The sequence below is a fragment of the Athene noctua genome, chromosome 4 (genome assembly GCF_965140245.1).
Source record: "Athene noctua chromosome 4, bAthNoc1.hap1.1, whole genome shotgun sequence".
Classification (NCBI taxonomy): domain Eukaryota; kingdom Metazoa; phylum Chordata; class Aves; order Strigiformes; family Strigidae; genus Athene; species Athene noctua.
The window spans coordinates 35321607-35601814 of record NC_134040.1 but is presented as its reverse complement, the minus strand read 5'-3'; the positions used below and the strand labels follow the sequence as shown (position 1 = coordinate 35601814).

General features: G+C 40.4%; 3 protein-coding genes across 11 annotated transcripts; 2 read left to right on the top strand and 1 right to left on the bottom strand.

Moving 5' to 3' along the window:
* The first annotated feature begins 62805 nt into the window (after positions 1-62805).
* On the top strand, positions 62806-69473 carry LSM6 (LSM6 homolog, U6 small nuclear RNA and mRNA degradation associated). 3 transcript variants are annotated; one of them, XM_074903865.1, is made up of 4 exons: positions 62806-62905; positions 64112-64224; positions 67677-67790; positions 69293-69473. In XM_074903865.1, the coding sequence occupies exons 2-4, from the start codon at positions 64131-64133 to the stop codon at positions 69325-69327; spliced, it is 243 nt and encodes an 80-aa protein (XP_074759966.1). In that variant the 5' UTR covers positions 62806-62905; positions 64112-64130; the 3' UTR covers positions 69328-69473. The 3 variants fall into 3 exon arrangements, with proteins under 3 accessions (XP_074759966.1, XP_074759967.1, XP_074759968.1); XM_074903866.1 differs by lacking the exon at positions 62806-62905 and adding an exon at positions 62917-63034; XM_074903867.1 differs by lacking the exon at positions 62806-62905 and adding an exon at positions 63063-63154.
* A 7540-nt stretch (positions 69474-77013) lies between these two features.
* On the top strand, positions 77014-87115 carry REELD1 (reeler domain containing 1). Its single transcript, XM_074903864.1, has 7 exons — positions 77014-77123; positions 78640-78860; positions 79752-79974; positions 81576-81733; positions 82458-82758; positions 83440-83503; positions 86095-87115. The coding sequence occupies exons 2-7, from the start codon at positions 78641-78643 to the stop codon at positions 86767-86769; spliced, it is 1641 nt and encodes a 546-aa protein (XP_074759965.1). The 5' UTR covers positions 77014-77123; position 78640; the 3' UTR covers positions 86770-87115.
* Positions 87116-97507: 10392 nt separating this feature from the next.
* Positions 97508-254218, bottom strand: SLC10A7 (solute carrier family 10 member 7). 7 transcript variants are annotated; one of them, XM_074904980.1, is made up of 13 exons: positions 253739-254214; positions 252202-252279; positions 249975-250057; positions 244859-244995; positions 236602-236677; positions 198670-198708; positions 151374-151409; positions 137896-137979; positions 126933-127098; positions 123369-123420; positions 121753-121826; positions 104420-104565; positions 97508-101207 (listed from the first exon to the last, which is right to left on the bottom strand). In XM_074904980.1, exons 1-13 carry the CDS (start codon positions 253836-253838, stop codon positions 101163-101165), a joined length of 1116 nt encoding a protein of 371 aa, XP_074761081.1. In that variant the 5' UTR covers positions 253839-254214; the 3' UTR covers positions 97508-101162. The 7 variants fall into 7 exon arrangements, with proteins under 7 accessions (XP_074761081.1, XP_074761085.1, XP_074761082.1 ...); XM_074904984.1 differs by lacking the exon at positions 137896-137979 and having other exon boundaries at positions 253739-254217; XM_074904981.1 differs by lacking the exon at positions 198670-198708 and having other exon boundaries at positions 253739-254215.
* Between the last annotated feature and the right edge of the window lie 25990 nt (positions 254219-280208).

Sequence of the window (280208 nt, the reverse complement as noted above, 5' to 3'; positions counted from 1 at the left end):
GGCGGGCGGCGGGCGGGCAGCGAGAGGCGGACGGGGACACACACACACGCACACCCGGAGCCCGGCGGGCGGGCACACGCGTGCACACACACGCACACCGACCACGCACACAAACACGGACACAAACACGCACCCCCCGCGCAGAGCAAAGGGGAAGATGCCCCCGCGCTCCCCCGCCGGGGGCAGGCGGAGGGATGCGCTGCCCCACTCCTGCACCCGCGCCTAATTCGCTCTTTAATAAAAATAAAATAATAAAGCGCGCGGGGTGTGTGTGTGTGTGTCGTGGGTCTCGACCATCAGCGCTGTAATTCCCTCCTTTCTGCTAGGAAAGAAAATAATAACAACCACCCCTTTTTAAAATAAAATTAAATTAAGACGGTTTGCCTCTCTGTGTTAGGAAAGAAATATTGTCCTAGGGCAAATCGAGCCCCACAGAATTTCCTGGTGGTGTTCAGCTATTCCTTCACAAAGCACGGGGGCCGGAGGGACTCGCTGGAACTCAACTTCAGCACAGGGGGGGCGGGGGGGGTGGGGAAGAGGGTGATTAGCTACGACTCCCTCCGTGCCAAATTAAGTGTACAAACTAAGCGGGAGAGGGAGGTGGGCAAGTTCGCGTGTGGATGCGCTGTTGCGGTATCAGGCTCTGACAATTTCTAGTGCAGGTTTTAAAAAGTGGAAAGAAAGCAAGCAGCGTGAAAATCACAACTCCTTGAGAAGTATGTGTCTGTGTGGGGAGGGGGGGAGGAAATCAAGATTAGGTCACCCCTAATGGTTGGTTTAACTGCTACATGATACTTCTGCAGTGCACACAGCAATCTGGACTTCTGAAATTTACTTTTTTTCCTGCTGTAATGCAGGTAGAGGAAGCTTTATCCTGAAGCAATTCCAGCGTGCATTATGAAGCCAGGATAGCAGTTTTCATTAACTGATACATACTTTCATTACTTCACAAATCACCCATCTTGCTTCAAAGACAGACATGAAGGTGGGGAAAAAAAAAATAGAAGAGGGATTGGGTCTCACTAAAGCACAAAAGGTACTTGGTGAAAGAGAAGTGCTCTCTTTGTGACTTGCAGTCATTTGGATAAAAGTTCACACAGAGGTTGTTAATGATTTAAACTCTAAAACCTGTTACTACAATTGAAGTAAAATGGTTTGAAGCGCGGTTGTTTCATATAGCTCTTTGTGTAAGGAAACTTTGAACTTGGCAGAATACATAATCAAAATCATGAGTCAGATGTTGCAAAAATAATAAAAAAAGAGAGCATTATTGTAGCACATATACCTGTTAGAATTTTTTTTGCTTTTGACAACCTGACTCATCATTTTATCACATCATTTTTTATCCGAACTTCAAAATACTTTCTTTTTTTAAAAACAAAATAAACAACTGTCTAGGAAAACACAAAACAGCAGATTTGCAACCTAAATCTTTTATGCAGTCAATTTATACTCTTAACACCTCAAGTTAGGATACCTTAAAACTATACCCATTTTACAGCCGCAATTATCTTTTCTAGAGGAAAAAAACTAAACCGCTAAATAAAATGTAAAGGATTATATATATATATATATATATATCAGGTTCACTAGCATGCATGTGCAGTTCTGAGTTTCAAAGTCACATGTACAGAGCACACTTTTACTGAGACAAAAAACCTCCTGACTTCAGATGGTTTATCATCTCACAATACAGCTAAAATGCTTCGTTTTCATTGAGAGATTTACTTATTTTTAATCCAGAAGTAAAAACCAAAGTGTAGAACTGACAGAAACAGGGCTGGACATTTCTGGTGGTGGAGATGAATCCGAACAACTACCTTACACTTACTCGTAATCAAGATAAGAGTACTGGAGTCAGAATACCCTCTCAATATTTAGGTCCCGCCTTTTCTTTCAGTTCTCCAGAGTATGCTGGTTTTGGAGATTTGCACAGCATTAGTAACAATAACCAAAAATATCAGAGGCATTCTTTACTATTGCTCACAAACCTCAATTTTGACATGCCTAGGACTAGCAACAGAACTCTGTTCACTAGTAAGAGTCGCAGTGCTAAACCCTTCTTAATAATTTTTTAAACACATTCTAGTGGCAATTGTGCTGAACTAAGCCAGCTTTGCGAGCAGTGGCTTTCTGTCCGTGTCTGAATGACCCTATCTGTGCAGGAGGCCGCAAAGTAGCCGTTTCCGAAAGGGACGGAGTGCTTGGCTCTGTGCTGTGATCCTCCGCTGCCGTGGCAGTCCTCCTTCAGCTGCTCTAGGAGAACAGGATGTAGGAAACACTGCGTTCTGCATCATCACTCTTTCCACCTTCTATTCCTCATGTATTTCTGGTATAAATTAATGTTGATATTGTCAGCACTAATTTACAGTATGTTGTGTGTTTGTTTTTTTTTTTTCCCCTCCAATCATTTTAAACCCCCTTTAGGGTTGTTGAGGAGGCTGCAGCAAAGACACTACTGGAACACAGCTCTCTGAAAGGGCCACGGGGACTAGCAAGCAATAGAGCAGCACTAAATCTCTCTGAGGGTGACCTTGGCTTCAATAGACATCCCCATAGTTTGCCTAAGAGTTCAGTGGGCCAAGCCTTAAGCCTGTTCTGCAGTGAAAGAAATCCCAGTGGTTGAATGAATTATCAGGGGGAAACTTTATATACTCTAGTTTTGAAGAGTTTCTAATCCCACACCTGGAAATATGGGGACAACTTGGTTCTTCACACCTATCCCAGCTAAATGCACATACTCCGCATATTGTTCTAGTCAACAGATTATATCCAGCCATCACACTGAAATCAAAGACTCATCAGTCCCAACTTTGCGTTCTTTTATACATTGGTTTAAGGAAAATGACTAAGGTCATAATGCCATTTTGAAAATAATCTGCTATTATACGTTTGGTGGTACCGTAGAAAAAAGAATGAAGTCAGCTGACCATACTTTTGAACATTTCTAGTCCAAACACAAGAAAATAGTTGCAAGTCTTCCACAGATAACATAATATAAATAATGCATTGCTTCTGCAGGTCCTGCTATCAATAAATAATGATTGTATGGCACCTTCCAAACACCAAACCTAGTTACACATATGAATTAAGTTCAGCCTCAGAAACCACTTTTGAACAAAGTAAATATTTTCTTCACTTACACGTGAGAAAAATGAAACAAATTGAGTAAATAAGAATGTTACATCATTTATTACTGTGTAATCTTAAAACCTTTGCAGGGTGTCTAGCATCCAAACTATCTTTAGGTAACGTAACAACTACTTGAAAAGGTTGCTAAACAGAAACTTTAAAATTAGCTGTCATCTTTGCTTTATTCTTTAAAACTTTAAAGAGTTCTGTTCCCAGACTCAGATCGTTTTAAAAAAATGTACCAAGTGGAAAAACAGGAACATCTGAACCAGTTCTTGGGCCTCAAACCAAACTCTGGTATTGGGCCACTTCTGTTTAAAATACAGCTTACCAAAATGATGGTCAGGTCAGATGAGTGTCCCTGAGCATGCAGAGAGCACTATTCAGGCTTCAGGTGTTCTCTTTAATGGTCCTCCTATCTTTAGATTAATTTCCTATTGAACATAGAAGATATTGCCTATAGTCTCTGCATCTTCAATATCTAATGAGGCACACTGCTTTGCATCAAAATTACCCTCTCTCTCTCTTACACCTCTTGGAGGGATACCCTCAATGGCCTAAACTCCTCCTCTTTTTTATTTTAATTGATGTCAATATTTCTACGCTCAGCAGTAACTATGAATCAATCCTGCAAACAACATTTGATTACAAACTCCTCTTTGTTCTACAGCATTTAAGAGGCAAACAAAGGGGATGAACAAATCCATAGGATAACAGTTTATGGATACCATCATCCATGTTTGCAAATGCTCTGTAAACAAATCACATTAAGTAATGGATTTGTAATAATAATAAATAATGCCAAGTTAGTGACTGGCAAGGCCACCAACCAGTTTCACAAAGGCCAATAAACAACAATCAGAAGTCATTACTATCTGATGATTATTACCTTGGGACAGATAACAAACAATTACAAAGTGGAGTTACATAACCAGTGGATCCTAAACGACAGACAGGCTTTTATAAAACACAATGAGGTTCTCCTTCCCCGAAGTTTTCAACCTCTTCCTTGTTAAAATGAAAGGAAAATGAAAGGGCCACAGTCAGTGAACTATCACAGCAGCCTAGACAAGAACTCTTTCTGCAGTCCTTGAAATCACTGTCAGTGGTCTCCCAAATCTTTAACTGCCTATGCCATGCTTGGGAACAGAGAGCATAGTGAATTGGGAATGTTCTTCAAGCCAAGTTTCTCATGAATTCCACTACAAACTTGCAGCCTCAGAGTGGAGAGGCATCAAGAAGATATCCTGCATCTCTTGGCTAAACCACAACCGTTTTTCTCAGAACTTTGTCTAAATCCTGGCAAACGAACTAGCCATTATCATTTTATAATAATTTAAACACAAGATGCTTCTAGCTGAAATGTAAATTTAACATGTTAATCCTTCTTCAGAACAACCAGTTGTTTTTTTCAGCTGTTAGTCTAGCACAGTACCCAGGAAAGGTGATATAGCTCCTAATTTAAATTTGTTGTGGTTTGAGCTCACAGGGAACCCTAGCACCATGCAGCTGCTCACTACCCCCTTCACCCCCAGCATCGGGAAGGAGAAAAAAAAGGCTCAGGAATCAAGATAAGGATAGGGAGGCATGAGTCATCCATTACAGTCACAGGCAAAAGACAGACTCATCAGGGGAAGAAGAAAAAAAGAACGTAAATTTAATACAGACACTAACAACAATACTTAACAGACAGAGTAGGACCGTGAGAAGCATTACCACATCTTGAAAACACATTCCCCTATCCCTCCCATCTACTTTGGCTCAGCTTTGCTTCCAATATCTCTACCTCCTTTTCCCGCAGAGGTGCAGTGGGCAGGGAACAGGGGATGCAGTCGGTCACAGAATCATTCAGATTGGAAAAGAACCTTGGGATCACTGAGTCTAACCATCAGCCCTACTCTACAAAGTTCTCCCCTACACCATATCCCTAACATCTCATCCAAACAGCCCTTAAAGTCATCCAGGGATGGGGACTCCACCACCTTCCTGCCACTTCTTCCTCCTCAGGGCGGAGGGGAACTCCTGGCATTCCTCCCCTGTTCTCGCACAGTCCCCCTCTCACAGGAGACAGTCCTCCACAAACCAAGTCTGATATGAGTCACTCCCATGGGTGTATGGGTCACCCCTGCACATTGTAGCCCTCCCAGTGCCAAGCTACAACAGTAGGGCCATTGGGGTGCCGGCCTTCTTTGGGTGCAGTCACCTACTCTGGCACGGGGCCCCCCACAGACCTCTGCTCCACTGGTGACCTCCATGGTGAGGGCGGCCCTGCCATCTCACCAGTCTGTCAGGGAGTCTCTGCTCCAGCGCACCTCCTCTCCTTCCTTCCACTGACCTTGGTGTTCACACAGATGTTCTCCTCGGAACTCCCCAAACTCCTCCCAGGTTTCCCTTCTTCAATACGTTATTGCAGAGGTGCAGCTAATTTGCCCCGCCTTGGTGCAAAAGTGGATCTGACTTGGAGCTGGGGGAGCTTCTCACTGGGGCCCACCACTGTAGCCCCCTCCCCTGCTACCAAAACCCCTCACCACTCACTCAAACCAAGGACAAATTTTTAAAAAAAGTATCAATACTTAAAGCTGCTAGCCTTAAACCCATGCTGACATAAAATCCTAGATTTTGCAGGCCAGAAATACATTGTCTATAGGTCTGGAGAGGGATTATATTAGCATCTGCATCTCTTTGTTGCTACTCAAATATTCTTCAGATTTACCAAGGAGGTCTCGTGATTCTTATTTTACCATAAGTGCAGCTGGCTTTTCAATTCGATAATTCATTATACCACCTCTTCACACCCCTTTTCTGTAAGCACATTTTGCAAAATAACTAACTTGAGTCTATGACTAGTAGACTTCAGTCTACAGATACTTGAAATGCAGAATTTCTCCCCCAAACCTGAGCCAGCAATGTCTTACCCAGTACAGATTAAATATAGAAAAAAATTAATATTTTACAACATAAAAGATACTAAGCAACTTCTGAACTGATGAGAAGAATTTGTTTAGTCAACTGGGGTCTGGAACACTTAGCTCAGGGCTATGACAGTTACAAACATGGAAATAAAAAAGGATAAAGATTTGCTCCCGTCCTGATCTTTTTGCATAATTTTCCATACTCCATTTAAAGGCACCAAAATCAATAACCTTACCCCATCCTAAGAAAGGTTGAAGTTAAATCAGAGTGAAATTCAGACCACTCCCTCTCACTGTGCTTCCACTTAACATTTTGTTAGTCGCTGGTTAATTGAAGATTTAGGGACATGCTCATTAGCAAACACCTGCCATGGTTTAAGACATTGCCATCCTCCTGGAGAAGTATCTGCTTCCACCCCCAAACTGGCAAAACAGAATGCATTTGGCCTCCTCATCTGCTTCAGTGTGGAGTCTTGCAGCTTAGTTAAGTAGCAAGGCAATAGCATTTTAAGCCACAGCTGTTTGCTAAATGAAAGTGTGTCTAAGTTCTTAAACACCTTGTTACATACACGTTGAGAGGCAGAGTCTCTCCTGCACCAGCAAGGTGGCAAACACCTCAGGGAAATAAATTCTGGTTTCTCAATTCACTAGCTAGTTTTCTGCTAAAATACTGAGACTGCTCTGGACCCCAAGAACTGGCAACATCCCAAGAAGATCATCTACTGTCTTGGGCCGTGCATTTACCAAACTCATCTCTCTCTCTCTGACATAGCACTGTACCAGAAATACAGCAGGAGCAAGGCAGGCACAGAAGTGAATGTTAGCAGTACCGATATAAACTATGCCCTCTTTTACAACACCTTAACAACTTAAAGAAGGCTGAAATAGAATAGAAGGGCAATTGGGAGACAAGAAAACATGGTGGTGCTGAGATCTTGTGTTCCCAGGGAAAAGAAACACATTAAAGTAAAGGAGAGGAGGAGTATGTAGAGATCAAGCTTCTAGCAGACTTCACCTGCCTGGTGTGATGAATTTCACATGGCATTCAGCTATGCTTCACCATGCTGCATGTCCTGAGTAATCAGCCCTCACCTACTGGCAGGCAGAACGGTTTGGGCTGCAAGTCAGCCTGCTGTCACCGCTGCCTGCTGAGCATGAAGTCATGTGGCCGGTCCCCTCCTGAAGGGAATATCTTCTTGCATTGGCACTTCCCCATCGTACCAAACAGAGCAGAGGAAAAGGTTATTTGTCTTTGGAGACACTAGGAATAAATTCTAGTCTCCTCAACCCCTGCTGACACAGTTTGATGAAAATACTGTTTCTAGTCCCTACTTTTCAGTGACACTAAGGCCACCCAGTGCATTTAAGTTTGTAATTTACAGTAAGATGCAAATTATTTGTCCACAAGAAGTAGACTAATAACAGTGAAAAATCACACAGAGGAACGCAAAGCTTCATGAGTAGGAAGAAAAGAGAAGAGGTAATGCCTGGAGGGAAGCAGCTTACATTTCCACACAAAAAAGCTGAGGAATGCACCCTCCGCAGGAAAGCTGAGTGCAACATCAACAAATTTGCAAACGATATAAAACTGGAAGGAGTGGCTGATACATCAGATGGTTGTGTCACCTTCCAGAAGTACTACTTAACAGGCTGGAGAAGTGGGCAGAGAGAAATTTCATGCAGTTCAAAAGGAGAAACTCAAAGTCCTGCTTCTAGGAAAGAATTAGCCCCAAGTCCCCATGCATCCTGGGGGGCTACCAGCTGGAAAGAAGCTTTGCAGAGGGGGACCTTGGGATCCTGGTAGACAAGCAGCTGACCACAAGCCAGCAATGCACCCTCACAGTCAAGAAGGCCAACATTAGAGAGATTGTTGCCAGCAGGTGGAGGGAGGTGATCCTGCACCTCTACTCAGAGCTGGTGGGGCTGCATCTGGAGTGCCCCATCTCACCAAGGGCTCCCTGGTACAGGAAAGGTCTGGATTTACTGGAGTGAGTCCAGCACAGGGCCACAGAGATGATTAAGGGACTGGAACGTCTGTCATATGAGGAGAGGCTGAAAGAGCTGAGACTGTTTAGCCAGGAGGAGAGAAGACTCGGGGGATCTTATCTATTTGTGCAAATGTCTGATGGGCAGGAATGAAGTTGGAGGAGCCAGACTCTTCTCAGCAGTGCCCACTGACAGAATAAGAGGCAATGGACACAAATTAAACCCAAAACCACACCACAACAAAACAAACCAGAAAATTACATCTGAACACAAAGAAAACTTTTTTTTTTACTGTCGGGATGGTCAAACATTAGCATAGGTTGCCCAGAGAGGTTGCCTGGACAACCTGCTCTAGCTGACCCTGCTTGAGCAGTGAGGTTGGGCTGAATGATTTCAAGAGGGCCCTCCCAACTAAATGGTCCTGGGAAAGTATTGTAACATGAGCATTTACTGTTCCCTAAACATGGTATTCATGTCTGGTTTTATGTCAGTAGTTTACAGAATACAAATATTCCACTCTGCTTTTTAGCTACTGGTACTCTTCACTGAAAATGCCCTTATGATATCCAGAATTCTTTAATGTCCAAATACCTATTTTTAAAATTCCTGCTGGTTTATGAGCTACTTCCTAACAGAAAACATTCACTAATTGTTCCAAAACCGTGGTTGGCATTTTACTCCTTCACTCTTCTTACCCCAGTATGGTTCCTAGCCTGAAGATTTTACAAACTAAAAGAAGCTATAAGATAATTGCAGAGCAGGTAGAAGAGTGGCTATATTTTTAACCCCTCTAAAATGCATGCTCTGGAAGTTTGCTGTCTTTTTTCTTAGACTTTTCTTAGACATTTGCAAAGCATCACTACTTCCACCTTTCAGCTGGGGACATGCACTCTGCCTTCAACAGCAGCGCTTGGTAGTTCACTAACAAAGCTCGATGTAGAATTTTAAGGCTGCTGTTCCTAGCAAACCATTATCACCAACACATACCTGATGTGTCAGTGATGCGGCCACAGGATTTAATTGCTTTTCTTCTAACCTGCACCCATACTTCCTTTGTGCAATTCTCTTCTTTAACCAATAGGCATACAGCTTACCTGTATATCCCCTTATATATGGTACCTACTTGCCCTAAAGGTTCCTATTTCATGGAAGAATAATTCATGAGGTACCCATATAATCTGACTTCTTGTTCCTCTTATTCTCATTTAGATTTTGGGACAGATAGAAATACTGCTGTACACAGAGAAACACCCACTGATTCCAGCAGTGTGACAGGAGACCTAAAGTGCTTGACACTGCATAGAAGACATGGTGACCCTGGGCAAAGAGCAGTTGTGCTCTTACCTGCTGAGGGAGTAACAGGTCCACACAACACACACTCACACACCTTCCCCCCCAACTGGACCCACAAACAAAATAAAGGAGTTGTGAGGCAGGGGTTTTGCCCCTCTGTATGCTTCCCTCCTCAAAAAGCAACTGTATGAATGAAGAATTGGGGTTCTGAAAATGAAATCATATACTAGGAGGCTTTTGAGTGAATCTGTTTATCCCTTTGTATATGTTCCACAACCTCCCCCACATTTTTGTATTAAACAAGAAAGTGGGAAAGAGAGAAGCCAGTGTTTCTAAAGTAAAGGGAGGAGTATGGATCATCCACCTAGTCTTATGAAGGTCATCAATCAGAGTATAAAAAGGAAAAATCAAAGTCAGTAACTATTAGGGAAGAGGTCCAGCAAGGCAATTGACTTGTGCAAGGCCTATCAGGTTTAAGATGGCTCAGTTGGGTTTTCTTGGAAATCTTTATTATATTTGGGAGGTTTTATTCATTCCAATGTATTGAATGCAACTAATGAGAAAACAAGTAAGCCTTCCTGGTCTCAGTAACCATTAAATTAGGTGGTCTCTACCCCAAAGTACCAAGAAACAAAACATTTTGGCTGCCTCATGAACCCTACAAGACCTGTATCAAGTCAACTCAAGTGGGAGGCACTGGGATGCTTTCATTTACCTGAGGGGAAACAAGCAAAATCAGTGGCTTTTAAATCATCAGCTGAGTAGCAAAACAATTGGGAAGGGGGCCAAGAAGGTACTCAAGCTCAGCTTTCCAAGAGAAAACAGCACTGGAGAAAGTACCGCACTAGAACTGAGGTTAGTAAGAAATAGTATGGAACGTCTTTCTGATCTTCCAGTGTAAAAAAAGAAAGTCTGCTCAGTGCAGAAGATGCAGAATGCAGAAAATATGACAGGAACTCTCCTGTTCAGGATGATTCATACAACCCTCCAGTCCCCACAGCTGTGATACCACATCAGACATAATTACTTCTGCTGCCCAACTGGGTTTGCTAATCAAGAAGCTGGGTCAAATCTGACCCCCACCTACTTCTCTCCCTTCCATAGCTTTTAATCAACTTATTAAAAATGTTGAGAGCTCATCAGTCTTCACTAGAAAAATGTGAAAATACGAAGACTGTCATCCTCCATTGCTGATATTGTTGGAGATCTTCACAACACATGGTCTTTTACCAAAGGTCTTGCTTTATGCTTTCAGTGCCTATATATTATTAAAAAGAATGAAGTCCAACAAGTTACCTGGAGCTAGATTCTCCAGGTTCTAAAATACAAAACAAACAAAGAAAAACAAAAATAAAACATCACCCCCAGACAACAAGGTGCTAAAAAGACTAAGACTTTTTAGGTTCTAAGGAAAGTCTTAATGCTTTCTAATTTGACTGATCAAATATTTCAGCTGACTGAAATTGTCACCCCATCACATAATGAGAGAATATCTAACTTATAAACCTTTTAACCTTATGGGGCCACTCTCTTCCTGAAATTACCTCTGAACTGTTGATCATCCAGATCTTTACTCTTTCCTGCTTCTCCCATTCTGTCTTTATGACTGAGGCACATCCCATCCCTCCCCTTCACCCTGCCCCAGAGCATTCTTCTAACCTACACAAACATCTGAACTTTATATTCTTCCTCTGACCAATCATCCTATGTAATTCAAAGCTTCTAGCTTAACTTTTTCTAAAAAGAGTTTTCCCAAACTCTTCCCCATTTCCAAATTGCTGTGCCTTCAACAACTTCCTGTAGTATGAAGACTTCTCTATCCAGTGTCTTTCAAAATGGGCTGCCTATACTTTTCCAATGGTCCTTCTCTGACAAACTGCTCATCTCCAGGCTTTGTTAAAGTCTTCCATTATCTCAGTGTCACTGTCCCCAGTGAGGCTTCCCATACTACTTACTGGCTGTCTTATGCTTTTTATCTTCTCCTTAAACAACTGACCCTCAGGTTTTTCCTGACACAGTAAAGCCATTTTACATACAAAGTGGTAATGTGATTTTGCCACATAGTCAGGAGGGGAAAAAAATATTAAAGAAATCCAAAGGGCCTTGAGAGCCCTGTCCTAAGGGATCATACTTCTTCAGACCCCAGACTGAGGCAGCTATGCTAGCAGATGCTTGGGTGTAGGTGCTTCTCTCTTGGCCCGCATCCAAGAGCCAGGCAACTCTTTGGGCCTTGTTCACCTGTCCTTTAAGACAGGCAACTCCTGTATTCAAAATCCTTTTCACAAAAGGGAGAAAATCTGCTGAGGGAAAAGGCTGTGTCAATATACAGAGGATGATGAAGTCACAAATGCAGAAAGATTTAGTTACAGGCCAATACTTGTTTCCTAGTGATAAGGTTAAGAATACTGAAGATAATGACTTATTTCTGGGTGCAGAAATAAAAATCCTGCACAAATTTAAGTGATTTTTACATCTTACTGAGCAAGGTCAAGCTCATCATTCACAATCAGCCTGAGACATGGCTACCTTTTGGAACACACCACACCTTTTTGATGCATTTGAACAGAAGGAACCTGGCAATCAGGTGAGAAGAGACAGCACACCTGTAGCAGCGCTGACTCATCCCAAGGGCTCTTCTGGCTCTTCCGAGGCTTGAGGGGAGCCCTTCTGGCACAGCATAGCTATGCCACCCTGGGAGGTCATGGAGCAATGTGCCCATTGGCTCATTAGCATGCACAATAGGCAGCGTTTTTAAAAGTGAGTTCAGGATATGCCCCGTTATGTTGTGGTATTGGAGACTGTTGGGGCGATTCCAGCCCTAACTTTAGTTTTCCTTGCTTCTGTTTTTATCTCCAATTCTCAGAGTGATTCCAAAGATTGTTTTGGTGGAACCATGCTCCATTTAAAGGAAATGTTTAGGTTCCTTTGTGTTAAAAAAAGTACCATTAGAAAAAAAAAAACAACAGGTCCCCTGGAAACACATGCAACAGTGTTGCATTACTATTTCTGTTCCTTGAAGTTAAATATGCTGAATCACAAAAAATTAGATAATTGAAGCAAAATTTCAGACAGGCCTTTAGCTACCATGTTGCAGAAACTGTAATAATGTCAGCTTTTGAGTATATTAACACAAGAATTAGGGAAAAAAAAAAAAACAGCTTAGAAGAATTCATCAATGCCATCTTAAAAATAACCCAAGCTGGTTGGTAGTTTATTTGTGTGGTTCAATTTGTGCCTCACCATGTGCTCAAATATGCTCTGTTTAGCAGCCAACTTTTGCTTAATTAAAACTACAACACGAGTAGCAGTGTTTTAAAGAAAACGACACAGTAGAAAGTCTCCCCACATACTCTACTAGATTCTCGGTGAATCAAAGTCTGTCCTTTAACACCTCACAAGCTTCCCCAGTCCGGTATCATATAGAATCTGCCACAGGACCACAGGACTTGAGCAATAGCTTTTGCTTGGGCCATTTTCATGGGAGTTTAGTTGCAGATCTGCTCGTTATTAACACAGAAGTTGTGAATTAACAAGAAGATGCGAATGAGACTCTAGAGGGGTTATGAATTTCACCCATTAATCTCAAACCAAATGTGTAAATGGTAACACTGTTAACCATTCAACTGCCAAAAAAGTTTTCTGGTATTGCAATTTCTATCCCAGACCCTTTTTCACAAGGTATTCATGGATGTTACTACCCTCCAGGAAAGCACAGAGAGCAACTGCTGCTAAAACGCACATACTCCATAGCGGCATCAGAGAAAGAATTAAACACAAAAATTAGGATATAGATAATCCTACATAGTAAATAACTGTGGTTTAATAAGTTGCCGCTCATCAGCTGAGCTTCCTTTACTGCTCTTGCGCACCCTCTTAGACTGTTACAAAGGCAAGTATAATGTGTTAGACTAAAATACCTTTGTTTCACTTCAAATGTGGCAGAGATGAGAAAACCATGCAGTCAGATACCTCATTATGCCACTGTAACTCAATAGCCTGCAATAGTCAGTAGAATCCTAAACCAGTGGGTTTTTAAAGTTCTGAATTGGAGGATGTACTGGAAATAAAGGAGTCACTCCAAATGTGCCAACTCATCCTGGATTCAGCAGCCAAGTTTTCAGTTGTCACTACTAACCTTTTCTAGTTCTACCATTTTTATTATCTTTTTTATAATAAATTTACTCCATTGCGATGATGGTCCATTTACTAACGATCTAGAAAATTGCTACTTTGATCACTGAAAACAGGGAGTGATTTCCTCAGGCCTGCACTTTCTGTTTGTTAATTTGATTTTATTAATATGGTCATAGCGATAGCATAACTGATGCATTCATGCTTAATTGTGATAAAAAGCATCACACAATGCAAAAATACAGAAAAATTACTTTAAAAAAATGGGTCTTTGTAGTCTCACCTCTAGGGCAGAATCGTGTTAGGCTACTGAGGTCCCTACATAGCTCATGACTGTAGGTGCCTCAGAACCAGATCTGTGGCCACACACTAAGAAGCTGCCAAGGGCTAGCAGAAAATGGATTTTACTTTTACTAGATGTTTAAGCATTTTCCTCAACAAATTTCCCCATACTACATAACCAAATATCAGGTAATATAGGCACAATTTATAAAGTGTAAGTAATGGGCTGGAAACAGTACTTTCAAGAAAGAAACTGAACTTAGCTCACCTGTATCCTGGAGTTCACTAACCAGCAGTCTAGAGTATGAAAGACTGCATGTCATCAACTTTTCTTTTAGTTTCTTCCCTTGTCATCCACTCATTTAATCTGAAGAAAACAGTATCAACCGATGTCTTTCCTGAGTAGCCCAGTCACCACTGCCTCCATCAATGGAGGCTGGTGGATATCTTCTTGATTCAGACCTGGCTAAACTACAGTCACTGTGCTCCCAGAGCTAAATAGCGGCTGAGGCTTTTTTTCCCCTAATTGCAGTTTTAGATATTAGTAAGATTTAGGTTGGGGGTGAAAGGAGGCTTTTATTTTGGGTTTTTGGGAACAACTGTTGAACACTAGCCCCTGAACACGCTCTGAGCAGATAGAAGTGTGGAGCAACTCATATCTTTCCCACCACCACTTTCAATAGTTCAGTCTATTTCTGTAGAAGATAAATAGCAATAAGCTTTCCTGGGTGCTTGATGGAAACATCCTGTAAAGATAAGGAGCTAAAATAACAAGATTGTACTGTTAGTCTTCAGCTACCTTCCTGTTAGTCTGTCTTAAACTGCATCTTCTCTGCAGGAAAGATCTCCTGGTCACCAGTCTCTGCCTCTCCATGAATCAGAGTTGCCTTCTGAAGGAAACCAGGCAGGCCAGAAGCCAATGCATCCAGCTGTCCTTCCAACAGACTCAGGTGGCAGTCGGGCTGCTTATCCAGTGACTGAGACTTACAGATACAGCTGATCAAAGTATTGGTTTTCCTTTCCTATTGTGGAACATCTCAGCATTTCTTTGCCTTTTTTTTTTTTTTTTTCCTCAAGAGTGGGTGTTAGGAAAAAAGGTGAATCACATCCCAGTGTTGAAATCCTACCAAGTATATTATTTTTCTGCTTTAGAGGATGGGCCCACTAGCCAGTACATATATAACTTGGTTTGGATTATGCATCTGGTCAGCTAAATCAACACTGCTAGAGAAAACTGACTTCTAATAAATCAACAGTCCCCTGCACACTTTTCCTAAACAGTATTTTTTCCAAATGAAAAAGAGCATTTCCTCAGACTTTTTAATAGGCATGACCTCAAATTTTAACAGTTTCTTTTCAATTTTCAATTGTCCTGATGAAGCCATCAGTTCTATGAACTTGTTTTCTAGGCACATATATATTTTACTGACTGTCACAGCTCTCTGGAGACCAGCTAGGCTGGAAACAGAAGAGAGCTATTCTGCAAAAAATCTCCCCAAGAAGTATCTATAAACAGAAATGGCTACATGTCAATGTGAGATGAGAATGCCTGTATTACCACTGACAGAATATCAGCATTTTACAGAAAGATCCTTTTCTGATACAAGTTCCTTTATTTAAAAAAAAACCCAAAACAAACCCAAACAGGTTTTTCTACTGTACCCAAGTACATATCCACAAATATTTTATGCAGTTATTTAATGCACTTAGGTCAGCAAGCAGTGCCTCAGGGTCTGAAGAGGAAAGAACTCACCCTTCATTTGCTTGAATGGTCCTTCCATGCATCCATCCTAATCAGCCAAATCCTACTTTGTAAGTCACACTATTTAAAAGCAAGTAGCACAGGGATTTATGAGCAATGCTTCCTATTCTAAAAAGCTGGGAGAGGGAAGGAACCAGCTTCTATCATTGACAAAAAAAACCCCAAAACAAACCAGAAGTAAACAGTTTGGTTCTAAGCAGCAGCACAACTGTTGCACATTTGCCATAATTAGTAATTACAGTGAAACCCTGATCCCAATTCAATCAATGACAAAATCCTCACTGATCTGCTCATAGCTGGGGTTTTGCTCCTAGAAGCTCTCTAGCACTCATACACCAAAGGAAATTGTTCCAAGGTTTGAGCCATTTTACTGCCCCCAACTGCTCTTTGATCCCTTTGCTAGAAGTCAATTTTCTCATAACAGAGTCAGCAGAATTAATCATATACCTTCACCTTAGCCACTGCATTTTGTAGTCCAGGTGTTAAGATACAGTCAGGCAAATACATCTAGTTGCTCCTGATCCAGATTAAGTTCTTGCTGACCCATTTCTGATGCCCTGGCACCCCTTCCTCCTCCTTCTGTTCTGTTGATTTCATTTTCTGCCTTACCATTTCCCAGTTCAGATTTGAAATCTTATTGGTTTGGGGCCTTTTTTTTTTCTATTTTAAGAAACACAGAACATAGGGTGATATACTCAGCTTTTGCTGGGGATATGCTGTGTAGGTAGCAGCCTGTACCAGAGGAACAAAGGTAAGTTGTCAGAGGTTGTGTGTCACCTTGCAGTTCTCCCCTCTCAAACCAATTCCAGTTAATCTAGCGACTTTGTCATTGACAGAGTTTCAGACATGCAGTAGTGTCAGGTTTTGTTTCAAAGCTTTTTGAAATTAATGGAATATACCAGCCTTGGGGAGTTTTAGGCAGTAGATAGAAAATGCAAATTCTTCTAGTCTTCACTATGATAGAGAGATTTAAGGTAACCTAAATTTCTAGGTTACCTATTGTCAAAAGAGAGTTAAGCAGTACAAGTTGGCAATTGTTCCCCATCCTGTGGAAGGTAGGATGAATTTCTCTAGAGAAGCCTTGCTCTCTCTCTATGGGCTACAGAGGAAACTGAAAGGCTGGTTCAGCCCGAAACATCAAGTTTGTAGGTACCTAAACCTAGCTTAAAGGGAAACTCTAACTTAAAAATCAATTAGCATTCATTTAACTAAAAGGAATGCCATTTAACTAACAGGACTGCTGTGTCCTAAACCATCACACATATCCTGACACAGCCTAGTAACACGGCATGGTTTGACATTCAGTGGCAGTACAGCTTGAGCAAATGTAAGCAATTGCCACCCACTTTGTCTATCATTCCTCCTTTTCTGCACCATACTAGCAAAAGCATTTGTGTAGCACACAGTGAACAAGATTGGACAACAGATGTTGCTAATATTAACTCAGAAAAACAAAAACCCAGAGTCACTCATCATTCAGATGGGTTCCCAAAGACCCCACAAACGGCACCTCTAAAGCAGAAAACAAGCACTGCCTATGACTGAATGGCCATTAAAGCCATGCCGGGTAAGACCACACACTTTGCCTGCAGTCCCCTAGGCTGTTGTACACTATTAAGCATTTCACTCTATTCTTTCTCCATGCAGATCCCCATCACTTAAGAAAAGACTAACACACACACACACCTTACTGCACTGTTGTGACCGTAAATGTATTACATATCATGAGCTGTTAATGTGTATGTTACAGCATAAACTCTGTAAGTACGTACACAAGAAGAGCAACAGTATCAGAAGCCCACCTGCTAGTCTCCCCATACCAAATCTGTCCTTTCCAGTTGCTCAGCACACAAGGCAAGTTCCGCAAAGGTCTATTTGTTCACCTGCAGTTTATCAGCATTAATAGTTGCTGTGTTTGCTAACGATGCTTTGAAAGGCTTCTGTCACAGATCAGACTCCTACAGGGAACGTACTAGACGCACCACAACCAGAAGGCCAACATTACAGAAACTTCAGCTGCCAGATCCAGTAGATTTTCGGGACTGATGAAACCGAGTAAATACTCAGTGAAACAGCCAATTTCCTCAGATAAGAAGAGCAGGAAAGGTTGAAAATATCCTAGTACAGTGTCTTGAGCAATTATACTTTTAGGTAAGATATTGATTTCTAGCCTGGTCCTGGAGGTCAGGCCTACTGAGCTTTAGGGTCTCTCAGGCCAGATAAAGAGGATGCCTTTACCTCTCTGCACCCCCAAGATGCAATTAGGTAAATTGCAGGTTTCTTAATTGGAATAAATCTCTCACTGTTTCTGGCTGAAGAGCCCTCTTCTCGCTGCAGCCACCCTTCCTGCATTGCTGTACCAGCAGGCTGCTTCCACCTCCAGCAGAGATCGGGTAGCACAGCCTCACCTGCGAATTCCCATTATAAATGAGATTGTAGTATAAAAAGAGAAAAAAACCAAACACCAAAGTGTTTCACAGGATGATGACTGCGACACTCAGCTATAGCAAGCTCCTCTCAGACCCTGACACTTTACAAGCCAAGGCTTAGTTTGGCTGGGATGAGCCTGAGCATTCTGACAGAAAGGCCCCCAGCAGTGCTAGTGCCACTTGCTGCCCCAGAAATTCTGCACTGATCTGTATCTTTCTGCCTCATTTGCACAGCCGCAGACCTCATCCTCTGCTGTAACCTGTTACGCCACCTTCTGCTCCAGCCGTTCCATAGCACTTACACAAGCTATTCTACTCAGTTTTGCTCTGCCGATAAGAGCAGTTTACTTCTTGCATCAGACTCTTACAAAGACAGCTTTTGCTGCCTTCAGCCCCCCATGGGGCAGGAGAAAGATCTGCTTCAGCAGTTTCCAAACTGGAAGGTCACAGGTCAGCTGAGCGACCTTGGAGGAGTAGGAATGTAAAGAGTAGGATGTTCTTCATCCATCGCCCTGTATCCCCATTTACAGTTTCTGTGAATTCAGTTTACCACCTGATTAAATGCACTCCTGAAAGTTGCTTTAGCAACCCTCTCTGCAAATTAAAATAATACCTGTCACTAGCAATGAAGCTAAAGATAACAGAAGAGAAAGAGGAAAAAAAAAATCCAGTATTTACATATTATAAATACTTTGCCTGTCCTTTTCTCCCTCATTTCTGTTACTGCTTGTTTTGTGTTGGATTATTTGGCAAAAATTCTAGAGGGTCCTACATACCTTTCCCTGCTCTGATGAACTGAAACAAATTGGAGGACTTAGTGTTCTACTAAGCAACATTCTTCACACTTTGGTGTAAAGCACATTTAGAGGAAATGTAAATAAGCTAATCAATACTTTATACCTCAGTTAAATTACCGTAAGCCAAAATGTGGTTCTGATTCTCTTTCTCTTGAGCTTGGACCCAATTAGTGAGGAACTTAAGGCAGAGCAGAAAAAGCTTTGAGTTTTTATATTGTTGGTTTACATCTTTTACCCTTCTTTACAGTGAAAGATTAAAAAAGAAGGTAGAGCTTGTTTTTTGCCACAATCTCTGGATGGTGTTTTGAAATGTTTAATTAACATACTATGCAAAACAATATAAATCAGACTGACCATCTGTTTTTCATTGCCTAAAGTAATGAAAAAAGTGTAATGGTAAAGATAATGAAGGTTGGGATTAAAAAGGCCTAAAGTTAATGACAGGCTGAAGTTCAACTGTCATGTAATCGAAAATGTTTGAGAGTGGACAATAATAAAAGTCAAGCAAAGGATGAAGCCCAGATTATTATAATGAGATATGATATGTTCTTCAGACTATTTGGAGGTTAATGTTACTTGGTTTCATATGGTTACGGGTAAGTAAGTACTGTACTACTATATAGTAAAAATAATGTAACTGGATACAGTCTGCTTCACAGTGACCCAAGGTTAATGGTAGTTGCTCTTAGTATATTTAAAAGGTTTAAAAGAGATGTAACAACTTCAGCATTACAAATCTAGTGCAATGGCACTAGAAAATGGCACTGAACATGCTACTATAATACTGGTGTTCTTGGTTCCATGAAAACAGCTTCCAGTGTAATATATGTTGGCTTTTATCTGTATAATTATACTGAAAATGTCCAGGAATTCTTTCGTTCCTGAATGGCACCACCTTTTGAGTAATAGATCATTGGTATGCATCACTCTGATAAGGTATTACACTAATATATCATTAAGGCAACAGATGTATTAGTGTAATACATCACTGGGACAAAGCACTCTGATGATGAAGTATTCCTGAAAAGATGACACCATAGAGAGAAGACGAGGCCCAGGAGAAGACTTTTGCTCAGTTTAATAGAATAAAAGGTATGCCTTCCTGGCACAAAAATGTGATGCTCCCTATAAAGCTATGGCACCACTATTAATTGTATTCCCATTTGTACTGGTAATTTGAGGATCATATGGCTTGGAAAAAATTTACTGTGGTTGTGAAAAAGATATAATTTAAAAACATAACCTATCAGACTATTTCACAATCTTTTCCCATAATATTTGATCTCCTCAGCCTTCCAAACGCCTCATCAAACGCCTCACTGTGTTGAAAGCCTCAAGTTGTCTAGCCTGTTCTGGAGCAATGAAGAACAGTTCGGGGAGGCTGGTGATGACGCGGCCTTGCAGAGTTCACCTGAGGAATGGGCTCATCTAGGCAAACAGGCAGAGGCCAGGGAAATCCACTCATCTGGCTGACCCACTGCTTCTGAGAGGAGCGATTATGCCACAGCCCCCATGCCAACCAGCACAGGAGTTGTACTTAAACAGTTAAGAGAGCCACAGATGGGCCAGTTCTCTTCCAGCCTCTGTGTATGAGCCTGCCTCAAGACCTCCTGCAGCCAATGAATTACATTCAAGCTTATGTAAAGCCAAGGTGCTTTTTGAGGTGAGTCAAATAAAAGAATATGTACTTTGAAAAAGGTTTTGGGAAGCTAAACAGTAGCGATCCAGTCAATAGTATGTACAAAAAATTTCTCAGGATTCCAGAAGTCCCAGGTTATTTCACTTACCAGGATGTGTATCTAGGCAGGCAGTTCAGGGATATACTCCCTGGACTATGTTATTTCAAAGGAATTTCACATATTAATTACAAAAGGTGCATGCTGATGTATGAAACAAAGGTGAGGGCTATGAACAATTAGTCCTCTGAAGCAGCCATTCTTTGTGTTTCAGTCCATAAACTTTTCATACAAATTACAATTCAAAGATAAATGAATTAATCTGAAATCTTTAAAATAATTGTTACAAGACAAAGATGCAGGTTGCAATACCTTTAGTCACACAGCATTGTGCCGTATTCTCTTATAGCTCTCGCAAGGCAAAGGAGTGTTCAGATTCAGTGGCGATCAAGCTGGGTCCTAAATGAAGTGGATTCTAGATGTAATAATGAGTATATTGGCTATTTTCAAAATAACTCTGAACAACTGGTATATTAACTGGTAAGAGCATGGTAGCTATGCAGAAAGAAAGACAAAAATAAGCATAAAGAATGAAAATAAAAGTGATGTAAAGAAAGGAAACAAAACCTAAGAGAAGAGTTGGAGTGATGAGGATAGAAGAAAATGGGGCAGAATTACCTCCCCAATGTACACTGTTGACTTCAGTGTCCAAATGTTTTACTGTATCAGTTCTAGGCATATATATGCACACGCACAGACAGACACACATGTGATTTTTGATGTATAATAGAAGCAACTGGGCTCACTGGACCTGATTTTACCATCTTCCCTTGGTGGTGACACTAACACTTATACAAAGAAGGTATAATGTCTTACCAGATTAACACCACAAAGTTTTGCTACAGAAGGGGTGAGGCAGACGGGAATCAGGATCATGAAGTTTTGGAAAACTTTATTCTAGAAGTGTGGTATTGTTTCTCTTAAAAGGTTTTAAATTCAAAATTATAAAGTGATAAGTCAGTGGAATTAAGATAAAAAATCGCCTAGCTGGATCTCTCTTTCTCTCTTAATAGAGCTGATACGTGATGGGACTATATGTTAGTGCTGTCACAGTTGGGCCTACATGCTCTAGTTGGGAAAGTGGGTGATGTAAAATAATTAATATGTGGCACATCTTCATATAATTTAGCTTTAGAGTCTAATATCTAATAGATATTAGATAATAGAGTCTATTATTTAATTCTTCACCAAATGCTCTCCAGCAACCTTCTGTTATTTTCTCAAAAATATTTGCATAGCTGATAGATAGCAAAAGATATAGGGTTGTTTTTTTCTGTTTGGGGTTTTTTGTTGTTTTAAATGAAGTTCATTTATTTCTCACATACAAAATACAGCACCAAATTCTCACTCTCTTTAGATGAAATTGTCTTTAATAGACCTATGTTGATTTATTGTAAATGAAGATCTGTTTCACAGTGTGGCATTTGATTGGTATCAGAAAGGGAAACAGATGCATTCATTATTTCAGTACAGTAGCACCTGGGAATCACAAAAGATAAGCACAGTTATCCTTATTAGGTCCTGAAGAAACAAAAAATACAAAACTACTTCCTAACACGTAAGCCTCAACATGTAGGATCTTGGTTTTGTTTGTGACCCACTTTCGCAGATGATGACAACTCAGTGCTTGCAAGTCTGAGCTGAACAGATGTACCACGGGGGGAGATCATGTGTAATATTTGGAGCCTTCCCTCTGGTTTTCTAAATAGAGGAGCATCTGCCTAAAAACTTAAGTCCCAAAGTCATCTATGCATTGTAAAATTACTCAGCTCTATAAAAGAAATATTACTACAGCAAAATCTAACAAATGTTACTACTGGTCAGTCATCATGCAGATTTGCTCTTACTTTGCAGAAAGAATCTAGAAACAGGTAAGTTCCAAGATGATATCTTTTCTGTAGTGGTTATCAACCTGTGGTTTGCAGAACTCAAGAGAGAAATAAGGGATCTGCAAAACTGAATTCAAAGAAGCAAACGTAGTCTAAGTAGATTAAATTTGCCATACACCTACACTGGAAATCAGAAAAGTATTAAAAAGCACCGATTTATGTAAGATACAGCTTCACATTCCTATATCCATCCTAAATATTTCCTTTAGCAGTTTCATCCATGTATTACTTGTCTTCTATCCAATACCCTATACTCTCCTCTCTGTTGGAAACTGAGACTGTGCTTTAAAGCTTTTTTAACACAGAAACAAACTATGCAGTAACCCTCTGTAGAACCTGTCACAACTCTTTTCCTTGAATTCCAGGATGGCCAAGAATGCCTCCAATAAAAGAGCATTCAAACATAAGAAACACCCTCTTGGGTAACACCAATGACCCATCCAGCCTGGTATTGTGTCTTTGACAGCAGGAAAAAGAACGGGGAGGAGGGGTGTTCTGGCAACTGTTTCCATTTTTCATCCCTGGCACTCTACAGGGAGTAGTAGACACACCTGGGTGCTTTTCTCCATGTTTCCTTCCACTTCCGTATCCATATGTGATTGATACTCTGACTCTCATACACCTTCCTTTTTTAGCTGTTGCACCATGAGTTGTTGTTGCATCCTGTCCCGATCCAGCATCGGAGGAGGTTTCAATATGATCCCAAGAGCAAGATTAAGACACAAACGAGGTAAAATGCCATATACCCAAAACAGGTTTTTATTATTAAAAAGGTGAAGATATGTAGTGATAGGATAGAATGGAAGGAAAAGACAGAAATAAAGTAAGGATGCGGGATAGGGCTGCAAGAACAGTCACCACCATGGATCCAGCGGCATCCCCTTGGTCCTCAGTCTTCAGTTCTTTGGTGGTGGGTGCACACAGATCTGGCTTCGATGGTGGATGCACACTGAACAAAATTTTCTGCTGCCTTTTTAAGTTCATCATATCTACTAATCAGCATATCTGCCCACCTTTAGGGTTTTTTTCTCTGATCCCACAGGTATTGTTGCATCTGGCTTCAGGACAGGAACATTTGCCTCTTGTCAGTTCATTATCCTGCATGCATGTGGTCTGGGCTACACAATAGAGCCACAAACAGGTACAGGAGGGGGCCAGCTCAGTACACGTCTGCCCCTTTGAGTCTTGTCTGAGGAGTCTGACAATGCAACCGCAAGGAAGTGGGGGGTGTGTGTGTGTGCATCCTTCAGTACACTCCCGCTTCTCTGGGCAGCATCCCCCAGACCAGTTCACAGGCCGCGGCAGCTTCTCTTGGAGGTTTGCACAGACACAAGCAAGATTTGAGACAGTCATAAGACATTTCAGTCTCTCACACATCCTCAAACTGCTTGGGTTTTTTTCTCCTTTATTTACTTTTCCCTTAGATCCTTCTCCCTGGCAAGTTTTGGGGGGTGTTTGGCTAATGCCTGGCCCACAGTGGAGAAGCAGCCAGTGGGTATAACAAGAGGAAAAGCTATTTAAGGAGAGCATATGAATTTGGCAACTATTGGAAATACATTGCCCTTGTACTGCTTCAACATCCACTGTTGTAAAGATTTTAGAGGTTACCTTCCCATGTAGGCATTCTAGTATCCTTTCATGCACATCCTGTCCATGCAGTTGTCTAATTCCTTTATGGGCTTTCTGATACTGGTAAAATTTAGCTCATACATCACACCTGTGATTCTGTGAACCTTTATCACATCTTCCCTTACCCCACTGAACCCCAAACCTCTCCAAACTGAAGAATATCAGCTTTTTTAGTTTCTCCTCACAAGGCTGTTGCTCCATCATCACAAGCATTTTAACTGACCTTCTCTGCATCTTAACTCCACTGCCCGCTTCTTGAGATGTGGAAACCAGAACTGCACATACGTGGGTGCATCACAGCTTTGTATGGTGACAAAATATCATCTCTCTTTTGTACTCAGTACTTTCCTTGGTGGTTGGGAGTTTGGTTTTGTTTAGGTTTTTTGCTGTGGTTTTCTTTGCTGGCACCGCACCTCAAGCTCATGATTTCAGAGAAGTGACAGTAACAACTCAAAATTTTTTTTTCCTGAATTCAGGAGCTTAGCACCTCAGTTCTAAGTTCAGATTCATGTAGGTAGGGATTAGATTATTTTTCATTAGATCACATTTTTCTACACTAAAACCTGTGATGCAAAATCCATTAATATCACCTGCAAACCCAAAGATTTCACTGTACATTCCCTTCTTCAGTATTTTGATGAAAATACTGGATGAAACTGGTCCCAGGACCAATTCCTGGGGGACCTTACTGCTGACTCTTCTCCATCCTGAGAAATGCCCACTAAGCCTTACTCTTTCCTTCCCATCCTTTGTCAAGTTTTCAGCCCATACAAGGACCTTTCCTCCAGTCTTACTGCAATTTACTTTCTTCAGTAACCTTGGGCAGCTGGATCAGATGATCCAGGTCCCTTTCCAACTGGAACTATGGAACTATTCTTTTCAATTCTATTTTATTCTTTGGAACCTTGGCAAATGCATTATGAATATCTAAATATTGTCAGATGGATCCCCTTTACCCATACTCTTACTGTCACCATCAAAGAACTTCAGCTTAGTGAGGCAGGATTTCCCATTACAGAAGCCAATCTGACTCCTTCTCAACAAGCCAAATCTATCCATGTGCTCACTGATCTTATTCCTTATCATTATTATTAGAGATTAATCTACCATTATGCTGGGAATGACAGTAAGGCTCACTGGTCTGTAGTTCTCAAGATCCCACCCAGCACCCCTTTGGTAGATGGAAGTTGCAACTTTGTAGATGACCACAAACCTGCCCTCCAGCACGGTGGCTCTGTTATTACATGGCGCAGCACAGCCAGCAGTTCTGCAGTTTCATACTGCAGTTCCTTCAGGATTCCTGGGTGGATGTTATCCAGTCCTGGTGACTTATTGACATCAGACTTGTTTATTTGGACCAATACATCCTGTGTATCGACTTCTAATTGATCTTTTTTTTCTGACTTACCTGCTACAAAGAATGCATCAGAACGGGGAATTTGACAGCTTCTGCTGTAAAAAACAACTCGGAGAGTTCACTGAGCTTCCTTCACCTGCTGCAGCCCTTCTACTCATTGGCCATTGAGTGGTTCCGCTACTGCTCAGCTGGCTTCCTGCTTTTGGTGTATTTACAGAATTATCTACCATCAGCTTCAGCATTCTTTGCAAGGCTCTCCTCAAATTCTTTTTAGCTTTCTTAATTTCTTAGGGGGGTTATGGGCCATTTTTATGAGCTCTCCTGTTCTTATTTGAGCAAGCTTTCCATTTCTTAAAAGCCTTTCTTTTTCTTTTGATGGACTACATCATTTTCACATTGAGCCATGCAGGGGATTTTTGGACTCTTTTGTTTTCTTTTTGAATTGTGGCACAGTTTTTACCGAGGCTTCTAACACAGTAACTTTTAACAGCCTTTAGGCTGCTTTTAGGCTTCTTTTAGGCTTCTTGCTTTTCAGACTGCTCCCTATAAGGTGGGGGGTTTTTTTTGAGAATGTGCCTCATGTTTATATAGTTCCCTGACCTTAAACTGAAAATCTGTGTATTGAATTTATTTAGCTTTCTCTCTCCCACTATAATTTTAAGGTTGATTATATTGTGGCTGCAGCTATCCCACTATTTTTTCTTGAATTAAGTGTTGCATATATTCAAGACCAAATACAGAATGACATCTTTTCCTTGTTTTCTGCTCTATTATTTTATATTAGGTTTCTTATAACTTGACCAAATGTTAAGCGATTGAGCTGAAATTTTCCATGTCAGACAGCTACCTTGTTCAGCTCTTTCTGAGAATGAGACTTGCAAAAAAATATTGCAAATTACGTTTGAGACTTTTGTTTTGAAATATTCTATATATCCTTAGGCTCTGGAACAGAAAATCATTATTTGCAAGGGAGAACTGTTAGAACTTAAACGCCTAAAACATCAGAAAATTCCAACCTCATTGCATGCTTGAAATTTGAGGGTTGACCAGAGAACTCATACTATGGAGTATATGACCACAGTGCAGCCCTAACACTTATGGCAGCCCAAATGGACATACTTTATAATGGCCACTCTCAGCTTGCTGGACACCAGAACATAAAAGAGGGTCCTGGTCACATCACTGACTTGTAGGAATCCATGCAGTAGAGAAAACTAATTAAAACACATAACAAAAACTATATCCATCGATAAATGGGGAATGGACTGGGAGAAATATGCCTGGGTATGAAAAGCAAGTGAGTGGATGTCAGGGGAAGACTCTGAAAGGAGACCCAGAAGACAAACTAGGTCTGGCTTGATAAAGAGATTGGGATTAGGATGACAAGCCTCAGAAGTTAATGGTAAGCAAAAAGAACAGGAAAGGAGGCCACGAATGGAAAAGAGACAAGATTGGGACAGAGACAATTTACAGAGAGTGAGACAAGCAGGGGCTGAAGTTTGTTAAACTTGCCTGTGTGCACTTTGGTCTACTGCTGACCACTGCCCAGAGCTGAACTTGAGTTTCCACTGATTTCCACTGCAATATCAGTGTTCCTTTGCTGCATCCCACTGCAAAAAATAACAACCGTATAATTGAAGATTATCATAAAGCATACATGCCCAAGGGACTGACGTAAGGTTGTATTGCAGCATTGGTACTGGCACTTCCTAAATCCTGAAGGCTTAATTCCAGACTCTAACTGGATATTCTTTAACATAGCTTTCTGCGTGTTGCAGAGGTGTAAGCTGTGTAAGACTAAGGCTGTACAGCTCTACCTACTGAAATGAGCCAGACCAAGCTGCTGATAAAGGACCAGCTCTGGTATGGTTGTTGTTGAGCAGTCAGCCGTCTGAAGAACTGGGCTGTGCCTGCTCTGAAAAGGTCACTCCCAGTTTGGAAGTAAAAATTTTAAGGAACAATTAGGCTTCTTGCCAAAATCGCAGCATATCTATCAGACTTCAAGATGGAAAGAGGAAAACCCTATTATTACACCAGTGCTTGCAACCTTGTTTGTTGGTTGGTTTTTTTTTTTCTCCACCTGTCTTGAACCAACTGTTTTCTGCATGCTCACTTTCATTTACTTATCTTTAATTATTTATTTTTAAAATAAAACTACATTATAAATATAAATTGCCACCTTTTTTTTCTTCCTTTGGCATGATAAGTGAGTATCTGTATGGATATGACATCTTTACAGAGATCTTAAGTAATCTGTTAGAGGGCTTTCTTTTCTCTTTTTTATTTTTGTATCAGAAATGAAGTGAATTAAAATGAGAAACCTCCAGACATTAGTTACGTAATTTTGAGGATTCATATATATGCACATACTACACTTTGTAAGTTCCGCTATAAATACAGTGCAAAGTTCATTCTAAAGTATGTAATCCTTCAGTGATTTATATTTAACTAATGTATAAATTTAAGGCAATGCACATTAAAATGGGATGCCTCCTTGGTGAAGACTTGAGAGAAATAAAATAACAGCAATGGTTCCTCGACCTTTTTTTCTTATTTAAAGATTAAATAGGAACTATATTGCTCTTTTGGAAGCCTCTCTACATCTTTCCCAGTGGCACAAGAGGTCAGTACAATCACCAGGACCCTGACATCCTTTCCTCTGTAATGAAAAATCCTTAATAATATGTATAGTTAATAAAATCTAATTGCATAATTCAACTGTAATTTCAGTCATGGTACTTGTCAGCATGTCAAACACATCTTTCATAATATATGCTTCTATGACATAAGCCCCCCAACTCTATTCAAATTCCTCATGAATAAGAGTATACACTTTTGAATATTCAGTAATTGTAGGTTCTTGTCTAAATCCAGCCAAATTTGGCACACTGTAATAAAGTGAAAGGTCATTTCTCAGTTGCTGCTTCTCTGAAGGTGACATTTCTTTGGTCAAGCTTCCTGACACTCTGTAATTCCTTCTTCTGTATATTTTACTGCTCTGGTACCTCATTAGCCATTGCAGAAATGGGATTTCTTTGACTGCGGTTTGCACAGAGGACAGAACATATTGATACGCACTCAAAGAGTGTTAAAATGCAGACTATGTAAAAGCCAGTGTTTAGGGACAACCTGTAAATGTAACTTAATGAACCAACAGACCATAGCAGTTTCAAAGCACTGAAAATCTAAGAACAGAATCGATACTGTGACACAGGATTGTTAGTAGGTTACTTTCATTCTTCTGCAAGGAACACAGTTGATTTCATTACTCCTAAATTCTTCTTACTAGAGAGATACCAAATCTCACATCAACTATACCTAAGACAGCTATTTCTGCACTCCCTTGACAACCCTTTCTAGTTCTACAGAAATAAAGTGGGGCCAGAGTCAGACTGTACCTGCCAGGTCTGGTAAAAACTGCCTCAGTCTCCTGTGGATTCACAGGAAGGAAAACCAGGTAATTAGATTTTCCTGGCTAGGGACAGCTTTGGGGTACCAGCCCAAAACCCCCATGGCATGAGTGTTGTTCTCCTTCTGCCCCCCAAGCTGAACTCCTGGTGCCCTCTTTTGCCAACTTGAATTGAAAGACAGAAGATGACTGTCTGCCACCACAAAGTCCTTACCCCAACACCCAACCTTCTGCCTGGTCTTCTCTGGCACAACCCTCGGATGGAACTAGCCTTAACATACCAGCTACATTTCACCTAGATCTACAGTTTAGACTGAACTTGTCCTATTCTTCTTCACTAGTAAGACTGAGCCGGTAAGACTGGCACTTTTCCTTATACCATCCCTTTTTAGTTATTTTTAAAATTATTACGTCTCACTTCAGCTTTGTTTTTCCTAGCCAGAGCATGCCAAAATTTCTTAACCTCTCTTCATAGGCCTCATTTTTCAACTTTTTGGTATTTTTGCTGCTGTCAACTGAACTCTTTCCAACATACTGAGGTAATTTTCAAACCTGGTGCCCACAACTGAACTAAACCTTGCAAATGAGGCTTGCACAGGACTGTCAAATAGAATAATTACCTTGCTTGTCTCTGTATATAATTCATTATCAAAACCTGTGCAATAGTAGGCTTTTAATGACAAGTCTTGTTTTCAATTCATGGTTAGATGGTGGTGTGTGTGCAGTATACAATACCTTTAGTTCGTCTTAGCTTAAGTAAAATTTTAAAAGCTGAATGGGTGGCAGTAATAATTTCCTGTGAAAAGTGATGAATCTCAAGGTGCTGGAAATGTGGGCCAGGATTAGCGTTACCGCCTGCTTCAGCAATGTCAAGAAATGAAGCTAGTCAAGGAATCTGCAGTGAAGGCGGTTAGCAATAGCCAGGGCGGAGCGTCGAAGCTGGAGATGCCTCAAGCCCTGGGAGGAGAGGAGCAAGCAGGCCTGGCAGGACAGAACCACAGCCGCGGTGGCAGACAGCAAGAGCTGCTAGCCCAGAGCTTGGCACTCAGAGGTGGTCTGAAAAGCCATGAGGCTGAAGGGGGTAGCTGACAGGATTCCTGTACAAGCAGCCATGAAGTGTATTAATTCAAAAGTTGGACTCTCCACCTTCAACTCAGTCTGATGTCTGACTTCCCGTTTAGGGGAACTGAGCACGACTGGCATGGGGCTAGCCAGTGCCCAATAGCCTCCTGCAGAAAAAGGCATAGTTTTTACACTAGGGGGTGTCTATTTATAAAAACCACTATTTTCTTGATTATTTTTTTTATTTATTATTATTTATTATTATTTTTTATTATTTTTTATTATTTTTTATTATTTTTTCATAAATTTTAGTTTAATTTTATCCTATATTTTTTATCTCAATTTCTTTTCAAGACATGTCAAACAGTAACAAACCAATTATATCTTTAGCTCTTTTCCTCAATAATTTTCTTTTCTTCTATTTCTACTCTCCTCTGTTGCCCCCCGTGAAGCCTCCCACATGTCTAACACTTAATCTCTACATTAATTTCACCTCCTGACAATGTACAATGTCATATATAGAGTCAATGAAAAACATTGAAAAGGGAAGGAAAGCACAGTGGATGGAGTGGAAGAAAAATCACTATAGTTTTCTGTAAACTTTCTGCAAAACGAAAACTTTCTTTTCCATTTCAAAATTAGGCAAGAGGGATAATTGAAGAAAAAAGTGATACTTCCTTTTACTTACACTTGGTTTTATTCAGAAAAGCAGCCTTTTCATACTTCTCCAGTGGGGGAAAAAGCTAAAAATCTAAACAAACAAAACACAGAGCAATGAGATTAAAAAAAAAAAAAAATCTTTCATGCTTCCATTAGAGAGAAACTCAAACCACAAATTTTAAAACTAGAAAATAATAACCTGTTATTTTTTTCAAATTTCAGGTCATATTAAAAAGAAAATGAAAAGTTTTCCTCATGTACACCTTTTCCCTTCCAAAAAAGGCAAGGCTAAAAACCCCAAACCAAACAAAAACCAGACAAGAGGTCTGTTTAATTTGCAGCTGGCAAATTTAAAACAAACAAAAACATGTTACAAAATTTCAGTATTTCTTAAGAGATATTCATTTATATTTTCTGGGTGGGATGGAAATAGGAAATGTAAAAAAAAACCCAACATTTTGGTGTTCAAAGAGAACAACCACCTTGTCTTTTGTTGTTTAACAGAATATCTTCCAGTGAAATGGAACTACTGAAGAATGATTGGAGATTTATCTTTTATGATCTGATTCCTACATCACAGGTCAATGCTGAAGACTACTGTGCATCACTGCCTTTAAAAGCAAAAGGGGGTCTATAAAAATACATTGTAATTAGCATGCCCAGCTCTGCCTATCTTGACTTCCACCACATGTCTGTCATTGCAGACACCAGCAGAAAGCTCAAATGAAGCATGCCACCTTAGAGACTCTCCTATTGCTCCTTGTGGTTTGTAATAAGTAAAGGTTAATTGTTATCCTTTGTATTTCCCAAGAGAGACCAAAGAAACATAGAGACGTTCAGGTGTCTGTAAACACAGAAGTGTTTGGAAACCTATGGCAAAGGTGGTTATTTTGCTAGCCTTATCCTTTGTGTCCTGTAGTTCTCAGCACTGTCCTTCTGACAACAGCCCCTGAAGTATTCATAAAATTATTTCACAGGACAATGGCGTGTCACAGAGGCTAATTGACTTGTGCTGCTGCAATGATCCATGGCTGTATACATACAGACAGCATTGTTTCCAGCCAGATGTACACACACATCTGCAAGTGGAAACTGGGATTTGAATTCATAACCTTTAGCTCCTAAAATTCAGGTCTTTATCCAGAGAGTTAAAAGAGCTGCTGTAGTCACATGAAAATACTGCTATTCATGATCGTGTTTACTTTGTTGAGGTAAAGAGTAGCAGTGCATTTTCACTTCAGCCAAAGTTACATATTTCCCAGGGAAAACTATTTCTGGAAAAATACCATGGTTCCTTTACAGGTTTGGGGTTTTTTGTTGGGGTTTTTTTGGTGTGGTGGGTTGTTTGTGGTTTTGGTTTTTGTTTTTGTTTTTTTTTTTTAATCAGTGCCTGGCTACTACTGAACAGCAGACACTGGAGTCAGACTGAACTGTTTCAGGATATTTTGTCTCTGTGCCCCAGTTCCTGGTCTTTCCTTGTACACCCTACTCTTTCTCCCCCCAACTCCATGTTTTGTCTGGCTTGTCTACTAGCCAGAAATACGATTTAAAAGTATATTAACACTATTTAAGTACAAAGCCCACTACTCACAATACCATTAATAACATTTAGTTAATAAAGAGGACGTGTTCATAATTGTAACGTATCAGGCTCCAGTAACAATTAATTTCTGAGCTTTCTATCTAGTGTAATACTCCAGTCTAAGGATATCCTTTAGGATTTAAATATGTATTTAGAAGGATTTTCAATGTTTATGCTTTTTAATTATATAATTAGGGATGTGGAGGGTGTGTTTGCAAAAACTTTCTGAAGGATTATATTAACATACTCTCTGTTGAGGCAAGATAGCCTCATCTACCACACCACCTGAATAAGAAAATCCCTGTAGTTACAGAAGCCACACTGGTTACCTTCAGTCACTTTTCCAGAAACCAGGAGAGCTATTTCTACAGGGCAAAAAATATGTAAGAAGTGTTTCAAGTGTCTTTTAAACAACTACTCAAAGCATTTACTCCAGTTTTAGCACAACTGTTCTATGGTTTGGGGGAAAACATAAAAACATCTTACAGGACTAAACGGCTGATGTCTAAGGAGCTCCATCCCAGCAGCAAACAAGAGGCATTCACTCATTTCAACTCATTTTCAACTCTGTGCACAGCCCAAGACTCACACTTGAAAACAAGATGTCCCCATTTCTTCACATGGAGGCACAAAGATGCAGGATTTTAGTGACCTGAATGACATCTGTTGTGGTGACATGACACAAGGTAAAACAAAACCCTACAGCCAGTGCAGAGAGGTGGTGCCATTTCTTTCATGCTTTCCTCAACACAGTAGTTAGGGATGTAGTGGGAAAGAAATGGATTTAATGTGGCTTTCTGGTGTGAAATACTGCATAGCCAAACCAGAACACAGGTTGTGACACAAAGATGTCAGAAATGAAACATGAATCCACATCTTACTAACACTGCTGATATAGCTACAGTCATGCAAGGCTAGTGCTGAACAAAAGAAAAAAGAAAATGAGGAAAGTAATGATCAGCATAAATACAGACCCATCCCAAATAATCAAATCCTTTCAATATAAAAAAATTGATTGTATGCTGATTTTTATATTTTGCAAACACAGAACACCTACAGTTTTTTTAATAGCACTCAAGGAGATGAGTCGGATTCCTTCAGAGTGTTGTTATTCCTATTTTTAATAAAAATGCCATAGTGTGAAGTGCACGTAAGTTAGTTCTGCTTCCTCACAGTATAAACACAGAATAACAATCATGAAATTAAATTGTGCTTGCTAGCTTTTATCGCCTTTCATTTCTAAATAACCCAAAGCATTTTATACATCAGAAGGGTCAGTAAGACCAGGAACTCAGGAACTGTCAGAGTGAAGCTGCATGTAGTGACACAAAGCTGCTCAGGACAGGAGGCGCAAATGTCATAGTCAACCGATACTGAAATTCATGAAGATAGAATTTAATTACCTAAAAAAGCTTGAGAAGGGGTAGGAGACTGCTACTCTTACAAAGAACCTTATCAGCCCAAAATGACACCTCTAACAGCACAACCCACTTCACAGCTAAGACTGCCAGGTATTTGTTAACTCCTTTTACCTCCTGTTGTACATGTATATGCTGTGATGATCTACCATTCAAATACAAACTTTTTCCAGCTTAACAAAGTCCAGATTGACCACAGCACCAAGGTGGTACCAGCTCATAAAATACAACTTTGGTTCTTTTTTCTTCAAATAAAGGGCAAAAGGCTCTACTCATACCTAACACCAAATACCATATGCAGTACTGGATCAGTTATTTTACTGAGGTATTTTCTGAATGCAATGCCTATCCCTACTGCATCATGATTTTGGCTCTTGACTGTCTGTTGTTTACAAGTAATGGTACTAACACATTGCATAGCTCTTCTATAAGCGCTGGAATGTGTAGCTAAATACCAGCTATTAGGATGTAACAAATGAAGTTAGAAAGGAGAGAAGGACTGGGGAGAAGAAATTGCAAAAAGAAAAAAATAATCAATTTTAATAATAGCTTGACAATTACAATTAAATAATCTAAAGCTCAAGCTGAGCATTTTTGTTACACACTGCATGAATGATGTTTGTACTCTGGAACCTTTAAAATATTTAAGCAGAGAAGAAATGAAATGAAATGCAACCAGTTAAGGTCATCCATTTAGGACAAAATTGATAAAATATTAAAATGAAAGAAATAAATTTTCAAACAGAGATACTAAGGCTTCATAGAGATGTATTATTCAAAGCAGAGGAACATGTGTGACCTCTAGGCTATTACATAATGGAGAGAGGATATGACAGTTCAAATGAGCAGGAACTATAGGCAGCAGAGACAGAGAGGGAAGATGGATTAACCATTCCGTAAGCCGGTGCTTTGCTCCCAGGGTACTGAGACTGGACCTCTGTATTCAAACATTACATGCTCAGAGCCTCTTGGACCTCACTACTATACTGGGCTTTAAAACTTTGGAAAGATCATGGATTTTAACTACAGATGGATTTTGCATCTAGCTGAGTTTGTTCATTCTCAGAGGCTGGTACTTAAAGCAGGGGTGGTCCCAGGCTATTGAGTTTCACTGCCTCAGCTTCTTCCAATCGCAGCTTTGCCCTTACATGTCTTTTGTAGAACAGCCTGAAGTCAGGACAGCACAGGCTGGCCAAGGTATAGCACATCATACTTCTCTCTTTCTGTGGTCAGCTTCGCTGGCTGACAGCCAACCTTCTCCTCATTCATCTCTGACCTGTCAGGGCTTGAAGATGCCCGGTTTATGCTTTGGATGTCTTCAAGGAAAGTAGTCTTAAACTCTAGCCATAAATTCTCCTTATTTAATTTAAGGTCAGAGCCAGTATTTATTATACAGATTTTATTATAAAATGTGGTTTTGCAAAGGATCTCAGCTCTCTTGTATCTGAGGTACTTGGGATAAATCTCCCCTAAATGAAGAAGTATCTGCCTGAAACAAGAAGTATCTTGAGGTCCCAGTGAAATTTGTGTAAGAGTAGAGACTTTGCTCCTTTGAAAAATTAATTTCCACCTAGCAGAGGACCCTTGCCTCAAGCTCAGTGTTCTGATGCAACTTCATTGCTTTCCTGTCGGCTAAAGGTATTCAGTATTCATACAGCCAGAAATAGCATGCCTAACTGCACATCAGGGTTTTGAACTGCACATCAGGGGCCAGGCATCAAAAAGTTAGGTAACGTAATGCCAAAGCTTTTTCTTGGATGTAGATTAGCCTCCCTAGAGGATATACAAAAGCATCTAAAATATTAAGGAAAACAAGTGCCACTGACAGTCATTTGTGATCTAAATTTTTTTGACTGTCTTCCCATTTTTACTCAGTTGCAATTATTCCATGTGAAAAATAAATCTTCACATTTGCAGAGCAAGCATTTATTTCTAACTCTCAAAGCTCCTTCCAAAACTAAGTATGAACGTTATTAGCTTGATTTTATAGCTGTCCTAAGTGGAGAGATAGGGACCGTTTACAAATGAGGTTCTGTCAAGGATGTAGGCGTAACCTATGATACCAGTTTTCTGTTCCTGGCACTGCAGCAGGCTTCTCTAGTGACCCTTGGCAAGCCGCTCAGTTACCTCACTGGAAAACAGGGATAATGGAATGGGTCTGACCTTTGGAAATGGTAAGAACGCAGTCCTCATAAGGCCTACGGAGGAAGGAGAATTTCAGTAGCAAAACTGAGACATGAGTTCTGGGCCTGGCCCTGTACCTCAGGAACATTTTGGAAGAGAATGGCCATCGATTATATCCTAGAGTTCTCTTTAAATTTTCAAAGGTATTTTTAAAACTTTTTTTTTAGAAGAAGAGATCAACAGAGCTCAGTAAAAAAAACCTATCTTTTTTTCATCATATTCACACAAATGAAGAGACACCTACTCATAAAAATAACCACAGTTTCTTAAAAAATCTCTACCCTTGCCCTTTATGGATGTCTTACATTTCAGTCTGTAGTAGTATAATTTTCAGGAATACAAAGAAATAGGAAGTGCTTAGGAAAAAAGTAAACCAGAAATCTTCAGGCTCTTAATCTGACAAAGTATTCCCTCAAATAATGCAAAAGTTTCAGATCACAGTTTATTTGTCAATATTTTACCCTAGAAGCTGAAAATATGACCATGTTCCTTTTCCTTGTCATTGTCACAGAATCACAGAATCATTCAGGTTGGAAAAGACCCTTGGAATCATCGAGTCCAACCATCAGCCCAATTCTACAAAGTTCTCCCCTACACCACATCCCCCAGCAGCTCATCCAAACAACCCTTAAACACATCCAGGGATGGTGACTGTATCACCTCCCTGGGCAGCCTATTCCACTGTCTAATCTCTCTTTCTGTGATAATTTTTTTCCTAATGTCCAGTCTGAATCTCCCCTGTTGCAGTTTAAAGCCATTCCCCCTTGTTCTGTCAGTAATCCCCTGTGAGAAGAGACCAGCACCAACCTCTCTACAATGTCCTTTCAGGGAGCTGTAGAGAGTGACGAGGTCTCCCCTCAGCCTTCTCCTCCTCACACTGAACAGCCCCAGCTCCTTCAATGGCTCCTCAGAGGATTTATTCTCCAGGCCCTTCCCCAGCCTCGCTGGCCTCCTCTGCACTTGCTCCAGCACCTCGAGATCTCTCTCGTATTGAGGTGCCCAAAACTGGACACAACACTCCAGGTGTGGCCTCACCAGTGCAGAGCACAGGGGGACTGTCACCTCCCTACTCCTGCTGGTCACACCATTTCTAATACAAGCCAGGATGCCGTTGGCTTTCTTGGCCACCCGGGCACACTGCTGGCTCATGTTCAGCTGCTTGTAAATTAGAACCCCCAGATCCTTTTCTTCCAGACAGCTCCAGCCACACCTCCCCGAGCCTGTAGCCATGCAGGGGGTTGTTGTGGCCCAAGTGCAAGACCTGGCACTTGGCCTTGTTGAAGCTCATCCCATTGATGTTGGCCACCGATCCAATCTATCCAAGTCTCTCTGTAGAGCCTCCCTATCTTCATGCAGATTGACAGTCCTGCTTAACTTGGTATCATCTGCGAACTTACTGATGATACACTCTAAGTCCTTATCAAGATCATCAATAAAGATGTTGAACAGAAATGGTCCCAACACCGAGCTCTGAGGAACACCACTTTTGCCCAGCCACCAGCTGGATTTAGCTCCATTGATGATCGCAGAGAGTGGTGGTCAAAGGAGATTACAGAATATGAAGAACATATCAGAACTCTTCTGTGTATCAAACTAAACAGAAAGACTGAATTTCTAGTGTGATTGATTAAAAAGTTGTTGCCACAGTTTTAAAATCATAAAATTATAGAATGGTTTGCATTGGAAGATACCTTAAAGATCATCTAGTTCCAACTCCCCCTGACACAGGCAGGGACACCTTCCACTAGATCAGAATGTTTTTTCTGTTAAGTCAAAGTGATTTTTTTGTTGACATAACTAGGTCTGGCCATATTGACCAAATCAAAGGTCCATGCCACCTTTCCTCCAGCAGAAGCCAATAGCAGATGCCTAAGGAAGTGAGTAAGAAGGGGCAAACATACAGACCCAGTATAGTCCTATCGTTTTTAGTGATCTATGACTCAAGGATTTTTTATTTTTTTTTTTTTTAAGTAGAGTTACTATCTGTGTATTTGAAAATCCCTGATAGGTTTTTCTCTCATGAAGTTGTTTGATTACATTTTCAATACATACAAAAAAGTGAGATTCACAAAATCCTGTAGCAATAAGAACCACAGTTTGATTACAGGTTGTGTGAAAAAAAATGCTCATGATTTTTCTAGATTTCAGCTAAGCAACATGTGCTGGTATTCCTATTCCTCCTAAATCCAGCAGAAAAACATCAATTGATATTGGTGTGTGGGAGACTGGAATAAAAACAATAAATACCTTTTAATTGAAGCCAATCTATCTTCCTCAAAAATCTGGTAAAAGGGATTTATATGGCAAGACTGAAGAAGTAGTGAGCTACCCTTTTCAGTAAAACTGCCTAAATACCCTTTTCAAATAATGGAGGAAAAAAAATAGGATCGGATAACTTGAAAAACTTACACTCACTTTATTGAAATTTTGCAGAAACAATCTGCTATGCCTTCAGTGCAGACAGAGAAATTTTGTAGCCAACGTAATTTTAAAAACTGAGATAAGTATGTGTGTTGGGGGGAGGGGATAACAGAGCTTTCTATTAATGGAAAGCAGTCTGGCTGCAGCCTGAACCGTGGTGTCTTCCCTCCCCATAATCATGGCATTAATTACTTCATAGGTCAAATTATGTTTCTGTTTGAGAGTTTGGCCATCTACGTGAATCAGGGCATGCATATTTAGATCTACTGTATCCTCTAGTGTGGGCTTTTATTCTTGTTTGATGCATGTGGGCTACTAATTTAGTTTTCCATTGAAGATGGATCTCTTTTTTTCTCTCCTGCACAATGGCAGTCTGGTTCCAAAATACATAGAACAAGCCCACATTAATTGAATCTGAGGACAAGTATACTTCCTCCTTTGACCATATGGACAGGATTTTTCTTTAAAATAAAAAGGCCAAAAAGTGACTGGAACAATGCCCAAAGGGGAGAATAAAGACAGACATTTAAAGGTGAGCTCACTAGATTTATAATAGCAGGGGACAATATCATCCTTTCCAGCCAGCTACCCAGTTAGCAGTAATGCTTATATCACAAGAAAGGCCCAGGAGATTCTTCTTTAGAAAATAATGGATACAGCTATTAATATACTGAGGAAGCTGCAGCAATCCACTTCAGATATTGATAATAAATTACACTGTTCAGATATGAGATTACATAATCCAGGCAGACAATCAGAAAAGCATTTTTTGTGTATCAGTGTTATTTAGAAGAGCTGCTTGGAAAAGTTTTAAAGAATTAGAGTGCTTCTGTCCAAAAAGAATAGCCAAGAGCTTTGAATAAAAATACATCTCATCAGTTAAGCATATGAAGAGCCTGGGTGAGATAGTAGCTCAGGGCTCACAGGGAAAGTGCTGCTTCTTACATTAACCTGATCCCACTGTTTGTGGGAACAGCCTGTGAAATGATTTTGAATGTATCAGAAGCAGCAGAGAAAACATCAACATATTATAACACATAGCAAGGCTTGCTCAACTGATGAAAGCCCCTCCACAGCAGGCATTAGTATCACCTCTAAGAGGGCCAGTAGTGATCCAGCAGCCTACCCACTAAGAACTATATCAAGACAAGCAGACTTCTCAGAATTGTTTAGATTATCCTATTCCCATGGGCAAAAAGATGTAGGACTTTTGTTGTCCAAAACTTAAACTAGGAAGCACAACGGGAAAAGAGGAAAGAAGTCTGAAAATCCCAAGATTGCTAACCCTAAACACATTAAAAATACCATGCGCTTGTTTTAAGAATTACTGTACTTCGGAGCCCTGTGATATTTCAGTCGTCTGGCTTGGCTGCTGGTGTTGAGATAAATGGATTCAATGTTTTTACATTTTTCTCAGTCACAAAGGTTAGACATTTGTTTGTTTGTATAATGATAGCAAATATCCTTGCATTACCACAGCTATGGGAGCTGAGAGTTGTGGAAGCCCTTAAAAATCATGACCTTGTGATAAGGTTGTGAGTGTTGCCATGAGCGGACTCCAAAAACATTTCTGAACCCTGTACAAGCTCCCTCTCTTCTTCTGATTTCTAACTGAGCATATAGTACAAGAATTCCCACTGAAGCCAACAGAAGTTAAAATCCCTTTTACTTGAGATGTTTGGTGATTTGTAGGATCAGAGCATAAGCAAGGCTTACAAATTAATACAATCGGAGTGATTTTTTTTTTTTTAAACTGTATAGCAATCTTTACCACCACCTTTTAAAGAAAGTCTGACTCTAAGAGGATAAGCATAGTACAGCAAGTTTGAAAAAATTCCCTGACTCCCTGGCACCACAGATTCAAGTCTTGGGGTCACTGAACCCTTCACCTTTCTCAGATAGATAAGATGACTACTGCAATATTTAATACAAGATAAGCCACACAAGCATTTGACTGGATTTGACCTCTCAGACAGCTTACAAACCCAAGAGCTTGTGCAACCTGCACCTCTGCAAGGAAATGGATATTTCTGCATTCTCCCATAACTCCAAGAACTGGTGACTTTGGAAACATCAAATATCATAAAACGTGCTAAAGTTGTCAACCAGCAGTACTACTGATGACATTCATTTAGCTGTATCCTCTAGTATCAACAGCCAAAGCTTCCGCGCACCCAGGTATGACCACCAGGCTGAGTTCTAGGTGACCGTACATCTGCAAAGCTCCACTCCAGAAGTAGCAGCACATCAGAGGTAAATGGTTAGTATGTAAGAACTCCAGCCAGCTCTACTAGGTCAGACCAAGGGCCACCTTGCCCAGTGCCATGTCCCCAGCAGTGGCCAAAAGCAGATACTTCGAAAGCAGACTAATAACAGAGCTAACTGGTCCTTGCTACAGTGTGCATGCTGCCAGAGACTGCTCTGGCCTCTGACAATTTACGATTCATCCTTCCTGTGAGCCAAGGGTACTTTCTGCCTCCTTAACAACCATGTGCTCTCTCCTCTGAGCTTTCATTACCCACCACATCTGTGCCAAGCAGTGCCACAAAGCTTGCCTAGGTATCACATGGAGAATTGACACAACTTCTTTGTTTTGACCTGCCATGTGTTCTCTTCCTTTGATACTAGCTCTTGTATTGAAACAAGGATCAACCAACCCTTACTCACTCTTCTCATGCCAGTCATGATTTTGTAGACAGCTAATATACCCCCTCTCTGCCATCCCTCTTCCAGGCCAAAATGTCTTAATGGCTGGTGCTTATACCCTTCACTGGCACTGCTGGTTTCTGGGTATCTTCTCTGGCAGGAGGAGGCACTGACACGTTATCGACTGAGGCAGCCACCAGCTAACCACTGGCCAGGTGAGGGCCAGCAGCCAGGAAGCCAGCATAAGCCTCGGGTGGGGAAGAAAACCAGCACGCCATGAGCAGCCAACGCTGACAGGCCCCAGGCTGGCTGCCCGCAGTGGCAGATGCCTGATCAACATGCTGCCTTGGGAAGTCACAAAGCATGTGCTTCTGAGCTACTAGTAAGGGTAACAAGAACCACGCTGTGGTATCAAGCTTGCATTCAGAAATTTTGCATTCCCCACTTGCATTACATCAGCCTCACCCATGACACTTCCTTTTCTAATAACCCTCATGTGTAATTTGCTTTTGCTTTTTTTTGTGATTTGCTACTCAGCATTGAGCTGATATTTTCATTAATGATGTGCTATAGCCCTAAGATCCTGCTCCCAAGTGACAATAGGCTGCTCAGAAACAATTATTTTGTATGGGAAGTCGAGATGGGTTCTCTGTTGTCCCAGGTGCATCACTCTATTTGTATGTAACTTGGTGGTGTGGCAAACACCCTTCCTGTTCGGTCAGATAGAAATACAACCACTAAATTCTTTTCTTCATCACAAAATGCAACCAGAGAGTAAACCCAGATAGCCAAGAACATCCATCTCACATGATTTTCCTGTCCAAGCTTTGTTCTGGTGGTATTTTGGGTAAACGCAAGTTCTGATCCACCAGAGAAGTAGGGCAGGAGAAGATGGGAAGCTGCAGATGGGCAGCAGGACAGGCACAGGCCTGGCCATGCTCTCCTGTTCTCTCTTAATTAGTTGGCCAGGAGTCCTTATATTTTCATACAGCTTCTGTACAAGTGTTTCTATTCACATGAAGGACATGTAGTTTTAGAGTACATTAACACTGTCTTCCCATACGACAAGGTTTCTCATAGTGGCTACTGTCACAAAAGCAACGCCTGAGGAAGAGAGGTACTTACAGCTTTGTCTGCCAGCTTAGCTCAGGCTACGGTACTCCTGAGGTACCAGCAGATGCTGTCATTCATATTATGTGTTATCCAAATTTGCTCTGAAAAAGGTTGTTCTGTTGGTAAAGGCACAAACAGCTTGCCTACAGTTGAGGCTCTGGTAGTGCTATGTAGACGGGTAATAGTGGAAAATTCCCAAGTGCAGACAATCTAAAACAGTCACAGAAATAATCCACCAAATTCCAATAAACTTATACAAAGCATTCTTATTTCAGAAGCAGTAATTTCTTATGAAAGTATTTCCATTTCTACTTTTGTACATCAGGGCGCACTTCAAATGCCTCTGAAAGTCCAGGACAAAGATTCTTGTCTTAATCCAAATGTCCTCTAAATAGCAATGGAACTTTGAAGTTGCCTGTAAATTGTCAGAAACTTGGGGATTTTTTTCCCCCCCCTTCTCTTGTGGCATCAACAGAAACTACAGATGACAAAAACTCAAACTGCATAGTTGGAACTAACATTCTCATCCTAACCAAGTTTTAAACAGCAAAGGTATGTCTCTTGTTTAGCAGGATTTATGAAAGCTTCTGGAGAAGCCAAGACCACTTCAAACCACTTTGACTAAGAAAAGAAGAAAAAAAAATCACTACTAAAAAAATTTTAGGAAAAAGTACTATATGTAAATTAATGAAGAATTTTGATGTTCTTAACCCTATTACTTACTGGATAAAAAGAAAAAATAATGAGAAAATATTTCATTTCCACTATTATTACATTTGTCTACATTCCTGTTCCAATTTGGTCCTAACACAGACAGCACTGTTTCTACGAGCAAGAAGCAAGAAAATACATGTAACTGTTTGTGACTGAGGCTATCTAACCAAGGACATATTTTTGGTACTGAAAACAAGTACAGCAATAGAGTTTTATCTAGCCCACTTTTTTTTTTTTTGTAAGAATGGAAACTATGGTACACTACAGATCACATCTGGTTATGATGAACTGGAATAAGCTTCAGGTGTTTTTCTTTTTACTAAACAGTTGTCAATGTAGGCTATTTTTCCTCATTCTGACTGCAGTTGCATGAACTCTCCCATGTGTTATTGCAAGCTGATTCAAACGTTTTTGTCCAAACCACAATACACAGCTCAATATTTGAAAGCTCTGAGATCAAGCTAATTTATTGCTTTTGTTCTATTAAACTTGATGCTAACCAGCACAGTCCCAAACCTGAAAACACTTGAATTAAACCATGCAAATAGTCTCAGTTACTTCAGTGGGTCTGAAATACTTAAAATGTGTGGTTTCAGGCTCAGGAATCTAGCAAGTCTTCACCAGCTCTTTGCCTATGCATCCTGCAGGTGTATATTGGCTGCAAAACAGTTCTGCAGAGTAAGAGCTGAAATCCACAGGCTGGACAACTGCTTGCAAGATGGATAAATATAATCATCTTGCCAGAGGAACTTCCTTTGTGTTAGATTGTAGCACACAAAAAGGCGTGACAACCTGTGCCTTCAAACCCAACAATTCAAGGTGGCTAAGATCAGTTTCCTCAATCTGACATCATCAGGTATTAGGTATTTTCATGACAGAGGCAGCGAGATGACCTAGATTCAGATGAAAAGGTTATTTATGTGTAAATGTTACATATATTACTAAAGTTACAGGCAGCTTTTAAAATTAAAATTGGTATTGCATAGTAATAGTTCCAAATATGCATGTAATGAACAGTAAGTTGCCCATAAAATCCACTGACCCTGTGTTTTGCCAATTATTAGGCCTAGCATAAAGGACACAGCCAGCATAAAGATGAACCAATAACCAATATTTGATACAAAAGGGTGAGCACATGGGTGAGCACTGGGGGTACAAACAAGTCAGTCAGGTTATACATAATGGACATCAATCCTACTGACCCCAACAACGACACCACACAACCAACAATGGGTGGAATAAATGGTGAAATACAGTTTCCCATAGAAGGGCTGGGAGACAACCGAGCCAACAAGCCAAATACATAAGACCAAGGAAGCCACATAATGAATCTCTACAGAGCCCACATTTACAGGAGCCCAGTCCCAGGGAGGCAGGAGATCCTGCCTCAACAGGAAACTCCACAAAGCACACCCAGCACACACTCCACTCCACCTGCAAGTGGTCCCAGCTTTTATCCCCTCAGTGGGACACCTGACCTTTGTTTACTTAAAGCAAGACACCTGGGGCTCCTTTACCCAATGGCTCTCCCTGCAAGGCTGGCCACACCCTGGAGGGAAGCCTGAAGGCAAACTCACCCTCCCTTTGTGAAGGGCTGTGGGAATCACCCATATGTCAACCTTAATTTGGGGCTTGGGGTTGAAACCCCAGGATTTCACCCTGACAGCAATGACAACAAACTGCTGCTATCTATAGTCCAGGCTGACAAAGGGACAAATATGATGTAGCTAGCAACAAGTCACCAGCTCTCTTCTTGTCACCTATAAGCCAGCACTAACTGGGTGTTACTGATGAATATGTAAATGCTGTGCTTTTTATATAAATACATGCATGAATATACATATATTTCATGTATATAATACACACACACATACTTACATGAAACAGAATATTCTAGATGAGGATTCCTTGGTCTTCTAGAATTTGCAGACCACTCATTGCCTTCTTCCAGAACACACAGCGCTCAGTTCATTGCTTTCATTAATTTTACCCATGCAGAACTTTTCTTTCACTCTTGCTTTAGCAATTTTTGGAGCCAAGCTTCTCGGTAAAGTTTGTTCCAGTCATGGATAAACCAGCTGCAGTTTAATATCTTACCTTTCAATGAGCTGCTACTGTATGGATTACTCATTGCATTGATCTTGGTGGATGGAGCCCAGGACGGTGACTGAGTTCCTGTGATAGCAGAAGACAAGGTATTACTGAGTTAATTTCTGTTGTGCTCCTCACTGGAGAGTGGTGAACTAATGTTTGAGCTGATGGTGGCTCTTCTCCTGTAAACATATTTTAAATGGCTTCCAACCCTTTGTTGTGACGGGCTTCTTACACTAAGGTTTCATTTTGAAACATTTCATATTAAATCAGTGACTGACATACTAGACTTCTTATTGTGCAGTGTTGGGACTTTATATTCTGTGATGTGCTATATTATCTTAAACCCTTTTCCCTTGTGAGCAAGCTGGTTATGGAAATGTTAACAAGGTGCTGACACCTCAGAACTGTGTCTCCTTTTCCCTATCTTACTTAGTCTGCATGTAACAAGTGGTATATATTAAAAATAAAGAAGAAATCCACTTTGAAACATTGCATTAGAATGTTCAGCTAAAACAATGTTTCTCTGGAGAAACTGGATGATAATTTTAATATGATGGCAAGATCGGAGGAAGTTAGTGATCATTTGTTTTACAGTGGCTAATAGTAGCTAAATATTTCAGTGTAGACGTACAACATTTTAATGTAGACATTAAATAGACATGTTTCCTGTACTGAGGTCATAAAACAGAGAAGGGAAAGACAACTATGAAGAAGGTTTCAAAAGTTCAGAGTGACATTTAGATGAGTGGCTTTTGTGAATGTTGAATATTTTTGTACCTTTGGTTATTCCTCCTTTCATAAAATAATTGTGATCTTCTTTCAGGTATTCAGAAATATTAATAGTCATGTAAATTAATTTAAATTGGGGTTTGCTTATTGAAAAATTAACATATGTAGTCTTGTTATAGTTAATAATATGCTCTGAGGAGGCATAGGAAATGTTTGTGCAAAGAGGGTCAAGAGCATAGAAGTTCTCTTGGAGAAGAGCATTCTACTGGAACCAGCTCAAGTAGTCAGGAGCACAGGAGGACACAACCTGATGTAACTTGGCCCATGTTTTCATTCTCAGTAAGAAGGGTTCAAACTTAATGTGAATCAGTGAACAGAAGCTTCAAAATATTTACACATATCCAGACAGAGGAAAAAAAAGTTCACATCCATAAATAACGGTCATTTAAAAAAAAAAAAAAAAAAAGCAAAAGCTGAAGCAGATTATCTAGGCCAAGCTGAATTTAAACCAGGGCTGACTACAGCTGCATTTCACAGATGAGTTCAAAAATTGTCTCACCTCTAGTTAAAGTGTAATCTAACAGACACCCTCTTTTTATTACAACTCTCTGCTGAATCATTCAGTTTGGGGAAGAAGCTTGATTCTGGCATTGTATCCTAAATTTTGAAAATTATGAGACCATTCTTATAATGTAAAAGGGTAATATCAGGCTCATTTATTTATCTCCACAGTTTGCCCAGGATATTGTTTGTTCAGGGAACATACATGTTACAATGCTTAGCATCCTGTAAGACTTATAGTAGTAGCACTCTTACAGTTGCCTTCTCAAAAAACTCTTGCAGGGTGTGTAACCTTGTTAACTTTCCTTTTTTACTCCATTTTACAGATGGAAAAACAGAGAAGGGTTATGACACTGACAAGCTTGTAAAGTGTTCAGACTTGTTAATGGCATAAATGAGTGGTTCCCAAACTGTGATGCACATACAAGGAGTTGGACACAAACTACTTCTGAGTGGTATATGATGTAAAGTTGCCACTACCAACGAAAGGACCTTCTAAGACAGCAGTCTCCAAAGTGGGGTGCACACAAGACAACCCATTGGAATGAGGAAAGAAATTTTTTGTGTGTGCCATTAATAAATTTTAAAAAAAATCTATTTAATCTTTGGCTCATCTTTTTTTGATTTCTATTTTGTGGACATTTTAAAATGTACATAATATATTAGTACAGTAGTACATGTATATAATTTATAAATAAATGATTATACATATACTGGGGGTGCACACACAAAATTTTTTCCCTGATAGGGGTGCACGATCCGAAAAGTTTGGAGACCACCATTTTAAGGCTCACTCCCCAAGTGACCAAAGTGGGACACCAGTAATTTGACAATTGTCCCCTGAAAAATTGGCAAATGTCTCTTGGGACTTCATACAAAGATCACTGAAATAAATGGAAGCCTTTCCAAAAACTTCAAGTGGGTTTGGATCAGGCTCATAGGAATTACAGAAGCAGAAGTAAGAGTAGGTATGTGACATTCCTGATTCCTGTTCATACAGCCCTGCTGACATTGCACCCCATGTAGCATTGCATAGATGCAGAGGAAGGAAAAAGCGGTTATGTGTAATTCTGCATAGCTAGAGAGTAGTTTTATGGTGAATACATAGATAAATATGCAAATCTAGTATTGATTTGGGGCAAGAGGAACACTTTGTGGATCACAGTAAAGGGTGTAGATAGCAGAACTTAAATTTAGCTGTCAGCTATGTACTTTTTCTTAGTGTTACACAACATAATCATAAAAAGCAGAACACTTGACACTGCTATTGTAAAATAACCAAATACACAGCCCACAAGTTTTGACAAACGATTGCATTCTATCGTCCTAAGAACAGATGCCATCCTATTCCTCAGCCCATGAGTTGTCCACTCAGGAACACACACTGCTGCTAACAAGAGGTGCTTTGTGGTACAAGACAACAATTCTTTTCTGTCATGGATTTCTTTTATTATTGACAGCTATGTTTAGGTGGCATTGATCAGCACTGGTTTCTCACTGACCGCAGTGCCACAGCTTTAACAGGAGGTGTGCTTATACTTGATGCCAATCACACTGTCTCTCAAGCAGTTCAAAGGCACGTTCTTTTCTGGGATCTGAATGAGCAAGCAGGGCACCTAAAATATATCTGCTGCTGCACTCTCTAGAAATGTTGTGATGTAATGCAACACTTTTATGCACCAGAAACAATTCTATCACCATAAAAAAAGGTAGGCACATTTATTCAAACATCTAAAATCAATCATCAGCTGTCAGGAATAAACCATGTCTAAAGAGCTATTGCTTATCCTCCCCACTTTAATAGTAACACCACTGTAGGCCTGTCCCTAACTGGCACAAGAGAATGGGAGGGTCAGAATGAGGAAGCTTAGAGCATCAGCATGTTTTTCTTGCTGTGGACTTCCCTCCACTAATCAAAACTTTTAAGATCTCTCATCTGGCTTTCAAGCTCCACGCAGAGTTACTGCAGCCCTTCCCAAATGAAAGGTTCCATTGTTCCAGTTGCAAAAAGATGACTGATGCTTCCAGAACATCTTTAATTGAATAAAACACATCGTTATTAATAATATTTAACTACAGAGGGTATCACTTCAATTACATTAGGTCTGGAAGAATGCACAAATATAAAACCAGGGCAACATTTTAGCACTGGCACTCTACTACTCCACTTTTGTTAGTATGATCTGTGGCACATTGACTGATGTGTCTGCGCTGGACTGTTCTCTAGATACTGCCACACGTGCTGTGGCTGCTGCTGTAATTTCAATCTATACACAAGGGAGGGACTCAAATGATTTCAGAGGGTGAAGAGGGGCTCATTCATTAGTCTGGCCTTATAAAAGCTTACTCTACAGCAGACATGTAGCTGGCTACACCTATTTTAATGTAATTAAAAGACTGCACAAATCAGTGTTGCAACAAGCATCCCCCTTTAGATACCCACTAATGATCTTAGCTCTTAGGAGAGGACTTTCCTTTCCTTAGTGTCAGGTCACAACATCTGGTGGGCCTTCCAGTACCGCAGAGGCAGCAGAAGCCAGTAGCCTGGAGAGCCCAGCAGCTACAAGGGCTCTCTGGCACCACCAAGCTTTTGTAGCCTTGGCTGCTGCTCAACAGGCCAGCTTGCTTCTGCATTCCTGGCAGAGCAGGCAATGCTCATATGCCTGCATCTCTCTGCTGTCCTGCCTCAAAGATCACTGCTATTGTTAGCGTAGCAAAGAGGCCCTGTCGCTTCCTCCAAGCACTTTACAATGACAGTATATTTTCTTAGGGTAAGTCCCATTATGCCCTTTTTATAAAAGGGAAAGCTGAGTCACAAAATGTTTAGGTAGCTTATCCACGATTACAAAGCAGCATCAAAGTGGTAATTCTTATGTAACTCTTGGGGAAAGCAGCATATTTCACTGAATCATGCTGCCTCCCAACCATAAATAATGATACTTGGATTCAGCACTTTCAGATCTCTGAGCTATTCTGTCCCTGACTGATGGCTAACAGAATCAAGTGCTTTCATCCTCCAAAACCTGAAGAGAAGTAGGGTATATTTCAAGCTTATTTTATGAGTGAGCCCATTGTGGAACAGATAACAAGGTGGTGGTTCCCAGGAAACTTTTCATTAGAAGCTTAAATAGGTGATTTTCTGGAGACATGCATATAATATTTAAAAACAGAAACTCCAAGGAAGCACAGACTGGCAAAAGCACGCCATGCAGAAAAGGACTAGGTCAAACTCATATATCCCCATTCACAACCAACAGCCCTCACAAAAGCCTTTGGGCTTGCACATTAGGTAGGGCAAGGTTGCCGAGGCTTTTGAAGGCAGTCTCAGACACAGACAGGCGGACCCCAAAGCACTCGGTATCCAGGTTCATCCATGACCTCTTCGCCAACAGCACCCTATGCAGCAGTTCACAGAGGTGATCAAGGGGAAGGGCACAAAGCCTACTGTACACCTTTGTAAGGTTTATATTTATCTGAACATGGTTTCTATTGTTGTGTTACAGTCTGGAGCATGTCAACAGGAGATAAAGAGGAAATATGGCCAAGGAATTAAATTATCTGTAGTGCTGAGCAAGCCTATTTTGGTCCACTGTGGTTTAAATATGCCACCTGACACAATAAGGTAGAAAAGGTTATGCTACTCTTCAGCTCAAAATGCACCTGTCTGGGAAGCCCTAACATCCCTCATTAAAAGGGATAGTGCATGACCTAGCATTGAGGTTAATACTAATATGTTCCCCTGGAGCCAAGACTGTGGTCCCTCATTACCATTATCCTCTGAATGTTGTTCTAAACACTGGCACCCTAATTGATAAACAGACTAAGCTCGTTTCAGACCTCAGACAAGCGACTATAATTTGAGATAGCTATCCCTTGAAACAGGCAAGGAGAGCAATCTTTTTTTTTTTTTTTTTTTTTTGCATCAGGTGTCTGCAGAACTTTAATCAATCTTCATATGATGCCAATAGTTCACAGATAGAGCTACGGTGCTTGAAGGAAATAGGTTATCTTTTCCCACTGTGAGCTGCTATTTCTGAGGAGCATTTGATGCGAGTCTAAAGTAACCGTGAAATCTGAATTTGAAAGGACCATTAACCAGGAAAAATTAACAAAATACATAGAAATGACTAAGCTCGGATGGCCAGTTTCCCAGCTATGACCTTTAATTCTCCATAAAGAGAAGGTGCTTTAAAAAGTCAAACATTCTCACCAATCTGGTTATTTAAACAGAATGGTGAATGATGACGCATGCGTGAAAGGAATCCAAAAGCAGTTTGGGCGGAAGAAAAAACATCGTAGTTATAACTCAGACTTATTTAAAGAAGAAAAAATAATATTTAAGCACATGATATATTATTTCATGAACCTTATACCATGATGCTACTGTGAATATGTAATTGCATTAAACTTACATATAAATAAAAATAAACTGTGAATGAAATCTGGTTTTCTCCAAAAAATCTATCAGAATGCCCAACATATATATATATATATATATATATTTAGGGAGAGAGTGTACACATGCAAACAAGGTCTTCAACAACTTGCAAGCCATATTAAGTTACTTTTATGAGACTCAAACATCAAAAATTCAGCTCAAATACAGGCTTTATTCCAGAGGTGCATAGGGTCCAAACCGGTTTGTTCGTTTCAGACTGCCTGAACAGAGTACATGACAATTTTCAATACAGTATGTGCTCGCTGAGAATAAACGTTTGCCTGAATCGTGGCCAGAGCAAACAGATGAGTTGAACTTCATGCACCACCTATCAATGAACAAGTACTTACATTCACAGGCAAATAAAATTCAGCCCTACAGGAAGTGTTCTTCCCCTACACTATCTAAATTTTATTAAACGCACAGAGATTTCTAACCCATCTGAGGGTACAATCTTCATCTCTGAAAGGCATTGTATGACTGCTGAATACGTGAAGAACATAACTATCTTCCAAGTTTTCTAAAAAAGACGCTAATGACAACAAAACAAGTTGCTAATCAGATACAGGTTTAAAACCAAGGATTTTCAAAGCAGGAATTTGAGTTATACATTCTGTTTTATACATTTATTATAAAATTGCATTATCATAGCACCAAGTCACGGGCATCACTCTCTTCCACTTGGCACTGTACAAACACACGCAGCAGGAAAATACATTCCCCAGATAGTTTAAAATTCAGTTATAAACAAAAATACAATAGAGGGATACCGCATGGAAAGCACGAACAATGAGATTGGTTGATGTAATGCAGTAGATTGAAAAATGTTGCTTTGATGTGTCTCTTCTTCCACATTTCTACCTTCCAAGTGTTATTAAAAATAGCTAAAATACCTTAATTTCTTCCCTAATAGTACTTTCCCAGGTGACCATACACCACAGGGATACTACACAATCACAAATGAGAAAAATACCAGAGATCATAAGGGGCATGAGTCAAGTAGTGAGAAATGTTCTAAAAATATTTACAAATCCTTAGTTAGAAAAAAAGAGGCTGTTGCAAATGACACTTCTTGGGCAGCAGGATTTTTTTTGTGGACAAATGGCACATATGACATAAGAAATGGCAAGCTTTTTGTGTGAGACCAATTTTCAAAGTGCTTATGAATGTCTCTCTGCTGTATCTCTTCCTCAATTTTTACTTAAACTACCCTGAGTCTTACATATGGAGAAAGAACAAGCTTAATCGGGGCACCTGTAAGCCTTTCATCAATTCAATTATCCGTTTAAGGACTCACTTACCGAACCTAGCCATAAAATGTTAGAGTTGCAGTGCTGCTCCTGTCTATCAGCTTGTGTCCCTGAATTCTTTGTACCCTTAGGGATGTTTTATCTTTTGAGAAATGTGACAGTCTGCCTTTTGAGACTGGCCTCGGCAGAGCTCCATAACCAATACATTGACAGATATAACGTAGCATGGAAAGTGAAGCAGTTCACAACTTGTGTCTGTCAAGCTGCTTTTGTCTCCCGACACAGGATCTTTAAAAACTATTACAGGACCTTTCAAACCATTAACTTACATTAATGGCATATGTTTTGGGGTTTTTTGTTTTTTGTTTTTTTTTTTTTCAGGGGTCTATGGATCTACAGCAGTATCACATCATGCCTTATTTCCCAGTATTTTCACTTTTTGGGTAATATATTAGAATATTACCATATCTCCAAGCATACACAGGGCTTATCTTTGAAATGTTCGTTGCTGTCAGAAGAACAGGCTCAAAATGGGGAGAAGAATTCACTGATACTGCCAGTATTTCTGACAATTTCTACTGAAATGCAAGTTGATTATTTCTATATGTAAATTTGAATTTGCAGTTTATTTTCCCTCCATGTTGAAGAGGGATGAAGAGAGACAGCTGTTTCAAAGTAAATTAAAACAAATCACATCACCTCTAAGAGCATACTCATTTATAAAAATTAAGTTCAGAACAATACAGGACTAGCTGTGGAATATTACAGATATTTTCATGAGGTCAGGCATCATTTCTGGTTTTGCAGGACACACAGATATGCAGTTGTATTGACATCAACGCTGCCTTTTGGGGATAGCACTATAGACACTGGCCAACACCGTGATCTCCTCCTTGTTCTACCTTACCTGAATATTACTGTTTCAGTGCCCCGGCACCCTAGGTAGGAGAACATGATGGTCCAGATACTGCTGAAAAGCATTTTCTTTTAAAATTAAGATTTCTGTAAAGACAATAGAAAACATCAGAATTTCTTTCTTATGTTGCTGTTTTCATTCCTTAGTACGTTCCTTCAAGATACCAAAATACCAAAAGACATAATAAGACATAATATTCAATGTTGATTTTCTTGAATTTTGTTTAGAGAAAGTGAATTGCTTGAGGAGATATATATCTAGATAGATATAGACACGGATACATAGATATATATAATTTCCTGGTTTTAATCAAAGTCACCAGCCTAATGCTAACAAAAGATGCCTTTTGAACCTTGAGATTTCTTGCCATTTTATGGCGTTTTCTTGTGTACAAGGTTTAAGAATGGTGCAGCTTCAGAATTACATCTTTCAGTCAGGAACTGGAAGAACATTCAAGAAGGGACTTAAGAAATGCACATTTTAAACCAGCCCTTAACATCACAGGCAAATATTTCCTAGACAAAGTAGTAAATTCATTGGTCTAATGTAGAATGAAAGACCCAGGTTTTGGTACTGGGCTGCTGTCCTTTCTCTCAGTGAAATAATCGTGTGTCCAGCTAATGGTAGACTATATATTGCTGTCAATATCACTTTCAAGTTATTAGATCCAATCAATGCTGGATAAAAGGAAAAAAGGTGGTCAACAGGCAATCTAGCTTTCAGTTTAACACTCCCTTGAGGATTTTCATTATCCTTTCCTTTTCTGTTCTCAAGGTTAGCTCTAGCTAGACTATTTCTAGCTTCAACTTCCTGGAGATAATGCACATCCACAATAGCCTTGCTCTTCCAACGTCAGTGTGCCCTTCCACCTGAGTAAGCAGAGTCCAGTCTTTTTTCTATTATTTGTGACCTTTTCCTGGGTTAAAAGGCCACTCCTGAAGCAGACAGGTTTCACTTCTTATGGTGATTGCAGTGCAAAAAGCAGGCTTCTACCTTGTTAGAAGTGACATCACTGTACATTAAAGACATCATATCTCCTTTCATATTAAAATGCCTGTCAGTTCTGCTGCTCGCAGGCTGTAAATCTGCCACAGTATCCTGTGCTTGGGAGCTTTCATTATGAAAATATGGAAGATAAGCACCCTGCTTTACTGTCAAAAGGAAAAAGTAGTCTCGTAGTAATGAGGTTACTTTAAAAATAAATACACGATTTCTTAAACATGCACTATTCAATGTGGGGTAATTTTTGAAAACAATCCTTTTTATTTCAATTCCTAAAAAAAATCAGGCTTAAAACCTAGTATGAGTAAAGCATGAATACACAGTCCTGCAGAATTTATTAATGCATAGATTTTGCACTTGCTATGCAGTAAATCATTAGATTTTCCCTTTGACTTTGGCCCTCCAGCCTTGAGAGAAGTCACATACCAGAATTTAACCTGTTTTTCATCTTCATAACATATAGATACAAAAAGACTTGTATGTTCTGAAAGAGACAACATTCAGCTGTTACGCATATGACTTTAGAAAACATAGGCAGTAGAAAATTACCTCCTAAACAGCAAAGAAAAATACCAACAATTATTAATAATTTTATCTCATGGTATTATTAGGATATTAATAATACCTTGCTATTACATAAAGCTTTTCATCCATTGATCTAAAAGCACATTAGATACATCATTCTTCTTGTTTTACAGAAAGGAAACTGAGGCATGGACAGATGAGATGACCTGTCATCATTTGAGAGCAGCTCAGCAGCAGAAGTGAGAACAGACCCTATATCTCTAGACTAGCCTGTCCAATTCTTGATTTGCTTATTTCAAACTGAAAATTTGCATTCTTTGTTGGTGTACCCCTGAATTGTTCACACAGCATGTGATTATTCATTTATTATTCATTATTCATTAATGGGCTAAAATGATCAGATATATTTATTATTAAAAAAAATAAATCTCCTTATCCATTTTGTGCAAAAATACTGATTCACTGCTATTCCCCATTTCCATTATAATTCCATCTAGCTGAGGAAACTTCAGCATGTGAGCATAGCATGTGTGTTTTCAAATTTCCAAATTACATATTCCATTGTTGATAGTCTGTCTGAGGAGCTGAAATGAGTGGCTCAAGAGTTATTTATGGACAATGAAGCCTTTCACCTCCAAGGCATTGATTTTAATGTCTGAACCCTACATCCAGAGACAGAATTATATTTATGCTGTGCTGCGTGTATTATGTGAAATCAATTGGTAGTGTCAGCTCCAAGTAGACAAGCGCCCAGGTAAAAACCATGGGGAAAAAAACCCCAACCCAAAACGCAACAAAAAAAAAACCAAACAAAATTATTTGGATGAGGAAGGTGAATGTATAGGAAAAACGTAGTAGCTGAGGAGACAACAGGGTTGGGATATGGTTTGATGAGGTGAGCCCAGAGGATTCTGGAGGAAACTAGAGCATGTGTCACTCCATGGAGCTGGAAGTGCAATGGAACCAAAAACCAAAGAAGAGCGATGCATGGTACGAACTCAGCTTGCTGCTTCGCCTTCTGGTTTCTCATGAATGCAAAGGGGATTTTCTTCCCCTTCTTTGTAGAATGAAGTCCTCTGTTTATGTAGAGCAGAGCAGAGTGAAGTAATGAGAGCTGTAGTTCTTTAATGATCCAAGTCATAAGGATTTATGACCCATTTTACAGCAATGTTGCCAACACCTTCCTAGTCACAAAAGCCTGCAAGGACTACTGATCAGGTTCTTGTATCATGTCCTTTCTCCTCAGAAAAGCCTTTTGAACCTTTTCAGTTTCACGGTCACAAGTCTTGTCTATGCTGAGTGTTTTCTTAGCATTCTCCATTGTTTCAACATCCATGCAGGTCCACCGGCAGTAGCAAGGGTGCAGTTTTTAATGACAGGTGGTCTGGATAGCTACAGGCACTTTATGCTACTTCCCTCTAAATTTTCTGGGTAGGATTAGGTGAGTGATGAAACATGGGTGTTGTTTTTGCCCTAAAGCTCCTGCAATTCCTAGGACTAGTGGAGCTGCACTGATAGCACAGATGGCAGTTTTGCCTGAAAGCCGAAAAACAGACCACGGAACAGTGAGTCATTGCCCTGCATCATTCCCCTCTCATAGAAGATAATATTTTCATACCTGTTATTGCATATTTGGAAGAGTTAGTACGTAACTTTCAACATTGTTCTACATAATTTTTTCAGTAATATATTTTTTCTTGTAAAAGCAGTCAAGACTAAAGTATATAAGAATATTTTCTTGCATGTGTGAGCACCAGGGAATCAGATCTGAATGTCATGTTTGAGGTTATACTCAACTGCAGGCCCTAGGGATTGGGTCACAGGCAGTCATACTATATTGACACATCTATATTTATAGGTAGCATCTTTATTTTCGCTAGTGTGTCCACTGAAATTAAAATAAAGTTAGAAAGACAAGAGAGCTGTATAATGTACTCGGTTAAAAAAGAACTTTTTACTTAATATGAAACTTCATGCTTTTGTTCTATTTCCAACAAAGCTGTTTATCCTGCATATATACAGTTTCTAGGCCTCCCTTTTGATTTTACCTTTGTTGTTACATTACAAAATAATCATATTCCATTTTGTTCCCTTAAACTCAGAAATAATGATTTTGTAGTCAATGGCCAAGAATCGAGGCCACTGGAAAATACCAGCTCACAAATGCTCTAGGAGTGACCTAACATTGACATTAAATCACACTTCATTTCTAAAGAAATTGAGCTCTCCAGTTAGTAAAGGCACAGAAACAACAGAGTCATTATACCACAATCTCCTTTGAAATACTTAATTGTTTCACTTCCTGGATTAACAGGAGATTAAATATTTATGTTTAAAATTACTGAAACTACGAATATTTGAGATTTTTCTACATATATCTTCCCTATTTTTCCTCCACTTCAAAAATCATTTATACTAATAAAAATAGCTTCTTCTATCTAATCAAATTTCTGTTAATTGAATGTGGGAACTGAGCCACTGAGGATGTGATTCACCCAAGGTCACCCCGGAAGCCTCTGGCAGAGGCATATGAGAACCCAGGTATTTTGAGTTACGAGAAACACCATCACTTTTGCCTATTTCCAGTATCCTCACAACAGTAACATGTATCAGCAAACACTGACCTGGTAGACTCCACATGTGCCACATGTGACTAATATACAGGAAGGTGGTCCTCACGTAGAGAAACCAAATCATCTCTGTATACTTATTTTCTCCCTAACATTTGATCATTATCTCTTTATTTGCATTTCAGTAATGTCTAAGGAGGTTCTGCATACTGTACAAATATACAATAGCAACAAAAACAAAGGTTTGCAAGTGCAGAGCTTGAAACCTTGATCTCCTTTTTCATATCTTCATTTTCCAGTATTTTTTCTCGGTATGTGTCAGAAAATGCTTTGAATTTCACGGAGTTATCTACACTTCTTTTTTATATAGTGTTGTGGCCTGTGTCAATACAACTCAATTTGCTATTATTACAACTATTACTTAAACTGTGCTAGCTGCTCCATACAGTGAAGTAGTACTGCTGGGTTCAGGCTCATGTCTTACAACTTCTGGAAGACTGAAGTGTGTGGAAGGCAAAAAACCCCACTCAATTTATTTTAGGCTTGATCCCTAATCCCCTGATTGCCAAAATCCATTGAAAGCCTCTTGGGATCTTTCTGAGGAGAGGCAAACACAAATTTTCTCCATATATGAAATACTTGTGGAGGGTCAGATACATGGAAAAATTGGGTTGAGAGGCCGGAAGAAGTCAGGTGATGGCAGATCCAGTAAGTTCCCAGAAAGAGACTTAATTGTCCTGTGAGTCCAGGATACTTCTTCCCTAGAGCATCAGCTGGATCCTGAAGTGGGATAGAAAGCTGGCTGAACACTTTTTAATCTTCCTTCTTTACTGAATTTCAGAACATGGTATGGATTGTTTTTACCACACTACAAATTAGAGTTGCCTCATGTTTACTTCATATCCCCAGGTCTGCATCAGAAGCATTTCTGTGGAGCTGAGAACTCACCTTGCAGATTCTTTAGACCAGCAGGTCAATTTAAAGTAACCGCTTCATCCCGTGTCTGTGCTTAAACATGACACCAGAGTTTTCAACCTGAAGTACTGAATTAGCATCATTGAACTAGCTATGGAAGAGTTTGCATTGAAATGTCATCTGGAATTGATATTCCACACTGGAAAAAATAGGCAATGTGTGTTTCTTTGATGTAAATATTTTAGAAAGTCTAAACACAAAGGCTGCGTCTGATTCCATCATATTTTGGATAGACTCTAGGTAAGTGTTGCAGAATAGAATCAAGTAGCGCTTCCAGCCTTTATTCAATAGAAAGCACAAATTTCACATGACCTGTCAAAATATATTTTAACAGGACAGAAAGTAGGAGAGAGAAACATGTGACAAAAGGTTATCATGTCACTTAATCCATATAGGAGGACATGAACATCCCAGGGTGGTGAGCACAATGTAAGAACTTTAAGAAGACAGAATTTTATTAGGCTCCTCTATCTAAAATCTGTAGCACAAACCCAGAATTTTTTGATTAAGGTCCAATTTAAAAATGCATTAACTTTTTAATTGAGAACATGGCTCAGAATCAGCAGTTCTGATGATCTTAGCATAGCATGGAAAATAATGTTGGATAACTAAGCCTGCATTTAAGCAGAGAAAACCCTTGATCTTTTACTGCATAGGCACAGATGGACTATCATTCAAATGCTGAAAGGCTTGAACTCTCCTATCCAAATGCATGCAAAGGGGGTGTCAAACCCCTCAAGGCTCATGAAAAAGCTTGTCCCTTGGGGGAGCCAAGGAGAGCACTCTCAGGAACTCGGAGGGAGTTAAGTGAACTCTGAAAGCATCTGGGGATCTTCCCTCTCTTTTCTACAGACCTGAAAGTCTAGGAGACAGAAAGAAAGCCTCGGGCTGAGTTCTCACATTATTCTCCCCAGCTCCCTGAAGACCTGCTGACAGCTCCCTGTTTACCAGGAAGTTTGCTGAGGAGGAAAAGGAGGGAGGTCCTAATACTTCCTTTCTACTGCTTCTTCCTGCACCCTTCAATTCCTTAATGTCCTATTCCTCACCCTCACGGCACCAGACGAAGACTTAAGAAGCACAAATCATAGCGAAAGAACACAGCTCCAGAAGGAAAAAGAAAGGGACAGAGAGCACGGAGGTTATGCCAATTCCAAGAGAGTCGCGAGGTCAGCTTCAGCATCCTGTGCCAAAGTGCAAATCTGGCACCGATCTATTCTCCGAACACAGCACAGCCTTGACACTGCAAAGCAAGACACAGAGCCCTCAGCAAATCACACCCACTAGCTTGCTCTCACACAACAGCCTGGAGGTCCACAGCAATGAGGGGGGAGCTAGTCTCCACTCTTCTGGCACAAGAGGTGTTTCAGGACTGAAAAGCAGACATGCCACTTGGGTTGCAAAAGCCTCTTGTCCTGAGGTTCTCCCTTAGGAATCCTGTGGGATAGCTGTGGAAAAAGCATGTATGGTGATTTCTCGATCCGAAGTGGATGGATAGGATCTGCAGCCTAAGAGTCTTATCCTGCATCAACTGGAGGAGTTTTGGATGAGGCCAGTGGGCTAACTGGTTCTTCAGCAGCTGGGATCCATTGCTGAGAAGTTTCTAAAACCAAGCTGTGACAACTATCAGTCTAACAGTTATATTTTTGGTACCAGCTCATTGAGATGGATTTTTTTTTTTTAAATTTCAGGTGTATTTTCTATAATTTATAGAGGCATCCTTAGTACAGAGAAGTAATTAGCAAAACTTCCACTGGTTTCGTGGGAGCAGAATCTCACCCTCCACCTCTCAAACTCCAGAAATGTAGTATCATGTTTACTTCAGGGCCCTGAGGAAACCCTGCAATAACAGTGCTAATCTTGCATTGCAGAGCTTCTCCATCTCAACACAATTTCGTGGAGGCTGACATCTCCTTCTGCCCCCATACTCTCAGAGGCTCTGAAGAAGAAAAGTTTTCCTGTATTTGGAACTCGTTCTTGGCCTCTTATTTTATTGCAGAATTTTCAAACCTTTTTTTCCTCTTTTTAATCTAGAAGGCACCAAAGTTGATTGCTAAAATCATGGGGTAGGCTGTGATTGTGGCCAGAATGGGTTTGTCCTCTTTGATACAATTTTCAGGTGAGGACTCTTTTTTTAACATGTCTTCTTTATTTCATCTACTGGTTGTAGCTGGGGATTATTTAGGCTGAATTCAAAATCTGCCACAGACAATCTTTTATCATCTAGATTGTTGTTCTTCTGCATTTAACTTACATAAATGGTGTGCACTTCACAAGAAATAGAAAATAGAAAAAGAAAAGAAATAGAAAAATTGGACACTCCTTTCAACACATTCTGTGTTATATAGCCACCTCGCTCTATGGAAATGCTTTTATTTCAAGTAGCTGGGAGAGAAAAACCTTCCTAACTTTAAAGTGGTTTTTATTGCATTAAAGAAAGAGAAAGAGAGACTGTCAAATCCCATTTCATTTTTAAAGTTAACTGTAAAGTTTTAATTAGGTCCTCTGAACAAGGATTCTGCAATGCTTTATGTTGAAGAGTTAGCAATAGTACACTATCCACTGACTTCCATCATTAAGTTCAATTGACAAAGGCCAACACAACTCTTTTCTTTGTAACTTTGTAACCATTTATGTTTGAGGTGAAGATGTTAACACAGAAATTTTGTGAGCTGGGAACGACTACGAACTCTATCATTGTAATTTATGACCTTTCATCTAAGGCCAAATGTAAAGGCAATGGCGATTGTTCTATATCTCAAGGCCAGCACATAGCAGATGTATGAAATTTGGAGTGTTAGACATAAACTTTTATTACCAAATTATAAATAATTTCTACCACTTACAATGTTCACCTTTCAAGTTCATCTTGATTAAAATGCAAGGGCAGCATCTTGCTGATTTCCATGAGTTATGCATCTGAAAAAGCTCTGTTGTAGTACATTGCAAAAGGATAAAGCAATGCAGTATTTAAAAGAATCTACTGATAGCAAGGTATGTGACATTTTAGATCAAAATCCTTTTTCATTTAGATGATAAACAAACAAGCAGAAGAGAATCATTAGCCAATGATGCCTTAATTTCATTTTCACTCTCGAAGATTTGAAATATTTAAGGAGTCCGCTGAATGTGAATTACTTCAATCCTTTGAAGACCACCTTCTTGAGGTCACTGGGGTTTTTTCACTCAGGAAATAACACATTCTTTAGGTTGTCTACTAACAGATGTGATGACATAATCTTCCTGAACATACAAGGTGGGAATTGTCTTCCCAGGTGTGAATCACACTACATTAAAGTGCTCAACAACATATGCCTTCCCTCATGAAGGTTAATTTACCTGCTTTGAGACCTATGGCAAACCAAGGAAAATTACCTAAGATTTGGATACATGACTTGGTCTCAAACCATGAAAGATGGGAGCCAAGGATACAAAATTTGCCAATCTCAATGCCCATGATTCAAAATAGATGTGTTTGTGAGGTTAATAGGATATGAAGCAGGAAAGTAGAAGAATTTTGTTGACTGACATCAAACAACCAAAATATCTACACACATAGGAACTGTAACTAAATATACGCCTAAGCTATCTAGAAAGCAGACTGTTGATCAGAAGGCAAAATAGCTCATCAGGTTCCGATGGCTAGCAAAAAAAAGAAATGCAAGCTACAAAGACAAACTTGTAAGAAATAAAACAAAGAGGGAAGGTCCTAAATCATAAAATATCCCTAGCTGGACTTGCAAAATTGTCATGAATATTTACTAGTCCAAGCATGAAAAATCTACTTGCCCAGTCTTCATCACAGTTCGGTAACAATGAAAACCAGAATATTCCCTGATCAAAATATTACGCACTGAAGCCAGGCGGCCAAATAAAACTTTGCAAGCCTGCTCCCTGGAGTATCTATTTTATGTTCCTTTTCTGCTTCAAGTACTAGGTATAATCAAGCACAGTTGGATGCTCCTGATTAACATGATGGTTGCCTGGAAACATGGGCACAATGTTGCCCAACTTTCCTGGCCGTTCCTGTTCTTGAACTCTGGGACAGTCAGGTGAACTTGGTCAGGTTTGCAAACCTCGACTCGTAAAGCCTTTTAGCCTAAGCTTGGGGGAAAAAATAAGTTACTGGCTACATGTTCAAAAAGAGAAGATAATTCTTTAAAGAAGGGAGAATACAAATCTGTATTCTGAAAAGCCACAGCACATTTTCTTCATATCCCAAGAATTAAAGAGCTTCAACAAGATACTAAATCAATACTGGAAGAAAAAATCCAGTCCAGAAGCTTTCACAGCTGATTAACTCCTGTCACAGTACAAAATACCTTAAAAAAAAAAAAAAAAGTTTCCAGACATCAGGGGGTAGCTGGGGAAAAGGGGAAAAGGTGGGTGAAAAGATGAGAAGACAAAAGTTTATCTTCCTGTTGTGCCGTGTTCTTTCCAGGTGACATTTGAAAAAAATCTCTTTGATTCTATGTTCGCTAACTCACCCGTGAAACAAACCGAGCAACACTTCCCAGCCCAGCTACACCACAGCCTGTGAGGCACTCACTCACTTCTCTGGTAAAGCCCACGTAAAACAAGATCAATTTGGGATTAACAGGATCACGTTAGAGTAGAATATAATTACATACTGGATCGTATAATTGTTCCGTAAGAAATCGATGTGACATTATTGTGGATGTAAGTGTAAGCAAGCCACAAAAATACACATTTCCGTGAAGAAATCGGGCGTTTGGCTATGGAAGAGCCTGCGGGTGCCACGGGTGAAGCCCTGGCAGCACAGCCTGGAGGCTTTTGGGGAGTTAGATGAGAAGCCAACTGTGCTTTTGCGTCGCCAGAGTGCTAAACCAGCCCCCACAGACCGAGCGCAGGCTCGGGGACGGCGGCACCCACCCAACCCACGCACTCGGTGGGGAGACGCGACCCGCGAGCTGTGGGGCCGCGGTCCGCACACGCCGCCAGCCGGCCTCACCGTGCGGGCCCGGCCGAGGGCGGAGGGCCGGCAGTGTGGGGGCAGTGGGCAGTGTGGGGGCACTGTGGGGGCAGTGGGCGGGCAGGGCCGCGCAGGGGGAGCCGGACGAAGAGGAGGAGGAGGAGGAGGAGGAGGAGGAGGAGGAGGAGGAGGAGGAGGAGGAGGAAGCGGTGGCGGGGGAGCGGCCCGCCCCAGGCCCCGCCTCAGGCCCCGCCCCGCGCGCTCTCGCGCCCGGCGCGGTTTGTCCCTGCCGCCGCGCCGTAGCGGGGCGGCGCTGATTGGGCGCGAGCGCGGCGGGCGGCGGGCCCTGGGAAGGGGCGGAGGAGGCGGCGGTGAGTGCGGGGCGGGCCTGGGCCGCCGGCCGGGGAGCGGCGGCTGTCCGGTTATGTGGGCGGGGGGCTCCTGTGTGGCGCGGGTAACCCCCCGCCGCGTGCGGCAGCTGTTGCTTCTGGGGGTTTTTGGTTTGTTGCCCCCCCCCCCTTTTTTTTTCTTTTTTTAAGCATCGTCAGTAAAGCTTCACACTGCGTCTGGGGTTTCTGTCAGGGGCGTTTATCAAAACCCGTTTCGCGCCGTTTTAGCAGGTTTTGAACACGCAGCTTTCGCGGCGGCACGTGAAACCGGATCGCGTTTACCTTGGGGCGATGGGGGTGCGGGGGGGCAGCCCCGGCGGCCCAAAACGTGCTTGTTTTTCAGGAAAGCTTCGGCTCTAAAGTGCCCCGCGGTGTGTGTGGATAGGGAAACCAGCGGCCGTCCGCGCCCGGCTGGAGTGCGGTATTGCGGGTTGCCGCAGAAAGCAAGCAGCAAAAAGTTGACACTGTGCTGGGTGTCAGCGTTAGCGCTGTGTTCTACCAGGGATGTAAAATGCAGGATATTACTTAGACAAAGGGACGTTAAAGAAGAAGTTAGGCGGTACTGACTGAGGGAGGGTCTCATACCAAACCGGTACGTGCAGTGTCTGCTGCACTGTGAGTTTCTGAATTGCAGCATCTTTTCAGGTCTCTACAACTTAATCACAAGCTTTAATTCTAAACTTAGTCTAAATGAACTGATTCACTTGAAGGCATCCTTTCAAATTTGTTCTTTGCTCATATTTGTGAGCCAAGATCAAAAATCCTCTTGCTGTTCCAGCACAGACTTCTGTGTATAGAGCAGGTACTGGCTTCTCCCTCCATCCGCTAAAGGTATCAACCACTTGCTATGGCTTAGCTCTCTAATTTTAGTAAAGCAACTTTAGCAAAAGGTATTACAGAGATGATGAGGCCTTTGCCTCTGTTGGAAGTTTACAAAATGCACAGTTTGGCAAACAAGGATTCTTATTTTTCAGAAGTTACAAAAATGCCAAAGGGAAAGTTGAACGCTATGGCTCTGGGAGCTCTGTCTCTTTGCTTCTACCCTTCAGGTTTTGCTTTTATTTCCTTCAATATTTTCTCCTACTGGAAGTATTAAGAGTTAGGGGACTGCTTGTCTATACTGACTGTTTAAAGACCATATGTGAGGGTGTTGCTTATCCAGATGTTTTTTCTCACTTCTTTTCCTAGCTTACCAAAGAAGATCAAGATGAGTCTGCGGAAGCAAACCCCTAGTGACTTCCTAAAACAAATCATTGGAAGGCCAGTTGTCGTAAAATTAAATTCTGGTGTTGATTATCGAGGTAAGTTCTCCATCTGTCTCTCACACTGAGTAAAGTAATTGTTTGGGGAGGCTGGAACAGATGCATTGCTTTTGAAAAGCAAAACAGTGTGATTCAGAATCTTGGAGTATGTAAATGTAGATCTTAGAATGGTGACATTAAAAATAGAAATTCATCTCTGGAGAAACTGATGAAAAGGAGGTTAATGGTGGATTTAAGAGATTAAAATTACTTATCTCAGTCACTAGTGTCTGTAGTCACAGATGGTTAGACTGGAGTCTCTGGATGAATCTGAGTTTCTAAACTGATATATGTAAAGATTAGCTGGAATTACAATTCCTGAAATGGCCAGGCAGTCCCCTTTTCAGTACTCTGATAGCAGCCCTTGTCAGAACTACCCTGTTCTTCATCTTCCTGTTCTTCAACTCCTAGTATAGACCTTGGTCCAGAAAAGCTTCAAACAGTGAACTGTGCTATCAGTCATAAGCCTACTCTTATACGAGGGATGAAAGAGTTATTTACATTCTTGGCTAAACAAATGCCTAGACACTTTTGAATCAAGACTCACAGAGGTACAGGAGAAAGCCTAGTCTGGCTTTTGCTGCTACATGCCCAGTTCATTTTAACACAGTCCAGCAGTTTTATTCCAGAACTCTTCAGCCTATCTGTATGCCTTCATGCACTGCATGTAGGATTACGGGGGTTTTTAACCAGTAAATTAAATTTATCTGTTCAGTAAAATGTCCTGGTCCTACTCCCGTTAGGATAAAACTCTCAGCCTGTCCAATTTTTTTAGCAGTATCTGAACTTAATTAAAACTATCATATATCTCCTAGTGTGCCCAATTTAGACATTTTATCTGGAATGACTTAAACATTATGGTTCTGCTCCAGATCACTGCTTCAGATAGGTTTAATTCCATTGGCTCAGCTTAGCACTTTTGAGAGATTTGTTTGTGCTGTGACAAGGAATCTGTATTGTGACATTTTTAAATTGTTCTTGCTCACTGACAGAGCAAGAAGTACCGCTTTGTCCCTTCCTGTTCCTCTTTAGTGTCTCAGCTGACAGAATTTACAAACTGTCATTTCTTTGAGAAATATTTTGTGAGCACTTCAGGTGGGGTTGGTGGCTTAAAAACTTCACTGCTCCTCATTGGTCTTTGGCCCCTGTAAATTCTTGCTTGCAGGAGAATGTAGCAACAGCTCATTAAAGTCAATTAAAGCAAGTCCTCATATACCTAAAGGTACACACAAGGTGGGCCAAACCAGATGTGGTTTTGAGATGCACTCTTTTCTTTGAGAACATTGGTACCTTCTGCTCGGTAAGATCCATTTGTAACTGCAGATAAACTACTCAACTTTCCCCTCAAAGCTAGTTTAACATGCTTACAGTCAGACCTACCTGGAATTGAACCATAGTTCCTTTGAACACCCTTATTTGTTACTGGATTTTTCCCCCTCCCTTCCTTATTTCCCTCTGCTCTCCTTCCTTCACACTTGATGTGATCCTGCAGTTAAAAACCTGTGTACTGTTCTCCTTTGAAAAATATGCACTCAGTTCATTTTCTGCAGAAATTTGACGCCATTTGTAAAAGCCAAACATGAAAAAAGCCAGCATCTCAGGCTTTTGTTGCAGACCTGTCTAGATTTCCCCTCTAGGCTGTGTTGCTAATTTTGTGTCTGTACTTCCACGCTCCGAGCCACCGTACACACAAACGTGGCCTAATACAAGTGTAACTGTGAAATGTCTTGATGCACTGCCAAGTGCTGCGCACATCTAAGGGAAGAAGCCGTGGGAAAGTATCAGTGATAAATTAATATGTATGATTTCTGTGTGTAGAGAGGGGTATATACATTAAAACATCTCTACGTATAGATCAAACAGATCAAATATTAGCCAGGATGGGCAGTGACAATATTTAATGCCACTAGCAGCCTGAGAGTAAACACAGAGAAAAGGAGGAAGAGAATGAAACGACTATGAATGCACTCCAGGAACAAGAGAGTTTGAAAATACTGCGTTTATGGTAGCTTAAGAAAATCCACACAGTCAAATTTTAATTCTAAACAAACATTGTTTGTTTTCTATTGTTATATGGAGCACTCAGAATTACTGGAGTGAAAAAGAGTCCTGACTTTTGTTTGGAATTTTTACTGCATTTAGTAACACTTTGTGAGTAGTCAGTTCTTCCTATTTGTGTGGAAACAGGGGAGAAAAACAAAGGAAAATAATCATCCTCAACCATTACAAGTTGGCAGGACAACTTGAATTCCTAATTATTTAATGGAAGATATTACAGTAACACTTCAATGAGAACGTGTCCTAGAGGAGCTTTCTCAGACTGGAGTTTTCTCTCCCCAAGTACTGCCAGTACACTGTATTTCAAGTTTTAATGCCAGGTAGATAAATTAGGTGTTTTTCAATTTATTTTAGTAATATTTTCTGTGTGTGAAAGGATGAAGTCAGGAAAACACACATGCAAGATGGAGATAATTAATACAGCTTTTTACAAGTTGTTTTATGTGCCTGACTAACAAATCAGATTGCATTCTCTGTGCAATTCTTTACACCTGTTAATCCCCACATTCAGTTCCTTACATAAACAGTCTGAGATGGCCATGGTTCTGATCTTAAGGGTGGCTGTAGATGCCGAGGAGTGATTCTGAATGAAAAAATGCCGTTGTGCCTCCAGCACACAGGAACTACTGTGTGAACAAGGCACAGTCTTCAGCTGGGGCTATGAGAAGCAAGAGCATCAACACTGGGCTAAAATGAATGTTACACAAATGCATCTTTCCCTGATCAAAAGCACATCTAATATTACAAGTGGCAGAGATTTTTTTCTTGAGTCGTATTGAATAAACAGTGTGATTTTGGTTTTGTGGGAAGATTTCAGTGTCATTTGAAAACCCTTTGTCTGTTGAAAATTATGTAGAATTTTGTTTACATCAAAAGAGCCAATTGCAGCCAATGTTCTTCTAGATCTGTAAGCATGAAGATAAATATGAAAAAGTGTGTATGGTGTCCTCCTGTATTAAAAGAGCTGTTTTTCAGCTATATCCTTCACAAGTTTTGATGAAAACTATATTTTCATAGCCTTGCCCTTAGGTTATCCAGTTACACTTAATGCCACAGGTTCTTTTCAGGTGTGTGGCTTTAAAGCACAAGTGAGAAGAGACAACTTAAACTTTCAAAGTAGAAATTGTCAATCTTTTGAAAGTCATGACTTAATGATTTCTTTTTCCCCCCAACTTTTACATCAACTGAAAATTGCCACTAAAGTGCCAGGGATTCCTCACTCCCAGCTTAATTCTTTGAAGAAGACTCTGATCTACTGACTCATCTGGCCAAGCCTGGGCTTTTAGTTTGTTATGAAGATACAGGTTTTTTCAGTGCTAGTCAAACACAATGTGGTGTTGTTCATTTTAAAATAAGTTTAAGCTGATTCACTTTTAAACTCTCACTGTCTTCAGGTGTCCTGGCTTGCCTGGATGGGTATATGAATATAGCTCTGGAACAGACAGAAGAATATGTAAATGGACAGTTAAAGAACAAGTACGGGGACGCATTTATCCGAGGAAATAATGGTAACTTCTCCTCCTTATCTTACGCTCATTAGAAGATTGTGTTTTGATATTTACTTCTGAATTTAAGGAGTGGATGAGATGTAAGCAAGCTGCCTGTAAGAATATTAGTTTTAGGCTTTCTTGGAAACCTTAACATGTTTGCTTTTTACAGTTTCACTTCTCAGTGTCTGTGTTTTTCTGCATTCCTGTGACCTCTGAACTTGAAGTTCATTCTGAGGAGCATGCTCTTTTCTAGCCTTCCTTAGAGTTTATTTCCTGTCATTTGACACGTTTACTCTTTTGCCCTTACTGCCTGCTCAGATGGCCTCTGCTCCTTAGAAGTTTCTGTATTTTGCTAGGCAAACTACCACGTAAATTAATGATACAGTACAAATATTGATGACACTAATATTTTCTTGTGATGTAATAGTGCAGACTTGAATGAATGCTGTTTTTTAGTACTGGAGGCTATTTTCATCTTTTTGAGTAAAGATTTTACCACGAGTCAAGAAAACCGCTTGTAGTTTACTATTGAGCCTTTGAATATCCCAGTGCAGTAGGTAGATTTTAATGCACTTCAAGGACAATCCCAGGCTCCTGAAATGACACTGTGGTACCAGTTAGGCTGTAATAGCAGGACGTGCCAGGGAGAAGAATAGCTAAAAATAGAAAAAAGGTTCACAAGTCAGATGTGAAGAGACTTTGTGGAGAAGGTAAATAAAGCAGAGTTTGACCAAGTTCCTTGAGAGGCAGATGGCGAGCAGGAAAGAGGGAGGGCATAAAAAGAAACAAGAACAGAAAGAGTCAAAGAGAACGTGGCACCAGTGTGAAAGAGTGTTTTGGGAGGAGAAGTAATCCTTGAGTGAGGCCAGATGCTTTTTGCAACGTATTTGGATTATTATGCTAAGGAGTGCAGTGACATCGCAGCTGGAGAATCAATTATGGAAATAAGAATCTATTCTAAAAGTCGAAACAAATGGATGAGAGGCAGGAGGCTGAAGAACAGGCTGAGCAGAGAACTTCAAACATCCCAGGTTTAGGAGCATGATGCAGTTTCATGTTGTGCATGGATCTGTTCTGAGTTATCACCAGGCAAGCAGGTGGAAGGTGTCTGCTGCTTCATAGGTAATTGTTACCTTTGCCTTATGTGCTTGTGATTTCCAGCTTTTGTTGAAAGATATTAGTGCTAGCATCTGACACCTGTAACTCTGCTGCTTAGAAACTCTCATGCTTCCCTCAGTAATGCTACGGGGTAGCTGGCTTCATTCTCCCTCTGTTCAGCCTGCTGGAGTGTAGTTTGGCTATGAACACTATAAATACTGAACTGAACTAATACCTAGTGTGTAAATTTGACCGCATTTCTTAAAACCTGAACTTAAACGTTTCCTAACTTTGTTCATGCTGAATGGGATTCATTACAACGTTGCTTTACAAGCCCTGGAAATAAGATGTTTTAAATAAACAGGCTCCTGCACGTTATTTACCAGGGCCCGCTCATGCGTGCTGCTTTCTCCTTTTCACAGTACTGTACATAAGCACACAGAAGAGGAGGATGTGAAGATGCCAGGAAGAGGCTGTTTTGTACTTGTGAACCTCTTCGAAGTGATGAGCCCTATTTGATTTGTATTTAGTAATCCACAGGTGAAATACACAAATGTGTTAATGGTTTTTTTTTTTCAAATAAATAAGTGTAAACTTCCTGAATGTGTGTTGTTTCCATGCATTGCTTTGTTCCACTGTTCAGAAAAAAATAAATAAGAGAAGCATGTAGTACTGCTGCAAGACTAATTCAAAGCAACAGCTTGCTTAATTATGTGAAAAGTTACAGAAGTACTGATTGGAAAGTAAGCAGGCATGGAGTAATTGCAAATCACACCCTTGTATTGATGGCAAAACAATAGTTTAACTGATGCTGGGAAGGAAAATGCTAATGTTTTGGTGACAGTAACCTGTCCCTTTTGGGAAACACAGGGTCAGCTTTATATGCCAATCTAGTACTAGTCATAGGGTAAAAAGTTCAGCTGTCAAAAAAATTTTGAATTGTGGATTGAATCATGGGCTGTAACAGTGACACCTCAACAACCAGGGGTGGGGAAGGAATTGAATCAAATGGAAGAAAAGCCCTGAGGGCAAGAAGAAAGCTGTGTGCCAGCTGGGGAAGTCAGCCACAGGTGAAAAGCTCTGTTGGTGTGCCAATGCAGCCAGTAGCTGCTGCATCTCCTGCCTCTGTACCCCCACCCTACCCCAGTTGCAGTTACCCTTTTTTCCTGCATCTCTACCAAACACAATGGACTTCTTCAATAAAAAGCAGTTGTAACTAGTATCTGAATCTACTTCTGAAAACAGAGAGGGAATCTAAAGCTTTCTTACACATGCCATACATATCCTCTTCAGACAGTTCACTCTTTCTCCCATCCACTGCCCCCTCAACCTCGTACCATCTATATGTCCTCTTTCTTTACATGTTAGCCAGAAACAAGAACAAATACATTAAGCTTATAGTATGGCATATACTTTAAGGGAGGGGGAACCTCTGTGCAGGCATTGGAGTCAGAACTTGTTTAATATTTTGCAACAATGCTCCCAGATAATCAAAGCCCAGCGAGTAAATCAGCTCAGCTTACATGGATACTTACACCAATTTATAAAATCTTTTCTCCTTTTACATGTAGTCAGCCAAGGGAAAAAAAAACAAAACAAACAACTGAGCGTTCAGTTATCTCTTCATCCGAGTGTTACTGCATTTAACATCCAGATACTCGGCGTGTACAAAGTTACAAGTTAGGGTAATGTACCTCATGGTGAGGTTATTTAGCAAATTTTTAAAATTAGTTTTCTGAAGCCCTGCTTTATTCTTTGGGCAGTTTTTAGTGCCTTCAGGAACAAAAATACTTAGAGTTGTGGATGGATAAACGCAAGACAATTGTGTGAAACGTAACATTGGCCCATTCTTCCCAAGTACCAGTGGCTCTAGTGCAAGCAGGGAATAGTAACATTTCAGTTATCCGAGGGAGAGAATGAGGGTTGCAAATTTTCAATTTTTTTTAAGAACAAAGAATACTAAATTATTTTGCCATCAGCAGTTAACCTTTCCACATTAAACACTTCATAAGCCACTACAGAACACAGAAGTAGAGATGCTACTTTATAATATGCTTCAATATTTTATCATTTTATGATAAGGGGTGAGAAGGGCCTAAGATGTAAGTACAAATCACCGACTTGCTCTTCTGTAAGTGACTTCTTTTAAAAAAAAGCTGTACCTCCAAGTGGAGCATGCAGTTTCTCCTTTGTCATCTATATGCAGCTGGTGGGTTATTGTGTGCTTTCATTCCTGGAGATTGTCTGGGTTTGTTGTTTTTTTTAAATTTTAATGTGGGGTTAGGTTTTTTTCCCTCTTCCTTCACCTTTCTCCCTCCACCTACCTACCTATAGCAACACATTTTGCACAGACTTTGATTTACTCTCAAGAGTTTTCAGTGCTTTTTAACTGCAGTTCTGTTTCTATGAGTCTAGTTACAGATCATTTTTCAGTTGTGATCTGCTACTTCAGATGGTCTAATCACATTCTAAACTCTGAGCTTAGAAAATATTATATGTAGTTTATATGCTGCATGTTTTTTAATGTATTCTAAATCATGAAGTCACTATTTACTATGTGATGTAGATAGGGAAATTTGCATTAAAGATGAGCTGTTGTAATTCAGTCAAATTTCAAAGGTAGCTAAAGAAATTAAACATTTAATTCCCATGATCACTGACCTTTATGTACATTTTACAAGATTTTTGCTCCTTAATTCAATTTTCAACCCCTATGTTTAAATCAAGTGAATATTAAACTCAACTTCAATTAGGAAGTCCAGTGTTTGGATGTTGTCTGTTCTGAGTTGGATAAATTATTCATCCTGGGGTTTTTTTTACTTATCTTTTAGATTTTGTTTTAAGTTAACCACATTCTGTAGGACAACATGCCAGTTGCAAGTAAATCTGGCACTGGCCAAACAGCTTTCAGAACAGCACATGGAATGCTATCCATAGTTTCAAGTTTTAAGGTGAGGCATCCCATTATGCATGTATGTAAACATCAAAGTAGAATGGTGTATTTCACAAACTCTTGATGCTTAAAAAATAATCAACCTAATTTATAAGCTCTTTATCCCATTGGGAGATACAAACACACCCTTACAATATATCTTCACAGACAAAAGACTGTATTAGATACTAATGCTCATGTCCTTCATGTTACCTCATTTACCATATTGTAATGCTCTTGCCCCAGTACATGTATATATAAAATGGTTTTACTTGTGGATTAAGCTCATCTAAATCAGGACTGACAATGAAACATTCCTTGAACAACTTACAAGTGTTTGACCATCCCTTGCCTTCGAATTCACCCAAAATGAAGTAATCCAAAACTGACAAACAAAAATGAATCAAATTTCAAAGACTAAAGCTGCATTCACGTACATAGTTTGTACTTCTATGCAATGAGATGACTTCATGAAACCAAGGCCCCTACCTCACCCCCACTCCCTTTCATGCCTTCAATTCACAGACACACCCTAGAAAGAGCAGTAACTCTGGATTTGCTACATCCCCCGCACAGAATGTGTAAGTTTGTTGCACTTGAAAAGCCAAACTAAGCCACATCTCCTTAGAAGCCTGTCTGGGAGCTGCAGTGCAGCATATCCTGCAGAAATTAGAGAAAGCAAATCTGGAGGAAGGAGGTAAGTACTTGCTGCAGGCTGAGGCAGCCAGAAGCCAGGTTACTACTAAAGCCTGCAGGGCCCTGGAGTTCCCCTTTATAAAGGGAGCAGAGCATGCCAGAACAGTTTTGCTTTAAAGGTGTGCACTGATGACCACGCTGTTTCACAGTTGACATCTGGTTCCCAGTTCAAAGGGAATCTAATCCAAACCACTCTGAACATTATTTATTTCATTCTTTCTATCTTTCTCCTAATGTTACAATGACAGAACAGCTACCCAGAGCCCTCTTGGGTACGACTTAACCTTTAAGTCCTAAGGCTCTTACCCAGCTCCAAAAACCAGCTCTGCCCCACAGCTGCAGGTTTTGCCTGAGTTCATGGTAGTCAAGAAAGCATGAAAGTGGTTGCAGTCAACGACCTTCAAATGTTTGACTGATATTGCCAAAGCAGTGCCACCAGCTCATCGTAACATCAGAGCTCACGGGCAGCTCCCACTTGGTGCTGTGACTGCACTACCTGCCTGGCCTTGCCTTTATCTAACAAAGGAACAACAAGTTCTCATGAGAACATCCTTCAGAAAGAGGGTTGTTTTCTTGTAAGGAAATAGTAAAATAGCTCAAGTAATGAAAAGGGAGAGCTGCTTTCCAGGGACAGGGTTGCACCTGCTCTGCGCAGCACACCATGGGAGAATCCATCTGGGCTCTGGCCAAGGTTGTGTGGATGTGGGGTGCCCAGCATCAGAAGGGATGTACAATTTGCTTGCTGTCTGTATTCCTCATCTTATTTTGTCTGAATAAAGGAGTGATTAAGCTGTTTGTTGCTGCGCCTTTTTTACCGAGATCCGGAAAGAGCCCTGTACCATTTCTCCCTCTCCTCAACCCCCTCCTCTAGTGCAGAACAGCTGCCCAGCTTGCAGTATTTACCAAGCGAAGTTGTTTGGGGTTTTTTCAGTCTGAATTTGTAAGGGAGGGAGGCTCACATTCTATGTTGCACATGTATATGTGTCAGTTCATTCCCAGCAGCAACATTTGAATCCACTGTTGCACTTCAGTAAGTGTGAAAGGAATCACAAGAATAGTCAACTGAATAGAAATGGAAGGACCTGCCAGTACTTCTGCCGTGCTTCTGCCTAACTAGGCATCAGTGAGACACCCTCTTTCCCCTGGTCTCCCCAAGCACAGAGCCACAGGCATGCACAGTCAACCCTGAGATGCCAGTTTGTACGTATCATTCTCCATTCTCCCTGTGGACTACTGTGTGTCTTTACTGCTCTTCTGCTGTGGGTTTTTAGCCCCTCTTCTTGCAGTTGGCCGCTGCAACACTGCTCTTCTTGTTTTAAAGCTGACCTGAAATATTCTTAAATAGGATGGTGCTGCCAGCTTTGTTGATTTAATGATCGGTTCCTTGTGATCTGGACTCAACTAACTGTTGCCACCTTCAAACTTTCTACTTGATCAACCTGCCTGCTCTTCTCTAACCCCACCCCAATGTTGTTCACAGGACTCAAGTTACTGATAGCTGAGTGGGAAGGACTTCTAATTCGTTATAACCCTTATAGTCCTGCAGTAGCAAAGCATTTCTCACCCTGTCAATGAAGCAACCAACTTGCTTCAGAGTGTCAGCTCTGGGTTGCTTACATCCATGCCCTGATTACATACTGATCTCCACTGCACCTGCTCCACGTCCGCTGCACCTCTTGTGCCCCAACCATGTGAAGATGTAGAACCAATCTGCAAGAAGCAGAAAGTCACTGCATCAAAGGGCCTGGTATATTTTTGGTTTTTACAATCTTTCTGTGCACTATGTCGATGAAATTTCAAGTTCTATGGTTTATAGTCTATCTTAATTATCAAGCTATTACAGAGCATGCAGTTTTCCCTAGTGCTGTTTTAAAATCCCAACTGTGGCATTTTTTAATTCCACAAATCCACTACAGAAATGCTGCTGAGAAAACAATAGGCAGGGTGTTCTCCTTGCCAGCTTCCTACTAACAAATAAATTTATGACAGGAAAAAGGCAAACGTCCCTTTGGTGACAGCAGTGCCACGTGGTCTTCTCATGTCTGCCTGGGCCCCATCATCAGGGTGATAATCAGAGCCTGGCTGAGCTTAAGTGACTCCATCAGGTCAAAGCTCTGGCCAGAGAAGGCTGAGGCAATGCTGTCCTCGTGGGTGATGCAACCAGAGGCTACGGAGAGGGTTGTATTTCTTACTGGAAACATCTGCCTGTCACTTGGCATTTGAATGTGCAGTTGGAGGCTGCTGGTAGGCGCTTGTGTCATGGTAATGACTGTGACAGGCTTTTTCCATCTCTAAAGAGGAGATGGTTGTGACATTTGGTTTGAGTTCGGTTTTGAAGCCACTGAGTTCCCCTGCTTGAGCACAGGCAGGTAGGATGAACTGGGTGCAAGGCTGTATTTCTGATCAGCCCAGCAGTTAACGCTGTGTCCAGGCAGCACCGTGCAGCTCTGCTGACTGGTGCTGCTAAACCTGCTCGCAGCACCCGCCTCAGCAGCGCGCCCTGCCCTCCCAGAGATTGCCGCCAGCTTTGGGAGCGAGCAGAGCCAGCTCAGCCCTGCGGTGCGTCCCATGCTCTTACAGATGGGCTGGGTCCAGGTATCATTTTTTTGAAGCCCTTCTCCCCATAGCTTTGCACCGAGCTCCAGGGAGCACCTGACACCACTGTTTAGGGATCTGCACTCTGCTGCTTTTCCCCTTTTTTCAGCCAATGGAGAAATGATCCTCACTGGAGCTGGCATAAGGAAAATGTGTGTCCACCCAATGTGTGACAGCAGCTGACAAGGACCGTGCAATGCTATAACACTGTGCCATGATGCAAAGACCTATCTATACCTACCTGGAATCCTGTTTTCAGACCTGGCCACTGTGCCAGAAGGGCTGTGACGTCTTTGGTGTTTCCCCTGAAGTTTGTCAGAGGTCTGGAGCTGCTGCTTTATTACTCTGGAATTATAAGCAAGGGATAGTTTTAGCTTAGGAATAAGTTAGTAAGGAAAAGCCTTAAGAGACCAGCTGGTTTCAGGAAAGGATTAGTCATTAATATAGCATACAGGTACTTTCTTTTGTATATATAGTACGGGAAATTACAAACTAGAACAGCAGCAATAATGCAAACTTTTCCACCCTTTCTCTCAACTACTCTCTGCTGCCACTAACAAAAGGAAAGAAAACTAGAAGACTTGCATTGTATCTTGAAATTCAGTGACTATAAGGCCTCTTCCAAATGCAGAGGAGACCAGGCTACTGAGAGCCTAGTACCACCAGTTCCCATGCTTTCAAATGAGTTAGATGTCAGCAGTAGTACCTCAGTGCCTACCCAGAACCTTGTTTCACTTCTGAAGGACAGACTGTAAAGCAGGGCAGTCTGATGGAAACAGCACTTGGGGTCAGACTCCAAGCAAGATCAAATGGATCTGCAGAAACAGGATGCGGCAGTGTCACCTACGTGTTGGTGTATCTCCTTTAGTCATGGGACAGGACACAGCTTTGTGGTGTCCGGCAAGTAGAGTGGCCTAAGCACCAGCATGAACTCATTCAGCCATCAGACACACATTTATCTGAGGAGGAGAAGGACTAAAGGGCACCAAGTGCTCTTTTGCCCCTCCATCTTTAATAGCTTTCCTGCACCACAGGGCCATCCCCGGAAGAAAAGCCAGCCAGTCAGTGGGGTTGTTGCTCCATTCCTCTAGCCCTACTTGGGGCTACAAGCTGCCAGCAGTTTGTTCAGCATCCCGATGGCAGCTCTAATGTTGGCAAGAAATTGGACCCAAATTTCCATCTGTTGCGAGCAAGGAGCCGGTGGCAGGCAGCAGAATGAGCCTGGTGACAGTGGCCAGGGTTGTCTGAGAGTTCCAATCACCAGAGCAGTCTGCAGCGACGAGGCAGATCCAAGGAGGAGCTGGGAAGCCCAGGGAGAGGATTGGCTCCTGGCATGGATGTAGCGTAGCTCCATCAAGGAGCAGGGGTGACAACCTGGACTTAAATGCAGCTCCTGTGCTGGGGGACAGCCACGCATATTTAGTCCCCCATGCTGGCTCTGGTGGGCTTGTGGGGTGTTAATGGCTCCTCCTGGCAGGGCTGGTGTGTGGGATGCACCTTCCCAGCCTTTCTAGCAAAATTCTGCTTTTGCTGCCAAAATAACTGCCACGGAAGTGTGAGAGACAAGGGCACACTGCTCGGGGGTCAGGGACTAGAGGGAGCTGATGTGGCTTTGCTTTGTAAAGTTTCAGCATGGAAGGAGGGGGGGAGTGTGGGGAGGGTGATGGGACAAGCAACAGTCTGATCCTCCTGCACCTCTGCAAAGGAGCCCCGGGGTGTCCCACAAAAACCCCACGGCTTGCTGCTGCCCCCCGCCCCTGCTAGTTGCCTTTGTTTTCATTGTAGAAGCTTGGAGATTAAAAAAATTTAAAAAAATAAAAAAAATGGGTGGGATGTGAAGAGGAAAACTAATATGATTAAGGCAGGATTTGGGCACTGGCACAGAGCTGCCGTAGGTGGTGGGTATTAGCAGTAACAGCTGCTGCGCTTCCCATTAGAGGAAAAAGAGAAGAAGGTCGCTGAAAGGATGGGTGTGCGGCAGGCCGGGAGGGCAGTGGCGGCAGCGAGCCCGGCAGCCTCCGTGTCCCGAGGTAAGCGACGGCGGCACCGGCAGCCCCAGCCCGGGCGACCCTGGGGAGCGCGGCCCCACATGCGCCCCGCGCCCCAGCGCGGAGGGCACAGGCGGGAGCCCGGGGGCTGAATGGGAAACAGCGGCACAGCCTGGGAAACACCCCAGGGAAAGAGCTGCTGCTCAGGAGTCCTTGCGTCAGCTCCTGCGAGAAATCGGATCCAGCAAGGGAGGTTGAGGTGTGCCTCAAGGGGAGGCCGACTCCCCGCGGAGGAGGCACCCCGCCGCTGGTCCTGCAGCCCTGGGATATTTAGCGAAGGCTGCCGTGACTCCCACAAGCATCTTCTGGCGTGTAAAGTGGTTGGAGCGGCACGACGGTCGGCCGTGAAACCTTAACTGCATCCGTCTGCTCCCTGCTTCAGGCTGGGCACGACCTGCTTTGCGTGCAGTGGTGGTTTGTCAGTCAGCTGGCAAGTTTCAGAAGTGCTAGAGATGGAGGTGTAAGCTAGACCTCAGCCTCTGGTTTCCTTTGATTTATTTATATCTGCTTATTGACTAAACGTAATGAAAGCTAAGCCAGGAAAAGCTGCATGTTGAAAAGATGTTAGAAAGTGCTATGTTAAAAGCAGGCCTACCTGCCTTATAATACCCATTACAACAAATACTGCACACTTGTTCTCCAGCTTCACTTTCATTCTGAAAAATCAGAATAACACAGTACTCCAGCTAATCTGGAAATGTGTTTTCTGCCAGCCCGAGAGGTACTAAAGACACGGCATACCCAATATTAAACGTCAACCGTGTCAAGAACAAGTACTTGCTTGGATTAAAAACTGTAGAATAAGGAGAAATCTTGGTATTAGCCAAAACAGCTGCCCATTTATCTGAGGCTTCCAATGCTGACTTCAAAGACAGCATTGCTGCCATTCTGTCAGCAACAGCAACCCCTGACCAAGAAGGACAAGCCGAAATGCTGCTGAGCAGCCAGGGATGGGTCTGGTGGTCACAAACAGCCCAGCACCCCCCAGACATGACACGTGGGCTGCTAAAAGGCACTCCCGCAGGCCAGAGCGAGGGGCGTGCTGTCCCTGCGGGACACGGCTCCCCACCCACTGGGACAGGGCCTGCAACACCTCTGCAGGTCTAAGGGTAGATGTTTCCCCCATTGATCAGGTTGTACATTTGGGCTGGGAGTGGTGTAGTGTGCTGAATGTGGTTGTACAGAGCCTTTTTCTCCTTGTAAATGTCACTTTTTAGAGCAAATCTTCCCCGAACACCCTCTCCATGGGCAACTTCATAAGAAATGCATCCTCTTGTGGGGCCTCTCCCCTCCCAGCCTCAACAGTTTACTTCAAAATGTGAAATGCTGCAGATTACCTAGGCAGCTCCATGTGCCACAGAGATCATTTATTCTCCTCCGTTTAACGGCTTCGGGAAGGGCAGCTCTGGAGCTCAGCTCATTCAAAGGCGCCAGACGGGCTCACAGGCTGCTGAAGCCGCTGCCTGGAAATAAACCTGCTTGTTGCTTTCCACCGTAGGATGGAGGACTGCCGAGGAGCCCACATCACTGTTGTGGGCTGGGCGTACACAACCCTGTGCCTGGTCTCCTATGCAGCTGCTTTCTCGCACGGCGCGAGCCTCTCCGCCTGCGCCGACATGATGCCCAGGCACCTGAGAGTGCAGCTGCACAGCCCCAGCAACAACTACATTACTGTCCACAGCAACATGTCCTTCTACTCACCAGGTGACAGGGTTCCAGGTAAGGAACAGCTTCTCCCTTCTGCATTTGAAAAATACAGGATAACTGATCTCAAGAGATGGCGTTAATCTTTGTGAGGGCTGGGAAGAAGGATAACTGCTCCGAGTGAGCTATGCCACCTCCCTTGTCCTGAGGAAGTGAATGTATTTACAGGATTGTGTTTGCAGCACTTGGCCTAAGGTTTCTTAAATAATGGCTGGCTTCAGGTTTTCACCACATTGCAGACCAACTGTTTGCAGCTGGTAAGTTTGGATGCTTTGGGTGGGATTCATTTATCTCAGCTGTGCCTCAACCATACCGGACCTCGTTACCTGCGATGGCGCATGAGAGGCACCTCCAGAGGGTGAAGTCGCCTTCCCTGCTCCTCTGCACTGCACGAAGGGGTCTGGGCAACTCGCCTGACTCTTCGGACAAGTGGGCAGCATGCCCCGTCCCCATCACCGTTGCTCCTGAGGCAGATGCAGATAGAGCTGAGAGGCAGCACTCCCCAGCCTGGCTGCTTGCCTGCTCATACCCATGCAAAATAAAACCTCTCCGAGGGCAGCGTACAAGCTTATGCATATATATAGGGTGATACCCAAACCTTCCTTAAAAATGGCTGCATGCTGCCTAACGCAATGTGGTTAGTGGCTTATAATCAAGGGCAGGGGGGTAAAAAAGACTCAAGCAAGTTTTGTGTGCAATTACACATGCAAAGTTAAAGTCTGGCCTCCTGCATCCAGCATGTCTGTCCAAGACAGACCAAGGGAAGACAAACACAGTAAGATATTTTTGTTGTTGTTGCACAGAATTTTCTTTTGGTTTCAGTGCTCACACTAGAAACTCCATTGCAAACACCTGACCCTGTAACTATGAGGCAAATCCCTTCATGTCCCGTGTTTTGTCTTGCAGTGACAGTGAGGAGCACCCGGGATTTTATGGGCTTTTTGCTTCAAGCTCGCAAAGTGTCTAACAATGAAATTGCTGGCACATTTGTCTTCATCCCTCCTGGTTCCAAGCTGCTGACTTGTTTTGAAGATGGCGACACCGTCACCCACTCAGACAAGTCACTGAAGAGAAACCTGTCCTTTGTATGGAAAGCACCAGACCAACCCATTGGAGACATCAAATTTTTGTAAGAACATGTTGGTTCCTAACCAAAATTTGTGTCTTCTCAGTTAAAGGCCTGGCTTTATTTTTCCATTGTATTTGTCCAGCACAGTGGTTTATATATCTCGAACCCCATATAGCTAAATACTTAATCAAACGCAGCAACAGTATCCCAGCTGGTATATAAATCACCATTTATATCTGCTGGGTAGTGCTGCTTTTTATTTACATGGTCACTATTTTCTCAGAATAAATACATTGAAAGATGACAGCCTAAGCGCTTAGGAAATAGAAATATTAAGGCATAAAGAGAGAACTGTAATCATGTTGCCTGTCTTTTTAAATAACGTAGTCCACAGGACTTCCCTGCCTACAGAATAATCTTGTATATCACTACTTAAAAAAAAAAAATAAATTAAAAATGAGTGGTTTTAAAAACAGTTAAATGTAAACAGAATTATTCACGGTAGGAAGAAGAAAGTGAGCACTGGGTCAACACTTGACATCTCTGCACCAATGTCCCAAACTGTCCGAGTACTTTGGTTCTGATTTGGAATGAAATTAAACGTCTTCTAACTGGATGTCTTAGAGGAAGCACAGTGACTTTTCATTTTGGAAGAGATTATATTGTCAAGTTTTGACTTTACAAAACCACTTAGAAGCTGCTTGGCCAGATCCTTGGCTGCTTCCCAAAACATAAGCGTTCTGGTGAGCGCCGTGGTTTGTGCATCTCATTGTGATTCAACACAAATTCATTGAAACAGAAATATTGCTGCTTGGCATTTTGAATTTTTGCCCATTGTTTTAGATTGGGAAATACTATTAATCAAACATAAAACTCAAGCAACTGAATAAACCCAACCCAAACCCGACACATATTCCTAGCTACCTGTTTTGAAGCTTCCTTCATCCTCTGGATTTTGACCCTCCAAACTGATTTCTGATAGCTTCTCCCTTTTTTCCCTACCAAGGCACCCAGAAAAACTCCTTGTTAGGCTTAAAAATGCCTCATAAGGGTCATCTGGCACAGGCAGACCCGGGTTGGTTTCCCCTTAGCTAATTCTCAGAAGCAGCTGAGCAATCTGAACTGAAATTGTCCTAAAATCTCCAGCTTAAATAAGATTCTCCGGGTGAACAGTTAAAGGTTGGCCAATGCAGTTTTGGCACCTGCCAAAAAGCAGAGGGTTAGGCAGGCTCAAATATCAGACGGCTGAGAAGACAGACTTTTTTCTTTTTTCATACCTATTCTGCTCTTTGTACAAGTTACATTGACTTGTTTTAATTAGTAAATACCATTGATGTTTCCCTGCCTACGGAAGATTATAAGCAGAGCTAGTCCAAGTTTTCCAAATGAACGTCTATCAACACAGCAAATATAATAGCTTTTTTTTTTTTTTAATTTAAGTTCCCACACTTTTTTTGGCTGATCTTAATTATGAGTGGTGACTCTTCACCCCATATTGGGACCCGGTATCTTGTATTTGTAACACAAAATGTGTGATGGTCTAATCCTTTAAAATACTTTTCCGTTGCTTCTGTCTTCAGATCCTTGTGATTAGCTAAACAGTCGGGTGTTTTGTTAATTCTGTAAAGCCAGTAAATTCTTCCCTAATTATGTTTTAACAGCATCTCCATAGTCCAGTCATACTTTGTTTACTGGGCAAAGATCGAATCTGCTATTGTGGCTCAGCAAGGGAAAAACAAAACACTTGCTGGCAGCAGCAAGAAGCTTGACCCTGTAACTCCCATGCCCTCGCAGGGACCAGCTGACCCACACCGCACAGGTATGGCAAGCAAAGGTAGGGGTTTCTTACTGACCGCTTCCCACAGAGTAGTTTTACCGCTTATTCCGGGCAAGCGTTGAACACAAGTGACCCAAACAAGCTGGAGGGATTCATTTAACTCCTGTGGCCGTCGGGGAGACCAGCAATGGCTGTGGCCAACTCCTTGAAGTGAGGGCATGGGTCAGCATTCAAGGTGATGGAGCCAGCTTCAAGGAGGGTACCAGAAGGATAAACAGGGTTGCCAGATGTTACGATTTCAATGCAAACCTTAAAATGCAGAGTACTTGACCTAAAACCTTAGCTCCTGAAGACAATCAAGTGCAGTTAGCAATGCTGTCTAAATAAAGGAAGACGTTTGTTTCTAAATGTGACTATTGCCCTTCACATATGTGTTTAGTTGTATTTATGTGGCCTTTGGTCTGCAAAAGGCTCCAAGAATTTTCTTATACCCAAATCAGGTGGGTGTCTCAGCATTTTTGGCATGGCACCAAGACTGAGTTTTAATTATCTTACTTGACCATAATTTAGGCAGTGGGCTTTGCTGCTTTACTTTCCATCTGGGTTCCCACTTCAAATTAAGTGGCATGAAAATAAAAAAAAAGTCACTATTACGATCCTTCCTGGCAAGCATTCACACCAAGAGGGATTTGAAATAAACAAACCAAAGGCAGTAGACTTCTGCTCCTCTCTCCCTGCTTCTTGTTTTGTCTCCCTGCTGGACAAGGTCCCACCTCACCCGTGGCTGCCACCGGCTCCCCCCTGCAACCCCCCATACCACCAGCCAGCCCCACCGACATCGCAGCAACGCCGGCACCAGAGACAGGTTTTGGTGTCGGGTCCCACGCCCGTCTCATGGCTGAGCTGAAGCAGCTGGCTTGGCCTTCGCAGGCTGTGTCCGGCGGGAGCAGTGAGCCCAGAGGCCAGGGGCTGGAGACATCCCTCCCCACCCAAGAACCCAGCACGGCAGACCCCTTGCAAGGTTTCCTCTCCCGAGACGACACCTCCAGCTACAGCACCTCCAAGGGGTAAACTAGGCGGTGGGAAGAGTTATTTCTCCAGCCCTTCTGGGGATGGAAAATAGCACTGGTTTTCCAGCAGATGAGTGAGGGTCTGTGTAGGAAGGTATCTGTGGCTGGGGGGGGCAGGCAAGAGGGTGTTTGCTTCAGGAAATTTTGAGAAATAATCCTTTGGAGATTGTATGTGACAGACAGTGACAGGGAGAAAATCCGAAACACTTAAAAACCTGACCTTGAGCTGCTCAGCCTAGCAGAGGACTGGCCAGATGACTGAAAAATGTGATTTAAAAACTATTGACTGCTAGAATATTTTTTTAAAAGCACGTGCAAATATGCAGTGAAAAGGTGAACACAGCAGGCGTATTTCTCTGTCCGCAGGGAAAAGGAGGAAAGAATTCAAAGCAATTATGAAATCTGGGCTTGAGGATATCTGCTCAGAAGTCTTAGAGGGTTTGGGCCACATGAGCTTTCATGCAACATTTCATATTGTGGGTGAAAATGATGGGGATAGGAATAAATGATATTTTATTAAAAATACAGCTCTGTACAGCCCTGTGGTGACTGCGTGCATCCCGAGGCTGCTCTAGGGAGCAGGATGCTTCTCCAGTGGAGCAGAGCCAGGGACTCCCGCGTGAGCGGCAGCGACATGCCTCACTTACTAACCCTGCCTTTCCTCTCTCTGTATCTTAGAGCTGAAAGCATTGCCAGCGCTGCCACCCCACACTTGTGTTTGGTGTGTAAAGAAGACCGGCAGGTAAGCAACAGGGACGGGGAGGATGACAAAAAGGTCTAAGACAAGATGAGGATAAAACTGCTCTACTACATCACAGCACCAAGCAGCCCACATAAGTCTCATAAGTGACTAAAACTACATTTGAGACTGTTAAAAGAATTTTAGGGTTTTTTACTTTAACTGTCAATTGGGTTTTATACCTCTTTTTTGTTTTCCTTTTGAGCTCGCTGCCTGGGTTTTTATGAACCCTGCTGTAAAAACAAACCAAAACAACTTTTCCATATGACTACACGGCTACAGGCTGCTCGATGTGCCTTGGCTGGAAACACAAGTTTTATTCCCATGGAAGGCTGAGATCTTCCTCTGCAGAGGTGCTGGATAGGTACCAGCCATGGCATTCACCAGAGGTCGAAGACTTCATCTTTCCTGGGGACGGCCAAGGAAGCTGTGTGCTTCCTGAGGGCAGGGTCAGCCTGGGAGGATGGACCAGAAAGGCAGAGGTGATGGTGGTGGTGATGGTGGGGTTAGCCACAGGCATGGGGTGCACCCACCAGAGACAGCTGGAAGACAAGGAGCTGGCAGACGGGATAAGCAGGTGGGAGCGCCTTTTGGGAAGGGGTGACCTCAGGAGAGGAAGCCCAGAAAGGTGTGAAAGGACCACAGCCTCAGGGGAGAGGGGTGGCTGTACAGATGGAAAGAGATGTGGGAGCTAGAAAGGGCATGCAAGGAATTAGGTAGAAAAAGAAAAGGACAGCAAGAGGAGGGAGAGAAACTGGAGAATACCAGGGCTGCAAGGAGAGAGGAGAATGGTCAGGTGGGAATTAGTGGAGAAGATGGAAAGCAGGGACAGCTTAGAAGCATGGGGTACAGAGTTAGCAGGGCAAGCCCCATACGCAGGGGATGAAGAGAATGAAAATACAAGGAAAATAAAGAACTAGATCTTGGTTTCAGGATGCCACAGGAGTAAGAGGAGTAATCTCACAGAAAATAAAAGAGGAAGGGGCCGTATGGCAGAGAATAAGGCAGAAATATTCAGGAAGGAGCAGAGGATAGAGAATGAGTCGAGTCGTGTAACATGAGCATCTGGTGTAGCCATGGAGAGAAGAGGAGAAATGGCAGAAGATGGTAACCAAAGGAAAGGAGGAGTTATTGCACAGGGCAAGACCAGAAAAGCATAACGAAATAAAAATGTTGAGAAATTAGGAAAGAAAGGAGAACAAAAGTACAAAAAGAAAGGAGAAATGAGGTGAGATAGGGCAAGGCAATTCCATTTTCTATCTCGAAGTCCCAAATACTGCAGTATATCCCTACAGTATGACCTTTGCATTTTGAGGGTAAGTGATCCAAACACATGCAATCCTAACTTTGTCAGCCAGCTACTTTACAGTTTGCAGTTCAGCCACTGAAATTCTTTTATTTACTACTGTATCTTACTAGCACCTTCAGAAACTGTCTCCTCCACAAAGGATGCTCTGACCCTCCCCTACTTTGCTTCACAGCTTGCCAGGGCTCTTAGCTCAGCTTTGTGCTCCTGTCACATGGCCTTCCCAGCAAGCTTTATAAATCGCTAAGGATGGTAGAGGGTGAGAGTTTCTTTGGTGTAATTAATGGATGTGTGAAAAAGCCTGCTGGGCTGGACACACTGGAGAAGAGCCAGCTACTTGAGGGCCAGGTACAAATCTCAGTGGAGCCAAAGAAAGAACTCCAGTACATTTTTCAGGTTTTGGATGGGGATCCAGGTGCACAGTGGGAATGGAAAAATTCATTGGGGGCCTCCTAAATTGTATGATTGTTTCACAGTTAGCCTTGGATGACTTCTGCAGCAAAGCCTGGGCTGCAGAACTGGCATGGAGTGGCTATCATTTTGGGACGGGTAAAATACAGTGTGTGGCAGCAGGCAGAGCCCTGAGGAACAGCGGCACTCAACAGTCATTCCCACTAAAGTGGGTGGTTAAGCAATGCTGAGTAGCAACCAGTTTCAAACTGGCTGTGTAGACTGAGAAAGCAAGATGGGCTTTGGGGAGAGTTCACAAGTTGTACATACTGCCCCAAAACCGCTGATGTCAGAAGCCATCCCAAGCCTCCTGGGTACCTCCACTCCATGGTTCGATCCACAGCCTCAGCAGGGCAATGCTGAATCCCAGTGGGACCAGTGTGACCCTAAACACGAAGCTTGGCCAGGAAGATCACACCTGTCCTTTCAGCATGACCCTGGCATCACTCAAGGTGGGAACTGTGATAACGATGCCTGGGAAAAATGCCACCGCCACCACAATGGGAGTTGTAGACCTTTCCTTAGGCAAAGCAGTGACCTTCCTCTCCGCTTGTGCCCTTCACCTCTCCCCCTCCAGCCTGCTCTGCCTTGCCCCACGGGGACTAGCTCCCAATGTCTTGTCCCTCCCATGGCAATCCCAGTATGGATGGAACAGGGCTGAATGCTTCATTTTCTAAAAGCTACTGAGTAATCTGGGGATGGAGCAGGGTTATTCCAAGGCCAGGGTGACACCTGGATGACAGAAATACAGAGCTCTACCACGACACAGGTAGTGAGAACCTAATCAGCCCCATTCTCTTCCCTCACTGCACATCTCATCCTGTTTTTGCTTTTGAAGGCCAGTACCGAGAGCGGGGCCGTCTTGAAGGCCTCCCAGCATGCGACAGCGTCTCCTTCTGCCCTGCACGGACACGCTCACCTGGGGGACACTGCTGCAACAATCGCCTGGTTTGGCGACACCAACGCTGCCGGCAATTTGTCACTGGCTTCAAGGCAAATGGCAGAAAGAAAGCCGGGACCGCAGCCGGAGGAGGAGGGCGCCAGGGGCGAGGAGGCAGCAGTGGGTGGGAACACCCCACCATGGGTGACCAGACCAGCTCCCAAATCCGCTGTTCCTGGGAAAGGGGAAGACCCTGGCAGAGGGACCCGACTCCTGGCAGCCCAACTCGGGATCCTCCTGGTCTGCACCGCCGCCCTGGGCCTGGCGCTGGCAGCTGCCGTGCGCTGTGTCTGCGCCCAGCACTGCCACAAGCGGACAGAGGTCTCCTTCAGCGAGCCCGACCCCGACGTCATTGCTGTCAGAGAAAACGGGGAGGTGATGTGCTTCCGAAAGATCCGGGAGAACAGCTTCGTCCTGGTGCAAGCCGAGTACAACTGGGTCAGCCCCTCAAGCAGCGGGAAGAAGACAATCATCAGCAGTGCTACAGTGGCCGGTGTAGGAGAGGACGGACCAGACTGCACAGCACAGGTCATAGCAAGCTGTAGTGGAGTTCCCTTACATGCCGCCATTTAGGCAAACAAACTCAAAGCAGCCAGTTCAGACAGAGCTGTTAGTCAAAATTATCTAAGCTACAGCTGCTAAGAAAATAGAAGTTGATAGATCGTTCAGTGTGTTACACTCACCGCAATTCATATTGTATATCTGCTCATTAGCTGTCACTGCAGCCATGACATACGCTTCCTCTGTTGCCTTAAGGGTGTAGCCAAAAATAGAAATTCTTCCTCTGCACTGTAGTGTTGTTTCCTGTTTAATCTCAGCAAAAGTTTCTAGTTTTATATTTCTTTCTAGGAACTAGAAATCCCTAGTATAAACCCAACAATTTTCATTTATGAGCTACAGGTTTGATTCTGTACACTTGGTATCTCTCAGTTGACAAAATATTTGCCAGTAGATTTTAAGTTTCAATCTGAAAATAAAAAGGAATTAATTCATTAGTGGAGAACATTGATTCAAAGAACGCTGAATTGATCTATGGGAACAAAACACAGGGTGGCGGACACAGCTTTCGGGGAGAAACATTCCTCCTCATCAGGTGCAAATGGAAGAAAACCTTTCCTGTCCATTTGCACCTGATGAGGAATCTTGTTGAAGCCCGACAGCCACCATTTACTTAGTCTTTTACTTCAAGTCAGCTCAGTAACACTCTGCAGAAACATGCACTGAGAAGTACCCTTCCTAGGTCACTTTGGAGATCCCCAGCAAAGGCTGTGTGGAAAGTTAAGAGCATCCTCGTGCTCTGAGGTTGTGCAAACTTCTCTCCATGTGGTTTTCTGCAGGAGGCCACTAAAACAGCCCTTGGAAAACATGAAGGTCCTTGACACCTTCTAAGAAGGAGAGGTGATGACAGAAAGGATAAAGGTTTATTTTACTGCACTTTGAAAGAGCCAGAAATAGGTCTGATAATGATATTCTTAAGATGTACGTTTTAGAGCCCTTCAGAGAGCAGGAGTCATCTCTTCTGGTGTCCTTTTCCAAGGTGGAGGGGCTTAGATGGTCCCCAAGCTGTGTAATGGGGGACAGACTTAAATTTTAGTGCTGCAGCTTATTTCACAGCCCACAGCAACCCCCTTGAGCTAAGCCAGTAATGACAGGACCCTGATGGCTCACACATCCTCCCTGGTGACAACTTCCCCCTCTGTCAGGAAGGCCCTGTGGCCACCTCCAACTAGCTGGCCATCTTCATGCTTGACAGTCAGTCAAAGATCTGCTCTCACGTCCTCCCTCACCTTGCCATTGACTTCAGAGGAGACAAGAGGGACGTAGATGCGTTCACCTATCCAAGCCCCTGCAGTGTGATGAACATGGCGCATCTTTTGCTAACAGTGCCTTCTCTTAGCATTCAGAAAGAGCTAGTTTCTGACCATTGTACTGTGATTAGTGATGTAATGCTTTGCACTACACACATGGCCCAGTTTCTGTCCAGTTAACTTCTAGGCCTAGCAAGCCTAGAAAGAAGTGTACCTTCTTACCTTTCTGGTAAGAAAAGAAGTGTACTCACAAATGCAGCTTGCAGAGATGAGCTTGATGGTCTTAACCACTGCCCTTTGATGAGAAGGGTGGCCGCACCATGGCCGCTCCCTTCCACTTCCACTCCCTTTCACTGCTGTAATTGAAAGGACATTTATTTTAGGCTCAAAAGGATGCTAGGTGAATGATTCTATGTTCAGTAAATTGAGCTTAAGCGATACCTACTAGGAGGTCTACAGGTTTTTAAGTCCTGGTTTGTAAGTCTAGACACCTACAATGGAATTCCTCTCCTGTGTCACGTGCCTTAGAAAGAAAACACATTTCTGTAACCCAGTGTAACTGAACTGTGTAGTGACTGAGGCAGACTGCATTTAAGTCATTGTTAATGCAGCCAAAAAAATCCTAATTAACTGAGAAAATAGGTCAACAAAATCTTAAATATTTAAAGAACTATCACATATTATTTTAAAAAGTGTCTTATGATGGCATAGCTGTTTATGAATAAATTACAAATACCTATGGCCCCTTCCACTATCTCTCTAGGTTTAATGTGGCCAGATTCTATAGCTATAAACCTATAACCTTCCCCTCCCCAGCTCTTTTTCCACGACCCAGCACCGCTTCTTGCCAGGCTGACAAGTGAAGGCCTCATGGAGGTGTCTGATGAGGATAGCAGCACTTCAACACCACTCTCCCTTCTGCCAGACTCTGCCTTCTGTTAAATTTATGCAGTTCCAATATTATTATTAGTAAAACCAGTAATGGTGAGCTCTGAGAGACACAGATCCTTTGAATTAGTAATGAGTTTTCCTACTTTGCGGACTTGGCTGAGACCTAAAGTGCTTGTGTTTTTTTTCTTGACTTCTGAATGATGTTTCGTTTATTGTAGTTGCCATGACAAGAGGGATGGAGGTTTTACCTCTTATTAAGGCTGGTAAAAACATGGGCACTGATTAATTTATTAAAAGCCCCAATCTTAAGTTACTCACTTTGTATGGAAATTCATCTGTGGTCATGTTTCAAACAGATTTAGGAGAAAAAAATGACAGAATTAGGAAAAGAAAGGCACCAACCATTCTAATATTTACTGGAGGGACAAGTGAGACTTGCCATGTTTCCCTCTCCAGGTGCAAGGCTGTGTTGGCCACAGAGGTTCTGCTGGAATCATGGGATCTCAGTTCCTCCAGCACGGGTCAGTCTGCAACCGTCAGTGGCCCACGCCTGGGCTGCCATCCCTCAGCAAAGGGACAGGGCTTTTTATGTTCAATAAGTTGAGCTTAAGCACTACCTACTAGGAAGTCTACAGTACAAGTCTAGTAAAGTAAAAGTCTAGACACTTACAGTTTGGTCACAATTACTGACCAAAGGTGTGGAAAGCAGCTCACATTGAGCTCTGATGCACACCTATCCTGAGTCTATCTCCCCAACAGTTAAACAGGCATCAAATGAAGTTTTGGCAGTAAACCCCATGACTTAAATCCTCTGATGCCATTAAGATGCTCGAGCTATCCTAACCAAAAAAAAATAAATTTAGAAATAACTAACTTGCATACAAGTGTGCCTGTTCATCATGCCTTTACTTGCATACTCATTTTCCCATCTCGTGTCACTGTGATTCCTGCTTTCCCTCTGCTCCACAAAAATATAAACCACTGCCCCATAACCATCAGTCCAGCATGCTGAGTGTATAACACCATCACTGATTCTTGCCACTTTCCCATCGTATCTGAAATCGGTTTGGTTTTGTCCATCATCAAGCCCTTCCATAAATCTGTTCCCCCTCTGCTTTGGAGATGTTGTCTCATGCAATGCTGTATCTGCTCTATTAACCCCAGCTGCAGTTAGCAGAGGATGGTAGCCCTCTGATATTAATACATCAGTGGCACTAAACGTAATGTGGTGAGGCGATGCCATTGGCCCAAAGCTTGGTTAACTCATCATGGACGTTTCATGCATTGGTTGAATTATGGAATCACAGAATCATCCAGGTTGGAAAAGACCTTGAAGATCATGCAGTCCAACCATTAACCTAACACTGACATTTCTCAACTACAGATCCCTAAGCACTATGTCAACCCAACTCTTAAACCCCTCCAGGGATGGGGACTCCCCCCCCCTGCCCTGGGCAGCCCATTCCAATGCCTCACAACCTGTTCTGTAAAGAAATACTTCCTAATATCCAGTCTAAATCTTTCCTGGCACAACCTGAGGCCATTCCCTCTTGTCCTATGGCTTGTTACTTGGTTCAAGAGACTCATCCCCAGCTCTCTTCACCCTCCTTTCAGGGAGCTGTAGAGGGCGATGAGGTCTCCCCTCAGCCTCCCTCAGACTAAACACCCCCAGTTCCCTCAGCTGCACCTCGTACCATGTGCTCCATGTCACTAGTAAGCAAAAAAGCCAGACAGGTACTGATTTGGTCAGCTCCAGAATGGGTGACAATAGTCACAGGAGAAGGCACAAGGCCCTGTGGGCCCAGCTCTCATGGTCAGCAGGGACGGGCAAGCTCAGGCTCTCAGCAGAGGCAGTGGTGCTCTCCCCAGAACAGTGCGGGAAGAGGTCCCAGGCATTACTGAGATCTGGGTGGGTGGCTTGGCCAGCTCTTTTGGCACGGTTTCTGCAGCTGCTTAAGATCACACAAACCACAGGAGGCAAAGCAGCAAGGCCAGGAACCCAGAGAGTAAAACATTCAGCACATCCTCCAGCAAACTGAGGACAGAGAGATAATGCCTGGGTGCCTTTTTGAGGGGTGAGGATTCATCACCTCCCTCACCCCTGAGGGTCTGCCCCTGCTTTAGCCAGCAACCTGGCAGAGCTGCAGAAGCCTGTAGTATTTATTCACTTAGATTTAAATAACAATGAGAAATGCCCGTAAAAAAGATGAGGAGATGCTCTAATGATTCCTGGAACATTCAGCTGCAAAAAGACAGCTTTTTACTAGCAAAAACCAGTGACAAAGCAGTGACCCGGCCTGCCAGGCTGGTGGACAGCAGAACAAGCCCCCTTGCTCCTCCTGGCAAGCCGGACCCGCTCCGCTGCCCCAGCCACGGTCTCAAGGCCCAGTCTGCCAGCCATCACATCTGGACAGCTCTGCAGGGCTCCCTTCCCTTCCTCCCCATCCCATCCCTCCTGCCAGCTCCTCTGAGGCACCACATCACCTACAAGAGGGCAGAGAAGGACCTGGGGAGTCACGACTGCCCTTGGACCACAAGCTGCTGAGGATCTCTCCCGCCTCCCCCACCCCACTTCCACCAAATCGTTTCTCTTTTGCAGGTCTCCTCGCAGCAGCCCTCTTTCCTCATTAGCACGTGTGCAACTCTCAATAAAGCATTTTGTTACATGATGTATGAAGGATCGTGTCTCAGACCACATTTTACTGTATATTTAAGTGCGTGTTTTGCTGATTTACTGCTGTTCTAGAGAATGTCTCCCTTCCTGAGCGGGGCAGGCCCATAAAGGATATATCAGCTCTGACTAATGATTATTAGTACATCCCAAGGTTATGTACCACAATCAAATAACATGTAGGAGGGAAGAGAGACTCCAGCTTACTCGGCTGAGGACAAAGATCACCGATAGTCTCTTTGAATCTTCAGATTGCAATATCCATTACAGATGGGCACCTTCTAATGTCAAAGTCTAATTTGTTGTTGAGAAAATGTGTCACTATTTCAAAGGCGAGTCAAAGATCAGACTGGCTGTATATCAGCGTGCGCTGATGTACATTAGGAAGCAATGGACAGGTACTGAGAACGTTCGGCTGCTGGTACGGAGGGAAAGGCAGGAGATGGGACTTGCTGCTCTTTATTACGCGAAAGTGGAAAAAAAATTAACCCAGCCAAGCAACGCGCCCCCAGGAATTCCCAGTGCCTAAGGCAGCGCCAACACCGCGGGCAGACGCGTGAACCGCGACCTCTCACCGCAGCAACAGCCTGGTGAGAAGGGTCGGGGACGCAGCCGCAAGCGGGCGACGCCTCGGCGGGGAGAGCGCGGCCTCGGCCGCCGGTGCCTGCCCGTCGCCTTCCCCGCGAGAGGCGCCATCCTGCCGGGCCGAGCGCGTCCCCGCGCCGCCGGCAGGGGGCAGGCTTGCCCCGGCGATGGCGGCGGAGCGCGGCCCCGCCGCCCGCCCCCTACCGCCGGGGCCCAGGCCCGGCAGCTTCCTCCCCGCCGCGCGCTGCGCCCGGGCGCCGCCATCTTCTCACGGGGCGCGCGAGGCGGCTGCCCCGCCGGGCACGGCTCCGCCTCCGGGCGTCAGCGGGGCCGGAGCGGGGGGGAGCCGGCACCGGGCACCCCGCCTGCCCGGGAACCGCCGGGGCTAGGGCACACACACCCGGACTGACAGACCTGCTGACACACACACACACACGGATGGACAGACAGACAGACACCCGGACAGACAGACCTGCTGACATACACACACACACACACGGAAGGACAGAAAGACAGACACCCGGACAGACAGACCTGCTGACAGACACACACACACACACACACACATGGACAGACACACACACTGACAGACACCCGGACAGACAGACCTGCTGACAGAGACACACACACACACCCGGACGGACACCCGGACAGACACACACACTGACAGACACACTTGGATAGACAGACAGACACACACCCGGACAGACAGACACACCTGGACAGACAGACATGCTGACAGACACACTTGGACAGACAGACAGACAGACACCCAGACAGACACACACACCCAGACAGACATGCTGACAGACACACTCGGACAGACAGACACACACACACAGAAGGACAGAAGCAACGTGCAGAAGCTGAATTCTGTTGGCAGCCGGCGGCCAGCCTGGCTGCAGCCCATCACCTGGGGCAGGGAAGAGTGGAGCGGTTCCTCCATAGGCACCAGTTACCTCCAGTCCCCAGCTGCGGCCCAGTTGCCAAATCCCCGATAAAGCCAAGGGTGCAGTGACACAGCGACTTGAGGGAACCAACTCACAGATCCCTCGAGGCGAAGGATCCTGGCTCAACAGCTCTTGTGTAATTTTCTGAACTGAAAAAAAAAAAGTGCCCAACACAACCATCGGTCCAAATTTTTCAAGTCAAAGGCCTGATTTGAGTTTTGATTTTCAGAGGACAACTATCACATTTTTAAAGCAATAATACGCAGAAAAGATGAACAGCACACTTGGTGATCTGCGTGATTTATTTGGCCAAGCAAATTAATAATAATTTTTATCTGTTTGTCAGTGGGAATTTAATGTAGGTTAACAAGTCATTGCGAGTTTTCTTCAGATGTAAGTCTGTTCCAAACAGAACAAAAAAGATGAATTTGAGAAAAAAGCTTAATAAAGTCTTCTTTAAATGAAAACCACTCAAGGCTTGACTGTTAATCAAAAGAACACTACTTACCTTACTCAGCATCTTGAAACCAGAATCTGGCAGCAAGTTTTAAAAAGAAACCCTTTTCTCTTTCTTTACAGTCATCATTTATAACAGCTGAATTATTGGCTATAAATACTCTTTTCCTTCTGCTAACGTATTGTGCTTCTGGGATTGTTCAGAACAAACATTCTGTTGCCAAGACAATAAACTCCTAAATTGGGGCTTCTGAAAAAAAATTTCAAGCACAGTCCAAGCAGCAGCTATTCAAAGAATACCACTGTGCCATCTTAACAAACTCAAGTTTTATTTTCACAAGTACTGAAAAATACCGAAATTTCTCACTGAATTTATTTTTTTAAACATAGGAAACTGCTGCTTTTGCAATACATGGGCACATTATTTTTGTATATACCAAAGCTAAAAATTCAAATGGGATGAATTAGCAGAGTTAGAAGTAAAGATCTTGACAAGCAAAATACGTTTAAATGCACGTAGAATATTATAGAACATAGAAGATAATGGTTTAATATCCATCCTGTTACACATGGAGAACAGTTTTTCTACATGTAATATGCACCTTAAAAAAAAAAAAAAGCGACCTAAAAGTCTTCCAAAAAACTGGTACTGGCAAGATTTGAGTTTTCTTGCTTAAACAATGTCCTGATAGATACTTTAAATGAGATTATTTGGGAATATTGGTATGCAGTAGTATAGCTATATACCACTCTTTATGCCCTTTATCATCAGAGAGGTTACACGTTAGTGTTATGCATCACAAATACGTGTTACTTAATCAGCAACATGATAAAAGTCAGGCTCCACAGCCTGCAGTGCTTTTATTCTGTTCCCCTGACTCACACAAAAATCTCACATATCACAACTCGGCCCTGTTTTTATGTTGGAGGGGCCAGAAAGAGGGGAAGTTTGCAAGCACCGGGTGGCAAAACCCCCAGGGCCCTGGGGAAGTGCTGCTCCCACGCTGCTGCTCACAACGCTGCCAGATTTGGCTCCAGCTTGGGGAGAGATCTCTGCCTGATGCTCACAGACAGCCGAGCTGAAAAGATACAGGCTTCCCGTGTTAACACTCCGTGAGCTACATCAAATAGAGTTAGCATATTAGCTGGCTGAAATTGTGTCATGCTCTTATTTTTAGTATGCTATTATGCCTCTGGGATATATTTTATTTATCAGGGAATTGGACCTAACCAGATGTTGCAGCAGTTTTCTAAAGGGGGCTGGCTTTAGGCAACATGCAGTGAGGTACCTGAAAGACTACACGTGTGTGTTTTGGGGAAGGGGCAGAACGAAAGCGTGAGCCATGCAGATATACACACATCTTTTTTAGTCCCGAGCCACTGTTTGGAAATCACAGGTATTTTTTCAGAGAGAGTGATCCAAAATATTTCACTGAAAAAAAAAAATTTTGCCATAAAGAAAAATAGTGAGGTTCTCCCAAAATTTCTCATCATTTAAAGCAATATTATGAAACAGAACAAGTGAGAATTTGCTGAAGAACTTGACAAAACATATCACACAGTACTATGGGATTGCCCAAAGGACCAACAGCAACTATAATGGGTACAGGGGTGAGCTGCAGGCCCACGTGCACATGGGCGTTCCCATCCAGGGGAGCTGTGAGTCCTAATGAGGAACATGAGAACTGTAATTTTTACGGGTAAAGTTCTTCAGTGTCAGCACAAAAACTGACTTCAGCTCCCCCAAGCAAGCTGCATCGCGGAAAGCTGCTCTGGTTTCTTGGTCGCCTTTATCCTGTCACGCTGCTACGGGATGGGGTCTCTAAGAGATGCTCTCTGACATTTTATCACTTATTTCATCAAACACTTGTTGACAAGAAGTAGCAAAACTACATAGGGAAGGCACCAGGAAATAAGATAGAAATTTTTAACATCTTGGTTATAGGCTGTGCAGCAGACAAAGGACACTGATAGGGAAGGACTGCAGTCACAACGCTAAGAAACAGAGCACAGAATTGCAAAAGCTTCTGTCAATAGAATTTCATACCCAATTATTGGCACGGGACTCTCAAATTTTATTTCCTGCAATTCTTCTGGCAAAAGGCCAGTTCTCACATGACCTCTATCATTTTTTTAATCCTGTCAATGAAATAGTCTTTCCTTTGGGGCAGCCCATTTTCTCCCCTTTCAAAAAAGCTGATTTCCCTTAGAATCTGGAACTGTTTCATCGGAAAACTGACCATAAATAATAAGTTTTCTCTTACAGAGATAAACTAACATCAGCATGTGAACATCTTCAAGCTTTTGGTTTTATTACAGTTATACTAGATAAGCCCACCCACAGAGGATGACATCCAAACAGGCTTTTTTTCCTTCTTAACTGGGAAAAAAATGGCCGTGCCAGGTGGCAAGTTTGAACACAGGTAAAGAGTGGACAATACACACCAGCACGGGATTCTTGGGAGATGCATGGCCTCTTCTGTGTGCCGCAGCTGCTGCGTATCGGCTGTCTCTCTGAGCAGGGATCACAACCAATTTCTAATCTCACACCTGCTTCTGGTCTGTCTTAGCAACACAGAGTCAGAGATGACTTGAACGTACCAGAGAGGCTAAGAATTAACAGGTTATTTTATTATTTAACAAATCTGGGTGTTGGGATCAACTCAGTGCAGCTCTTCCCTATGTAAGAATGTCAAAGGCCTTCGATCTACCTGCCCTCCCTGCCCAGAACTGCAGCCAGTAGGGTAGGTGGGAGGGAGCAGAGCCTGATTCAACAGCAGCTACTGATCATTTTCTTGTCACTCTGTAGGTCACTAGCTGGCAGAAATCTCTGCAGAAATGCATCTAAAAATATTCTGAAAACTTGGTCTCCGCTGATGAGTAAATTGTGGTGACTCACGCTCCCATCAGCTCCAGACTTGATTACTGCAATTTGATGGACTGAAAAGCTGAATTCCACCGAGACTGAAATTTGCTTAGGGGAGCAGCTGAGAGGCCTCATTGGCACCAACTGCTTCCAACACATCTCTCTTGTCCTTTTAATCACTAACAAATTTAATTTCATTTCTAACTGAAGATCTCACTCTCCACCTTTCTGGCAAGAGAACAATTCAGAGGTTGCTTTTGTGACCTCTACGACAGCTCTAGATGCCGGCATGAAGCAGACCTGCCTGCAGCGATGCCTCTCACCTGCATTTCCTGGCATTGCTTCCTCTAGTCCTGCACATCTAAAGCCACTGGACAGTCCTTGTCCATGCTCTCTGGAAGATTACTTACCACCTCTGTTGAAGGAGAATTTTACAGGAACCGTACACATAAATGTCGAAGACTTTAATTCAGAATGCCTCCTGAAAGAAGCAGCAGTCTAATGATCAACAAGTGATAACGTGGTTTACGCAAGAAAACGGCAAAGAGGAGACAACCTCCCTCTTCTGACACTGTTCTGATACGATGCTGTAGTTTTGGTCTGGGAGATGGGGCTACCCGTGGAAACAGGGACAAAAGAGATTCCGTTTGTTACATGCTGGAAAGGGCAGGCCATCAAATCTAAAGTAAAATACTCTTCATTTACGCTCCTCATGTGCTACATTATCACTGAGCTTTGTTAGAACAATGGCAGGGCTTTTCAAACGGCTTCCCTAGGGAGACCCTCTGAAGCTTAACAGCCCTTTCACTGGAGACGTGCAAGTGTAACCAAGGGCAGAATTTAGTCTATTTAACGCGTTTGCGAGGGACTGTGTGTGTTTCTGGCACTTTATAATAATAGTAATATAAATGCATTTGGATTATAACAAAATGGAGAAACTATGATTTAGCCCTTTACTGTGTTGTAATTCCCAAATGCATCAACATCTATTTAAGTGCAAAATAGTCTACAGTTTACAAATACAGTGCTGCGATTGTCTGCTGTAAAGGTTCTGTATGAGATTATGATTCAATACAAAACACAATTCAGTGTCTGAAATTCCATTTTTAATGTCAGAATAACATCAAAAAAGTAGCTCTTTCTCCATATGCAGTCTTGAAAAAAATGTATACCAGAGACTTGGTCCTTTCTAGTGATAGCTACATACATAACTGCTCATCTCTTATGCACATATGCACTTGCACAAAAATAAATGTGCTTGCAGATAGACAATATTTCATCTTGCCTTCTAACCTCCTGCTGTCAAGGTATTTCCACAGAAAACCGCACACAAATAAAACTAACAGCTCCTCTTTTCCTGACTGCCAGAATAACGTTAGGGGACTACTTCTGTAAAGCCAAACTGCTGGATTACTCTCCTTTTGCTCTGTGAACAAGCACAACTGTGCAGCTTCTGCTGAGATTGCCTTTTCTGTCATATAACCTATTCACATTAACTAAAGGATCTGTAAGAAAAAACACAACACAATTTTGATTTTAACTACATAAAAAATTATTTATCTTGGACCTATTACTGCAGTCATCAAAAGCTTCTCAATTTAGTGTACAAAACAGGAAATAAAATCTTCAACTAACACCACAAAGTGCTAAGATTCCCTGTGACCTCTGAATCTGAAGTGCTCTTTTATTGTCTGTGCATTTTTTTCCTCTGCTATCATTAGATGGGATTATAGATATGCAGAAGATAGGAAGTGTTGATGAACATTACAACCCTTATGTTTTCACATGGGCAGAGTTCTCATTTGCCATCAGTTCTACCTGATGATGCTCAGTACCAGATATCTCTCAGTTAAATTTAAAGATAAGAAGTTGAAAAGATTCGGAACTGTTCTAAGCCTCTACTGAAAAACTGGTAGAGTTCAATAAATTAATTTTCAGTTGATGCTAATTTGTAATATTCTGAGGACTTCTTTCCCCAAGTTTAGTTCATAAAATATTTCCGTATAGACCACAGATCTTTTCTTTTTGAAGAACAAGCAAACAGTTTAAAAGCTTATCCATGAAAGAACAAAACATAGGTAACAGAGGATAACCTAGAGGATAAGTTAATTTTGTCTTGTTTTCCTATTAAAATTAAATTCAAAACCATTCTGTTTATTAAAGACATACAGGCATAATAACAAGTCATAAAACAAACATCTTAACAGTCTTTAAACATAACAGAATTGATATGCATAATTAAGCTTCATTAAGTATGGATTTAACATATGTATTTCAGTTTTGCTTCATATTCCCTTTAGACCAACACCTCCAACACTCATGCACAATATTTAGGCTGCCCCAAGCAATCAACAAGGACTTTGTAAAGGTTCTAACAAAACTCCATCTTAAAACAGTTTGAAATATTAGTAAATGTAGAAAAAATTTAACAAAGGAAAAAGGATGTGTTCAGTGAAATCTAAGCAAGTCGTTGGATGTACTGAAAAGCAGAGGTTCAGTACGTAGAGGTAGCTCAGTAAGGGTACTTGCAGTGTTCTGACTATCTGGCATTGGCACAACCATAGTAAGTTACTGTATGCCTGAATTCTTCCTATGTATTTTTAAAAAACGAGCCCTCTTTCTGGGCCTGTTGCTTTGCCATTCAAAACCAACACAAAGATTTATTAAATTCAGTGGGATTGGGATTAAGTCTTTACATACTCTGGAAGTTCAGGTTTATGGAAACAGAACAAAAAGAAACTGTCCTGAGTCTGAACTTTCAGCTGCAGGAAGGGTTTTTAAGCCCAGGCAAAGGAATATTTTCCCACATGGAGCCAGTTACCAGTGAGCACGCTTAAGGAAGGAGAACCTTGAATTTGGTCCAAGAACATGCGTGCTATTCTCCAGTTACCTCGCAGGTTGACCTGCTGGTGGATCTGACCATGCTACCTGAGGAGGTGCTGATCAAAACTGTGAGCTCACCACTCACTGCCCTTTGCAGAGCACAGCCCCGGGGGACACGGGTGGTGGACAGTGTCCCCAGCACTCCTGCCTGCTCAGGCCCCTCCCGGGAATGAAAGAATTCAGCACATTGCCACTTCACGTACCTTTTTGTTACATGGTAGTTTTAATGGTGATAACAATTCTGAACAAGGTGATGCTGCCAGCTCCCAGGAGTTTCTCAAACAGAGCACTCTTGCACTGACTGACCATCAGGTAAAGTACCCACGATTGGTACCAAACTACTTTCCTGTTGTTCACAGGAATAACAGGCTAGGTAAACCAAACACAATATTTTCACTAAGGCTTTTAAAAGGATATGAATTTAACATGCCTATTGTCATACGCAAGATCTTTATCTTGTGTAAATGGCTACAGCCTTATCAGAGCTATAATAATTTACATCTGCTAAAGATCTGCTCCAAGGCATCTGCACTCAGTTGCACCAATGCAATGTTAACCATGGCACACATGAAACTTCTGCATTTATATTGATCCCAGTTTGACCTATTTCTTTCATTCTGTTTAACGTTTTACTGTACAACTGCCAGCACAGCTTTTGCAGATGGGTACAGAGTCTGGAGTAGAGTACACTTCTGAAATCGTAATCTCCCGGACAAGATGCAGTGCTAGCTCTATGTTTAAATACATGCCTGTGTTCCTTTCTCTTCAACACTCGTCTTAGTATTTTGTATTCTTTTTTAATGTAAGCTTATTAAAAAGAGTAACATTTTATTTTTTAAAAAGTTGTGACTGATTGTCAAATTAGCTGAGGGTGTTTCTCTTACTATAACCTTTTAATTGGAAAAAAAATAATTGTCAACTTTCTTGTCTTCACAAGGTATTATTCATTACCAATGCAGCAATATAGAAAACATAGCTTGGCTTACTACAATAAAGGCTCTGTTTCAATATTAGCATCCTAAATTCTGTCACCACAGATCTCTGTGCATTCAACCGGGGGAAGGAAAAGAAAAAAGGAAAACAAAAATTTGTGTTCTTCAGGGGTAAATTATAAAAGATCTCCTAGCTGCAAACACAAATACTTCACTCATAACCCAAGCACCAGACCATTTCTTTGAAGAAGCTTATGAGGCATTTAAGATATACAATGGCACAATATCATACAATGGAATTGAAAGAATTTTTTTGAGAAACCATTAACTTTGAAGGAATGTCTAGACAACTGTGTCAACAAATGCAAATAATTCATGCTTCTCAGCTTCTATCCAATGGATGGCCCCATGCTGAGTATACACAAACTCAGAAGAAAAAGGCATGTCACAGTCATATGACTAGGGAGTGTAACAGAGTCACACAGAAATTCAAGTCAATCTTGGAAAAAAAGAACCTTCAGAAAGCTCTTCCCCAGGGTAAGCCAGCAGTGGGATAGGCTTCTGGTCATTTTGGCTACTTTAAAATAGAGACTTACAGCTGGTGCACCCTGACTTCAAAGCAGGGGCAAAGGAATAAACAGCTGTTAGACATGACCATTCACTCAGTTAGAAAAATAAAAACTAAAGGACTCCAAAATACTGTACAACCTCTTGCAGTAACCAACAAAGTGGCTTCTGGAAACAATGCTTTTGCCAAAAATGTATCTGTAAGGCACTTAACAGGTATCTTTTTAATATATATATATATATAAAAAAATAAAATATGCACTGAAGCAACATTCACAAATACCCAGTTGTCTCAATTGTCTGTGTGTACAGTATAGTACATATATACATTCACTGTGACACAGGCCATCTCCATATTTATACCTTCACAGGTGTTTTGGGCTGCCTGGTTAACTTCAGAGCCTGTGAACAGTAAACAAAACAGTCACTTTTTCATATTCTTAAAAGAACCAACAGCATAAGACAAGATTTATATTTACTGGGGGCAACAAAATGCTGTGTGTATTTCTGGGAGGTTAAGTGAGAAGTCAGCACGCAGCTGACAGGCGACTCTGGGGTTTGTGACGACGTTTTTGTCTCTAATAGTCCATCATACCTCCTCATGTACAGATAGCCTTAACAGAGGAACCCCAAGGCAGCGTTAGTGAAGGAAGCGGAGGTGGCTCTCGGATGTCTTTTAGAAATCAACTATTTGGACCCCACTCAAACCACCTGTGGCACAGATATAAGAGCTTGTGACCCACTTAGGGGAAGACTGTGAAGAAAATTTCTGCCAACCCCTCTGTGCTACCTGGCCTCCTTCGATGTGGCTCGAAGCCTGCTGAGAGTATAGTCACTGCTGCAGTGGTGGATGTCACACCCCTCTGATGTTTATACCTCCCTTTCTGAGATGATTTTTGTAGCTCTAGTCTACTCTTGCTGAGGAGGAGAGAAACCACACGCCTTCGGTTGATGGCAGGGCCCAGCTCTGTGTTCCCCACGGGGTTGGCCAACTGTGGTCACTGAACTATCTATTTAGCATGTGACAGAAGTCCAACTCGAACGATAGGTGATCACGCTTCTAGTCTGGCAGGAAGCAGCCTCTCTAACTTAGAGGAGGCAAATGTGACAGGCTTAAAAGCTGTTAGGTTTTCAGCAGCTTCTGTATAGCAACGTGGTCACTGTGAAGGATGCCTCTTGTTGGTGCATCCTGCAACAATAAAGCTCAGTGCTTTCTTGTGCAGAATGAATTGGCCTGAGTGAGAGGGAAATGAATGAAAATTGCAAATTCCTGAAATGTGGAACCTCTGTTTTCCTTAGCCTTTTGGGTGTAGTGCCCTGACAGATCAGCATTTGCCTGGTGAGTGAGAGACTTATCGTTTCCGGAGGCTTGACTAAATAAGTCTGAGAGATGTCTGATGGGTCTTCTTATTGTAGATATTAACCTTTAATATTGTACATTTAAAGCTTGTAAGCACTGCTTGAAAAACACTCCAGCTACAAATGTAAAGCCTTAAAAAAATCCAAACCTTTAAAAATAAATAGGCTATATTCCCCTCAGAAACACCAGCTTTCAGAAATACCAGCATTTAACTATTGTTAAATCTACCCATTTGAGATGAGTCTTTTGGCTATTATTCAGCAGCAGACTTTGGAGAGAGGCATCATTCCACATTTTGGGGAAACAGTTTTTTAACTTTGTAGTTTGGCAGATTCTGCTTCCATATTTACAAACTAGAAATACCTTAGTGTAGATGAACCTCTAAATATTTAAATTCAATTTCATACAACCAGATCACATGTACTATCATAATTAAGTAAGAATGTCACTGCAGTTGAGTGCTGTGACTGGGTAACCGCCTCCCCCTGCAAGAGAGATGCCAAAATGAAGCCAAGGTGTTTATAGAAAAAAAACATCAAGGGTGATGATGACATGTTTATTTTCAAAGCGGGAGACCATTATCAAGTCACAACATTCACTTCTATTATACTTATTGCAACTGTACGAGACCCAACCTCATTGATTTTTTTTCAAAGAGTAATTAAAATAACATTTGTGAATAATACAGAAGACCAACTGAAGAAACTGCTGCAACAGAACAACAATCCCCCAAAGTGGTTCTGCAGTAGCATTACAGTCTGATTAACACAGGAGGTTTATGTGACGCTTAATGAATAAGAAACTAGTGCTGGTGAAGTGTAAATCTCTTCAGCAGTGGTTGACTTTTCTGATGCCCTGTTTAAAGGCTGTATTAACTTGCAGTGACTGACAGCAGACCCTCAAGGCCATTACCACCCCTGAGGATTAGGGAGATCTGGAGGAGCTCCAGCTCCACCCCTGGTTTTGGCAGCAGAGAGCAGTTAGACACTGAAGGGGAGCCAGCACTGCAGGGATCATTCTGTCACTGGTAGTGTCAACTTTAGGCTATCTTTCTGCAGGAATAGCACGGCATTTTCCTTATATAACCAGCAGTGTCTCCTGATAATTTCTGATTTAAAAAACCTATGACTTTCAGACTGATGGATAAATGACATATGACTCTCAGATTTTAATTTCTGGATGCTAGAGTAAGTTTATCTTAAGGTCTGATTCCCGATTTTTACAATTCACCTAGCCAAAAGTGGAACCGCATGCAAATCACTGATTTGAGGAATTTTAGCATTTAAGATAGCAAGGTGATTTCAGTGGAGTGGAGCTACTAAAATGGCAGCCTGTTGGGTTTTGCTGAAAATTGGAAACACGGAAGTTATCAAAAAAACCTTCTCCACTGATGAGCAGAGAATGCAGGGCACTGGTGGCACTGGGCTTCCCACAGTAGGTGTAAACCTTCACTTAAAATAGCTGTCAAAGACTGCTTCAGTTGCCACATCTTCTTGATCCGTATTATCTCAGAACATTAAGCACAGCATTAAAATCAGTTACACGGACTAGTTTTCTGCGAGGTGGTTACTACTGTTCCGAGTACCTGACTAAAAACATTGCAATTACTTCATACAGATCACAGAATGGCTGTAAGATGTCAATAGGTTCACTTCATACTGAAATAAGCATAATTTGAACCACTGATGTCAAGGTTACAGTCTATAATCCTACAAGCTATCCCATGCCATAATTTGGCATGAAATGTGATGCACCAGACTCGTGTAGACTTCTTGCTAATGTAGAGGGTGACCCAAGCAGAAAAAATTTAAAAGTTTTCATCAATTCAGTTCAGGAGGTGCTCTCATTTTACCTGATTTCCCCAGCTCCCATGCCAGTGGACAGATCTTTGCCACTTCTCCATAAAGGAGATCCAAAGCTGTGATTATTAGCTAAAGATGGAGCCATTTAAAGATGGAGCCATTCTTATTGGGCATAATCCGAATTCATAATTTGAATGAATTCATAATTTGAACTAACCGTAGAGGTGTAACTTAAAGATCTGAACCTTTCCAGAGCCAAGGGGGATAAAGTTCAGCATTTTAAACTTGATACTACTGTGACTATTGCTGTCATAAAGGAAGTAAAGAAACAGAAAAACCCCTACCATGGGATCTCCAAGAAGGAACCTGAGGAGTTTAAGACATGTGTTTAGGTATTTTTTTCCTCATAGCACACTTCCCATTCATTATAAATCAAAACCAGCAATTCTTACCTTTTGCCTAGAAACCATCCAAGATTTTATTGTTGGTACCAATAGACTGCCAAGAAGAATCTGAGCAGGATGATAGATGAGTAAGGGGACAGAAATTAAGGACAGGTGCTCATAACCTGCAAATACTATCTTCAGCATTGGAATCCCTGCAGGCAGAAAACCAGGAGACAGACTGTCACCTCAGACTCTGAACTCCAGATAAAAACAAAGCATTTTATGTTGCATTGACATTTCACAAAAAAAAAAAAAAAAAAGAAAAAAAAGAAAAAAAGAAAACCAAAAGGAACAAAATGAAGACTCAGAAGTTTTATATAAAAAAAAAAAATCAACCCAAATAAACCAGCAAGGACATGAACAAAAAAATACACAGCAGAGAAAGTTCTGTGGCAGAAAGGAAGGAGTAGGGGAATGCCATAAAAGATCTTTTCTAATTATGGTAATAGTTGTCAAACTCCTGCTGAAGACTTCATATAAAATACATTCTGCTATAGCACGACTGTTCGGTTGCTGAGCATAGCTCTGTGCTGCTCATTTACTGCATCCTCTCACTGTGCTCTGTTCCGTGTTTTCATGATTGTCCTCCATCCAGCTTGCCTGACTCCTGCTTGTAACCCTTCTTCAGCCCATTCAGTGCTGGAGGAGGGTTGCGTTTTCTTGGCATACTCCCTGCCAGTTGGTGAGTACCCAAATGACAGCCTTTCCTGCTTGCACTGGTTCACGCAGTCATGGTAGAGAGTCAAGGACTCTGCAGGTGAGCGCTCATGAGAACAAAACTCTCTGCTCAGCCTGTGCGTTCAGAAGAGATGCAGCATGAGAGAGAAAAGGTTCAGTGAACTGAGTGAGCAATATGAAGTGGTCGTGCCTATGAAGAGTTCAGGGAGCAGCTGGCGTACAGAAGTTGCTAAATGCTGGAAGTGAGTGTTAAGAACTAGAGATGGCCCATTTTTCCCCAAGAGCTTGAACTCGCACTCAAATTCGATAATGTGACATGTAAAATTAAATTTGATTTAGTTTTGCAGTAATGACACCCCTTATGTTTACTTTGAACATGTTATTGATCAAAATTACCCATTTAAATCTTGGAACTTTGCTACCATACTCCACAAAGCGTAGGGGTGGGCAAAACTTGCAACCATCCCCATCTTGCCTGACCAGACATTTGCACAGCTGCCTACAAAAGCAGCTGTAATTCCTCAGGAGCCCACTGAGAACACAGATTATTTTCTCTCATCTTGAGTGTCATTCTAGGGGTCTTCTGCCAGCATCAACCTTGCAGTGAAGCAGACTACACAGAGCTCATCTGTGTGTCTCCTATCTTAGCAAAGAGAAAAAGCTCAGCTTTGCATCACATGCCTTCCATTCCCCCATCAGTAGATGTTTCAGGTCAGACCAAGTTGCCATGTCTGCATAAACTTTTCTTTATGTCTTGGATAAATTGCTGTTCTCAACCTTTCAGGTTTTCCTTAATAAAAGCTGACTCCTTCCTATGTGAGGAAAGAGCTTATTTGTTGAGTATTACTGCTCCACCAGTGCCCCACTATTGCTGACCCATGTCTAGGCTTCCTGAAATCTTCACGATGTTTCCACAGCACCATTTCTTGTAATTATGTTGATTAGCTTCATCACATTACACCTCTAACAATATCATCCTCATACTAGTAGCCTTTACTTATGTGCATATTTCCAGGGAAAGATTAAATCAAATAAATAAAAGCTTGCATGCTTAATTTCAATATTATAATTACCTTCAAAACAACATCACGGACCTATCACAATAGACCTGCTTATTGTTAATTCTAATTTCTGGGGTTTGGGAATAGGTAGTATTTGGTTAGAAATTAAATGGGCATTTACATTGTATTAAGGAGTGTAATTTACTTCAAATGCCTATCATACTGGTTTTGTAAACAGATATTTTATTGCCTGTTTCCAAGTGTCAATCCTTGCAGGCCCTTCTCTGTTCTCTAAACACAGAAGAATAAACTAGAGTCCCACACTATGAACAGGCTATATTTATGTTCATAAGAGGGTACCTGGTGTTTCGGTAGTGCAATTTCATCCATAGATCCAAAACACTTTAGTAAGCTGAACAGGACTCCTACAGAGAATCAGAGAACACTAAAATGACTAGCCTAAGATCACACAGAAAACTAACAGCAGACACGTGAACAGAATGGATCCAAAGTGACTGAGACATGCTTTAAATTACTGCACCTTTTCTGAAAGAAAAGATGAGAAATTCCAGCCTAAAAGGTAAATTCTCTAGAGGAAAGCTATTTCAGTAAACTAGGAAAAGAAAATTAAAGTTGTCAAATATAAATACAAAATGCTATAATTAGTGAGACAATATAATTAGATCACTGAGTGGAAAGAGGTTCTTAATTCACAGCTTGTTTAAATACATGTCACAACAGCTTCCTGTAAGTGACTGATGTGCAATTAAAGTTCCTGTTATTTACTGGGAAAAACTAACTGGTGAAAAGAAGAAATAATACTCATTTTTGCAGGTAAGCATTACTTCAATGGAAAGGAAAGGTCCTGTTGCCTTTTTCTGCACTTTCTGATTTTTAGAATTCCAACTTTGCCAGTATGCAACTCTCTCAGAAATACTTCATGACAGAGATCCATAGACTATAGTCACAAATGCTTTTGTCAGCAATATTACCTACCACAAAGCTAAACAAAACATATGGGGTTTTATTTATTTTTTTAAATGTCGTCTAAACTTTTTCGGTAGCAATACATAGTAACTGCAAGCATCAGTGTGACTGCTTAATGTTTTCCAAATATCATAAACCCCATGCAAATTCCTAATTAGGAAAAACATATTTTAATAGCTACTTTTACCTCTCTTAGAAAGAAAAACAACAAACCAACAAACCCCCTTGTATTTTCAATATATACATATAAAACACTTGGGGGGAAAAAAAACCCAAAGAAAATGAAAACCAAATCCTAGCCAAAGGAAAGAAAAGTGATGTTAAAGTGCCTGGGCTTCTGCTGTATGCTGAATCTTAGCCTGTAATGCATTTTCAAAATGAGATTATGAACTAGTGCTAAGAGAAGCTGTAACACAAGCACTGACTGAAACGGTAGTGACATGAACAGGTGCAGTTATAACAAAACTAATACAGTGAGTGAGATGAGTTTAAGTCTTTCAGATAGATAGCAAGGGATGAAGGTGGTAAGCAAAATGATTATGGTTATCTTTATTTTGGGCTGTCCGCTCCTCTTTTCCTCATCTGTTATAGCATATAGCTTCTGGTGCTAATGGAGTATTGATAGCTACACTAAGTCTAAGATAAATAAAATTTTGCACAGGATCAAATCACAGATATTAAAACTCAGACCACTACCTTAGTCTTAAGTTTCCTCAAAGGACACTGCAGCTTCTCCCCCTCCCCACCCCCCAATATTACTAGGGTATTTATTTGCCATCTGGAGGGAGCATTAAGGCTTCACACGCATGAAGAATAATGCTTGTAAGGATTTTCTGTTTTGTCTTCATGGATCCATTAATCATGCTTTTCTGCATTTCAGGGTAATTGGACTGACTTCTATGTGTCTTCACCTTGATTGACACTGAAGGAGGCACACTGGCATTATCAGTTTATGGACAATCTTTTCGTTAGGTTTTAAGACTGCTGTCATGGTCTGAAGGCTCCATGCCACAAACACCCATTCACTTTGCTGTGGTTTATGAAATTACAGGCTTCCAGCAGCTCGGTTCAAGTCCTTTGCCAAAGACCCTCACTCATGAAAACTGAATGACAAAGTGCTCCTCTGTGGTTTGGTGCCAACTTGGGCAGCTTTGCTCAAAGTAGGGGTGTAACAAACTGTCGAGTTGCCAAAAATCTTTCAAACAGTCTTACTGCATGTATGTGTGTCCAACTCCTGGATCAGAGTTGACCAGACACTGTGATAGGTGCAAATCAGGGGTCCATCCCATCCTCCTCCAAAGAAAAAGGGAACGTGGTACCCAGCTGGGTGAGAAAACAGCACCTCAACTGTCCAGGACTAGAGGGCTGTAGCAGAAGGGAGGAAGCTCTGACATCATCCCACAGATACCCCTTACAAACAAGGATCACTGCTATTCCCAAGCTTTCTACCCTGAATTGCCCTTTTCTCCTTTGGTTACATTTCTCCTACCAGTGCTCCCCCGTGTTCCCATCTTCCTCCTTGCTTTTTTGCTTAGGTATTCAGAGGTTATTTTTCTTTTTCTGTTTGTATTTTTTCCCTTCCTCCTTCTTCCTCCTTTTCTTCACCCCCATGATGCTTCTAGCCTGCTTGGTTTTGCTTCCTAAGACCTTTGATTCTGCTCACTTGCAGCAAGGTAAATTTTGTGTACTTCCACTAAAATTACTAAGCTCCAATGTGGGCACTAAAACCAGTCCCCACTGAAACTGAGATGAGTTAAGCCTGTGATACAGAGTACATTTCATTTTTTTCTTCCTTTTTGCATCCTCACTTAGCCCATTTCACGTAAGGCCTTTGCAAATCTGAGGAAGAGCTAGCAAGAGAAAAGCTGTTTATTTGTCACCTTCAACAACGACAAGGAAGAGTGAGAGGACTGCTCTCACAGGCTGGTGTAGGAAAGCCCCGTTTGCTCTCCACTGCTCTGGGGTATTCCAGTGTGGCTCCAAGGCTGGGGTTTATCAGCCCTGGTCAAAGGCCAGTGTTTCTCTAGTAGCCTGCAAAACTGAAAGCTATTTATCCTTCCTCCAGGTTTGCACCCAGTACAACCTCCCACATCCTCCCCTTTCCCCTTTGCCACTTTCACATTTGGTAGTCACCTTCTTAAAAGGTCCATAAAAATATTATGCTGCACTTCACTACATTTAGTTAACTGTAAAATAATAATAATAAAAAATCCTAAAACATCTGAAGGTATTTTTAAGAGAATTTAAATATAGGACTCTTTTCATCTAGCTATCACTGCAGTAATATAAATGAAGCAAATTAATTTTAATGCTCCAAGGTACTGATTCTGTGTCACTGTCACTGACAGGATCCAACTAGACTTTATGAGATGGCATTTGACTTTATGGAAGTGAGCACTATGCACGCATTTACAATTTTACAGGGACTTTAAGCTGTCATGCTGAAAAATGTTTATAAAACATTAATCAAAAAATGCCTCTTTAATACAATGCATTGTCTGAAAGATGTTAGAAGGCACATATTGTAAATGGATTCTTTTTCTGACTAAAGTAATTTCTACCAAAAGCCTTTCCCCACTGCTATACAAGTACACTGTGTAGAGAGATAAAGAGCACTTTCTCAGCACATTACTACCTGATCCAAACACTTGGGAAATCACTAATGTACAGCATGCCATATTTCCATGTCACACATGACACATTTGTCTAAAATTACCCAACAGAGTTTGACATTGCAGCATATTCCATAGCAGAGCTTTCAACTGACATCTGCCAAGTAAGAACTTCAAGTAGGAGCTTTCTTCTTCTAACAAGCAAGTAAGAGTTTTCTTTTATCCTATACCCACGATGGAAGTGATAAAACAATAAGTACTGAAAATCAGGGGTTTTTTTCTATTTTAGTATGTTTATTTTATGCTCACTGAATTGTATGCTCCCCTTAAAGCACTGTTTCATCATTTGCTGTTTTCTATCACATTGCAGTAGGTTCAGGAAACTTAATAGAACATTTTTATTACCACCGAAACATAGGCCATTATCTCTCACACCCAAAGCAGAATTATTGCTAGATGCTCTACTTACATACTTTACTGTATAGGTTTTTCCCCTTCAATGTCATCATAACAATTTATCCTAAAACTTTATTGCTTACATTACTGAAACACATCCCAAATCACAAAACACTGCAGCATTTCTTCTTAGGAAAAGAGGTTTGGGGCAAAACAAAGAGGTCATCACTAGGGCTATGGAACCACCAGGCATTCAGGAATCAGAATGCCAAACAACCTCACACAGAGGCAGTGGAGATACTTTGAAGAAAAGCCTTAGCCTCTGGATTTTCAGTTCTCCCAGCTACTCCTCTATACATTTCAGAACTCTCAATTGGCATAATCTTCAAGTGCAATATACAAAATGAATCAGGTATATGATGGTAGCTTTTCCGACACTCTTCATGATACTCTCTTTCTGAAGGATCCTCTCAGGGGTTGATGTGAAGGAAACATTAGTAGGTCAAATAACTATTTCTTTTTTTTTTTTCAACTGAGAAAAGGCGTGTAAGAAGGGGCATGTATCGCATTAAACCCCTCCTAAGGTGCCAGAGCAGGGTGTTTCTGAGCTTATCCCTGCGAAGACAGTGCCAAATGAGTACCTGAAATTTTACCGCCAAGTTTCAGAATAGTATTGCACGCAGCCCAGTGACTGCATTGTGAGAAGGGGTGGTGAGATCTAGGCAAAATCCAGTTTAGAGGATTAGGAGAAGGCTGTTTATGCAGATAGCTACCAGAATGGCAACATGCTGCTAATCTCTTGTTTGAAGACTTTCTTAAGGGTGTCCCTGTTTCTTCTCAGGCAAATCACATTGCTATGGTTAGTTTTGAGGAAACAGAAGTCTATATACTATGCCTATCCTCGGTGAAGGCTAGCCAGGGATAGGAGATGTTTCTTGCCCTTTTTCAGACTCTGTTATGACATACAGAGATCACAATAGGAGAAGATACTTTTGACAAATTAACTGGTTAAGGATTCTTTTTCCTACCTCCATGCCCTCTCCAAAGCATGCACTGAACTCAAGCTAAATGCTCTTCCCTCAGGTCCAGTTTTTTTCAGGTATGGGAGTAGCTGAATGATATCTGACAACCCATATCAATACAAATATTCACCTGCTATTGAGTATTCCCATTTCAGCTGAAGAAAGCACCTTTCAAAGTAATACAAAATCACATTACATTGGAGGAAGAACAGATTATATGAAGCTGAGCCTAAAACAGGCAGCCAAGCTCTTCCCCAGGTAAAAAATTCCTCAGAGGAAAATTTGGTAGTTTTTTTCCAGCTCCACTCCAGTTTTAACTTTGAGATTTCTTTTGCTCTTAGCCCTAACCAAGAGATCCTAGACCTTACAGTCATTTTGCACTCTGCAAAGGAATCAATGCTGAGAGAAGTAATAGACAAGCTTTGCTACTCTCTTGTCCAGAAGGAAATAAGTGTCACGGTAAGATTCCATCTGCAGTGGTTAGACAATGGTTTACAATGGTACAAAGGTGTGTGGTGCTTTTGGTTTAATCACACTTCAGTGACAAAGACTACTGTTACCATGGAAATTTGACTTTTGCCAGTAGGCATAAAGAGATCATTCATCAGCACAACCATAAATGCCTCCAGGTGACATGACACTCAGTCTCTGATTGGGAAGGATCTGCAATGTTTGCAGTGGTTGAGACTACATTCCCCTTGCCTTTTTGCCCACATAAATGCTGTATGAAGACTTGTGCTTAAAATATTTTCAAGGAAAAAAGACAATGTTTTCAGTATATTTTCACATTTCAGGTCAGTGATAACTGTAACGGAAAGCAAAAACCAGCCTCACAGAGTGGTGAAAACAAACATCTGAGGGGGAGGTTTTACAAGGGATTGGTGGGATGTTAAGGGAGTCTGGAGCGGAAAACTGCAAAATGGAGGGCTATGGAGGTCTGCATGGACTCTAAAATCTTCAAAGACATTTTTACTGTTGTCCCTCTTCTTGGGGAAGAACAATGATTTACCAGAATATTCAATAAGCCCTCACTTCAGATTAAATTACTTACCTGAGAACTAGAGCTATTGGGAAGGCTCTGTGCTGAATCAGAGCTGTGTGGTCACATATTGGCCATATAGTTATGGTAGGACACAAGAATTTTGCTGAGACCCACACTCTGTTGTAAGAGACTGGACTGGTCTAATATTTAAGTAAAGATGGAGAAGAAGGAAGAGAAATGAATGAGAAATAAGATATTGCTCTTGCCATAACTCTAACAAGCATAAAAAAGAAGAAAACCCAATATGCTTTGAATGCTTTTACTAATTCTTGTTCTTCAGGTAACTGACTCACTATACTCATCACAGAAATCAGTAATTTAAGTGCAATGCAAGTACAGTTACTAGGAAACAGCACATCTTGATACTATCAAAGTTTTAAGTAAATAAAAATGTAGAAGCTGTGAGGAAAAGAAAGAAAGTACAGTTTGTCTACTTCTGGGTTTTCAACGGGTGCATTCAGATCGGAAGTGATGTTTCATGAACAACACAGGCAATCTTACCAGCTGCTAACAATGAAACATTTAACACCAACAACTGAAGACCAGTGCCTTAGACACCAAAACACCTCCACCTGTCTGACAATATGGTAGTAGTAATTAGTTAACAGGGAATTCAAGAATGAGTTGAACCACCGTAAGTCATATTTTAAATGTGACTTATCCTTAATTTGACACCACAAGGCAGGCATAGCAATGATGTAAGCGGATCCTCACACTTCAGTGCTTTTTTTATTGCTTGGTTATCAGTTCACTCTTCATAAATGTAACATGCTGAAGGTGCAGGGTAAATTCTTCCTTGTAATTCACTAGCAATATCTAAGCTATGAAGTTTAGATATTAAATAATCTTATTTAGGCAAGCACGGAATTTAAACACTTCCTTCCCTTCTCTAGAATTCTTGTAGACAACACTTTTTGAAAGTTTAATTGGTTAGACCTACCAACAAAAGGAATTCTGCACAAAGAGATTGTCAGCTGTCCTAAGAACATGAAACTGAGATTTGATTATTTCTTTGAACATTACTGCCCTTTCCACACATAACTGAGGCTTTCTCAGCATTTAAAATTTTCATTGCGTGGATCTTATTTACACATATTATTAAAAAAGACATTATAAATTCTGGACAAAGAGATTGACAGATGTCCTAAAAACACGAAGCTGAGATTTAATGATTTTGATTATTTCCTTGAATATTACTGCCCTTTCCACACATAACTGAGGCTAAGATTTCTCAGCATTAAAGTTCTGATTATGTGGATCTTATTTACCCATATTATTAAAAAAAGACATTTACAAACATGTTTTATAGTTGTTCTCACTATATTGGTAAACATGAGCAGGAAAGGATAATTCTCCAAGCTGTATCATACTATCTTTTAATTAGATTTTTTAAAATCTTTTTTTCTCCTGAAACCTTGATGTAAAGGAAAACATGATACACAAATTCATTATAAATGGTAAAACAATGAAACAATAAAGAAAAAAACATTTGTTAGGAATACTAGCATAATTTTTCCTTTAATTCCCTCTTCATCTGATTTCTATGGCAGAGAAAAGAAGATATGAGGTCAGAAAAGCTTCAGTGCCCCAGTCATTTGGGAAGGTATTTTGAGAAAACAGCTCACTACCTGGAAATACTAGGATACTATTTCTTATTCTAAAAGAATGGACTAGGGCTACGTGCTTGTAGTGGTCATGGCAGCTTTTAGAGGAGGATCCCTCTTCTGGATTCCCAAAACTATTCTGTAATAGGAGATTTCTAAAATTTGCTGCTGCTGTTGATTTTTCACTTCTTTGCACCCACCGTTTTAGAAGTGTCTGGAGTCAGCAGCTCAGCCTGGCTGCCAGAAGGTGCACTGAGAGAGCAAATGTAGATGCAACTCTCTCAGGGAGACTCAACATCATCTTCAATACTCACCAGCTTTAGTGTGGGTGACACTTGTAGCCTCTGCCAGCTTGAGGTAAAAAAAACCCCAACTTGAGTCATGTCCAAACGAGGATCTTCCCAAGGGTAACCTGTCAGCTGTCTGCTGAATATAATGATGTTTCTTAAAGTAGATAAATTAACCCTAACTGGTTTTGGTGGGGAGGGAGGGCTCTTGTGTCATCATCATTTTACAGATGGGTATATGTGTTTATTTATTTTTTTTTTATTATTATAGAGAGGTATGAGCTTGCTGTCATTAAAAACCTGTGATCTGGTTTTTAGTGTCTGATCCAATTATGTGTACATCTGGGAAGACACACAACCAAATAAATAATTGGAGAGCTGCAACTCTGAAATGACAATTGTTATTCATCGATCTCTTTCTGCAAGTCGAGATTGAGAGATGTAAACTTCAAGTGAATGAGATCTCCTGGGTGAGATTCTTCAGTTCAAACACAGTAAACAACTGTTGTCCTCTGATGCACATTTTAGTAGTGCTGGAGGCAAACTTTCTAAATATTAATAAAAAACCTACTACTAGCAGAGTATACAGATGAAAAGGAAGCCCTGGGAGCTGGTACAGAATTTCCTGCCACATTCTAGGTCTAATCAAAGAAATGTTCCAGGTCAGAAAGGAAAGGAGATTCCCTAATTTGCTCTAGTATTTTGGAATCACAAAGAGGTCAAAACTGAGTAAACTGCAATAGATTAGACATGCTATATTGTGAATCTTGTGATTAAAAAAACAAGGGAGAATCAGCTACTCTGTGTCCAAAGTCACTATAACTCACCGAATCATTTCCTGATTTCAGATTGGCATGTTTCCTTCCTGAAAGCAGAGCCCCTAGGGATGCTCTGGTCTGAAGGAGACATATGGGGTGCTTGCCCAGCTACATATATGAGTAGCAAGGGAAAATAAAAGAGATGCTCTGGCACAGACTATCTCAGTGACCACAGGCTACACAAAACTGTCAGTTTGACTTCTTGTGGAGATAGACCCTTCACGTGAGCGGTGGCCTCAGTATTATAGAAATGTTTATACAGACACAAAATGGCATCTCACCTTGGGTAGGTTTGTCTGTGCCAAAAGGAAACATTCATACTATTTCCAGTTACAGAAATCATCAGTCTATATTTGGTTTTGCTAATATTCTGTTATGGCAGCTGTACAGGAAATGGCAGCATTTCCCAGGCATTCTCTGGGGTCTACTGGGAAAGAAGACATGCGAATCACATGGTAATAACCTGACTGATAATGTTGTTTGGTAAGAACCAAACGTTGGCTGTAGAAGACTGTCAAGCTATGAAAGGCGATGCGTCTGCCCCCTCAAGTTTGGCTACAAGAAAAGATGCTAACATGAGAAAAGTGCAGTAGATCCAGGTGCTTCTGCTCTCCTTGCTATCAGCTCACATAATATGAATCCCTCAGTTCATATTTTCCAGAGACAGAGAGGACAAAAGGAAGGGAAATCACAGAGCAGAGGAAAAAGAAAAAGCCCAGCCAATCACTTGCTGCTTCTTTCAAGCAAATGCTGGGTGAAGACTGAAGAGATGAGAAAAACTTCATTTTGGCCCAAAGAATCACCATGTCAAAACTCATTAAAGGTTCCAGCAACCACTAAGCCCCCTGGGATTTCAGAAGCAGGAATATAAGAGAGTTTCTAACTCTCTGGCAGCAGTGAGTGGTACATATTGTCCCAGACACAGCCTCCACAAGACACACGTTCTTTCAAGCATATTTTTCCCATCAGCTTCCCTTCTACCCCAAGGGTCAGCACCTACCAATTCTAGGCAGAGGAGTAGCCAGATCATTTGTTACTTACATCATTCTATCAGACACATGGGGAAGAAATGAGACTAAAACTCTGAAACAGGCAAGAAAATACGCAAATTCAAGCACTAATAACACCAAGAATTATGACATGATACCAGCAGTAATGTCTCCCATTCAACACTCATACGAAAATTCTGAAAGTAAAAGAGACAGTATCAAAAGTCTTACACTTGAAGACTTTCAGAGAGCAATTAACCAGGATTATTTTCTAGATCTTTATGTAAAAGTCAGAGGAATTATTCACACATCTATCGCTAGTCACAGTTAGTACCTTGATGAATAATTGCCTTAGAGGACAATTCTCTGCCCGGAGCAGAAAAAACCCACCACATTTCAAAACCGCTGCAGAGTATAGCCTGAATACTCACTCAGGGCAACGCTCCTGATTTTACCATCTTACCTTCTATTACAGAATTATTAAGAGACGCCTCCTTTTTAAAATCAAAATTATCTACATTTTATCTTAACACAAGTTAGAACATTTTGGTATTTTTCTATATAAAGGAGAAAGGTGATTATCACCACACAATAGGAAGACTGTGCTTGATTAGCACTGCATTTCACAAAGTTTGTGCATCAGAAAAAACAGATGAAGCAAAAACCCAGCTAATATGAAACAGCAGTGGTTTAGGCTGTGCAAATATATTATTTATCTCTGAAAACTCTTGTAAGGAGTATATGTAGAAAACATGAGCAAACTATAGATAGGTGTGAGCAGATTGGAGCTATATATGAGCATGATGCACTCTGTCACACTGTGCAGCTGGGGAACTCGGGAGAAGGCACGGGCTGATTAATCCGTAGCTGAGATGATCCGCTCACACACAACTGAATTTTCTGTGAATCTACTACAGCAGGCTTTTAAGAATTGTTCAGATACAGACTATCAGTTCTGTACTCATGCAGTAAGAAGCCCAGTATTTAAAAAATAAATTTGAATGAAATTAAAACAATACAAAAGAAAGTTAACTTTGGCTTTTATTTGCAAAATGAACTCTATTCTTTCCTGAAAGTATTTTGTAGACTAGAAACTTTGATTCCATTACTTTAAGAATTCCATAGTGAAAGAACTGCTACAGTAATAAATCCAAATGAGGAAAAATGCACTCTGTATCATAAACAATACCTCGATTTTATTAAGGTGGGGTTATTTTTGTTGTTTTGGGCTTTTTTTACCAATCTGCTGCTCATCATACCTACAGCACTAACATTTGCACTTGTGGTAGCCAAAACAGGTAGCAGTACTCCCATTTTTTGCTGATAAAATAATTTTACCTAGTAAATACAAAGAATTAAAATATTTTTTGACAATCCTGCATTTTACTTTTGGAGTTGTAACTTCTAGCTAGCAATTCACTCTCTGCAAAAAATAAAATAATATTTTGCACTTGGCTGCAACTTTTGTGTAAGTGCAAGCAACAACTGCAGTATTTTTTTAGATGAGACACACTGATTGCACTTCCTTGAGGCCTCTTCTCTTCTCGCTGAATGAACTCCAGGGAATGGCATCATGTCGGGCTTTCCAGATGGATTATGTGAAGCCATAGCTCAATGTCATTTTCAATAGCAAGGCTCATAATTAAAGGTCAAATAGTCACTTCATCTGCAATCAATCAATAGAAGAAGTACTAATACTAAGTACTAATCAATCAATGGCAAACGCACTAATAAAAGCCATGCATCAAATGTCCGCATATGTGTGTGCTCACATGTACTGTGCATATATGTGAGCAGGGGGAAGGAGAGAAAGAGAACAAAGTGTGGGTGAATATGCCAGAGGGCACTGTGAATACTATATTTATCTTTGCTCCTTGTAAGTTTATATCCTGTTTCACTCATTAAATGACATACAAATAAACATTAGTTTTTCTACAAATGTGATGCACTGTATTAAAAAAACTGCCAAAGCACCCACCTCTATACAGAAATACCAGTTTGTGTTCCTAACTAAGAAACACAAAGGCACCTACCCTGTGTAATTTGTCCTTACACAAACATGCCCTGCACTCTGATCTTTGAGACAAAAAGTGTGTCAACTGTTCTGTCTACAAAATAAAACCCAGCATATGGGAACAGCACTCATCTCTGTGCAGAGCAAGCACTTATTCATGGATTCAACAGTGGAAGTGGCAGTTGGCCTCATGAGCATGCACTGCATGGGAATTAGTTGGTTTCATAATATGGTGTGGGAGAAAGTGACTTATAAAAGTCTTCTCATGCCTCTCCTATTACCACTTCTAAAGCTTTAAAGCTGTCAGCTCTTCTCCCACTTTAGTCGGTGCCATTTTAAGCTCCCCAGGGAATGGGCCAGACATACCTATTTGGAGTTTCACCTGCCAAGCTGAGAGAAATCAGTTTCAAAGCGAAAGAACAAGTGTTGGGGGGTCATTTATACACTACCACTGAAATCTTGAAGACAAACAAAGCAGAACTCCACAACGCATGGGAAACCAGACCCTGAGCTGTTTGTGCTTTCAGGCATTGTAATGACAGAGGGAGAGGGAAAAACTCTCTCTGCTACAAGAGAACAGAAGGTTTCTCCTTGCATGGTTTATAGTAAACACCTCTGGACAAGTAGAAATGTGACAGAACAACAAAAGAGTAAGGGTCAAAATGCTGACGTCTGGTCCTGTTTCTGCTAAGGTCAGGGTGGACAAGACTGCGCTGTGGATAGATTTAACTGTCATTCAGAAATGGCTGATCCTTGAAAACAAATTAGATCTACTCTGCTTCCACCTTCAGGGAGGAAATAAATGCTAGCTGCTCTGGTTAACATTCCTGTTTACATCGTCAGCTCAGGGGTATGCCTCATCACACTACAGCTTTATAAAACTCAATCCTCCCTATTTACATAGAAATGTTTATGCAGCTCCATCTTATCTGGACCTGGTACTAATACTGAACAGAGTAAAATACCAGTGGTCTCAAAACCAGCCAGCTTGAAACTGATACACAGCAGGCATGCCTGCACAGTGCACACACTCTATGGGGGGCACACAAGAGCAGCAGGGCCCCCAGGCTTACCAAAAACAGGTTCCCGGGAACTGCCAAAAAGAGCATTTCCCCATCAGGGCTGGTGCTCAGTTCAGGACATGCTGATGCTGGCCCCATCCAAGACAAGCCTGGGAGCCTCGAAAAGAAACCTTAGCAAAGCTGAGCCCCAGAGATGGAATACAGCAAGGGAAGCACAGGTCCCAACCACCCAGCGATCTCAACACCGGCTCTGAGCAGTAAGAAAAGGGAGCGTCAAAGTGCAAAGCCTAAGAATGAATTACACCTTGTGACTAGCCTCCTAGGAGGTGAACTTGCTTGCCATGAGACACTGGCTCTTCAACGATGAAGGCAGTCTGTCCTGAAGCTGACAAATGGAACAGCCTGTAGCCAAGAAGCACTACCGCAATACTGCGTTCCACCATCTGCCTGTTTCATCTCAACTTGCATATTTATCCATCAGACATCTGTATTTGCAGAGTAAAAGTATGTAGGGCTGAGGAGAAGCTCTAGGAGTCCTTGAAGTTGAGGTGGCCAAAGTATTTTTATTGGTGTGCTTGGGCAAAGCAAGCTGCAAAATTCGAGGCCTGACGTATTATCCTGTGCTAATGAGAGCAGTAACATGGAATTGGGAAAACATGAGCCAAAAAGTCAAGTAAGCTAGGAACCTCAGACTAGGTTCTTCTAAAGGAGAAACTGAAATATAAAAAGGAGAGTGTATTAGCAGAAGAAAAGTGAACCGACACAGCTGTGTAATAGGGTGCAGGTCAAGACAGGCTGCATGAGAATGCTTGATAAAATGGGTAAAAGAAATGAAGAGTCCTCCTTTTATTCTGGGTGATGGCAAGGCCCTCTAGGGCTTAATTATTAGAAAAAGGCTTGTGCTTATTTTCTTAGTGCCCTGGCAAGCTGCAGAAGATTCAACAGAGCATATATAAAACTGTTTTCACTGGGGAGGGAAGGGAAGACTTACACATTTGTGCTGTTAAATACAATCAGCTTCTCTTCTGTAGTATCACAGTTGTGGCCTGAGTTTATGTGCACCTCCAAATAGTAAGTACAGTAGTGTGTTATGACTTACGTGTGTCATAAATACAAGTGTAACTATCCTCCTAAAACACAAGCTCATTTACTAGTTGAAGCTTCAGTTTCATAGAACATTTGGCTGAAAAAGACCTAATGTCATTTATTCTATGTTCTGCTCCAAGGCAGGACCAACTCTAGCCTGTCTGAGGCTTGTCTACAATGACAGGAGATTCGGGACATCAATAGGCAACATATTCTAAAGCTAAAATGTTTTATATTGGGCAAGTTTCTCCGATTGTTAGCTTAAATCATCATCATTGTAACAAAGTCCTTCCCTTTTCAAAGTCCGCTATGAAAGATTTACTTTTTTCCTTCCTTGCATCAACCTTTTATGCATTTGAAGATCACTACTGTATTTCAGCTGTCTTCTCTCAACAATCCCAATTGTTTTAACCTTCCTCCGGGGTCACATTTTTGAGATCTATGATCATTCATGGCACTCTCCTCCGATCTCTTTCCAGTTGGGCCTCATCATTTTTGATTTGTGAAGCCCAAAACATCATGCAAATGTCAAAAGCCATAAGGCTCTCAAGCCATACAACTTCTGCTACTTCTCTGCAACCCACAAGACCTTGTGTGAAAGGAAATTAGATTAGTTTGGTATGATATACATTTGACAAATCTACAGGGCTGTTACTCATTTCCTTGTTTCTTCCTACACTGTTAAAATTATTTATTTATTTGTTTGTTTCTGTAGTTTTCTACAAAATGAAGGTAAACTCACTGATCTATAATTCCTCGTCCCCTCCTTGTTTCCACTGTGAAAAAGAGGCATTATGTTTGCCTTTTTCTTGTCTTCCAGGAACTCCTTCACTTCCCACAGACTTTCAAGGGCACTTGCTAACTGTTCTGCAGCACAGGCCTGGCTGAAGCAAAGAACCCTGAGATGAGTTTCGCTATATCAAACTGACTTGGAAAACATCTTGCCTAAGTCCTGACTTGTTCTCCCCCTGTTTCAGGCGGAGTTCTTACCTTTGTTATTGACACTAGCTGTGTTTCTCTTTGACAGATACAGTCTTGAAAAGTCATCTATTCAGTCACATATGCTTTATCTAACACGTTTTCATATTTTGAAAAACAGAAAACATTAAAGTACTAGTTGTTTCACTGGCTGAACATAATGAATGAAGCAGTAGCAAGCGGCTGTAAGCATAACTGATTTAGCAGTATTTTGTGAATTTCCATCAGAACATCTTATTATCACTAAGGGGTCATAAGTGACAAATATCTCAATGATGTTTTGATAAATGAATTCTAATAATTAAACTATCCAAAGTATCTGCAGACTTAAAAACATACATGTAGCTCATGTTAAGCAAAAGACAGTATTGTCTATTTGTGGTTTCTGAATACACTATGTGCTTTGATTTTCACTTGTACATCCCAGCTTTTAGGTGTAAGATTTCACTGTGGGCCTGGGCAGATCTACTTTACAATCTTTTCAGTAACAAACCTGAAATTTTATCAATATCAGATTAGGCAACAGAACAGAATAAGAACAGAAAGAAAAATGCAGCTTTCCATAAATAAAGTGGTCTTACTCTATAATGACTAAATTCTCATCTGAGAAGACTCTGTTTTCTGTCCTGTAATAAATATTTTATTTGCGCAATAATATTATCCTACTATTAGTATCATACTGGTAGCATTACTTGTCACACTAAAACCAAAACATTTAAGCAGAAAAGCCAGCAATCAACAACATTTTTTTTCAACACAGCACAGTATGAATGCTTTGCTCAAAAGCTTATCTTCTGACTTACCTAGGGTAAGGGATTTGTGTGTGGAACAGAAAATGATAGCCACTGTGTCTGCTGGTGTGAAACTAGAGTTATTCCTAGAAAAGAAAGAGTTTTAATAACCTCTGATAGCAAAAACCTTCTTAAAACATCATCAATCAAATATATTACTCTGAGGATCCATATGCACATTCACATCACTTTGATCAGGTCTAGTGACAGAAATAATTCTACCCACAAATGAACAGTAGCGTTTGATTTTTTTTTTTTTTTTTTTTTTAAATAATTGTTTCTCAGTTGTGGCAAGCTCTCTAATGAATACACTCCCATGTGAAGGAAAGGAATTCTGAACACATGGTATGTGGGACACAACTTTATTCCAGCTGAGGTTATTTTTGCAAACATGTTATATCACGGCAGTGGTCAGCTTGCCTTTGTAAAAAAAGAGAATGACCTACAATTTATTTTCCTAGTATGCAATGTTAACAAAATGCTTGATTTAGGTAGTATATTGAGTCTACACTATAAACACTGCTTAGAATATGTAGTTATCTTCCACTTCAGAGAGAAACTGCATCTAAGTGTTTACACACTGGGACTTAAGGCCAGAAAGGGTGGAAAAATAACATATAGAGACATATGAATGGCCAATGGATCATCCTTTGGTCTAAATTAGGAATCATTTTAGGAGATTCTAAATATTTACCATACTGTCCAAGTTGGTTACTACTTACAGCATTTTAAATTTGACAGTTGGGACATACCTTTCCCCCTGGTTAGGTCTAGCAGTTCAAAAGTTATTTTAAAATGTCTTCTAAGGTCAGGGCATGATCTTGCCACAGGAAGTTTTCTTGTGGCACCAAAAAAGCGTAAGTAGCTCTAAGACGTTGCACCCTTCTTTGTGATTCTCCCTTACAGATATTGTAAAATTTATATAAAGCATATATATATATAGTGTGAAGTCTGCTGTATCATGGCACTTCCCATTCAACGGTGTTGCTAAGGAAAATACTCCTGTAAGCCTAAGGAAGAGGACAATAGTGGATACTCTGACCAGGTGAAGTGATGCACTAATCCATGGGCTAATACCATTCTCATGGTACTATTTTCTGAGAGGTGAATTTACAACTGTTCTTCCTGGTTGATATTTAAAAAGAAAAAAAACAGCTCTACCAAACATTAGTTCAGAACAATTGTCTTTTAAGAATCGCCATATAAACGTAACAAATTTGACATATACAGAGAAGAGTGAATTGCCAGCCCAGCAAATGTATCTTGAGATGTAAAAAGTCAAACTGAGTTCTCTCTCTCATATGTCATCAGCATGTCTGCAGGGCAAATTATACCTTCAGTAACATCTGTGCAAATCCATTTTTTTCAGTGGCTGAGGTATAGCAGTGATTGATTGAGATTTAACAACTCTGTAATTAACACACAAGAAAGAACAGAATTCAGGTCCTGCTCTCTTAGCCTATGAAACTCTAACAGAGAAAATGCAGTAAGAACAATATGAAACACCAAAATGAGGTCACCCCTATTCAGAAACCTGCCCTTACACATTTGCATAAACTGTATCACCCAAACCAAAGATATCACACAAAACAAATATCCAAAGTTTCTGATTCAGCACATTCAATTACCTTGTAGAGAAGAGGAAAGTCAAAAACATGAAGCTCATCTGAACAGAAAATACTGGAAGAGAAAGAAGGTAAAATTGGATTTAAATCACAGAGGTAAAGATCACTTAAATCTCTTCAATTGCTGCCTACATGCCTTTTGCCCCCACACAACAGATCAGAAGCTAGGCTGGACCAAGTCTATCCAGCGAAATCCAATGACAGACAACCTTTAAAGACTGTTTGGAAGAACAATACATATCATTACATTCAAGAAAGCTAGAGCTGGTACTGTGGCTACACAAGTTCTTTCCAAGGTAACTCTTCTGAATCAAGTATTTCTTGACACGATGAATGACAAGAAAGTTCACTACTGCATGCTGCACATCTATTTGTACTAGTTTTGCTTATTGGGTTCAAAACATAAAATCTCTCAGACATGCTTTGGTTGCCAAGTATTTAAATTTAGCCCTTTTCTATTTAACAGGAGAAGGTACAATGTGTAAGCATGATCACAATAAATATTCTCACACACTGGGTATATTACTCTCCCAATAAATTATTATTAAGAGAAGTTCACCATGGATGTTTTAATTCCTGAATGGGGCAGCATACATCAGTGTGGTGATTTGACCTTGGCTAAATGCCAGGTACCCACCAAGTCGCTCTCTCACTTCCCCCCCTTTCCGCTTGTTTTCTCAACAGGGCAAAGAGGGGAAAGAAAATAAGACAGACCAACCCTTGTGGGTAAAACAAAAGCAGTTTTAATATAAGCAAAGCGAAGCAAAGGTCTGTGTGTGGAAGCAAAAAAAAGAAAACAGATTCATTCTCTACTTCCCATGAGCAGGCGCTGTCGGGCCTTCTCAGGATCAGGGCTCCCATACGTGGAGTGGTTGCCTCGGAGGACCAAGGGTGACCCCACCCCCTTCCTCCTTTCTCCCAGCTTTATACTGAGCAGACATTACATGGTCTGGAATGTCCCTTTGGGCAGTTGGGGTCAGCTGTCCTGGCTGTGTCCCCTCCCAAGACCTTGCCCACCCCGTCCCACTGGGGGGAAAATGTGGGAAAGAGCCTTGGTGCTGTGTAAGCACCGCTCAGCAGTAGCCACGACACCAGGGGCTACCAACACCCTGCCAGCTCCCAGCATAAACCACAGCACCATGGGGGCTGCTACAGGGGAAAACCAATTCCAGATCAGCCAGACCCAGTACAATCAGACAGAGCAGCTTTCATTCAGGCTCACTCAGCTTTGTAAGTGCGGATGGTTTTTGAGCATCCTGAGCGGAGCTCTCCTCTCTGCCAGCTCACCCGACACCCGCAGGGGTTGTGGCGTGCACAGAGCCCACCCTTGGTTTGCGGAGATGTGGGGAGAAGTGGGCAGCTTCCCCACTGTGCCGTGAGTAGCTGCTAGAGCTACAGAGATCGAGTATTGTGCTGGACCACAGGAACTCCCCTCAGAGCTGGAGAAGAAACCCTGTGACCTGCACAGACCTTCTCTGGGTGTTTGTGGGTTATAGGGCTTTTACTTGCAGCAGAATCTGAGGTGGGTCCTCTCCCTTTTCCTTGCAAAACTTGTAAATGCAGTAAGGCTAATGTGTCCCATAGGGTAGTGCAAATCAAGACAATACATTTGATTTTGACTCAGTTTACAACTGGGAAACATGGCAGGGATATTAGCTATTACCAGTGACATTTTCCATTCTCTTACATACATTTCCTAGGAAGTATAAATGTCACCTCAGCATGCACTTAATTCTTCCTTCATGAACTAAGGAAGCAATCCATTGTTCCTGAATTACAATTTTTCTGCAAGTAAGTACATTAATTTAATATGCACAGAAAAAAAATATAATTCTGTAAAGCGATAAGCATGGGTTGCTACCAATTATCCCTTGTGCATATTTTGCTGTGGCTAGAATATTAACATAAAAACATTAATCATCAGAATAATAAATGCAATTTCATTTCAAACTCCTCGTGCTAATTTGACATCCTGGTATAACACAATGCACACATCCAGCCAACATATCCAGTGGCGGTACAGAAACTTTGTAATACAGTGTGCATATCCATCTCCACACCTTCCTTTGTGGTTTTTTTTAATATAAATATTTAAGAAAATAATGAATGTAGAATATGTTCCAAGTGGTTTCAATGATTATGTTAATATTCATACTAATAAACTCCAGTTATGCACACTGGCCATGAAAATGTATATAAAATGATTGTCAGTGTATTGCACTGCAAGTGGTACACATAATTACACATGGCACAAATGCAGAGTTGTCTCGCAGAGAAATAAAAGAAAGAACAAGAAAGGCAATGGAAGCAACCAGTCTGTATCAAGTGTTCAAGGAAGAACGTGCCTTTTAAACTAAAAAAGTAGCAGCCAGCACAGTAACATAAAATTACTTCATTCTGAGTTTCTCTGTTAAGTCAGAGTTGAAAATTTCCATATCCCTCTCTTTTGCTGACAACTCTGCACTGACTTAAGTGCATGTGGGATGTGGTCCTTCTCAGGTGCCTATGCGAACAAGTATTTCCTCCATTTTGATAAAAAGCTCCTTACCATGGCTTCCTTTTTCTTTGCTTTCAGAAAAAAGTATTTATACAGTAGCTTTTATAATTTTACACACATACAGTGTTTCATAATCCAAAAAACTGCCACAGTTAGGATAGAATAAGAACTGACTCACAAAGGGCAGGGGCAAATTTCCTACTGACTTTAGTGGAGGTTGGATTTATAGAAGATACATTATTTTTATTAGACAGAAACATGTGCACATACACATACTTCAAGGTAGGTGATGTATTGATTTCTTGAAATCTAACAGCTTCAGAGTGTATGAGATGTGATTTATACTGTAGTATACTGTAGTTACCTCTCCCCCAAGCAAATTGAAACTCCTGGCTCTGGACAGTCTGAAGCAAGACAGAATTCCCTACTGGGAGAGGAGACAGTGCCTGTATACCCCTGCCTTTCCCTGGGAGGCAGTGATCTGCAAGTGTGTTTTTAACTGATGGCAAGGATACCAGCAGTCTGTTCTCATGTGTGTGTTATTTATGGCTGAATGACTAGAGTGCTTCTAAAACAAAGTCTGGAAGAAATGTGTTCATCCACAGAAATATATCAACATTCAAACTCCCAGCTAGTCTCCAGGTTTATAATACAGTAAGGAAGAACTATTTAAAAGTCGTAACAGTGCTTCTGGTGTGCAGCTGAAACCCAGATCTTTCCTTTTTGTTTGGAATACAATATCTGTGCATCTATGGTTGCTTAATAACAAAGAAGCCAAGCCAGAATGGTTGTAAACGGTTGGAAAGTAATACCATGCCCCTTTAGAAAGGAAGGGCCACTGAGCAATCTCAGGCACTCCTAAATAGCAGGGTTCATCCCTCTCTAAATGCTCACTCAAACCCCTAAAAGCATCCAGCCCCTAAGAAGTCTGGTAATCTGATTTACCAGATGGATTAAAACTACGAATTCTAGCCCCATGCCAGTATCCCGCAGCCGCACCCTTTTCAGTACATACAGCTCATTGCACACCCAAAACACAGATACAAGAGATGCTTTAAGGCTGAACTTACTTATGAACACTATTATAATCAAGCTAAATTTATCAAGGTCAATATTTGGATTGGCGAAAGTATCACAGAACGTTGTGTAAATGATCATCAGGAGCACACAGCTGCTGATAGCGCCAAATGGAGGCTTCTTCCTTTCAAGCCAGTCCTTGATGTATCTTCGGACAATCTGAAACACAGAAACCAACAGGTTGCCTCTTTTCAAAGATGCAGGGAGCCAAGTTGGGCATCACAAAGTGAATCTGACAGCGGAAAGACACAAAGAGAAGAGAGTAATTTGGATGACGGCCACAGTGGATTTCAAAGCTTCCCTGCCACACAACTCTTCTTCTGGGGAATTTAACATTTGTAGTGCAACTTCCACTGGGTGTCCATAATGAGAGTATATTTTCAAGTACATTCAAATCCATCCTTAATCATGCCAAATGTTCTTTGCTAGCTGTCACTGAGACATGCCCATTAAGCCTCCCCAAAGTTTATCTCCTCTGCTGATACTAATGGATGTATGTAATTATCACAGTCCCCTTTGCATCAACAGACAATTCCAAGTGCAACTTTGGGAATCTTAAAAATCTGACATCTTCAGGAATTTCATGACGGTAGATAATCGAAAGTGATCCATGGAACATTTTAATATTTAAATAGCTAGCGATGCACCAGAAGTTTTTAATTAAATTATAACTCAAGCTTGAAAAGCAAAAGTGCATGTGTTGTGGGAGTTTAAATAATTCAAACTCTGAATATCTAGAGTTTTTGTAAATCCAAAGACAAATGCCATTTGCACGCTTTTAGAATACCAGAATTAACACATGAAAACAAGGAAACCTGCTGTACTTAGCGGAACTTTTGCACTTTCAGAAAACAAAATCTGAAGTTGTTTTTCAAGAATTTGTAGAAACAACGATAAATTTTAAAGTAACTTCAACTTTCACATTATGCCAAATACTACAGGACTAAGCCTCAGCAGATAAAATGCATCTATTTCAGTCCTGCCTAGGGAGTTGATTTTAGGTTTTTTTCTTTATATAGTTTGAAAAAACTTTTTAAAGCTTTTATCACACAGCTGCAACTTGTGTTAATTTTTCAGCAATCACATTATCTTGCCTAATTTCTCCTGAGACCTCTCGATGCTCTGTTACCATGCTCTTTCAGAAATAATAGCAAGAGATCCTGAAACATTTCTACCAGAGGGCTCTAAAGGTGTCTCATTACCTTCCCATAGTGGTACCATTCATAAACATCACCACTAAGGGTTTAATAATACAGAATATTTTAGAGGTGTTCAAGATTGATATCAAAGCAGCATTGCCAATGCTACCATAGGACCTTTTCACACACTAACTGCCAAAACTATGGGATTGACCCCACAGCTGTCTGTTTTCCTCACTGCCGTCCCAGTTTGTTTGCAAATCTCTCAATAGGGAAGTCCTAGAAGCAGCTATCCCACCCACCACAGCAAACAAATTTCATCGGCTGCGTGGCAGGGCAATCCTAAAAATTTGGCACGTGGGCTTCACGCAGAGCTAAGCAGGCTGAAGACCAGCACTTACCTCCCAGCACTTCTAAGCTTCCCACTGATGAACAATAATAGATTTACAGGAAACCATGGAAAGGAATGCTCGACACCCCAGTGAAAACACTCAAATTTAAAATTTCACACTTGTCAGACGTGAAAGAGGGAACACAACTCAGAATATATGGCCAAACTTCTGAAAAAACATACAATGGAGCTCCTTCATCCACCTTATAAGCCACTGGGTAGGAATAAGCCACAGCACTGACAAAAGAGAAGCGAGAAATCTGAGTGAAGACCTTCAGTGCACAGTGTGAAAGGCATCAAATGGGAAAACCAGATTAGTCTAATCTGAGCAGATTTGGAATTTTGTAATTATTAGAAGCAAAACACAAAGTTTTTCATCTCTACAGTGAGTGTTTTCTAAGGAAGTTTTAAAAAAATCCTATTATCCCCTGAATTAAGGTCACACCAGGAAAAAAGAAAAGCTACTTAAAACCACCTATTTATTTATGGTCCTTCCAGAAGATTTCTACTGAAAGTAACAAGATGTTGAAAGAGAAAAGTGATAGTTAATTATGCCACAGGACAGCTTATACTGGAGGTATTTATTATAAACAATATAGCCTTGTGTCTGTACAAGGTATAATTATAACATACATGACAATAACAACTTTATACATATATTTATCACGGACTGACATAGAAAGAAAAAAACATTTTAAAAATGAAACTGCAAGCCATATTTCCTCAAAATTTTCAATCGGCTGATATCTTCTTTAAATATCTACCTCTATCTAGTCTGGAATTATTGTGAATCAACAAACATAAATACCAGTACGGCTTCCTGCAGCACACTGTAGTTTTTTTTAAAATTACATAGTCGGACCCTGAAGAACTAAATAGTGGCTTCAGGAAATCTTCTAATCAACCCAGTGTCATGCTAAATGTATACTGTAAAACCACAAACAAAATACATGCTCTCTAACACAGAATCCCATATGCTTTGATCTTCTCTCAAGGTTCAAGAAGATCTGTAATTTCAAAGGTTGCTTCAGCCTATGATCATTGATTCAAGGTAATCTAGATTCTTGTATAATTTAAGAGGGAAGAAATATAACCCTACAGGTTATCTGTAAATCTCAACTAGATTTTTCACAGGGAAGCTCTTATCAGCTGATTCATTTTGACTGAAAAACAATCCATTTGTTACTTATTCATGCCCTGCCGAGTTGTTTCAGGACAAGGATGCTTTGAAAGCCTTTTAATTCTTAACCCAATTCTCTAACTTTTCAGGCTTAAATAGAACTTTAAAAAATTGTGAAGATTTGTAGTGAAATAATAATAGTGAAATAATAAAGTTAAATAAATCCCACAAATACAATAAAGACAACACACAATAAAGTACAGAGCCAGCCAGCCAACGAACCTTGTTGTTCTGTGGTGCTGGCACTCTCTGACAGAGCATCTAATAGAGGTTGAAAAGCCACAAGCAACACAGATTGAAATGATTAAATAAAGAATCTCATAGGTAATTCGGAGCCTGGACAGAGATATTAAGCTTCATTTGTCTGCACACACAGCAAAAGCTAACAGAATCATTTTTAGCATGTTACGACCTGTACGAAGGATGCCAGACTCAGGCACCACACCCGTGTGTCACTTCTTAAACAGAGTCCAGTATTTTGAACTACATACCAGCACAAAAGGGGACAAGGGAGGGACAAGCATCAGAGAAAAAAGCAGTTGAAAAAACATCTGAACTGATACTCCTGTGAAAAGATGAACTGGGGTAGAAATACGAACAGACATCCAGAATTGATGCATCAGACTGGCACACTGATGGAAAAAAGCAAAAAGGGGAGTACTCTACAAATGCAATAATTCCACAGTTCCTAGTGAAAGGGAATTCCTCACACAAAAAAATGCATTAAGAATACCATCTTGGGGGTGGTGTAGGGAGAGAGAGGCAGAGATGTTGGAAGAATAATCATGTGAAACATAAAAGCACTTTAAAATGTACTTTACAGAGGGAAATGCTGCAGGATGCTACATGTTGCAGAGAACATATGCCCAATTTTTAAGGTACAAATCTCAAGGTACAAAGACCTTGCAACCCGTATCCCTGCTGACACTCCTGCAGAATTACTTGTGCAAGGAGGGCTTTGGGGCTTTTGGTCCTATGATAGTGATCACATTAAGTACAATGAACTGTAAAGATTTTTGTGCAGATTTAAATGCCGGCCTCAAAGAGCAGGGAATTACTGATGGCTGACCTGGAGGTTGCACATGGAAGAACAGTGCATGGTGAATCCTTCCCTAAAACGGTGGTTTAGTGGAGAGAAGAGAGAAAAAGAAGCAAAACTTTGTAATAGGTGATTATAAATAACCTGCATGATGAAAGATGCCAAAAAGTTACACGATAAAAGAACATGAACATGTCCATCAAGCAACTACTTCCTGGTGACTACATTCTGGCAATCTCCAAAGGTTTTTGGAAAGGCATCAGCTCAAATTTGCTTCAAAACACAGTTCCAGGCTCAAACTTTCCTCTTGCCCAGGATTTAATTTTTAACAATGAAGGAATGTAATTACACATGAATTAACAGTAGTGTTGCCTTTTCAATGCAGTTCTTCTACCAGAATGGTTACATCCAGAGTATTTTTCCTTCAGACTGCTCCATATCCTGCCATAACCTCTTGGTCTCAACATCAGCCTCCCTAAGCAAATGGGCTAACTGCTCATATGCTTAATTCATTTAACATCCCCTGTACAAAGAAACATGATCTGCTATTCCAGGAAAGCAAGTAAATAATGCTCATCTGTTGTAAGATCATACACCAAAATAGCAGAAAACACACTCCAGAAAAACAATTGACTTATCTAATGGTACCTTCATAACAGTCATGCCATATACCCAGAGAAACTGGTCAGTAAAATAGAGCAGGCAGGTGGAAACAGTCCAGCTGAAGTGCTGGACATACAAGATAAAAAAATGTAATAAACAATGTATCTCATTAATGCTCATTATTAATTGTAGGGCAAGGAGCTTCCTGCCTGCCATGTATATGGAATGGTTTCTGACATTTGTAATATAGTACATCTTTTGAAAATTATCTAGATCTTCAACTTGATTTATTTTTTTTAAAAAAACCCATGAAATGAAAAAACAACCGGTGGAATGGTTATGAAGTCACCTTTTCTGTTTCCATGACACACATAAGAATATCTCTTGGTATTTACATCTTCACTCAAAGTAGGTTTTTCCTGGTTCTATAAACTCTTTGGGACTGATTTAATCCTTAACAGAATACACAATGTTTTAACTGCATTTCTGCTCCTCTTGTTTATTATGTATTGGTATGTATGTCTAAATAGCTGGAAAAAACACCTGGGGCTTTACCATTTCAACAAAGAAACACAAGTCACTTTTTCCTTATGTTGAAACACGCAAGGAAAGAAGCTGAAACTATGCTGGATTATCACTATAACTAAATGCAGCAGTCACCTTATCTACTTATCTTTTAAGGTAAGATTCCTAACTCTTTCTTAACTAAAATTATTACTACTTATAGTAACAGACCTTTTGCAATGAATACAAAACTTTCTTTTGAAAAGCTTTCAGTCAGGCTAGATATTTGCCTTGATACTTCTCAATATCTCTTCTCAAGCAGTGATGGCAAACCAAGAAAGAAGACTGCATGGAATATTGGGAACTACTTCAGTAAAGCTTGGAAGACATGAAGAGGGAAGAATTGGGGGAAAAGAGTGAACTAAGATGATAGTGACTGTGAAAACCAGTGGAAAGAGTCAGACACTGGGAGGATTATGCCTTGTAGAAATGACATAAATAAGAAGGAATGTGCTTCACAGGTTTCTATAGCATAGCCACCCTCCATATATCCAAGGTAATATCTGCATATATCTGCATCACAGTTCAAATGCACAGACCCACTTCCAAAGCAGAGCTCATATCACTTCAATCAGACCCTGCCCTGATAATTTTATAGGGACCATACCTGTGTGAAGGCACACATGCTCACCTGTATACTGCTATGAAGTCCCAAACATTGTACTGGTTCACCTACCTTTCTATTCCTTCTAGGACATCAGGAATGTCAAATCTATCCTGATTCTATGGAGTGTGTAATCTAAGATTTCTTTTCTGAGGATGGGATGGAAGAAAAAATTCCATTTTTGCAATCTGGGAAAAAATCTTTCTTACAAGTGTCTTGTTTTCTTTCCACAGCTTGCCAAACTCCCCTAAAAGCTATCTTACTCCATTATGTCAGTCAGTTTACACCCAAGACATAGCTCCTGACACATATACACCTTTCAAAGCAAGCTTTATAAAACCCAAACGAGGCCATTTTCAAAATTAACTTTCACATTTTGGGGTAATTTATGAATGCTGCTTTAAAACCTTACAAACAGGTGCAACATGGCAAAAATGTAAAGGGAGCCTGTAGCAGCAGTACATGCTTTCTTCATATTTTGTATTTCTGTGGAGACTAGGTTGTGTTCCCTGTTGGAGTGAAGCGTCAGAAGGGAGCGAACTGTTGTCTGAAGGCTGTTTATCTGCCATCTCAGTTTTCTGCAACAAGCTTCTAGAAGCATTCATCTCCCAGGGTACCACTCCTCCTCCCTGCAGCTTCCCTGGACTTTGAAGAGAAAAGCAGGGCTACTTTAGTGTGGATTTAAGTTACAGGAATGAAAGGATTGAACACTGTTCCCTGTTCATAACAGTTTCTTCAACTATTGTTTCTCCCACCCACCAACTATAAACAAACATTAGGCTTAGGTGAACAGTACCTTCTACTACTCCCCAGCAACTGCCACCTACCTTTCTATTTCTTATTCTTTAAAAATAAATACATTGCTAAGCTTTAGTTTCAATTTCACTGACAACTTGTATTGCAACATAGCACCCTTTTAGAGCTGTGTTTATAAGCACACCTCCCAGATGCTGATAGGGTTCCTCTGGAACATTTTGGGCAACGATGCAGAAGGCGTTTAAAATCATTTACTTGTAGGACATCAAGATTTTTTTTGTGTGACTCGATACAGCAAGGATTTATGTAAAACTGGCTTCATTTTATAGATTTGGGAAGAAGAACTACTTAGAATCATAACATTAATTTTAGTTTTAGTTAAGGTCTGTTTAATGTGAAGTGCCCACTTTACGCTGGCAGACAAATTACCAATGGGGCAACTAGAGAATGCATGAATGATAATGTACAGACAAGCTTTTTATTATTTATTCATAGAAAACAGTGGGTTTTGGTGTGCTGCTTTGAAAAATGTTCAAACTGGTAGAATATAATGAAAGCACAGTGAAAATTCTATTTCATTAACATTTAATCATAAATCGCTCTTTAATATAAAACATAAAATAAAAGTCTGTCATAAGCACTTAGGTGTAGAGAATGGAGAAAGTCTGCAAAAAGAGGAAAGGAAATATTGCAGTGGTTTTCACTGTTCTGTTATCTGTCACTTCAGAAGAAAAAAATAAGCAAAGAAACAACAGTCTTCAGCCAAATCTCACAACTGGTCATGAAGAAAATGCTTAGACATTTCTCGAAACCTTACATTTTGCTGGCTAAAAGTATTACCAACAGCTATAGAAAAGGAAACAATTATTTTAGCAAAATCACAACAGCTCAGGAGCAGCAAGCTTCATCAGAACTCTGCTATGCAGGAAAAAAAATAATCAGAACTTCAAGCTGCCAGAGCAAATTCAAAAATCTTTTCCATGAAATATCTATTACCATGTTTATTGTATAACAAGTATTCTCAAATTCCCCTTAGAGGTATACAAGAGTGGTGCACAAATAACAAGCTCTTACAAACTACAGATCTTCAAGGCTTATAGAACATTAGATCTTTATAAAATACTATAGATTATGCCTCTTTTCAAGACCTCTTGTCAGAGAGGTCTTACTCGTTTCTCTGTAAATACAAATGCCAACATTACAGTACCCATACTGATTTGAGTAACATCATACTGTCAATTAGCAAAACACATCTGTAGACACAAAGGATGCAGGCCACAATGGTTTTTTTTTTAGGTTTAGACAACCTGCACATCTCTGACAAAGAACAGAGCGATTCTCCTTATTGAAGACAATCTACCAGTAACTGTTATCTGTAGGACACAGTGCCTGCTAACACAGTATCCTCCTCCTCCTTTCAAAGACAGTTCTTTCTTTACCTAACAAATGGCAGCCACCACCTGAGCAGAGCTTATACCTACAGCCCCTTACACATTTCATTGTCAGCAGCTAGAAAAGCATGTTTGACTCCTGTCAACAGCAGTCTTGCCACATCGAAAAATTGTTTGAGAAACAGTAGAAAATAAGCATCAATTACACTATTGTGACTTCTTTCTCCCAGCTATCATTAAAAATTCTGACAAGTCAGCCAAGCAACCAAAACTCTCGATACATTTTGCCATAAAGCAAACAAAAAACCCCAAACAAAACAAATCTAAAAGCACCTTCTCATCTGCTTTGCTTATATCCCAGGGGCTTCTCGAACAGCCAGCTCTGCAGCCTGCTCAGGAAATGAGCGTTTAGGCAACAAGGGTTTTCCCAGAGGCGAGATTTTTTTAAAGGAAAATAAAGCCCTTCGAGAATGCTTCCTTTCTCTGTTTTACAGTGATGTGGATCGAGCATAAAGCCTCTGTTGATCACAGCTGAGTTACGAAGACTGAAGAAAAGCAATCCTCCAGGTAGGCAGGTTTCAAGATCGTTTTTTTTCCTAATCGAGCTCTCTGCTACCGGGTAACCTTACCAGGCATTCTTCCTCTGACTTTTCTGCTGAACGGTATGACTGTGTGTGCTACAGAATTGACATTGTGGGCATGAAATGATAAATTAGAAGTAATTGCTGAAACCGTCATTCATGAATTGTGGGCCATTATCTCTTAATGCATCTGGAATCCCAGAGTGAGCAACTTGTGATTCGCAAAGCAATATTATGTTGCTGTGCCTCATGTTGTGCAACAGTTCAGTGACGAGTGAGTAGTGGTCTGTGAACTAAATACAAAACTTCCCATTTAATTGGAACAGATCCATGTCACCTCCAGATGAAGGGCAAGCAGACCTCACTGTTTTATCTTGGTGTCAAGTCCTTTCCTTGTTTATTGTCTTTCCCTGAATACTGCACATTATTTTTTGATATCCACCTTAAAAAATGGCTTTTATTCCTATCTGGACAGGTTGGTTTACCTTTGTACAGTTCTACCTAATTAAGACAATCCATGTAAATTGCCCTTGACATTTTTGATCAATAGTTATCCTTAGCATTTCCTCTCTTCTGTATCCTCTGAACAGATATAACCAAGTGCAATAACTTCAGAAACAAAGTCTTTAGCTTAGAGGAATGTAAGCTATTTCTGTTGAACATTCATTTCCAGAAACTGCTTCAAACATTTTTAAAGAAGAATCATCCTGTTTCTTGTTGAAGTGTACTTATAAAAACCAAGCTCTTAAATAAATTTGCGATTGAGTTACACAAGCTTTAAGATTCTCTATTTTTTCTTTCAGTCTTTATCACAGCTCCTATATCACATCTGTTCTCAGTTAAGTCTCATCACAATTCCGATTTTGAATTTATGATCATTCAGAGCACTTATTTCAGATGCTCAATTCATGTTACTTAGCCTTATCATTTGGTTCAGCCAAAACAACCCCAACTCCACCAGTTAGCTCACATAGCAATTTCTTGTAATATCTTTCCAAAGTAATATGCCATTATATATATAGATGAAAGTCCTCTTGAAATTTTGCAATCACTTTGTCTAGCAATCTACCATCATTGGACTTACTACGTTGCAGTACAAATTGTTGATACTCCATCACTATAGGTTACTTTATTGCTAGATCTGCTGCCATGCTATTTGCTTCCTAGAAATTTCCAACTAATAGCTTCCAGTTTTTGGACTTTTCAGGATTAGATCATTTAAGTTTGCTTGCCCACTTTTGGTGTAGACAATTTAATTTAGATGAGATAAGAATGTGATACACAGATAGCTTCATCAGCAACCCTTTGTGGTCCTAATTAATAAGGAGATTCTTAGGCATTTAACTCAAAGCACGAGTAATTCAATACTCTTCAGGGACATGTCCATCTTCCACATGGTATGGTTACAGCCAGGTTATGTAGGTACTGATGCTGGTGGCTACTGTCACGCTTATGCTCATCTTCTTATTAGACTTTAATGGCATTTTTTGATCCTATAAAAAACAAACTTCACTAGGACTACAGTAAGTTGCAGTACATGCCAATTTTGAAATGTGCAATTATAGCCTGATACAAGACTGACTGTCTGTTCTACATAGCCGAGGTAATAACACATATTCGTAACCTTGTCCAGGGTGCTCCTGGACTCCACTTTCATTTGCTTACATTTTAACTATGCTTTCCATTTCAAAGTCTGCTTTAGTCTGGCAAAATTTGTAACATTATAGATGAACCCAGAGTTAAACTGGATGCTAGAATCAGCCATGGTAGCCTTGGGAATGAACTGCAAATTCCACTGATATTCCCTTTGTGCATTCTGAATGCCTGAGAACAATGAATACTTAAAAGTATGTAAGAAATAGGCTTTGGGTGTTCCAGTGTCCAAGAATAATGGACACTTCTGACAACTTTTGGTCTTAATATAGCAATTTCCCACCATGATGTGGAAGAAAAAAACCCCTAACATTTGTTAAAAAGTACATACTACAGAGACAAGTGTCACAGAAAATCTTATAATGCAATTAGTATCTTTACATTCAAAGATTTCTATCATATGCCATGAAAAAGAAGGCCCTGAGTTACAATATGAACAATGAGTATAAAATGAAATACTGAACAGCTGCTCATTCCATGAATACCCTCCATCCAGTGTAACACATGATAGAGGAGTCATGCAGAAAGAGTAGTTTGCAGTTGTGCAATTAAATACCTTATTGTAAAGCATATGCAAAATGGCCCAAGCAGCCTTAATTTTATGATTTCTTAACTTCTGACTGCTTAGTCCTCATACGTTTTTTAATGTTGAGAATTTTTTATTCCTGTAATTAGTAGTAGATACTACACAGCCAAAACTTCCTTCATCATCCAGGCAAAGGGCATGTGACAAAAGGACTATATAGTATTCTCAAAGCTCATTTGTATGGGGTTGGAATTTCTCACAGTCTGGGCTGCCATTTTTCCCACTTTATGTTCACAAACTCCCTTCTCGATATGCAGTAGCGTATGTTTGTGGTAGTGAGGGACAGATGCTCAATCTCAACAAAGATCAATGTGGCTCCAGGGAGCACTGTAGCATCTTTTCTCTGATATTAGACTCCACTATCCCGAGGCTGTTCCTATGTGGCAGCTTATCAGGTTGCCAGTGTGTCTTTAAGATAGCTCTCTTTATCTTATTTTTTTAAACAAGAATGTATATTTAAAAGACATACCTGTCCAATAATAAGGGGGACTACAACAGTCATAAACAGCTGTGAGAATATAGATGTAAAAGGCACAGAGGAGGATGATCCAAGCTACAAAATAAAAACATACCATTAATATTGCACTTTTTCTTAGTATCTGCAAATTTCATACGCAGGTATCACACATTAGTATACATTTTATTTTACACATAAAAACTTGAAAGTACGTGTACATGTTTAATTGTTAAGTCCCAACAAAGCATTTGGTATTCCACAAGAACAAAACTTAAACAATCTCTGGATGATTACTTTATAACCTAAGGTAACAGTTCCATCAATATTCATTTAATTGAAACCCTGCTACACACATATACCAAGTAAATTATACAAGCATTTGTAGGATAATAGTCGAAAAAGACAGGAGGTGAATCTTCCTAACTAAACAGTTAGCTCAACTAACCTTACCATTTATATAAATACCAAGCAACAAAAGAGTGTAGTTATTTCAGTAAATAAATAAAAATAATAAAATAGTGAAGACATTCACATGTTTTATTTCAATGATGTTAAAAAAAGTGATCTACTGAAAGCATGTAACTATTCTTTCATTCAGACAACTAAACTGTGACAGGATTAGTCTTCAAATAGGTGATCTCTTCATTTATGACTGTAAATGGTAAAAACATTATTTTAAAAGATGCAGGTAGAAAAGCTGAACACAGAGTCAATGGGATTTTTGCAACCTATTTCAGAATGCTTAGGAAAATATGCAGTATTTTTTACATTCTGATTTGTTTTATGCTAGATCATTGAAAAGTTTCATCTGATGTAATTTAACATATCTTTAACAGCAATAGAATACACATTAAGAAATATATAGTAGGAAGGCTGAAATATTGTCAGAGCTTCCACAGACAACCGTTTGCTTCATGATGAGGGTGGATGACATAACATTGAGGATTTCACAGATCCACATTATTTTATAATTTGCACTTCACTTTAAAGATCCTCAAAACCATGACAGAATTTAGAATCTTTTCAGCTCCATCTAAACAATGCTGATTCCCTAAAACATTCTCACATACGTCATTCTCATAAATTACATTCACATGACATTATACTTTTGACACTTATCTTCCTTTCAAAGCTACCTACAGGCATGATAGACAAGGTGATCATACAATCTAAGTCACTTTCTACAACTCTGCCTAGAAAAAATAACATATGGCCCTAAAAATGGGTTTGGCATAAAACCAGATTCTTCAGAAATTCAAAGAACAGAAAAATCAGAAACTTCACATATTGAAGGATTTCACTTTACTCAGAATTGTCCAACTGCAATCTTTACCTACAGAAAACAATTGAGGCGTATACACCAATTATACCACTTTTGCAGTGGTTTATGTTCGTATGCGCTGCTTTTTGTAAATGCTGTTTGTACATGCACTGCTTGGGAAAATGGTGAACATGCCTGCAGGGCTGCCTGTTTGCAAGCTGAACTTTTGGTGCACACAAATGGCATCAGAACTAGAAAAAAGCACAAAATGGAATTACATTCTGACACTAGGAAATCATGGGACTTTGAGTGTTGCTTGGCAAGTTTAGAGTTTAAGAAAGCGGGACCAGACCAAATTATTCCTTCTTTAAACATACTCCACCACTTGCTTTCATATGTCCTTTTCTGAACACACTCTAGGTAGAAAGCTTTGGGCAGAACATATGGGATATGGCCATTTGCCATGCGTTACCTTAACTGGTGAGATCAGGTAAGACTCAGTTTGGCCATTTAATAAATCACAGCATCTTGTCCCCAGTCACCTCCAATTTTAACAATGTGAGCACAGAAGATGGTTGGAGGGGACCTGAAGATGATGTCATCACAGACTTCTGGTCTGCAAGTAGTGTGCAAGTGAGAGCACTGAGATGAAGGAGCCTAAACTTACCATGGAGTCGAGAGGGAGAAATAAAGGCTTGCAGGGGAAAATTCATATCACCCACGTCAGTAGCTGAAGACAGGCAGTACAGCTACTCCATTCCCAAAGGACATGGGGCTCTCTGCATGATTCCCTGCAGAAAGTGGAGCAGAAAACTCCATCATACCACTCATGATCTCCTTGTTGTTTTAATTCTTGTAAGGAGCTTCTGAAATTTTAAAAGGTTCATAGTTTTTCAAACTGTATTTGGACTTATTTTTTGCTACGTGCCAAGGAGCTAAAAGCATTACTTACTGTGTATTCAAGGAAGCTTTTTCAAGTGAAAGTGAAGATTTTTAAACTTTAAAATCTGCCTGGGTCACAGAGGAGTGAATCTAACCAAGCAGTCCGCATGACAGGACCCTCTGCATAGCTTCACAAAACTATGACACTTTGGCAGTGGCTCTTGTGCATTTTTATAAAGACACTGATTGGACTTCTTTCTCTACTTTAAAGTTTTATGCTCAGTGGATGCGTGATCAGTTTCTAAGTCAGTAATGAAAAACTGTTCAACAATATCACACTGCTGAAAAAGCCAGCCATTCAAACAGCAATAGTCTTACCAGCTTTTTAAAATACTACTTTAAATGTAGTATCTTCAAGCTGTTGTAGATTCTTAAGTATATCAGGAAATGCTTTGGTTTTGATGTGAGGTTTTTGTTATTTTTTTGTTTGGTTGGTTTTTTTACATAATTAGAAAGTGAATTACAGGTACTGTGCTGGGATGCTAAACCAATTTACATAGGAAAAGTAAAATTATTTTATTCAAATAAACAATCTTCTACACCAGGGTATCAGGGTATGGTTCTTCACCTTGTCAACTTCACCCATCCTGGCTCATCTCACTGTCATCTGGACCACTAAAGGCAGACATTTCAATTAACCATCTCACCCTGACTACATTTTAAATAAAACAGAAATCCACATATCAGTCTAAAATGTCAACATGAATAAATAAATAAATGATTCAGCAACGCTACTTTTGCCCAGAGGAACCGAGTTCTTAACTACATCTGGTTTGTAGGAGAAAAAAACCCTCTCCTCCTTGTAAAAAAAAGTCATGTTTTTCTGCTTCTAATATGACTCCTCTCCTGCATGATCCTATGACCACACTATTTTTGATCCTGTTTCAGTTGTATAGTTGAGAATAGTTGTTTCCCTTCTGCATATTATGACCATAACTTCAGTGGACTAGTTTTATCAGAATCTACCTGTTAGATGTGTATAAACTCTTCTATTAATCTTAAATCTATTCCCAGAGAAAGACACAGAAGGTAAGATGAAGGCTGAAGAAAAGAGAAGTGAGGAACTTCTCAATCACACAGAAGAAAAAAAAAACATTTTAACCCAGACTCTGGACATACAGTAGCTAAACACGAGGAGTCATAAACACTAAAAGATCCATAGCTAGCGGATGCATAACTTGACCAGGACTGCCTCAACCTCTCTAGTATGCAAACTCATCCAGCTCACAAACCTAAGTGTCTCATGGACACTCAGTCATTGCTTGGGTTCCAGACTTCCTTTGAACTTGGATATGTTCATCAAATCCATTCTGACAGAAAAGTGAGAACTGAGGAACACAGGAAACAAAAAGCTTGACATAATGTTAATCACACCTTCCTACACATTTAAAAATGCAGATATTCTATCTGAACAAATAAATATGTTTTTGCTCAGGTTTTAGTTGGATCAAGCTAAGTTTTGTGCTCTATTTGCTGTCATGAAACAAAATTTAAAAAAAAAAACAGCTAGATGATCTGTGTTGCACCAATATTAGCATTATGCTAAAATGTCTGATTATATTTGGCTGCCCTCCTTGTTGCAATCATCTCTATGCCTAAACATTAACCTTTCTTCAGAGCAAACTAACAGAAGTACTATAAGAACTATGGTGTAAAAACATCATAGATTCAAACTGCTGATGTATAGCTATAAAAATAATCTGATTAGAATCTCTTATGGAAGATAAAATGTACCATTTAATGAAAACATCACAAATTTTCATGTCAGTGTATTGTCTATGCTTATTTTAGAACATTTTTTAAGGAAAAGTTTGATATTGTAAAATGATCATTATGTGCTACTCTGGATAGCAGCATTTAGACCCACTATTCAAAAAAAGAAAGACCTTGAAAATTCTTGCTTACAGAAAGACCCTTTTCACTTAAATAATCAGAGTGATCTGAGGATAGCTCAAGATGAGCAGGAACTGCACTTCTGCAAGTGTTTGCTGAATATGGCTCTAACAAAAGAGAATTCCAGGCAAATCTTCCCAAACAATTCTGTCACTGTGTAGTACTTCAAACCTGATCTGCACGTTGTGGTTTAACCCCAGCTGGCAACTAAGCCCCACACAGCTGCTCGCTCACTCCCTGCTGGTGGGATCGGGGGAGGGAATCACAATGGTAAAAAGTGAGAAAACTTGTGGGTTGAGGTAAAAACAGTTTAATAGGTAAAGCAAAAGCTGTGAAGGGAAGCAAAGCAAAGCAAGGAATTCATGCCCCACCTCCCATGGGCAGGCAGGTGCTCCGCCATCCCCAGGACTGCAGGGCTCCCTCACACATAACAGTAACTTGGGAAGACAAATGCCATCACCCCAAACATCTCCCCTTCCTTCTTCTTCCACAGCTTTGTATGCTGAGCATGATGCCATCTGGGATGGAATATCCCATTGATCAGTTGGGGTCAGCTGTCCCAACTGCATCCCCTTCCCAAATCCTGTGCCCCTGCCCTGGCTACTCACTGATGTGGTGGGGTGAGAGGCAGAAAAGGCCTTGGCTCTGTGTCAGCGCTGCTCAGCAGTAACTAAAACACCCCTGTGTTATCAACACTGTTTCCAGCACAAATCCAAAACACAGCCCTATCCTAGCTACCATGAAGACAACTTTACTCCAGCCAAAACCAGCACACTGCAACATTCTTGCTAATTTAGTTCTAGACCTCTCTTCTCAAGAGACTGCCTGTTTTAAAAAACTCCTGGCAAATTATTTACTGGGTTTCTTTATGAGTTTGTGGTAGAAACAATGGCTTATCCTTATTTGATAGGCTATATTTAACTTGTGGTAAAAACAAATAGCAAAAACCCACCAACCAAAAGAAACCTTCCTTGCATAAACACAAGACAATTCCACTTCCCAGCCTAGACTGCCTCCACAAGGCAGATGCTCCAGTCTTACCTTTCTGGCCAACCAGGCAGGTATCACGGCAGGTGTTCCCACATCTACAACTGCCACTGACTCAGAAGAAACATACCTCCCACCAGCCACACCAAATTATAATTCCGTGCCACCTGTGCTGCGCATATTGAGTCCACTTTGGAGGCAGCTGCCCTTTGGGGCCTTACTCTTCCAGTGGTCTGCAATTAACATGTCATGACTTTGTGCTCTTCATGCACCATCAGCTTCAGTCTCTTGAACGCAGACAAGGAAGAGAAGCATGGGTGAAAACAAGGAAGCACTGAGGGGGAGGGTCACTGCCTGCTCTCTCATGCCAGATGTTTAATTTAAGCTTTTCTTTTTCACCTTCAGGTCATGTTACTCTGATACCCATCTTTTTCAATTTTGTGTTCAGTGCTGTATTGTCACTGCTTCTGGTTATTCTTGTCCAGGCCAGATTCAGCTGCCTTGAAGGCCTGTTTGGACCACCCCATGTGCTAATCCCTTTATGTTGTGTTGTTGTGGATGACAGCTCCATTACAGACAGGACATGGAAGGTGATGCACTTTTAGAAAAGATGTGGATGGCGTCCACTTCAGTAATGAAGGACAACAAACAAGAGTGACCAGCTGAACTAAGCCCTCCCTTGCTTTGGCTCTTTCCAGAACCCTTATCCTGACCCATTCACTGCGGTATGCTATGTTAGAGCAGAAAAGCGTGCATATCACCCTCAGTAACCCAGGTACTCGGCAAATGGAAATGCTCTGCAGTGAATACACTGCCATGGGCCGTAACTGAAATTATGTTGAGGCTCTCTGCAAAGTAGGAAGTGTCCATGCTGCTCCAAAGGAACAGCACTGACGGGTGCTTACGAGTTCCACGGTGCCTGGCTCTAGATTTCAGGTAGAAGGTCGAAAGAGATGAAATGGTCATTCCTATGTAACTAACATTCCACAGCAGTCTAAACAGAGCTGGCAGGCCACTGGGATGTTCTTCCTACCCACTGCTTTAAAGGCATTCACATGCTGAGTGTTTAGGTATCTCAATAAGTAAGGCAGAGGAGGTGTGTAAAAAATGCCAGCTCCCAGTGACTTACCAAGAGTCACTGGTACTGAAATTGTCCACCTCTAATGGGCAGCAGGAAAGGGAAAAGGAGGCCTGTTGCTGAGAACTGAGCTTCTATAGAATGCATTCAAATTTTAAAATAAAGCTTTTCATTCTGCCCATCAAAAACTGCAAGTTGTATCTTGCCCCAGAGAAAGGGGCTAAAGGTATGACAGAAACATGTTCAACAGTTTGGCAGTCATGTATTTTAACAAATATATCTTTCATTGTTATTCTTAAAAACTAAAGGCAGACATATGACTCTAGTTTTGTTAAAGCACAGAGATGTTCTGGTTTTATGGTATATTTTGCAAATTCTTGCATATTCTTTATGCTTCTGTGGCCATGGGAATTGATCTGGCACAAGCATAAAAAACTAGCTCTGTCTACATATCCCTCCAGTTTTGTTTCAAAAAAAAAAAAATTAAAATTTTAAAGTTTCATAATCAGAAGTATGGAAAAAGAAAAGCTGACAATCTGTCGACTTTTTTTTTTTTTTTTTTCCCCCCTGGCTTGGACAAGGAGACTGTATAGTTTGGGGTTCCCTTGTTAAAGTGATCACAGATGCCTAATCCCATTTGGTGTTCCCCTATGACACATTAATTACCAAGCCAATCCAAACAGACCTGTCGATTTTAAAGCCTCTTATAAAGCTGTAAAAATAACCATAGGTATTCCTAATCTGCAATATACCAGGACTACTCTTTACCACAGTACAATGATTTTGGGGGCTAATGTAAAGAAATGAGATCAAGTGTACAATCCAAAGGCACCTAAATGGGAGTTAGATGACTAATACCGTTGGAGAGCTGAGACCTAAGGACTAGTATCCAGAAATTCTGCTGCAAACAAGGGGGTGACTAACTAGAAAGAAAAAGATTGGTAAATACAGCATAATTAAGAACCACAAATATCATGTATCCATGAAAAAGGCAGCTGTGATACACCAGAAGAAATCAGTCAGTCAGTGTAGGGGATGCTTGTGAGATTGCACAAGGCCTGGATAAACCTTTGCTGCGAAGAACACTGTACAGCTGGGCACGATTCTTATTACCTGGGCTGAAGAAAGAATTAAAGCTGGAACAGGTGCACAAAACACATCAGAATAAGGGTTTTTTATTTTTTTGGTATTTATGTTTTAAAGATTAGAAATTCATGGCTTGTTTAGCCTACCTGACTGAAGAATGGGAAAGAGAATAGGATTGTAGAGTATGTCCAAGCCAGGGTGATAAATTTCAGAGAAGTGCTATTCAGGTGTATGATAACGTTGGCAACAAAGACAAATGGGTAAAACACCTGTCACAAATACTTACTGGAAAATAGGCTTCTGCTCAGAGACACAAGTTTCTAGTATTGCAAGGGTGGAGGGAGAGACAAAATCCTTACTTTTAAGTTGGATCGTGTTCAGTTTTGCAGTGAATTGCACAGCATGGAAAAGAGGCAGACTGGGTGAGTCGGGACAGGATCCTCCAGGTATCCTGGTTCTATGATCCTATTAAGATGTGTGGTTAGCTTCTGCTATGTAGAAACAGGATGTGTACTTACAAGGCTCTCCTAGCATTGTAGAGATGAAAATTTTAAGAGCAAAACAAAGTAGAAAGGAAAGTCCTCCACAAAAACATTACATATTTTAGAGTCTTCTACCTAGACAAATTTACAATATTTTGTGTATGCGTCAGGAAGAGGGAGGACCCCTGTTATTCTCTATTATTTGTATCCAATTTAAATAACAAAGCCATACAAAGTGAATTTGAAAAAGGAATAAAATGATTAAGCAAATCTTTTACAGCAGTCATCAAAAAATTCTGGTTAATTGTAAAGGGTTTGGATCAGATCAGAGAATTTTGTCTTTGCAATGACTGAAGAGAAAGGAAACCGTGAGGTAAATAACCAGGTAGAAATAATGATGCACTTTAAATCTTCTACATGAATGAGTTGATCTGTTAACAGCTAATGCACTATGCTGCTTCCCCTAGCCTCCTCCCACTGTAATCAGCCTTTTGTCACATACTAGTGAAATCCATTAGCTGCAACTTCCTGATCAACTTCCAAGGCCTTCCAGCTACTAAAATATTTGCATATTTAACGATTCATTTGACTGGTATCAACTCTCATTTACCAAGTGCTTGAGAGGAAAAACAAGTCATACTCTGTAGAAATCCTGTTTTAAAAAAAAAAAAAAAAAAGTAACGACAGCTCCAGATTTATCTAAAATACATGCGATTGGAGAAGACTTGGCAAAAATTTGAAAAGTATCAACAACTTTTAGAACAACGTTTTAAGGATTGTGAGTATAGGGGAAAGCTTTTAACTTCAGTATTTCAGTCAGCTTCTAGTTTCATTCACATCCTTATTTACCAGTCATTTTATTTCACTTTCTCTGCGATATTTGCACAGAATTTTCTTCACATGTTTACTCCTGAATTCTTTCAGTAGTGCTACTTTCTAGTGCTTATGGCATCACCACTATAATGCCACTATAAAAATACCTACTATAAAATTCAGAAATTTGAAAGGGTACTAGAAAAGAAAACATCACTGAATAAACCAAGAAAAGGAGCAGGCTGATACAGGCTTGGGAAGATTCCATTTTGAGACAAATGTCATGGTAGCCATCTTTGGTAAAACAGCAAACAAGGGAGCAACGCGTGACAGTTACATGGAGGTTTTTTGCCAAGTGTATTTTTAAAAATACACATGAATTTTGCATTGGCTCTTTAGCATTCCACGTTAACTGGCTTGCATGCATGCTTCTGAAGAATGTAAAGTATGTAAAAATGTAAAACACTCACTTATCTCTAACATTTTCTTTGATGGCTTTCAACAAAAATACACAGATTCACACACCTTGACTTTTGTACTTTGACAGCTAACCGGCTGCACTTCTGACAACTGAAGAGACCACATCTGCCAGGCACTCAGTGTCAGCAGTAAGGGTAACACCAAGCAGAGCTGGGATGCTGTACCATTAGAACCATAGCATCACATTTGGCTCCAACAGGTGTGCAGCTGACTGACTTCTTGTATTTTGATACCAAATACAATCAACAAAATCATAAACTTGTGTGGCTTAGTAAAACTGTCAGCCCATGTGCTCAACTGACTTTAAGGATGGAGAGGGCAACTCTATGCCAGTGCAGCTGGAAGGGAACAGAGCTACGTTCACATGAGAAAGGTCACTCTGCATCACCCTCTTACATGGTAGTACAGCATCTATGCTCGCTCTGCTTCCAGGGCAAATGCAAGAGACATGACCTGCTGAGACATCAGGGTGGCCTCCATCCTGTGCAAAACAAAGGCATATGAAGTCCCTCCATGAAAATAAACCTGCATTCATACATATTCCTGTTTTTCATGACTGAAGTTACAATCTAAGGTCATTTAAGTGAGATGATACAGCTACCACTGTTGCAGAGTGCAGTGCTCCTGAAATTCTGTCTTTTAAACAAGATATCATAAAAAGGTGCTGACATCTCGAGGTTATTAAAGAGATCACAGGACTGTTATCTCCACAGTATGACGACACCTTTTGTTTAACTGTCTTTTAGTAATGTAAATCTGCCCAAATGCAGCATACTTAAGAATTTAAATCATAAATTATTATTACAAATCATAAAATGTTATTAGCATTACTAAAGGAAATAACTAAACTGAACACAGAAAACAAGTTCATATGATAAGTAAAGATGGACAGTCATTACCCAAGTGACTAACTTCCTCAGGCATTACTTAACCTATTCGTAGTCATTATTTATTGATAGCAAGATAGTTATTTCCAAAAGCAAAATTTAGTCTACACTTCAATTTCTAGTTGGTGGTGTTGTTTTTTTCCCCAAATGTCTCTGAGAAAATAAAACTTATTTTTCTGCTTTAACAAATTTCATCATTAATCTGTTACCTCTGGCTTCAGCTAAGTGTATGACCTGACAAGAAGTAGACATACAGCATCCTTCTCTGAATGCTTTGGTACACAGCCTCCTAATTATCATTAATGAAACACTGCCGAATGTTGCAAAGAAATGTGAACACCATGACACCGTGTTAACTTGAAACTGATGTATCTTACAGCACTTTGCTTCAACACTCCTGCTCACCACATATATGAACTCTAATCAATTATATATAGTTCATAGGACATTGCCATCTATAACATTTAAGAGTTAACATCAGGATGATGATATTTCAGATTAATGCATTTGGAAGCCAGATTCAATAGCTTCTTATTAAGTAAAATGTTAATCAGAGGTATCTGTGATGAAGACAGCTATTCTTAAAGTCTAGCTAGGCATCCTCACAGGGATACAGTCCGGTAATTATATGCACAGTATTAAAGGTTTCATTAACTCAATCAGAACCTCTTAGAACACTTTTTTTGAGTAAGGTTTACACCAAAAGTTTCACAGTAGAAATACACTTTTCAAAAATGTAACTGGTGGTCTTATGTTCAACACCATTCATTTAGGATAATAAATAATTTACATTAAATGCATTATTTATTATAAGCTTCAACATGCCTTTATCAATGTTGTTTAGACAATTTCTATTTACTTTACTAGGCAATCATGAACAGAAAAGGCAGTTCAGAACATTTTATTCTCTGGTGCACACAGGGCAAAATTTAAACTATAACCACTACCACAGGTTAAGCTATATAACAAAAATAATGGACAACAACGTATTTTATTTCTAGCAGCACTAAGGGTATTTTATGCACTACACTGCACTATAGTGCAGGAAGACTAACAAATAGGATCACTAATACAGAGTATGACTCTGTGGAAGAGTTAGTGCTTGTGAGTACCAAATTCAGGAATTAAAATTCACAGAAGGCACTGACTTCAAAGGTCCCTGGAAGATATTCAGAAGATTCTACTGAGTTAACTGAGAGATTTATCTTGAAACTCAAAAATTCCCCCCTTTATTAACTAAGCACTAAGGCTAAGTTGCATGACTACACTAAGAAATGGTCCAGAAAGGATAACCAGGAAATTACTAGTCAGCATTTCTCACTCCACAGTAGCTACACAGTACCACATGCAATGATCAAGCAGGAGGTTGTAAACAATCAAACAGAACCATGTGAACTGTGTGCCTCAATCCACTACATGTTGAGCAGGCCAGATGTATCAAGGAAACCCAAAGGAAAATTAGAGAGGTTCATAGGAAAAAAAAAAAAAGTTTCAGCAGTCCAAATCAGACTGACAGGGTACAGCAGCAGTGTTTGCTATCTTAAATATCTGACACTGGATAAACTAAACCTTCAGAGAAGGTGGACGTCATCTCAGCAAGATGTGCTGCTGGGCTGACCAGAATAGCTGCTCTTCATGTGTCAAGTCCTCAGCAAAGATCTCGAGGAGTTTTAAATATTTATATAGCCCAAGAGAAGTCCTCAAGTTTTTGGCTTTGTGACAAAAAAATGCAGCTTTTGTTAACTCCCCCCATTCCCAGACTAGTTTATCACTCCAATGAAAAAATAACTCATTTTACTCAAGTATTTTACTCAAGAACAGCAGCTCCCGGTCATGTTACAAACCACACAACAATTAATGTGCATTTTACACACTTCTCATACAAGTGTCTCCAGGGCTGGCAGGAAGAACAGAGACATACACTTTGCCTACCTGTTCTTGCACACATAAAGTTTTACCACCTCTTTTGAGAACTAATAGTGAAAACTGCAATTTATGGGACAGAGTATCTTGTTATCTGCCCATAAAGTCACCAAAGGAAAGATCTTTATCTTGCTTGAAAAGGTACGCAGATCATTCCTTAACATTTAAATTTCTACATAAAATGTCCCTTTCGGCTATGTAGAACATCAAAACTCAGTGAGGTATAGCAGGGTGAAAGCTGCCAGTGAGCTAAAAAGAGCTGAAGTTTCAGTCACCTGTAAACAAAGGCACAAGTCTCTGGATGAATACCTGTGAAGAAACACATTCCATACAGGATGGAATAGGACAGTAAAACAGTGAGACAGACCATCTGGAATCAATATATTGATTCCAAGTGCAAGAATAAGAAAACACCCATTTTTCTTAGAACAGTTATCTTTTTCAACCTACAGTAAGTCTTTGGTCCCAGGTATATCAAGAAAGCTTTGCTGGTGGGTATTGATATCTATGATGTGGTCAAAGCAGTTCTTGTGTAAACATAGCTACATCAGATGAATTACAATTTGTTGTACTAAAACAAAACTCTTCCCACACAGCTTTACTGAAAGCAGTAGTTGATGTTGCAGCCACTCTCACAGCACTGTTTATCCCTGTCTAGTATACACTGCTATATTTGTACACAGCACTGTGCTGCTTAAGCATCCTTACTACAAATAGGGTGCCAACTTGCATGTCACTTACAAATTGTTTTGGGCTAACTTCACACTCCCCTTTCCAGGGTTCTGGCTTACATACAATGCAATTAGTAAGATAATCATAAAAGACACCATATACCTCTCCTAAAATCTTTGAAGTGCTTCAGGCTATTTCCCTGCTCTTCATTAAGCCACAGTCTTCAGTAACTTGTACCATACCATATCATTTATGCCAGCAAATCCTCAAGCACCAAGACCTCCTACCTGACAGGGGACTTACTAAAGCACCACTACCCATCTGTTAAGGCCTTTTCACAGTACACTGTCTAATACCCATACCTTTATAAAACATCAAGATAAAACTTGGTCTTCTCCCTTTTCTTCTACCATGAACCAAGGCCCTGACTGAAGACCGACAATTGAAAAAGAAATCTTGAACTAACAGCAATGAAACAGCCACACAGTGATACACAGGAGTTCCTGTAATTTGTCTTGCTGCTGCTGCTATCTCACTAACCTCTACCACAAAAATACCCATGGGCTTAGTTGCCCAAGAGCGAGGCTCTGTTTATTTGAAGAGTGTCTTCCCAATTGGCCTGTCATCCATTTTGAATAATCTTGTCCATCTCCTGCATGTGAAAGCTCTCCAACAGATCTCCCAACTGAGTGAGTATCTTACTTGGCAAGCATCTGTATTTTACCCAGCCTAATAGCATATGGCTTTGTAATTCTGCAAGAACAACAAGGCTTGGTCTTCTTAGAATGAGGTGAAGGTAGTGTTTGCATTCATTGTGATACACTGTGATTACCTTTCTGGGAGGCAGCTTATTCCAAATACTGACCAGAAAAATCTTCCTTGTTATTAAAGTGTTGTTTAATCACCCAAATTTATCTCTTAAATATGTAGGTCTAATAGGTGCAAGATTACCCAGTGAAAAGACGTCTTAAGATCGAGATACTTACAAACAGCAGAAGCAGAAGTGGAGTTATAACAATGCCCTGGAAGAAAGAAACAAATAAAAAAAAGCTTGTTAGTCAGGGAAGCAGAATAGTCTTTACTTCCTTGTACTATAGTGCATGGAAATACACAAACATCATTCAACATCATAAAAATTAAGGAACAAGAAGTTCAACTTTGCTCTTCGTTGTGTATGTTCTTTAACATCTGTACGCTGATCATTTTATAAACTATACTCAGTACAAAGTACCTTTCCCCATTTTGCACCTAAGCCCCTCTATTCTATAAGATCTGACATACAGAAATATAGAATGTTTATTTTAAAAAACATATTAAAGCTCTCCCCTCACTGTGCTCTATCTTAACTTCACTACACTGCTCCTCCTTAGGGGGAGACTTGTGATCATGTCCCATGCTACCCAGTCCCAGGTCCTCTTCTGAGCAAAAGCCGCATCAACCGTGATGAATTAGGTGTCGTGACTGTGTAATGTAAACGGATATTCCCCAAGGAAATGAGCTGAGATCTCAAAACTCATTTCACTTGATTAGACTTCACGTCTCACTGGTAGAAGGCAAGTCTTTCATCTAATTTAATCACACAGGACCACCTCAGCTTTCCACATCCCCCAGGCAGATGCAAGCAAAAAGATTTGTTGTCTTCACTGACAAGGAGCAGGTTTAAAGCTGATGATTGGACAAAACAGGATTTTAAGTTTCATGAGAGCAAACTTAAAATGAGTTGTTTGGGTTGGGAGTTAACATGACATGCATCAGTTTCATAGCTGCAAATAGCAATTCCCCATCATCCTTCCATCTGACTTCAATATTTTATTATTGCTCAATAAAATGATTCTATCATTTAATGCATGCTAATTCTCAAAGCTTGCTCAGAACCTCTCTAAACCAAGACTATTCTTCATCTAGATGTCTCAAAAATAACTAGTCTTTCAGCTATTCACAAAGTTTATTGCTTAAAGGACAAAAGTCCAAAACTTGCTCACATCCATCTCCAAGGATGCTTATTTTATATTTGGTTTTAGCTCCAAGTGAAAAACAACTGAACAAAAAAGCAGTTGTCCCCTGCTTTTCATTTAACCTTAAGTAACACAGCTTTACTTCTATCTTTTGGAAGCTAATATGAAGAAAAACTTTATATGACTGGTTTTCTATTTGCTTTCTGGGTCCACAAAAAGTCATGGATCCAGACACCTCATTAGGCACAGAGAGTTCTATCATGCTCTTAAAACAAAACACAAGTAAATGTCACAAATGATAGCAGACAGGAAGGATTGAGGAGGCAACAGTTAAGCTGTGCAACTTGAAGGCTCTCGAAAATTAAAAAACATATTTTGAAATAAATAATATATGCCATATCTGACTGCCCCACAGCCCAGCTATCCATAATCATTTATCTTTTTGCAAATGTCACAGCTGAGATAGATCATAAAACATTCGAAAGAGAAGTAGAAGCAATAAGAATTGCTTCAGGGAGTCACTCACTGTTTACAGGGAGGCCTAAACCAAAATGCAGGTAACAGTTATGAAGAAATATAGGTGTTCAAGTATACCAGCTGTAGAGGAAGAAACAGAAGTTGAGGAAGGGAGAAGACACCAAGAGCTGAACTGACACTTGCACACAGTAGTATCTATGATGCTTAGAATGCAGAAATGACAGTAAGATCTATATAATGTATATGCAAGAGTCACTCCATCAGGATGACCAAACTTCAGCTTTTATGTACTACTAAGAACACACATGAGCGAGACTTTGCCCTTCTTCCCTTTACCCCATTAACCACTACGCTGCACAGCTCACGCATTACCAAGTGCCTGAGTATTCCCTAAGTATCCCATAATTTTGGGATGGCAGAACACCACTGCAGCAGGACTCCACCTTCAGACCTTTGCATAACAAGAGGAGCATGGATGGAGTGGGAGGTGATGCACTAAAAGCATCCTGTATTCCAAATAAGCACTGAGTGTAGGGAGAAGAGCACACACTGCCAGCCAACTCTCATTTAAATCTGAAGAAACTCACTGATTCAGCACCATTAGTGATTTCTTATGCGCTTTATGCCTCAGTACATTTCACAGCACTTTTATATATTACAAAAAAAAAAAAAAGCAAAGGTAAAAAACCAAACCAAACCAAACAACCTTCCCCTTTATCTTGTTGATAAATAAAGTGCCCTTCCTCTTTAGGATGGGATCTGTGACTTGGTATATATTTGCTTTAGAAGCTTGGTGATATTAACACAATGGGCAACAGGCACTGCTAATTCAAAGCACATGTCACAAAAGGAAACACTACCGCTGTGACAATAACACTTCATAATTCTGTAAGCGGAGAGGAAGCAAACCCTTGTGTACATCATAAATAGATTCCTGACTGAGCTTGTTGAAAATCTAGCATTCAGAAGGTCAATTCTAGCAATTCTGTACAAAATTTTGCTATTAAACCTGGTGATCTTAATAATGAGAAGCCAGTTTCCCGTTGCCTCACCACAGAAAGGATTTACAAGGTTGAATTTTCCCATTTGCAACACAGACACAATTCCCTGGGAAGCTAAACAATTACCTGCCAAAACAGACAAGTTCATCTTAAAAAAAAAAAAAATAGATGCTGAATCACAGTAATTTGATGTTAATGTTTCATTGTGATAAGGAGAGCCAGTTTGAAAAACCACAGGGATTACATTAAAACCAAAGCGGTTTTTTTAGTCAGTAGTACTGTGGTGACTGTGATAGTTTACAGGTGCAAGCAAGACAGGATTTGTTAGGAGAGAGAACCTGTTCCTAGACCGACTGATGGAGTTGGTAAAGAACAAACTCTGGGCACATGAAGCCCGTTTATATGTTACCTGAAAACACTGGTGAGTTTTTATGTGCAAAAGCTCTCTCTTCAGGTTTCTGTTCCAGACGTGAAGAAGGGTTTACATGATGACGGTGTATCTGTCTAACAAAAGGTATTACCCTTCCCTGCATACACTGCCTTGCTTCAACACAGTACCCCTTCATTAGAAAAGTGCTCCTCAATATGCCCATAAGCATTATGTATCTTAATTCGTACCCACTAAAGAATAATATAGAGAGTACATCGAGTCTAAAGCCCACTGATAGAAAATACAGACAATTATTTAGTTTTTTGAAGGCAAAACCAAAATCTGATTCACTCAGAATAAAGAAAAGGTGGCAGAAAACAGTTAGTCTACACAGTTCAGCTCAGGCACTAGCAGAGACTTCACAAAGACAAGCACATTCTTACACTGGCAGTGTGGTTGCTTTCTAAGACTATGACAGGCTGAAAAGCACAAAGAAAACTAAAAACTGAAATAAAGACTATCTTTTCTAAGTCCATTGGACACTAACACCATCAGAGAGGAAAAAGTAACTAAATTTGACTACGCTTTTCCCTGCCTTGCTTCCCAGGCAAGTGCTGTCAAATACATAGTGTATGGAGATAAACAGATTGTAGATTAGCACTTCCAAGCAGAAGCTGAGCATCTGCCCTTGAGAATCCAAGGTCATTACACAGTTTTAGCATCTTCAAAGTTTGGGTGGAGTGTTAAGCTTTCGACTGCTGCCCACAATGGAGCCAAAGTTGTAAAGTGACTGCCGTTTGCTATCAGCAGAAAAACTTTCAAGAAATCCATTTACACCTCTGATGTGAAAGACTGACTGAATATATTTCAATGATTTTAGTGGAAAAGGAATTAAAAAATCTCAGACTGACCTGAGACACTGATACAGCATAGGAATCTGAATAGTCATTTACCTGCAAACACATTTCTTTTTACAGTGAAGATCATGAAACATGTCTTAATTAAGAGAGTTTAAATACAGGTTTGTGTGTGCAAGCATTGCATAAACATAAACTTCAACAGCAAAGATGTACTTGGAGATGCATTTAATTCTTATTTACCTTGTACAGATAAAGATTTTAGGTTTTCTGTAAGTTTCATCCAGTACAGCATTGCTGTAGAGCAGATATTAAAATGTGTTTATTCTCCAACAGAATATGTAGAAACAATACATGTAATTTGTTGCCAAACTGGACAGCAAAAGGAAATAACAGTGGATTTGAAACTATGATGGCAAATCATTAAGAAAGAAATTATGCAAATAGTAAGAGGAAGGTGGGCACAGATCCAGAGGGACACATGGTAGAAGACGAGTAAGGATTATTGTAATGAGGCATGAAATACATGTGAACTTTCCTTTCTTTCCTTTACCCACAAATTTCCCAAGCAATTTTTCTTCGTTCTTACAGGTCATCAGTATGACACGCATGTGGCAATTACTCGTGGAAAAAACCTTAACCAAAGTCACATCTGATTTGTCTTAAGAAGTAGGGCTAGAATGAAAAAAAAAAAAAGTTTTCCTAATCAAGGTTCTAAATAAATATGTATTTTCTGAAATCAATTATCTATCAATTATCTACTCATGCTTACTACTACAGATGTTCCTGAATGCTTCATCAGAGCAGGAAACAAAAGGAGCAGAAGTGTAAGCAACATTATGTTGTAAACTGAGTAAAGGTTAGTAAAAAGTTAACTGGGCAGCATTTCCCCTGCTCCTGATAGGGTAAGATGTAAGAAAAATGGCTATAAAGTCTAGATAATTTCATCAGAAGACAAGCAGAAATGAGATCTGAAACTCAATCTTCATCTGTGTACAGTGGTGCTTCTCACATGGTTTTATTTCAAGAGTCACTGGCACCTTTTAGAAAAGAAAGCAACCAAATAAAACCCAGTCTGCCCCCCCTGCTCCCAAAGAAAAATCTGTGCAGTTTTTCAGATTACAACATCAGAGATAGACTTAACCTTGAAACCTCTATTATTTCTAGTTCTTCTTATGTGCTTTGTTTCCCTACTTTTGTGCTTGGAAGTGTGTTTTGAAAGGTTTTTTTTTCTTTATTTTGTTTTTGTCAAATTTGCAGACACCTTTATGTTTTACATTTCAAAAAGAGAACACTGCTGCTGGAAAAGTACTTCTAGGTCTGAATTAGGTGTGTTTGTGAGCAACAGACAGCTGGTACCAAAGTTCTACAGAAAACAGATAAACAGATGTTCTCAAAAAATCTGGTACCTTCACAAAGGAAAAAAAAGTGGGTTCTTCTAAAGGCCAAAAAGCTTACAGTTCAGTGTTTTCAAGAACATGATTGAGATTTGTAAAGACCATGACAGCACTCGAAGCCAACTCTCAGTCTATTCAAGACTTCCCTCTCCCCTCACCCCTCAGACTGCTCACAGATCCACAACTCCCCATCACAACGTGACACCTGCGTAAAACATTACTTATTAGCTGCAATACCACATTATGCATCCTCTTGAATAAACTGATTTAAAGTATCGTCCTATGCCGAACTGCTCTGCAGCAATTTAATTTTAGATATCATATAAAGAATTACTTCTGCTGCTGAAACAGGGCTTTCACAAACCTGGATAACCAGCCAAAATCCTCAGAAGTAAGTTGCCTTCTCCCTTCTTCCACCCGTCCCCACTTACCTTCTTTGAAACTATGTAGAACCTCTTGAGAGACACCACAGAACAAAATAAAAAATGCTGTGCTAAATACACTTACTTGGTTCCAAACCAGAAGAGCAAAAACCACAAAAAGTCAGGTTGGGACTAGGCAAGTTCTTGTGAAGCCACCAGTATGCACTGAGTGAAGAGTGCCATAACTGAAAAGGGCCTGATAACAGGGTTTCAAGTCTGTAACTGAAATTATTTGGGAAACATTTCAGTGCATTAGTATTTGGATCAAATGGCTGCAGGAACCTACTTGAGACAACCTTTTTCTGGGTTCTTTAAACAGTTTTTAATATTTGTGTAAGCATGGCTATATGAACTATGCTCTGCATTTGTTCCTACTTAAAGACTACACTGGAGAGGACAAATTTTTGTTAAATGAGATGTTGAACTAGATTTCCACAATAGAACATATGTTTTCCCCTTTCAAACTTTGCATCCACATAAGTGACATGTTTGGTTTTACCTCTTGCAATCTCAGAGATTAAGTTAGAACTGCACTTTCTGGTGTGCTTGTAATTTCAGTCATTGTCCCATGATGCAACTTCAACGTCCCTGTGTTGCTCCCCTGTGGATATCACAAGCTCCTATAACAAATAATCTCTTGCCTTTTGTGTTCAAATTTAATTATTTTCAAAATTATTTCAGATGCAAAACACAGGCCTCTAAAAGTCTCCTACCATACATCACGTTTCTGTCAGCTACTCGTACAGTGACATTGCTGGTTCTGAGAAGGTTTGTACAACTATAGGACTACAAAATAAACCATGTAATTTAGCTCTTTTTTTTCCTGTTTTACATCAAATGACTGATCTGAATTCTGGGAAGAACAAAGGCCTATGAATTGATGCTTTTTAGGATGCTAATACACCCATCCTCCCCAAAATAAATAATAGAAAAATCTGAAAAGATATTGAAAAGAGCATGAAGTTAGTCACACATTTTTGTTAAATTCATAAACACTGTAGAACAGCAAGGCAATGAACTACAATACAAAACTGAAAATACAATTTTATGTAACCTTAATTCAACTATAATTATAAATAAATACCACAACAATAGCTTCATCTGATCCAATTAGGTGAATATTGGATTTTTAATAACAAAACTGTAAAATTAGAAGTGATATAACAAAATGGCTTGTGCTTTATCAGAGGGGAAAAAACAAACCAGACTTCATATCATCTACTAGATTATGCATAGTACTTTGTGAATTGTTCCAGACGTTGTACCACCTGCTCTGTTGTGTCAACCTAGTGGCCTCTACTGTGGGAAGGGAAATTTAAAAAAAAAAAAAAGAAAAAAATATATTAAAATACATACTAGCATCAGATAACAGTAGGAATCAAAAGCATTTCCACTATTTATTAATAATTACTAATTGCAGATGTTCCTCTCACACACTTTATGCAAGTATGAAATCGGAAGGGAATCAAAAGGAATGTAAGCAGACAGAATTCGGTTCTTCCAACACAACAGAAACTAGAAACTAAAAAACAAAGTGATCTGAACTATTGGCAGTAACACTAACTACATTCGTCACAGATTTTAAAGAATAAAACCAAAAGGAGAAAGCATTTTTTTCAGCAAGGTTGAGGTTCCAGTATCAGATTGAGAGTTAAGCCAAGAGTATGAAAAGAGGATTCCGGGAAAGTAAAACTCCATGTAAGCCTAGTTTGCCTGGCTTCCCAGCAGAGGGCATCTTCAACACATTAGAAATTTTCTTCTTACACAGCAAAAGAATAGTTCAGAACACAGCAGTAAGGATCCCGAAGTTTTAAAGAAACTATAAAAACTTGGGTTTCACAGGTGATACTGGGATAGTGTCTGGAATGATGCATAAAATACAACAAAAGTCTGATTCAGAGTTGGAAATGAGTGCTTCCATCAAACATCCTGAAACATCAGAATCTCTCTCTAAATTAGCAATATTTTAAGAGTAACTAAATTAAATTCAGTTAGATGGGAGCTGTCTGGCAGAGTGTGGAATAGCTCTTACAATAGGTGTAAGGCTGCTGCTTGGGTAACTGCTTCTGGCCATACTTCCCAAGTGCTGCAACCTCCTGCTACTACAGCAGCTCCACAGCGCTGTGCGTGACAAAGGAGATTTTGGTGGGCCTTTGATCACATATCTGGAATGGGATCAAGCCATATTCCCCACTCAAACTTGTAACACCTTCCTGTAACTTTCAGTTGTCTCTCTCTGGTGCAATACATTCAAAGTCAGCTGTCTTGTTAACATCTTCAGTGATGATATCACTGAGCCTGTAGCTCCAACTGTTTCCCATTTCCTCTTCAGTTGCTTTTCTGGACATTGTTCCTGGACTCAAGACTTTCTTCCTCTCCTTTACCTCCCACTTCAATGAGAATCTTTTAAAACTTCCTCATACCCACAATACTTCGCCTAATTCCAGCTCACTAAACCATTTTCTGTTCCTATTCAAATTTATTTCTCATGTGGTGTCAACAGAGAGCAAGATCACTATAATTCTGTATGTCAACATAGGAACTGAATTTATACGCTGTCATTAGGTGGTCCTTCCCTAGAGAAGGCATAAAAGGGAACTTCAGAGTCATCAACACCCATGCATTTTTCAGAATGATCCCCTTGTTTTTGCAAAAATCACTTTGACACAATCCTGTAATTTCTACAATGCAGGCACATTCCCACACCATATATCATGACCTCAGTGGGACTGCAAAGGAAAGATGCACAACTTGAAGGATTAGTATGTCTGTAGGTATAAGCATGGCCCGTTCTCGATTAAGAGTTTAATGTATAATAAGGATATGATAAACTTACAGTTATATGCTTTGGGGTGTATGTTAAGTGCAAGGTATGTTAGTGCAGTGTGAAGGATGCACCACAATTTCTCCTTTGTTTCGTATGTGGAAAGCAGACATGAAGTAACATACACATTTTAGAAGAAAAGTTATTTTTCCACTTAATCTTTAAGTCTGTTTTCTTGCAGAAGACATTTACAAAGGATCCAAGTTTCTCCTGTATTTGGATCGATGTCGAGTAACCAGCAAATGCTAATTTTAATTACTAAGAAAACATTAACTAGCAAACCGTGCCAGCCTCAGCACCTGTGCTATCACAAAAACATTTGGCGATATGAAGGGATTGGCACACTAGATGGTGCTGTGGGACCTTCCAGAGAAAAGAACCTCCTAAAACAAGTTGTTGTACTGTTAAATTAGCCATATAGTTGATTCCGTATTTTGAAACATATTTAAAAGTCCTGAGTCACAAGAGAAACCAGAACCCCAGAAATGGAAGGAATACACTAAGCAAACATTCTGCTTTGAGTGACACTGCTTTATAGAACAGCTAAGTGGCACCTCTTCCGCAGCAAGGGTTTCTCACCTCTCCTTCCCAAAGCAAAAGAAAGCAGTTTTTACACTCTACACCAGTCTTACTTTACAGGGTTCTACATGTAAAACAGAATTGCACCAGTGATGTCCGAAGTCAGAGATCTGACCGAGCAAGGCCTCTGTGTGAAGCCTTTTCCATCCTTCCTTGTGAGCTGGACTTAAACACCCTCTATAGCACTGTATTTCATTCTGCTAAACGTTTAAAAAATATTTTAACTATGAATTAACTTTTCCTGCCATGACAATCAGTTGCATGAAAGAAATGGAAGCATAAAGGAAAAATTACAGAAACCTGTGAGAAAATCTATGACAAATACTACAGCAATGAGCAGTTATAAGCAGTTATCAAAATTGATTCTACTTATTTTTTTCTATAGTTTTCAGTTACAAGGAAAGCTATTTAAGTAGATCAGTTTCTTCATAAACACACCATCAATATATGAATCAAGGCGCGTTTCATTTTGTTAACATAAACACTACATTTAAATAAACTCCTATCTCCCTCTTTTTTTTTCTCCAAGCCAAGAACCTCATACAGTGCAAGTATAAAACACTGTGCAACACCTCTTTGACATATGGAAGAATATAAAAACTTTATAATGGGCAGGAGTGTTGTGCCAATAAAAACCTATAAGGATTTAATTATGAAACAGTAATAGTAAAACACCTTAGCATTGCAAAGGTTTCTTGGGACCTACTATGCAGAAATACCACTTAAAACATTATCACTGAAGTGCTGGCATAATTCTCACACTTACCCAAACCGTGGGTTTGATCTGAAATGAGGTACCCCCCCCCCCCCCCCAATTCAAACCAACAGAAGAGTTTGTCTATAATTATTGTTATAGATAAATTAGACAGTTTACATTGGTTTTGTCAGGAAAATGTCTCATCAGCCAAGGTGCTAACTATACTCCTTAAGGCAAGAAATGCCCTCCAAATCCCCCGGGGTAAATGACACTCAGGAGCCTTCAGGATCATTTCCAAGTCTGCTGGAAAGTTAAGCTATTAATAATTAGTTTGAGAGTAAGCTCAGTCATACATTATTCTTTTCCTTTAGTCTAAGTGCCCTGAATTGTTTTACTAAAATGAATCACAAAGCTCATTCAATCTGTTTCCACTATTATTCCCAGATATGATTTCCTCTCAGAATTGAGTATTTCAAAGGCCAAATCCAACCAAAATGCACACACGCATGTGTGTGTGCGCAGGCGTATACAGAACCCCCCCAAACCCAGCCCCCAATATGGTAATCTATATTGCTTGTGTTCTGTGCTGCCTGCCTGGCCCCAAGTCATCAATAATGAATAGAAATGTACAGCTACAGCAGTAGCCTGTGTCATGGGCTTGTCAGGGATTTTTGAAAAGGAACAAAAACACAGGTTTGCCATTTGATTGTGCCTTCTTTTGCAAACACAGGACAGACAAAACAAAGGGGTATTTAAAAAGGGGTAATATAATTAACCCTTTTTGTACTAATTGACTGTTTCTTCCACCACACAGGATGGAAAATTATTTGTTTGCAGTGAAATCAGTATTCTCCTAGGCCTGGGAATTCAGCAATAATGTTGATTCTGAGCACAGGGAGGGGAGGTTGTTTCTATTTTAAGATAATGAATACATGCACTCAAGAGGAGTCAAATACCATGGTTTAAATGGAGGGAGGAAAAAAATAGTTTTGTTTTCCTAGGAACCCAGTAAGTTCAGTCTCACATAAAATTGTTCTTGAAGAAGGAACTTAACGCATGCAAATGCATAAACACATAGCTAATGAAAGCAACAGTATTATTAAAAAATATGCAGATTCTAATAAATTAGTGCTTTAAAAAAGTGGTTCTTGTTGCTATTCTTTCTTTTCAATGTTCACAAATACATTTCTACAGACATTAGGACTGTAGTCTTACAGGAGTGATTATCTCACGTTTTACAAACAGAACACACCAGCTGGTATACTCCAATCCACCCCCTGGGGAGGGTGGGTGGCAGACTACAAAATGTCTACAGGACACACACAAACTGAACTGATTGAAAACCCAGCTGTAAACTCAAATCTTTCCTGCTTTCCACATCTGCATAAATTCCAGAGTAAGTCCTGCATTAATAAAATTAATTAACAAAAACATGAACTTCCATAGTAACTTCTGTAGTAGATGAGTAAAATATTCTCCACTTTGAAAGAGGTAACTGAAGATGCAGCCTTGTATTCAAAAAGCCTGGAACTAGATAGTCTGTATAAGAAATTAAACTATATAAACACATACTTTCAACTGAGCATCAAGAGCAAGACACCTCCATTCAAATTATATTGCCAGACCATCTTTTCTAGAAGCCAGTAGCAAATAAAAGCACATGGTTTAAACACAACTGAGGGAAATCTTCACAAAGCAGCAGTCAATAATACTATTTAAACAGCCTACTCTGTTCTGACCTAATGTTATCTTGTGATAACTGTTTTTAATGGTTAGAATGGGATATTAATAGTATTCAGCTGAATTGAACTGTGCATAAATCGCAGAACGTTCATGGGTTGAATATGTTATGAATGCCTGCAAATAATGAAACAGGTCCATAAAGCACCTTTCTGTGGCAGATAATAAAGTAACTGCCTCAAAAATTACAAGCACACACTATAGCACACTAAAGTTAAAAAAACTCAAACCACAAAAATGTGATTCTCTTTAAATTGACTTGATTAAGTTAAGGTAATTTACTTACAAAAGTAACTTTATTCTGTTTAAAGAGTTACTAAATTATTTTATAGCAGAAAAGTAGTTTCTCAATTCTAACTCCAAATATACTTCAGCATGACCAGACTGATTATTATTCATCTCATCAATTCTATACAATCAGTAAGAACTGCTTCTTTTCTCCTACTGACATGTTTTTAGTTATTTTGCAAGTGCTCAACCACTTCTCTTCTAGCCTGCTGTCCAAACACAGGGTTGAGAGCATGAGACTTCTGCGTTGTTTTGGATATCCCTGCAGAGTAGACAATCTGCTTAATACACATTTTAATGTACTCAATATGCACATCTACAACAAGAAAATGCAGAGGTTTATTCATACGTAGGTGGAATGGGCCAAAACCCCTGTTCTTGTTATCAATGCCATATAAGACTCAGAATATGTTGAAATTTTTAATTTTTTTTTAACCATCTGCTTCAAAGATGTTCATTTTTTATATGTTATCCACTAGATACAGATGCAGATCTTGTATCCAAGCAAAAGAATGGTGCATTTGTTCAACTGCAAGCTATTGCTCAAGTCACAGATGACCTACTGGGCCAAGGTATTGCTTATAGCAGCCTGTCCCTCAGCACAGCATCCTAAATCACACATTCCACCTGCTGAAGAAGCTGACAACTGCTTTGAAGCATGCAGGAAACTGGTTGAATCTACAGTGCTGTCACATCAAAAGAGCTCCGTCTACACTGATTTTAAGCTGGCAGGTCCAAGGAAAATTCACCTCCCTGAAACTCACCTCCACAAGTCCATACTGCCTGGCTCACATCTACCATCTGCCCTTGCCAGGAGACAGGAGTGCTGCCTAGGGAGGCTCTCAGGCTGCCCACATCACCCGAGCACTGCAAGAGGCAGGGTACTGCCGCGAGGTTGAGCACAACAACAAGCACCGAAGTCCAAGTCCACTGCATCGAGCTTTTTATAGTGTCCTCTGACAAAGATGGCACGTCACGGTTTACCTGGGAAGGGTAACATCAATGCACTCAGGATGTACTGAGCAGGTAAGTTTTAGAAAGGTAAAAACCCGGGCAGAGGCAACGTAAAGAACTAACTGTTAAAAATAAAAGGGGGGGGGGGGGGAGGGGAGAAAAGGGGGGGTGGCAAATAAAACTTGGCTTTGTACTTCAATTTCCTGTATGGCTTCTGCTGCTGCAACTTGTCATCAGAAGGAGCCTGCTTTTCCCCTGTCTGATATGAATACTGGTTTTGCATTTAAATCATCTGCCCTGAAATGTGGATCTTTGATTCAGTAACATAACAGAATATTTCCAGAGGGGGAAAATTGTTTCTGAAAACAAAACAGCCCTAGTCTAGCAGAGACTGTCTAGGCAGGGAAGGGAGCTGGCATGTGAGACTGGAACCAAATGAAGAGAAAATATTTTCCTCACAGCCCCCACAAGAAAGGCTTTTTTTAATTTAAGCTCCCAAGAGCTCAAATGGCAAGAGTGTATTAACTTGGAAGGTGTTTCCTGCTTTACAGGAAGCAAAACAAGAGAATAACTAAAAGATGTTATCCAAGATTTCTATCTTCCCCTTTTCAGGGCAAGAGTCTTCAGTCTACTCTGTGCTCAGGGAATCCCAGCTCCCTAGGTAGCTCCCTTCTGACTCCTCCTCAGGTTTTGATCCAGCTCTTCCCAAAGAACTGCAAGGCTGGAAGTTTAGTATAGCATTAGACCATTTGTGTACTTAAATTTCTAAACATCCCAGTCCTCTATATCCAGAATAATTCTCATTCCACAAGTAAAATACATTCCTTTTAAAAGTGAAAACCCTTGTAATTAGTTAAATGACATGCCACATATTCACAGAATCTCGTTAGTTGAAAGGACAAAACATATCCATAAGGCCCTTAATTTTTACTGACGAATTCTAGGATTTTCTAACCAAAAAGGGATTTGCTTGAGTCTGTTTTGCGTGGATAACACTCTTCATAAACTGTTTCACCTGGTGGGTGGCAGACAGGGCTTCTCCACAGAAGTTGTAGAGTAAGTAAATCACCTGCTATTTCTACCCTGAGCATGGGAATTGTGGAGAGTGCAGCAGGATTTAACCCATCCTAAGACTAACAACTGGCCTGATGTTCAAAGTAGTTCTCAGATCCACCATTTGCCTCATTGATCTAACAGAAATCAAGATATGCAACTAATATTTACTGTTACACAACATTGCGATCCACCAGCTGTAACCACTTTGAAAACTACAAAAACCAACCCATCATCCAACTCATTATTAGCTGTTACTAATAGTTACCCACTACAAGGCAGAGTTAAATAGCCTCACCTTGGTGTTCAATACAGATTCAGCTCGCATTCTGCAGACGATACCTTACAAATGAGAAATACAACAGCTCCTGGCTGCTTAGGTATGAAAAGTATGTTTCATCAGACAGGGGATCGTTACCCACAAGTTTACTCACTACCAGTTTATTATCAGATCTTTTCATTCTAAGGGTAACTACTGTGTGAAAAAGACGTAATTTCCTTTTTTTTTTTCTCCGGAAGTTTTGCTGCATACTCTTATGCAGGTAATAGAGTCAAAATAACTGCTTTGGTTTTTTAATAATTACACATAACTGTCTTTCTTCCATATAAAGCAATAACAGGCAATGCAAATGCATGTAATGCAGGTTTGCATAACACTGCAGTGGGTAAATCATAATGCCTGTTATTAAAAGGCAACAATGCCATCATCCCTCTCATTTCTGGATCAGACACAAAGGACATCAGCCTAGCTCATACACAGAGCAGAAATAACCATCCTGTAGGCTGAAAGTCACGATAACTTGGGATGGTCATCCCCAATATTGGTGCTGTAAATGAGCTGCAAGCTATGTAAAGACTTGAAAAGTTTTTTTAACCACACTTTTTTATTGAGAAGGTACATGAACTAAAGAGTTTCAGGATCAGTTTGCCAGATGCCTACTGGGGGTTTATGCACACACACACCAAAAAAAAAAAAAAAAAAAAAAGGAGAGAGAATGAAATAAAACTGCTGGGTTATTTTTGATGTATCTTACGTAAGACTTTTTAAAATGTAAATATTATATTTAAATTAGCATTTCTGGTTTGCCTACAATCAAAAGCCTCTAACATCACAAATGATGACAACGAGGTGGCCTAGCAACCTAGACAGACAGACACAGGAAGTTCAGTCACTAATAAAAAGCTTTGGCTGTCTGGCTTCAGGGAGAAGAAAATTGCTTGGATGATCACTTCAGTACTCTGCTAGGTGATGCACTATTTTATTCTTTCTGATAGTTGCAGTTTAAAAGAACTCAAAACAGGAAAATGTACATGTAAAGGCTGAGCAAAGATGTGGACTGAAGCTTTATTTTGTTTGGTTTCCGATTCACACTTTTGATAGAGCCTAGGGAGCCAGAGAGAGAAGAAAGGAAAGTGTCCCCAAGCGCCTGACAGTATCAGAAGTGAAAACAGCAGCTTAAGTTGCAAGCTACCTGTAGAGTGGGTCTAGGAGCAAGGGCTCTGCTGGAGGGGGGAAAAGCCTTTTTAATGTTAGCAGGTGTCACTGCAATGTACTTGCCAGCAAAATAAAATGTATTTATCAGGTCACGGTCACAATTCAATTTCTTATCATGATTCAATGCATGGAAGATTCAATTTAAGGAAATGCACTGTTCTACTCGCCAGCAGTTTTTTGGTAAATTTGCATTGCTGCTCCTTATGAACCCAAGCCTGAAGGTGCTGAGCATTTACAGCTCCTCCCAGAAAAAGGCAGCATTCTGCACTTCACAGAAAGGTATGTTTTAAACAAGAGGTGGTGTCAGAGCTGAAGATTGTTTCTCCATCCTTCTTCACTCATAATTATATCTAGGCAGTTACAGTGCTGAACTCTATGCTACTGAGAAGCTTTAACTTCTATCAACATGACTGGCTTTTCTCTGCCTTAGTCTTCTCAAGGCTCTTTCCTCTGTTCCTCTTTTCTTTTTTTCCCATCCTCAAAATTTTTTTCCCAAAAGACCAAAAGTATAATCCTCCAAAGAGCTAACTTCCAAGTGTACCTAACATTTCAGCTTGTATCCAGGAGGACACTGAGGTGTCCTGCATTTTTTTGTCACAGATACATTTTTTTAAGAACTCTTAACGATGAGACCAAGAAACACCTTTTAACTCCATTACTAGTATCAATGTTGAAAAAACTCCAAATATTAGCTTGTCATCAGTCCATCACAACTACCGACTACTTGATCAGACCCTGAGCTGCAATGATGATTGGCAAATAAATCTGATCTGGTCATTTATCCAGCAAGCACAGAGCATCAACATGAACATTTCTAGATTTTACAAGTAATTGCTGTATTAAATACCATACATGTACATTTCTCAGAAGCTGATGGCTCATCCATAGAATACTTATTACTACCAGCAATAACCATTCTGGATAAGTGACTATTCTGTTCCAAGGGTAATAGCATCTGCTTACATAAAGGGTTATTTTTGGCACATTCTCAAGGTCTTCTTTCTTCTGTCCTGCTGTCAGAACTCTAATCAGGTATGCACAGCACCTACAGTGCTCCTGCATACTCCAGGTAATTAGCCTTTCCACTAATCAGAGAGCATCTCTCATCACTGCAAATGTACAGTATGCTGGCTTGTTCCTTAACCCTCAGGTTTCCTCTGCTTGTTTGTTAAGCAATTGACTGAACACAGGTTACCTTGAACTCTTTCGATGCACACCATTTAGATCTTTCCAAATAAAATCATTTCTGAGCATTTTGCTAGAAGCTGAATTTAAAGACATGAATTATCGATGTTCCAGCTAAAACGTATCCCTGATCTTTCCCTTTTCTTTTAGTAGTTAAGAAAATAAAAGCTCACAACGTGTTTCCTTGTGACCATCTTCACATGCCTCTTTGCTTGAAAAATTGATCACCTCAGATAAAACCTAATTGATGTCTGTGATTTATTAAGACAAGGAACTTGTGCTTAAAGAGAAGGCGGCTGCAGTTAAGTGTCTGTGCTCTGACAAATGACAAAAAATACAGCTGATTTAACAAATGAGTGCTCAATCAATGATGCACTGAGGCACATGACAAAGGGAAGTCAAAATCCATTACATTCAAGAACCTCCTTTAAATTCCACTTCAGTGCACTGACCCTGTTGCTCAATGCTAAAGACTTCACAAGGTTTTCGGAAACATTTAGAAGAGCTTTTGTTTTGGCATTCACTCAGCTGCACCTCACAATTAACACTGCCAGGCTCCTTTCTAATCAATTATTCATTAAGATTACTAGCATATCTTTTGAGCGCCTTAACTTCACATCAGAAGTGTGCGAGGGATGACACATCCATGTGTACTTTGCAGAATAAAAGGCAGACTCTAAGCAGGCTTTAACGCTAAATGAGAACAAGGCTAAAAGAAGCGAAATCAACACTTTTAGTCAAAGTTGAGCTTCAGGCGAGCTGCAGGCAGTGCACAGCATGAGAGAATTTGGCTCCAGAAAGTGCCCATGTGTTGACAGCTGAATAAGAGTTTGAAGGCTTAATGGTAAGAAATGTTCCGTCAATGATAATGTTACACATTACTTGCTCAGTTAACTACTCATCTTCTGCAGCCCTGACAGCTAATGACGCAAGCCCCATTCAACAGAAGTTTTACCATTCGCTATACAAACATGTTTATTGCGGTTACCATAGCTAGTACTTTTTCCAGTCAAACAAAAAGAGGGAAATAATTTTCAGGAAGTAACTATGAAACACAACTGTGCTGAGAAATTAAGAATGCAGAAAAATCTGAAAAGCTGCTCAAACTATACAAATTAACTTGAGCCTATTTCTACAAATCTAATAATACATGGGCAAGATAAATTATTAACAATTTATATTATGGCAGAACCTACTCTACTAAGCAGTGTGTCGGTGGGGAAGGACATTTGACCCCTTGAGACAAAAACAACATAAACATAGAGGTCAGGAGGGCTTTGTAGTTAAAACGCCATCAGAAACATAACTTGGGCACTGAAGTTAGATGGTGTAAAAACTTCTCCACAGAGTATAGAGAAGACCCCTATTATCATAGAATCATTTTGGTTGGAAAAGACCTTTAAGATCATCGAGACCAACTGTAAAGTTGAAGTTATGAAGTTTTCAGTCCTTGTTTGCATCCACCTGTTTTTACCTGGGTCAGAACGAACAGCCAACTAGGACACTAGGCAAGAAGAGCCTCACTAGCTTAACACACAGGGGATACAGAAGCACTGACTCTGCAAGACCTATGTACAAGAGTTGGCTGGCGGGGCTGTGTTTGGCTGCATCATGCCATGTACATGCAAGCATAGATCTTCAGACAATTATGGCCTAATTGCTTAGCATTTACACATTTTCTAAACGCTACATCATGAGCAGAGTCTAAAGAAAAAAAATAAAAGAGAAAGAATAAAATTACCAGAGACAATCACAGTGTAGAGCTGTAACTGTTCCAAGTGCCTACAGTGCTACTAGAGTAGAACTGAGTTTCCTGATTCTGAAAGTTTTATTTGATAAACTCTCATGATCTCTCTGAGTGTGAACAAGTCTGTAGCTGCCAAATAACATGTCAGTAGTATGACAGAGGTGCCTAATATTCCTCTATTCTGCACATCCACAGCTTGACCAAGCAGAGCACCTCTGGGTTGACTTTCTACACATAGTGATAAGCAGACATTGTGTTCTGGTACCTGTTTTTACATTACAGAACCAATTAAAAAGATTAAACAGCAGTTGGAAGCAAGAGCCAGGAAATGCCTCTGAACACCTGCCACCAATCCAAGCACTTAAAATGAAGTGAAATGATACTCATCATGACCACACCTAACTCCTTAGATTATCAAGGATCAAGTGGCTTATATGCATAACTCCCACCAACTGGATGTTTTGAAGCTACTTAGTTCACTAAGGACAGACAGAGATGCCTAGAAGCATCTTAAAAAAAAAAAAAAAAAAAAGGCTTAGGAGTGAAAAATCTCACTGAAATCAAATTAAGTACTTTGAAAAGTTTTTACCTACCTTGACTTTGCAGAGCATACAGAAAGCTACTAATGCATGCTTAAAATGACAACTGTATTCCTGAAATAATATTCATTATCTCACATGCTGTAAATATCTGCAGAAAGTCTTAGTGTATTGAGAAGTATGCTTGAAATCTTGACAGCAAAAGAACCTACTGTTACTAACCTACTGTTATCAGACCAGCATTACTGTCCCCGATCCAACAACAAGGAGATGTAAATTGTCCTTGGAAGAACCAACACTTCACAGAATTATTTAACTGTTCAGTTCATTTTGAATGTACTTCAGAAACAGAGGTAAACAATTAAAAGACAAGTCCAGCCCTGGAATTACTATTCCGGCTCTCACTGGAGTCAGTAGGCACCATTCATATATAGCTATGGGCAAAGAAATGAAAATGTATGTTTTCACTGTTGTGAGGCTCCAGCTTTACAACACTGTAAATGTTTATAATAGGACTGTATTTGAATCATGGAGTGCTGAAGTTAGCCCTGTCACCAACTGCACCAGTCTACCAGAAGTTATGAACTAGCCATGGTTTCCATCACTGGGACTGTACACAACATCAGTTCTTAAAATGTCTCTTGTTTCTGTTAAACTTTCAGTGATTTCATAGGCTTTGGCTACTCAAAAATAATTGTTTGAATCAGAAATAAAATATGATATCTTCCAGCAAACGGACTGGTATTCCAATTGAAGTGCAGTCTAAATCTTGAGAGGATTTCCTTTACCATTTTAATTTGTTAAAAAAATTCAGAGGTAGCACTTAACAGTAGTATGACACTTGTGCAAGTTATTTCTGCTTTTCAAAGAGAAAATAAAAATTTGGATTTATATGTATATTCCATGTTTCTTCATGAATCTTCACAGCAATATGTGGCAGACTGTACAGTATTATGATTGAATATATAGTATCTTAAAGGAAATAAAGATTACAAGACAGAAAAAAAAATCGTCATAAAAGCATTACCAGTATTCTGTTTAGAATCAAAGGCCTAAAGACAAACTACAGCTCTGCAATGTAAAGCACAACCAACCAACAGCCCTTTTGGACTGTTGCGTGTCATTTATTTCTGCTGTAACACAGAGAACTATTTCAATGACCACCTTTACAAACGTTCATTGTCGAGCTCACCATCATCTGCAAAACATATCAAATGGTACCACTAAACACCCCCCGACTCTGTTTATAACTGTGTATGGAACCCTGTCCTCAGGGTGTATATGAACAATGTTTAAAAGAAAGCAATATGCACAGCTGATCAGACCCGCAGCTGATCAGTATTTAATCACCAAATCCAATAAGGAAACAAATGAAGCAGAGCAGAGGGGTGGAAAACAAAGGTAGATGGAAAATGTTAAACGAGCCACCAATTTATGGAAGATAAAAAACACTCTCAGAAACAATTTAAAAAACAATTTTCTTTTTACACATTTAATAAACATTCTGTCAGAGTAAACGAAATCTCAGAAGCTGGAAGTTTAAAAAAAATCAATTAAAATGAAGTCACAGGGAATGGTGGGGAATTGTTCCTGGCAGTTATTTGATATAGTATGGTTAATATTTCTAGTCAGACAAATTAACAGTTTTGCTGCTGTAGACTTGCACTCGCACAATGGATAACCTCTGAGGGTTTGTTCTAAAAGTTACAGAAACATATGCACAAATATTTTTATACAGTGACATTTTAGATGTACAGTAACAGTCATTTACTCTACAAACTTTTTAACGGAGAAATTCTACACTGCTAAAACCAGCTGAAAAGAATGTCTGCATCTAAAAAAGTAACAAAATACACAATTCATTCCATGGGGTCCCATTTCACTCAAAGAACATTTTGAGAGCTCTTACATAAAAACCTGTTGTTTCTCTAGCCATCTGTTTCAATAGATAAGCTTTTCTTTAATAGTGTTCTACTGTATATTCTGTACTTTGCCACACCTATTGATTGAAAAAATTCAAGTGAGGCAGTGTCACTTTCTGTTTCTACAGGGAAACCACTGAACTGAACAGCAAGGCACGTAAGGTCAAATCAAGATGCAACTTGCTGTGCTGCTACCTTAAAATTATACAGGGCTAAGGGAGAAAACAAGGGTAGGCTTTGCAGACACAGTATAAATACCAGTAATTAAACTTTTTCTTTTCATTACCCTATTAATGTATCCTAAATAACAACATAAATTAAGATTTTCACTTTCCATACCATTTCATGTATTAATTTGAATTTGAATTTGCAAGCAGAAGCTGTATTTTCTTTGTATGCTTCAAGACAAACTTTGCTTTTTCTTCCGTGCTGTCAAGTGTGGGCACAGAAAGAAGTTCAAGTTTATTTAACCTACCAGCTTCTCTTGACATTCTGCTTAGGAGAAGCTGCTGTTCCTCAGCTACTGCAGCTCATGTTTGTATTAGAGATTTACCCACCTGGACTTCAGGTACAGGAAAGAAGAGAAAAATCAGCTTATCTTTATCACAGTGTGCTTTGCAAACACATTCCATTTCACATGGGTGGTGAAAGTATAGACAGGCAAACTGATGCAACCTTACCTTGTTCAGAGGAATGAAAAGGGAAAGAAACGCAAGCGTGTCACACACAGAGTTCGCTTTCATTTATGTTTGGCCTGGACAAGCTGAACAACATTATCAGCTGTCATGGGCCCACCTGCAGATACCAGAAAGTGGAACACAGAGTACCTCCAACCAATGTGTTTGGACACCCAAGTGAATCAGGGAAAAGTGGGAGTTTTAGTTCTGCCCAGACTTCAGAAAATAAGACTCCCCCTACGTTGAACCTCAGGCCCTTGAGCCACAGCTATACTGCAATGCTTGGGCATCCCTTCATCCCAGTTCTTAACCTGACTGTATACACGGTAGTTACCTACTCTTTGGGATCAAAACACTGTGCTAATCATACTGTGGGGTTTGCCCATATTTCCTGTGTCCAGTGACACTCTTACCTTAACCTGCAAATATCTCAGAATTACATAGAAATATTTGTAGACAACCAACACCAGCAAACAACTGAAAAGCTTCCTTCCTCTGAAAAGCTTCCTTCCTCAGTGTAGTACTGTGCCATACATCTGCTTACACATATTCAGGTTTTCAAGCTCTGACATAATGTTATGAAAACTGAGCTGACAATACAATGATACAACAAAGGAAATCTATCAATAAAAACAGTTGTATCTGAACCAAAGAATGTGCAGATTAAAGCAACTTTATGTCGGCATGAGGTATTATTTCATATAAGTCATACTCTTTATCCCTTCCACAGTTCACACAAGACATTTTTGCAAGTCTCTTGTTAGCACACACATGCTCAAGATAGTGAGCATACACACTGAAAAGATCAGCAATGATTTTTAATAAGCACTGTGCTTAATCTTTTTTTTTTTTTTTTTTTAGTGACTGCTAGATAAAAACAAAACAAAACAAAAAACCAAAACCTCCCTATTATCTCAGCTTGCTTATAGTGCTCTGGAAAGACTAAATGAGCATGCAACTGAAAGGCATATCCCCTCCCAACAACAGTACGAAGAATGTCACAAGTAATGCAATTAAAAGAGGATCCACGCATTGAAATAAAACCTTCTCTGAACCAGTTAACTTTGATTTAAAAGAGCAAAATCATTTAGTAGAGAGCAGTGCACACTTGCTAACCTTTCATACCATGTTAACAGGTGGCAGTGCATTTTTCTTTGGTGTTTGTTGTGAAGTGAGATTCAAAGAGCCTATTTTGCTACTCTTTGTTACATTTGTATTACCCTCTTCTATCAATAGCTACAGTAAAAAACAAACGAAACCCCACACATATTTCTAACCTTATGAGATAAACCTGTCGAACAGTGCACACAGGTATTTCTGTAAGTGCACACAGGCATCTTGTGACTTTTTTTTTTTAAGGTATAATTGAAATTACATGCTTTTGACTACTAAAAGATACTATTTTGCACAGAAGTTTTGTTTGCAAAATCAAGGTATGCAGTTGAAATTATCAGAAGGGATATATTCAAAGCAACAAAAGGAAAAAGCAGAGGAAGGACAGGTTAGATATATAAGCCTCTGCCCAAACAGTTCCAGTTTGTTCCTTATCCCAAAAGCAAAACTTCGGGCCGAACTCCTGAAGAGAATGATCTCCTCAGTAAATGACAGTCCTAAGCAAGCAGCAAACAAATGCAAGTTTTTCTGATGGCTATCTCAAACCAGGTATTAAAGCTGTGCCTTGTTCCTGCAGGCAGTAGTTTTTATTTATCTATATATGCTGTATATAGCATTCAAAGAGCTATCCGTTTTCCATTTGGTGTGTGAGCCACTGAGATACCAATGCCCTACTATTTCAATAAAATACCCAAAGTAGTAGCTGGTAATCACAGTCAACATATGGAGAAACGGCAGAACCTTCTGCTTAAACCTAACAGAAAAACACTGAACCCATACATTTATTTCCTTAAAACCATTTATCTTTTACAACTGGATGCATGTACATGGGTTGAAGAGAAAATAGGGCAAGTTCACTGAAGAGAAATCTGTTGAAATTTATTACATACGCAGAAGTTAACTAGTTAACTAGCTCAGGAAATAGAGAGCTGGAGAGTGTAAGAACTTCAGTAGAAGTGTCATATATGACTTCCCTGAACTTTAAATACAGTGTTCTTTAAATATCTGCTCTCAGCCACTGATAGAGAAAGAATATTCCGTCAGTCCCAGTATGGCAGATTTTATGCTTGCTGCAATACAGTCTCATCCATCCATGTATAAACTTATTTTCATGAAAAGAATATATTCTTGGTTTCCACCCAGACTCATAATACGACCGAACAGCCTCTGTTGTTTTATTACCTACACACTAGAAGAATTTTAGAAATTATGAAGACAGATTAGTTACACTGTACAATTTGAATAAGTCTTTCAAGAATAATGGATCCAACAGAAAGCTCCCTAATAATCTGCAGATAGAGGTATGAAGGAACAGGGAGTTCAGAAAATAGACTAAAAGGCCAAAGTAGCACAAAAACTCCCTTTCCATTGAACTTATCAGCCACTCAGGCACAGAATCTAGAAATAAATACCCCCACAGTACAAGCCTCAGTGAACATATCTGCAGCTACAACCTCCAAGACCGCTCGGTCAGTCTAAATATTATTTGAGATATGTCATCCCTGTTAGCAATTAGATGATTTCTGCCAATCCGCTGCCTCAGCACAATGCATCAGCTTCTTACACAGACAGCTAAGACACCATAACGGACACTGCTCTCTTTCTGAGTGAACATTTCCAGGCTACAGAGAAAACAAAGCCTACACATTCACTGTTTTCTAATGAATCAAGATGTACCGCTGGTGGCTGAGGGATGTAAAATGTCCAACAGCTAGAAGAATAGCCCCAAGCTCTTGCCAAATTATGCACTTCAGTATTACAGATCTGCTAGCAAAATGTATCAGATTTTCCTGCAACATGATATTTATTCTTTTGGACAAATAGGACAGATAAAAATAAATTGTTTAACAAAATCTGATACCCAATGGAATAATAAGGTATTCAACGGGGAAAGGTTTTCATGCACAGCAAAATACTACAGAATCTCAGATGACCGGGACACACGCACAGTAAATGCAAATGCATTCAATGACATAAAGTGTGGAAAACTTAGAAAAACAGAATTCGTTAATATAAATACAGAATCTTGCTCCATTGCTGAATCTGCCTGAAAAGCTAACTATCTAGTTAATGGGTAACAAGGCAAAATATACGAACTATCATAATTCTAAAAAATGGCATTATGAATCAGATAGGATAAAAAGAACATTACTTTATTGAAACTGTATGACCATCTGTGGTCAACAAGATATATAGAATGCTGTCAGCTGTATATTTTATTTGCTTACACCCATCTTGTGACATGCTCAGTCTCAAAATTAAGGACAGTAATACCTTGTTCAAAAAAAAAAAAAACCAACAAATGAAAAACAAACAAAAAAAAGCTCATGAATTACAGTATCAATTAGTTCTATGTTAGCGTATCTGGATTAGGGGAAATTCTGTAGGAGAATGTAGGTGCGTTTGTTTTACTGACATCAACATGATCCCATCTGAAAACAGGATTTCACTTATCACATACTTGCAATCATTTAAAGGGAAATGCTGTGAAGAGTTCTTTAGTAGCCATCTGTCCTTCTTACGCCACTACAGTGTAGACAATTATAGTGGTATTCCTTTCAACCTCCTGAACAAAGTACATTAAACAGGTTTGATCAAAACCTCTTTATGCAATATATGTCACATTCAGTGAATACAAATTGATGACCTTGCCCTTTGCCCTGGCAAACTCTCTTTGTCTTTCCTCTATGAAATGGCATATTTGAACACAGTATTTTCTTAAATGTTGCCTTGATTGGATATGGAGAGAACACAAGCAGCTAAATGTTAATTAAAGGAATGAACGTGGTTTCTTAAATGCTCTTCTTGTACACAATTTTAACACTCTCTCACCTCAAACATTATCTGTATAATGAAATGCCAGAAAGGAATATATCCAAGTTGGTTAAACAAAAAATGGCACAACCTAATTATTTAATGGTACAGTGAAAACATAAATCCTCCTTTATGTACCAAAGCACAAACAGATTATCTTTAAAGGGAATACAGTAACTCTTAAAAAAACCTTCAAGCACAAATTATGTTTAATAACATACATAGCTATGGACAATTCATTAGGCTGCTGTGACTGAAACAGACTAAAGAGCACCTCTCCTTTTTGTTCAGTTTAGTATGCAAATGGTTGTCAAACAGCCAGAATAGCTGGTTTCACTGATTTTTCTACAGTGCCAGTTAATCAGTCTCCTATTTCATCTGTATGCAACCTTCATACACACATACTGGAGAAACAAAAGCATAAAAAGGAAGATACAAGTGCTTACCTACAAATTAACAGGGGACTCTCAGCACTAGAACAGAGTTATTTGCATTATTTGTTTTACAGTAGTGCTAAATGGTTAGACAACCCAACGTGCAGTGAACTGTACGTATTTATCAGGCAGTCTCTTCCTTCAAAAGTCTATAAGCTGGCTTATGAGACATACATTAAAAAATCCCAGAGGACAGAAAAGAAAGCCAAGAGACAGAGAGATATATGAGGGGGTTTGTCTGGTTTGGTTGCCTTTTTTTTTTTTTTTTAAACTGGATTTTTAGCAGAAATCCCTAAAGAGTCACAGAATTTAACAGTAATGGCATGAAGTGAACAAGCACACCTAACAGTTCATGTGCTCCAGAACAGAATGGATTCACTAGATATTTATATAGTGAGTCCAAGTACAAAGTATTAAGATCTAGCACAAGATGAGACTTTGCAAAGTGCACGCCGAAAGCATTCAAAGCATTTAACATAAAATTGTGTGTAACAGACTAGCAAAGACAATGGATTAAGGAGTTGAATATGTGTTATTTTTGTGTTGACTGCCATTGCTTGAACAGTAGGAAGTTAAGAGCTGGCACTTGATAAAGGGCTTGTTACGAGAAGGAGAAACAAAGAACACTCCATCAGTGTCACATGCATGTCACAGTCCATATTAACAATGAATAATGCAGAAAAGACTGTTTCTTTATTTACCTTTTGTGGGATAAGACAACCTGTCCCTAAATAAATGAGGACTGAAGATTTCCCCACTTTGCTTCATCAAGCAGCAGGTAAGATAGAGGTTCCCTCTGGAGCAGTGTAGCCCACATTTCACTGATACAACACTGCTACTCACACAAGGCATTTCTCCTCTGATTTCTTGCAGAAAAGCCAGAAGAGTTCAGGCTCCATATGATTCAAGTATTCTAGCAGGCTTTTTCCAGACCCCTTCCTGTAATATCCATGTCCCTCAGAAGCATTACCAAGACTTAACTTCACTATCAAACTACGTGACATATCTCACAGATAATCAAAAACACAACTGGAAGATCTTAAATAACTGGAGGGGGGGAAAGACAGTGTTGACAATATATTAACAATGCTATTAATATTTATTTCAGCATTTGGTACTATTTCACATCTCAACTCTTAACTTTAGCATTTGAAAAGTAACTGATTTCATGTAACCTTATCTTAAAAATATTTGCAGATGTCCCATTCAAGTAAAAGGGGTTTGAAAGTAGAAACATTCCTCCAGCTGGACAGATATTCATCCTAGTTATAGAAAGATGGAATATTGTGTACATGGTTTTTCATGCGGTCCAGGAAGGGAATCCAGTAGAGCCATAAGAAGGACATCATCAGAAAGACTGTATAAGAGTAAGCGTATGAGCTTATATCATTTCCATTTTTCTAACCACACTCAGATCTCTTGACTGGAATTAAATATTACAGAATTATTTAGGTTGGAAAAGACCTTTAAGATCGTGGAGTCCAACCATAAACCTAACACTAAACCATGTCCCCAAGCACTGCACCTACAAGTCTTTTAAATACCTCCAAGGGATGGTGACTTAACCACTTCTCTGGGCAACCTGTTTTAATTTTGAGAACCCTTCCAGTGAAGAAATTTTTCCTAATATCCATTCCTAACCTCCCCAGCACAACATGAGGCTATTTCCTCTTGTCCTATCACTTGTTACTTGGGAGAAGAGACCAACACCCACCTCACTACAACCTACTTTCAGGGAGTTGTAGAGTGCAGTAAGGTCACTACAAGCGATAAGAGAGCGATATGAAGCAGAAGCATGCTTAGTTGTTTCTTCCTGGCTACTTCAATAACTAACAAGATAAACTTCAAAATACGCTACCAAAAAACACAGACTAAAAAACCCCACCAAAAAAGCAACTTCTCCTCCTAACCCTTTTGTTTTGCAAAACATTAAAGAACCTTTGCACTTTGGCACCAGAACAGCCCTTTCTATTGATTTTCATCAGGACAGAATTCTAGTTTTTAAGTTTACAGAAGGCAGAGCTTCAGTCTCCTCTAGCAAGGCTGGCTAATAAATTGTTATCCTTAGCCTCTTCTCCTTGGCCACAGCTAAACATCTCCTCTTATTCAGGCACACATGAGACCACTTCTAAAATGGATCACAGACATTATCCAAGTGGGGGAAATAAAACTCGGGTTTTTGCTTTTACAGCTCAGCTCATTTCACTGTACTGGTCTAAAACACGGCCAGAGAAACTAACATGCTGGCACCTTTTTTTTGCAGCATGAGAGGAGCGGAAAGCAAGGTTATCACCTCTTAAACTGGCTTTGTCACCAGAGAAGCCAGTGAGAAATTGCACCTCAGATTAGGAAAAAAAAAAAAAAAGGGGTGGGGGGAAATCTATTTTGCTGGATCACACTTCCCTTTCAAAAGTGCTGTAAGAAAGAAAAGCAACTGTAAAAAAACCTGACAGTCGCTGGACAAAACATTTGTCATTCTGAGCACCCTGACTCTATCTACCAAGAGAACCCTCAAAAACAGGGTAACCTGGAGTGAACCAGTAAACGTATTTAGGAAAAGTTATCCTTTATTTGAAATGTAGCATAATCCCACACAACTGCAGCATTTGAAGCACATTGCTTGCTTTATCAAAGCAGCAGAGCAAGCAAGCAAGAAGTTTAGCGTTCTTCAGTGTTGCCAGGCAACAGCAATCAACCGTCAACAGCTGGGATGTCTTCACCAAAACACACAAAACTGCCTAACTTGGAACCTATTTTCCCTCCGAAGGAGATTAGCTCCCAAAATCACACCTCCTCTTCTAAAAGTTAAAGTTCATTTTTTGATCTGTGTCATGTTTTTTCACTTTTGTAGTTCCATTCACCTAAACAACCTATGGAAATCAATGCATTTCTAATGATCTCAAATTCATGGTAAAATTACTCTGGCTTGACTTACTACAGAAACTCTATCCAAAGCATCCCACGAAATACCCCTCTCTGAGCCATTTCATCATTGTTCAGGGCTGTACAAAATAAAACTTGAACGACTGAAGTCTCCAGCAGGACCCCACAGAAAGATCTTACTGTGGCAGGTACCATAAAAACCAACAGTCTCTGACCTAATAGCCTATAGTTCTACTGACAAGCAAAGGATATAACCTCAAACCTCATCAACTTGCTTCCTGAAAAGGCTACCATATCTTCGTTAGACACAAACAACTTTTAATCACTCCACAGTTACAGCGAGAGGTTTGACAGCTCTCTAGAGAAGACATGAAACATCCCAGATGTTTGTTAAATTTACTACCTCCAGTTGTCACTTATTTGGAAGCGTTTCTCTCTGGTCACATAGTAAAGCCCTGCATGCTTTTCACACTCCGTTTTACCCTTTCAGACATATTTTTCAGTCCTCCTTAGGAAGAAAAACTTTCATTAACCAAGAAAAAAAATAATTCAAGTGTATAAGCTTCGAAAATAAATTTTCTTCAAAATATTAAGTTGTCATACACAATAACTCTCCCAGTGGTTCTGTAGTTGTTACAATACACTTTTTTGCCTCTGCATTAGGGATGATCACGAAGAGAGCTTCAATTCACGATCCACGGTGCTACCACCATTACGCTGACCACCACCCACCTTTTGCCAACACAACCAGAAACCTCCCCGTGCTACAGAGGCCTGACAGCAAGCAGATGGTATGGACACAGGGCAAACAAGACATGTCAGTGCAGAAGGACTCCTCTCCAGTATGACCATATATTTTCCACTAATTGTGGCGTGGACTTTGAATTACATAGAGGTGGAAGGTTTAGGAAGAAAATAGTGGAAATCAAGATGTGGGCTGGGAGCTGAAATCAACACCTAATTTGCAACACACTGACTGGGGAACCAGTCACTTTTGAAAGGGCTGGTTCTTCTGTAAGCAAGAGAAGCTGAATCATGCCAAAAAATATGCCTGCTGAGCTAAGAAGGCAGGAAAAACTGGTTGACACAAATGCAAGACTCCCAGAAGCAGTAACAGAAGAACAAAGGAATGTAAGCCTGTGGTTTTCCAGGGGTAACTCTTGTTGCATAAGACATGTGAATAAGAAATTCATTTTCTGAAGTCCATGATTCTTTGCTTTCCTGACAAGTGGTACCTGCTAAGAGAAATCAGAAAATTAAAGTTTCAACTCATCACTAGACAAGGGGAAGGGGTGTGTGAGATAAACTGAAAATAATCAACACAGAGAACAGGTTGGCTTAGCCTGGGCCAAAATCCTTGTAAGGATGTTCTCTCAGGCTGCCTTTTCACTTTTGAAATCAGAGGCTAAGACTGCTCACAGAGATGCAAGTCTATTCAGAAACTTAGCAGCCCAGATCTGCTCATTTTCAAGAGCAACACGCTGATAATCCTATTTTTGTGTGAGGTTCTTGCAATTTCTACTAATTGTGAGTTCAACCGAGAAACAGAAACCATGAGCTGTCACTTTTCACAGACAGCTCTTAAGATGCTGTGCCTCCCAGCACATGACCTTGTGTGTGCCACACATTCTTCTTTAGCACCCACGTTGTGTATTGTTGATTCTGGACTAAGATCCTGGTTCCATGGCCTGGGGGCCAGGTTTCATCTACTCAAGAAGATCAAGCATAACCTAATGTGTAACTCAGAGGTCCTCTGCTAGGAAGTAAAACTAATCACAGTCTTCACCCATCAGTATGTAAGCCTGTGGGATTCAGAGACTGGATGCAACCACAGCAAGCCGGTGTCTGCCCCTGGTAATTGCAACCCAGAGCTATTCCATTTCTGTCATAGGCACAGGTCAATCAGCCTAAACAGCAAAACACAACACACATTGTGTGCCAGACACGCAAGTATTTATGAACCAATGACAGAACACAGGAAAGTAGGATTTTTGTTTTCTATTACTAGTCCTAGGAAATGCTTGTTGGTTTATGTTTAACCAGGCTGTTTGTATCAGCTATTATCTGTGCACTTTTGGTTGTTCAAGTAGGTCCAAAGGTATGAGCTCAAATGACAGAAATGAGCCTCTGCAATTGCTTCTGTCATAAAGCATCTGCATACACTCAACACTTTGAGAAGGCAATGACACATCATGCTAACAGAATGACAAATTAAGCCTCTAATTTCACAAAATCCTTCTGAAAATTGTGCCACACAGTAGACAAGTTGGCTTCTACTGAAGACCTGAACTGACTTCATGAAAGCTTTTCGTTACCACATTAGCAGAATTAGCAAATAAATGTGAAGTATGTATAAATATTAGTAAAATACCATGAGACTTAAGGCCTCAGGGTTTGTAAACCACAAAAATAAATAAGTATATAGACAAACTTTCTTATGGTCTGATTCCCCAAGTGTTGTCTTCAGCTATAAAGGAGTTCCAGAAGCTGCCATTTGGCTGAAAATGCCATTCCCTTTTATGTTCCATTCAACCTTTTACTTCTGTTTGCACATCCTGGAACACCATCTTCCCACTTAAGACAGCCATATGATAAACCAGACTGCTGTCACGGTCAGGATTTAAAATAGAACAAAGCACAAGAAAGCCACAACAAACAGAAAGGGTTATTTTAATACTCAGACGAGGTTTGTCTTCCAGCCCAGACCCACTGGTAGTTGCATTAGGACAATGGAAGGCACAGCAAGCTGCAGGGGATGTGTAGGAATGAACAGCTGTAAGTGGTGTTCTCTTCTTTTGTTTCCCTGGCATTACAAGAAGGCTTCACTTCTCTTATCAGACTGCCGGCAGCAGAAGCCAAAGCAAATAAGGATACCCCTAAGCCCCTCAAAAACTAGTAAATTAAAGTGAAAGGTGGATAAAAATAGATCTTTTAAACTGCCTCTTCCTCACAAGTGTTAAACTGATCTTTCAGTTGTTGATTGTTCACTTTCTCAAGTGAACATTAAACTAGAAGCTGCCCAAATTTTTATCTATATTCAAAAACAATAGTCAATGAGAAGTATACTCACAACCTTCCTTAAAAGAAGTGAGCACACCCTGTGCAAAGCAATTTTGCAATCTGGGTCTGTGAGTGGACTCACTGTTTTCCAGTATACTTAATCTAACTGAAAATTGGAACAAAGATTAAACCTACTTCTATTTAACATCAACAGCCTCATACTAAAATGTCATTTATACCAGTACATTAAGAGAAAATGAAGCTTTTGTGTTTTTCCTTAACATGGCAGTGACATATTCAGTGTGAAGTAGAGTTTTATCTTGTTATATAAACCAAATGCAACTTGTATAACATCACTCCAAATACTAAATTGCTATGAAAAAGAACATGTGAATGTGCAGATTTGAATTCAGAAATAAAAAACAGTGAAAAATTGTATTTCCTTAAGTTAAATTAACTGAACAATAATTCTCTGTGGCTACACTTTAGCAGCTTCACCAGTCAGCCTATCAGTTGTAAAGGCTGTGGGGAGGAAGGGGAGATATTGCATAAAGTGAAAATAAGAGTCTTCTCTTGTAAAAGTCAATACATCATCTTAAGCTAGAAACAATGGTCCCTAAACATCCGTAACTACAATCAGTAATTGTCATTAAAAGCTCTCATTATATAGAGTAAGTGTAATTAGAGCATCTTGCCCGCACAGGGTACAGCACACAGAGAATGCTAGAAGGATTCATAAATTAGTGCCAAATCAGTCTCATTCCCATCTACCACACAATCTGCTGTAAAAGAGAAAAATTGTATTTACACACATTAAGGCAAAGCCCACTGGCCTCTACAAAATTAGCCTAAACATGAAACGCAGTTATTTGAGGGACTCCCTATTTTATTATGTGTCTTAGGAATAAAGGGATAAAGTTTGCCATCAATAACGTTGAACATATCTGCTGAACCCTGCAGATTCCAGGGCATTAATAATTTAAACTCTTATGGGAATTTTGTCATGGTGGAGATAGGACTTGTCTGCAAACGGAGCTCAGGGGATGTTCAATATGATCTATTCTAGTATACACACACAATTGCTACATTTATCATGATGCAGAGGAAAAGAATGGTTCTTTCTTAAGGACTTCAGGAATGTTTCTTCTGTAATTTACACAATAAAACCTGAGTATTTCTAATAAAAAAACCCAGGTTCTAAAGAGATACTGTCATAAGACTTATACTGAAGAGGTTTCTTCTCCCCCCATCCCTATTACTCAGGCATGTACAGTGGCGTTCAGCACATTATACAATGGGATGGGAAGTCAGCAATAAAGCTCCTGATAGTAGTGTTGTCTATGCAAGATGCTACTGTAAGCACAGATACTGTATGAGATTACAGCCTAAACAGATAAAACCGTATGCTTGACTCAAATATTTATACTCTTAAGTGCAAATCTAATAGCTCTGTATGTAAAACAGTCAGTTATGCACACAACTACTATATCACAGTGCAAAAATCCCTTTTTGCAGCTGCTAGTGGTAAGTACAGAAAGAACACATCCTTTCGAGACTCTCATGGTATTTTTGTAATACAAACTAAATTCAGGCATTTGTGCAATAGCTAATCCAAGGCAACTCTAGGTATGGACGGAATCACGCTGTAACAAGTGTACTTGTGTTCTAATTTAGCCTAACAATTTTTCACAGTTTTGTTCTAAAATGGAAGTAAGCTCAAATGGAGTTCAAAACAATCAAGCAAGAAAAATCTTCCTTTCATAACCAAGTCCTAATTCTTAGAATGTAATTTGCAGAAAAAACTTCAAAAACATTTCTGTCTGTATGCTTTTAATATGCCTACATTGCACCTTCACTATGCCAGGCATGCACAATCAGCGCACATCACAGTTCCTGAGTAGCAGAAGGACCGATGCTCCATTACAAAGCTAATGCAGTACTTTTAAACCCAGGAAGTACCTTAAAATCTTTAATTTGCTAAATCTCCATTGAAATAATGTTTCAGTCACTGAATGATCAGAAAGAATCTTAAACGGCACAAGGCATGCCTCAGCATCTTAGCCCTGCTGATTAGCTTTTCACCATGATTTAAGATACTCCCTGTAAAACCTGGAGGATAGGCTCTGCAAGATTACTGCCTGATTATCCATGAAAACTGAACTCCCCATGAGTTCAGTTCAAGAACTTTATTGTATAATGTCATAAAACAATTATTTTTCTATTGGGATATTTGTAACAGAATCAGTCTGGAAAATCTAATTCAAAAGTTTACCACTATAGCTGCTTTTACTTGATGTTAACACCCTGAAGAGCTATGTTCCCATCTCAGCTTAAACGCATTATGTTAGTGTTGGCTCTCAAACAATTGCTTGGACGAGGCTTCCCATATTTCTGATGACAAGAAGAAATCACAGGAGCAAGAACACCGTATAGGCAGAGGATGCGTGGCGATCGTGCAGAAGGAATGTGCAAGACAGTTGCAGTGTGTGCAACCTCCTCCCAAAACAGAAGCTCCCAGGCACCAGCTGCCTCAGGGTAACCCCAGTCCAGCCTGGCCCAGAACTTGCTGATCTTCCTCCTGCATTGAAGCCAGCACAATCCAAGCACTCCCCAGAGATCTGCCAATCCTCTCTTGCTTATCCTTCTTCAACATATCATCTTAATTTAGATGTCCCACTCTCCAGGGCTCTCCTGTCCCAAAACCCTTCTCTGTCACAAACCTCTTTTTAATCTGCTTGGACATGTCAGTGCTTGACTGAAGTCTGATGACTGCTGGATCTTCCTTTTGCTAGTTCTCCAAAGAGGGAGAAATTCGTCCTTACTCTCACAAAACTTTAAGAAATCCATTCACCAAGTACACAACCAAAAATTTATCTGGACAGCCTAGAGACAGTGACTACCACTGTAGCAAAACATACGCCTAGAAGTTTTAATCAATATCACACTAATCTAGGGTGCTTGAACAGCTTTATGAAACAGATTGATAAGACCATAGCATTTTTTCTGTCAGTGACAGCCTTTTCTGCCCCTAAAAGAAAGCACAATAATTATCTGGGAGAAGCTGGTTTTAATAGCTTTAAAAATAATTCCAACAGCAAATAAAACAAATTATACCTCCTTCCATATATAATTTTCTTTGCATTATTCGATAACACTGGCTCGAGATGTTCTCAATACAAGTTCAGCTGGCACTGGTCTGTGCTGCTGTCTGAATTAGCATAACAATTTTAATCCCAAGAGTTAAGAGAAAATCAGATTGAAAAATAAAAAAGGGGGCAGAATAATGCTTTCCAAGCGTTTATGGTACAATAATTATGCCACCATTTGATGTAGTAGGACTCCAATAATATGTTTTTCCAAATGTTTTTGGAGTAATGTGTCCCATTTTGACATCCTTTTATGAATGAGGGGAGGATCAGCCCCCCACTAACTCTGCTTCAGGGTAAGCAAACTGAGATAGTAATGATAAAATTCTATTTTAGTTCTCTGACTTGAATACGCATACACTTTGGTGGGATTTTGGAACTGGAAGACAAAACGGCAGACCAGCCAGTTTTGCTGGGAAGCCCACACCGTAATCAGGAGGGGCCAAAAATAAAAGGCAGGAAAAAAAGCACAGCAAAACCATACTTGTACTTTTATTAACTGACTAAACTAAGCAATAAGGCAGTACTCTATAAATATTAGACTTCATCTAGATTTTATTATTTTGCAAGCTGTTTATGTTACAGTGATGCTCTTAGCTTGTATTTTAACTACCTACTAAAAATATGAAAAGCAATAGTAATAAATACATTTTACACTTGAATTCATGTTACAGTTCTTTGTTGGGGACACCACACAGTCCATAAAATAAACTATCTGTAGTCTTTTGCTCTGCTTTAATTGACTTGCAAAATAAGGAAGAAGGATAGAAGCTGTTTCTCAAAGTCAGTAGCCAGAGAAATCTTACTGAAATACTATACATGAGTTAGGGCTAAAGTAAAATCCACATTGTTATTTTGCTAGCTACTTCATTATAGTGTATTATCTATATTATGAATGCAGCAAGTGGTCTTCTGAGGACTTCATATGAATTCACAGGATTTTGCACTCACTGCAGCGAACTCAGTTCTGTTGCACAGGGAAAAATACAATGATTGTCACTTAAGGAACAAAACCACGTATCTCTAAGCAACAGTTATCAGAAATGAGAGAGAAACAGAGCTAAGTCTAGGTGCCTATAGGTGCCTACGGGTATATGTGCATAGAAAACAGTGAAACATCTGGGATTTATTAGTTCTTCTTAAGGAAAAAAATACATGCAAACCACAACCATTTATAGCCTTTCCAAATTTTAAATGACTGGTTTGCCAGTTGCATGCTGTCTATCTTCCAGGAAGCACCGGACAGACACTTGAATATCTGTTCCACTCAATACAGTCAAGCTTTCTCAACCAAATACAGGATATTTACAGACTATGAACTAGCTCCCCCTTTCAGAGCATAACTGCTGTCAAGGCAAATACCATACCCCATGAGCTGATGGACAAAACAATATTGTCTATTCTTAGAAAAAGCAGTTCTTTCATGACAACATACTTCTAGAACTAGCAGATTCAGGGGGTACTTACTAAGAAAAAAATCCTGCAAAAGCTGTCTTTACCTTGCAATCATTCTAGGTGATGGAGGACCGTGTCCCTGTTATTGTCTCCCCTGCTAGCCAGATGTTAGGCTATTGCAGGGATCCTACCACCCTCCTCTCACAACAGTCCAGAGTGAGAAGAAAATTGACTGTCTCTCATGCTGAGCAAGAGCCTCAGTACTGCTCCTCACTTTCTTTAAGAGATTCTATCTCCCAATCCATTTCCAATTTTAATTTATTCAAGAATTAGACCTCCTACAGATTGATTACTAGCTCCAGGCACCTGATAAGTCATGACAAAATTAAATTCACAGGCTAGTACAGTTTATTAGCAGGTTACTGAGTTGCTGGAAGAAAAGAAAACACCCTCACCACTCTCCCAATGCCTCCTACCAACACCTTAACGAGCTTCACGCATCACCCACACCAGTTAGGCACCTGTGTATCATGAAGCAGAATGTCCACACCACCCCTATGAAGTCCAGAAAAGAATGACCTGTAAATTAACACTTTATACCACTTTTACAGAAGCGTGTAAAAGGATCAACTACAAATTCCCCTGTGTCTGTGATTTGTACAGTAACAGTACTAATATTCAGTCTTTTTCATTTATAGAAATTGTATTTACCCACATTTGTGTGTTTGCACTGCATGTTCCTGTAAACCACCTCATTGGCAAATAGACTAATATTATGGAGGTAAATGTATCTCTCAACATATTATGCACTCTCGTTCCACAACTTACACAATGAAGCAAATTGTCAGCTGCTCATCATGTACCATTAAAAAGATTACAGGGGAAAAAAAACACCATATATGCACAAGGACCTTCTCCCTAACTGCTGCACTATCTCACACAATAAAATCAATAATTTAACTATCTGAAACTTCACATGTGCATGGCACTGCAAGTAGACCAGTGGCATTTTCACTTCAAATTTATATAGTCTTTAGTCAGTATACTTAATCTGCATTTCTAACACCTGCTTCAGTCGGATGTGAAGTGCAATGTTATCTATAAAATTTTCTTTCATCTTTGTACTGTCCATCTAACAAAAAATTATATGATGGTGGATAATTATTTGACTTTAAAAAGGATATGAAACTTTTCACATGTTTTTTGATCATTTCTTGAAAGACATGCTCATATATTTGACATTCCATTTTATTAAAAGGTTTGAGTTTTTTAAAAACCCTGGCTTTCACATTATTCATGTTATCTAATCCTATGTAACATATTTCTCCTTCAAATAGTTAACATTCATTTTCCATACAGTAGTAAAAATGTGGGAAAGAAGCTAGACCACAATTAAGCAATAAGGCACGACAAGGTGTGCATTTTCAGGCTATTAGCACATGCCTTAAATGCATGAGGAGGAAGAAACTAGAATGACTGTTCCACTCGGTGGGCATCATACACTAGCACCTGTATCATACCACAGTACAAAGCGATATATAAAGAGTATGCAAAGGTGGTGAAAACACATGCAGCTTTCATCCAGTGGATTTATGTCAGGCAAAAAAAGCTGTTCCTAGTCAAGCACAGTCTCAGTCAAGTTAAACACTAGAAAAATAAAGGTACCCGATGAAAGTGTCCAGTGTTGAGCTTTCAAGACAGTGGTTGAAAACCAGAAGATAATATAAAGCATGGTTTATAAATGTAGAAACAACATCCCACCTTCACATATTAACATGCAAAATTTTCTATTTGCCATAGAGTGATCACCACATACAAGTAAAAAGAATTCTTTTTATTGGGAAGTAAAAAATAACAAATTTTCAAATGTGTCACTCTGTCAGAGCTCACACACAAGTCTTTACAGGTTGTGACCCCACTTTGTACAACATACTGAGTATTCCATAGATAAAGTCAGATGATCATCTAATCTGATCTTCCACCAACTGTCAGGGAAAGGACATCACAAAACCATTCTTGCAACAAGTCCTTAGAACAGAGTTGACTAAGAAAGTACCTTCAGAAACTATTTTAGAAAAGGAATTTTGTGATGCAATCTTTTTTTAAAAGTAGAAGCAACAAATAGAAAATTTACTTGTCATTACAGGAAAGTAACCAGGGATAGGTGGATAGAGAATCTGAATGAAAGAGGAGGAAGGAAAATGGTGGGAGATGCCTTTGCTCAAGTGTCATGCCAGAAAGGTGATAAACTGTATGAGTAAGCCTGAGCCTCAAGGCAGGCAAAGGAATTATCACCAAGATGCTTTGGGGTTTTGTTGGAAGTCGTTTTTTAGGGCTTTTTTTGGTTGTTTTTATAGTTAGAAGCCTCCAGGTAATGACGGACCATTAATTAAAATACTTCCTAGCCTCCTTCACAATAACCGGTATTTCCAAATATGTGCCATTAAGGATGAAAGCTGAGGATTGTTTTGATACTTTGAAAGAAGCTAAGGAAAAAAAGTAATGAAGGGAGCCTCTCAGCAACAACACAAGCACAGCCATTCAAAAAAAAAAATTCATTAACTATTGCTATCTCATACAGAAGGGTCATGATGGTTTCCCAAAACTGCCTTTTAAAATGCCAACAGTAATTAATAAACACAAGTTTCCAAAGGAAGCTCCAGTTTTATGATAACCGTGCCTTCCTTGCTAGTTGAATGAAGACTTTGCAAAAGCTTTTGACCTAACCTCTGGCACTTCCATTAAGACAGTATTTGTCACCCTGACAGCAAGGAGGATGGTTTCCAGCCACTCAGCTTATAGCAATAATGATATCTCTCTTGTTTTTATCCCAAGAGACTTGAGGACTGCAGATTTGCAGACTTCTGGCTTTTGAATCAGCTAGGTCAGATACAGAAGGATCACAAGAAAAAAAAATCCAAATCTAGGAAGAGCTGTAACCTGTTCTGGACCAAAAATCAGGACACTTACTAAATTAATGGGTTTGGGATATTCTTCCCCTGCAGATCAACTTGAGGTAAAAGAAGGTTTGCACAGAATGACACAGCACTGCTGTTTGTAAAGGGATGTCACAGAACATGCATACTGCTTTCTAAAATTCAGCTCTTGATAGCTGCTGAATCCACATTTGGCCAACACAGAAAGAGCTCAATGCTCCATTATGGATTAGTGCCTACATGTAGATGACTACTCCACATACCAGATTGTATTTTATAACAAACACAGATGCCAGGTGAAAATACTCCTTGCAGCAGCCCCAGTTCAAAGTGCTGATGAAGCAGAAGACGGGTGTTTAAATAGTCCTGTTTCAAATGGGAGGATGATTTCTCACCAGCCCCCATCACCCCAACACACACTTTTCTCATGCAGGTGACTAAAAGCTGCAGCACAGAGGAAAGATCATTGCTCCATTTCAATCAGAAGCTAAAATTTTGGGGGAGAACATTAACAGATTCCAAAACCATTTTCATTTCCTTTTGATGAATTTTTTAAAAGAGAGGAAGAAAATTATATATTTTGTGCTTTTCCAAGTCTTTCTGCAGGGAACATTTACCCTTAAATCAGGCCAAATGACTGCATGTTTGTGTACAACCACAGTCCTAGAGGAATGCAGTTTTCCTTCTTCTAGTATTAAAAGATACTACAGAGAGGGCAAAATAAAAACCAAATTGTCTTTTATAGTGCCTCTCATCAATTTCTCTTTCATGCACCAACTTACCTAACTTAAAGAACCAATAAAAATTCAAAAATTTGGTTCCTTGTTTTACAAATCAATCATTGAAAGTTTTGTAGTATAAATTTTCACTTTTAAACAAAGCATGCAGATATTTCTCCAGTATTTGTCACAAACAGAACCACTTTTCAATGCAACCAATTTTTATAACTAATTTCAAATAAGTGATATGACATCATCCCATGATACAAACTTCAGTGACTTAACTAGAAGTTGGACGTCTTGATCTTACTTTCTAACAGAACCAGTGATATTTCTTCCTGTTGATTTTACCTTCCTTGTCTTGGACTAAAAAGACAAGAAATCATTGCAAAACATAAGACAAGAAAATACTGCAAACTAGCACCATGAACTTTTCAACATTATGTTCTGCACACAAGTTCCACCCTAGTGCAATTGCTTTTTTCGAGTCCTGACTGTTAACAAAAAGTAAGCAGAATCTGAAAAAAATAGCCAAAACAAGTATATTCTTTTGAAAAAAAGACTGTATTTTCACATATAGTGAATGAAGGCAATGATGAATTTTACAAATGACAAAAGTAATCTTAGACAAAAAACTGATTTTATAATAAATCTGTGTATGACCACAGATGTGATTCACACACTAAGCCAACAAACTGTCTGATTATATAATATAAACACATACATTTACTCTTCTAGATGTTCTCCAAACGATAGTTATCAAAGATACGTACTCTTTGGACTGTTATTCATTAGCATTCATTTAATATGGAATCAAGCTTTTTATAAATTTCCAGTATTCAGTTTCCATTAACAAGAGACATGACTGTACCACTGTCACACAGGCACTTTAATTTCCAGTTTCTCCACACTATGTGATCAGAAGAAATATGCCAGATCATAAAATTTAAGGTACTTTGAATGCCCAGTTTTAGCTCCTGAAACTTCACATCATTCTACTTTGCAATTCATAAATGACAATTGGACTGGAAGAACAAAGCTGACTGAACTCTCACGCTATCTTTCCAATTTGCAACAAACACCCTGAATTCTGCCTCTGAATTTTCTCCAGCAACTTCCACCTTTGCTGCTTGTTTTACTAACTCAAGAAGTGCTATTGCACGTACATCCTCAGCTATTTCTTTCCCTGAGAACCTGTTAATTGATAAAAACAGTAATGATGAGAAAGGAGGGGATTCAATGTACTGTCTCAAAAGCAGTCACCAAGTACCACACACCAAGCAAGAGCACTAGATGGGGTTGTTGAATCCTACCTTAGCTGTCATATGAGGAAGTAGAAAAAGCAGAATACCCAAAAACATTTATCTTTAAAAAGATAGTAGTGGATTATTTTGGGGCTGCAAAGAGAATACAAAGAGATTCATTTAACAGCCTACTTATTGCTACTTTTAAATAATTTTTTTTGGAAGAACTGGATGTTTGAGTCCCATAAGACCAAGGGAGACAAATTAAATGCTCAGTAGCAAAATCTAATGGGAAAACTAAGAAAGCACTGAGACCAGCTACAGCACACATAATTTATAAATGTTTAACAGGTATGAGTTTCATTTTTTTGTTATTATGTAGATTTCAATGCATTTTCCTCTTAACCACTGGAAAAAACTAAATACATGGACTAATCATTGGCCTTCTAGAGGATACTCTTTTCTGAGAACTTAATAGCACATTTTCTTTCCTCTTGGTTATTGTTACCAACCCTCCTCTTTAACATTTCAAAGATAACCAACAGTAGGGCTGTTATTTGTTGACTGTTGTTTGCCACTCCTCAAAGTAATCATCTGTATCAAGGGCTTGTTTCCTAAGCCTGCACTAACAGGTCTCTCAAACTCAGTTTTGTTACTCTGCCTTGCTTCTACTAAAATAGTACAAGTTAACTCAAACTTTGTAATTACACTCAGCATGCTACACACTGGAAGCACAAAATACGCAGTAAGAGTGCAAGCCTACACATTTTAAAATGTTACTTGGCAGATCTAGAAACAGCTGATAATGCCCAAACTTACACTGAGATTTCAGATAAAGCTAGCAGAAATCAAAATGAGGATGGTAAATAACAACAAGAGAACCAAGCACCAGTCACAAAATAAGAGAAAGTTACAGTAAGGCAACATAACTGGCTCCCAAGATTATTTAAATTCCACAGAATCCAAACTCTTCCTGCCAGGTACGTATAATACCTGGTCCAAAGACTCAGTGCTGCCGAGATCTGTCATCCCCTTCCACTCACGCAAAACCCCATCCTTCAAGGAGGAGGTGGCTTCCCAAGTGGCTGATTAACAGGGAGAACTTGCTCAGGATTTTGAGAACTACCCGAATCAAATTCAGAGCACAGACTAGTAGCACCACTGTACTGCTTCACAGAGGAAGAGGAGAACACTTCTAAGAGTGAGGTGGCACACCATAAAGGAGCTCCACTTTGAAATTAAACAAGACTGAATCTAGAATTCAGCACCTGTTGTGAACAGACTTCCTGGCAAGATTTTCTTGTAAACAGCTAGCACAGTAAAAAGGGAATCCCAGATGACTGTTCTGCCCCTTTTCATACCGCAAAGACACAATTAAGAGGGAACAAAGGGGTATACAATCATTTGTCTGATTTTAGAAAAATATTTACAATGTTTGTGATACAAATAATTAAGCCTGATAAGGATATTTATCCTAGAAATAACTAAGATAAAAAAGTGATAATTAAAAAAACCCCAAATTAACTTAAACCATTCAACATCCATTAAGGTAAAATAAAGTAAATAAATTCTGCCGATTGGCTATTTCCATATGGGTGGATTTCTTTAAATAGTAATGAAATCATTGCTAAAAAATCCATTGTTATTAAAATAAAAAAGTTGGCTCAGCCTACCAAAATTAGATTTGTAAGTTGCTGGTCATTCCCATAATTAAATCTGTGTCACAAATTTGCAAGAAAAATGGACACTATGACTAATGCATTTACTTGCTGCACTAGTGCTGTCAGACTGTGTAAATCATTATGCCTGCTAAAGCAGAGCAGATAAGAATTCCATACATTTTCATTAACCAACTAGGCTTTGTGTATATGTGAGAAGCTAACTTTTGTATCCCCTGCTAGCTTTAGCTTTAAGTTGGAAGACAATGTAAATAAAAACACTACCCTTGATTTGATTAGCCAAGTGGCTGCTCCAAAAATCGAGTTTTTGAACAACATGAACCAGCTCTGTCCCCTCTTAAAGATGGTCAGATAAGATAACAAAACCATAGATACTTAATTTGGACAAAGGAGATTAATAAAGTGATGGGCACGTGGAAAAGGGTCCTTCTTCAGACTGACTTATGTAGCCTAGACACATGCCTGTTTCATCGTATAGGTTTCAACAGAGGAAGCAAAGCTAATCCAAGACAGCATCAGAAGTCTCAATGAACAGTTTCATTTTTTTGGCTGCCCTTTGCTCTTTCTCAGGAGTGCAGTGGTCACCAGGCCAGAGTGCTCTGAATCCTCTCATTTTCCTCTTGATTTCCTGTCACCACAGACCTTCAGATCTTGGTTACAGTTCTTTGTTAAAGGTGAAACTGATGGCTGTTCCTTTCACACTCACTGTTCACAACCCCAAGGCACCAAAGAATCAAACAACATTGACTCACGTCACAATCTGGATACTCTCAAGGGTTTCCACTGTCTCAAGCGGAAAGGAGATCAATGAGAGGTAGAAAGAGATTAGACAAGACTGTTTCTAGTCTATCAATGCAGAGCATTTTGTGAGGACATCCTCTTCCAGATTGTAGGCCCTCTCCTTCTTCCATGCACATGGCATTATACTGTCACTGCAAATTGAGTTTAGCTCTCAACCAAGCACGTGTCTCCACTTCAGTGCGAGAACAGTCTCAATGACAGGCTACGCCTTGCTGAATTTAGAAGTCGAAGGAGCTGAGCCACCCAGGCAAACACCACACAACAACCACTAGCACTGCATGTTTTTCAGTATCCGGCCTATTGCTCTGTGCTTTGGACATTAACAAGCATTATTTTGCTTTTACAGCATAAGTTTTGGAAGCAGAATAAAGTTGCTTAGGAAGCATGGTAATGCATACAATGTTAAGAATCTCAACAGACCCACACTTAACATCCCAGACAATTTCTTTAGCCTTTAGGTGAAAAAAAAAACCCCCTCTCCTATAAGCAGAAGCAGCTACCTCAGGGCTTTCTATCTCAGCAGATCTTAACATGCATTTGAATGCTTTACAGCAGCAACCTTGCTGATAACCAACCACCCAGTATTAGTAAAGCACTATCAGATTTTATTAAAACCCCATTAAGAGGAAAAACTGAAATCACTTATGTTCCATAATTATTGTAACCAAACTGTTTAAATGAGGGGAGGAGATAATGATATTAACTACCCAACTCAAAGCAATCCTCTGTGGTATGATTCTAAATATTCTCTTGGCTGAAATTTATGTAAATTGAATTCATCTAACATTAGTTATTACTAATCTTGCTACATAAAAACAGTTTTCTGTAACAATTAGTTCTTTAAAACATTGTGTTTTAATTAGACCTGGGACATCATTAAACTAAGTGTAAATACGTACAGTATCATTCCATGCATTGTTTTGCCTGCGTATTTATAGGAATATGGGCTTTGGTGGAGGTTAAAAGGAATTGCTTTGCAGTTGGTTGGTAGTTTTTATAAATCTCCTTACCAGTGAAAACACCTCCAGATGCTTAATCTAAGTGTATTTCTGTTCAGCAAGACGTAGTCAACATTTCTACATTTTGCCTATCACAACAGGCACAATTTCATCTGAATAAGCTCATCTCAGTATCACTCTAACATTATGCTTAGTCTTTTCCTGCAGACATTTTGTTCCACGGTTTATTTTAATCTAACTTCTCAAGGACCATTTCTTAGCCTTAAAAACAAAAAAACAAAAAAACCCCACCAACAAAAAAACCAGAACAAGAGCTAAAAGCATAGCACATCTTTCAGCCCTTTTAAATCATCTTGTTTCACACTATCACACAGAGGCACTGGCCCACAGGGCATAGTCTGAGAACAGACAACATACTGTCCTCCTGCCTTTGTAAGGGCTACACGTAAGTGCAGAGACCCGCCCATGTGCTACACACTGTAAGACAAGGAACATAAGAAAAACTGCAGCCTTGCCAATGGTCAGATCCTTCCAAATTATCTCCAGGACCCATATATGGTTATGGTCACAAAGGCATATAGCTACATCTAAGCCTATCCACAGACAGCACATCATCAGACACTAATAAGAAAAATGCAAATGTGATTTAGATTCATCATGAATTAAAGATAAAGGAAATACGATCTCCACCTATAGCTAAGCCTGTAAACTGATGGATTTCCAGAAACACCACCAGGACTGTCCATAACCTTCTCAGAAAGAGGCCACTTATTTTTGTATTTTATAGAACAGTTTTGACTTCAAAAAAGAATATATATATATATGTATATATTTAATGCTTCGCCAGTTGTTCACGGAAAATTTACACAGTAAGTGACCACAAGCAGTGAGATTGAAGAGCCACTCAATTAAAGGCCATGCAGACCTACAGCACTGTGAAACTGGTAAACTGGCTATTTATTACAGTCCCTGGCTCACTATCACCCCATTGCATTTTCAGCCATAAGCTTCATTCCATCATCTTCATAACTGGAAAAGTTTGTAAGAGCAAAGCTTTCAGTAAACATTATTTGTGATTTATTTTCTGTCATACATATATATTCCCTGCACAATCATGATTTCAAACTATGATACCACAATAAGCATCTAAGTGTGTGTATATATTTGTGACTTAAAAGTGGCCACTTACTTTATAATTTTATTTTTTAAAAATCAGTAATTAGAAAAAAGCAGATGGTATGTGGTTTGATTCTAGGTGATCTTTAATATTTTTGAAAAGTCTTTCCTGGGAATTTTTTTAACAAGAATGTTTACTGCAATGCTGTTCCAAGATTTCAAAAACAATCTGAAGTGAGTAAAGAGTGAAATGAGGTAATTATATGTAAATGAAACCTTCCAATGATCAGCTCATGGAACTAAGATCAAAACCAAAATCAGGAGTATTACATGAACACACAAACTAGCTTAGCTTCTTTAACGGAGATTTCTTCAAAGAGCTACAAACAGGTTCTAGAAATTAAAATATGTTTGTGTTGCTTTACAAGGAGCTGGCATTGTAGTCAGATGCTCAGGGGCCTAAATTCTTATTTGAAGTCAAAAGACATTCTCCTAATGACAGATGAACTGAGGCCTTTGGGTATTCAAGGAAACCTCCTGAACTGAAAGCCAGGGACAGGAGAGAAACTGGAGCTTGTGCCAAGCAACAACAGAAAATGACACGCACATACACAGGCTTAAAGGTTGCTCTAACACTGGGGTTCCACAGTTTGAGGCAGAATGTACCTTCTTCCCATCAGAGGAAGACATAATAGGTGACAAACAGGAACAAGTACTTGGGAATCGATATTTTAAAAACGGGAGTAGTTGTCTATACCCACAAAACTCACATTCACCCTCCTAACTTGAACTTAGTCCCTCAAAAAAGCAGCAGCACAATGTATAAATTCAAAATGCCATACAACATTCTCTCCTGGCAGTACAGCTTTATATATATAAATATATACCTCAACTCCCGAACTCCAGCTTTTCATAAAACAAATATGCATAAAGCGAGTTATTTTGTACTTGCAGTTTTAATTTCCTAATTTGAATTCTTTTGTCATTCATTCATTTTATACATCATAGTCCTCTTTTTGGGGACACAGGATTGGAATCACAAATGCACACTTCTAAACATGCACAAATCTTAGTAAAGAAGAACAAATTCAATTATTAGCTGGTAAATAAATAAAACAGTCACAGTAGCTTGCCTACATATAAAATAATTTGTATTTAATTTTCATTAATGTCCCTCTAAACAACATATCAATAGAAGAAATCTATTCTTCCTTTCTTCATAAATACATGTACTTAGTGCTCTTTACCGTTTTCTTCTGAATCTTTGTAGACTATCAGGCCACAAATACTGGTTTTGCTTTTTACAGAAACAGTTATATTTCCAGCTGGATTGATTGCTTCCCCCTATCTAGCTATTTTAGTGTGTTCCTCAGAGACACTGAGTGGCTTCACTGACAGTGAAACATGCTAAACAAATGACAAGTCACTGAGTAAATTAGCATCTACTCTCTGATCAGCTGGGTCATGTTTTCTTTTCAAAATCCACGGCCTCTTGATAGAAAATAATGAGTATTTGATGGTCTTATTAGAAAAATCAATATATTGATGCCCATGTCTGAAACATCTGCATAATAATAGAATCTGTTAACCCATTAAGGAGAAAATTAAGATGTGTTTACACATTATTAATTTACCATGAGCAGAGACAGTTTATTCACTACTTTCCTAAAGAGTTTAACAAAAAGAAAAGAAACCGTAATATCTGTATTTAATGGCATGGTAACATAAATTGAAAGATGATTCAAGTTTTTGCCAGCTAAATAGGACAATTCCACCAACACTAATGTGAAAAATACAAACACACCAATGATACTCTTAAAAATAAGACTATTAAAGCACTTGCTATAAATACTGCATTACTTACCAAAAAACTTCCAAAAGCAGAATTAAATATAGCAGCTGCCTGAAGAGAGAAAAAGATAAATATCACCAATGGTAAAATAGCTATAGTACAAGAACAAAATGTTATTCCCCTGCCCAACAAGCTATTAGATTCTCCAAATACACATATACACAGAGACCATTATGCAGTTAGCCACTGCTTAAAAAATTGCCAGTGGCCTGTAACTTATGAAGACTGATAGGTTCTAGTTTATGCATTCATAAATAATGTGTTGAAACAGACAAAAGCAGGAGGAGAAAATCCTTGCTGGTAGACTTAAGAGGAATATCCACAAGAACTAAGAATATCACACAGAAGCTTCGTCTCACTGCTTTTGCTCTACTTTGCCAGGAACATTTTTACATATTGACCTATTAATTAAAATAAATATAATCTGACTTAACTGAAACACTGCATTTTCATAGATTTTAAACAATTCTTAATGGAGTATTAATCAGGCAAGCAAACAAATTTAATTGTTCATCATAGTAAAGTTTTGACAAATTCAGGAGTTTATGTAGTCTCATCAACTAATTTAAAATAGTAACAAAAAGACCCCTAACAAAAACAACCAACAACCACCCCACACTTCTGAGGCCAAAATGTCTGATCATTACTTTTTACTCTACAGTCTTTTAAAATAAGAAAATAAGTAATTTTGATAATGACTTTAGATGTGTTTGTGCTTACCTAATATCCAGGATATATAAGGTAGTAGTATTATTTCTTAACATTAACTCATTAAATTCCAGGAACTTAAAACTTGAGCCTTGCATAGCTTTCCCCAATTACCAAGAAAGAACAGCAACTCTTGTATGGCAGCCAGTCTGATGATGAAAAGCCACACAGCAAAGGTAAGAGGAAAGGGAGGAGGGATATCTACCATTTACATGAAGATTTAGAGCAGAATCATCAAGTTAATCACCCTGGACACTTCCAGCCGCAGATTAATAACAAGTGGATGCTAGCAAGTTTAGGAAGTTTGAATAAAGTCCAAAATCAGGGTAGGAGCTATAGCTGAACCTGCCTTCTGCTCCATAAGAGGATGCAATGAAAATGAATGGGTAATGAGATCCTTGGCTCTAGAGAGCTTAGCTTTCTTATTCAAGTTCATAATTAATTCAAAGCTTTGATAATTTCATTAGATTCCTCCTCTGCTGGCCCTATCAATAAAAGATGGCACTGGACCGCAGCTCCTCAGTGGCCCAAATACAAAAACAAATGCAGACTGGGAAACCTTTGCTGACTTGCTTACTAACAGGGACAATGGCATATGGCACTCCATGCTGCGGAGGGAGCATCTGAATAGATACAGGTAAATAAAACATTATAGTTGACAGTTGTAAACTACAGTAACATATTTTAACACCTCTTCCTCATCAGCATTCCTTTTTTGAACATAAAAAAAAGAGGCACGAGTCCAAACAGCTCCTCTTGCCAGAGATCACAGCAAGAGTGAGTACTACTTAAAACAATCTTCAACAAGTGTGAATTAAATCGGGATTTTCTACTTGTATTTGAAGCTGTGTAGCTGGTACTTTCATGTGGCAAGAGACACACACATTATACTCATGCACAGAAACTTACTGCAAAGGATCAGTTAATATATCCCTTTTAAAGTTTCTATTATCATTATATTTAAAAACTCCACAAGTTTATCAAGCCTCTTTGGTATTTGTTGGACACGTGCCATTCTTTTACACAAGCTGATTGTATTTGACCACTTCAATCTGATAAAGATGCAGAAAGATCCCTTTTATTACATCCTGCCTCTGGATCCAGGAAGGAGGATCTAGACTTCCATTTTTACGCACACTCAGATCTTTTTCTTGCAAAACAGTTTTTGCTATATAAAACAGTGGAAATCAACTGTTAAGATCTGAAAGACAGAAGCATCTGGGCTCCACTTCCACACCAGAAGGCTGGGAGGAAACTTAACGGTCCCCTCCTCCCCATGCAGATTGTGTGTGCAGAATGATAGTTACATTTCTGCTACTACAAAGAACTGTATCACTCACCTTCTTCAGGAAAGCTGGTGAAGTCCACATGAAATGGATAGAGCATAAAAAGCAGCCCTTCCCTCCCCAACATGCTAAACTTACCTCTTCCTGTCTCAAAAATATCTGGTCCTACCAGAAGTTGGTTTCAGGCCAGGCTCTGCTTACAGTGCAGGTGAACCTGCCAGACCACATCTACTGTTGCAAGAGAAATAACTTTAGTGCTAGAGAGCCCTCAACTGTTCTCCTGGCCATTTCAACAAAATATAAAGAACAAAGCAGCAGCTGCCCAGAACCGATACACTCAAAAGGACACTGTGCATCTAGTTTTACCCACATCGGTGGCTCCCAATCCTGATTGAAGGATCATTTAGAGACATGACATTTTTTACTTAAAATAAGCTGCAATTCCCCTTCCAGGAGAAATTCTGTACCTGGAAGGGTGGTAAGGAGAGCCACTAGATGGTTCTATGGTGTTGATACCAGATGGTGATATTTTGCCCATCAACAAATTTGTTTTCTTTCTTGCTTCCTGATCCACCCAGAAGATTTATGTTTATTTGTTTGCTTTAATATTCTCAAGCATATAACAGGTACTAGGATAACATTCTTAGACAAATTTTATGCTTCAGGTATTAAGCCAGTCATGTGCAAAAGTCATAATTCACAACTGGTCTAACGGTACACTAGTTTGCAATTTTTAATATTCTTTCTCCAAAGTGTCTGAAACAGTCCATGGCACATGATTAAACACTCATTAGAAGCAAAAGCAAAAAAAAAAAAAAAAAACCAAAACAAAACAGGAAGACCACAAATTAAGATATAATCATTCAGATAATTTGCCTCAGTAAGGGAAGACTTATACATGTCAATTACTCTATTTGCTGTTTTCTTTATAAACATTTCTCCTGCAAAATAAACTCAGAAGTAAATTTTTCTCATACCCACAAACCTGGGGCTTAAATTTGTGATTCTGGTTCATCTTAAACAAACTGGTAATAAACTGAATCAACTGCTCCAATCTGTAATTAGACGTATCTAGTAGCACGACCCTGTAGAATTTAAACACTTTGTGCTTCCAACTCCCTTCTATCAAGAGGGATAATATTGCCTACATACCTCACAGGGCATTGTCAAAATTAATTCATTGCTTAAAAAGCACTCTGAGATCCTTAGAGGGATGATACAAATAAACATTAGTGCTGACACATGATACAGCTAGGCTCTTCATTTTCTATTTGAAACATTTATTAGTCACTATTATTACATAACTTTTTTTAGTGTTTGCTCCTTTTGTGCTTCAACAGATATCAGACTATCTGCAGTCAGCTTAAATGAAACAGTAAAACATGAAAACATTTAGATGTCCTTATAATACTCCAAGTTCAGATTTGCATGCTTGCAAAATGTTCATTACACTTACCATCAATGTGAGGGGAGAGTTCTCTATAAAATCAGTGGTAAGATCCTTTCAAAAGGTAAATGCATAGCCACGTATTGAAATGCAAGGTCAGACCACATTCAAAAGCAGCAGTAGTAATAACCAGACCAATTATTCAAGTCAGATGTAAAGACGAAAAGTCATTGCCAGTAGTCTTTACAGAAGCGCATGTACATCTCCACTCGAGTTTAAAATAGTACACACTAGCTCCACTAAACAACAGATTTACTTAGTAGTAAGTAGGTACAATTTCAGTCAACTCTGTATGCCACTGGGCTCAAGGGAACAATCTCAATGGTCTGCATTGCTGGGGAGGATCAGCTGGCCTGGAGCACTTTCAAGTGAGAAGTAAGCAGTTCGCCTCTGAAGGAAACCTAGCTGGCAGTACTTGACAGAAACTTTCCTCCTCCCATACCCCAGTCCAGCAAAAAGCTTCAGACCTTCATTGCCCCCCTTATCCTGGAATATATGTATGGAAAACATCGCTCAGATTTGTAACAGTGACAGCAACAAGATCCAAGACAGTCCTCATAGCAACAAAGGCTAGTAAAAGAAAGAAGAAAAACACAAAGCCACAAGCAAGGGGCTGAGCACTTCCCCATGGCTGGGTACCCAAATTCAGTGGCAAGTACACATAGTATTCAAGCACATGTGACTGGGCAGCAAATCAAACAAGCATGTCTTGAGGATACCAAATACAGAATACAATCTGAACTCATTCCATTTCCTTTTATTTTGGAATCAAGCTAAATTATCTTGGTATTTATTTGACTAGATATATTTTGATAATAATGTAGCAGGACTACATTAAAGAAGAGGAAAAGATACACTGGCAACATTTGGAACACCTGAGTCAAAAACCAACCAATTATGTCATTAGCAGCAGGATTCAAGTTCCAGCTCAACTGGAACTACAATTTCCTTTACTGCAGAGTCACAGGGAAGCAACAGTGCCTCACAGCTTTATACAAGGACCATACAAAAAAAAAAAAAAAAGGCTTTTTTGCAAATATGTATATCTTTTTTTAACACCAAAATGTTTGATTCTTGAGTGTCATTTGGCAGCCTTTAGGGAGATAACCTTCCTAACTGTACTTAACCCTACGCTTACCTCCAGGCACCCCACAGATGAGCGAGTACGTGCAATGCACACTAGGACCTGTCTGGCCCCAAGTCATCCCCACTCTGTGGAAAGGACGTTCCAGGGCCAAGGCTACAGATGCAGAGTAATGAAGCTGAACAGCCTCAAAACATCTCAGAAGGAAGCGGCTTGGACATCATACAAAGCTGCTTGCTCTGTGTATGCCTGCAGTTAACTGCAGTTAAAACCTTATCATTTTCAGACATGCACTAGTGGGATATACAGCTCAAGTACCAGGCATAAGACTAAATATCCTGTTTAACACACATGGCACAATGAGAAGAGAGGACAACCCAGGAGAATAGAAAGTTGGAGAAAGACAAGGACTCTAGCAGTACTACTGCAGGATTAAGCCATAGAGGGCAGAGAACACAATGTGGTAATATAACATATTAGAGTGTCCATTTAATAGATCTAGGTCTCCTATTTAATGAGGAGAAGAAAGCAAAAAAAATAAAAAAATTAAAAATAAATAAATAAAAAAAAAGACTGAAGTGATGGAAATGGTTTGACCAAACAGGACAGAAAAAGAAATTTTATCTACCCAAAGACATCAGTGTAGTTCGAGAAGGTGGAAGAAGAAGGCAGGACGTCAGAAGTAGCTTGAATGAGTAGGCAGAGTCCCTTTAAACAACTCCTTCAATCTCCTATTTAAAAATAAAATCTCATGTGAGTGTTACCGCAGCTCATGTCTTAACTGCTGTTTCCATTAATAAGATGTTACAGCTCTGTAGAAAGCTATTTGCCATAGCACTGTTACTGCAAACAGAATATAAATATACCTAATAAGGTTTAATCTGTGTTGCTGTTCATAACTATTCATCTGAGTTCAGACAGGAAAAAAAATATATATATTCAAGTTCCTGGTTTTGAGGACTAAATTGAATCAGGTGTCCTCTTCTCTTAAGAAAATTAAGTTGCTTTTGTGCAAGAGTGTTTTAATGAGAACAGAGCCTGCCGACATTGATAAATGGGAATGACACCAGAGAGAGCATGTAAGCAGGACAATATGTGCATGTTACAGTCTTACAGGCTATTTTTCACTGACTATCCTGAATGACTTCGCTGTTTCTTAAGGGACCTATTAATCTCAAATTTAGTTATTACACAACGTTTATTTGAACATATATTCTGTGGATGATGACAGTTAATAAAGGAAATCTTTTACAAGCTGTATTTTTACATATTGTTCCAACTGCAGCTCCCAGTCATTCTACTGTATTGATGGAATAACCTAGTTATGATGCAGCTTTAAAAAAGGCACATATATTCAGATTCTTTTCTAAGCATATGGGGACTCTTAAATAACTGTTAAAATGCATATAAAAATCCTGCTACAGCATGGCAAAAATAAAAGAGGTAGACTTAACTGCTCAACAAAATCTCTAGCTGTGTAGTCGCCCCCTCAAAGGCAAAGCACAGGCCTTTTTAACACTTCAGCATCATCTTTGAGAAACAAACAGGGACTAGATTTGACTCTTGCAGATGTATGTACACTCCATATTGAATTCAACAGAAGTTGTAGTATGCATCTGACACATGAATTTGGCCCCTTGTGTTGTATATGTGATAGGGCACCTCAACAATGGTATTAGATTTTTAAAAAACCCCAACCAAACAGACAAAAAGCCACCCCCCCAAAACTAACACAAACCCCCCACAAATTCAAAAAACCAAACACACAAAGGACTTTGATAAAAACTAAGTTTTTAGTGTAAAGAAATCTTATAAAACTGTGAACTCATGTTCAAAAACTCTCTTAAAAATATGGAATTACTCTTAATCTTTTTAGTGGGGTAGAACTGTACACATAACCTTATCCTCTTAAAAAAAACCAAGCCCACCACCACCACCACCCCCCTCAAAAAAAACCCAACAAACCTACACCCACCAACAAAGGAAACCCCAGCCAGAACACCAGAGGAAAACCCACTAAAACATGGAGGGGATTATGGTTTTATCCACTGCCATGTTCTCTGTGTTCCAGCAGTTTGTTGACTGTGAAAAAGATATCACCTAATCTCCAACCTGCCTCTAGAGCTGTGCTGACAATATGAAAACATTTCTTTATTTCAACCATGTACAATAACCATCAGTTTTATGGAAATGACACTGAAGAGGCACCAGAAAATGAAAACAGGATAACTAATAGGCTATTTGTTTGCTTTTCTGCGGGGGAATGTCATCCAGAGAATGATGTCCTCTAAAACACCTTGTTGGCCATGGATACAAAGCAGCACATGCTACAGATTTGTTTTGGGCTGGCAGAGGTTGCCATCACCTGAGTACAAGTTTGTGCTGCTTCAGCCAGGCTCAGCATTCTGCCACAAGCAGTGCAAGGAAACAAGCTGGGGGCTCTGCTGGCAGAGAGTTATTGCCTCCTGCTTCGTACTAGCCAAGTTCTTTCTGCTGAAAATCAGTTCTTTCACTCCTCCATTTTTGTAGTTCCTCATAACCATCACCGCCTGTTGGTAATAATATTTACAAATACAAAACCATCCATCAAAAGGATGTCAAAAGGCAGGCTTTTAAGACACACTTACTTAGTGTATGCGGTGCTCTCCACTGCAGGATTTCTGTTTCACCAATAGTTTCAGCAGTACTGAGACAGAGAAAGAAAACTATCCAACTTTCTTTCCTCTCATCAGAAGTGTCAACTTCTCTCTACAGTGAGCAACCACCACGACTCAAAGGAGTTCTGGAGGGCAGTCCTTGACCAGCCATAGCCCGAGCCCAGTGGTACACTGAACCTGTAGCTTAAGCACAACACACAAAAATCACACTCATGAGACACAGGGCCTTGCAGTGTTGGCTCCTATGTCACCCACCCCCAATGGGGCAGTAACCTCCACATCTACAGTGGAGTTTTGAACACCAACATGAATAAACAGAGGCAGTTTCACTTTTTCTCTCCTCTACTTAAAAACTGTAAATGCAAATATTGAGATTCCTGCCCAGTGCCAGTGTAAACATTCAAGCAAGAAGTGATTTAAAGCCGACAGACTCGTAGCAAAACATGCTTTCTCATGATAAGTACATATGTGCATAACTATCAGTAAACTTCATGCTCTAGCATCCAACCTACTCTTCCACAATGTTCATACGTCTCTGTCACGCCAAAAAGCTCTGGGTTCCTGAGAAGGCACATAGCCAAACTCTTCATATGTATTTTTCCTCAAATGGAAAGCCCATTTCCATAATTCTCCTAGACATGGAGAAACAGAAGGCAATTTCCCCCTTCTACTTGCATCCTGTTAAGTATAAGCCTTAGCAGCCATACATTTGACCTGTGGAAAAAAAACATGCTATACTACACAATTAAAGGGCAAAAAGGAAAGAATCTAACCAGTCACTGACATTTTGGTATGAAAACTACCCACAAACCTTATGCATATCATGCATTTGTTAGCAACTCAAGGCTTATTACCTTAGCAGTGAAGACACTAGCTCTCGCACCAAAACCAATGGACTGCTGAACCATGATTTAATAAAGCAGGCTCAGCTGAACAGCAGCACACACGTAACTCTGTCAACTTGATCCTCTGTTATGGTCAAACACTTCATAACTGTAAGTGACTTTCTCTCAAAAAAAAAAAAAAAAAAATTACTGTACAAGGTATCCTCAGAAGGATACAGAGCAATAACAACCTCCCAAACATACTTTTATTTAAGTTCACATTTTCTGAGATCTTAAGCTGTGATAAAAACACTTAAAGGTCTTGTCCCCTGATTCTCCTGGAGACACATCATCCATAACATGATTAGAGGTCTAGTTAAACAATGCATCCCCTAACTCCAAAGAGTATTACTTCCCTGCTGAAGTGAAATGAAAGCACAAGGCCACTTTCTAAAAGGTGCCCTTTGCATTAACTGTAAGGCTGTGCCTGCACCACTATTTTTCTATAAACATCCCACCGTCATATTGCTTTCTGGGCAGTTAGTAGCAGAATCAGACATTTTAACTCCTATGTCATCCAAACCAGCTCAGAATGGCATTGTTATTAAAGCCCCTGTCACCACTACCACAGGAAACAACTTCACTATTAGTTGTATAGTGCCAGGAGATGGGAAATAAAACACTAGTGCAAGCAAGGTCACAGCATGGGAAGGCTGGCTGAAGTACCAGCTTTGTCAAATGAAAAGTGGCCCACTGCCCAGATCCATGAACCCCTACCTCATGTCAGAATGTGTCACAGGTCAGTTAAAAAAATGAGATTTTCATCTCATCAACAAATGTCTGTCCATATCTCAAAGAAGTACAATTACTTTTTTTTTTTTTTTTTAACCTAGCCCAAAGGTTAGGCTTTAATATGAGCCAGTATTCTACAGTACTGGAAATTCCCTTTTTATAAATCCAGTCAAAGCTCTTCATGCTGCAATATTGTGGCTGTGGTAGAAAGAGAAGGTAGCATACTATAAAGAAGAGACCAGCACTATAGCCACTGCCTGAAGGTAAAAAAGGAACAATCTTGACACATGCAACTGCATTCTTTCAAATGCTGCTCTGATACTTCTGTTATGTAAATTAGCAATTCATATGTTATATGAATTATATAGGTTACACATACACAGAGTAAGAAAGTGCATACATGCACATCTTTACACATTACATGTCCCCCAAATTTGCCCAAGGAGATCAGCAGTGGATCAGTAACCACTAATGCTCCAAGCTTTTTTTCTCTGAAAACAAATTAACTACAATATTGGTATTTACCACCACCCTTCTTTTGAAGCGTGCCCAAAACATCTTTAAATTCCAATCAGCTTGTTGCCCCCATTTTCCAAGAGGACTGCCATACCCTCTAATCCAAAGGGGGTAGGGTAGGGGGGCTAATCTTCATTAAAGTGCAAGGATTAATATGCAAATGCCAATCAAGTCTAGGTCAGGGACTTGATTTCGCAACTACTTGGCTAGCAGTAGGAGTACATCACGAACTACAAAAATGCTGAAACTGTTCTTTGGAATTGTCATTCACAGATATATATATTTATTACATAAACATACATATAAAATACATAGTGACTCAACTAAATTAAAGATATTTTTATTACTTCCTTGAAGTAATTTACTTTACTCTCTAACAGAATAAAATACTATATAACCACTACTTCTCTCAAGAAAAGGTGGAGAGAAAACGTTAAAACACCTACATGTTTCATGTACAGAATTCTGATCACGTTCTGCAGAGCGCAGAGTCTCACCAAGAGCTGCGCTGGGTGCAAGCCTAAGAAATGCACCAGCTTGTTTTACTGCAAAAGGTCACAAACTTGCCATCTGCATTGAACATGCTCTTTGTGGCAGCGTTCACTGAGCTTCTATGGTTTCCATTTGCATTCAGAGTTGGCTGAAAACTGGAATATCCAACATAAGGGATATTCCAGTATTTAAACATTTGCTTTAAACCCAAGTTCCACCCACCTCCAGATTCACTATTTCTCATACAATGATGGAAATTTTCTTTTTTAACCATTTCATTTTGGTATTTTGCTGCTTTCAGCTGAATTGCTCTCATGCCTAGTGGAAGATGGCCTCTGTCCATGTTTGTTGCTGCACAAAGCTTTTCAGCTGGTCCACAATGCAGCAGTTATTAAATTCTTATGATGCACTGAGAAGACACAGCCAGGGAGATCAGTTTATCAAGAGAAATTAAAGCACAGAACACCTATGTTACACTGAAAAATGTGGATGATGTAAAAATGATTTATTTGCAAAACTGAACAAACCTGATCCACAACAAAATATTTACACACAGACTTTCCTGAAAGAAAGTGCAAACATTTCTACAAAGTCTAAATTGCATACACGGGGTAGCAGGGAAGAATGGAAAAGCTCTTAACTCAACATGGTTAATAGCCCAAGTTCCATATTTCTAAAGCAGTTACATAAAAAATAGGTTACAATATGAAAGAAAAAGAAAAACGTAATTATTGGAAAAAACTCCTTCACCCAAAAAACACTTATTTTATAACAATGTGTCTATTGTCCAGCGTTTTGTAGTTAAAACCATTTCTGATCTTACTGATAAACTGTAGAGACAAGGCCAATGCATTCCAGTTTGCCCACAAAGAACTCCAAGGAGAAGTCAATAAAGAAATCAGTAATTTTGTGTTAAGTACAAAGGCTCCAGCCAAACTGCTACTGCTAACTGCTACTAGATACTGCTATTACCTATTCTGTGACAGTTATTCATCATGGGCACCCAATGAGACAAGAGACGTGGAAGCAAAATTGTACTGTCACGCCATTTAATCCCAGAATATCCTGTATCTACGGAGTCAGATGAAACTAAATTTGCAGAAGCAATCTAGATCCAGAATTCTTTTCCACCTTAAAGTACTTTGGGTAACATAAGATTCTCTATGATACATAAGTGGACAAGACTGCATAAGAAGTATATTCATGACTACCAGGTCAAAAGTGGGAGAGCTGCCAACTTTCCTGCAGAGCAGAAGGTCCCAATGCCAAGAGGACACACCTTCTTAATAGCAATTCAGAGTAGCAATCTGTAAACACAAAGCTAAGGAACGGAATTGGGAAATGCAAACAAAGGTGCGAAGAGTAGAAAAAGCCACTGTATACACTAGAAACAATCAGAAATCTCATCTTAAAACACCAAGTACCAGCTAAATGTACAAGAAAAGCATGTCACCTATCAAACATATCAAGCAACTTTATATCTGACACACTAGCTGCATTTCATATAAACAGCTCTCACTTTAAAAAGTTTAATTTAACAGCTATTTCTTTGAGGAGTCTGTGATCAGCACTTTGGGGGTAAAACAGACAAATAAGGATGTCAAAAATCACGTCTGGCTGGCATTTCAAGTTTTGCCACTGAGAGAAGCTTGATAAAACGTAGAAAAAGATTCTGTATACTAGGTCATATTATCATAGGGAAAAAAAAAGAAATCTGTTTATGGAACAGATTTTCATCTCTCACATTCATTCTAGAACCAAGTCACTATTTACTCAATTCTACTGCAGAAAGGACCTCAGAAAAATATCACAACACAGTCACCATCTCGTTGAATCAAAGTTCAATTTGCTCTAACACCGTAACAAATACATGTCTGTAATCTGTATCTATCTCCTACTCTTGTGGAAGTATCAACAAAATTCAGAGTGATATACTTATCTACAATATATAAAAGAATCATATCACCACTGTAAGCTGGAGTGTAGCAATATAGCAGCAGAGCATGAAACAGTAATCAAAGTCCTGAAAAATACACCATTGTCAGCATTGTACACTGGTACCAGTGTATTATAGCACCTCGGTTTAAAATAAATCAACCTAAGTGCCTGCTTTGGTAAGCACTTCAAATTCACTGTACATCAGCATTAGAGGGGGTAATGCAGAAAGAAACAAATCAGGAAATGGGACTTGTAAATAACAATTCAATTAGCAGATTTATATTACTCATTTCCTAATAAACTTTCTATCCGCACTTACCCGCAAACCCTCCTACGGCCTTCCCCCCTTCATTTACATATCTGTGCAGGCCTGCTCTTTTTTCTTGCGAGCCCCTTTGCCCTTTCAATCATGAAGTATATTACTCCACTGTCAGAGCAAAGCAGTTCCTAACAACAGGGAGCCCAGCTGGGATAGGAAGAGGGCAGCAGGCTCAGGCATTAACATAATAATCCAACTGTGCTCCCCCAGGCCCTCAGGGCAGACAGCATATTAGGTAGGCCTCCTGCGCCGCCCGGGTGGAAGCCGCCGGATCACCTGCCCATCAACCTGTGGCAGTGGCCCCCGCCACCATCGTACGGGCTCCTGCCAAGCCCCGGTGCCCAATTACCTTCCCACAAAAGACACACATCCATTTTTCCATGTCTGCTTAACGTACCTGCTGCCTGTCCTTATTTACGATTTGAATGTACCTTGATGCGCCATTTCCAACGGACTCGCTCCTTACCTTCTTCACTTCTGGGGAGTATGGGGGTTTTAACAGCATGTACTGCTGCTGCCAGCAGGAACCAGACCTTGAAACAAAATTGCACCGCTCTCCAGGTGCAACTTTCAGCCCTACCTATCTCCTCTGGGTTTTTCCCCTCAAAGAAAGAGCAGGAAAACACAAAAAGGTGGACACATGCCTTTGTTATTTCTGTGTCATGCCATCCACAGAAACCAGTCTGGGGTTGGCTTGCTTATCCTTTCCGGGATTGGCAACACTGGAGGATTTTCAGCAGAAAAGCTCTTTTACAATCTTTGGTATATGGCCTGTCACCACTGGCTACTGATCAAGATGTAGAGTCCATGACAAGGTTTCAGCTGTACAAACACAAATAGAAGAAATTTCCAAGAAACACCATATACTACTGGTTTCAGATACAAGACCCATGAAACCATCCAGTTTAGAGAAGGCTTATAATCGTACTACTACTCTTCCCAACTAACATTTCTTAATATCTGAGAAATAGTCCCACATGTCAAATGCTTTGGGCAGCAAACTACAACTCAGAATACTAATTTGCATGTCCCTTCTATTAAGTCCTTAAAAAAAAAAGGTTCACATTTATTATGCAGTGTATTTTAACACGGTTCTCTTACAAACCCTTTTATTTACAGTATATATGCTGTTTGTACAGAGTACAAGCTCAGGTACTTAAAAAGATACATTTTCTTCATGTTATACAAGACAATCTCCAAAGACTACTAGGAAAAAAAGCCTTTACTGCTAATACAAGTTTTAATTTCATTAAAAAATACATATTCTCTAATTCCCCTTAACAACGGAAGGCAAAAAAGAAATTTAATACAGTCTTATTAAAATAATGTTTTGCAGACTGTGCAAAGCCAGATTTACTTGATCACTTGTGAAGCAAAATTTCCCTAACCTCATTAATTTTCATTTATCTAGCCCTCTCAAAGAAGGAAATATTCAGAAGCAATTTCTTGTTTTATTTTAAATGCTTGGTTGTTATGTTACCAGTACAAAGAAGTGTAATGCATAGCAATCCATGTCACAATAGTCTGTCAGAGAAAGACCATGTAAAATAACGCAAGCTATATAATTTAAATACCTTAGAAAGCAACCATTACAGAAGTTCTGCCTATTACTTTTCCTTGACTACATAATGGTAACAAAAACTATACATTATAAATATCATTACACATTTTTTAAAAATTGCTTACAAGCAATTAATTTTCACAACATAGACATTCTCTTCTGCCACCAGTCATGATAACTTGTTAGCAGCATGCCCCTCTGAACTGGGAAGGGAGGGTGCAGTTAAAATAGCCCTTTGCATTGAATTTATTCTAGGTCACAGGGTCACCAATAAAACACTAGGATAACCTAGGGGTTTGCTAAATATTTTAATATAGTCAAGAGTCTTCTTACACAGACACAAGCTCATATATCTATTATGGCTTAGATTTAGACTTTTAGGACCTGCAATTTTGAGAGGAAAAAGCCTTGTCAACTATCTCCTGATCCTTCCAAGCATCTCCTTTAGCACCACAAGCCAATTACCATCACATTGGTGACATAAAATTGAGTAGCACTTGGAACATTAACTACAGTTTTTCTCCTTCAACACCTCTAAATATAAATTACTTCAATTATCCATAAACCAGGAAAAGGAGCTGACATTTTTAATTACAAAAGATTAGAAGAAAAATCCTCTGAATACTCTGAGTTTTCTAGAGGTTTGATCTAATTCATTACTTTGCTTCTCCAAACTACAGGTCAAAAAGTAATGGCAAGTTGTACCAGACCTGCTGGGAAACCAGAAATTCAACAGCAAGAATTCTATACCAAGAGTTTGAGTATAATCAAGTCATGAAGTAGCTTTTGCTGTTGGAGGTGAAGGTTTTGTGCTTACAGACACGTTGCCAGCAGATGACAACAGAAAGCTGCAATGTTACTTACATTCATCATTCTATTAATTCAAGTGTTGTGACTAGAACATGTGAATGAAAATAAACTTGTGAATGGAAATACAGATTTTTCTTTTATTTCATGGCATGATCTTAGATCAGGTCCATATCTGAATTAACTCAATTGGAGATTTTTTAATTTGATTTTACACAGCCCAAGGTCAGAACATTGCAATGTCTCAGATAAGTAAAAGGGAAGCTGTGGCTTAAGCTTCTGATACAGGCTGCACTCTGGTTGTGAGGGGCTGTCTAAAATAGCGAACACACCTGAAATTACTAAATATAAAAGTTGCAGTATGGAAGAAAATATAGACATGTTGTTTAAAATATATTTCATATGACAACATCATTATAAAAAAAACCCCACATATTTCCTTGAAGTAACAAACTATTAGGTCCATGCTGATGATGTATTTTAATTTCCTTAATTTATCCTTCAATTCAACCACAACTTTATTTTCTTTTGCAAGACTTGCACTTCCTGACTTGCTCTTACAAGAGCTCTTGCTCTTTGACAGCACAGTTCCTATGATTTTATCACTAAATACCAGAGAGGAGTACCTTAGTACAACAAACAACTGTCTTCTTCCATTCATAGCTCTACCAGTAGAACAAATATGACCCTGCAGCCTCTAGGTGCCCATCAGCCCTAACTAGAGAACACTGCTCCCACAGATCTGTAGGAGGCAGTCCCTTTAGTTTCTATATTTTTTTCCTTTACAGAAGTTATTTCAAATTCATAGAGACTCTCTTGTAATGGAAGTACCCAGAATGAAACAGTATTCATTAATATGCAACATAACACCTTAATGTACTCAAATTTATTCAGCTTGTTGTGGTGGGTTGACCTTGGCTGGACGCCAGGGTCCCACCAAAGCTGCTCAATCACTCCTGTTCCTCAGCTGGACAGGGGAGAAAAAAATATAATGAAAGGCTTGTGGGTCAAGATAAGGACAGGGAGATCACTCACCAATTACCGTCACAGGCAAAACAGACTCAACTTCAGGAAAAAAATTGATTTACTTTATTATCAATCAAATCAGAGAAAGGTAATGAGAAATAAAACAAAACAGCACCTTCTCCTCATCCCTCCCTTCTTCCTAGGCTTAACTTTAGTCCAGGTTTTCTCTACCTCCTCCCTCACAGTGGTGCAGAGGGATGGGGAATGGTGCTGCAGTCAATTCATCACATGTTGCTTCTACCACTCCTTCCTCCTCACACTCCTCCCCTGCTCCAGCGTGGGGTCCTTCCCACCAGAGACAGTCTTCCACGAACTCCTCCAACGTGAGTCCTTCCCATGGGATGCAGTTCTTCATGTTACTCCAGCGTGGGTCCCTCCCACGGGGTGCCATCCTTCAGGAAGAGACTGCTCCAGCGTGGGTCCCCCCCGGGGTCACAAGTCCCCCCAGCAAACCTGCTCCAGCGTGGGCTCCTCTCCCCACGGGCCCACAGGCCCTGCCAGGAGCCTGCTCCAGCGTGGGCTTCCCAGGGGTCACAGCCTCCTTCGGGCACATCCCCCTGCTCTGGCGTGGGGCCCTCCCCGGGCTGCAGGTGGGTCTCTGCTCCATCACAACCTCTGTGGGTGCAGGGCACAGCTGCCTCACCACGGGCTGCACCACGGGCTGGAGGGGAATCTCTGCTCCGGGCCTGGAGCTCCTCCTCCCCTCCTTCTGCACTGGCCTTGGGGTCTGCAGGGGTGTTGCTCTCACATATTCTCATCCTTTCTCCACCTGCAACGGCACAGCTGTTTTTTCTCCCTTTCTTAAATACATCACCCCAGAGGTGCTACCACTGTCGCTGATGGGCTCAGCCTTGGCTGGCAGCAGGTCCTTCTTGGAGCTGGTTGGCATTGGGTCCATTGGACGTTGGAGAAGCTTCTAGCAGCTTCTCATGGAAGCCACCCCTGCAGCCATTCTGCTACCAAAACCTTGCCATGCTAACCTAATACACTCATATAAGGTATTTACACCTATTTCGGAGTCTACTCAAGCACCTGAATTGCTCTAAAGCCTGTTTTTCCCTAAATACAAATAAAGAATCATTTTATAAGTCCCTAAGACATTTTGTAGTACAGAAAGAAAACATGCTACATGAACAAGAAACTGGGGGACAATCTAATTGCAGAAGATATCAATAATGTCACCAGTTCCAAATGCCAATTACTGGTTTAATAACCACTAGCATCTCATAACTTCATCCCTCAACATAAAAAGGAGCTGACATCTGCCAGGGAGTAGTTCTGCAGTGCTTTTCTTGGCTCCTGCATTGCATTTGAATCTCCCACATCACCTCAGATCTAAACACTTTTTACTTACACTGAAGAAGTGTACTAGTGATCAAAATTCATATATGAGTTTTACCAGCCTGAAACAAAGGAGATGGTAGTGCTTCTACTTCTACACCTATTCAAGTATTTGCTGACTGTGTCACATTCTTGCTTATCGCTATGGCATTGTTTCCAAGAGTTCTAGGCAGGTAACAAAGCAGAATAAAGTGAAAGGCATTTCTGTACCAGGTATGTTGCAATTCCATCTAGTAGTGCTCTCCCAAAACCTCAGCTATGGATTCAAGACCTGAACGGGAAGCACCTTGCTGCCTGCATGAGGTAACTCAAAACAAGGTTATACTGGCCTCTGCAGACACAACTTCATGGGCACCTGGATTTTACCTATTCCAGTTCTGACTGTGACCTTCAACAGAGCAGTGCAGACAACCCAAACTGCTGCAACACCTCCCAGAGGAATAACTGAGAAGGAAAAGTAAGAAAAAAACCAACCCACAAGTGTTGCGCAAAACAGAATCTAAATGTTATGAAGAGCTGATTTCTTCACAGCCAGCCAGAATCTTTTGAGCAGCATGTGGCCCCTGTGCCCAGATTATAGCACTAGAATGGCAACAAATGATCCAAAATCCAGAGTGCAAAGACCCATAAGGAAACAGCTATTTCCTGCCTGTGAACTGCTCCTACACAGCTCCCCCTTCTCTTGTGTCTCTGAGAAGCACAGTACATGTTTCTATCCTATGAAAATTTTAATGAGGTTCATAATATTAATAAGATGAACAGCTACACCCAGTAACAGCCATAGGGCCTGAAAGGTTAAAAATAACCCTGCATCACCAGAAAACTTTACCCTCGCATTTCTTTAGATGCTGATTTGTTTTTAAAGACCGCTTTGGGTGTACAGCAAGACTGATGAGGTATGCAACTGAACTGGGGTGGGGACAATAGAGCATCAGTCATGGCCAGATGCAGACAGCAGGCACACCTATGTCAAAAGTGAAAATACAATACAGTTTCAGGCAGGTCAGCTTTTGGGGTTCCTTGATCGAATAAGATGTTTTGAAGAGAGACTGTCAAGACTGAAAGAGATAAATCAATTCAGTCCAGGGATCTTTTCCTCACTCACTACTCACTCAAAAATGTATCTTAGAATTGTTAAACACACGTAATAAAGGCAATAAACTGCAAATACATTCAGTGTGACCAGAAACTCACACCCTCCCACTCAAACACACACATTCAGTATTTACCACACATTAATGTTACATCATGTTAAAGAAAGTGAAATTGTAGCAGTCATAAACAACAGGTATGTCTAAGAACTACAGTTTATTATTCAGGGGCTAGGAAAAATTGTTCCAAGTCTTCAGCAAACAATGTTATCATTTAGTAAAACACACATTCCACTCAAAATCTTGATATTTTCATCTGGAAAACAAAATTTTAAAAAAGCACAGAAGGCTGCAATCAGGTTTTTCTTTCACCAGAAGCCCCACATTCTAAAAGCACTACAAGAATTCAGAGACAGCACTTACAATCTTAGTTTGTTATTTCAGAGTATATAATGCAAACAAGCGTTGATCACTAAAAAATATTAATTAGCATTTCATTAGAAGTATCAATATGGGGAAAAAGCAGTGATGTGCCGACATCCTGTCTCTGGGATTAGATTCTAATTCAGTTTAGATTATGAAGCAATGAACTAAAACCACTACCCTGACAAGTTAACTATTCTTACTGACACAGTTCTGGATAGGAATAACACAAGTGCTAAGGACAGCACAGTAAACAAAAAAACCCATGCTAATTTCCGACATTTACAAATGATAAAAGGGATCTGCATGGGTTACATAAATTTGCTACTATGAGTATATTATATTTACATTTTAAAAAAAACCAAACGTACTTTCGTAACAGTACCCAAAAGAACAAATAGTTATTACAGACAAGACTGTACTGGCAAGAAAATTTAACCAACAAAAGGGTTAATTAGGGATACAAATTTTCTCAGACTGTTAATAATGGGAATGACACATAGTATGTGCCCATAAGTAATTCTCAGGTATCTTTGATCTTCAGCCCCAAGCGATTACTGTTGCCTACCATACCCTGGCCTCTGGGATGCTCTCAGAACCAGACATCTGGCTACTTTGTTGTTTTAGACTAATCTCATCCCAGGAGACCTCAAGAAATGACACCAGGCAAGGAGGGTCCTGGCAAGGGAAAAAACATTACAGTATCAGCAGATTTTTGAGTGGACTAGAGTATCAAAATTGTCTTCAAATTTCTATAGGGATCCTGTGGCTTCTCTGCTCTCCAGTTCCGCTTTCACGCAGAACACCAGAATGCACATGATCCTGTTTTAAGGAACTGTTAATCTCTTTGGAGAAGCTAATGAATGATAATCCAGGAAAGAAAGTGTGACAAAGGCAAACAGAAGTAAAAAAACTGCAAGGAATGGGTGGATTTAATGAAGATTTTATTGAAAGATCAACACACTGCATGATCAAACAATGTTTTTAAAAGCCTACAAAAGATTACTCCAACACCCAAACACTCTATTTTGACTAATTCATGGGGTTTAGCTGCCAGCACCGTTATCCCTGAAGTATGACCCTATGACAACTGCAACAGATTCAGCCAAGTGCCCGACTGGCTGCTCCGGGCTTTGAAACAGGGCAGTTCACAATGCACTGAGCCCACAGGAGTGAGATGTCTGCAAACACTGAGAAAGGCAAGGTTTAATCCTAAAGCCAGGCTCTCCTACCTCAGAGGCTACCCTGAGTTTTGCCACAAACTCTGGTCTCTCAGATTCCCCTCCTCCCCAAACTACTATAGGGTACATCAGATGTGCCACTGGCAGCTGGACAAGAACTGCTGCAGGCAGCCCTGCTAAAAGCCCTTTTCCTATACCGATGTTTCTATGTCCTTCCTACAGCTGTGCTCATATGTCCTACGTCTTCCCAGTGCACACTTACTGACTGCACTTGCCAACAGAAAACAACAAGGCACTTAGATCTGGAAGAAATAAAAATCTCACATGTATCTTTCTGAGGGCAGTAAGCACACCCATACTATGAACATTATCCCAGCCACGTATTTTCAAGCAGCATCGTTATTAAAACCCAGGGGTGGCACAAAACAATAGCAATAAGAAATCACTTCTGTGTGCGTGTCCTTTTTGTTTCAAATCAACCACCACACCTTTTCTTCTCTTCCATTGCAAGAGCAAATTAAAAAGAATGGATGTTAAATAAATTAATTTTATAATCGTTTTCTAAGGGCAGGCCCATATGATTTAACTTTGCCTCATTTCCAGGTATTTTCAAGTTGTTCAGAACTGAGCTTTGGAGAAACCTCTGAATAATCTGCTGTATCACATCAGCTCCCAAAGCAAACAAATCCCTGCCAAAAACTTTAAAAAGTGCTACAGACAGAAGCAGTTTGAAAACTGTGCGCTAAACTTTACTAGGGATCACGCTGTTACAGAGCATCCTACTTTCCTTTTCTTCATATTTCTCGCACCACAGTTATTCTGCTTTCTTCCAGCCACAACATTCTCCTCTCAGTGGGACAAATGATACTAAAGTTACCCCAATGTATTTTAGCAGTTTCCTAATGTGCTGAAATAGTTGGATTAAGACAAAAAGAACCTCTGCTTCAGTAGCTTTAGTTATATAAACAGTAAAACAATGAAGGATTTGGCACAGTTCTGAGATATTCAGGATGTTATGCAGGTTTTTTCTGACTACGAATCAAGCAAATTCTCCTTTCCCTCTCACCAAGCAGGTATGTTGATAGAGTGAAACATGGATTAGTCCAAATAATTAAATTTTAAAATACCAGCAGCACCAGGAAAACATAAACTGTTTTGTATGCTCTCTATATACAATGCATGCTCAACAAATGTTTCTCCTAAAAGCTTTGCCTTGATATCCACCTGTTACATTTTAATTGATGACTTCTGTGACTGCTGCAGCTTGCAAGTAGCTATGCAGCTTTACACAACAGAAACAAAAGTCATTAAAATATTCCATACTACCACACTAGAATTATATTGCATTTATTAATACATCACCTACTGCAGTACAATCCAGATCACAGTGTAGTAAGAAAAGCATTGCAAGGTAGAACAGGTCTAACTAATGTGTTTTAAAAAAAATAACGTGATTGCATCGGTGGAGATGGCATTAATACAAATAACACAAAAAAAGTAAAGACTAGATGGAATTTTAATTTTGGTATTTTATGCACTGTAGATGCTGATTACACACCCTCTGTCTTCACTTGCCATAGAACTAAGGGTGCAACCCACACACTTACCTTTCCCCCTACTTCTTTTAAATCAACAACAAACAATACTCCACGTTACACATGAATGTGTAAGATCTACTTGACAAAACAGCCAATAAAGCAAACAAACTCCACACTAATAGAAAAATGCAGAGGATATAGATATATATTCTAACACACATTTCTCACAATGTCTAAAAGCACATTTTTGTAGAACTGTCTTAAATACTACAGTTACAGCTTGGACAAACATATTGCAGACTTATTTCCAGAGTCATATGCATCACTAGGACTCCAACAGCAAATAAGCAAACGCTTCAGAATATAAATACTCCCCTGTTTACTCTAAGTATTGATTAATGTTCTACGGGTATCCAAACATTATTAGCTAATGCTGCCTTGCACTATCTATTATGAAATTACAGCTATTCAGTGAGGTTTTGTTACAGTAAATAAAACTCCCCCAGCCATTCTCCAAAAACTCAACAGCTGGAAGAAGCAAGCCCTGTAGCATGACAGGAATGCCAACATATCCATACAAAGGCAAATCAAATATGAAAACAAACTCCAGAGAAAAAAGGTCTTCAAACAAAGTCCATGTTAACACCTCTCCTAATTTGGAAATGGAATTAAGTAGCTCCCATTATCTGTCATTACAGTGGAACAGAGAGAGAGAAAAAGCCATTTTGGACATTAGTAACAACACCTTGAACAACATCTGGGAACTCCTCCAAGAACCTAGTCAGTCCATAACAAAAAGAGTTAATAAACAGTATTGTAAATGACATATAGTTCAAGCATTGATCTCACTGCAGAACCCTTAATCCTGTCCAAGTACTAAATTCCAACTAGGACTTCTGGTTTCAACATATATATATATATATATATATACACACACACACACACACACACATGAAAGGCTGTATATAAAACTATTACATCTTTCTTTCCTAATTGAGGACATTTAACAGTACAGCTCTGCAGTTTGCTGATGACTATATGTATAATATGCAGTTCTTCATGATTTAGAGATGTTATTTCTATATGTATGAACAAACCTAGGAGAAAAAAAAATCCATAAACTACTATGATTAAATTCTTGCAGGTTTTGGAGATTGCCTTTACCTCCAATGAAGGCTGGAGGAAATAGAATTCTGAACGTGCTTCTGAATGCAGGTGGAAGAACTCTGCATTTCTTCCATTCAGCAAAGATCTGTTTCTTATCTTGTAATTAAACAACTCGTCAGCTAATAAAGTAACTTATACTTCTCTAATACCTGCATAAGGAGACAGCAGAGGGAAAGCTTAGTGATGTTTGCTGATGAACACACTTCCTAAAGAAAGACAAGTAAAATTACTCTAACTCCAGGATAATGACATACACTTAACCACAAATAAAGCTCCACCTTTATAAGCATTTATAGCACTAACAATACTCATACTTGTCTTCATTTCTCTTTTTTAGATTTACAGGCACACTTTCATTTATTTGAAACAAAGACCGTATTTTCAAAAATATGGTAATTAAGGTACGAGAATGCAGTGGACAAAAATGTACTACCATACTTATTTACATATCTGCTTAGCATTTTATGTCAATTGTACACCTTTGCGTAAGGAGACCAGCTAAGACCAATTACTGCTTCTGGAATCCACCTTCTACAAATCATATAGACACAATTTTCATTTGTGACTCTTACCCAATCCATTGCTTTGTTTTCAATAGAAGAATATCTGATTTACCCTAGGATAAAGGAAGAAAGTCATGCCCAAGTTTCCAGGTACCCTTACTATCAGCACAGGTGTTCTTTTGCTGGTAGCAGCTGGCATGTGCTAATTAACAGGAAAACCAAATTCAACTATTTCCAGTTCTATAAAAACATGTAAGGAGATAGATGGCTCAGAATAAAGTCTCAGCATATTACAATATGCTCCCTCTACATGAGGAAATAACCTGACAAAATGAAATTTTCCATTGCCTTGCATCACACAATTTAGAAGGAACTTGAAGCCTGAAAGACAGTAAATCACATTAAAATCTGCTTGTATGGCAGATCTGCATTAGGTTGCGAAAAATTATTAGATATTATGAAAAGATGCTCTTGCATCCCACCACTCACAAAACAAACAAACAAAAATCTCCAAAAGAGCTGACAAAGAAACCAGAACATAGCCTGCTGGAAGTGATGCTAAATGAGCCATTCACCTCACAAGATACTGTATGCTAAGTTATCATAACAAATGATTCACCCAAGTAAAATAATCTCTTCAAAGTTAGAAGCGCTGACTGCTACTAAGACCAGGCAGTCTGTAAAATGGAAGACTAATGCAGATTTCGGTGTGGTTTTGTATTAGTAAGACAACAAACAACATGCTGGAACTGGCGATTTGAAAGAGGAGGAAATTAAAACCAGTGTGATTGCTTAAGAGACATGACAGGATGTTTAGACAATGGGCACAGTGACTCATATCACGCAAAAATACCACAGGAGGGAAGAATTGGGAGGGTGGCAAGCATAACTATACTGCTAAGACAACGAGAAAGAAATTTTATACAACCTAAAGACAAAAATGCACATCTGAATCCTGGTCACAACTCAGAGAGCTCAGCTGTCAGACTCAAAGTACCTGGGTTATAAAGTGTCATTACATTCTACAGTTTTGTGTTTATATAAAAGAAAGCCAGCTGGAACTATTGTAGAGGCTACTCTTTTGAATTTTTACATATCTAAAAAGAAATAAAATTGTTACCTATAAAACTGAACTAATTTCAATGTAATACTCCAAATATAAATAAAATTGAAAAAGAAAATGCTAAGGAATCAACTAAAACAAAGAAATCAAGGTTACAAGGTAGGTATTTTGTTGTTATCTGCAGAAGATGACTACTCTTGAGTTTTATCTGCTGGGAGCACCAGGAAGGTTCAAAAAACCAAATGTAGCAACATAGGCATTTGTTATTCAAGGGGTCATGACAGCAGACCCTGATGAAGCAGAGATGCCTCAGAGTGACTTATTTTCAGAAGGGATATGAGGACAGTACTTTACAATACTGCATATTTTTCTGGGTATCCCATACTTACAAATAACATCTATCATTCTAAGCTTCTCGGATCATAAAATGCAGACAATCAAGCCATGCAGAAGACATTGACATGGGTGATATGAACAGCAAAAACGTCCTATATCAGTAGGTGACAGACGTTTGTGACTATGCTTAGAAACAGAAATGCCTCACAACTGTACAAAAGAGGTTGAACGGCTGGTTGAAGAGAAAACGTGTAAGAGAGGCCATTGACTAAATTATTAAAATATACACCTTAGAGAATATTACCTATATATAAAGTCTCACTCAATACAGATATTCTGGACCATTTGGATAATGAAAGTACAGCAAGTATTTTTGAGATAACACATATGACATCAACATTACAGAAAAAAATGTTACAGGATATATTTTCTAAATTGCATGATCACATGCCATTTTAAAAGAAAAGCATAAAACACATCCATAGATCAGAACTGAGATTTTATGTCCAACTTTAATGTTGCCATTTCTTGAATTACAGGTAACGTATCAATCCAGCTTATGCTTCCTCTTCTCGTAGGACCTTTACAAAATCACACATATTGAATATATGAAGTGTTTCCCTAAAAAGACATTCATTTTTAAACAAAATACTTTGCCTAAGCAGAATAAAATCTTACAGCCACTCTTAGAGCTGACTTTCTCTAGTTACAGTTATAAAATCTTCTTACTGTAGAATCAGTTTATATTTTTTATATTTTCAAAGAAATTAAAATACCACTTGCCAAAAATAGATATGTACTTGTTATCTGTAGTTGTAACTCAGGGAACAAATGCACCTTTTAACAAATACCTCTTCTTAAAGTAGATGGAAGGATTTAAGAAAACAAAACAGCAAAAGCTTAAATTTTATCTGGAAGTGAAATGGCATGAAAACAGGACTAAACATACTCTTCCAAATAAAATCACAAGAGCTGAAACTTTCCTGTAAAAGTAATAACCTTCACAACAGTGAAAGCACAAATATGAAGGGATTCACTTTTGCTGATGATTGTTTAATGCTCTATATTATAGCACTGGCAAATTTCAACACTCCTACAAGCAGACAGACTGAGCACTGTAAACTCTGTGAACAAGTGAGAGCTGTTACTGGGAGGGATATTTGCAAAACCATTCCCAACATGCAGGCACAGAGTTCAGACTCTGCTACTGAGCAGATTTCTATCACTCACTGGTATCACTGAAATGGCATGCATGCACACATGCAGTCTAGCAAAATGTAAAAGTCTGTTGAATAAACAGACAAATGAATATCCATTTCCACTGACAGGATAATAGTCTGGGTCACTAAAACCCTTAGTTCTATATTTCTACTATGCCTCCCCTTCAACATTTGTTCTTTCTGGTTTACATGTGTACTATCAACAAATAAGGACGGAGACAGAGTATCACTGCATGCACATGTGCTTTCATTAATTTATTAGGGACCGAAGATCATTCAGGTTTAGTAAATTATATTTCTATAGAAGGGTTACTGTGATTAACAAAGGAAGGTATTGCCTGTATGCTATGACAGAGATGGACCCAGCTGAAGAGCTAGGAAATTTTTCTAAAAGTCTTTACAACATTACCAAAAAAAGAGGGATTTTTTCATGTAAAAAGGTTGAAATAAAGCCACAATAGATAAAAATAATTACAGCGATTCTAATCTTCAGTATCCAGATTAGAGGCTGTAAACTCCCCATCGATAATGTGAAAACCTCAGTGAATGTTTCATGCCCTGGTATTATGTCTGAGAAATAACTTTTCAGACTCCATTATGTCCGCCATGAACTTGATCTTTCACCTCTAGTGAAAATCCTCTTATTCTAAAGTTAATGATGAGAGATTTCATTTGCTTTCCAAGCACAGATAAAACCTTTTTGAAATACACTCTCACTGCCATGACCTTGGTCTATGACTTGAGAGTTCACCACATGTAATAATTTACTTTGCCCCATGGGGCTCATTGAGATTTCCTTTTAAAAGGTTTTGGATATGCAGTTGGAGCTGAAACACACAGTATGTATCAAAGTATACATCCCTGTATACATTACAGATATTTTGCAACAATATCAACAAACAAAATTAATTTAGATCATTACAAAATATAACAACCAAAGAGCCTAAGCAAAGCATCCACACACTAGAAATTCACATTTTGGAAACCTTGCTGCAATAACCTACAGTACCTGCTAGAACAGGGAGTTTCAGAATTTCATAGAAGTAATATATGTAAATTGACAAGCTAATTCAGAAAATATACTGTTACTCTGGACTTACCAGCTGAAGCACAATCCAATCCAAGTACAGTAATATTCTCTTTAGTTTATGTGCCACATAATTACCAAAACTTTTGTATTAGACTACCAAGTTAGTTTATGGCTGCTGACTTCTTCGCTGATAAGCAGTGCACTAGCTTCTTTGTGTGCTCATGTATTTCTTACTAAACAACCCTTTATTATTAAAAATAAATAGATGAAGTCAGAACTACCATATTCACTTCAATATAAGGTAAGTCTTTTGTTCCCCTGAATCTTGGGGAAAATTCCTTCAGAACTGTTATTTACCTTAAATTCAAATGCTGACTTGAAGCCCTAGCCAAAAAGTACATAGCTACTGCCTCACAGTGTTAAGTGCACATTGATGAATGATAACACGCCGCCAAGCGCCACAGTGGCTCCTACCAGCTCCCACTTTGCCTCTGCCTCGCACCATCTCGCAGAGTGGCCAGGCAGCTGGTGCTACCTCCCGGGGGACGCACAGAGAGTCACCAGAGCCTGAGGCAGGGCAGGATTCGGAGGCAGCCAGCACAGCCCTTGAGAGGTCAGGCTGAGGTTGGTGAAGGGACCTGAAATACCAGAGAAACCGACGGTCTGGAAACATGGCTTGTGGTGGGGATATATATGAGATGAGTTACTGAGTGGGTTGACAAAGATTGTATTTAATGGTAAAACTACTTCCCCCCCATCACACTGATGAATAATCAGGGGGTGTTGTGCTTTCAGGGCACCTATAGTGGAGTGAACACACTAATGCTCCTTTGTCAGTCTTCTGTCCCCCCCAAATTTCCATCTTCTCATGGGGGCTTCCCATGGGAGTACACAAGTTTAAGGCTTTGCTACAGCTACTCCAAGTGGTGGTGTTTCCCCTCCACTCTTGTTAATTTAGAAGTGGCAGCAGAAGTAGTGGATTTCACACCAAAAAGGCCATATGCACAAGGAAACACCTGCAAAAAATCCTAGCCAAGCAGGAAAGCACCTGGTTGTGGGGAGTGCATGGCTGAAGAAGGGTTCCCAGGAGGCATGTGGCTTTTCTTCAACATGTCCAGAAACAGTTTACCAGCAGCTTGCTGTTTTCAGACTTCATAATAGGGGCAATATTTTCCAAAAACAAGCCTAAATAATGCTTTGAAATCAGAGAAAATTTGCTGCTCTGATGCTCTCCACTTTTTTTGCCAAATGCTCTAAACAAATGAACAAGAAGTGAATTTAAACTGAAAGCCCTTCTAAAATATCCTATCTTCTCATAAGAGTTCTATAAAAAACATTTTAAATAAATTTGGGCTTGCTTATTTTTATATAAAGGAATCTAGAAATTTGTTCCATGTCTTCACACAGATGAGGTTTTCCTCATAGAATGTAAGACACTTTTTCTTAGTATGTATTGAATGTAATCATTCGACAAACCATTTTGGAGACAAAAACCTACACAATGTTCTTTTGTAATCATAATGATGAAAAAAAGGATAATAAAATCGATTTAATTTCCTTGAAAAAATAATTAAATTTAAAGATAATAGTAATTTTAACTGAAAATCCTGCTTCATGTCTTACAGCTATGAATTCCACAAATCAGGACTTCATATTGCACACCCAAAAAGAGAGCTAAAGAAAACAAATTATAGAAATATTGCATTTGCAAGCCTGATCGCTTTCTTTCCTATATACTATTACTAGCCACTAGGCAAATATATTCATAGCAGACAAAAATGTGCTTGGATAGAAACACTTTCCCAAGTGAAATACTCTGAAGCTTTGATTTTAACACACAAAGGACAAATTTAAGAAAGGAGAAACAATGTAAAGATTATCCCCTTACAAGCCAGTGTTCAGAACTTGCATATTTCAAGACAGTAATGCTTTCCTTGACTAACTCCACTAAAGATATTCCTAAAGGGCATTTTGTCTTCTCAATAGACACAGTTAATTTTATCTGAAGCAAGCTGCAAACAGTTATATATAAAAGGTATTTCTCAGATTTCAAAATGTTAGGAATGCTTTACAAATTATCATTCAAAATGTTCTTTTTAGAAAGAAATACTGAATTAATTCCATTTTTGACAATCAATACTGTTGCATATTAGCTTTTGGTAGTTTTATAAATACATGTTTTCATTCCCATTCACAATGCTGGGGCCACCAACAGCCATGCTAAACTATCTGCAGTAGTATCCCCTCATGCAAGAGGGTCCAAGACCACAGAAGACAGGTGAACACAGGAACAGATGTCAAAAGAACCATCTTTATTGTTCACAGTAGAAAATAATCCACCTACAAGCAACAGACAAAGCTGAATAGTTTCTGTCCCGCTGTACGAGTGATTTAACACCAATCCGAATATATGCAATGCTTCAACACTTGACTTACTATTAAAATTAACATTAAATTAGTGTTTGCTTTGCAAGCCAACAGGTGAGGGACAGCAGAACCAGAACCCAGCATGTCTCTGGGTTTCAGTGCCAGCAAACCACCCCACTGCTCTGACAAAAGAAAGGCATTAGAAAACAACCCTTATTCAGCGAATGCTGGCATCATGCAGGCATTCCATGGAATTAAGACTGCATAAAACACTCCAATGTAAACAAATCACTTGTAACTTTTTGAAGCTGTCACCTTCAGAATATTTCCAGTCTTCACAGCTCTCCAAAAGGTAGCCTTTCTTTTCAAAGACTGAGGTAGGGAAGGTGGGTAACACACCTCCTTTGCTAGTAAAATACGGCAATCTCTCTTTCAAAGAACCATAAAGGTTAAACAGCAGAGAGTACAGAAGCTGAATTTTAGGGGGGCAGTAGACCCCTAGATTTTTACAGAAGTATTACTGATTTGTTCTAACAGTTAAAAATGCTTGCTTTGCTTAGGCAATGCATTTCATACAGCACTCCCTGCTAAATAAAGGAAGCTCTTGAACACTATAATTTTACACTGAATTACACTGCAGACCAAGACAAATGCAAAACCACCTTGCTTTAAAAGGCCATTTTTGTCAAGCGTGAGAGCAAGACTCTTCTTCTGCCCTGGCTTCTTTATGCCACAAACAGCTTTCAGGGTCACTGTATGTCCTGTAGCAGACAAAAAACCTGATCTCCCCAGCCAAGCAGTGCAAAATAGCAACAGCAAAGCCTCTGAAAACACTCCCCCTGTTACAAGTCAGATCTAGGAGAGTTGGGCAAACACAGCTGTAAAAACACAAAGCTATGACGATTTCAGGTACTTTCCAGCCATAGCCTAAGCAGTTAAGAATAGTTTAAAATAAATAAGGCAATTTTACAGCTTTCTAGATTATGGCAGAACAGCTACAAGCACCTCAGATTTGGGAAGGCTGAACATGCGGAAGGGTGCAAGTACCGTGTCATACGTATTAGAGTAGACAAAGTTGTGCAGTTAAGAGATTTAATAATATATTTTCTTGCACTTCCCTAATTTCTTACACTCCCAAGAGTGTACAAGAGGGGCTTTTTCCACCAGACAACTTATGAACCATATGAGAGACCCTGAGTTAGAGGTACTGACAACCAGGGGCAAATTAAAAATTTATCACAAGTCTAACTCAACCACTGACACCTTAGGTAAGTAAATCAGCTGCTTTTCAAAGGTGTTTGGAGAATCTGAAACTTCGTACAAACTAAGTAAGGACTTTGGAGGTGAAGTGCGCGAATATGGGGATTTCAGAAGCCTCACTATTAGCCTGAATTTTGCTTCCACTGAATTATGAGCAGAGCTGAATGCCTTTGAAAATCCCTTCCATTCTGAACCGGTTTAGCAGTGGATTTGTATTAGAACTACTAACAATAAATGAAAGAATCGTGAGAGAGGGAAAAAAAAACAACAGAAGATTCCACAATTGCTTTGGGTTATGGAAGACTTGAGAAGACAATGAGGAACTCTAGAGATATCTAATGCAGCTGCGTGACTGGGACACATTATAGTGATGAAATTCATATTGTAAGTAATAATTTGGGCTACTCCTATGCATTGATGGATATAAAATGCACTCACCACTCAGGGAAGGAAAAAACCCTAAGTGTCAATAAACAGTTCAATAAAAACCATTTGCTCAAAGCACAGTAATGGTAAAAGAAAAGTAAACTCTTAGGATACATAAAAAATTAGACTGCAATACTAGAACAGAGTGGGGAAATTTAACAGCACAACAGCTCCTATGTACATACAAGGCTTATGCTGACCCAGTTAACTCTTTATATTTGTACATGTGAAGTACAGACATCTTCCCTAAACTTGTCCTCTGACACCCACATACATTTCCCAGAGACTTCAGTATAGTATCTAATGATAGAATTAGTTACACTTTCATTTATAACTTTTTAATCTGTGTGGGCAGACAAAATTTATTACTTAAGAAATAAAAAAAAATTTCATTATAGGTTTTTTTCCTTTTACAGTATCAAATTTAAAAACAATAGAATGAAATTACTTACCCTCTCATAAACTAAATCTAAAAATATGAATATTTTAAGCGCAATTTGGAAATCAATTTTTAGACAACACTACTGTAAATTTTCACTTATATTTAGAGAAAAAATATTATAGAAGACAACTAAACATCATGACACATACAGTTTATTTGAAGATCTTAAATTATTTTGTTTCATAATATTCATGTGTTACCTTCCAAGGGTAAACACTCTTAGTACACTGGTGCATCAGCGTATGAATCACAAACCATTAGAGCTTGTACTTCTTATTCATTTTATTTTGTTTTTTAAAAGGTTAATGTACATGTATACACAGTTCAAAGAACTTCAGATATTTTTAGAGAAATCAATATCTTTCCTGTGACTTCACAGTAGTGTTAGGGTTCACTTTTTTGTTTTTACTTAAAAAAAACACCACTCAAACAGAGGAATTTTCCAGTGTTCATTTCCTAGTAAGTACCCATATGCTTTTTATTTTAAAGTATCAGTTGAAACTATTGCATATAATTTGTTGCGAAAACATTACTACTCTCCCTTGATTCTTTTCCTGAAAGGCTAACTGTAGACCTTGCAAATTTATATTCGGTTTTATGTTCTACATCTGCTACAAAAACAAATCTAAAATCCAATACTAGAACTCTTTCTTTATATCTTATTTTGTAAATACCTTTCTAGCTTTCTTCATTATAGCCTAATTTATACTTCAAACTCCTATCTTGCATATGCAACAGCTTGTTTTACAAAAGGCATAACAGATCCACATTAAAGATGCAAAAAAAATAAAACAGCACCTTGATTAAGAGGTTTTATACAAGCTACAGCTTAACTGAACAAAAAAACCTCAATGATTTTGTTGTGTATAAGACAGAAAAATAGCCAAAGTATTCTTCAATAAAATGAACTGTCTGCCACGATTTATCTGTACAATTCCATCACAGCTCTTGCCTGTTATGTTACAATTTTCAAAAATATGTCATTAAGCTGCCATAAAAGTCATCGCAAATTGTTTTTTCTCCCAAACTGATAATAGACTTATAGATCTAATTTTCAATCTCTTTTCTTCATTACTTTGGTTCTTAAGGAGAGTATGACATTTGCTGTCTGAATACTTTGTAGTGGTATCTGACATCTCTACAGCACTTCTGTCTAAGGATCTCTGAGCTTTTAATAGGTTCGTCTTTACAGCACCTTGAAATGCTGACATTCATTTGTATCTCTCTTGCAAAAATGGATAGTTAGAAGCAGACTTATGAAGAAATGGGGTTTATAATTTCAGTGAAAAACTACAAGACTTCTTGGAGGAAAAAAAAACAAAAAAAAAAAAAATCACACAAAAAAGTGTTCTATCCTTAAAATGTCATTAAAATCCTGACCCTTCACGGGCTCGACAAGAGCAAAGAGTAAACGTGAAGCCTTCTGTTTTTCATTCCAATTTTTTTTAACTACACAGAATGTCCTCTTCACAAATCAAGACACTTTGTAAGTGCTACTGACGACAGAAACAATTAAGTAGCTGAGAAAATACCATTAAATTAAAATTTTGATTTCTCATGGTGATATCTCCTTATTTTTTGCCAGTGTACATATGAACATGCTTTTGTTCATGTAGGGCTTCATATGCATCAAATTAAATTCAGTACTTGAAACCGGCTTTGCTAACGAATTACATGTATTTGTGACAAAAGCTAGGAACAGGCTGTTTTAGAAAGTTATTTGCAGGATTAATGGAAGTAACATCATATAGGAAGAGATCACAAAAGGAATGATGGAAAAATCAGGGTGAAGAGGTGTCAGAGTCAGTCAGAAGATCAGCATTGTCCCAACATTATCATCAGGGACATGGACAGAAAGGTACCTGACAACAGCCTGTTTGCAACAGTTGCTGATCCCAAGAGTGGAACATGGTGCAAAGGCTCCTGAATGCAGAACTGTGTGGCACAGCGAGTGCTGTGCTGTTCTGAGTACTGAACTGTGTGGTGCAGGGAGTGCAGTGCTGTTCTTTGGTGCCTGAGCCATGTGGTACAGAGTGCTGTGCTACTGTTCGGTACCTGAGCCTAACCAGAGCTGAGATGACCACATAGCTACTGTCAAAAAAGATGGATCACAACCGTTGCCATAACATCGATGGAGAAATCATGAACTTTAGACAAACTTGGCTTCATTATAATACCAAAACACACCTCCTGGTTGAAGGCTACCTGCCTGTAAGACCAACCACGCCTCAGACACTCCCCCTTGTGCATGCCTGGTAGCCTCATTCAAGAAGGGCAGAGATCCCTGAGGCAGAGGAGGAGGAAGTGTGTCACTAAGCATAAAAGATGACTTCTGGAAAATGAAAATTCAAAGCTTCCCCACCAAGGTTCATGACAATCAACAATAGAGCATTAGATGGACCCAGGACCATTAGGATGTCTTGAGATCACCAGTGGGAGCTATAACATCTTTTCCCCTTTCTTTCACCCATCTCTAACTATCGCATGCTGCTTCACAAGCAACACAATAAAGTTTCACTGTTTGATTGATGTAATCCCCTTTGGTGTTGGTCGCCTTAATTCTGCACTTTCAAGTAGTGCAAACAAGTAGTAAACAAACCATCACAAGTCCACTGAGTGGACCATGACAAGGGGAGAAACAGAAGAAACACAAGTTGCAAGAGAGCTGAAAGAACAAGCCACACAGACAGAGACCAGAAAGAGAAGGGGAAGAAACCTAAGAATGGGTCACAGAGTGAATAGGTGCGAATTTTTAGCCCTACTAGACAAGTTGTATTTCTGCTCATCACATCAAGGACAGCTACTTTCACCAAAACAAAAGATAGAATAGCCATAAATCATCTTCACCTCCTCCATCAGCCAAGCTCTTCAGAGAGCACAGAGTTTTCCTCTGCACCACTTACATCTCTCATTTGCCAACATCTCTCTGGATAGAATGATACTAGCTCCCAGCTAGTCTGAATTATACAGGCAGGTCTCTGGACATAAGTTTTTATCTCCACTGTATCTTCTTACAACAGCCATGGGTAAATATCTTACAATGTCACATATTGGACAGTTTCAAAACATAGTGCCTGTATCACTACAGGTACATAAGTTATTCTGTAGCAGTACAGAAACACTGTCTTGAACAGCTGAACACCCTTGCTGCTGCCACTGCCATCAATGGTGATGGGTAAAGAAATGAGATTTGAAAAATCTGCCTTAAGTCTCTTGTAATAAGTAGTACTGAAAGTGAAACAGTCACGCCATTATTTTCTTCGCAGCTAGAATCTTCTGTTCTTCCACTCTGCTAATGCCAACACTGGATTTCTCCTCCATTGATTACAGCAAAAAAAATATAAAAATCCAATACTCTTATAAAATCTGTTACTGTTTTTTAGTCTGATTACCTCTTTGCTGTCCTTCCTTTTTTTTTTTATAAAGCTACAGAGATCTTTTCACTCCTACAACCCCTATGACTTGTGAAGAAAGCTCTTTCAAGTCCCCTAAAACAAGCCAACAAACCACTCCTGCATCAGAGCTAAGTGAAGAAGTTCATTTTCACCCTCAAACACCAAAAGACTTAGAAGCATTTTAGCTTCCAAATATAATGCTTCTCTCCACCATAATGCCACAGCTACAACAAGCAAAGGTGCTAACTGGCTTGATTGTCTTCCCTTATTAATGGAAGGCTACTGCTGAGAAAGGGCTTTTGATAAAGATTTATTTCTTCTGGAATGCACGAACCATCAAAACCAGCATACTACAAAGTAACATAATGGCTAACGTGGCAGGGTTTGGAAGGCACATCTAGCCACTGCTAAGACTAGAAATTTGAAAGCAGTATAGATCACAGGGTTGGTGTATAGGAAGAAGGAAGATTTTATTTTATACACTGTATAGGAAGAAAGAAGATTTATTTTTGCTTTTGTATATTTTACATTTAGACTCGAGTAACTGTTCAGCTGTTGTACTCTTATACACAGATCAAGAGGACTTAAAGCCTAAATACACTTTGTTGATATAACATGTGTTTGAATCATCAGGAAAACAAACACTGGTAGATTGTATAGTTGCTATTAAACACTGACAACTAAATAATAAAGATTTTTAGCTTACCTGGGTTTGTAAATACAATCCCAGAATATTAACTTTTTCAACGATGAACACATTTTAATCAGAATTCTTACTATCAGCCTTGGTGACCACACCTTCCTCAGACAAAAAAAGCAAAACATTTTATTTTGTGCGCTCAGGCATGTATCACTTAAAAATACCAGATCCTTGTACGATGAACAAAAACATCTTACCTCACAACCAAATTTTCCAATTGATATGAAGCAAAATCCTGCATCCAAGTAGCTTCTAATGAAGTGCTTTCTAAGCACTTGACCAAAAACTTAATCACCCTGTCCCAGAACAATAAAATACAGCTCTTACATAAGGCTTTTCAGCACTGATCTTCAAACACTTCAAAGTTGCCATTATCCATTACTGCTAACCCCAGAGACAATATACCCAACAGGTTAATGACAGAGCTAAAAACAGAATCCCTGTTTCCTCAGCCCCAGGTAAGTACTCCTTCTACCATGTCATAGCACTTGATATTTCTTTGAGGATAACCCAAGTCCAACCCAACATTCAACAGTCATTTCTACTTTAAAGAAAACTGAAAACCCTCTACACTGTCAACTACCACAGCTCTCATGTGCTGCGTTTCAAGAAATCCAAAGAGGTCTTCAGAGCACTTATTGAGGGTGTGCCTGTACTCTACAGCAGCAGGACACTTCTCAGACTAATTAGTTCATGTGGAGCTACCTCACTGTATTGCTTTTGAGCAAGCTCATTTATCTTCATATTACATTATGCAGTGTAGATACACCCTCAAACAAATCAGTTTCTCCAGGTAAGAGATACATGGTTGACAAGGCAAAAGCAGTCTATGAGACATTATTATGAACAAATGCTCTCACAGCACAATCACTTATATTTCCAGTTGACTTCCAGGTTTAAAATCTTCATATATCAGAATGGATTTAAATTAGAGTGGGGAAAAAAAAAAACGATTGTTCTGCTCATGTCAGAAAGAGAACTGTATCAGTAACAGCTTAGGTGAAATTTGGCAAGGAGAGATGCAAGAGGGTCTTCTACTCTAGCATGAGGAATGTGAGTTGCTGTTCTTCAGAAGAAATTTAACAATAGTCTGAGTGACAGGGAAGCATCAGATTCCAAAAATAGGTTTCCACTGGAAACTTGTTCAAGTCTGGCAACAAATTTGCCACACACTTTGTCTACACTGAGCATGTTTCTCTTTTGCATACCTTCCTAGAGCCTGACTGAGAACTTGCAATTCCCAAGACCAAATTCTTGATTCACCCTGTCTCTGCTGTCAGCAACTACCTGTAAAAACCACTAACAATTTGTACATTCCTCCAATACCGGGTTTGGTACAGAATTAGAGGTTTAAGCTTACTGTGTCAGTGATTTATACAATTATTTACACAAGCCTCACATTATAGAAAGTTTCTGTTTTTCAGCTAATATAAAATACACACGCCCCCAGTACCCCAGAAGAAAACTACCATAAAAAAGCAAACTTAATGGCCAAGAAACTAAAGCACCTCTCTCTCTCTCTCCTACACACAAATGCTGTATATCACTTTCAACTAACCAATCACACCTTATTTTTTTCCAGAGGATCTTTTCCTTGTTCTAAGGATAGGCCAGACAATGCTAACACTGAATAAGCACTCATTCAATACTTCATTTCATCTTCATTGCTCACTACGTGGCATTTTAGTGTAATTTATAGCACCTACATCTAGAATCATAACTAGAAAACTTGTCATTTCTCTGTTGATCTCTATTATGTACATGAGTTATTTCCTTATACCAATCACTCCACAGCACCTCCATCAGACAGTTTTATGATTCTTGTTTTCAGGCAGCAAACTAGGAGACAGTGACTGGACATCAGGATTGCCCATAATTAGAGATGCTTGACTTGAGATGCTTCGGGTCTCTCTTCAGAGGATAGAGCAATTAAACAGCACTTTGTTAGTACAAAGTACAACCTCAATCTATTTCAGTGCTATCATGTGTTTTTAAAGCTGACATTAATCGGTCCCAGGAGTCTGAAGTCAGAAAATGAGAAGTACACAACTAATGGCCTTATTTTAAAAATGTGGTTGAAGTGACTCACGCAACCTCACACAGAAACTCTATGGCTGAATTAAAATTTGGCCTTAACCCTCCAGAACAGCACTTCAAGAACCCTAGCTTTAAAACCAATCTCTTATAGTGCTATTCTCGCCCCTCCTCACCTACTAGGTCTCATCCACCTTCAGCAGTTATGAGGAAGTCGATCTAAACGAAACAACCTCATTCATTAGCACACCTGGATTAATTTCCTAAATGCTGTCTACCTGGTCTTCCTAAAAAAACCCAAGTGTTTTGTGCATAAAGAAAGAGTCTGAAATGAGTCAGCATATGTCATTTTAAGGCAGAAATATAATGTGATCAAACTGAGTTTGCACAAACAACTTAACTCTGGCATATCCTGTGTGTTGAGAACTTCGCATTGCATCACTGTCAGAAAACTCCATGTTCCCAAAATTTTCATTTCATGCAGTCTCAAATAACGATATAAGATTTAAATTAATGTTTGTGTCCCCACCATCTCACTTACCACATTTGCGGCTTCAAGCCTGAGGAACACCTACTATAAGCCCTCTTAACACTAAACACCATCCAAGCAATCACTGCAAGGGTGCACCTTCACCACAAAGCTAATGGTCTGAGATAACCAGTACAGAGCATACCAACATTATACAGTTAGGAATTACAGTGCAGCAACAAGCAGAAATCTCCTCACACAATTTCTATCAGAAACCTTTCTACCACCTCAGAACACTCAGCTTCTTTCAGTTTGACCAGTGCCAGCAGGTAATGTATCACTACTTCCCTTGTTTGAAACAAACAATACCCAAGCTTTAATTCTAGAATTTTTTACAAACCACAACAGCATCACATTGCAGTCAGGGTTTAGTCATATTAGTTTACTATAAATAGATATTTGTTTGAACTTTAAGCATTCAAAAACAAAATGAAAACTCACCTCATTTCCACCAACAGCTTTGGTTAAAATTACTGCAGAAGACACAGGAGGTGGCATGCAGCCTACTGTCTGCAAGCTGAAAACAACAAAAAGAAATGTTACAATCCTCACATGATGCAAACACTATGCAAGCTAAAACCTTAAAATACCAAATAGCTGAGTAGAAACAATGATCTTACCACCTGCACAACCCAATCAGTTTGTGTTACAGTTACGGCCCTGCAGCAGCTGGCCGGATTTCCATGTCATCTTTTACCAACCATAGGGAAGAGTCACGCCACCATTTAAAAACCCAAACACTTAACCTCTCTGGGACTCCATTTCCCCATCTGTAGCACTGTATCTACCATCCACAAAGATATCTACATGTCTGTCACAAAGATAACTGCATCATGTGTCTTGATGTAGTAAAGTTTGTAGTGTGTTTTGAGATACCTGTATCCATTTGGAAAAAAAGAAAATAAGGATGTAAACTCCTATTTTCTTGAAAAAGCTGCTCAGTGATAGAAACATTTACCGCTAAGTAGAAGAGTAAGAAGAATCATGCTCACTATTTCAGGTTTCCACTACACTTTGTCTTCCATTAACCCCTTCCTAAAAAAAAACCCAACAAAACAAAGAACCACAACAATTAAGCTTTTTGTTTTGTGAACATTAAAAGGCCATCAAATATTTCATTTTTATTCAGGTTTTTGCTTCTTGGTAAAATCACCTATCTTCCATTAATCAAAGCATCAAAAGCTTTCTCCTGCATTTTAGAAGTCTAAAATACTCTGTATCTGTCATTTTTTCCATTGTTTGTGCAGTAAAATTATCAATGTATATAGTAAATGCTGTTGCAAAGTAGGAAAAAAAGTGGTGAACTTTCCTTTGTTTTCAACGACAGTCCACAAAAACTGGTTACTACAAAAATTAGTTGTATCAAATGTGTATTTAGAAACAAGAACATACCGCAATAGATTACAATTAAATCTGGGGCTAAGTAAAATAGGGTTTCTGAAGAAAAACTATACTGATTTAGAAAGAACAGTAAGGTGTGGAATAAAACAGTCTGCAAAACCCCCAAAAGCACGGAATCTACATGTTTTCAAGTACTGGAGTTTGAGACAGTGTTCCAGTTCACAATTAAATACTAGTGGTGAACTATTTTGCACTTGTAATTGTATTAGTCCATGCCCAAGAAACGCAGTGTCAAAGCGCTGTAGCAAACAGAAGTATTAAATCCAAGCAATAGGGAGCATATTACAGTGCAACTGATACGCTGCAGATATACAAAAAAGCTTAAACAGAAGAAACAGGTAAATGACAACGACAGTATTCCGTTTGTCAGCTACAGACACTGTGAAAAAGAAAAGAGGCGAGCAATGTAAGCATTATATAAATCCAATCACAAAGTGCCAAGCACCACTTTGGAAGTATATAGTACCTTTATCTTACAGTGAAATAAGCTATGGAAGCAGAGAGTTGTCAGCACCTAGCAGGATAAGCTGATATTGAAAAGAAAAGAAATACAGGAAAAAGAAATGGTGTGGAAAGTTTAAAAATAGGTATGAAAATACACAGCAGACAAAACACATGGCGAGTCTGATGTCCATCCCCTACATCGGTTGGGATACTGTTATCTCTCTTCTATGTGGTCTCTTGGCAGCCAGCTCCTTGAACTTCTCACCTGCACTAATAAGGCGTGGATTAAGTTCAACATTATCCAGAAAGGTATGAAAAGTGTGTCAGGACATTCATCTCAGCTGGTAGGGATTTTCCACACTATAAGGGAAAGGTTTAATAATACAATATCTGTTAACCCTCTCAAATTTAAAATAATACACTTGGAATTTAAAAAAAAAATAAGAATCACTATCAATCTATGGTTTTAAATATTCTTCATATGAAAATACTAATCTACCAAAAAACTGGTACATACCAAATGGAAATACTTTTAATAACTACATCCGTGAACTTTTTTCTTGCTTTGTATCAGTGACACACAACACTACCAATACACAAACAAACTGTTCTAATGGCCAACAGATTACTCCAGATACCAACCAACAAGCTCAAACGTTCTACTGGTTCAGGCCATGCTATAAGCACTAACATCGGGGGTCTGAACACTTGCTGAAGAGGGATAAATAATACCTGTTCTGTTGATACATTACAGACAACTGAGTAGCAGGGTCTGAAGCCCCATATTTTAGATATGGAACTCCCAAAGTCATATCTGGTACCAGGACTTTGCATCTCGTGCCTTATCACCTGTGCTGTAAATGCTATATGCCAAGAGTGGCAAAAGAGGTGAAATCTGTGCAACCATTAATAACCTGATACATGCTCCTTTTAAGAGGATTGCAAAACCTAGTCAGCTAACAAAAAAATAACTTAAAAGATGCTTGGGATGATGTCAGTTTCTCCTCTTTTTTATATATTTCTAAATAACTGCAGAGCAACAAATCTCCTAATATCACCCCCGACAGAGAGGAAAAAAAACCCCACAGCACTGGAAACAAAGATGAAAAGCTGATAGCATCTGAATCTGCCTCTCAAGTAACATTTACAGCAAAACAGACCTTTATAGAGGATGGGAAAAACTACCATTTATTCTGAAGCAAGACAGGAAATTAACTGCAGGTATATATACCTTTAGGTATAACCTTGTGTAGAGAGTACGGGAGAACTACAGTCCACAGGGGAGCTACCCTGCCAAAGGGTGCTGTGTGCCCTGGGGAGCACCTGCCTATTTTTCCAGGCCTGTGTGAGGACTATCAACTAGCTCACAGGACAAGCCATGCTAAACAGGCATGATGAGAAGAGTAACTTTGCCATAGCCTGTCTTGTTGCCCCGCTGTTTTCCTTAGGGTACTTCAGCTTTATTTCTAGGGAATAAAAACTACAGCTGTGGGGCATTCAGATGAACTGGTTACACAGAGCAGCCAAGGCACAGGCAGTTCTTTACATCGGCTCCTCACTCTCCTTTCAGGCACCCCTATAGGGACATGCAAGCACCTACTTTAAAATGTGTTATCCAAGAATTAGGACAGAGCTCATTATCTTCTGCACCTGCACAGCACTGAAGATACAGCTCCCATCATGCTCCCTTGCAGGGGATGCCTTCAGAGCCACACCATGGCTGCTGCTCCGAGCATGTCCTCAACAGCAGTACTTACCAAGAAAGTACTCTTTGAAAAACCGAATCAAAACAAAACCCAAACAAACAATAAGAAAAACCCCACCTTCATTAAACTCCTCAGTCTGACCATTCATTGAACGAAGTCTCAATACAACGGAGTTCTGAGGTGTGTCGAAGGCCCCACATGCAGACCAGACCCACAGTAAAACTCCCCACTCTAGTGAGACCCAAGGACTACTACCCTCTCTTGGTTTTTCAGGTAGGTAGCAATGACATTACCAGAAGTCCTAAAGCAATGAAGAGAGATTTCAAGTCCTTGCGGAAACTGATTAAGGGGTTGGGGGCAGAAATTGTGTTCTCCTCCATCCCTTCAGTTGGGGAGATGGATGAAGAAGAATACAGGAGAACTCAACAGATGAACTTGTGGCTCCAAGACTGGTGTTACCATCAGGGCTTTGGATTTTTCAATCATGGGTTGATATACAAGATGCCAGACCTTTTGGCATTAGACAGGATGCACCTGTCCCAGAGGGGGAAGAGGATCTTGGGGAAGGAGTTAGCTGGGCTCACTGACAGAGCTTTAAACTAGATTTGAAGGGGAAAGGGGTCAAAACACCAGCCCATCTGAAGTGCATGTATACCAATGCACACAGCATGGGTAACAAACAGGAGAAGCTTGAAGCCATGATGAAACAGGAAAATTATGATGTAGTGGCTATAACAGAAACATGGTGGGATGTCTCCCATGATTGGAGTGTGCCAGCTGATGGCTACAAGCTCTTTAGGAGGGACAGACGAGGCAGGAGAGGTGGTGGGGTGGCTCTGTATGTCAGGGACTGTTATGATTGCTTTGAGCACAAGTGTAGTGAAGACAGGGTGGAGTGTCTTCACGTTAGAATCAGGGGAAAGACCAACAGGGCAGATGTTGTAGTGGTAGTCTACTATAGGCCACCCACTCAGGACAGAAAGGTGGATGAAATATTCTATAGGCATTTAGGTGAAATCTCACAATCGCTTGCCCTTGTTCTTGTGAGAGACTAACTTCCCAGACATCTGCTGGAAATACAACACAGCAGAGCGGATCCAGTCCCGAAGATTCTTGGAATGTGTGGGAGGTAACTTCCTGACACAGCTGGTGAGTGAACCAACCAAAGAAAGTGCCCTGCTAGATCTCCTCTTTATGAACAGAGAAGGACTGGTGGATAATGTGGCGGCTGAAGGCCGACTAGGGCACAGCGATCATGAAATAATAGAATATTCTTAGGGAGGCCAGGAGAGGGGGGCAGAACTGACATCCTGGACTTCCAAAGGGCTGGCTTTGTCTTGTTTGGGCACCTGCTTGACAGGATCCCTTGGGAGACGGTCCTGAAGGGTAGAGGGGTCCAGGAAGGCTGGGCGCTCTTTAAGAAAGAAGTGTTAATGGCTCAGGAGCAGGTGCTCCCCGGGTGCTGTAAGAGAAGCCAGCGACAGAGAAGACCACCCTGGCTAAACAGGGAGCTTTGGCTGCAACTTGGGCAGAAAAGGAGCTTTTGAGAGAAGGGGCTAGCCACCCACAGTGATTACAAAGATGCTGTGAGGCTGTGCAGGGTGGAAATCAGGAGGCCTAAAGCCCAGCTGGAAATTAATCTGGCTTCAGCCATCAAGGACAAGAAATGCTTCTGTAAGTATGTGACCAGCAAAAGAAAGACCAGAGCGAGTCTCCTTCCGCTAGACACAGGAGGAAACATGGTAACAAGTGATGAAAAAAAGGCTGAGGTGCTTAATTCTTTCTTTGCCTCAGTCTTTAATAGCAAGACTAGGTGTACTGAGGGAATCCAGCCTCCTCAGCCAGAAGACAGAGACTGGCAGAACGACTCTCCTGCATTCCAGGAAAAGATAGTCAGTGACCTACTGCATCACATAGTCTATGGAACCAGACAGGATACACCCGAGGGTGCTGAAGGAGCTGGCTGGGGTGCTCACCAAGCTGCTTTCCATCATTTACCAGCAGTCCTGGCTGACCAGGGGGGTCCCAACAGATTGGAAATGGGCCAGCGTGACACCCATCTATAAGAAGGTACAGAAGGATGATAGTCAGTGACCTACTGCATCACATAGTCTATGGAACCAGACAGGATACACCCGAGGTGCTGAAGGAGCTGGCTGGGGTGCTCGCCAAGCTGCTTTCCATCATTTACCAGCAGTCCTGGCTGACCAGGGGGGTCCCATCAGATTGGAAATGGGCCAGTGTGACACCCATCTATAAGAAGGTTCAGAAGGATGATCCGGGAAATTACAGGCCTGACAGCTTGACTTCAGTGCCTGGGAAGCTGATGGAGCAGCTCATCCTGAGTACCATCATACAACACATGTGGGACAACCAGATGATCAGGCCCAGTCAGCATGAGTTTATGAAAGGCAGGTCCTGCTTGACAAACCTGATCTCCTTCTATAAAGGGTGACCTGCTTATTGGATAAGGGAAAAGCTGTGGATGTTGTTTACCTTGACTTTAGTAAGGCCTTTGACACTGTTTCCCACAGCATTCTCCTGGTGAAACTGGCTGCTCATGGCTTGGATGGGCACACGCTTTGCTGGGTAAAAAACTGGCTGCATGGCTGGGCCCAGAGAGTTGTGGTGAACAGAGTTAAACCCAGTTAGCGGCCGGTCACGAGTGGTGTCCCCCAGGGCTCGGTTTCAGGACCACTCCTGTTTAACATCTTTATTGATGATCTAGACGAGGGGATCAAGTGCACCCTCAGTCAATTTGCAGATGACACCCAGTTGGGTGGGAGTGTTGATCTGCTCGAGGGTAGGGAGGCTCTGCAGAGAGACCTGGACAGGCTGGAGCGATGGGCTGAGACCAACTGGAGGAGTTTCAATAAGGCCAAATGCCAGGGGCTGCCCTTGGGCCACAACAACCCCCCGCAGCGCTACAGGCTTGGGGAGGAGTGGCTGGAGAGCTGCCAGTCAGAGAGGGACCTGGGGGTGTTGATTGACAGCTGGCTGAACAGGAGCCAGCAGTGTGCACAGGTGGCCAAGAAGGCCAATGGCATCCTGGCTTGTGTCAGCAATAGCGTGGCCAGCAGGGACAGGGAAGGGATCTCACCCCTGTACTTGGCACTGGTGAGGCCCCACCTCGATTCCTGTGTTCAGTTCTGGGCCCCTCACTACAAAAAGGACATTGAATGACTCGAGCGTGTCCAGAGAAGGGCAATGGAGCTGGTGCAGGGTCTGGAGCACAGGTCATACGAGGAGCGGAGTGGCTGAGGGAACTGGGGGGGTTTAGTCTGGAGAAGAGGAGGCTGAGGGGAGACCTCATCGCCCTCTACAGCTCCCTGAAAGAAGGCTGCAGAGATCTGGGGATGAGTCTTCTGGACCAAGTAACAAGTGATAGGACAAGAGGGAATGGCCTCAAGTTGCACCAGGGAAGGTTTAGACTAGATATTAGGAAGCATTTCTTTGCAGAAGGGGTTGTTGGGCGTTGGAATGGGCTGCCCAGAGAGGTGGTGGAGTCCCCATCCCTGGAGGTGTTGAAGAGTTGGGTTGACCCAGCGCTGAGGGATCTGGTGGAGTTGAGAACTGTCAATGTTAGGTTAATGGTTGGACTGGATGATCTTCAAGGTCTTTTCCAATCTAGACAATTCTGTGATTCACTGCACTAAAAGATAAAACACAGCCAAAAAAGAAATAATACTCAAGGAACAAGTGCTTGCAAGGCACCTTGAAACATACAGAAGTATACTTGCTCGCTAGTAAAACACACACACCTACATGAAAAATGAGAGTGGTTTAGGCTCCATGTTTAAGGAGATACATGTAGAAGTGTAACTTTTAAAAAATAATATATGTGTGTAGTTTTACACAGTTTCACAGGTGTTATGTATATACATACACATATACTTGTGCATGTAACAGATCATGTCCCTTAAATACTAAGGCCTAAAGTGGCATAAGAGTCATAGGAAAGAAGGGATGAGAAGTGCTGCAAGGAACAAAACCAATAAAAATCACTTGTATCTTGCACTTCAGAAACTGAGACTTGCATGGATTAGAAGGGAATTTTGGCTCACTGTGTAAAATTATGCCTCTGTTCCAGCTGAAGAAAAGCTTCAATGATTTTACTTTAAAGAATAACCTTTGCTATGAATAGTCAAATGCAGCCGGACGTTGAATAGCAACTTCGTTATTTCCTTGATGAACTAATACTATTAAACAAATCAGTGCTAACTTTTAAATTATGTCATCTCAATTTCACCTTCTCGGTATCATTTGGACCACTTCACACTTGGAACACATGGAGAAGCATCTTAAAAGCAAAACAAAATGCTCTTTCAGGCTTAGGCCTTGTAAAAGGAAACATGAGCAGCTTCATCATTAAACTTTTAAGACAGGGAACTCTCCCCAAGCAGTGTTTCACCAAGCAGTAAGAAACAACAGGGATTCTTTAAGCAGTCTTCTAAAATAATTGATTTTTGCATTCAAACATTCCAGTATAGCTGCATGAGACTAGGTATTGACCCTTGATTTTGAAAAAAAAGCTTTTTAGTTTTTTGATTTTTCATAACATCTAGCGCTACTCCACCATCAATGCAGCTTTGGAAGCACACGTTGGCAGAATACACCAAAGATTTAAAATACATTGTTTTCATGGTCACTTAGTTTCTGCTCATATCAAAGTTCTCCTTCTATAAAACTTTACTGGTTTTTTTTTTTTTTCCCCTCCATAATTTAGCTAGGACCAGATACTGAACCCCAGTCTGGACACACGCAACAGGTGCTCAATACAGACTGTTTAAAAACAGAAAGGAACACCAGTACATGGCATACACAGTATTTGTTCATTGGCTTATGTGTTTCCTTCAGCACAGCATTGCTTTTCTTTCCTCCCCATCCTCCTTGAGACCCTTGTGAAAGAAAGCTAACCTGTTGCAAGCTCCCTACATAGGAAACTAACTGACCAGACTTCCTAAAAATGAGGAGGTTCCTGAAAGGATAGTCTTGTGCATGTACTGTGTTTTCAACAGTAAAGTGCGGAAGCACAATAGCAACCAGTAAAATCTGTTCACAATACAAGTCTTAAAACACCCACTGCAGGATAAGCATCCCTTTAAGACCGCTACAAATATATTTCACTCTATTATGCTTAAACATACCCTTTTAAAAGCCATTCATTTATAGGTGTGATTGATAATAGCTGAAGAAAGAGCCATATTGCTGTTGGGAAGAACACAAGTGTAAAAATCTGGACAAAAAGGTGTAGTTTCACATGCATCAAAGCACTTGTCAGCTCCTGCAAAACAAAAAGAAGAGAGGAAGTTGCAGTCATAACAGCTGAAGTAAGATCACATTTGTGCTTTTAAAACTAGGATCATCTTTATCAAAGAGAGCACATGTCAAAAAGGCACCTTTAGGGATCATCTGATCTCCTCTTTAATAATGAAGTACATCCAGACAACATAAAAGCTCTGCCTGCTCCTGGGCATTTTTCCAGAAGAATTGTCCACCACTTCAATAATAGTGTAGCTCTCATAACAGTAGCCTTTCAGCAGGCAGCCCTAGCACTTCGTCACTGCTTCAAACCCTGTGTTAACTATGCTGACAGCCTGTTTACTTTATTGACTGCTAATATCAAGAGGAAGGGAAATTTGTAGCGTCCACATGATTTCAGGTTTCTCTGAAGAGAGTCACAAACCGTGATCCTCATTTATACTGTGAAAAAGGGATGTTTACATTACAAACAGTCATCACTTGTGGTGGGCAGTTTTAAGGAAATACTAGCAAATATAAAAAGCAATCTGTATCAGATTTTGATTATTTACGGTATCAACAGATAGGAAATTCACAGAAAAAAAATTAGGCTGATGAAGAATACCCTGACCATAAAAAGTTAACAACAGCTAAGACATAAAATTCAGAGAAATAAATTGCAAAACACTGCTGGAGACCAAGGGAAAAAAAAAAAAAAAAAAATCATTTTAGATAGTGTAAGAGCACTCCAGAGAGGTGATCAAGTATCCTTACACAATAAACCCTTCAGTTAGCTCTGTGTCTCTCTGTTTCTGTCTTCTCAGGCACTCCAAGGATCTTCTACACAGTTTTCGAGTACAAAGAAAAAGCTGTGTACATTTCAGCTCATTACAACTCTCATAGATTGAGAAGAAAAATTCCTTTGCCTCCCTCTCAAGATAGCTTGCACTCTTTTCAAGTAAACAATGCCACAAGAAAAGAACTGATGGTACTTTTATTCAAAACCTAGTTTGCTAGGAGTCTCCAGCTATCTAACACCCCAGATGTAGTAAAAAAACCACCCCAACAACCCAACATAAGAAAGTGCATTTCCATGTACAGTAATGTAGCAGCCAATCTTCAGATGCCATACTCTCTCTGCTTCAAAACAGCTAAACTTTTATGAAACAATCAAATATTGCATTTTCGACCACCCAATCAAACACTGATGTGATTATACATCTGGAAGTACTAGCAATTCAGTGCCGTGTCCTTGTTACTTTTTTTCTCTTAATAAAACTACCTCTCAAATTAGGGGTAGGTGGAAAAACCTTCCACAAAAAAAAAAAAATACACATCAGTTCCTATCTTATTCTTAAAGTAATACAAAACATGGACTTGAAATGTACATTCTGATCCTGTTTTACTAAGAAGTATCATTACATTCAGTGCTTGGTTAACTGACTGAAACAATTTTTTTTAAATAAGGCAAGCTCTTAAGCAGGCTAGTATCACTCTGCATGAAAAAAACAGGCCTTCTTCACACATAACCTGTCACAGTACCTATGGCGTTATGAACAGCTTCACTGTAGTACTATTTCATCTTGCCTCAAAAAGAAAGCAAAAAATAAAACGTCCAGTAGTAGAAACGCATCCTGTGCAGGAGGGAAAGATACCTGGAAATACTTACATAAAAGTGTACATTTTAAAATTAAGTAATACAGTTAAGAAAAACCAAAGCAAGTGACTTCTTGCAGTAAAGCTGCTAATTCCTTCTTTCCTGACCAGTTATCTCCAGTCCTGGATTTCCTAGTGAACCGATCTATGAAGGTAACCCCCAATCTAGGCACCATCACACATACAGAAGTGCCCTTTCAATTTAATATTTTTACAATTGGCAAATTGTCTTAAAAACAGGTTGTTTGAAGAAAAATGTGTGATACTTCCAAAAACAAAATCCAAGACAAAAACTTGGGAAAGACTGGTTAGAGCTTCCAGGGAGCAAGGCAGGCAATTACAACAGAGTCAACCTAGTTCGTGAAGGAATGCTGTATCACTTGAACAGGTCTTTCTAGATCTGAATCACATCTTTAAAATGTCTCTAGTGACTGCCTTTTAGAACAGTTATTCCTTAGACTGTATCATCACAGAACAAACACTCAGGCAGACAGATTTCACCTTCTTAGAATCTACAAGGGCTTGTCTCAAAATACATTCATCACTAGTCCTCAAAAAAGCTGAAGTCTCAGAAAAGTTACTAGAAGCTGCTCATTATGACTGTTTCTGCATATCAGGTAGAACAAGCTACCTTGTCTTTCCCAGTATTTCAGACCCTTTAGAGAGCTTATCCTCTCACTGGTCAGTGTGGGTCCCTGTTGCCGTCCGGCCACACTTAGGTGGTACAAACACCCACACAGAGCAAACAGTGTTTTCAGTAGCTTGCCAAATTCCTCACTGAAATGGATAACTCGGGTAATGTGATTTAATTTCTGGGGACCTATAGGAGGTATTTGCTTTAAAAGAGCAAACTATCCAGTCACTGAAAACTGAAAGAGCATTATATTAAGGTGGAATCAAATGTTCTTGTCATTCCTGGAAAAAGATTATTTCTACAAAAAGACCTCAGTCACCTCTACATTTGAAAATGTAACAAGGCCATGCACAGACAAGCTCTCCAGGAACACTGCCAGTTACTTTGTAAAATGCTTTCTGCATGCATGCTAGCAAATTTGGGAGGGGCATGCACCTTCACAGCAGATGAAACCAGAAGTGTAACCCTAAAAGAGCAACAGTTATTTCTAATTTTGTCAGATTTATCAGAAGGCCTCTATTAACACACAACTGTTTATCATTGCATAAAGCATACCAAACACTAGTTGCAATCCACTATATCATCCACGGTAGGACAGCTGACACACACATCAAGAACTAATAGAGAAAACCAGAAACTATTTACTTTGCAATCCAATAAGCAGATATATTAAAAGACTAATAATAACAACTTTAAGTTGTACCTTAAACAATTAAAGCATGCCCCAGAGTATTTTAATACAGTCATGACCTGGCCTCCTGGCACATTTAAGGATTGTTTTTGAAATACATTTTAGAAAATAACAGCACAAGGTACAAGTGAAATGTTTTTCTTCCTTTTTATCTTCTACCCCTATGGGAGAAATTCAGAAAAAGCTTAACTTCTTCATGGAACATAAAGCTGGATGCACAGCACCAGTCCTAACCAATGCTTCCAAAACAATCCAAGAAACCTGGACATAAACATCAACTCCTGTAAAAGCTTCATTTACACCAAAATATTGCTTTTAGAACCCACAGCTGAAAAAAAGTTATGCAAGTTCAAAGTAGGACATGATACATTGCCCAGGAACCTGTCAGTCACGTCACCTAACTAGAAAAAGTTAGATACACACTAGCATTGAGAATCTAATCAAGACTTTGATAATGCTGATTTCACTCTCTCTCACAGCTGCTTTACAAATACAAAGCTTCAAGGATAGAAACTAGTGAAACAGAAAGTTTTACATTTTTTTTTTCCTCTGCATGAAGATTCCTAAGCCTGAAAGCAGAAAACTCCACTCCATCAGTACTACTCATGCTTTGCATTGTGGGTCCTCTTCTCTGTGGAAGGGAAGTGCCTCTTCACAACCTGTTCCCATTAGGATTAATTACTGTCCTGGGCAAACAGGTACCATGGTTCTTCCTGCTTCCCCATAACCACAAGGCTCTAGATAGCTGCTACAGAATTTACTAAAATTATTCACTTCACCTACACTGTGTTCCAGCAGAACTATAGGCCCAAGTGCCAGAAGTGGCAGCACACACAGGAGGAGATCTTCCATCACTTCAAACACCACCTCCATTTGAAATTTTATCACTGTAACCATGATACAGGTATAGAAACTTTTTTTTTGTTGAATGCATGCTGTTCATCCAAATCCCAGTTTGCCCGTAAGATAACTGGACAACATCATCATGATTCTTTTAGGCATCAGTATCATGCAACACATGAATGACAATCACCTGTTTGCACAGTCAAGAGCATAAAATGAATCAGGAAACCAGACTAGCAGAGACATGCAGTTTTCCACTTCAACTCTGGCTGCTCCTTCTCTTCTTGGCAAGCAGCCATCATTTCCTTTCTCCATGCCTCCCTTACATATCACTACAAGGTCCTCCCCCTCGTCTCTTTCTGCTCCCAGATTGTCCCTCTGAAAAATGTGTGACACAATCTGAAACGAGTCTCAGTGACTGTGATATGCAGCAGAGCGTAGGCACTTCAAGTCCACCTGTCCACAACTAAATCCTATCGGAAAAAGTTGCCAAGACTTTGTACCTGTATATTAGCCTTGCATCTGCAGAGGAACCCTTTTGTGTTGATACTAGCTGCTCCGCCATGCCTACCAAACGTGGTAACTTAACCAGATCTTTGCTAGCCTAAACTGTTTTAGCGGGAAAGCATACCAGCAGGTGAGATGAAGGAGAGAGGCACACAGAGCTCCCACCTTCTCTTCGTGTCCTACAGATGCACGGAGACTCCAAATAACCCCTCTCTGCCTTGTTCCCTACAAAGTTCTACCCTAGGATTTGCAGTTTTCTGGCCTGTATCTCAACTAAGCAGCAGGGAAGCCAAAGTGCAGAAAGGGTGGCAAAAGGCAGGTGCCGAAGTGTCCTAGGCCTCACTCTGATTTGGGTTTGGGACACATCCACGGTACAGATCCAGCCTCAAAATTGTGCTGAGCACTTCCATTTAATCAAAGCCCTGCAAAGTCAAGCAACTCACCCTCTATGGACAGGTGAAAATTATTCACACTCTCCTTCTCATCATGTTCACTACTTCATGAAGAATTTTCTGAAATCAAGGAGGGATTATTGCATAAATGTCTAATATGTATCTTCTCTTGTTAGGCATTCTCCCAGCATCAACTACAGCACAATAATTAAATATTCCAATTACATTCAAATCTGATCAAAAACAACACAAAACTTTTTAAAGTAAAACAGGGGTGAAGCAATGAGAAATTACAGTACCTCAGTTTTTAAGGAGAGTCCACTGTTAAAGAATATAGCTGAAACAGCAATGTAAGTTATGGTAATTTCTGGTTTCAAGGGTCCTAAAAAATAGAGACATAAAGAACAAAGTGAACTACAGTCAAAGAGATAAGGATATGCATATATTACATCAAAGTAAATGAGAACACTTAGAAAAATACCTAGAGAAAATCTAATCATTAAAGTCTCTAATAAAAAGAATGGGGTTTCCATTAAGTTACAGAAAGCATGCCATTCATTTTTAAATAAAAGCAAACCAGTGAGTGAAGAGTGAGGTATGTTGTCATACAAATCTGGCTCCCGTGATTACAGGCCACTAGGAACGAACAATGAAATTCTGCAAGTGTGAAAACAGGTAATTTTTCACAGTTCTATCATCAGAGTATCCCTAGAGCATCAGCAAACTCAAACCTTACACTCAAAAATATTAGCTGCTCCCTCCACAGGGTCATCAATACCATTCACATACCTACCTCTCACTTCTTCCCCCACAACACACACACACACACCTGTCTGGCTGCCCGCATTGAGGAAACCAGATCAGACCTTGCAATTATTTCCTTGGGGCAACTCTACATTATTCCCCCACAACAGGGCTGTGGGAAAATGGCTCATTCCAGCTCTTCAATAACATATTGCAGACACACTGCTGCAGTGAGATCAGCAAGGGCAGATGCCTGCACCTCCAAGGGTTCCACTATATTAAAGGCTTGCATTTGTATATATTTATATACTTTTTTTCAGGGAGTTTACAATAAAATACTTTTTACACTACTATAAAAATGATGAATTCTCTTAATACACTTTGCCTTCAGAGCAAAGCACCAAGCGCAAAATGTATATACTCATTTTTTCAAAAGCATTCAACCAGTTATTATATTAGAGAGAAAATATCAGCAGTCTACTTAGGACCAATGTAATATCCTAACTCTGCAAGTGACAGTAAGTTGTCACGAGCAAAACAGCAGCAAACAAGTAAGCCTTTACTCGACACTCTGGAAGAGAGGATCCTTTCTGCTCTCTGGGATGAATGATACATTGATGGTCACATGCTGGAGCAAGGTCAACAATCCTTAAACTAGAGGGATTTGATTGTACACTGAGCCTAATCAAATTTGCAACTCAAGTCATTTAAACCCAAATCCTACTCTCAGAGAGGACTCTGTTGATGAGACACTAAAACTGTATTAAATACAAAATATAAACCAAATGACCTATTTGAAGCATAAGGTAAAACTAAATCAGGAAATGCAAGAGTTATTGCAACAACGCACACAGCAAGTTGCAAAATTATGGCATATTAACTGAAAAGCCAGGAAGAAAAAAAAAAAACACAAACAGAAAAATTATATAAATATATATACAGTTACACAGAAGATTGCATTTTATAGATATAGTATTAAATATTTTTTCTAATCTTTTAGCAGATTAGAGCATATATGTACATGCACATAGACGCTAGGCAGAGAGGCAGTGGGCTGGTTAGTCTGGCTAAGAGAGGAGCTCTTCCAGTTTTTCTATTTTAGGGTTTTTCACTGGGCTATCTGAACTCCTTTAGACAGGAGAAGTCTCTACCACTAGAGCGACCACACGTTCAAGGAGCACAGGGATCTCTGGTCAGAACAGATTCCCTTCATCTCTTGTGTAAAAGACTGGTCAGGAAGGAACTAAATAGGCTCATTCATCAACCAGGAAAACACAGAAAAAGGGCTTGGCTTATGCCCTGAAGGTGGCAACAGCACAAATGTTTGTTATTTGTGGCACAGTGTTCCACTGGTATGGATGCTGGACCATCCATACCATTCAGTAAGGCCCTGCAAATTACAGTGCATGGTTCTGCCAGCTGGAAGATGACAATTTTTCATATGCTGGTATTTCCCACACCCAACTTTTTTTTGTTTTCTTTCCTCTTTAAAATGAGCACTGAGATCACGTAGCTTCAGAAGAGGAATACCACTTCAGAGAACATGTGCTCACGAGTTTCAACCAATACTTCCAAGATTTTTCAAGCAAGTTGTCCCAGGAACACTACCAGGACAAAGCTTGATATCTCTTTGCAGTAGGATAATTAAATCAAGTGCTCCATCACAGCGCCTCCATGCAGGAAGTAAGCTGAAGAAAAATTATCTCATATTCTAGTTAAAAGGATCTCCCGCGTTGCTGCTAATGATTAGCATGACAATCAAACCAGAAAGGGACAAACCACCTGATATTATCAATTTAAAGTTGTCTGCTGAAGACACAGCATGGATCCTGCAAGAAGCTCCATGTGGGTCCAATTCACCTATGCAAAACAGCACACAGATGTTAGAAGGGATCCTTGCACAGCAGGAATTTGCCTACCCTAAACTCCATGAAGAACCAGAGCCTTAGTTGCCACAGCAAGTGTTCAGAGTCATATTTTTTAAAATCTCTTTCTTTTTTCCCAGAACCTAAGGGGGGGGGAGGGGGAAGGTTGGCTCCTCAGTGAGAAGCCATCTATCCTCAAACTTCAGCTCTGTTAATACAAATCCATGTGTATAAAAGCACAGCTAGATTCTTCCTCCCCTCCCACAACATGGAATTGCTAAAAGAATTGTGTTCTACATGCCTTTTCTTAAATCTTCAGAGATCAGTTAGACTAAAAAAAATATACAAAATTTAATTTGTTCTTGAAAACTGTGAACATCTGGAATTGAAGTTACAATGGAAACCAACCAGAACATGCATTTACACTTAAAGCTATGCATTTACACTTAAAGCTATGCATTTACACTTAAAGCTATGCCACTGTTTATTTAAAAATAACAGGAGATGTTTCACCAGCTCTTGTTACAAGCAGCATACAAGACCTCACTGCTTCGAAAAGGACAGATCTTTCTTCCAACTTGTTTACTACAAGCCTTTGACACCATTTGCAAAAAATCATTTTCACTGCTTTCCCTCATCTTTCATGATGAAGGAAGAAGAGACAAAAAACCCCCAAACCTTTAAACCACAAGTGCATTATTATAAAGTAAAAAATCACCTGGCTGAAAATACAGCACTTGAGATTTTAACACTCTAGGCGTTAAGCTACACCCCTCGAGAAGCTCACAGATGACAGCCATTCATGCACTGAACTGCAATGACTTTATGCCCAATCTTAGAGTTCTGGAAGTTATTCCATAGTTTAACAGGACATTCACAGTAAGTTGCTATCCAGTCTTCATCGCGACTAGTCCAAAAAAAAAAGAGTAGGCTATTACTCGAGCAAACGGTGCAGCGCCTAGCAAAGACACACAGAGGAACACACCTTGAATTCCTCCTTGGGGACCTGGCGAGCAGCGACCGATGAAGAGGCGGAGAAGGCGACTGCTGGCGGTGCAGGGACCCCCGGAGGGAGGGCCCGGCGGCTTCGGCCGTGCCCTTCACCCCGCGGCCAGCCCAGCCGCACCCCTGGCCACCTCGAGTTTCAAAGTTTCCGAGCGACGCCCCGATGGTCGAGGGGCGCCCGAGCAGATCTCCGCCTCCCCGGCAGCAAAGCGCCCGGGGGCCCGCAGAAAGGCCCGCGGCCCCTCCCCAGCGGCCCCGGGGCCCACCCTGGGCAGCGCCGAGCCCAGCAACGCGCCGGGGGGAGAGTGGGGTTGTGGAGGGGGGGCAACGCCGGCCGCCGGGAGTTGATAAAGTACCGCCGGGCCCCCCCTCCGCGGGCGGCGGCTCCGGGGCCCCCTGCGGCGCTCCCCGCAGCGGGGCAGAGCGGGGGTCAGAGCGGGCAGACTCACCCCCTTTGACGCCGACGGTGGGCTCCAGCCGCGCCACCGCGATGACCAGCACGATCCCCAGGATGAACCACTCCTTCCGCAGGCGCTCCAGCAGCCCCATGGCGCAGCCCGCCGCTCCCCGCCGCCCGGCCCGGCCCGCCGCGGCGCAGCACGGCCGGGGCGGGGTGCAGCCCCGCCGCCCGCCGGCAGGACCAGCCGGATCCGCTGACAGGGAAAGGCTCACCCACCGCCGCCGCCATCACTACCACGCACCTCCTAATAGGCACGCAGCCGCCGCGCCGCCGCGCGCCCGCCCGCCCATCCGTGCGCCCCGCTGCCCGCGGCGACGACCCCTCCGCCGGCTTCGGCCGCCCTACAGCCCCGCGCCGAAGCGGCGGCCGCCACCGCGGAGGCGGGACGACACCGCCGCCTCCGTTTCTGCTGCTGCTGCTGCCGCCGCCGCCGCCGGCGGGCGGGCTGGGCAACACAGACCTCGGTAGCGGGTCCCAGCGGGCTCGGGCGGACGCGGGGTGGGGGGGCGGCGGGGGCGTGCGCGCTGTTTTGGTATATTACAACGTCTGCGTGACGCCCGGCGCTTGACGCGCGGGAGGGCGGGCGCGAACTGGCAGCGCCGGCCGTTGGGCGCGCGGGAGGCGGCGGCCCCCGCACAGCACCCTCCCCCCCCCCATTCCACTGCCTCAGGCGGGAACCGGCGGCCGGGTGAGGCGGGACCTTTCCGTGAGGGCGGGCAGGAGGCTGCCGGCGGCGGAAATCCCCACAGTTACACTCCGGTCGCCCGCGTTGCGGGAGCGAGGGGCTCGGGACCGGCCGTGGCTGCTCTCACACCCGTACTGCCTGTACCCACCCCCCGATTGTTCCCCGCCGCCCCGAGGTTCCCCCGGTATCGCTTCGTTGCCGTAGGAAGGCGCCGGCCTGCCCGCTCTGGGCAGAGCCCCGCAGACTCCTGCCCTGCCCGCGGATTTATCGCGACCGGCCGACATCGCCGCTGCCAGTGAGCGCCTGCTGACCCAGCCGCCTCCCGACGTGGAGACGATGCCGTCTGCGGAGGCCGGCGTGTTTATTTCACTGTTAGATACCTTCCCCTTAAAACAGAGTGTTAGAAAAATCTCATTCTGGTGCTCGACCCGCGCTTCCCATTTCCTATTCCCCTCCTGTCTCCGCTTCCCCGCTGGATCCATGAGCCCGGCCACGACCCCCTCGCCCTAAATCACATTAACGAGGAAATGATAAAGTATGAAACGCTCCGTCACCGCTGCTGCCACGGCTGCCTTGTTCCGGCGGCGTTCAAACACGCAGCGGTTCTCCGGTGTGCTTGCTAAGTATTTAGGTAACTTCACAGTCTCTGTGGCTATATTCAGGCTTTGAAGAATAGCCCTGCCACATGCTTTCCACTCCTTGCCACCAAGTAAATAAGTGTTAAATAGCTCAAAACCGTGATCTCAGCTACTTCGGGAGGAGTATGTTGTTGTGTGAGGTTCGCTTGTGTAAACATGTGTACATCATAGCGGATTTTTTTTTAATATGGAGGGAACGTGCCTTCTCCCACCCACAAGGGGATCCAAAATGTGCAGTTTAAAATGATCATACGTTTTGCCACTTCTCTAAAGTTTACCGGAGTACACGTAGGTCCTTGCTCTCTTCTCAGATACAAGGGCCAAGTTGCAAAACCTCACTGCATTTGCCTATGCAACTGCTACAGGTTGGCTGTTTTGGGAGAAAATAAATGCCTAACAGCTGTTCTTCCAGAGCAAGCTGTTATTATAATGAGCATAGGATTTGATTACTTGGAGGATTTGATTACTCCACAGGAAGGATAAGACGAATCAGCTAAAGATGTGAAGTCAATGTTTATCGTATAAATTATATTAAATCTTTGTGTGGATACTCATTCACAGGTGAGGTGGCCCCAATTCTATGACACGGTTTTTATCTACACTGTTCACAGATCAGAGTGCTTAGATCTTTTCCTCCATGGTTCTGAGAGCACTCTAGCAAGCACACAGACCCTCTGATCTCACCACAGCAAGAGACCACACAGATGTCCAGTGTTTCCCAGGTCATTTTGTTGTGAATACACAGTGGGAGAGGACCTAACAAAAGTGGGCAGGAGGCTTTGCACCCTCTTCCTGGCAGTTCTGGCCCAGCTGGTTTGTCACACAATGCAGAGGCCTTGCTCTGCACCAGCAGGACTAGAAGGCACAAACAATTTCAGCACAATTCAGGAAAGCATTGTTACCAAGAAAAAGCAAAATAACATCTCTTGAGGCCAAAAGTTAAGCCCTCAGAAATTAGAAGCAGCCAGATTTCATAGTGAATGAAGCTGCTGCAACATTAGTTGCTGCAGAAGCTGTAGACAGAGGCAAAGTGGCAGATACGGAGGATGCTTGGTCTGGTGGTAAAATCCAGTCCTGCAGTAGGCAGCAGTCTCTCCCTGCTTTTGTACCATAGTTTGTACATGGTACTAATCCTGCCCGTCACTCTTTGCAGGTGGATACTAATTATGAATTTCTAATCTTGTCTACTGCCCAAGTAAATTCTAGGTTCATTTTGCCAACAAGTTTCAGATGTTTGCTCACAGCAGCTCTAGTTGGCAAAAGTTAGAAACCTCAGGTTCAGTCCCAGGCTCTGGAAGATTCTTCTAATTTTCCCCTCTGGTGGGTCACTCCTTGGGCATTGTCCCAAGCCTAGCTCATCTAGAGAAGGATGAGCTATCTCCCTGTGTATCAGATTTAGAACAGCTAAGAAATATCAAAAAAAACCCTAATGGTTTGCCAGTGGTCATCAGATATCATAGGAAAAACTTGACTTTTGTCCATGCTCAACTAAAGAAAAAGATAAGCTTTAATAAGGCTCTGTTGCTTTGAGTGGATGCTTTGCCTGGAAATCTGTTTTCAAGAGATCTTGAAGTTTGTAATAAACGTCTTTTGCCAACTGAGTTATAAAATACATGGATTCCTGTGGCTCTTCTGTAATCTTTAAGATCATATATAGATATTCTAAACTGTGTATCGAAAGCCTCGTACAAAGATATTTTAGCTGGTTTTGTTTAAAAGCCATTCTTTGAGCATCATGATAAGCATATAGGCCTGTTAGATGAAATAGATTAAATCATTCCTGACTTTAAATAAGAGAGCAGTCTGTAAGCCCTGCCCTGCCCCACCAGCACGGAGCAGGAAGGAAGAAAACACTTGTATAATTGCCAGGTTTCTCACGCATCTTAAGTCTGTTTGCAAGACAGCTGCAGTGTTGCTATAAGGCAATTTGTCATACATATCGAGGTATTTGGTCAGTATTAGAGAGGGAAAACTCAGTGTCTGTCATCCAAAACTATATCCTGCAACATTTCACTTTCCTCATCAGGTTCCCATACAGATAATATACATATCTTAATTAACCGGTGGGACTCAACCAGATCCCAGAATGGGCTGGCACATGTGTACATGTATTCTCCATTAACATCGTACAAATCCATTTGGGGATATGTTTAGCTGTGCCTTAGACACAGTACAGGAATGAGAATTTAGCTTTTCTCTCATTTCATATGACCAAATTTTCATTTTTGTTCAGCTGCAAACATACCTCGGGGCTTCCAGATGCTTTCTTGCCCTCATGTTTCCTTCTGCATAATACAAAAGCTTCATGGCATGCATAGCTACGTGACACTAAATCTTCATTGTTCACCGGTCATCTGTTGAAATCCACAGGATTGTTTATGTGAAGAACGACCAGTTTTCATGTCTGCAAAGATGCAGAAGCAGACTGGACATTTCAGGGCTTCACATTATGAACAATCAATCAGTCTTACATGGTTGGTAACTGATGCCGAGACGTCAGCTCCCCTTTGTGCCATATGGAGCCTCTTTCTTTTGTGTACCCAGCCCTCTTATCTGCACGACATACCTTGCTGTCTAATAACTACACAGTTAAGTTATTTTAGGGAATGTGCTGGGATTTTTAAGTTCCGTAGTAGCAGATGTCATCTGATTATGCATTTAGACAGGAGAGATTTCAATATGAAGGAAAGGGGATCACGAGATAAAGGGAGCTTTAAACGAGAGGAAGAGATAGTATTAAATAATTTAACTTGGAAAGAACAAAGATATTCAAAATGAACAAGATAAAGAGAGGTGTTAATTATAAATAGGAAAGTTGAGGAGAAAAAGTGGAAATATATGGGAGACAGTTTACAACACATTTATATTTCTCACAAGCACTTAGTGGCATGATCTCAGATTTTCTCAGGCGCTTGAGGAGATTGCCATACTGATCCCATTAGCTGGTTTTCCTTACGGAAATGGAGTTCACAACTCTCGTTCTGTCCTGGCCTAGGTGCTCACACTGTTTCGAGCATCTGCAAGGCATCTTTTGGATGTTGCTACCAGATATTATTAAATGCCTGTGAGTGCTTAGGTATTGCCAGCTGCAAGACTTACTACCATTAGCATAATGCAGTAGTGGGAATTATATACAAGTTCAATTTAGAACAGCACTTCATGGGACTTAAACACATGTATAGGCGTGCTTTTCTAAATAGAAGCTATAAGATGATAAAAGGTTTTATGAATCTTTATTTCTACAATGGTATGATCTTTTTTTCCCCCAGAGACTTTAAATGCATGCCTTTGTTTTGTTTTGTTTTGACTTCTAATAGAGGGTTCTCTCATATATTTAGCTATCCAACAAATAAGGAATTTTTCTTTTACTTAAGACCCGATGTGAAATTTTTACGCACTAATATTAGACATTAGGAAGAAAATTTAAAAGGCAACAAAAGGGGCTTTGCTGATCCCTTGCCTAGAACCTGCTTGTTCTAACACAGAAACAGAACCTGGCTTAGTGCTGCTCCATTCATGATATTCTCTTGCCTTCTGCTCCTAGACCTAGGCCGTATAGATTAAATAAATTTTTGTGGTTTGCACTTTTTCCTTGTAGACAGCAAGGCTATAATGCATCCAGAAGACTGGATTTGAAAAACCAAAAAGCAATTGGCATAATAAAGCTGGTTCTTGAAACAAATTATAGGCTTCTTTAACTGCAATTTTAAAACATAAAAAAAAAATATTTGTTTTTAGAACCATGAAAAGCTGTACGTATTTAAACCTGAAAAATGAAAGCGAGAACATGAAATAGTTCTCTGGACAATTTCACAGTAAACAAGAATTAAACCTGCTCAAGACACTTCAGAGATAACATGGTGATAGTTTTATGTTTTTTTCTCCTTACACTTAAAAAAATAATCTTGTAATATTACAATAATCATACCAAAACACCCAAAACATGAGCAATTTCAGTTCAAAAACCTCTGCTGTATTTTATGGGAGAGAAGCAGCAGATCTGTTCCTGGGTGTGTATGCACACACGTGCAGATGCAAACAGTTTACAACAGTTTCAGAGTATGAACCACTTGTAATGGAAAGAGCATGAATATCACAGAAAGCAGGAAGAGGAGAGCAGCCATCCCAGCTGTGATACCTGTCACAAAGGGCAAGTTTGGAAGGAGCAGCCATCAGAGAAGTCAGAAATACATGAGTGCATATAGACGTAAGAAAGAGGCAGTTGCTAGAAGAAGGGTTTGTCTTAAGGTTGCTGAAAGCTGGCTTTTAGAAGCTTACACTTTATCTTCTAAAGAAGAAATAGCAGGGCTTGTCCAAAAGAAAGGACAGCCCGTGCTCCAAACTTGCATTCACTCAGCTGGATGGAAGGTGGGACCTAATCTCTCCCATGTCTGTCCCTTTTGATTTTAACATTATCAAAGAGTTTAAAGGTTCAGAGATATGGGGCAAATTCACGAGATTACCTGAGAGAGAATGCCAGAAAATTTGTCTTCAGACTGTCTTAGATTTGTCAGCTTGACTTTGTCATGCTACAGCCCCTGCCCCTGTTGCTTCATACGTCTTGGATCTTTGCACATCATTGCCATGTTCTGTCTTCACTGTGGGCCAGGACCCAGCTCTCCATCACTCTGGAGAAAAGCCAAGTGCATTCCCCAGACAGAGCTATGATGAACTCTGACCGTGGCTGATTTGGTCATTTAGGAGGCTACAGTCTCACCATCAATGTGATGTGCAACTGAGAGATGCAAGTGTAGACACATCCCTTGTGCTTAGCTTGGCACGTTGACTTCTGTTGACTATTTTGAACATCAAACCATGTTCATAACTCACAGCCTGACCATTCAGTCCCCACCAGCCACCACGATTTCCCCCCGCAGGATGGAAACTAAGCAGCGTGTTATGCATACACACGTAGGGTACAGATTTACAAAGGAAGATTTCACCTGACCTCCCCTAAATAAACCAGACCAGGAAATAACAAACCAAGTGCCAGGAAATAGGGGAAGTTACAGTCACAGCTTGACAGTGCCATCATTTACCTGCATTGGAGTAAATTCCACATTATCTGCAAATCAAGTTATCTGATCCCAGCCTTAACTAGCCTCTTGATTTAAAATGGACTAGGAAGTGCCCATGCAGGAACCTAAGTGCTTCTGTGTGTGGTGTATGTCAGCCTGAGAGTGAGGTGTGTTCTTACCCATCCATGTGGCACTGGGCCCCTTGGCAGTGCTGGAACCAGGCTATTCTTCTTTTCTTTCTTTTTTACTAAATTGTTGTTTATACCAGGGCAGAATTCAGAGATCAGACTGCAAGGCTTCTTTGCACCAGGTATTGTACAAGCATAAACCCAGGCACGTTTATGCTACAATTAAGTAACTGTAGTGCATATACACACAATGGACCTCACTTTAACGTAGCCCTTGTTAGTACCACCTGCAGTGATTAATACCATTGGTGCCTCATCCCTGGAAATATTCAAGGTCCCATTGGATGGGGCTTTGAGCAACCTGATTGAGTCCCTGCTCACTGCAGGGGGCTTAGACTAGATGACTTTTAAAGGTCCCCCCTCAAAAAAAGTGGAGTCAGGAAGGAAGATAAGCTAGTGAGAAATACACTAAATAATTAGGAAAATAAAAGATAACCAGAGAGGAAGAGATACTTTAAAAGCTGTTTAATAAAAAATTGGCTATTACATCTATCAATACAGAAAAAATGAGAATGCTGACAACAATTCATCCCACGATCTGCAGCATTAATAAGTGATGAAGTATTAAAAAAACTGGGACGCTTTGTGCCTAAAACAATATCATATCAGGACAAGGGAATAAAGCTGAACTAAAACAAAGGACATGATGGTGTATTGCTGGCAAATAATGACATAAATGAAAAACAAAAACATGGAAACAAGTACAGCCCCTCCAACCATCAAATATAGGAAAAACATGACTGCCTCATTTTTTTTGGCAGCAATCAGATACAAATCATGAAGTCAGCACTGCCTGATGAACGTTTTCCATGCAGTTGTTATTCCAGAAGTGTCCAGCCCAAACTGCTTATTTAAACAAAGAGAGTGAGATGGCACGGGAACTGAAGTGATGCTGAGTTAAGAATTTTGGGATATTTACCGTCCCAAGGTAAACAGCACCATGAAGGATGAAGCCTGGAGGGAAAGCCTGTTTGATCCAAGACTACTGTCATGCCGGTCTTCCACTGGGATTTCATTTCCCCCTCACTAACCAGGAGGCAAGACTTTTGCACCTCTGCCACATCCAGTGCTCGAACACCCACCACTTGTTTCTTTGGAACAACCAACACAGTTGCTAAACCCCCTCACTCCTCCCTTCTCTCATGCTCAGCATCTGCCCCCTGCCTTTACTGGGACATTGATGAAGAGCTCTACCCGTGGGACACTATGCCCTCTCCTTCCTATTCCCGAGGAAATGAAGAATTATTCTTTTGTGAACCTGAAATATTCCTACAACATAATCGGATTTCACAAAGATTTACAAGCAGCACTGTTGGCTGTCTGCCATCTATCCAGTCTATACAACACAAGTCATCTTATGTTGATTTTGTATTGTTCATTTCAGGTCTTGTCCAACCTCCCCCATTTCATTCCATGTAAGTGGCTTTAATGCCAGAGCCCTGTGCTGTAGTAACTGAGAGGAAGAAGTCACCTTTTTGTAGGTGCAAGTCAGTTAGAAAGAGCAGTAGAGAAGCTAGAGACAAGAAGAGCAGAGATGGGGAGGGATCACTGGGGTTGGGTTATTTTTTCAGCAGAATCAAAGGAGGCTGTATTAAGTAGGGCCTGATATTTCCTTTAGAGGATGTGCATTAAGCAGAGTTCTACCCCGATCCCTTTAGGATGTGGGAGAGTTGTGATGGTGCCTTTTCCCTGAGAGCATTTCTAAACTTTCCTCATAGGAAGCTTTCCTTGTGGTGCATTCTTAAGTAGATCAAATGTAAAGGAAAATCCCAGTTCAGAATTAATTGGCATACATTTTTTCAGAAGCTGGAGGGATTTTGAATTTCTTCCTTCTAGATGAACTTACAACACTCCTACAATCCCACATTTGAAGTTGTACCTGTCTGTGGAAGCATGCAAGCACAAGGCCTGCAGCAAAATACATCTTTCTGATTTTACCTCTTCACCCTGTTACTCAGACAGATGCTTTCCAGCATGGTGTCCATGGCCCATATTTACTCCAGCTTGTTCTTGCAGTTTTTGCTTCCTTTGGTGATGTTCTCACTGTGGACACAGTAGCACAGAAAGCAAGCTATGTTTGGAATTAAACATTTCCAGCTTGCCTGTGCGCTCAGAGTCAGCCACTGCAGCAGAAGCTTTGGTAGTGTGAAAAGACTCCTTGTTTGAGGGGGTCCATAAAAATACCTCACTTGGAAATGCTTAGCACCTTTAGTTCAGGATCATCCACACTGTGTGCTTGCCTTCCATTACTTTATGAAAGAAAGCAAAGGTGTTTTTACCATGACAGACCACTGTCCCCTTGAGTCATGCTTCTGCTCTGAAAAAATAGCTCACTTCTAAACACAGCCAACCAAATGGCACATCTGCTGCCTAAGTACCACCACTCTTTATCCACACAGGTATTCACTCTTCATCTCCTGTCCAGCAGCTATCTTTGTCTACAGTAAGCTTCATCTGAGTCACGCAGTAATAATCATTGCTTATATACAAGATCCCTTGTGTACTGTATATTAATGTCTGGCTGGTAATTTAATGGCACCTCTAGGCATAAACAAAAGTTTATTAAAACAGTAAGTAAAATGTTCCCAAAGACTGGCCTGCATTTTTAATTTTCTATTCAGCATTCCAAAATACAGAGCCAGCCTTCTTATACAAAAAAGAAAGCTATGGAGTTAAGACCAAGTAATACCATTTTGCACAAGTTAGACATAGCACATTCTAGAGCAAGAGGATGCATCATTTATATTCAGAAACCCCTTCTTTTCTGATCATCTTTAACAATGACAGCCAAACAAAAATTTGGATTGATTATTAGGAAACATGTACAACTCCAGGAAGGAGCATCTTATTGATTACTACTCAGATGACTTGTAAATTCTTAGAGATGAAACCACACAGCAGTTAAAACTTTAAATTCCAGTCAGTAGTTGGCAGTGCCCTCTGTAGTTAAGACTGAGTTGTGCTCTGAACATTGGGCACATAAAAGTGACACCATTCTTTCCCTCTGCTTACTTCTTCATTTGCAGGAGATGCTTATTTTACAAATGATTTAGTGCTTTAAAGACCAGCAGGTTTCTTCTTCTTTTATCATAAAAATAATCCTTTGAGCTCAGTAAAATGCAAATAATACATGTGTCAGCTAGGACATATACTATTACACATTTACAGTGGGTAAGTATGTAGACACGTTTTTTGACAATATTTAGCGGAAACTTGGGCTGGCTTTCACATTTCAGGTTAAGTAACGGAAACATGAACAAATTCATTAGAAAATCTGTCCATGGAGGAAATTCACTGTGGAGATGCTGACAAACAAGCAAGGAGCTCTGCTTTTAGCAAGTCTCATTTCAGATCCCAGCCACATTTCCAGAGTGCAGTGATGTTCCCCCTCCACAGCTCCACTGTAATTTAGCATACGTTAGGGACCCTGAAGCTCTTTCCAGTCCCCAGGGCACATCACCACCTCTCTCCATACTGAAATACGACCCAGCAGTGCTCGACTGGCCACTGTACCTCTTGGGTTGCACAGAAAGGAGACAAGAGCATTCAGGCTGAAATGGAGGTAGACAGATGTGCTCCAACAGGTCCCATCGAAGTGATCAGAGCAATAGGATTTTGGGAGCCTCGAGGAAACAAAGATGTTGCCAGCTCTTTGCTCAGAGCCTCAATGCTTTTTTCATAACCTAGAATATTTACCTGCTTGCCACCATCAAGGGACTCAGGCAACTGAGAAGTCTCTTGCAAACAGCACTAGCAGGAGTTAGGAAGGAGGAGAAAGACTAAAGATATCTTGGAAGGAAAGCTTCCAGAATAAATCCTTCAGTGTCTGTACAGAATAAAAACTTGGCTTGTAAAAGATAAAAGCATGCATGGTACACCAATGGCTTTTTTGTGGCATTCTTCAGTGTTACACACAGTTTGGTATTTTATTTTTACAACACATTTTTCTTATATTTAAGAGACAGTCTAATATAAACAGTTTTGCTACTGTGCTGTTAGCCTCAACCTGCAGAGACTGGGGTCCTTCTTTATTTGCAGCAAGGTGATTTTAGCTTTTTTAAAAAAGCAGACTCTTGTATTTTTAACTGATTTGTTAAGCATTCAGCACCAAGCAGAAGATCTTAAGTCTTGCACAAATATCTCAGGGTTTTTTTGTCTATCAGACATCGGTGGCACTGCTCGTGAGAAAAAAACAAAAGGTAAGGGTCAGGCAATAATGCCAGGGTTAGGGTAACTGTGGTGTGTACTTTGTGGTATTTCACATTTACAGTTAAAACATCAGGGCCAATATGTTATCTGTCATAAAATGCCACCATGAAATATTCAGGCATAATAGTCTATATATGCAAACAAGAGCTTGCAGGATCTGGCCCAGAACTTAAAATTAGGCAAATTAACACTGCCTTTGGAGCCTTCAGACCCAATGTGCCAGTAAGTCCCTGAAACCCTCATAGAGGTCAAGGGTTCTTCCATGTGGGAGGGGAATTCTTATTCAAACCACACCCTCACATGGGACATTCATTATAAGGCTCTCTTTTTGATGTTTTTTCTTCTAAAGATGAGGATGACTGTTTACAACCCTCACTATTAAAGGCAAGAGTTTGTTCCCATTTTCATATTTTAATCTCTGTAGCTGTGATTTAATAATTTTTTAATATTGCACTGTCTATGCACTGTCTATGCACTTCTCCTGCATAACAGCTGTGCAGATACAAGTGCTGAAATTTTAGCCCCAGTTCAACAGAACACTTACACACATATTTAAGGTGCTGCAGCTGGTGAAGAGGCTGATTTACTTAAATACTCTGCTGAGTACATAGGTCTGACCTATGACCTTATATCATATGCAACTTTAAGTTGAGTTAATAACAGTTACATGTATGCAGTGACATAAACCACTGTCTTTTTCATTCCAGGAATAGAAAAGAATAAGAAAAATGTTGGTCAGAGTCTGGAAGCTTTGCATATTCATACTTCTCACAGTTGTTAAGTGTTTGAAAATTCAGGTAATGAGCATACAATACTCTGGCTGCCTTTGTATTGCTTGGGGGTTTGGTATTCTAGTAATATCTCTACAGAAACCATTCTATCAAGTCAGGTTTTTTGCCCTCAAATTGAATTAGCACTTGTACATTGAAGTTTCCAACATCACCCATAAGATTTTTCAACTTGTCAAAAGAATCTGCATGGTCTCTAACCATGAATAAAAATGATTTTAGATATCATCTTTATTTCAAGTTTTATTTCCTGGGATTAATTTAACTGATTGTGCTGGTGGCTTGTTAAACATCTGCCGAAATAAACAGACCATTTGTCTTTCTATGTAAACATATGGGTACCTGGTTTAATTATAGTTTGTACTAGTGTTGACAAAAAAAAACCCAGAAAGTAAATAATACTCCCTGTTTTCCAAATTGACACCATAGACCTGAAAGTGTAAAAACTCCCTCATAGCAACAAAACTTGTCTCATTTTCTTCTTGCTGATTTTAATAAATCTTTTATCATATGGATGAAAAATAATAAAGATTATATATAACATCATAACTTTTTTTTTTTTGCATATATCCACGTGCTTACACAAGACATCCATGGTTTTCTCCTTGCCTGATATAACTAGAAGTAGCCCTGTAAATCTTTACTTCAATGTAATTCTCATTTTATGCTTAGCAGACCTAACCCTGATTTGTGTGTCTGTTATTACAATCACATTAACCCTGTTTTGTGGCTGTGTAACAGATCAGGGTCTAAACCAAGAACTGTAGGTAAAATACAGTGGAACACGCACCCCTTTGGCTCTAACACATTTTTACTTCCCCCAGACAGCTCTATGAAAGAAAATAGCATTGCCAACAGGAAATAAAAGGAATAAATTGTTCCAAATAATTATTCTTAAACTCTTTTGTAAGAATTATTTAGTTCCTTTAAAATCTTTAGACATCCTGATTTTCTTAGCTATCCTCATTACATGGAGATAAAGCAAGCAGAAGCAAGCAGAGCCTCTAGCACTTGAGTGGCAGTGGGCAAAAAGAATCACCTCTGTAATAAGATTCTGGAAACCCATAGGTACATATAGGATCTGTTATTAATAGCCTTTTTATGCCTAGATAAGCACCATTTGTAGCAGTGTGCATGTGCAATACAAATGAAATATTAATCAGCAGCACACAATTGTGTTCAAACAGAAGGAAGCTGCATAGATAAGACTTATTCCATTACACAGAGCCTTAGCTTCTCCCTCTCTACTCTCCCCCTCCAGCCAGACCACTTCACCAGTTTCCTATCCCGAGCTTGCAATGAAAAAAAGCACACATACACACAGCACACCTCAGGTCAAGGAGGGGAGTGAAGATGAGACAGCTGCCGTCAAACACCCAACAAGAGTTGGGGAAAGCAAGTGACAAAGTGGGTACTTTATGACTAGCTCCAGTTTTGAGACTTTCAGAAGACCTTGGAAAGAGAAGAACAATGGCCACATAACTACGATATGCTAGGTGTGAAGAGCCTTTGGGAGCCAGACCAGAAGAAAAGCAATCATTGTCCCCACACCACCAAATGGCTAGCTCTTTCAGAGCCAGGAAACCAGGGTCCAGAGTCATCTGTGTGCAGCCACCGCTGCTTAGATGACATCGTTTAGTAGTGGGAAAGGAGCAGGTCTCCAGCAATATAACCTAGCCTTGCAATTGCTCTCAACTGGAGAAGGAAAAGAGGAAAAAAAAAAAAAAAATAAAGGCACAGTAGGAGCCTTGCCATTTCCTAACACAGGATATATCTGGTCACCAACAATGATCCCTAGATGAATTCAATAGATATTTGCTTTGTCTTAGAATATCCTGGTCCATCATTGTTTTTGAAAACAAAAGTTATGCTCTAGAGGCTGCACATCATGTATCTACCCAGACACCTTCAGACTGCCAAAGTTCAGCCCGGTCTCCTCAGAGCTCAAGCTCTGCTCCTTGGGAATGCTGCAGAGGAAATTAGGATAGCCACATTATGTCATCTCTCTGCTGTTCTCTGCCACATACTAGATTCAGAAAACAAACCAAAGATTGGCTTTTAAATGATACATGGATGAATATCCTGCTTCAGTTAAATAGAATCTGGCATTAGTAAACTTACCACTAAACTGCTAAAAAATTCAGAAAGGCAACAAAAATTCAGAAGAGGTGCAACCATGTCATTGGCACTGGTTGCTGAAAGCAGTTATTCATCTAATGACAAAAGTAAGCTATTCCCATTTTCTCAGATCAGTATATAATTTGGGGGGCTCTCCATCTTGGGATAACCTATTTTTACCCTTAACAGAGGAACATAAAAATTCTAATCAGTTTTCAAATCTCAGGAGTTCAAAGAGAATTTGCATTTCTGCATAAAGAAGGACCGGGTACAGAAGAATTAAACGGGAACGATTTGGATTAGGTGAACTCAGGTAGGATGCTGCTGTGGTCAGTTCCTCAACAGGATTTAGCATGGTTGGTAAGACCTGCCTTCCTTTAACCCCTCCTCTGGAATGATGCCAGCTGTAATTATATATTATAATGAGCAAGAATCTCGAATTCACAGTAGAGCAGTGAACTTGTTTCTCCTCACCTTCAGTAATGTATTTCTGCCCTCCTTCTTCATCTTTCCTGTGTTGTTTTGTAGTTTATGTCAAACAAGTCTCATTCTTCTCATTACAGACAAAAATCTCTGCTTGTTGAAGTGCTGAGCGTGCTAATTCTTGTTGTTCTCACTTGTTACAGGAAACCTTCTGCCAAAGGAACTGTTTGGCTTAAAATATTGTAAACAACCTCTCCTCCTTTACCCGCCACAGCTTGCTTTTAAGAATTCTGTTTTCATAAACAGTACATCTTGTCTGTTCAAAACAACATAACTAGGAGTTGCCATATGAAATACATTTATGGAAGTTAGCAATAAAGAAATACCTTGACAGACTAATGATGACCTCCTGCAAGCCAGGCACTTAAAAAGCTCGCTTTCCTGCTTAGCAGACTAAAACAAGATAGCTGAGTGGCATGGTTTCCACTCACTTGTCAAGTGTAATACCTGTCCTATGGGCTACAGTGAAAATAAAAATAAAATTCACCATAGAGATGGCTACTGGATAAGTCAGTTTGACTGTGCAGGTCATGAAGTAGCCAGGTTAGTGTCAGCTTCCAGTGGACACCAGAAGAGACTGAAGATAACAAGAAAATATGGACCTTCCTTTTCCGTTGCTTACCTTGCTGAAGCCTGTGGATTTCTATAGCATTTCTTCCAGTTTGAAACCAGGGTGGGAAGAACCAGACTTCTTAAGGAGGAGGGTCTGGCTTTGTATCTACCTGGGTATTTTGCCTGGTGCCTAAGCACTTGTCTCTTGCACACAGCTTCCTCTCTGAGCAGCAAAGGTAAGTGTAGAGACAGAAATGTAAAAAAGGGAGAGTAATACACTCTTAGCAAGAGTGGAAATGAAAATTTAAATAGTAAGAAAGGCTAACTTGGATAGCGCTTCGCGAAGGAGTAACACCTGGACCGATGACGAATTGCAACTAGGACTTTGCCACCAAGTTCACTGGGTTTCTGACAATCTCTGTGTGAGTTCTACAGTCTTGTCTGGGTGGGCAAACACTGGCCTGCTCGCTCTGGTGCCTCTGGCAAGGCTGGAGTTATAGGCAGTGCCCACAGGCACCCATCAGGTCCAGTTTTGGTTTATGGCGTTTCTTTAGGAGCTCCCGTGCTGCAGAGCTAAACCCAGGAGGATTATGGGTGATGCTCTCTCCTTCCACATATCAGCTGTAACTTCTCATTTCCCTGTGTATATATTCTGTAGAGATCCCCTTGCATTTCACATCACATAACATGCAAGTAGAGAACAGCAGTTTCCTTTAGAATTATTGGCAAGCATGATAAACAAATACAACTTAAAGCTAGCTAGGTACTAGACTCTTAAAATACAAATGCACACAAGTATGAAAGCTATTTAAAAAAACCCTGTAATCATTATTTAAACATGTCTATATAATTCCTAATGCAAGTAGAAGAGGGAGAAAATGCCTCGTGTCCGTGACTCAGAAATTCACTGGCCCGTAGTCTTGCACTAAGATTACCATCGCTCAGCCCAAACATTCAAACTGGAGGCAAAATGATGTTCACTCTTTGAATTTGATTTATTCTTCCAGACTTCAAAGCTGGGCAGAAAGCCTTTCTAGAAAAAGGTGAAGAGTGAAATCTTGATTCTGTCCAGGCTAATAAAGTGCTTGTGAAAGCCTGACCTTGCTTAAGTTCAATTAGCATTTCTGAAAGTAGCAGAGACTGATGCATTTCTGCTAAAATAACCTCTGCCTTTGAGCACATGTGTTTCTCACAGGGGTTCCACACCTACCGGGTGACCCTGGGGTGGTGTATGTTATTATATTTATCATTATATTATAAAAATTAAATTCTTAGTTGGACAAAAAATCATGCTGATGCCCATTGAGGTTCTATTCCAGGTGGGAGTCAGCAAAGCCATCTACAACAGGTGGAGTTGGGGCTTTTCCCCAGAGATCAGGATTAGTGCTTGAAAATGGGAGAGCAGAAGTCCTGCCCTAAAAAGCAAACAGTTTTACCACTAAACAGGAAAAAACTACCCCAAACCAACTGGAACGATGCTAAACCAAACCATAACCAAACCAGTGTTGTGCTTGGTATCTAAGACACTTGCGATGCCATTAGCTTCCAGATACCTAGATTTTGACAGAGAATTTGTGATTGTTGTTTATGAGTAAGAAAAAGCTTTTCGCCACTTTCTTTTGAGTGAGATACATGGGTATGTCCTAGAGGTTTGGGTTTTTTCACTAGGGTGTTTTGAGAGGTTCCCACCTTTGTTTTCTACTTTACCCGCTGTATCCCCTTTCACCTTCTGAAGTTGCATGGGCTACTGTTTATTCATCACTTTGCTTTATTAAGCTGAAGTTGAGGTTTTCACCTGTGTTGTATGTTTTGCAACCATGAAATGTGGATCCAGGTTTCAAAAGACACAAGAGTGTAAAGAACTTTACAGATGCTTTCTGAAGAAACTGCAGCAGGTTGAAGAGCAGTTCAGCAGTGCAGGGCTATTACCTCTGACCTAAAATAGCTTCTGAATTATTTTAGATTTCAGCATTGTTATGCTGGAATACATATAGAGCTCTTTCTACATTTTCATCATGTTCTGATAAAATCCCAGGTCTGACAGTGTATCTTGACAAAAGAGTCCACATGAAATATGTTGCTAATTATTTATACACCTCTTCAAAGGCTCAGTGCTTCTACTCGTACTTCTCGCTACTCTTACCTACCCAGGCCCTAAAGCTGTTTTTCAATCACTGAACTGAAACCCCTTAGAGTAACAAGTTTATAATAGAGGTTCATAAACCTGGCAGTGATTAACAGCACAGGTTAATCAAATGAGTGTAGAACAGGCTTTTCCCCCTTTTTCTTTAAAGGAAACTGGCCCCAAGTGTTTTTCCCTTATTGCTACGTGGAAATAAATTTGCAATTAACTTTTACTTATTGGTGTCATAGCAGCCTCTGAAGACCCCAGCCAGAAGCAATCACGGTTGTGCTTTTCAGCACATAAACGCATACCAGGAGACAGCAGTTACTCTGAATAGCCGACAACCCAGCACCCAGCACCATCCCACAGACGAGCCCCAGCCATGCCCAGGGGCCAGGCACAGGCAGAGCCTGGCTATGATAGGACCCATCCCTGACTGAAAAAGAGCAGGCAGCCTCACGCTCATGTGTCATCCCATTTACTAAAGAAACTGCTTGATGGTTTAAAATAATTAAGAGGGATTATCCTCCACCAGCATCGGTTGGTCAGCTTCTTAAGAAAAAAAAAAGGATCGAGGCCACCTATTGCCAAACCTACTATGTCAAACTTACCCCGGAACCAAAAGGACATGTCTCCAGCACACTCTACACAAGGGCTTAGCATCTGATGTCAGCTGTTTGCAATCAAACTCTCAAACTAAATCTGAGCACATTGTTTGTCAGTCACTAGCCATGGGATTTTTGTTTATAGCTTTCTAGGGTGTGATCTTGAAATCTTGATTTAATTCAATTCTGATGAGGAGAAAAAGGAAATTCCTAGACTGAGTTAGTTAAGTGCAGAGATGAAAAATAACTTTGGATAAGTACTGAGATGTATGGTATTTGCTTCACCACACTGAGTCGGTGTTTTGTTTTCTTGTGTGAATTACTTCTGAAAATTACTGTGCTCCCTTTACCCTCATCCCAACCACTCAGGATATACTTTTATCCTCTTGCCTAGATTTTAATGTTTCCATAGCCCTCTCTTTATTTTCTTCCATTTCAGTGGTGGGTATGAGATTAGATGCTTCAGCTAAACCCACACACAGAGACATCTTTGTATCAGCAAGTCAGGTTAAGTGTCTGGCACCTAAGGTAGTAACCACCAGTCCCTGGTTCCTGGGTGTGTCCCACACCTTGGACCAGTCCTGAAGGAAGATTTTCCTTTTGCAGAGGCAAGGACTAATGAAAAACAAACTTTAAAACCCCATCCCCTACAGCACTAACTTTCACCACACCAGAGGAGCACAAGTCTTCATCCTGAAGACGTAGTGGTCTGCTTTTCTCCCTCCAGCACTAAGTTCTTGGTCTCCTCTACTGCTTTTCCTCTGAAATACAGACCTCACTAAATTACAAAAGTTATCCTCAGAAGGTGTGTGCTTCCTGCTCACATCCTGCACTGCCATCTCCTGTGATCCCACCATCCTCTGCCTGCCTTAAAATGCTGTTCCCACTACTCTCTTCATGACAGATTATAGCCATTAGGGGCAGATAAAAAGACATTATTTGCACATAAGCATAAAGTACCAGTAGTATTCAAATTCTTATCAATCGGAAGTAGACATAGACAACTCAGACCAAAGTGCTTCTCTTTCGGCTAATCACAGAATTCATACTAGCATGTGTTTTGGAAACATGGTATAAAATCCATGAGCAGATAAAGACCAAATTTCTCATTTTTGTCCTCTCCAAAACCATGGTGGGTGTTTTATCCAAAAGGTGCTGTTCACCGTTTCCCTTGCTGCTACCTAGATGACCTGTCAAACAGGGGAAGCAAGCAAACTCGTGGCTTCTACACTGGAGGAATTGGCAAGAACACCACAAAACCTAAAATAATTTCTTTGTTGACTTATAGTTAGGGTTGTTTTCTTTACCACTAGGAGTGGTTCAAGAACTCATGTTATAACCCTGAACTGAACAATTGCTATAACTTGAAACCTTAATATTCTGATGCGTGCCAGTATAGTATTTAAGGTCCAATTAATACATACATTATGTAACAGACTAGGGACGTGCTAACACACACAGTCATTTCTGGTTGCATAATATAAAGAGGGATGATGATTTCAAAGGTAACTGTGTACACTAAGCAACTAACTGCTTATGGTCTCTGGTTTGTCAGTTATTTCTTTAACTTAAAGAACCCCACAAAACTAACAAACCACCATACAAAAAAACCCACCAAAACAAGATTGAAAACTAGCAGTACTAGTACAGCCTTTCTCTCCTCTAGATTTGGTGAAAATCTCATTTGATGGCTGGTCTTTGACTTGGCAGGAGCCCTGCCATAATTAAGAATGCACCAGACCAGCTTTTGTTTGTCATGTCCATGGCTTTTTCTTTGCAGATGCCTGTACCACCTTAAGTGCATGAAGTCCCTCAGTAAGGGGAAAACCAGTCACTGTTCATAGAGATGCAAAGATCTGTTGTCTTCCACCATTTTATGTGTAACAGCTTGATTTGCACAAAAAAGTTATCACGATTACAATGAAATAAACGGGTATGGCAATACCTGTGAGAGACGAGAAACCAGGCCTGTGAGAAACTAAGGCAAACAACCTGGGAAAGCAAAAGTTGAGGCTGATTGAAGAAATGCCTCAAACACTCACAAGACAAAAATGTGAGTCACAGGGTGCATTCTGTGGAGGCCGAAGCTGATAACGCTGTCCCATGTAGCTGGGGGAGAGAGCCCTGTGGAGACAGGGCGGCTCTGCTCTGGGGCACCTGGGCAAATTTCAAGGGCCATGTGTCCGGTGAATGAACTTTGCTTCATTATCCACGAAATGCATATTAAAGTTAACACCCCTCGATATGCTAACAAGGGCTGTCATGATCATGCTAATTACATCATCCCATGAAACACCTTACCCCTCCCTGTACATGGGATACGTAGGTCTGTGGGTCGACCTAGGGGACGGACCCAAGGAAAGTGGGTATAAATCAAAGGGGGGAAGAAAGGGCACTCTCTCTCTCTCTCTGCCCCTCTCCCTGCCTCCCTCTGCCCCCCTGGCCATCTGGAGAGAGCAGTGAAGTGAAGAAGACTGATGGCAACAAAAAAGACAGCTGCCTCCTGGAACCCTCACCGGCAGGATCAGCGTAGGAACCCAGACCGGTGATCTGTATTCCCCCATTCCCTCTATCTCCCTCTTTTCCTTTTTCCGTTAAGAAACGCAAGGCATATTATATTGCTCGCTACAACTTGCTATATACTTAGCCAATTATCATGTGTTCAATTAGTACATTGTAGGTAGTTAATAAATGATTGGACTTGGAGACTTGTTGTCCGCTCCAATTGGGGATTTGCGAATCTGAGTCACTTGTCCCCCTCGTCTGAGCAGGACATGACATGCAGAATCCAACAGTGAATGCAGCCTGTCTCAAAACCGTTGGTAACATTGAACAGCCTCTTTAAAACAGGCAGTCTTGCTGAACAGCAATGCAGGAGGCAGTGTATCTCAGCTCTCAGACACAAGCTACCCAGCTATTCCCAGGTCTGGTTGAATTTTTTAAGAATATTGAAATATTTGGAGCATTCAATGTATTAAATCAGCAAAGACGCTTCCAAGTCACTCAGTTATCTCTGACTTAAAGTGGAATAAATAAAAGCAAAAATCTAGCCATGTAGCTTTGCATGAGCATTTCTTCCCTCCCTCTTTGTCCAACCTTACTGCTTTGTACATGCATAGTGGTCTTGACAAGGTCAAGAGTTGACACAGCAGCTCCTACCATTGCCTCTCACACCACTATAACACACATGTAAAATCATTATCAAAATGTTACCAAAAATGATACTGTGTAGGTACGGGGGAGTAAGTCTACTATTCCCCTCAAAGATCATCCATTTTTATTATGCCCCATTATAAATGACATTTTTCATCATGTATCTTAGGCATAGAAAATAAATGCACCAACCCTCAAAAATAAGATCCCTCACTGAAACCCTCTATGGAAGATACCAGTCCAGAGCACACATTTACAGTTATATCATAAATCTTTGGTAAAAATGGGATTTATAAAGGCTGTGCTGACACAGCTTATCTACAAGATTGTGAAAACAACAGCTGCATGTAGAGAGCTCACCCCTGCTAAAACACGACCATATGAATATTGAGCATCAAACCCTACACAAGTCTTTTGACTTCTGCAGCAGGCCCCTAAAATATCAGGACTGCAAACCAGCTCTGCCTCTTTCCCGTCCCATCCAGGGTTCACCCAGCCCACAGAGCACAGGCTCCCGCCCGCTACTGAAGCACAATTTTGAAGCAGATAAAAACTGTTCTCATCACCTTCTTCCCCTCATTTGTCTGCAAAAAGATATTCTTTCCTCCCACCTGTTTTGGTTTTGTATCCTTTCCACTGCCCCCCCACCTTTTAGTATTTTAAGCAGCTGGACCTTGCTAACTGATGAAAGTCAGTTGCTTTGGCCTCCAAGCACATAACCCTTACTTGTCAGGTTCCTAAGATTTTCTGGTCTTTCTGTTCATTTTTAAGTATTCTGAGCAACTGATGAGTAGAAATTAAACAATCTTCTTTCTAGATTGAGATGTCTCCTGCCTTTGAGGGCATTTTTAAATAAAATAACACACCTGCTATTATATAGAAATCACAATATAGCACGCTGCAACATACTATGGCACGCCACGAGACATCATACTAGGGACATGGAAGGGTAGCGGGTATATCAGAGAGACAAAGTAAGAATTAAATGGTGTTTCATTCCAAGACATACCTCTCACATGCTCCTCACAGTGGGGGGGTCACAGCGCTCTGCTGGAAGACTCAAGGGGGGTTTGCTTTTGACTCTTGTTGAGAAGAGAGAGGAGTTTTCCCTATTACTTGGAAACCAGCAGCGGGGCCCAGGCCAGGCAGTGAGGAGACACCGGCCCCGGAGAAGCCCCACCCAGCCCTGGGTCACCCCAGCCATCAGGACTTGTCTCCTGGGGTCATCCTTCCTGGAACAAACTTTGAGCAGCTCCCCAGAGCCTGACCTGGGTTTTAGCCACAGAAACATGGATGAGCTCCAGCTGCTGCTGGCCCTCGCTGTCCTAAAGCATCACCCGGGACCGCTGCATCCCAGAACCAGTGAGGGGGGTGAAGGGAGCAGAGATCCTGACCCTGAGCCCATCTCTCTGGCATCGGGGCTGCCCTGACAAAAAAACCAAACCAAACCAAACCAAACCAAAACAACAGGGGAGCAGCCCCTTGCAGCCACAAGCTGCCCTTAATTTCCTCTTGTGTGCCCCCAGGGTGCTTGGGCTGTGTTCTTACAGCAGCAGTTCAGCCACCCGCATCCCTACCCACCCTGTGGTGGGGACACTCACTGGGTCCCCCGGTCACCAGACAGACAGATGGACTCCCGAGTGCATCCCTCCTCATTAAGACCCCCTCCATAACTGTAGCACTTAAATCAGGCAAGTTTTAAAGGTTGTGAAAGCTTTGTCAGATCCAACCCCTTCATCCAAAAATAGCCACAAACATTATTAAAAATGGTATCAAGCTGTAAAAAACTCCAAAGCCAAACAAAACCCACAAAAATCCCCCCAACAAAAAAACTAGAAAACAACAACAAAAAAAAAAATCGAAAAAAAACCCACCCCACACCATTTTGGCCTACTTTGGGCTAGAGTAGACCCAGCAGGGATATCTTTGGAGTCAGGCAAGCACACTGGGAGCTGGAGTTACTAGGAAAACCAGGGATGCTGGGACCTGTTAGTGTTGCCTCTGTCTCACTGGTGTGCAGCAGCAATTTCACTTACTCCGCAGAAATGTGCAGGCCTACACAAGAAAAACAACCTGCATTTTACTCAAGTATATTCACTATGTCTGGGTACCTACCAGGGGTTAATATGTGAAAATACGATTTGATGCTATATTTACTATATATAAATAGCAACAGACACATAAGCAGACATACACGATGATATTTGAAAGTTTTAAAGTGACAGATTCTTTGGCTTGTCCCAGGTGTCTCCCCTCAAAACAAACAGTAAAGCAATTAAGCACAAGTTTAGTTCATCCCAATTCAGTAAATTATTTAAAGTGGGATGTGTGGGTGTGAGTTATTCCAAGCAAATGCCTCTACAGAAGTTTGTGTTACAGGCTATAAACTGAGTTTTCTGCATTTTAAACCACTGTATTGGTTTGGCTATATATATGCCCATTCATTACTAATCTGCTGCATTTTTTTTTTCTGGGTATCATTTCTTTTCTGTCTGCATTTTTTCTTTATCTTCATAGTCCCATTTTCTGATTTGTCCCGTTTTCTGTGTGTATATTTGCAGTTCTTAACACAGAACCGTTTCATCAGGTTTGATGTTAGTGGCAAAACTTCCATTGATTGACTTGATTGCCTTTGGTAAGAGATTTCACTGGAATTCAATTGCTGTCTCAGGACTGCGAGAGATACATGATAACATAGTCCTAACAGGCTGTTTCCAATAGGAAATGTTGATATGAGCTGCAGAGGCATTTCACAATTTGATTTCATTATATTAACAGTCTCCAGAATATACAATATTTCATTTAAAAAAAGGGATAGGGGAACACAGGCAGATACCTGCCCATGCTCTCTGTGTGAAGGGAAGGCCTTTGATGCATGCCCAGAGGTTGTAGGAAAGGTGGAATGCATTTCTCCTGAATTGTAAAAAAAAAAAAGAAGAGGGGGGTGAAAAAAGTTGAGAATTTGTGACTAGCTTTGAATAAAATGTCGACAAGTGTCTATGTCCACATATGTCCCCCTCAAATATTATCATTGCTTTTATGCACAGATGTATGTTTTTGAAAATTACAGCCTGGTTTTCGAGGAGGATGAGCCTGTAGACTAGGTCTGAGCTCAGCATGCCTGGTCTTATCATCATATATCTAGTATTTCCAGCTGATGCAAGTCTGAGTGGGCCTTCCTCACCAGCTAGGGTGACGAGTCCTGTCATGCTGTGATTGTGTGGACATGGAAGAAAACAGAATAATTCACAGACATCTTCCACTAATTCACGGACATTTTCCACTACCCTTTCAGGAAGCAGGAGGAGTCTATGGAAGGTCTCACCAAAGATGTGGAGATCGTGGAAAGCACAGAACATGCTACGACACACCACAGCTGTACATTATACACCTCTCATGTGGGGTCCCAGCACCCTCTCTACCTAAGTAAGTATTTTAGCACAATGTTTAATGGCTCTGAGTTACAAACGTTGATCTAGTAACACAACTGTTAAACCGTTTTTTAAAATTGCATTTATCCATTGATGACAGCCTTCTCAAAACCATGAGATCTTCAGTACCTTTTTCAATGCTTATCACCTGTCATAGTTTTTCTTTCCAGCTGGAAAGGGAAAGCTACTCTGTGGTGCCTGATGAATCCTCGGGACGTATAAAGAGATCAGCCAACATCTTGCACGGTGGAAGAGGGAGAAAAGGAACTCAGATTTACCTTGAAAACATTGCAGAGGAAGATGGAGGACACTGACAATTTGTAAGGGTTAAGAGCTCTGAGCTGAGAACATGTCATGTTAATGACCAAATGGAAAAGCAACATTTTTTCTCTGAGTTAGAGCAAGTCCTGAAAGACAGCTGACATGCAAGCACCATCTTTTGTCGCACCAGCTGCCTGCCACCAGCCTCCGGGTACTGGTCTGAACACGTGCATTCTCATTGCTCCATTTAAATGACACACAGAGGTGGAGAGGAATTTTGTGCTTAATTAGGGGATGTGTTTGGAATATGATTTGTGATAATACATCTATAACAAGGGAAATTAATGAAAATAATTAATGAAGGGTAATCTGAGATACCAGGGTTTTGTCTAAATCAGCAAGAGCAGAGTCCTAAGGACATGCACAGTGTGATTTATAGGATTATTTTTTTTAATGATCCATGAGATCTTAATGTTTTCAGTGCAAGGAGCAGTTGGGGAAGCGGTTAGGAAGGGATCCCACCTGTGAGGTTGTTTGTTAGATAGGTTCCTGTGAGAGTTAAATCTGAATTTCTTATCTGCTTTACATTGTCCGATATTTCTTTTCCTTTAGAAGCCACTTTACGTCTGTGAATTTCCCTCTTTGCAATTTTATCTTCATCTGTAAGGAAAAGCAGTGAAGTTTGTCTCGTATCTGGCTGCCTTGATTTTACAGTGCTTGTACAGCAGGTGTATCTCAAAAAAAACCCACGAAATGAACAGAAACACAGGCAAAATCGTGGCCTGGCAGAATGGTCAAGACCCTTGAGCTATAAGGTGTACAATGGAAACTTGAATTAAAGGGATGCATTAAAAATAACTTTTGTATGGAGCCATGGCAGGCCAAGTGGATGATGTATGGTGCTGATACCAGTGGTCGTTAAATAGCACGGCACAGCACGGGACAGGAGAGTCACCATTGCCGCTGGTGTTAGCCAAGGCCATGGATGGAAAAGGCCTTTTCCGAGGTCTCTGAGGCTGGCAGAACTTCAGGAGAGCCCAGGGAGCCGTGAGAGCATCCCTGGTGTCCCTGCCAGACTCGGCCCTCCTCAAACAGCAACTCCAGCTGGAAGGAGGGGTTGAAGTCCGTGACAAAAAGCCCTGCAGGAAGGCAGGACCAGCCCTCCCCACCCAGCCAGCTTTCGCCCTCCCTCCTGGAAAAGTCCTTTTTGGATGGTGCCCTGGGGACCGTGGGGAGTGTGCAACGTACACCTGCAGAGGAGAGGCCGTGCGAGCCGAATGGCTCCTGCTTAGCAATCCGCTCACATCTTTCTCCCACGAAGAATATTCAGCTTTCTTTGTCTAAAATGTTGAGTGGTTATGAATAGTAAGGATAGACTATCTGTAATTATTTTTAAATTATTAATGGTTTTGTTAGATCCCTTCACTTTTACATTAGGTTTCTGTTAATGTAAGTTAAATCAAAATGTACTTCAGTTTCCAGGCAGCTCCCAAACGTATTTTTCATTCTTTCATAACATTACTTCAACTTCTCGATGAGGTGTCTATGATAAAGTTTGCTCCCGAGCCGGCAGACTCCCAGTCCTAATGAATTCAACGCAAGGCTCCCGGCGCAGGCTCTTATCAGCCGGGCTAGATGGCAAATGGGGGGGCCAGGGCCTCTTTGCCGGGTTTTAAACCCTCCCCCCAGCGCGCAGGTGTCACACCCTGTGCGTGAGGAGGACCGTGGGGGTGCCGTCAAAGACAAGAGGGATGTTGATCAGAATAGCTGGGTTACTTTATAGGAGCTTTCCATTAGGCTCAGGAGACTCGGGCTGTTACGCCAGACACTCCTGATCGGAAAATACCTGCCGGGTGCCTCGCTCAGGGCTCACAGCTGGCGGGCGGGGAGGGGGGGGCACCTCACGCCGCCCTGCCCATGCGCATCCCTGTCCCGGGAGATGCTCCCCGACGGGGCGGGGGAGGCGGGGTGTGCTCAGCGCCGGGAGAGCCCCACACAGGACCGCTGCTCCTCCGGAGACCCCTGTCGTCCCGGGGGTGCGGGGGTCCCGGGGAGGCCGCCTCTCACCTGTCGAGGGGAGCGGCGTCGGGGAGAGGAGCGTGCGGAGTTAAACGTGCGCGTTCGACACAAACGCCACGCAAAAATGCCTGGATAAATTATGCAGAGGGATTTCTGGATTTCTTTCAAGTAATTAAGTTTCGATTT

Excerpts from the sequence above, each read along its gene's own strand:
- LSM6 (XM_074903865.1), top strand. The coding sequence starts at position 64,131 with ATGAGTCTGCGGAAGCAAACCCCTAGTGACTTCCTAAAACAAATCATT. Across the intron at positions 64,225-67,676 it reads TTCTGGTGTTGATTATCGAG|GTGTCCTGGCTTGCCTGGAT; the intron begins GTAAGTTCTCCA and ends CACTGTCTTCAG. Across the intron at positions 67,791-69,292 it reads ATTTATCCGAGGAAATAATG|TACTGTACATAAGCACACAG; the intron begins GTAACTTCTCCT and ends TCCTTTTCACAG.
- REELD1 (XM_074903864.1), top strand. The coding sequence starts at position 78,641 with ATGGAGGACTGCCGAGGAGCCCACATCACTGTTGTGGGCTGGGCGTAC. Across the intron at positions 82,759-83,439 it reads AGCTACAGCACCTCCAAGGG|AGCTGAAAGCATTGCCAGCG; the intron begins GTAAACTAGGCG and ends TCTGTATCTTAG. Across the intron at positions 83,504-86,094 it reads TGTGTAAAGAAGACCGGCAG|GCCAGTACCGAGAGCGGGGC; the intron begins GTAAGCAACAGG and ends TTGCTTTTGAAG.
- SLC10A7 (XM_074904980.1), bottom strand. The coding sequence starts at position 253,838 with ATGGGGCTGCTGGAGCGCCTGCGGAAGGAGTGGTTCATCCTGGGGATC. Across the intron at positions 252,280-253,738 it reads CACCGTCGGCGTCAAAGGGG|GTGAATTGGACCCACATGGA; the intron begins GTGAGTCTGCCC and ends TGTTTTGCATAG. Across the intron at positions 121,827-123,368 it reads ACTTTCCTCTTCTCTACAAG|GAATAACTCTAGTTTCACAC; the intron begins GTAATTGAATGT and ends TTTCTTTTCTAG.